Source organism: Bombina bombina, chromosome 5 (assembly GCF_027579735.1).
Source record: "Bombina bombina isolate aBomBom1 chromosome 5, aBomBom1.pri, whole genome shotgun sequence".
NCBI lineage: Eukaryota > Metazoa > Chordata > Amphibia > Anura > Bombinatoridae > Bombina > Bombina bombina.
The window spans coordinates 401,118,059-401,406,416 of record NC_069503.1 but is presented as its reverse complement, the minus strand read 5'-3'; the positions used below and the strand labels follow the sequence as shown (position 1 = coordinate 401,406,416).

The following is a 288,358-nucleotide window of genomic DNA, read 5'->3' as shown; positions in this document are numbered from 1 at the left end:
TTCTTTTAAACCATATATTTTATAGATTATAAAAAAAATTATTTTTATAATGGTTTATACTTTTATAATTGTTTTTATATATTTCTTAGATACGTTTTGTATACATATTTTATGAAATTACTTCTTAAGATTGTTTAACATCCTTATACAAAACCCTATTTACTGTTAAGAATTAAGTTAGAAATAAATATTTATCTATTTATTTATTTATTAATTTATTTAATAAACAAGTCATAAAATAAAAGTGGAGTTGAATTTTGATCAAATAGTATTTGAATATAACTACTGTGTCATGATCTTGTGAAGTTTAAAAAAGTCTGAATACATCAAAGTGTTATTGTATATGATGTTTAACATTTTTTGATCCTAATGAAGGGTTAACAATTGACCCAGAGCTAAAGGGTATAAATTGCCCACAAAAAGAAAATGGAGTCATCTTGATAAAGGCTCCTAACCGAGCCAAAACGTGTAGATCTGACTCCAGCAAACTTGAAAAAAACATTGGATTACAAACACCTTTACTATCTGGTAAAACCTGAAAAGGAACTTACGATGAGTGGTTTTCAGATTTTAGTAACCGGCTTTCAAATTTCAGTGCTCTCAGGAAGCTTGCGATCTGATAGGTTACCTTGGAGACCAAGGGTGAATGTGAAACAACGGAAGGCATGTGAGGTCTGTATACAGCTAACGGACAATATTGTGCAGCTCCCTGAAGGTCGGTAACCCAGCATTCAGAAAGTAAGACTATTGTACTCTTAAGACATTATCATTTTGTGTGCACACTAATCAACAAGAAATCCAACACTGTGTTCAAAATCTTTGGGAACGTTATATTGCAAACACCTATTTTGAACATCAAGAATTTCAGTATGCAAACAAAAGAGGACATTGAATTGATACATTACTCTATAAACAGATACATTATTCTACGTATCCTATTAGACACATTGCTCCTATTTGTTAATATTCACTCATTTGAGTTGTTTTTAAATCAAGAGATATAATTTTAGAAAAATAGATATTTTCTGTGGTTTAGTTTAAAAAAATTGTGATCACAATTAATTTTATTAGTTTTGTTATATTTTATTATATATATTAAATGTATTTGTAAATCAGTTGATAGCGTTTTTTACTGGATATTTCTTTCTTAACCCCTGCTAACACCTATAAGCGCCGCTCTCATCACTTTTAAGGCTACCACCTTTTAGGTAACATTTCCATCAATATGAAAGTAGGTGTCACTGTCTCTAGAGAGCCAGGTTGTATGTTTTTCAAGATAGATAGAGGAAATTCGGCTGATTCAGAGCCAGGAGAGTCAGGGGGATCAGACGTTATGTGGGGGTCAGATGGGGGGGCTAAAGTGATCCATCACAGTCTTTTTAGGCGGGAATTGTGGTTTATTTTTCCTCCTTTGTGACTGTGACATAATTGAGCAGATGCTGTATAATGTAAAACTCAGCTTGAAGTCAGAAAGTATTCAGGCCCCAGAGTTGTACTACTGTGTATGGGCTCTTCTCACAAGAGAAAACTCTCCAATGGATAGGAAGTCTATCTAAGCGGTGATGTACAAAACACTGGTTGTAAGGCGGGCTCTTGCGGCCTTATAGTAAAGTCTTATTTCATGATGGGAGGATTAAAGCCGGTTCCAAAACAAAAAGCCAGGTGCAGACATCAACCAAAGCAAAAGCTCCAACTATGAGAATAGGTTGTACAATTCAAAGGATAAAATTTTCACAGGGCAGTATGTTGATTTTCTTCAATCCTCCCTATTCTCCTTTTTCCTTCTTTCCCTGTTCCACCTATTTTTTTATCTCCTTCTTCAGCTTTGTCCTCTGTCCTGCTGTTTATAACTTTCCTTTCCTTCTCTCCCCTGATTCTTGCTAAGGCTAGGGCAACAAGCACTGGTGTTTAAATTTAGGCCAGCTCAGGTATATTAGAGGCCAAGCCCAAAGGAGTACTCCTACCTAGGCCACTATAATATATCGGTGTTTGAGCCCTGTGATGATTTCAGCTCTAGGGGCTTGGAGTGCAGACAAATAGGCTAATAGAGGTTCTACTTCGAAGTGTATTTTATGAGTAGGGGTATGAGCCCATTAACCCAGGTGATGGAGAGAGGAACAATGTGTGATGCAGCTCCTCTTAGTTATGGTGGAGATCAGGTACTCAATGCATGTAGTGCCCCAGGTATTGCTCAGAGTGTACTAGAGCAGTGGGTATTTGATCTATAGTCAAGCTTACCCTGCGTTCAAGACAAAATGGTCAGTGAGGGTCAGAACTCTGAAGCTGGGCTCCTGCCCCCGCTTTTCCGGTATGCATGATTGTTCAGAGTGCCGTAGGAGGCTGGAAAAAGCGGCTCCCCTCTCTTAGTATTAGGGAGAATGCCTGAGGAAGCTGTACAGGTTTGGGGAATGATGTAGGCAATTTGTTTGAGCTATATCTGGAGCTCCAGTTTAATGCGACCGGTCTCCTCCGTAGTTGGCTCCTACCCCCGTGTTTATGTTTTTTAAGATAATGTTGAAGTCCCTGTTTCCTTTGTCATGCTTGCTTTTTAAAGACTAATGCAAATTGAACAGAATATTGGTTGTCAGCCAGGTCCTTCCTACATTAACAGTAGAATGCACACAAAATAAAAATTTAACAAATCATCATGGGAAATAAATCAAGCTCTCTTAAATGCAAATGTTATGCTTCTGGGCAATGCTGCTATTTAATAAATACCATAATTACTATAAATTAGACATTTGTCTCTGAACTGGGAAACAGCATGCAGATATCTGGAAGTTTAGTAAAGGTTGCTGTGTCTTTTAATTTTTCATAACACAGCAGAGCATAGCACTGGATCAGCTCATTCCAGTAATAAGTGGCAATATACAGAATAATAAAGCCATAGGGGACTTAGCAGCGTTGCTGCCTTTATGACAGATAAGCTGACTGCATACATGCACAGTTAGAGATAGAAATGTGTTTATGGTATCACAGTTTTCTAGTGCCATTTTAGCTTATAAGGCCTGGGGTTACTATTCAAGACTGCAGTTAGCAATTATATTTTCGAGTCAGCTAAAATGTGACATTTAGAAAATTGGAAAAAAAATATAAAAAAAAATAATTCAATGTAAGTCATTTTACCTTTCCTTTATAGAACACATATTAAATGTATCAAGCTTTTAAAAACATGATATATTTTGTGTTTAAATGATATTTGACCTTGAATAGCAGACATATGTTTATATTGCACATTTATCTTGATAGGTACATTAAAAAAATCAAGAAACAATAAATGAGGACTATCAAGACACATTCTGATGAACTGATGTATTGCTCTTGTCAGTAGTAGAGAATGTGTATTGTTACCAAAGCTTTAAAACAGAGATGTAATTTAGATAAATCAATTATTACAATGAAACTTAAGCTATTATTATGTTAAATGACCCATATAAAATTAAGGAAATGACATATGTGGTAAATAAATAAATTAAAGTCAATCACCTAGATTTAGAGTTCTGCGTTAGCCTTAAAAAGCAGCGTTAAGGGGTCATAACGCTGCTTTTTAACGCCCGCTGGTATTTAGAGTTTGGCAGGTACAGGTGTACCGCTCACTTTTTTTCCGCGACTCGAGGCTACCGCATCCTATTTTTTTAATGGGATTTGCCTAATGCCGGTATTACGAGTCTTGGAGAAAGTAAGCGGTACAGCCTCTACCTCCAAGACTCCTACCGCATAAAAAAGTCAGTAGTTAAGAGTTTTATGGGCTAATGCCGGAACATAAATCTCTTAAATACAGTGCTACAAAGTACACTAACACCCATAAACTACCTATGAACCCCTAAACCGAGCCCCCCCCCCACATCGCAAACCCTTTAATAAAATTATTTAACCCCTAATCTGCCGACCGGACACCGCCGCCACCTACATTATAGCTATGAACCCCTAATCTGCTGTCCCTAACATTGCCGACACCTACAGGGAGCGCAGAATTATTAGGCAAGTTGTATTTTTGAGGTTTAATTTTATTATTGAACAACAACCATGTTCTCAATGAACCCAAAAAACTCATTAATATCAAAGCTGAATAGTTTTGGAAGTAGTTTTTAGTTTGTTTTTAGTTATAGCTATTTTAGGGGGATATCTGTGTGTGCAGGTGACTATTACTGTGCATAATTATTAGGCAACTTAACAAAAAACAAATATATACCCATTTCAATTATTTATTTTTACCAGTGAAACCAATATAACATCTCAACATTCACAAATATACATTTCTGACATTCAAAAACAAAACAAAAACAAATCAGTGACCAATATAGTCACCTTTCTTTTCAAGGACACTAAAAAGCCTGCCATCCATGGATTCTGTCAGTGTTTTGATCTGTTCACCATCAACATTGCGTGCAGCAGCAACCACAGCCTCCCAGACACTGTTCAGAGAGGTGTACTGTTTTCCCTCCTTGTAAATCTCACATTTGATGATGGACCACAGGTTCTCAATGGGGTTTAGATCAGGTGAACAAGGAGGCCATGTCATTAGATTTTCTTCTTTTATACCCTTTCTTGCCAGCCACGCTGTGGAGTACTTGGACGCGTGTGATGGAGCATTGTCCTGCATGAAAATCATGTTTTTTTTGAAGGATGCAGACTTCTTCCTGTACCACTGCTTGAAGAAGGTGTCTTCCAGAAACTGGCAGTAGGACTGGGAGTTGAGCTTCACTCCATCCTCAACCCGAAAAGGCCCCACAAGCTCATCTTTGATGATACCAGCCCAAACCAGTACTCCACCTCCACCTTGCTGGCGTCTGAGTCGGACTGGAGCTCTCTGCCCTTTACCAATCCAGCCACGGGCCCATCCATCTGGCCCATCAAGATTCACTCTCATTTCATCAGTCCATAAAACCTTAGAAAAATCAGTCTTGAGATATTTCTTGACCCAGTCTTGACGTTTCAGCTTGTGTGTCTTGTTCAGTGGTGGTCGTCTTTCAGCCTTTCTTACCTTGGCCATGTCTCTGATTATTGCACACCTTGTGCTTTTGGGCACTCCAGTGATGTTGCAGCTCTGAAATATGGCCAAACTGGTGGCAAGTGGCATCTTGGCAGCTGCACGCTTGACTTTTCTCAGTTCAGGGGCAGTTATTTTCCATACGCTTCTTGCGACCCTGTTGACTATTTTGAATGAAACGCTTGATTGTTCGATGATCACGCTTCAGAAGCTTTGCAATTTTAAGAGTGCTGCATCCCTCTGCAAGATATCTCACTATTTTTTACTTTTCTGAGCCTGTCAAGTCCTTCTTTTGACCCATTTTGCCAAAGGAAAGGAAGTTGCCTAATAATTATGCACACCTGATATAGGGTGTTGATGTCATTAGACCACACCCCTTCTCATTACAGAGATGCACATCACCTAATATGCTTAATTGGTAGTAGGCTTTCGAGCCTATACAGCTTGGAGTAAGACAACATGCATAAAGAGGATGATGTGGTCAAAATACTCATTTGCCTAATAATTCTGCACTCCCTGTATATTATATTTATTAACCCCTAATCTGTCCCCCCCAACGTCGCCGCCACCTACCTACACTTATTAACCCCTAATCTGCCGACCGGACATCGCCGCCACTATAATAAATGTTTTAACCCCTAAACTGCTGCACTCCCGCCACGCAAACACTATAATAAATTTTATTAACCCCTAATCTGCCCTCCCTAACATCGCCGCCACCTACCTACAATTATTAACCCCTAATCTGCCGCCCCCAACGTCGCCACTACTATAATAAAGTTATTAATCCCTAAACCTAAGTCTAACCCTAACCCTAACACACCCCTAACTTAAATATAATTTAAATAAAACAAAATAAATTTACTATAATTAAATAAATTAATCCTATTTAAAACAAAATACTTACCTATAAAATAAACCCTAATATAGCTACAATATAACTGATAATTACATTGTAGCTATTTTAGGATTTATATTTATTTTACAGGCAACTTTGTATTTATTTTAACTAGGTACAATAGCTATTAAATAGTTAATAACTATTTAATTGCTACCTAGTTAAAATAATTACAAAATTACCTGTAAAATAAATCCTAACCTAAGTTACAAATACACCTAACACTACACTATCAAAAAAATTAATTAAATAAATTACCTACAATTATCTAAACTAAAATACAATTAAATAAACTAAACTATAGTACAAAAAAACAAACAAACACTGAATTACAAAAAATAAAAAAATATTACAAGAATTTTAATCTAATTACACCTAATCTAAGCCCCCTAATAAAATAAAAAAGCCCCCCAAAATAATAAAACTCCCTACCCTATTCTAAATTACAAAAGTAATCATCTTTTTTACCAGCCCTTAAAAGGGCTTTTTGCGGGGCATTGCCCCAAAGTAATCAGCTCTTTTACCTGTAAAAAAAGACAAGACCCCCCCAACATTACAACCCACCACCCACACACTTCTACTCTAAAACCCACCCGATCCCCCCTTAAAAAATCCTAACACTACCTCATTGAAGGATTCTATCAGCCAATCGGATTGAAGTTCAATCCGAATGGCTGATTGGATCAGCCAATAGAATTGACCTTGCATTCTATTGGCTGATCAATAAGATTGGCTGATAGCATCAACCAATCGGATTTTTCCTACCTTAATTCCGATTGGCTGATAGAATCCTATCAGCCAATCGGAATTCGAGGGATGCCATCTTGGATGACGTCATTTAAAGGAACCTTCATTCAGTCGTCGGCCATGGAAAGAAGAGGATGCTCCGCGTCGGATGTCTTGAAGATGGACCCGCTCCACGCCGGATGGATGAAGATAGAAGATGCCGCTTGGATGAAGCCTTCTCCCGGTCCGGATGTCCTCTTCTGCCCCATAGGATGAAGACTTCTGGACGGATCGGATAACCAGTGGTGCCCGGCTGGGTGAACACGGCTCAAGGTAGGGTGATCTTCAATGGGGTAGTGTTAGGATTTTTTAAAGGGGGATCGGGTGGGTTTTAGAGTAGGGGTGTGTGGGTGGTGGGTTGTAATGTTGGGTGGGGTCTTGTCTTTTTACAGGTAAAAGAGCTGATTACTTTGGGGCAATGCACCGCAAAAAGCCCTTTTAAGGGCTTGTAAAAGAGCTGATTACTTTTGTAATTTAGTATAGGGTAGGGAATTTTATTATTTTGGGGGGCTTTTTTATTTTATTAGGGGGCTTAGATTAGGTGTAATTAGATTAAAATTCTTGTAATATTTTTTTATTTTTTTGTAATTTAGTGTTTGGTTTTTTTTGTACTATAGTTTATTTAATTGTATTTTAGTTTAGATAATTGTAGGTAATTTATTTTATTAATTTATTGATAGTGTACTGTTAGGTGTATTTGTAATTTAGGTTAGGATTTATTTTACAGGTAATTTTATAATTATTTTAACTAGGTAGCTATTAAATAGTTATTAACTATTTAATAGCTATTGTACCTAGTTAAAATAAATACAAAGTTGCCTGTAAAATAAATATAAATCCTAAAATAGCTACAATGTAATTATTAGTTATATTGTAGCTATATTAGGGTTTATTTTACAGGTAAGTATTTATTTTTAAATAGGAATAATTTATTTAACTATAGTAAATTTATTTAGATTTATTTAAACTATATTTAAGTTGGGGGGTGTTAGGGTTAGGTTTAGCGGTTAATACATTTATTATAGTAGCGGCGACATTGGGGGCGGCAGATTAGGGGTTAATAATTCTAGGTAGGTGGCGGCGATGTTAGGGAGGGCAGATTAGGGGTTAATAAAATGTATTATAGTGTTTGCGAGGCGGGAGTGTGGCGGTTTAGGGGTTAATACATTTATTATAGTGGCGGCGATGTCCGGTCGGCAGATTAGGGGTTAATAAGTGTAGGTAGGTGGCGGTGATGTTGGGGGGGACAGATTAGGGGTTAATAAATATAATATAGGTGTCGACGATGTTAGGGACAGCAGATTAGGGGTTCATAGCTATAATGTAGGTGGCGGCGATGTCCGGAGCGGCAGATTAGGGGTTAATAATATAATGTAGGTGTCAGTGATAGCGGGGGCGGCAGATTAGGGGTTAATAAGTGCAAGATTAGGGGTGTTTAGACTCGGGGTTTATGTTAGGGTGTTAGGTGTAGACTTAGAAACTGTTTCCCCATAGGAAACAATGGGGCTGCGTTAGGAGCTGAACGCTGATTTTTTGAAGGTGTTTTTTTTCAGACAGCTCAGCCCCATTGTTTCCTATGGGGAAATCGTGCACAAGCACATTCTTCCAGCTTACTGCTACTGTAAGCAACGCTGGTATTGAGGGTTGAAGTGGAGCTAAATTTAGCTCAACGCTCACTTTTCATTTAGAAAACTCGTAATACCAGCGTTGTCTTAAGGGTGCGCTGGAAAAAAAAGGCTTGTTAGCACCTCAAGTCTTTACCGACAAAACTCCAAATCTAGCCGAATTAATTTTAGCAACAAGAAATGTATGACTGAAACAATTTACATAAAATGAAACGTAAAGGGACATGAAACCCAAATTTTTTCTTTCATGATTCCGATAGAGAATATAATTTTTAACAACTTTCTAATTTACTTCTATTATCTAATTAATTTCATTCTCTTGGTATAATTTGTTGAAGGAGCAGCAATGCACTAATTTTTTCTAACTGAACACATGTGTGAGCCAATCACAATCGGTATATATGCAGCCACCAATCAACAGCTAGAAACTAGGTTCTCTTCTGCTGCTGAGCTTGCCTAGATAAACAGTTCAGCAAAAGGATAACAAGAGAAGGGAGCATATTAAATAATAGAAGTAAATTGGAAAGTTGTTTAAAATTGTATTCTCTATCTAAATCATGAACGACAAATTTTGGGTTTCATGTCCCTTTAAGAATTTTGAATTTATAGTGTGTATTGGGAAATGGCATTTTTAAGTTTTTGCTGGCCTAGTCTCAAAGACAACACATTCAGGTGAAGTTTACAAGTAATAGGTCTTATAGTTTTTCAACTCAAAATAGTAATCTGAGTAGTCAGAGGGATTAAAACATAAGTCCTTTATAAATACAAATATAAAACCATATAGTGAAAAAACTCACAGTTCATGAGGATATCTGACCCTCCATGAGCATGCCATTTAACACATTTCACCAGACTGCTTTCTCAAAGACGGACGTTTACTTTTGTATAGTTATGACTTGGGTACTTATCTAATTATTGCTACATGGAAGAAATCAAAGAGGTAAAAAGTGTATTAACAACATTTTGGGGGGGCGTGGCCAAGAGGCAGCTATGGCGGACAGAAAATACTAAGGCTCCGACAACTGACAACTTATTCTTACAATTCTCTAGGGAGCTATTCATATTCCTCCCGGAACAATCATACACCTGGTTTGCTAAAACTACACACAACCAAAATGTATTCGTTTCTTGCCATACCTGCAACTTGGGTGAATGACTTTAAGCTAATAGCCACTTCATGGAGGCCTCACTCGTGGATCTCAGTACCACCATCACTTCCGCTTGTCAACTAACACTAAATCTAGAGATATACCTACTACACAGCCTATATTCTCACAGGAGAGAACATTAGCTACCGGCACAGTATCTTTTCAATTCAGTCGCAACATAGCTGACTGCTCTCAGGAGAATATGGAGCAAGACCTAACTATGGTAATGGCCCTGCTCGAGGGCCTGAGACACTTGATGGATGTTAGATTCAGCCAGCTATCTGCTGACGTCCGCTCACTGGGCACAAGTGAAAATAGCTCCAAAACTCATACTATACGAGAGGGGACGTTGGTGGAGCAGTGTCGAGAGGTGCTATGTGCTGTTCCTCAAATGCATACCGGAGGTCATACTAACATAATACAGCGCACTTCTTTAAATACCACCAGTTCTCTCATCATCCTACCTTCAAAAGACACAGCCAGCCTGATAGCCAAGAGGGTACGTTTCTCAAACAAGTTGACAAGGAGTGATCTCGATCTACCACCTGCACATTCAACTCCTGGGATAGCTACACAGCCATTGAAACCCAGAGATACCACGGATACTCTTGTTTATCCGAGATCTGGCAGATGGCAATTGGATATCCCTCTGCAAGCTCCAGTGTTAAGCGACATACCCATGACTGCTACAAAAAACGGCATAGGGTGATAACCTTTTTCAAGACAGGAACTTTTTAGACTTTGATCGTGCAGTCTGGACTTAACCTCAGGTCCTGTATGTTGGGGCATCTTAATGAGAGCCGTTTAGCTTGATACTGATGTCTAACCTATTATACCGGTCATTTGTTTAATGTAGATAATGTTAATATGGTATCTAATGTACATCCCTCCAGTAAATTTAACACAATCCCTCATCAATAGACAGTCAATCATATGTGAGTATGTTCGGACTGCGACTGGTTCTTTGCTTAACTTTCATCTTGTATTATTGTATGTTGCTATTTCTTAACCTTGCGATGTGTACTTCTCTCTTAGGTTATAAAATTTCTATTTAATAAGGAAACACCAAGGCAGAAGAAGACCCTCCTTAGCCCCATATAGAGTCTCATTTGTATTAGAAGCACATCCCTAGAGTAAACTATGTTTTTACCTGTAATATGTCTGTAACAAATAGTGCCTCAAGTTTACATTAAGTTAAATATGATTTAGCAGTATTGAGTCACTTCATATTTACAACAGACTGTCTGCGGCCGGGACAGATTAAAGTGATTAGACCGCATGCTGCTGCCAAACTTAAACCTCTGGTCCTTTTTGCCTAATATTATTTAAGACAAAAATCTAGGGCTGATACATTCTATGACTCACTAGCATTTAGTATGAAGGGCTACTAACTCTGGAATTTTTGCAAAGAAGTTAAAGTTGTAACTACACTGTATCATACTGTTGAGATATGACTAATTCAGGCAGGTTACCGAGTGCATATCTATAGCTACAAATTATGCTTAAACCATAATTGTTCTCTTGTGTATTAATGGACATAAGACATTATTTTTATTGGCAGGTTGTGGACTGAGCCCATTCACAAGAATATTTAAAAAAAAAAAGGCTTGTTAGCACCGCAAGTCTTTACCGACAAAACTCCAAATCTAGCCGAATGAATTTTAACAACAAGAAATGTATGACTGAAACAATTTACATAAAATGAAAAGTAAAGGGACATCCTATCTTCAAAAGACACAGCCAGCCTGATAGCCAAGAGGGTAAGTTTTTCAAACAAGCTGACAAGGAGTTATCTCAATCTACCTCCTGCACATTCAACTCCTGGGATAGCTACACAGCCATTAAAACCCAGAGATACCATGGACACTCTTGTTTATCCGAGATCTGCCAGATGGCACTTGGATATCCCTCTGCAAGCTCCAGTGTTAAGTGACATAACCGTGACTGCTACAAAAACCGGCATAGGGTGATAACCTTTTTCAAGACAGGAACTTTTTAGACTTTGATCCTGCAGTCTGGACTTAACCTCAGGTCCTGTCAGGTCATCCCACAGTGTTACACAGCTATCAATATTACAATAATACCTGGATAACTTCCATCTGCCATGTATGCTGTATGTCACTAGGCAACCTTGTTGCTAAGTTGAAAATAGGCGCGGACGAACGAGTCCGATGACTGTGTGCATCAAAGCAAACCTCATGGCTAATTAGCATAATCGACCGCCGGGTTTAATCCTATTGCGTTGTGTTCAAGTGTATTGCGCTGTATACAAGTGGCAATCAGGGTAAAAAAAAAATGCAGAATATGTATTATGGTATAGTTAATTGTACCGGGAACCGATATCAGAAACAGTGTATATTCCATCATAGCCTTAGTACAACAGTCAAATGCTAGAACCCGGGATACCAATGTAGTGGTTTATCTTTCCAGAGGGGTACCATATTAGGGCCTCGGTTTAGGGGTTAATAGGTAGTTTATGGGTGTTAGTGTACTTTTTAACACTTTAGTTATGAGTTTTATGCTACAGCTTTGTGACGTAAAACTCATAACTACTGACTTTAGATTGCATTACGAATCTTGCGGTATAGGCTGTACCGCTCACTTTTTGGCCTCCCAGAAAAAGCTTGTAATATCGGCACTATAGAATGCCCATTGAAAAAAAGTCTTTATGCAAATTGCGTAAGTTACAAGAATCGTAATAGCAGCGGTAGTGAAAAAGCAGCATTATAACCCATAACGCTGCTTTTTCACTCATAACGCAAAACTCGTAATCTAGCCATAAGTTTTTTACCAAGTCTGGAAAGTGGGAGATTTTGTGTATCCCAATCAGCAGGAGATAATTAACTCTTGCATACAATTATGGTTCAAAGAGTTCAGTGAGCCATTGTCTTAAATTATCACGTGTCTGTTAGCTCATAATTAAGAGCACAAAAAATACGATGCACTGGTAGCTGGTAGAATAATCAGGAAGCTTTATTTGAAGAATTCTTTAAAAAGCATTACATTTCTGCAATGACATAGCGTATCCCTTGGACAAGTGAGTGATGTGTATTCCACTCCAAGGACTGCTTGCTGACGCGTTTTGGCTCAAAAGGCCATAATCGTATCTGCAGTCACTTGTTCTAATGATCAATATATATATATCCATTAGAACCAGCTAATAGGCTAAAAACAAATCCACCTCTTATTACTGGGGGCGGAACATGAACACACCCTTAGTAGTCAAAAGATATTCAATGGTGTATGAACTGTCAAAAACTATTTCAGTTCAACCAAATGACTGACTTTTAAACTCACAATAAGAAGTCTAAACATATCACCACAGTTATATAAATTGGGTCTAACTTAAAACATAAACATGTATTTGAGTGGAGGTAAATGTTAAGCACCCCAGATACCTTAGACTTATAAATAGATTAGAGCATTGTGTTACCTATTAATGTGAAAACATATATAAGTGTATCTCATATCTAAATAGTCAAAACAAGAGAAGAAAATGTTTGCAGGCACATAACAGTTTCTAGTACATAGACTTATGAATCTTCATGGATTCATTCAGTGTAATATGTGCCCTTAAAATGCAAAATATGCCTTTAAACTGTACCTCTATTGAGAGGAAATATATTGTCATATGGTTTGTACTACCCCTTTCAATGAATCCATAAAGATGCATAAGTCCATGTACTAGAAACTGTTATGTGCCTGCAATCATTTTCTTCTCTTGTTTTGACTATTTAGAGATGAGCTACACTTATATATGTTTTCACGTTTAAGGGACATTAAACCCACATTTTTTCTTTCATGATTTAGAAAGAGAATACAATTTTAAACATCTTTCTAATTTACTTCTATTATCTAATTTGTTTTATTCTCTTGATATTCTTTGCTGAAAAGCATATCTAGATATGCTCAGTAGCTGTTGATTGGTTGCTGCACATAGAAGTCTCGTGTGATTGGCTCACCCATGTGCATTGCTTTTTCTTCAACTAAGGATATCTAAAAAAATTAAGCAAAATAAATAATAGAAGTAAATTGTAATGTTGTTTAAATTTGTATTCTCTATCTAAATCATGAAAGAAAGATTTTGGGTTTAGTGGCCCTTTAATAGGTAACACAATGCTCTAATCTATTTATAAGTCTAGGGTATCTGTGGTGCTTAACATTTACCTCCACTCAAATACATGTTTATGTTTTAAGTTAGACCCAGTTTATATAACTGTGGTGATATGTTTAGACTTCTTATTGTGAGTTTAAAAGTCAGTCATTTGGTTGAACTGAAATAGTTTTTGACAGTTCATACACCATTGAATATCTTTTTGACTACTAAGGGTGTGTTCATGTTCCGCCCCAAGTAATAAGAGGTGGATTTGTTTTTAGCCTATTAGCTGGTTCTAATGGATATATATTGATCATTAGAACAAGTGACTGCAGCTACGATTATGGCCTTTTGAGCCGAAACGCGTCAGCAAGCAGTCCTTGGAGTGGAACACACATCACTCACTTGTCCAAGGGATACGCTATGTCATTGCAGAAATGTAATGCCTTTTAAAGAATTCTTCAAATAAAGTTTCCTGATTATTCTACCGGCTACCAGTGCATCCTATTTTTTATGCCCTTAATTTCGTTGAAACGGAGGCTTGCATGGGAGTTATCGGCTGGGATTCCTGCATGCATTAGCCCACTCACCTCATACAGCATCAGAAAGACGGGACAACAGGAGGTGCGGTCTGATGACGTCAGACGCCGAGAGAGATTGAGGCTTGGAAGGAGACGGAGAAAGGCAAGTCACTTATGGTCAATTCCTTGGATGGCACCAGTGTATTTGACCCATAGTGTGAAAAAGCTATGTAGCCTCTGGGATGGTTAAACGCTCTTCTCAGGCGCACACAAGCACACAAAGGGTTAATGGCTTAATTTCCCTTTAAAAAGGCACTGGTTACTTGGTGCTGCAGTCTATGAATAAGCGCCACTAGAGGGCGCGAAATGCATCAGGCGTGTTTGTCTTGTCCTGCCTTGTATCTGTGTTCAGCCAAAACTAATGTGTACTGTATTTTATATATATTTTTCAAATTAAAGTTTTTCTATTTTTTACCCTTTTGAGTGGCGCCTTGGTCTATTATCAGCAATGTGAGTTATCGCTGGCTACGGCACTATGTTAGTTTCTTTCATTGGAGGATGTTACACTCTGTTGCCGGTTCCGGTTCCGGACGCCGCTACGCTGCGCTTACCCATTGTGAACGTGGGCAGCACAATGTAGTGGGTAAGAGCGCAATGATGTGTAGTGGGCAGCCCAATGTAGTGGGTAGGAGCACAATGAAGTATAGTGGGCAGCACAATGTAGTGGGTAGGAGCACAATAATGTGTAGTAGGCAGCACAATGTAGTGGGTAGGAGCACAATGATGTGTAGTGGGTAGCACAATGTAGTGGGTAGGAGCCCAATGATGTGTAGTGGGCAGCACAATGTAGTGGGTAGGAGCACAATGATGTGTAGTGGGCAGCACAATGTAGTGGGTAGGAGTACAATGATGTATAGGGGGCAGCACTATGTAGTGGATAGGAGCACAATTAAGTATAGTGGGCAGCACAATGTAGTGGGTAAGAGCACAATGATGTGTAGTGGGCAGCACAATGTAGTGGGTAGGAGCAAAATGATGTGTAGTGGGCAGCACAATGTAGTGGGTAGGAGCACAATGAAATATAGTGGGCCGCACAATGTATTGGATAGGAGCTTAATGATGTGTAGTGGGCAGCACAATGTAGTGGTTAGGAGCACAATGATGTGTAGTAGGTAGCACAATATAGTGAGTAGGAGCCCAATGATGTGTAGTGGGCAGCACAATGTAGTGGGGAGGAGCACAATGAAGTAAAGTGGGCAGCACAATGTAGTGAGGAGGAGCGCAATGAAGTATAGTGGGCAGCATAATGTAGTGGGTAGGAGCACAATGAAGTATAGTGGGCAGCATAATGTAGTGGGTAGGAGCACAATGAAGTATAGTGGGCAGCATAATGTAGTGGGTAGGAGCACAATGAAGTATAGTGGGCAGCACAATGTAGTGGGTAGGAGCACAATGATGTGTAGTGGGTAGCACAATGTAGTGGGGAGGAGCACAATGAAGTATAGTGAGCAGCACAATGTAGTGGGTAGGAGCACAATGAAGTATAGTGGGCAGCATAATGTAGTGGGTAGGAGCACAATGATGTGTAGTGGGTAGCACAATGTAGTGGGTAGGAGCACAATGATGTGTAGTGGGTAGCACAATGTAGTGGGGAGGAGCACAATGAAGTATAGTGAGCAGCACAATGTAGTGGGTTGGAGCACAATGAAGTATAGTGGGCAGCACAATGTAGTGGGAAGGAGCACAATGATGTGTAGTGGGTAGTGATGTCGCGAACCTAAAATTTTGCATTCGCGAATGGTGAAAGCGAACTTCCGCAAAAGTTTGCGAACCGGCGAACCGGGCGAACCGCCATAGACTTCAATAGGCAGGCGAATTTTAAAACCGACAGGGACTCTTTCTGGCCACAAAAGTAATGGAAAAGTTGTTTCAAGGGGACTAACACCTGGACTGTGGCATGTCGGAGGGGGATCCATGGCAAACTCCCATGGAAAATTACATAGTTGATGCAGAGTCTGGTTTTAATCCATAAAGGGCATAAATCACCTAACATTCCTAAATTGTTTGGAATAACGTGCTTTAAAACATCAGGTATGATGTTGTATCTTCAGGTTGTGCAAGTTTTTTTTTTTTTTAAATGTACACTACTGTTTTAGCAGATATGACTTGCACTGGTGTGACACTGTTCCCTGGCAGGACCTGGAACGCACACGTGTGAGGGAAACTGACTGCTATTATTTCACAGTAAAAAAAAGGTTGTTGTTTTTTTAAAATGTATGTACACTACTGTTTTAGTAGATATGACTTGCACTGGTGTGACACTGTGCCCTGGCAGGACCTGGAGCGCACACGTGTGAGGGAAACTGACTGCTATTATTTCACAGTAAAAAAGGTTTTTTTTTTTTTTAAATGTACACTACTGTTTTAGCAGATATGACTTGCACTGGTGTCACACTGTGCCCTGGCAGGGCCTGAAACGCACACGTGTGAAGGAAACTGACTGCTATTATTTCAAATTAAAAAAGGTTGTTTTTTTTTTTAAATGTACACTACTGTTTTAGCAGATATAACTTGCACTGGTGTGACACTGTGCCCTGGCAGGACCTCAAACACACACGTGTGAAGGAAAATGACTGCTATTATTTCAAATTAAAAAAAGTTGTTGTTTTTTTTAAATGTACACTACTGCTACACCAGATATGAGTGGTGGCACTGGGCAAGTGGGCACAGTATACGCTGTGAGTCTGAGCTGGCAGGCAGGCTGCAATTAGATAACACAGGGGGAAAAAAAAAAAGCAGACTGATGTTCTAGCCCTAAAAAGGGCTTTTTGGGGTGCTGTCCTTACAGCAGACATCAGATGAGTCCTTCAGGACTGTAGTGGACACTGAATACACTAGCCTAGCTATCGATTTCCCTATTAAATCAGCAGCAGCTACACTGTCCCTCCTCTCACTAAGAATGCAGGCTCCGAATGAATCTAAAATGGATGCTGTCCAGGAGGTGGGAGGGTCTGGGAGGGAGTGTCTGCTGCTGATTGGCTGGAATGTGTCTTGTGACTGTGAGCTACAGGGTCAAAGTTTACTCAATGATGACGAATAGGGGGCGGATCGAACATCGCATATGTTCGCTGTCCGCTGCGAACGCGAACATCCTATGTTCGCTGCGAACTATTCACGGCAGAACTGTTCGCGACATCACTAGTAGTGGGCAGCACAATGTAGTGGGTAGGAGCACAATGATGTGTAGTGGGCAGCACAATGTAGTGGGTAGGAGCACAATGAAGTATAGTGGGCAGCACAATGTAGTGGGTAGGAGCACAATGATTAGTAATGGGCAGCACAATGTAGTGGGTAGGAGCACAATGAAGTATAGTGGGCAGCACAATGTAGTGGGTACGAGCACAATGATGTGTAGTGGGCAGCACAATGTAGTGGGTAGGAGCACAATGATGTGTAGTGGGCAGCACAATGTAGTGGGTAGGAGCACAATGAAGTAAAGTGGGTAGCACAATGTAGTGGGTAGGAGCACAATGATGTGTAGTGGGCAGCACAATGTAGTGGGTAGGAGCACAATGATGTGTAGTGGGCAGCACAATGTAGTGGGTAGGAGCACAATGATGTGTAGTAGGCAGCACAATGTAGTGGGTAGGAGCACAATGAAGTATAGTGGGTAGCACAATGTAGTGGGTAGGAGCACAATGATGTGTAGTGGGCAGCACAATGTAGTGGGTAGGAGCACAATGATGTGTAGTGGGCAGCACAATGTAGTGGGTAGGAGCACAATGATGTGTAGTAGGCAGCACAATGTAGTGGGTAGGAGCACAATGATGTGTAGTGGGCAGCACAATGTAGTGGGTAGGAGCACAATGAAGTAGAGTGAGTAGCACAATGTAGTGGGTAGGAGCACAATGATGTGTAATGTAGCACAATGTAGTGGGGAGGAGCAAAATGAAGTATAGTGGGCAGCACAATGTAGTGGGTAGGAGCACAATGAAGTATAGTGGGTAGCACAATGTAGTGGGTAGGAGCACAATGATGTGTAGTGGGCAGCACAATGTAGTGGGTAGGAGCACAATGATGTGTAGTGGGCAGCACTCCATAACCCTGTCCACCTGCTCTGATAAGGCAGACAGGAATCGCCACAATTCAACCCGATCGAGTACGATCGGGTTGATTGACACCCCCTTGCTGGCGGCTGCTGGTGCAATGCTGAATACGGAGAACGTATTGCTCTCCACATTCAGCGAGGTCTTGCGGACGTGATCCGCACTGTCGGATCAGGTCCGCAAGACCTTTAATAAATAGGCCTCCTAGGATGTATGCAGCTCTATCCTATTTAAGAATTATTATTATTATCATTTATTTGCATAGCGCCGCAAAATTCTGTAGCGCTATATAATACATTGTTCTTATTGAAATACATTGCTCTTATTGAAATACTTTTGTCTTATTGAAGATATGTATGTCATAGAAGCCAAGAAACATAGCAGTCACAGTGCCAGCAGCATTCATACCTGATGGCAAATGACAAACAGAGATAGAATAATAACATTTTCAAGAGTTTGATGTGATGACAATGTGCTACTTACTATTTGTGTGAAGATTGCTAACAAAGCCAATAAACAATTTACAAACAATAGGAAACAAATGCAAGTGAAAGATTCATACCTGTCAGTCAAGCAGCATAAACATGCAAATAGATATCATTTTCTCTGTGACTAAGCTGGCCTCAGTTGAGGACCATTACAAAACTCAATAAATGTTGTTTTTGGATTATTGGTTGTAAGTAAAGGAAATATCCATAAAACATTGTCATGCTCCATAATGTATTGCAACTACTTAGTAATCACCATTTATCCATTTTTTAGAGATAGGAGCACCATGGTGTGAATCAGTAGTAGCAACAAAAGAAATTATTCACAACTTCCAAGCATAGTGTGGTTTAAATGAGATGATAGTCTTCTCTGCAACATAAATAGAGTTTTAAAGGACCAGTCAACACAGTAGATTTGCATCATCAACACATGCAAGATAACAAGACAATGAAATAGCACTTAGTCTGAACTTCAAATGAGCAGTAGATTTTTTTCCAACAATTTTAAAAGTTGCGTCTATTTCTACTCCCCCTGTACCATGTGACAGCCATCAGCCAATCACAAATGTATACGCGTACCATGTGGCAGCCATCAGCCAATCACAAATGCATACATGCTTGTTCTGTGAATTCTTGCACATGCTCAGTAGGAGCTGATGACTCAGAAAGTTTAAATATAAAAAGACTGTGCACATTTTGTTAATGGAAGTAAATTAGAAAGTTGTTTAAAATTGCATGCTCTATCTGAATCATGAAAGTTTCATTTTGACTTGAGTGTCCCTTTAAGTTCCATCTGCAAGTATGCTCCTCAAGTGATCAGTAGGGCAATAAAGTTTGCATAAGCTCAGAGTGTGATTCATTAGTTGAGGGGCCAATTAGCTCATCAGTCTGCATAACAAAAAGTGCCAGTTCATCAAAAAGGTAGATGCTTTGAAATGTTTCCACTTGTAGTGATGACAATATTTGCAGACAAGGCTCAACATAAAGAATTTATTTATACCTGTGTGAAAAATGCTGAGTTATTAAGTAGATTAACAATATGATCTGTGTGAAGTTAATATTTTGAGGCTATATGCTTATCTATGAAACAGTACTTAGAAAACCACTGTGGGGCTTTTTTCTCATATTTTAGTATATATGTACTCTCTCTGATGCATTTAAATGCAAAAGGTATTATTTATTTGTACCTGGGTTTTGTTTATCATCCTTTAGAGTCATTTAAGTGATTTGCAAATAATCATTTCACTTTAACTATAAACTATGACAGCTATACACTAGTAGAAAAAAATATATGTTTTGCTGCTTTAATGTCTTATAAGGTGTTGATTGGCACAAACCTTTCCTGCTTGATTGCTGATTGCATCAAATCATAGCCCTGATTGTGGAGAACCACAATACATCTAACACATTCTACTTAAGTTTGGTTTTATGAAAGTTGTTTATAAAAGTTTTTTAGTTTGAAAAGTGCATAGAAAATAAATTTGCTGTGTACATCCTGTAGAATTCAAAAAAAGTGTAGGGAACAGCAACCTGTAGGTGTCCAAACTTTGCTCTCCAGAGGTTTTGGAACTACATTTCCCATGATGCTCAGCTAGATAAAATGCTGGCTGAGCATCATCGGAAAAGTAGTTCCAAAACCTCTGGAGAGCAAAGTTTGGACACCTAAGCGTTTAGGCAAGGAGTATAGAGTCAGCTAATCCCTAATAAGTAGACAAATATGAAGAAAGTTACTCCAGCCTAAATCAGGGTAATTAAAAAGGCCTTTATTTTTCCATGGTCCAAAGTACAAAACAATGTTTCAGACCTATATCCAGTCCTTAGTCATGTTTATGTGTGTATACACAATGGCTATCTTTTATACATGAAAAAGGTGTGTAACTACCCCCATTAATTGCACTGCATTGCCTTTTAGTGGTTATTGTAATATTACATACTAGTCCTAAAGCCCGTTCACACGGGCCGTGTTATCTGTGTGTTATATTCTCTCTCTCTCTCTCTCTCTCTCTCTTCTTCTCTCTTCTCTCTTCTCTCTCTTCTCTCTCTTCTCTCTCTCTTCTCTCTCTTCTCTCCTCTCTCTCTTCTCTCTCTCTCCGTGCGATCAACTGCAAGAGTTTGTCTGAACTGCGCATGACGGCTTCAGACAAACTCTTGTCTTTTATAATATAGGATTCTTACTCTCATTATTTCCTCTTTTTTCCCTGAAAGAAACAGTGTCTACAAACAACGCCATCTATTTGACTGCATATAAATCATTCCTAAATAAAATCACATATAGGGGCCAATGTATCATGTGTCGGACAAACATACGCTGTTGGATAAAAAGAAACAATATGGAAATGTATTTTTATGATGTATCTCTATCTTATAATTTATGAACCATTGCACTTATCTATTTCTCATGTAGAAAAAGTACTGCCTGAATAAAGCCCAATCAAAATCTTTGTAGATACCTTTTAGAGTCAGTGTTTGTAATTTGTAAATCCAATACATTTCCATTTCCATCCACTCTTCTAGGAGCATCTATTCTCTCAATGATTTGAAAGCACAGTCGACTAATACAGTGGTTCTTCTAGAAAGTGTGAGGAGACAGGTCCATCTCTATTTTTACATCTTATATTGGATTTATGCTCTGTAATGCGTTCCCTAGCCTCCCTATAGGACTCACCCATATAATTTAAACCACACAGACATTTGATGATATATATTATATAGCTTGATCTGCAAGTTAAATATTGCTTTATCTTGTATTTTGTACCTTTAGTTGGATGGTAAAAAAAATTCTCCCTTGATCATGGAATCACAATTACTGCAGTTTAAACAAGGGAACAGCCAGTTTTTAGAGAACCAATTGTTCTCTGTACACTTACTTTGTTGCTCCCTATATCAGCACATACTATATGATCTTTTACATTCTTATTCCTCCTGTAGGCTGGCATGGGTAGTTTTATAAAAGAATTAACAGATCCATCAGTCTGAAACGTTGTTTCTTTTGTACTTTGGACCATGGAAAAATAAAGGTCTCTGTTAATTACCCTGATCTAGGCTGGAGTATTTTTCTTCATTTTTGTCTACATCCTGTAGAATATCATAGGTATCACATATATAGGGCTAGATTACAAGTTGAGTGCATTCTTGTGCTTCTGCAAACCCGTAATCTGTTTTCTCATTTTCATGCGCGCTATTGAGAGCTAGATTACAGTTGGGAAGAGCAAATATCGCTCCCTCGCGATCACATCCTCAAGCACAAAAGCACACTCGATAACGGTTTAAGTTTTCCCCCATATACTTCAATGGAGTCTCATTTTCATGCCAACAGTCTAACAGTCACAGCTCGTGTATCCCCGATTGCAAATATACATAAATACACATATTAATACATAAATATGTATGTATATTTTCATATACATATATATTTAAAGATATTTCTTTGTTAATAAATGTGTCACATAGGATCCCTATGTAAGAGTACTTTCAGCCCATTTTTTTTCTAACATCTCCTCACTTTGAGCCCTTATAAATTATCTGTGCAATATTTTTATAAAATAATTTTTATCAGACAGAGTTACTGAACATTCTAAGGTATTTTTGAGGTATTTTGTGCAACTTTTTTCACTTAACAAAAGGTCTGAGTTTGTAGTGTTTGCCAATGCACAAAATGCAATTGTGACCTTGTGGCCACATTTACTACCCACTTGTAAACTTGTAATAGGAGTAGTTTTTGTCACACCGCTCCGTCTTGGCAGTGGCTCTGCCTTCCCTACCATGGCCGTTGCCATGGTTGCAGTGGTTGATGTTTCAATGACGTCATCGCCATATGCCGCTTCTGGCCTCTGATGCCGCTCTCCTGTTTGCAGGTTCTTGGCGCGAACCTTCGCCTATGTAAGTACCTCTCACTTTATGCACTTTGCCCAAGTATAGGTGTTACTGTGTGCTTCTGGGTGCTTATATTTTGCTTAACCCCTGAACTACTGTTTGCCTTATCAATACTGAACTTTGCCTGTTTCAAGACTACTCTATTGCTTAACCCCTGAACTGCTAATTGCCTTTTTGTTGCTGACCTCTGCCTGTTCCTGACCATTCTACTGGTTTACCCATGAACTGCTGAACTACTGAATTGCCTTATTGTTGCTGACCTCTGCCTGTTCCTGACTTTTCTACTGGTTTACCCATGAACTGCTGAACTACTGGTTTTACCTTATTGTTGCTGACCTCTGCCTGTTCCTGACCTTTCTGCTGGTTTACCCCTGAACTGCTGTACTGCTGGATTGCCTTTCTGTTGCCGAACTCTGCCTGTCTCTGACAATTCTCTGCCTTACCCTTTTTGCCATGAAGGACTACCCTGTCTACCGTGAGTACTGCTTAGCTCATTTCTTAAACTCACTTTGTTCTGGGATATTTCCTTATCCTTCGACTTGACGACGGGATAAGAAGAATACTGGCCAAGTTTGGTCTTATAGGGAAATATCCCATGAGCATTACAGTTTTCGGGTGCGCACAAAATTACGCATTTTTCCCCAAATGTGAGCGCACAGGAGTGTTGCGCTACAACTGTAATCTAGCTCATAGTTTTCTCAAAGGTTCTTAATAAAACCTGCAACAAATGTTGCACCACAAAAGGAAAGATAGTCTTACTCTGACATTAGGATACAAAAGTATTCACAATATCTATCATTCAAAATCAAATAACTTTATTAAAGAAAATAGGTTAAAGAATCAGTCACAACAGCGTACATTCGCACACACACAAACACAGGATAATGCTATAATTTGTATTATCTATGAAATAATTACCACTGAATAGTTAAATGCCATAGTATCGCCATAGAACAGGCTAACAATAGTATTGAGTCAGTTGTTCGTTTCTGTGAGTGTGCTTCTCTCTGTGTGTAATTGGTGAGGGCTTTGAATTTAATTCTGCTGTGAATGGGGAGCCAGTCAAGGGACTCACAGAGAGGTACAACAGAAACAGAGTGTCAAGAGAGGTGGATTAGCCTTGCAGATGCATTTAGGATAATTGAAGGGGAGAGAGGGAGGCCAGATAGTAAGTTATTACAGTAGTCAAGTCAGGAAATTACCAGGGAGTGAATTGGCTGTTTAGTAGTTTCAGCACTCAGAAACTGACGAATTTTGGAGATATTGCGTAGGTGGTTGCTGCGGGATGAAGAGAGCAATTGTATGTAGGGAATGAAGGACAGATTTGAATCAAGTGTGACTCAGAGGCAGTGAACTTAGGGTGATGGGGAGATAGTGGTGCCACCAACAGTGATAGAAAAATTAGAAACTAGAGTAGAGTTAGAGGGGGGGGGATTAGAAGTAGTTCGGTCTTGGACATGTTTATTTTTAGGTGGTGAGAGGCCATCCAGGAGGAAATGCCAGATAAGCAGTCACTGATGTGAGAATTGACAGAAGGAGAGAGTGCAGGGGTGGAAATGTAGATCTGGGTATTATCAGCATAGAGGTGAAAGTTGAAGCCATAGCTGCAGATGAGTTTACCCAGTGAAGAAGTGCAAATAGACAAGAGTAGTGGACCCAGGACAGAGCCTTGAGGTACTGCAACAGACAGAGGCAATGGATAGCAGGAGTAACCAGCAAAAGAGATGGAGAAGGATCTGTTAGAGAGATAAGAGTGAATCCAGGAGAGGGCAGTGTGACAGAGCCCAAGAGAGTTGAGAGTCCGTAGGAGAAGGGGATGGTTAACAGTGTCAAAGGCAGCAGAGAGGTCAAGTAGTATCCTTTGTTTTTGGCAGAAAGGAGATAGTTAGTAACCATGGTGAGGGCAATCTCAGTTGAGTGTTGGGGAGGGTGGTCAGATTGCAGGGGGTTGAGCAATGAGTTGGAGGACAGGAAGTGGGTAAGGCGATCAAAAGCTAGTTTTTCAAGGATTTTTGAAGCTAGCGGGAGCAATGATATGGGGTGATAGTTTGCAGGAGAGTTAGGGTCAAGGGAGGGTTTTTTGAGGATGGGGTGACCATTGCATATTTGAAGGAGGCTGGGAATGAGTGGGTAGTTAGGGATATGTTGAATATATAAGTAAGAGCCGGAGTGAGGGTGGGAGACAGAAAAGGTATTAGATGTGAAGGAATCGGGTCAAGGGGGGAAGGTAGTGAAGTGTGAGGAAGACAATAGGGAAGCCCCTTCACTCTTAGTGGTTGGGAGGAGGGTGCAGAGAGCGGCAGAGGGGGTGTCTGGGAGTGACGTTGGGAGATTGCAGGCTTGTGTTGGGATGTTTCTTCGAATGGTAAGTGTTTTATTGAAAAAGTAGTCAGCCAGGTCTTGAGCAGTTAATGTAGATGAGGGGGGGGGGGTGCAGGTGGGTAGAGAAGAGATTTGAAAATGTAGAAAAGTCTTTTAGGGTTTGAGGAGTGAGTGGATATAAGAGAAGTAGGTTTGCTTAGCTAGGTAAAGGGCAGAGGTTTAAGAGTGAAGAATGAACTTATAGTGCATGAAATCAGGTTCTGAGCGGGATTTCCACCAGGCACATTCAGCAGTGCAGGAGCATTTTTGCAGGTGGCGTGTTTGCTGGGAATGCCAGGGCTGGAGCTGACGATGTGGGGCTTTGCAAAGTTGGGGTGGAGCGAGAGTGTCAAGTGCAGAGGAGAGGGTATGTTATAGTGGGTTATAGCAAGGTCAGGGCCGGATATCATGGAAGTGTGGGGGAGGCGTATTTGAATAAGGTAGGAGAGTTGGGGAGAGTCTACAGTGTGCAGATTTCTACAGGTGCGGGAGCGAGGGTGGAAGTAGGTTTGCCCTGTATATTAAGATTAAGCAGATGGTGGTCTGAGTTGGGAAATGGGTGACAGGCAACATCAGAGAGAGAGAGCAGAGATAGAAGAATACCAGATCAATAGAGTGTCCATCACGGTGGGTAGGGAATAGGGTGGATTGAAAGAGGCCGAAGGAGTAATTGAGTGAGAGAAGTTTAGAGGAAGCAGGGGCAGATGGGTTGTCAATGGGGATGTTGAAGTCCCCCAGAATTAGAAGTAGGTGTACTTGTAGAGAGAAAGTAAGGAAGCCAGGCAGAAAAGTTGTCAAGGAATTGGGAGGTTGGTCCAGGAGAGCGATAGATAACTGCCACTCTGAGAGAGAGAGAGAGAGAGAGAGAGAGAGAGAGAGGGGAGAACAGGCGAATGCAGTGGACTTCAAAGGAAGAAAAGGAGAGGGATGGAAATGGAGATAGGTACTGATAGGAGGGGGAGAGTAAGATGCCAACACCACCACCATGTCTCTCACCTGGCCTAGGTGTGTGGCTAAAGTGGATACAACTGTGTGTGAGAGCAGCAATGGAAGCAGTGTCAGAGGAAGATAGCCAGGTTTCAGTAATTGCTAAATGGTTGAAAACATTGGAAACAAACAGGTTGTGAACAGTTGTAAGTTTGTTACAGACGGAGCGAGCATTCCAGAGGGCACAAGAAAAGAGAGGAGATAAGTGCTGTGGGTTAATGGAGATAAATACATAATGTATTTACTTTTAAAGATTGCTTTTATGTACAGTCACCAGGCACAGCAATGGGCACATTATGTGCCCCTAAGTATGCCAATTTATTTTTAGGATACTGGAAACATCATAATGTTTTCTCTACAGGCATGGAAAAATATACTGATCTAATACAAATGTGGTTTAGATACATTGATGATGTGTTCTTCCTGTGGAAAGGCACATGCAAATTACTTGATAGGTTTCTCAAAAAACTGAATGAAAAAAAACTTAAATATCAAACTCACTTACCAGGCAAAACTTAATTCCATCAATTTTCTGGACCTAAAAATATCTAAAAACCAAGAAAGTAATATATTTACTTCCATTTTCAGAAAAGAAATGGCAACCAACACCCTGCTACATAAAACTGAGCGCTATAGTACTCTAAAATCCATACCATATGGAGAATTCCTGAGTTTATGAAGGATTTTCCAAGATGAAAGCAACAAACTCACTGAGAGACTATTACAAAGAGGTTATAACAAGAGATGCGATGATTACAACACAGGGTTTCCGGTGAGAAGGCGGAGCTCTGACACAGGTGCTCCAGGTCGGCGTTCTGGCCGATGGTGGCGATCCTAGCCTTCACTCTTTGCCCACTGTTTCCGTGAGGACTCGGGCGTATTGCTTGGCTTGTTACCGCCAGTAGAAGGGAAACCACAGTTGCTGTTTTAGCTGCGGTGCACCGCATCTATGCTATACCCGATGGGAGAAATGACAAGAACCCGCCAGGAGCCCTAAGTAACTGTTACACTGCTATCTGAACAGTCTCACTCTACCCGGCTTGCGGTTGTCCTGTTTTTTTGCTCTGTCGAGTAACAGAGGAGGAGGTGTCGAGGAGGCGGAGTGGGGCGGCTGGAGCGACAAGTGTATTGGCCTGGTGCATCAGCAGCCCCGGTGGGGTCCCCGCGAGAGCCCGTTTTGGTATAAAGGAAGTTGTGCCGGGCTTGTGGTGCGGGCTCGCTGTCGGATGTGGGAGCGCCGCCCGAGGGGCGAATAAAGGTTCCCGAGCGTTTTGCCCCTGCAGGGCAGTGGAGTCGTAGCCACAGTCGCAAGTGGTCCAGCTCCTGCCATCCACTCCGCTGGGTAAAGTTTCAAGGCATCAGGGTTTGGTTATCCAGGCTTCTCTCAACTCTATCTGTACTGCTCCTCCGGTTTGGAGCGCTGCTCAGCTGGGTGCTAGTATTTCCAGGGTCGACTCAGCTCCTGCTTTACTCTGCGGTGACTAAAAGATACAGACTCTCTCCAGGTGTCCTGCTTTTTGTTCCTGGTTATATGGAGCACAGAGGTGACATTTTTTCAAGATTTATAACTGTTAATCTGTTTGCCCCCTCAATCTTTTGTTGATTTGAAGCTTAAAATCATATCTCTGAACTGTATAAGGCAGCTGTGAATTTCAGAGGGCTCACTGAACTCTTAAATGGACATAGCTTGGGGTCTAAGAAGTCCAGGAGTTTTTATCCAGGGGCCTGTTTATTGTTGCTCACTCTCTTTTTTTGCAGGTTTAGCCTTTAGTCTCAGGAATTTTTCACAGGGCCTAGGCCCCTGTCACTGTAAGTTTATTGAATCTATCACCATTGTACCTGATTTAGGTTCAACATTGCAAAGTTCACTAATTATATTTTTTTTGTGTTTTTGATTCACTGTTACACATCAGTTCACTTTCAAGCTTATAGGTGTGTATAAGGGGAAAAAAAAAAAAGGGTAGAAGAGGAGGAGAATATTCACTCACTTTCTGTGATTTCACTGCTTTTGTTTCCCCTTTTATAGGGGAGCTATTTTTTGTTTGTTGCACATACCGCTTGTTTTTTTTCTTTTTTGTTTCACTATTAATGGAAAAATTTGTAACCCACGGTAACCAAATTTCACCTAAAATGCCTGTTAAATCCAAGGATAAAAGAAATACTAAATTGGGTGATACAAGTGCAGATGTATCATCTGAGAGTATATCTACAGCAATAGATACCCAGGCCCTGATTGGGCAACTCACAGCTATTTTTTCTCCCCAGCTGGAGGGTATTAAGAAAGATTTGGGAGTTATCTCTTCAGAGATTGTTACACTTTCGGCAGAAGTCAAAATTTTTTCCCATAGAATTGGGGAGGCGGAAAATAGAATTTCCGCTACTGAAGATAGATTGACAGCGCAAGAGGCCATTATTCAGGCCCAAGAGGTTAAATTGAATAGTGTCCAGTTGCGCCTGGAGGATCTGGAGGATCGCTCTAGGCGCAACAACATTAGGATTATAGGCCTACCTGAATCCCCAGAGTTTGAGGATCTCATTAAATTTACCTTCCTGACTCTCCCTCAGGTCATTGGTATAGCTCCTCATTCTCTCCCTCTAGCAATTGAAAGGGCCCATAGAGTAGGTCCCAGAAGAGAGTCAGCTAGCGGTCTGATTAAACCCAGGATGTGTATTTTCAAGCTTTTAAAGTTCCAGGACAAGCTTGAGGTTCTAAAGTTAGCTAAGAAAGCTGGCACATTAGAATTCGGGAACAGCAAGATTTTGCTGTTCCAGGACTTCTCGGCGGAAACTTCCGCGCGTAGAAGACTTATGGCCCCTTTTTGCTCCCAGTTGATCAACAAAGGTATCAAAGCCAGTTTATTTTATCCTGCTAAAATCATAGTGGAAAATAAGGGAGCCAAATTTATTTTCAACGAAGTCTCAGAGATTAAAGAATTTATGAGAACCCTAGAATCTTAGGTATAGGTCTCCCGGTGAGTTAGTCAAACTGGTAACAAGACAACTAGGACTCTAGGCCAGGGTCATAGAATCTCTTTGGCGAGTTTGATTTTTTCCCAATAAATTTTTTTTTGTTTTATTTGTCTTAATGTAAAGTTATGCCCAGGATTTGTATCTTGTTATTGTATGAGAATCATGCAGTTCTTTGATTTTGTACACCAAGAGGTCGCCAACAGCGAGATTTTTCATAATTATTTTATTTCTGGACTGATGGGGTGTTTTGTTTTTTTGTTTTTTGTTTTTCTCCCTCGCTTCCTCTCGCGCGTGCCCCCTCCCCCTCCCCCCCGGCTGTTACTTCCCGTCATGGGCTCGATCTGGACTATGTGTTTTAGATAGATTAGATAATAGTGGTGGGTTTTAAAATTCTCTCGTGGAATGTGGAAGGGATTTCCTCGCCGGCCAAGCGTAAATTAGTTATTAAAACACTGGCTCTAGAAAGGCCGGAGGTGGTTTTCCTACAGGAGACCCATTTAGACGGAATAGAAGCAGCAAAGCTTAAAATAAAATGGGTTGGCGAGGTTATTTCCTCCTCCTCTTCAGTCAAAAAGCGAGGAGTGGCGGTCTTATTCCATAAAGATCTGGACTATTAAGTTATTAAAGTTGAGGTAGATCCCTCTGCCCGCTATATCATATTACAGGTGATGATAAAATCTGTTAAATATATTTTTTTCAATATTTACGCCCCCAATAAATTTTCATTATCATTTTGGGACCAGATCCAAAACAAAATTTTTCCCTTTCAAAGAGAGAATTTGATTATCTGTGGGGATTTTAATGCAACCATGTGTCCAGAATTAGATCGCTTTTCAAAAAAGAATTATGCTAAATATAAGTACCACGCCAAGTATTTTAAAGGATTTTGTAGCAAATTGACTTTGACTGATATATGGCGTATTCAAAATCCTACAGCTAGAGCTTTCACGTGCGAGTCCAAGGCGCATAGGACTTTTTCGAGGTTGACCTCTTTTTAATTTCTGAATCTTTGTTAATTCATCAGTTTAAAACGGGAATTGGTGAGTTTTTGATATCGGATCACGCCATAATATCTTTATCCCTTCTTAATACTCATGAGCCAAGCCCTTCAGTTCAGGTCTTTGGCTTCCCGCGTTTCTTATATACTAATCCAAGATTTATATCTTGGATCAAGAGTATCTGGAACGAGTATGTATCTTTTAACTCTAACTATAGTCACAAGACGGAAGTCTTTTGGGAGGCTGCCAAAGCCGTGATTCGAGGTGAAATCATAGCCTATATGAGTATTCGCTCCAAAAAAATCAAGGAACAGGGGAGTTCTTTTTTTGTTAAAGCTAGAGCGGCGTATAGGAATACTCTGGTGGATCCTTCTCCAATGAATTGGGCAGCTTATTTTGAGGCCAGAAAGGAAAGGGAGATTTTTTTAAAACAGAGATCTATGGAGGAGGAGGTAAGACTGAATCTTAAATACAAGAGTTTTCACGGGTGTTCGGTGAAATACCTGTCGCGCCTTACCAAGAATAGAAAGAAGAGGAATTATATTGCAGTGATAAAAAAGGGCGAGGACAGGCTTTTTAAGCCAGCGGAGATCTCCCAGGCATTCTTTAATTATTATCAGTGTCTGTATTCGTCGGTTAGTACTGATCAGGATGGTCAAAAGGCTTTCTGGTCCGTTGTTAATATCCCAAAGATCCAAGTAGACGAGCTGGCAATGCTGAATCAGGTGATAACGCAAGAGGAGATTGGTATCGCTATCGATAAACTTAAGCTTAATAAAGCAGCGGGCCCAGATGGGCTTCCCGCTGAATTTTATAAATTATTAAAGGGAGAATTGCTGTCAGCACTAGAGGCCCTTTTTAATAATTATTTTCTCTCTGAAAATGGTATCTCAAAAAGTTTTGCTGCGGCCAATATTTCACTTATAGCTAAAAAAAATAAAAACCCAGAGGATATGGCCTCATATAGGCCAATATCAGTCCTTAATACTGATTATAAGATACTGGTCAGTATTATTGCCGCCAGATTGAATCGTTGTCTACAGAATCTGATTCATCCGGACCAGACCGGTTTTATGACTTCTAGGAACTCGTCGAGAAATATACGCAAGGTTATCACATTCTTGGACTATATGTGGAATTTGGAACCAGAGTCTGGCTTGGCCGTAATCTCTGATTCAGCTGTGTTAACCTTGGATGCAGTTAAGGCCTTTGATTCCATTGTTTGGGAACATTTATTTTGCTCGCTGCAAAATTTTGGCTTGTCTGGTAATTTCATTCGTTTTATTCATAAGATTTATTCCAATCCTATTTCTTTTCTTCTGGTCAATGGAATCTGTTCCCAGGAAATAGTCCTGCATCGTGGCACCAGGCAGGGGTGCCCTTTATCCCCTCTCTTGTTTAATGTGGCAGTAGAACCTTTAGCGGTTAGACTTCGCGATGTTCTGACAGGAATCTCCCTGGGGTCCTACCGTTTAAAAACTCTTCTTTATGCAGATGATATTTTGATATTTGTAGATAAGCCATCTCAATCTATTCCAGTAATTCTTCAACTTCTCGCCCAGTTTAGTTCCTTCTCCAGTTATGTGGTGAATCTGGAAAAGAGTGAACTTATGTATATGGGTAATTGTTCATCTCGTGCTGGTAAGACTCCATTCAAAGTTGTTAATTCAATTAAATACTTGGGGCTAGAATTACACAGAAATCCTAAGTTATGGTATGCCGCGAACTATGCCCCATTGTTTAAAAAAATTAAAACTGATCTTCAGCTTTGGGTATCTTACCCATTGTCAATCACCGCGAAGGTGAACTTAATAAAAACGATTGTTTTCCCTCGTCTCTTGTATGTGCTACAGAATCTTCCCATCTTTATATCGAGTACAGATATAAAAAATTTACATGGTTATTTTTCTAAATTTATCTGGAAAGATAAAAAACCCAGGATTGCATTAGTTAAGCTTATGCAGAGATCAAACCGTGCTGGTTTAGCACTGCCTAATGTCAAGTTATACAATATTGCGGCCTTGGTGAAATTTGCCATGGATTGGGTGGCGGAAACCAACTGGTTGGTGGCTAGTCAGGAAGAAGCTTTTTATACACGTCCATTTTCGCTCAGAGCTCTCTTACATTGTAATTCCAGATAGCTTCCATCCAATATCTGTAGAATGTTATCATTCAAAAATGTTGTCATTGCCTGGCAGAGGTTTTGTATCTGTCTAGGATTAGATCCTTCTGTTTCAGAATTTCTCCCTATCCAGGGAAATCCGAATTTTATCCCCGGCATACATCATAAGGTATTTAAACTATGGGGACATAAGGGGTTGACTCTAGTTAAGCAATTGTTGGGGGCAGACAATCAGATCCATACAGCAGAATTTTTGTTTCAATCGTATGATCTTCCAAGGTCTGATCTGTTTGCTTACTTCCAGATTCGCCACTTTGTGGGCGAGCAGAATTGGGAAAGTAGTATCTCGGTAGAGTGGTCTGATATTAGAACTTTAATCAAAAAATTTAGTATTGGAATCTCTTCTATTTCTTTAATGTACAACATCATGCTCTCTAAACAAAGTGATAAGTTCTTGCAGAATATTAGTAACTGGTTGTTTCCAGTTATTCCTGATATTACTGATGAGAGGATAATCCAGAGCTTCAACATGATGTATAAGTGTAGGGTTTCGATGACCTGGAAGGAATCGCACGTGAAACTCTTGAATAACTTTTATATGTATCTGCTTAAATTACAAAAATTCTCGGTTCATGGTTTGGATAATTGTCCCAGATGTTCTAATCCAAGGGCTGACTTATTTCATATGTTTTGGTTCTGTCCTAAAATCAATCAGTTGTGGCATAAAATTTGTTTTTGGTTTAATACTTTATATGATGTTAATTTGGTGTTAACATTACAGGACGTAATTTTATTATTTTCAGTAGTGGATAGTAACTTTTCTTCGGTGGTTCGTACTTTGAATACGATTATATTGGCAGTGCGTCACCTTGTTCTCTTAAACTGGAAAGCGAAGGTAGTGCCAAGCCTTGCGAGGACTTTTAAAGAAATCCAAGGTCAAATTATATTTGAGTCATATCATCTTCCAGATGCCTCTGAGAAGAGAATCGTTGAGTTTTTTCAGGGATGGTTACCAATTATTTTGTCATATCCCTCTCTGCTCCGAAGGCAGATTCTTGCCCCTGTACGATCCACCGTCAGCTTTTCTGAACTAGTCCTGCTAGGGAAATTTCCGGCGTCCTGGATAAATTCGGGTCCGTGATTGGGTGGGTGTCTAGACCAGAGCCCCGGGCGGGGAGTCGGTCGTCGGACGGGGCATGGGTGGCGGGTTGCGCGAGGAGTGGTTTTAGCGTGGGTTTTTTTTTTTCTTCTTTGTTTTTTCCCCCATCATTAAGTTTTATGTTAGTTTCGGTAATTAAAATGGGACATAATGTGGATTTATTATATAAACGTTGGTTTTCTGGCTTGTTTCTGCAGACTGATTATGTATCTGCTTTATCTTTTTGTTTTTGTATTCCAGAAAGTTTGTAATGTCCTATTTTGATTAATAAAGAAAAAGAATTAAAAAAAAAAAAAAACAAGAGATGCATTAAACATGCTAAATCCAAAGCACCCAATATGCCAAGAGCTAAACTCCATCAACCAAAAGTTGGTTGATGGAGTTTAGACATCAGACTCCAAGGGTGTACAAAGACTTATCACACAATATAATCCGCAGGTCCATCAAGTAGTAAATATACTCAATGACAACGGGCACATTTTAAAAAATGACCTAGTGTTGGAAAAAGTAATTGGTGATAAAGTAACTGTAGGGTATAAAAGACCATGTAATAAAGACTAAATGGTATCTAGTCACAATATAAATACTCCCAAAAAAACGGACACTGATCCAGGCATGTATCTGTGTGGAATGTGCTCAATCTGCCCACAAGCACAGAAAACAAAATAAATTTTGGATAAAAATGGCAAGAAACACACGCTGAAGAACCATTTCACGTGCAGAACCACAGGAGCATTGTCCGTGTAACAAATTTTACGTAGGGATGACTACCCATGAAGTACAAATTAGAATCCTGGAACATATGGGCAACATCAAAAATGCAGACAAGGATAAGAAAAAAGACAGAAAATTAACCAGTGTGGAAAGACATTTCCTGCTACACCACTAGTGTCAATCTAAACATTTAAAATGTATGATGGTACAAAAAATCTCTTTAGGAATACGAGGAGGATAGGTAGAAAAATCTTTACTTAAAGGTACATTCAAGTCAAAATTAAACTTTCATTATTCAGAAAGAGCATGTAATTTTAAACAGCTTTCCAATTTACTTCCATTAAAAAAAGTGCAGTCTTTTTATATTTAAACATTTTGAGTCACCAGCTCCTACTGAGCATGTGCAAGAATTCACAGAATAAGTGTATATGCATTTGTGATTGGCTGATGGCTGTCACATGGTACGTGTATGCATTTGTGATTGGCTGATGGCTGTCACATGGTACAGGGGAAGTAGAAATAGACATAACTTAAAATTGTCAGAAAAAAATACTATTTATTTGAAGTTCAGACTACGTGCTATTGCATTGTCTTGTTATCTTGTATTTGTTGATTATGCAAATCTACTGTGTTGAGTGGTCCTTTAAAGCAGAGTGCAGATGGATCTATCTACTTGATAGCCTATAACCCAAAGGTTTAAATGAATATAATAATTATTACACATACCTATAAAATATATATCAATACAGTATTAAGTATCCCAACTTTTGGAAAAACATGTATCATCATTTTTATGACAGCTTCAATAAAGTGGACTTTTAGCACTGTAACTTTGTATTTAAATTTTAAAGATATGTTTACATCTAAACGAAACAGAGGCAATATATAAGTCCTATATATTATTTGGCTCTATTCATGACTTAATATAAATGAGCACATTATAAACCTTTTTTTCTATAGTATTTATTATCAAGGGTATAATATATATTAGTGCACTCCTTTTAATTTATATATTTTATTTTTTTTTTATTTCTTTGTTAACACCTTTTTGATAATATTCAATCACTCTTTTGTCACTTTTATTCATTTGATAATACATTTTGAGTTAACAGTTTTACTAGGCTGATAACCTTCCTTCACATCCTCTTTTTCACATAATACTATATCAGTCGATAAATGAAAACAAGCAATAATTTCTAGACGGATATGAAAATACTATCTTGAGTTTCAATAAACTCGTTATAGGTAAAAGTCCTATATCAACCATATGCATTATAACACCTTTCATGCTCTTAGTAGCGATTATACAGATGATCTTATATTGCAAGCTAACATCTGAACCATTTGCCTTTTAACTTGATAATGACATAATTAATACTGACACTATAAGTGCCTTATTGGTAATAAAGTTTGGACTTTGTCATCGCAGTATTTCCTTATGGTTAGAGTGATCAAATAAAGTTCCCTTTATTCCATTTTATGAATGATTATCCATTTTGGCAGGATAAGTGTTAAACTCTATACACGATTATGAGTTGTACTGTCTCTGCAGTTGATCCAGCTGCCTCTCAACTCAATAATGACCTAACTAATACTGACACTGATAGTGTTTGGAAATTTGCGCCTAGATTTAGAGTTCTGCATTAGATTGGATCAGCCAATCGGATTGAACTTGAATCTGATTGGCTGATTGAATCAGATTGATTAGGGGTTAATAACTATAATGTAGGGGTCGGCGATGTTAGAGACAGCAGATTAGGGGTTAATAGCTATAATGTAGGTGGCGGCGGTGTCCGGTCGGCAGATTAGGGGTTAATACTTGTAGTTAGATTGCGGCGACGTTGGGGGGGGCAGATTAGGGGTTAATAACTATAATGTAGGGGTCGGCGATGTTAGGGACAGCAGATTAGGTGTTAATAGCTATAATGTAGGTGGCGGCGATGTCCGGTCGGCAGATTAGGGGTTAATACTTGTAGTTAGGATTGCGGCGACGTTAGGGGGCAGATTAGAGGTTAATAACTATAATGTAGGGGTCAGCGATGTTAGGGACAGCAGATTAGGGGTTAATAGCTATAATGTAGGTGGCGGCGGTGTCCGGTCGGCAGATTAGGGTTTAATACTTGTAGTTAGATTGCGGCGACGTTGGGGGGGGCAGATTAGGGGTTAATGAAATTTATTATAGTGTTTGCGAGGTGGGAGTGTGGCGGTTTAGGGGTTAATACATTTATTATAGTGGCGGCGATATCCGGTCGGCAGATTAGGGGTTAATAAGATAATGCAGGTGTCAGCGATAGCGGGGGCGGCAGATTAGGGGTTAATAAGTGTTAGATTAGGGGTGTTTAGAGACTCGGGGTACATGTTAGGGTGTTAGGTGCAGACTTAGTGTTTCCCCATAGGAAACAATGGGGCTGTGGTGTTAGGTTTTGTTTTCAGCCGAAACTCCCCATTGTTTCCTATGGGGAAATGCCGAATTTTACCGAGCTAATTCGGATTTATTCGGAGATACGGCAGCTATTTCGGATTCATTCGGTAGATTCAGAAGTATTTTTATTCGGAAATTCAAATCGATCCGAATCTCCGAATTTACAGAATTTTCCGAATAAATCCGAAACGAACCGCACATATCTACCAGCTACCCAGACGTGGATGTCACTCATCACCCATACTGTTAGGAACCCTGGCACCTACTCAAGCCACTCTCAGTAGCGGCCCAATGAACTATACACATATGAAAGAAGACACTGCAACAGTGCTTGGAATAGTCTCCAATCTTAGCCACTCATCTATTACAGTATGAGAGTGGGGAAATTTCAGCCCTGGTTTTACTATAGCCTGCAGCGATGACTGGCTGCAGCGGCTAGGTGACCCTGATATTTTTGCTGATCTTACCTTAATGTGTCCACTCCAGCCCTTAACTTTTCTGGATTGGAATATGAGCACTTTCCCCTACAAACCTATAGACAATGGTCAGGCATGGGATCCAGGAGGAGATACCATTCTAAATTGCATTGCCTAAATTATATCTTGCCTAGAGACTTGGTATTCAACAATATGCACTAGATAATGTTCTGATATGCTTTAAAATACATTATCACTCATTTCTACAGTCATACATGTTTGTTGTTAACAGTTTTAAATTGTCTACGTTCTTGCAACCCCCAATAAAAACGCCCAGGCGTTGGATAAATTCAAGGAGCAATTACATACCAAACCAACTATCCTAGCTGTGATCTTTATTCCATAGTAACTCTGACTAAAGTTTGTTATAACACTAGCATTAGTTTTATAACTTATACTGCAGATACAGGACTCTATGATGGCGACTGATGTGAAAACCCTGTCTGTAAGTGTATAGGTTTGCTTCATGATATATACAGCATTGTACTCTATTACGTTATAAGGAGGTGCAAACAAGTTCTTACATTGTTTTATATTTATCTCCTACCTCTTATACAGATACTTTAAATGTGGTACACCAGGGTTGCTAACTTATAGATACATAAGTGTGAGTACACATATGTATATTCCCATGTTGAAAATATTATATACAGCACTGCTTCTCATTAAGGTTTAATGTGGAGACACCATTTCCTAATATTGTATTATAACCAACTCACAACTTTTCAACAGACACTTTAGAAGAGGTGCACTGCAAATGTTTAAATTTGTGACATAACATACGATCCTCCGGTTTCAATCCAACGCAGATTGATGCTTACGTCATTACAGATGTTACGAATACACATTCGGCTCTATCTGACACTTTTTCAAAGTTATCAAATTTCTAACAGGTACACTCGTGGCTATTCCGGCCCAGCGTACCCGGTTTTCAATCCGCCACCCTGGAGGTAATTTTAATTTAAAGTTAGCGGGTTGTTAGGTTTAGGGGTTAATAGCTTAATTTAGTTTATGGCGATGTGCGGGGCTGGCGGTTTAGGGGTTAATAGGTTTAGTTAGTGGTAGTGATGTGGGAGGCCAGAGGTTTTGGGGTTAATATGTTTATTTGGTGGCGGCGGGGTTGGGGAGCGGCGGGATAGGGGTTAATACTTTTATTTAGATTGCGGCGGGGTCGAGGAGCGGTGGAATAGGGGTTAATAACTATATTTATGTTGGGCAGGTTCTGGGAGTGGCAGGATAGGGGTTAAACATTTTAGTATAGTGGCGGTGTTTAGTGACAGGGTATAAATAAAGTTGGTAAAAAGCCTAATAGGCGCGAGATTGATGACTGCTAGTTAACAGTCCGATGCTCATCGCCCCATACTTGGTGCGCATCTTTTTGCTGGCTTTTTTTATAAGTATGGAGAGCATATTGAGATACGCAATGTTAGGCGATATTAGGTGAGCCGCGAGCGTATTGGTGCTGGCAAATGCAACAAAGAAGCGACTCTGGCAGTTAGTTGGTATAATATCCAGAGCTGACATGAGTCTGCAAGGTATTCATATTGCAAACCGATAGCATATATGTCCTTAGTACAATACTTCCTAGTTTCTACTATATATGGTTTTGTTAGCTCCAATACTACGTATCTGCCAACCATAACCCCCTCCCCCCTATTGCTTACTGGATAAGCATAGGAAAATGAATCCTACGAAAATTCCATTTTATTTTTTATTTTTTCCCTATCGCCCTTAAACCCCTTCCTTGGCAAAGTTAATATTTTAAGGGTAGATAGGAGACCCTAGCTTACTACCAGAGGGGAAAGTTTTATGAGCGGTTTCATCACAGTTGAAGGGGATGTATGACCATATTTGAAAAACACAAAATGAGATGCCATGATGCTCCCTTATCCTTTTACATGGACTTGTATATTGTGAGACATTCCCACCCTTTCACATATTGCGCTATTTTATGACAACTCTGATAAGGTGTCCTATTTTGCAAATTTTGTGTTGTTTCAAGACATCTATACTATTGGCTGTATGATAAGCTTGTGAAATATCTTGTATTACGTGTCTGTTTATATCATCTCAATGCTAATTTCTTAGACCTTGAAGATTGCCTCTAATCGGAATGCATTTTTACCACTAGAGGGCATTAGCTCATGTGTTTTATATAGATAAAATTGAGCTCATGCACGTGAAGTTACCCTGGAGTGAGCACTGATTGGCTAAAATGCAAGTCTGTCAAAACAACTGAAACAAGGGGGCAGTTTGCAGAGGCTTAGATACAAGGTAATCACAGAGGTAAAATGTGTATTTCTATAGCAGTGTTGGTTATGCAAAACTGGGGAATGGGTAATAAAGGGATTATCTTTCTTTTTAAACAACAAAAATTCTGGTGTTGACTGTCCCTTTAATATATTCTATAAAGCACTAAAAATATACTGTGTATATCAATATAAATGCATTCTGACCAATGAATTATTAAAGCTATCCATAATATTATATGGAACATAATATTTATTTTGCATAGTATATTTATAAAAGCAGAGATGAAGCAAAAATAATATTATTATTAGAATTTATTTGTATAGTGCCATAAAATTCCATAGTGCTAGGTACAAAAGTCTTCTTCGATATCATTCAGTATACAGAAACAACAATAAAACTGTATATTTTATCATTAGAACTAAGAGCTAATCCTCCATCCAACCTATACACCGTATTAAACTTGGCATCATTCTTTTACAAAAGCAAAAGAATGGGGTATTTTGCAATCCTTGAGAAAAGCTTATGACATGATTATTGTAGCGGTACTCCACTAGGGTCTGCCTTCCTCTGTCCAAACCCAGGGATGGTAACCAGATAGTGGGACCAGAGATATAGTTGGTGAGACTGGGGTCAAGCAAGGGGCTGTATCTCCCCCAGCTGGGCTGGTCTCAGTGGGCTCTGTGGTATGCGACTAGGGAACCGTCACAATTATCTATGAAAAAAAATCACATAAACTTTTGTAAGTTTTGTAGCAAAAATGTTATATAACTTTTTAGATTAGAATACACCACATTGTAACAAAGATACTCCAGAGATTTGTTAAAGGGACAGTCTAGTCAAAATTGAACTTTCATTGTTCAGATAGGGCAAGCCATTTTAAACAACTTTCAAATTCAGTTTTATCATCAAATTTGCTTTGTTCTCTTGGTATTCTTTGTTGAAATCTAAACTTAGGTAGGCTCATATGCTAATTTATAAGCCCTTGAAGGCCGCCACTTATCACAATGACAGTTTTTAACAGATAGAGGGTGTTAGTTCATGTGTGCCATATAGATAACATTGTGCTCACGTCTGTGGAGTTACTTATGAAAGGGCACTGATTGGCTAAAATGCAAGTCTGTCAAAGTACTGAAATAAGGGGGCAGTCTGCAGAGGCTTAGATACAAGGTAATCACAGAGGTAAAAAGTATATTAATATAACTGTGTTGGTTATGCAGAATTGGGGAATGGGCAATAAAGGGATTATCTATATTTTGAAACAATAACAATTCTGGAGTATACTGTCCCTTTAAGCACATTTTTAAGTTTTAGATGAAAAGTACAGCAGGATATTGATGCTATGCAGGGAAGACATACAAAAACTTAAAGCTGGAAAACTAATTGGATTTAAATGATACACACAGTACTTGTATCTGTTAAATAATAATAGTCAAAGTATTTTTTTTGGCTCCACCATCGTATAGTTTATATATTATTACTACTACTTATTCTTATTATTAGTATTATTATTACTATTATATTAAAAAGGGCAGGGGCGGACTGAGCAGCGGGGCAAATAGGACCTGGACTGAGGGCCCAGCATGTAGGGGGGCCCACAAATGGCATCTCTATGGCTCCTGGTGTGCTGCTAACGCTGGGACTGACAGCTGCCCTATCAATAATTAAGCAGTTAAGTGTAGGTTTAGTGGGGGCCCTGGTCCCAGAGTGCGGGCCTTTTGTCTAGATGTGGGTTTTGTTGCTTGGAGGGTCCTATAATAGTGGGGCCCTGTCGGGAGTCTGTTGCTGTGAGGGCCTAGGAGGAGTGGGGGAAGGACATGGAGGCTACTATATTCATTTGCATAAATTGGAATACATTTTGGTCATTGTGAGACATTGGGGGCCCTAATTTTTGCCCAGGGCCCTGATCGGTCTTAATCCACCACTGGAAAAGGGGTCTATTTCATTCCTTTAGAAGAACATTGAGAAGTGCCCCCTGTCTTTTTATAGGCTTTTTTAATTTTTTGGTTGTATAAAATGTTTTCAACTGGAAATTCTGATGGATTGTTATAGGGTTCATAATATGATACAAGTTCTCTTACCCACACATGCCAGGTGGCAGATTAATTAACCCAAATGAACTTCAGAAAGTTAAATGTTGTTTTATTGTGCACCTTAATTTTTACATTAATCCAATATCATTATCTGTATGGCAAACTGCCAAGGCAAAGCACAAGAGTGATTAAGGTAGGAATGCACTTATAACAGTATCTTAGCTGTACTGTAAGATATTTCTGAAATCAGTTAGCTTCAGATTTCCCTGTAATCAAACACAAGCACTCTGTGTTTTGTTACAGACTGTTTGGCAGACAACTAAGGACCTTGTAATTGGCCTTTAAGAACGACAGAATTATAGCAATGTTTTTCATAAGTATAGGAAAGGTAATTGTTTGTTAGAGCCATGTGTTAAAAGCACTAAATCAACACAGGTAATGAGAAATACTCATGGTAGAAGATGTGTTAGAAGTAAAAAAAAGACAAAAAAGGTATCTGAGTCACTATTGCACAAAAGGTGACAGTAACAATGTTCTCTGTTGTCCCCACATAGTACAAATGAATACAAGAATATACTTAAAATCTTTAGCATGTTTAATTGGCATTTATATTGTCTACTTTTTTTATTAAATATACTTAAAATTCTCATGCAAAATTGGTATACTCTTATGCTTCAGAACGTGTAGGAACGTGTAACTAAACATGGGTCAATTCCATTCTTTCTGGTCATGTTTATTGGTACTTTTTGGCACCAAATACGCCCTTTTCGGCACCAGAGTAATTACAATGCAAATAATAATATTGTTTGAAAATATGAAAAAGACCGAACAGGATTTGACCAGATAGCGGGAAAATCACTGATACAATACATCATAAATAGGTATAGGTATATAAAATTATATATATATATAACAGTTTGTTCCTTACTTCAGAGATTGATTGATTTTATATTTTTAGACTAGTGATTTTATAATTTTAGCGTGGATCCATGCAGATGTATATGTATATGTGAGCAAATTATATGTAATAAATCCTCATTTTTAACCTTAGCCTCTGTATTGTTGGCGCCTGAGTACACTCTAAATACTTAGACATGTACAGCTTATGTATGTATGTATCTTTATGTTAGCCTGCCTTTTTTCTAACACCTGAGACCTCATATCTTTGAGCCCTTACAACTTTTAGTGCAATATTTTATTTTAGTAAATTTTATCAGATAGTGTTATTAGTAGTGTAACTGTACTTTTAAATGTATTTTTGATGTGTTTTGTGAGGTCGCAGTAATCATTCTAGCATAAATCACATTTGGCCTCACGCGTTCGCATTTACTTTCAACTACGAGCTCTCCTTGTGAAGCTGATATCGCTGGTGCGAAACTGTTAGGGTGCCATTTGTAATCAGGCCCATTGTGTATTGACATTACCTGTATCCTTCCAATGTATCAGATTAATGACAACTTCATGAGTCACAGTGCCTAAAAGCTATATTTATGCAACAAATGTGAAAGGGGTAGTAATCATTTGCATAATTTTATGATATATTTCACATGTGCATATGAAAGCAACTTTCAAATACTAATTGTTCTTTCATAGGGAACACAAAAAAAGCATAAATAATCACAACATAAAATTCTACATTTGCTATAAATATTTATTTTATAGCAACATATGTTAAATGACCATTATATATTAGGATTAATATAGCTATGTGCATAACACGTTGGCTGGAGATAACAAATATATGGCTAATATCTGACATTACATGCTTAACAAAGGGCAGCATGCAAAAATATCTATATAATGGTCATTTCAGAATCAGGAAAACATATTTTTCTTCTCCTAAATTACAGTACCCTACTATTTTATGTTACCACAACTGGGTAAGATAGGAAACACATTTAATTACACACACACACACATATACAGGGAGTGCAGAATTATTAGGCAAGTTGTATTTTTGAGGATTAATTTTATTATTGAACAACAACCATGTTCTCAATGAACCCAAAAAACTCATTAATATCAAAGCTGAATAGTTTTGGAAGTAATTTTTAGTTTGTTTTTAGTTATAGCTATTTTAGGGGGATATCTGTGTGTGCAGGTGACTATTACTGTGCATAATTATTAGGCAACTTAACAAAAAACAAGTATATACCCATTTCAATTATTTATTTTTACCAGTGAAACCAATATAACATCTCAACATTCACAAATATACATTTCTGACATTCAAAAACAAAACAAAAACAAATCAGTGACCAATATAGCCACCTTTCTTTGCAAGGACACTCAAAAGCCTGCCATCCATGGATTCTGTCAGTGTTTTGATCTGTTCACCATCAACATTGCGTGCAGCAGCAACCACAGCCTCCCAGACACTGTTCAGAGAGGTGTACTGTTTTCCCTCCTTGTAAATCTCACATTTGATGATGGACCACAGGTTCTCAATGGGGTTCAGATCAGGTGAACAAGGAGGCCATGTCATTAGATTTTCTTCTTTTATACCCTTTCTTGCCAGCCACGCTGTGGAGTACTTGGACGCGTGTGATGGAGCATTGTCCTGCATGAAAATCATGTTTTTCTTGAAGGATGCAGACTTCTTCCTGTACCACTGCTTGAAGAAGGTGTCTTCCAGAAACTGGCAGTAGGACTGGGAATTGAGCTTCACTCCACCCTCAACCCGAAAAGGCCCCACAAGCTCATCTTTGATGATACCAGCCCAAACCAGTACTCCACCTCCACCTTGCTGACGTCTGAGTCGGACTGGAGCTCTCTGCCCTTTACCAATCCAGCTACGGGCCCATCCATCTGGCCCATCAAGACTCTCTCTCATTTCATCAGTCCATAAAACCTTAGAAAAATCAGTCTTGAGATATTTCTTGGCCCAGTCTTGACGTTTCAGCTTGTGTGTCTTGTTCAGTGGTGGTCGTCTTTCAGCCTTTCTTACCTTGGCCATGTCTCTGAGTATTGCACACCTTGTGCTTTTGGGCACTCCAGTGATGTTGCAGCTCTGAAATATGGCCAAACTGGTGGCAAGTGGCATCTTGGCAGCTGCACGCTTGACTTTTCTCAGTTCATGGGCAGTTATTTTGCGCCTTGGTTTTTCCACACGCTTCTTGCGACCCTGTTGACTATTTTGAATGAAACGCTTGATTGTTCGATGATCACGCTTCAGAAGCTTTGCAATTTTAAGAGTGCTGCATCCCTCTGCAAGATATCTCACTATTTTTGACTTTTCTGAGCCTGTCAAGTCCTTCTTTTGACCCATTTTGCCAAAGGAAAGGAAGTTGCCTAATAATTATGCACACCTGATATAGGGTGTTGATGTCATTAGACCACACCCCTTCTCATTACAGAGATGCACATCACCTAATATGCTTAATTGGTAGTAGGCTTTCAAGCCTATACAGCTTGGAGTAAGACAACATGCATAAAGAGGATGATGTGGTCAAAATACTCATTTGCCTAATAATTCTGCACTCCCTGTATATATATATATATTGCAACGTAAATTACACCTTAAATTAAACCAAAAGGTGCTCATGCTTATGTGTAAATTTTCTTACCCGCATTAAAGTGGCCAAGTTCTGGGAATTTTGCCGGGAAACTGTGGTTGTCTTGTCAAATAAATTGATTTCAACAAATGTAACAAAAGCCACTGATAGTGTATTTGATTTTTTTTCTGTTGCTACAGTATGCTCTATTGTTCAATTTAGATCTGTTTTTGGAATAGTTTTACAAGCTTAATAGTGAGCAACTTCATTCCTCCAAATGTTCTAATATCCAACTGCATTTGCTCTACATTCATAGGTAAAGCAGTAACCATGTTAAACACTGACAGGATTGATACCATGAGTAGTATTAGCAGGGTGACTAAACATCACATATTGATTGGTCTGTACACAGGTGTGCTGATTTAAGCTATTACATATATTCGGGTTAGAGTGGGCTGGGGAACGGAAGCAAGGGAGTAGATGGCATGTAATAAGGTATCATACATGTTTCCCAAAAATGTTAGTGTCATCCACACATACAATATCTTTTTAAGAACATGTGAATCTGATACAAAGACGTAATGGCATTGAACAGCACTGTGTTTAAATACTGTGTATTTTGTTTCAAGGTGTACACGTCTCTGTCTTTCTGCAGGTTTGTCTTTATAGTTGTTTTTTTCAATTTAACAATTATTGTGAATTGGTGATATTCATGAGGTCAAAGACCTTTGCCCAGATGCGACCTGTCCCTCTCTGATGTTCTGTTATATGTATGAGAACAAAAAACCATACGTATGTTGGCATGGAAACATCTTTTTATTGTTGTGAGAAATGTTTATTCAAAGACACATAATACTGCAATTGTTTTTGACTGGCACACGCTGCAACTTATAAATGAAGGCCTCGGTTACACGTGCAGTGTAAACATTGTAGCGCTATGGTGCATTTACATCCCTATAGCGCCGTCAATAGTTCTTCCATTTTTACTGATATTACAAGTTGAGCATAAATTATTGGCGCTCTAGAGTTTACTTTTATTACTAATTTTTGTTTTTAATAAAATGTGTAAATGTTCATTTAAAGGAATATGGTGTATTACAAGGCGTTTGATTGTATTTTTTGTCTAAAATGTTATATTATGTGTTTATAAATGTTCTAGTTTTTTTTTTTCACTCACTAGGGGCTGATGCTCAAAGGAGTGTCAGATCAACTGGAAGTGCTCATTTTAGTATCACCAGACCTGAAATCTGTAAGCCTGGCAAAATGTTATAAATAAAAGTGTGCTCACTGTGCAGACGCCAATTTGCCTTCTATAGGAAACAATAAGGATCACTGCCTGTTCAACAATACAGCCACATTGCTAGTAAATGCAGATCTTGGCAGTGTGGAAGGCACATGTTTTCAAAGCATTGTTAAACAACATAGAATGTGTGTTCACTAAACATAACAATGGTTTCCGTGTTGTAAAAGTTCACATGATAGATAAGTAAACTAAGTTTCACTGTACATGCAATAGATTTCTTACAGTTGCTAAAAAAGGGTGTAGGGACCGGTATGTGTGAAAATATTCACCTATGCTAGTGAATATTGTTTACAACATTAGGAACTTCCCATTATAATACCACCAGCGCCAGGATGAACATGGACGACTGCGACAGGGATATACATGGACCACCTGGTTTATATGTTAGTAGGTTACTTTTCAGTGGGGAGTGTGGCGTTTTAGGGGTTAATAGTGTAGAAGGATAGTTTGTAATGTGGGTGTGTGGCAGTTTAGGGGTTAATAGTGTAATAGGGTAGCTTGCAATGTGGGGGTGTGGCAGTTTAGGGGTTAATATTGTAAAAAGGTTGTTTGCAGTGTGGGGTGTGGCAGTTTAGGAGTTATTAGTGTAGTTTAGTGCAACTGTTTCCTCCGGACAAACTCTTTACGCGAACTTGAAGGTTGCGTAAAAAGTTTCAGCCGTAAATGCCACTGTATTTGAGTGATCGCATTTACTTTTAACTTGTAATACAAGCACACGTTACCGCTCAATGCTGCCCATAGAAAATATGGGGAACATTAATTACCGCGATTTCATGCAAACTAAGTTGTGGAAATTTTAATAGCGTGTACGCTCCTCGCAATAACGATAAAAATCCAGCCTTATATATTATAAAAGACAAAAAATGGATTATAATGCCCCTTTACTTCATTGCAGCAATTGTTTAAGTTTTGTAGAACAGTAAAAGAATGGCAAGTTTATAAATGTTTAAACAAAGCCTGTGTGGAATATTTATATTGTTCAGCAAATCAACTATTATTGATGTGATCGATTGCTAGCATATAGTCTACTCGCACATTAATTTTGCATCAATATTAGATTTCTTTTATGACTGTAAAACCTTAATCAGAAAAACTGAACTTTATTACAATATTTTCATAGCATTATATGAGTTTACTGCATCTTTATAATATAAGCATTATCTACAATGTGATTAATATAAAAATAAATTATAAGAAGCCTATTAGGAAATTCTAGGAATAGTAACTAAAGTACAAGACAGTATTAACATGACTTAACAAAAGGCTTTGAGGCCTAGTTATCAAGCCGTCAACCTCAAATACACTGGAATTCCGCAGCGTATTTGTGGCGAGGCTGATTCGCCTTAGTTATCAAAGGCTAGAGACCGGCAAAAGTAGAATTTTGTGACGTAAGCTTCGATCCGCAGGACTCAGTCCGACACAGATCGATTCTTACGTCACTACAGATGTTCCACACACAAGTGCGGCACTATCTGACTACTTTTGCTAGTTATCAAAAAACTAGCAGGTACGCTCAGCACTTTTCTGGCCCAGCGTACCTGGTTTTAAATCCGCCGCCCTGGAGGCGGCGGATCCCATAGGAATCAATGGGAGTCTGACCATAGCGAAAGTTCGCTGCTGCCAGATTTCTATGGGAGCTGTCTACACCTAACACCCTAACATGTACCCGAGTCTAAACACCCCTAAGCTGTCCCCCCTACACCGCCGCAACTAAATAAAGTTATTACCCCCTAAACCGCAGCTCCCGGAGCCCACCGCAAGCTACTCTACACATATTAACCCCTAAACCGCCGCTCCCTGACCCCGCCGCAACTATAATAAATGTATTAACCCCTAAACCGCCACTCCCGGACACCACCGCAACCTACATTATACCTAGTAACCCCTATCCTGCCCCCCCTATACCGCCGCCCTCTATAATAAAGTTATTAACCCCTATCCTGCCGATCCCGGACCTCGCCGCAACAAAATAAATAGTTTAACCCCTAAACCGCCGCTCCCGGACCCCGCCGCAACCTATATTAAACTTATTAACCCCTAATCTGCCCCCCTACACCTATAATACATTTATTAACCCCTATCCTGCCCCCCTACACCACCGCCACTGTAATAAAATTATTAACCCCTAAACCTAAGTCTAACCCTAACCCTAACACCCCCCTAACTTAAATATTAATTAAATAAATCTAAATAATATTTCTATTATTAACTAAATTAATCCTATTTAAAACTAAATACTTACCTTTAAAATAAACCCTAAGATAGCTACAATATAAATAATAATTATATTGTAGCTATCTTAGGATTTATTTTTATTTTACAGGCAAATTTCAATTTATTTTAACTAGGTACAATAACTATTAAATAGTTATTATCTATTTAATAGCTACCTAGCTAAAATAAAGAGAAATGTACCTGTAAAATAAATCCTAACCTAAGTTACAATTACACCTAACACTACACTATACTTTAATAAATTATTTCTATTTAAAACTAAATACTTACCTGTAAAATAAACCCTAAGATAGCTACAATGTAATTAATAATTACATTGTAGCTATTTTAGGATTTATATTTATTTTACAGGTAAATTTGTATTTATTTTAGCTAGTTAGAATAGTTATTAAATAGTTATTAACTATTTAATAACTACCTAGCTAAAAGAAATACAAAATTACCTGTAAAATAAATCCTAACCTAAGTTACAATTAAACCTAACACTACACTATCATTACATTAATTAAATAAATTAACTACAAATAACTACAATTAAATACAATTACATAAACTAACTAAAAAAAAATAAGTTACAAACATTTAAAAAAAAAAAAAAAATATTACAACAATTTTAAGCTAATTACACCTAATCTAAGCTCCCTAATAAAATAACAAAGCCCCCAAAATAAAAAAATTCCCTACCCTATTCTACATTAAAAAAGTTCAAAGCTCTTTTACCTTACCAGCCCTTAAAAGGGCCTCTTGTGGGGCATGCCCCAAAGAAAACTGCTCTTTTGCCTGTAAAAAAAAACACAATACCCCCCCCACATTACAACCCACCACCCACATACCCCTAATCTAACCCAAACCCCCCTTAAAAAAAACTAACACTACCTCCCTGAAGATCATCCTACATTGAGTCGTCTTCACTCAGCCGAGCCACCGATGGAACCGAAGAGGAAATCCTGAGCGGCAGAAGTGATCCTCCAAGGGGCGCTGAAGAAGTCTTCCATCCGATAGATCCTCCAGGCGGCGCTGAAGAAGTCTTCCATCCGGGCGATGTCATCTTCCAAGCGGCGCTGAAGAAGTCTTCCATCCGGGCGATGTCATCTTCCAAGCGGGGTCTTCAATCTTCTTTCTTCAGGATCCATCTTCATCCCGCCGACGCGGAACATCCTACCGACGAATGAAGGCTCCTTTAAGGGACGTCATCCAAGATGGCGTCCCTTCAATTCCGATTGGCTGATAGGATTCTATCAGCCAATCGGAATTAAGGTAGGAAAAATCTGATTGGCTGATTGAATCAGCCAATCAGATTGAAGTTCAATCCGATTGGCTGATCCAATCAGCCAATCAGATTGAGCTCGCATTCTATTGGCTGTTCCGATCAGGTTAGGATTTATTTTACAGGTAATTTTGTATTTCTTTTAGCTAGGTAGTTATTAAATAGTTAATAACTATTTAATAACTATTCTAACTAGCTAAAATAAATACAAAGTTACCTGTAAAATAAATATAAATCCTAAAATAGCTACAATGTAATTATTAATTACATTGTAGCTATCTTAGGGTTTATTTTACAGGTAAGTATTTAGTTTTATATAGGAATAATTTATTAAAGTATAGTGTAGTGTTAGGTGTAATTGTAACTTAGGTTAATTTTTATTTTACAGGTATATTTCTCTTTATTTTAGCTAGGTAGCTATTGTACCTAGTTAAAATAAATTGAAAGTTACCTGTAAAATAAAAATAAATCCTAAAATAGGTACAATATCATTATTATTTATATTGTAGCTATATTAGGGTTTATTTTAAAGGTAAGTATTTAGTTTTAAATAGGAATAATTTATTAAAGTATAGTGTAGTGTTAGGTGTAATTGTAACTTAGGTTAATTTTTATTTTACAGGTATATTTCTCTTTATTTTAGCTAGGTAGCTGTTGAACCTAGTTAAAATAAATTGAAAGTTACCTGTAAAATAAAAATAAATCCTAAGATAGGTACAATATCATTATTATTTATATTGTAGCTATATTAGGGTTTATTTTAAAGGTAAGTATTTAGTTTTAAATAGGATTAATTTAGTTAATAATAGAAATATTATTTAGATTTATTTAATTAATATTTAAGTTAGGGGGGGTGTTAGGGTTAGTGTTAGACTTAGGTTTAGGGGTTAATACATTTATTATAGGTGGCGGGGGTGTAGGGGGGGCAGGATAGGGGTTAATAAATGTATTATAGGTGGCGACGGTGTAGGGGGGGCAGATTAGGGGTTAATAAGTTTAATATAGGTTGCGGCAGGGTCCGGGAGCGGCGGTTTAGGGGTTAAACTATTTATTTAGTTGCGGCGAGGTGCGGGATCAGCAGGATAGAGGTTAATAACTTTATTATAGAGGGCGGCGGTATAGGGGGGGCAGGATAGGGGTTACTAGGTGTAATGTAGGTTGCGGCGGTGTCCGGGAGCGGCGGTTTAGGGGTTAATACATTTATAAGAGTTGCGGTGGGGTCTAGGAGCAGCGGTTTAGGGGTTACTAACTTTATTGAGTTGCGGGAGGCTCCGGGGGCGCCGGTATAGGGGGTAGAACAGTGTAGTTAGTGTGGGTGCTTAGTGACAGGCTAGCAATAAAGCTGTAAAAAAGCCGAAGAGCAGCGAGATCGGATGAGTGATAACTCTCACAGTCCGCTGCTCATCGCCCCGTACTTGGTGCGCGGCTTTTTGACAGGTTTATTGATAACTTAGGCAAATTTTTTCAGGTCCGCGGCAGTGATGGTAGGCGAGCTTAGGCGGGCGTATTGAAGCGGCGAAGGCAGGAAAGTTGACACGTTGATAACTAGGCCTCTTTGTCAATGGTTTTTCTTAGCTATAGAAGGGATGAAAAAAAATATTAGTGGCCTTCTTCCTGACAGAAATATAACTATATATAGATTGCTGAATCTAAAAAAAACTGCACATTTCTGGAATAAAAGAAAAGATAAGAAAAAATCCATATAGATTTGATCTAGCTTTATTATCAGTTGACGCAGAAAAAGCTTTTGATCTGATAAACTGGGATCACTTATTTACAGCACTTAGCCAATTTGAGTTTAGTGGGAACTTTGTAAACTTAATAAAAAATGTTATACAACAATCTAATTTCTAATCGTCTAGTCAATTATGAACATACAAAAGATATTACACTTGAGAAAGGTACTAGGCAGGGATGTCCATTATTGCCCTTCCTCTTCAATCTTTCCCTAGAACCATTTGCAATTATGTTGCGGCAAGAGCTAGCAGGGATTCGGATTGGGCAAGCTAAATCTGTTCTCACTCTCTTTGCAGAGGACCTACTATTATTCCTAAGCAATACGGAAAATTCTATAGGTCAGTTTCTCACTCTTGCGGAACAATTTGGTTCCTTCTCAGGGTATAAAATTAACCCTGGTAAATCAGAGATCTTGTGGATTATAAAACAAGACAATTCAGGGCTTACCTGTCCATTTAAAACAGTCTAGACAATTAACTATTTGGGTATAAAGATTAATAGAGATCCGACTAGATGGTACCATTTACATTTTACGCCCTTTCTTGATAAATATGAAAAAGACTTGGACAATTGGATGACAATACCTATCTCATTATCAGCTAGAATAGCTATGATTAAAACAATATTTTTCCCACAACTATTCTATATTCTCCAAAATCTGTTTTTATCAAAACAAGAAACATTAACTATTTTAATAAGATTTCTGCAAAATGTATATAAAGACCAACGAACATTCGTATTTCCTCTCACAAATTAAGTCTGCACTATGAAGCAGGTGGAGTAGCCTTTTCCAATTTAAGATTACATAATTTGTCTTTACTAGTGAAACTTAGTTTAGATTGGATAGCAGAAAAAGAATATGTAACCAATTTTCACTTGGAAAATGAGATAATAACACCTTTTTCTTTTAAGGCACTTATACATCTCCCAAAAAATAACATTCCTAAATGCAAACATGACGGTATTTTTATATCCCATACTAGCTTGGCAGAAATATTGTAAAGAATTACAAGTAAACTACAACTTATCTAAAGTTTTGCCAATTACAGGGAACCCAAAATTTCCAGCTCGGATTACCTCCACAATTTTTAGGGACTGGCAGAGTAAGGGTCTAAAAATGTCTGGCAAATTAAGGATGAATCCTCAGACACAGTCCTCGGACACAGTTAAATCCTTTAAAATCCTTTGTACATAATTTTATTTACATAAGCATAATTTCTATGCCTACTTACAATTAAGATATTATTTTGAAACCCTCAGGAAGAACAACAACTCCGACTGGAGCTTGGGTGATATTAATTCCACCATTATTATTTATAACCAAGGCAAATACTCTATCTCCTTTTTATACAATCTTTTATTAAATTCTGCAGATCAATTGCACTTAGATGGATTATTGTTAAGATGGAAGAAAGACTTTCCATCTATTACAATTGAACAGATCAGGGAGAGTGTCAGACTAGTAAAAAGGACATCTTTTATAGTTTTTTGGAGAGAGTCACATTGTAAATCATTGAATAGGGTATACATAACACCTCTTCAACTAAATAAATGGTTCGTTCTAAGAGAATAAATATAATTTTAGAAGGTGTAATATTTCAGCAGCGGATATATTGCATTGTTTCTGGTGGTGCCCAAAGATTAGGCAATTTTGGAATAAGGTTAACTACTGGTTAGTTAAAAGTCTGGAAGAAGACGTTAATATTAATATTCAAGATGTCTTCTTTTTGTGTACCCCAGAAACAAATAAACAATACTATTGAATTAATGCAATTATACTGACTGGACGGAATCTTATTCTTAGAAACTGGAAAGCTAAATCTGCTCCAACAGTTCCAATGTTTAAAACACCAATTGCTAATCTAATAATTTTAGAGCAATATAACATTGATAATAATTCAGAGAAAAAAATGGAAAAATATGTTGATAAATGGCTTAGCCTAATCAAAACCTTTCCCCTAGCATTAATAAATTCAATGTATCTTTGTTTTGTGACCTTCATAACTCCATGTCTTTCTCTCAGGTAAGTAGCGCAGACATTAAACATAATTTGTATAGTGTTAAGTTGCGATACCGTAGCAACGAACATGTTATGGCATGATTTTTTATATCTGACATCGGATGGAAGCGCTAACGGGTTAACTTACACATACATGAAAAGACTGCCTACACGCACTGTGCAAAATCTTTAAATGGAAACCTGATACTAAAATTAAGCCAAGTAATATATGAAGCAATGATGTACTGGAGTCCGCACAACAAGTAACTAAGAGCAGTGGTTAGGTAGTAGATACCAGAGGAGCTATTATGAGGGCTTGTTTATACTTGCAACTTCAAGATCCTGAAGCCTAGATTACACTGGCGAGAGATCCTACTACACAGTATCAGGGATTACTCAGGAATTTTATGGATGATGGTTTGGAGATGGGCATTATTGACAGGAAGACTTTTGATTGTCTTCTTGTGGATAATCCAATAATGCCCATCTTCCACCATCTCCCAAAGGTCCATAAAAATCACTCAGATGTTAGAGGTAGACCCATAGTGGCAGGAATAGACTCGTTGTTAGAGCCCCTATCCAAATGGGTGGACCAATTTTTACAGCCACTGGTGCATAAATTGCCCAGTTACTTGAGAGATACTACACACACTCTATTGAAGTTGGAAAAAATAGTGTGGAAACAGGAATATAGCTGGATAACCATCGATGTGGTCTCCCTATATTCCTCAGTACCCCACGAGTTTGGTATCGAGGCCATCAAATTTTTTCTAGATAGATGTACTAGGTATTCAGATGAGCACAAGGATTATGTCCTTCGAGTAATAGATTTTTTGCTCAAACACAATTTTTTCAAATTTTCTGATGTGTGCTATCTTCAGAGGCGTGGAACCACGATGGGGGATAAGTTTGCCCCCTCCTACGCCAACCTCTTGGGAGCAGTTCCACGTCTATAGAGATAGCAACATCTTTTCATCCAAACTGGTCAGATATATGAGATTCATCGATGACCTGCTGATAGTTTGGTCATCAGGGTTGTCAGGATTTTGTTAACTACCTGAATGGCAATCAGGTGGGTTTACAATTTACTTTTGAATGGCATAAGACCACCATTCATTACCTTGATGTCACCCTTACCTCAGATCCCTTGGAGGGTAAGATTAATTCATCTTTGTATAGAAAACCTATTTCCGGCAATTCTCTACTACATGCCCAGAGTAATCACCCTGGGCATGTGTTTAAGGGAATTGTCAAGGGACAGTTTTTATGAGTGAGACGTAACTGTACTCTTGATGAGGATTTCCAAAGAGAGAGCAAGCTACTAGCTGATCGCCTATTGGCCAGAAACTACCCCAGGAAAGTGATTAATAGAGCTAAGAAAGAAGTACAGCCAATAGAGAGAGACCAATTGTTGGTTCCCAAGAGAGAAAAAACAATAAATGTGTCAGAAAAAGAAAGAAAGAACAAACAGAAGCCTTTATTTATTACATCATATTCCAACCAGTACTATAAGGTTTGTGACATAATAAGGAGGAATATTCCTATTCTTAGAGGTGACTCCAAATTACGTAGTTCCATTATGGATGGATGTCAATTTATCTACAAACGCAACCTGACATTGGGAAATATTCTATCTCTCAGTTTGTTAAAAACCAACCAGCCACAAAGCTCTTGGTTGCACTTCAAAAAGGCAGTTCCACAGCACCTTAAATAAAATGTCCTTTATTAAACTTTCATGGACAGCATAACATGCGACGTTTCGGGAACGTTATCCCTTAATCATGCATACTTCACAATACACCTGAGCCTTAATTTAAAGGCATATCCAACCAATCACTGGTTACCTGTTCATTCTTGTCAATATGTATACTTAACAATGCCCTCTAGTGGACAATGAAAATATGTATTCAATCCTTTGTATATTTGGATAATAGGAGTACTTGAATTTTTTGTGTCTATGTAAACTCAATGTTGATATTACATAATACCTCAAATATTAAAATACAATATATATATACACATAAAAAATATAAAAATTAATACAAAGATAATACAAAAATAAATTAATAAATATACATTTTTGTATTTTTGTATATAGAAACCGTGTCGCTGCTTTCCTTATTTAGTATATACATGGAAAAAGAACAATGTTAAGGTATAAATTTCAAAATGTTTCAACTTCTTACTTGTACTAAATCTGTATACTGGGATGGAATACAAAAAAACCTAATATAACTACAGGAAGACTGATAGGTCCAATTCTCTATTTAAACCATTTGGATACATGGATTCAAACTTATGGATCCAATATGCTTCCTTTTGCTTAAGGATACGCTCCCTATCACCTCCACCTCTAGGTATATCTACATGGTCTATTATCTGCGATCTTATTTGACTAATTTGATGTCCATTTTCTAGAAAATGGCATGCTACCGGGGCTTGAAGATCACCTGTTCTAATATTGGACTTGTGTTGATTTAGTCTCTCTCTCATCCTACGTGTAGTTTCCCCTATATAAATTTTAGAGCATGGACACTTTATCATGTATATTACAAAAGTAGAATTACATGTATAATGAGATTTTAACTTAAATTTATGTCCACTCCGCGGATGTACAAATTCTTTGCCCTTTATTATTGAATGGCAACTGGCACAATTCAGGCATGGGAAACACCCTGTGTTCTTTTCAGTGATGTATCTGGTTTTACTACCACATTTAGTACCCATGTCTGAATGTACCAAAATGTCACTCAAATTCTTGACCCTTCGATGTGCCATGATAGGATATTCCTTGAATATATCTATGTGTTTATTGCAAGTCTGGATTATATGCCAATGTTTTCTTATAATATTAGAGATCTTAGTAATTTGGTCATTGTATTGAGAAACAAACACCATTCTTTTTGTATCTTTTTTATCACTTTTATTTTCCTTTCTCCTTGGTTCTTGTTTAATTTTTAAGGTTTCCTTTACCACTAACTTCTCAGGGTACCCTCTTTCTAGGAATTTTTCGCCCATTTCTTCTAATCTTTTATCTCTAAGGTGACCATCACTGACAATATTATTAACTCTCATTAATTGGCTTCTAGGTAACGAATCTTTTAATTTTTGATTATGGAAACTGTCATACCTAAGCAACGTATTGCGATCTGTCTTCTTTGGATGAAGATCTATTTTAAGTTCTAAACCGTCCTTATATATGACAGTGTCCAAAAAGGTCATTTGCTCCTCACTAGTTTCAAGCGTAAATTCAAGGCCATTAACTTCCAAGTTAAGCTCTTTAACGAACTATCTTAAAGAGTCTTCGCTGCCCCACCATATGCCAAACATGTCGTCAATGAAGCGCCACCAAGTGGCACCATACTGTAAAACAGTTTATTGCTATATACATATTTCTCTTCAAAATAACTCATGTATAGGTTGGCATATGATGGGGCAACGTTCGACCCCATGGCAGTTCCCTTTTTCTGAATATACCACGTATCTCTGAATAAAAAATAGTTGTAAAATAGCACAATTCTCAGTAATTCTTCTAAAAAAATCTATTTGAATTTCATTATAATCATTACCATTAGACAAAACTTGATGAATAACCCCTATTCCCCTCTCATGCTTTATGGAGGTATATAGACTTTTCACATCAAGACTATATAATATATACTTAGTATTCTCCAATTGTAATGATGACAATTTATTTATAAAATCCCCAGTATCCTTAATGTAAGATGTCATTTTCTCTACATATGGTTGTAGTATCCTATCTAGGAATTTTGCTATGTTTGTGAATACAGATTCCACATTAGATACAATGAGACGCCCTGGTGGTTCCTTTAAATTTTTATGTACTTTGGGTACAGTATAGAACACCGGTGTCTTAGGATGTTTATTGTATAGGAAATCACTCAATTTTTTATCAATTATACCCCTATTCTTGATGTGAAAAGTCTATATACCTCCATAAAGCATGAGAGTGGAATAGGGGTTATTCATCAAGTTTTGTCTAATGGTAATGATTATAATGAAATTCAAATAGATTTTTTAGAAGAATTACTGAGAATTGTGCTATTTTACAACTATTTTTTATTCAGAGATACGTGGTATATTCAGAAAAAGGGAACTGCCATGGGGTCGAACGTTGCCCCATCATATGCCAACCTATACATGAGTTATTTTGAAGAGAAATATGTATATAGCAATAAACTGTTTTTACAGTATGGTGCCACTTGGTGGCGCTTCATTGACGACGTGTTTGGCATATGGTGGGGCAGCGAAGACTCTTTAAGACAGTTCGCTAAAGAGCTTAACTTGGAAGTTAATGGCCTTGAATTTACGCTTGAAATTAGTGAGGAGCAAATGACCTTTCAGCGAAGACTCTTTAAGACAGGAGCAAATGACCTTTTTGGACACTGTCATATATAAGGATGGTTTAGAACTTAAAATAGATCTTCATCAGAAGAAGACTGATCGCAATACGTTGCTTAGGTATGACAGTTTCCATAATCAAAAATTAAAAGATTCGTTACCTAGAAGCCAATTAATGAGAGTTAATAATATTGTCAGTGATGGTCACCTTAGAGATAAAAGATTAGAAGAAATGGGCGAAAAATTCCTAGAAAGAGGGTACCCTGAGAAGTTAGTGGTAAAGGAAACCTTAAAAATTAAACAAGAACCAAGGAGAAAGGAAAATAAAAGTGATAAAAAAGATACAAAAAGAATGGTGTTTGTTTCTCAATACAATGACCAAAGTACTAAGATCTCTAATATTATAAGAAAACATTGGCATATAATCCAGACTTGCAATAAACACATAGATATATTCAAGGAATATCCTATCATGGCACATCGAAGGGTCAAGAATTTGAGTGACATTTTGGTACATTCGGACATGGGTACTAAATGTGGTAGTAAAACCAGATACATCACTGAAAAGAACACAGGGTGTTTCCCATGCCTGAATTGTGCCAGTTGCCATTCAATAATAAAGGGCAAAGAATTTGTACATCCGCGGAGTGGACATAAATTTAAGTTAAAATCTCATTATACATGTAATTCTACTTTTGTAATATACATGATAAAGTGTCCATGCTCTAAAATTTATATAGGGGAAACTACACGTAGGATGAGAGAGAGACTAAATCAACACAAGTCCAATATTAGAGCAGGTGATCTTCAAGCCCCGGTAACATGCCATTTTCTAGAAAATGGACATCAAATTAGTCAAATAAGATGGCAGATAATAGACCATGTAGATATACCTAGAGGTGGAGGTGATAGGGAGCGTATACTTAAGCAAAAGGAAGCATATTGGATCCATAAGTTGGAATCCATGTATCCAAATGGTTTAAATAGAGAATTGGACCTATAAGTCTTCCTGTAGTTATATTAGGTGTTTTTGTATTCCATCCCAGTATACAGATTTAGTACAAGTAAGAAGTTGAAACATTTTGAAATTTATACCTTAACATTGTTCTTTTTCCATGTATATACTAAATAAGGGAAGCAGCGACACGGTTTCTATATACAAAAATGTATATTTATTCATTTATTTTTGTATTATCTTTGTATTAATTTTTATATTTTTTATGTGTATATATATATTGTATTTTAATATTTGAGGTATTATGTAATATCAACATTGAGTTTACATAGACACAAACATTTCAAGTACTCCTATTATCCAAATATACAAAGGATTGAATACATATTTTCATTGTCCACTAGAGGGCATTGTTAAGTATACATATTGACAAGAATGAACAGGTAACCAGTGATTGGTTGGATATGCCTTTAAATTAAGGCTCAGGTGTATTGTGAAGTATGCATGATTAAGGGATAACGTTCCCAAAATGTTGCATGTTATGCTGTCCATGAAAGTTTAATAAAGGACATTTTATTTAAGGTGCTGTGGAACTGCCTTTTTGTATATATGTAGAGCTAATGGTCGCTAGCTCATCTAACGTGCACCTGGCCAACTGGCCGTATCCTAGTTTGCTGGGCCCACCGACAATTGTTTGTGGTTGCACTTCAAAGGTACCTTTAGGTGCGGCAAAAAAGTCTGTAAATCATGCGACCATGTTCACATATCCACCACCTTTGTTTCTGCTACCTCGGCTGAGGTGTTTGAGACTAGGGGGTGTGTGAAGTGCTCAAGTAAATTTTTTGTTTACTTAGTAGAGTGCACACTGTGTTGCCGGCAGTATGTTGGTAGAACAACAAGGGAGGTGTGTACCCGGATCAAGGAACACCTTGCACATATTAACCATGAGAGAGCAGTATCAGCACTCTCCAGACACTTCCTAGAAGTACATGGGGGCAACGTTGAATCCCTCAGGTGGCAGGCTAACAAACAAGTTATGAGACCCCCTCGTGGTGGTGATAAATTCCAGATATTATCGAGACAAGAGATATACTGGATTCATAAACTTGGTAGCCTGCTACCTGTGGGATTCAATTCTGAGTTTGACATCATTAATTATTGGTACCGCTGAACTAGCCTCTGATCATCTTAGTATGTTAGGTTTTTAATATCCATTACATCATACACATGACTCCAATACCCAATATAACGTGGACTTATATAGTACAATTTAGATCTTCTAAAATAATTTATTGTCATTGGGGTTACTGAGGTCATACTGAGTAGGCGATGTTCTTGGAGTGCTAAAGTTAGACCTACTTTTGCCATACATTAGCATAGAAAGCTATATTAGCATAGAAAGCTACAATCAAATTGATTAAATTGGTCAATGTTACATCATGTTGAATAATGTATTTAACCTTTCAGGGGGGGGCTCTTTCATTTACATTGTCTGAATATGCAACCTCAGATAATTTCATATGTGGGATTATGCTACCTTGTAATTATTATGTTATTCTGTTAAGACATGATGTTTCCATGTTATGCATATCAACCAACCTCTATGCATGATATTTTGAGCAGTGTTGGTTGTTAATTGTAAGTCTGTACCCAGCAAAAAATATTTTTGGTATTTTAGTTTGTTCTGCTTTGTAATATCTGATAAAATTTTGCAATAATTTATGACATTTTGGTATTTCGGTATGTTTCCATCTTTTTGTTGTGCACAGTGCACTATTCCTTTGCAATTGTTATTGTTTGAATTGTAAGCCGTTTTCAAGTATATTCAGCCAAATTTATTCCCCAAAACAGGCATACATGTACTTTATATTTACTGCATATGCCGTATGCATATATGAGTATCCCGCTAATGTTGGTGTATTTGGTGACTATTTGTTGTTTTTAAGCATCTAAATAATGATAATTTTTGTGCTTTATATGAAACACATTGGTCTAGCTATGAGTATAGTATACAAGAGATTAATTTCATATAGGATACAAGCATAGTTTTTATCTACTATTCTGGGTGAAGTCTTACTGGATGGTTTTACTCACACCAGCCTATTTATAGCATCAATAATTATGATGAGAAGATACTAGTATGCTTGTATTTATATTTACCTCCATATTTACATTCACATTTCAGCCATTCAACTAAAGGGTTAACTTAGGGTGTGTTCAGCTTATCCAATGAGAGCAGCTTATTTGTTTTAAATAGCATGCACATGTAGCATGATTTTAGGTTTATGACTACGGTCTGAGGACCGAAACCGGTCAAACATTGTTTTTCACCCTGTTTTAATCCTGGTGTCCAGTTGTATGTCTATGGATTACCGCAATAAAGTTTAAGTCTTTTATACAACCTGATGCCTAGATTTAGAGTTTTGCGGCCAAAGGGGTGCGTTAGCTACGCGTGTGTTTTTTCTAGCGCTGCTTGTAAACAACGCTGGTATTTAGAGTTCTCTGAAGGACTGCGTTAGGCTCCAAAAAGGGAGCGTACAGGCATATTTACCACCACTTCAACTCTCAATACCAGCGTTGCTTATGGTAGCGGCTATCTGGAAAAATGTGCTCATGCACGATATCCCCATAAGAAACAATGGGGCAGTTTGGGCTGAAAAAAAACCTAACACCTGCAAAAAAGCAGCGTTAAGCTCCTAACGCAGCCCCATTGTTTCCTATGGGGAAACACTTTCTAAGTCTGCACCAAACACCCTAACATGTACCCCAAGTCTAAACACCCCTAACCTTACACTTCTTAACCCCTAATCTGCCGCCCCCCACTATCGCTGACCCCTGCATTATATTATTAACCCCTAATCTGCCGCTCCGTACACCTAACCACCTACATTATACCTATGTACCAAAACGTGGTTTAGAAAGGAGCGCCAAATCTTGGCGAGGTCTGGTGCGGTATAGGTGTGAAAATATGGTATTCTGTCTGAGAAATTGTATAGCGCTATAGCTCAGCTACAATTATGGTAGTTGTGCTGTATAGATGTGTAGGTTTTGATATCTAGATATAAGATCTAAGAGTGGCACAGTTGATACATAAAAGCATTTAATACATATTAAACATATAAAACAAGGGTGTCGTTTAAAATATATTTTAACAGAACGGCAAGAAATAATGTGTAAAAACACATAAACACATAAATATCTATAAAAACACGCGTGTTTTGCTTTTTAGCTGTATGTATAATGTCTCATAAAATTCGTCTCATATATAGTTGTGTTGGCATAAATCTGAAAATAATAAACAATAAAAAATAATAAAAAACAATGAAAAGTAAATAATGTCCAATAATCCCTTCTCAAAGTTAAGAGATATATAAAAAAAGGTTAAGTAGTGTCCAAAAATCCCTTCTCAAAGTTAAGAGATATAAATAGATTTTCACATGTGTATCCAAAAAATAAACTGTCCAAATTTAAGTGTTGTCCAAAAACGTGGTATAAATGAATAGTGCAAATCCAGCAGATTCAAAAGTTCTATTAAAAAAGCTTTGCAAAAAACATTTCAAAGAGACATTTAAAAAACATCAAAATGAAGGTAGAAAAAAAGGTCTATCAAAATATGGTGACAAAGAATAATCCGTGAAGTCAATCCAAAATAGTGATAAAAATAAGTCCAAAAAAGATGTAAAATATCCAAAAGATAAAAAACAAAAAATAAATGATTAGTATGTGCACAAACTAGTGAGAGTGATCCCAAAAAGGGGGCTTATGTGGAGGGGTTATGTTTCCATGTAGAAAAATTATTTGCTGTATAAAAATAAAAAATAAAAAATAAAATTAAGCAAAAATACAAAAATATAAATAAAAATAATCCTAGGGAATCTTCAAACCCTGAAAATAAAAGATAATAACAATAGTGTAATACTGTATTATAATTCAACAATCAAGGAATAAATAGCTCACCATAGCTCTGTCAACGCGTTTCGGCCCTCAAGAGAGGCCTTTATCAAGACTATGTATAAAAATAAAAAATAAAAAATAAAATTAAGCAAAAATACAAAAATATAAATAAAAATAATCCTAGGGAATCTTCAAACCCTGAAAATAAAAGATAATAACAATAGTGTAATACTGTATTATAATTCAACAATCAAGGAATAAATAGCTCACCATAGCTCTGTCAACGCGTTTCGGCCCTCAAGAGAGGCCTTTATCAAGACTATGTCTTGATAAAGGCCTCTCTTGAGGGCCGAAACGCGTTGACAGAGCTATGGTGAGCTATTTATTCCTTGATTGTTGAATTATAATACAGTATTACACTATTGTTATTATCTTTTATTTTCAGGGTTTGAAGATTCCCTAGGATTATTTTTATTTATATTTTTGTATTTTTGCTTAATTTTATTTTTTATTTTTTATTTTTATACAGCAAATAATTTTTCTACATGGAAACATAACCCCTCCACATATGCCCCCTTTTTGGGATCACTCTCACTAGTTTGTGCACATACTAATCATTTATTTTTTGTTTTTTATCTTTTGGATATTTTACATCTTTTTTGGACTTATTTTTATCACTATTTTGGATTGACTTCACGGATTATTCTTTGTCACCATATTTTGATAGACCTTTTTTTCTACCTTCATTTTGATGTTTTTTAAATGTCTCTTTGAAATGTTTTTTGCAAAGCTTTTTTAATAGAACTTTTGAATCTGCTGGATTTGCACTATTCATTTATACCACGTTTTTGGACAACACTTAAATTTGGACAGTTTATTTTTTGGATACACATGTGAAAATCTATTTATATCTCTTAACTTTGAGAAGGGATTTTTGGACACTACTTAACCTTTTTTTATATATCTCTTAACTTTGAGAAGGGATTATTGGACATTATTTACTTTTCATTGTTTTTTATTATTTTTTATTGTTTATTATTTTCAGATTTATGCCAACACAACTATATATGAGACGAATTTTATGAGACATTATACATACAGCTAAAAAGCAAAACACGCGTGTTTTTATAGATATTTATGTGTTTATGTGTTTTTACACATTATTTCTTGCCGTTCTGTTAAAATATATTTTAAACGACACCCTTGTTTTATATGTTTAATATGTATTAAATGCTTTTATGTATCAACTGTGCCACTCTTAGATCTTATATCTAGATATCAAAACCTACACATCTATACAGCACAACTACCATAATTGTAGCTGAGCTATAGCGCTATACAATTTCTCAGACAGAATACCATATTTTCACACCTATACCGCACCAGACCTCGCCAAGATTTGGCGCTCCTTTCTAAACCACGTTTTGACACATATTTTCTAAAAGTGGGCACCTGGGGACCCACTATAGACAGGAGCTATAGGTCCACACTTTCAGCGATGTAAGAAAACATTGAATCTATTATACCTATGTACCCCTAATCTGCTGTCCCTAACATCGCCGACCCCTATATTATATTTATTAACCCCTAATCTGCCGCCCCCAACATCGCCGCTACCTACCTACACTTATTAACCCCTAATCTGCCGACCGGACCTCGCCGCCACTATAATAAATGTATTAACCCCTAAACCACAGCACTCCCACCTCACAAACCCTATAATAAATAGTATTAACCCCTAATCTGCCCTCCCTAACATCGCCGACACCTAACTTCAAGTATTAACCCCTAATCTGCCGACCAGACCTCGCCGCTACTCTAATAAATGTATTAACCCCTAAAGCTAAGTCTAACCCTAACCCTAACACCCCCTAAGTTAAATATAATTTGAATCTAACAAAATAAATTAAATATTATTAACTAAAGTCTTCCTATTTAAAACTAAATACTTACCTGTAAAATAAACCCTAACATAGCTACAATAGGATTTATATTTATTTTACAGGCAACTTTGTATTTATTTTAACTAGGTACAATAGCTATTAAATAGTTATTTACTATTTAATAGCTACCTAGTTAAATAATTACAAAATTACCTGTAAAATAAATCCTAAACTAAGTTACAATTAAACCTAACACTACACTATCAATAAATAAATTAAATCAATTAACTACAAGTACCTACAATTAAATAAACTAAACTAAATTACTAAAAATAAAAAAAGATTACTAGAATGTTAAGCTAATTACACCTACTCTAAGCCCCCTAATAAAATAACAAAGCCCCCCAAAATTAAAAAAATTCCCTACCCTAATCTAAATTAAAATAGTTAACAGCTCTATTACCTTACCAGCCCTTAAAAGAGCTTTTTGCGGGGCATGCCCCAAAGAAATCAGCTCTTTTGCCTGTAAAAAAACACAATACCACCCCCCAACATTACAACCCACCACCCACATACCCCTACTCTAACCCAAACCCCCCTTAAAAAAAACTAACACTAACCCCTTTAAGAACTCCCTACCTTGAGTCGTCTTCACCCAACCGGGCACCGATGGACCAAAAGAAGACATCCGGAGCGGCAGAAGTCTTCATCCAATCCGGGCAGAAGAGGACATCCGGACCGGCAGACATCTTCATCCAAGCGGCATCTTCTATCTTCATCCATCCAACGAGGAGCGGCTCCATCTTCAAGACCTCCGGCACAGAACATCCTTCTTCAACGACGACTACCCGACGAATGAAGGTTCCTTTAAGTGACGTCATCCAAGATGGCATCCCTCGAATTCCGATTGGCTGATAGGATTCTATCAGCCAATCGGAATTAAGGTAGGAAAAATCTGATTGGCGGGTTGAATCAGCCAATCAGATTCAAGTTCAAAACGCAGAACTCTAAATCTAGGCGTGAGTGTCAGCAGCACGGATTTATTTGCCATTGGGTTTTGGAACAAATCTTTTTTTCTAAAATTAAGCCGTAAACTACTTTTAGCTGTTACTAACTTTGGTAGCTTAGGGCTCCATTTATAATAACTCAATGGAAACAAGCATTAATTTGGTTTCTCAATGGAAAATGGAACATCATAAATGTGAAGAATTGACTGTGCACATATCTTGATGGTAAAATTAGCTAAAAGCTGAAGATATTAGTTAAATAAACTAATTAATTTATATTTTATGACCAACCCCATTTGTTTGTGTTTTTATGTATTTATTGTTTTTTTCATAATGCCGCTCAAAACACTGAATTCTTTATAGGGATAGGCATAGTTACAAAACAAATTTTATTTTACTTTTTTAGTACAAATAATTTTAAATTTCCAAAAAATAAGTTTGCTTGGGTATTGAGATTGCTAGTGTTTTAAATATTATTATTATTTCAAAAGTGCAAAATGTTATGTAGCACATTTAATATTCCAGTGTTTCAGGATGATAAGTTTCTGAATTATATATATATATATATATATATATATATATATATATATTGTTTTGCACATGATCATTTAATGACCAGCCATCTGTCCGATTAAGGAATCATTTTTTTTTTATTGTATCACAATCCCCTGTGTCTTTTATTGCAGAAGTTTAGTAGATGTGTTGGGGATAATAATAGCAGTTCCTTCCAACTGAATCTGAAGAAAAGAAGAGGGAATTGCTGTTATTAGTAATAATTTCAGGTGGCTGTATTACTATGACAACATCTACTCAGTAAATTGTGCTGAATCCCAATATTTGAAAAATATTATAAACATATATCAATAAATAAAAATCTTTAATTTAACTATCCTAAATTTATAGGTATCCTGTGTATAATGATCAATATCATCCTAAAAATGAATTTTAATTAAAGGGACACTGAACCCAAGTTTTTTCTTTTGTGATTCAGATAGAGCATGCAATTTTAAGCAACTTTCTAATTTACTCCTATTATCATTATTTCTTTGTTCTCTTGCTATCTTTATTTGAAAAAGAATGCATATAAGCTTTTTTTTTTTTGTTCAGGACTCTGGACAGCACTTTTTATTGGTGGATGAATTTATCCACCAATTAGCCAGGTTTTTCACCAAGCCAGCATCTAAACTTACATTCTTGCATTTCAAATAAAGATACCAAGAGAATGAAGAACATTTTATAATAGGAGCAAATTAGAAAGTTGCTTAAAATCACATGCTCTATCTGAATCACGAAAGAAAAATTTGGGTTCAGTGTCCCTTTAATAAAAACAAAATAATGTTAAATTGTTTTATTTATTTTTTTCTAACATTTATAGCCTTTAAGGGACAGTAAAGGCAAAACTAAAGTTTTCTGATTCAGATAGAGCATGGGATTTTAAACAACTTTCAATTTACTTCTATTATCAATTTTGCTTAGTTCCCTTGCTATCCTTTATTAAAGAGTAATCCTAGGTGAGCTCAGGAGTGTGCACATGTCTTTAGCAGATTATATAAACATTGCTATAAACAATGTTGCAAACACTGTTGTAAGATGGCTAGACACCTGCACACTCGAGAGCTCACCTAGAATTACTCTTTAGTAAAGGATACCAAGAAAACTAAGCAAAATTCATAAAAAAGTGAAATGGAAAGTAATTTAAAATGTTATACTCGAGTCTAGCCTATTTAAGGTTAATACTGACTCTACTGTACATTTAAATATATGGTACATAAAACTATTTTTTTTCTGCTCTCCTACTTATGTTTTCAAACTTTTCAGCAGGAAGTAAAACCTGTTTAAAGGAGAGATGAGAAGAGGCAAGTGGACTGTGCAAATAATAATAAACGGATGCTGTTATAATATGCCTTGTGAAATCCCTGTGGGAAATGCACATTGTTATTCACCACTGTTGCTACTGGTATTGTAATTGTTAGTGACAGGCTAGCCAGTATTTACTAATGCTGTACCTAATAAGTGTGCTAGGATTCATATCTTGCCCTAACTCTGTTAAAGTGTCATTAAATACAAATCAGAAGTTGCATGAAACCATAGTTTTATATCAGAGAAGCGCTCTCTCTCTATCTCTCTCTCTCTCCCAGTGGGCTGCTGGCCAGCAGAGGCTACTCAGACAGCTGCAGTGGAGGAGAGAGAGTGCAGCAAGCAACTTGAATTGTGTGAGGGAGCGGAGCGCAGTGGCAGTCGGAGACTGACAGCCTCAGCTGCCACAGTCACTGTCAGTAATCACAGTGCTCAGCTCACACAGCATAGATAGGCCCGCTCCAGTCCAGCCCCATCTCTTATCCCGGGCTGGACTGGAGTGTGTGTGGGAGGGGGGAAGAGGCCGGTCGAGGCAAAGAGGAGATTCGCACGCTCAGTCAGACTAAAACAGCAAAGAGAGTGCTGCCTAGGCCGTGGGATCCACACCGATGAGTGCTCCTCAAAGGTAAAATTATTTACCAGAATCACACTGTGCTTAATAACAAGGGCCTACGCTAGTACTGTAGTGTTACTTTACTGTCTACTTTGAACCAAAAAAAAATGTGTTGTTGTAGCTCACTATATATGGCTGGGCTGGAGGGGGCATGGTTAGGCTGGAGGGGGCAGGGCTGGGCCGGTCTATACAAATTTCCAGGGCCGGTCTGATTTCCAAGTCCGGCCCTAATTTAATATTATCACAAACCTCAGTTGTGATTCCTGCATTGAGAAAATGACATCATAAGCCCCGCCCTCAAGCTTTGTGTAACAACACGGGGATGTATTAATGTGTATCATAAATGTATCAAAACTATTTGACATAACAGTATCCAAATCAGTGTATGAATGTGTATAAATACTTTGATCAGTTTGTCTACATGTAGGTAATTCTGAGGATACATTTTGGAGCAATATCTTAGACAATAGCTGGTATATAGACTTGTTATCTCTATTACTAGGTCCAATATAGGACTATGGTTACGCCTACAGGAGTTGAAAGTGATCACACTAGGCATTTGTATCTTTATACACATTCATACACTGATTTGGTTACCGTTATGTCAAATAGTTTTTGATACATTTATGATACACATTGATACATGACATTTTCTTAGTGCAGGAATAGCAACTGAGGTTTGTGATAATATTAAATAGTGTGTTTTTATCACTAGCAAGGATCGATATACTAAGTGATGTTCTGTAAATGGTCCCACTATGATTACACTATGGGGTATATTTATTAATGTGCGAGTGGACATGATACGATGTAGCATATCATGTCCGCCACACATTGATAAATGCCGACATTGTTCTTGTGAACTGCTGGGGCAATGCCGCCCCCTGCAGATTCGTGGCCAATTGGCCACTAGCAGGGGGTGTCAATAAACCCGATCGTATCTGATCGGGTTGATTTCTGTCCCCGGCATCAGAGCAGGCGGATAAGTTATGGAGCAGCGGTCTTAAGACCGCTGCTTCATAACTACTGTGGGCTCACCGGAAACTAGGGGCATCAAGCTCCATACGAAGCTTGATAAATTGGCCCCTATATGTTTATTATTGCACTGTATAATATTAACACAGGATTAGTAACTATGAGCATTCACAATGTATGTGTTTTTTCTATGTTTGCTATGGCAACAGTTTGGTGGTTTTTGGCACAGTGGGTGGGGTTTCAATGGGTAAAAAATGCTTGATTCACTCTGTACAATTGATGGTCTGATGAAGGGGTGAACACCCGAAACGTCACTTGTTTAAATGGAATAAAACACTTTTTATTTCACCTGTATCAAGTCCAGTGAGTGCTTGTGTTATAACTTGGATATTTGAACTTTCTATAGCACCCTGGCAGAATTTAAATGTACTGTTCGTGGGAGTGCACTTATTTCATTGGATTATATATATACGTATATATATATATATATATACATCTATATCTAAAATATAGATCTTTACCTAGATATCTATATGAATTTCAAAGGCTTAGAAATTAGCATATGAGCCTATCTAGGTTTAACTTTCAACAAAGAATACCAAGAGAAAAAAGCAAATTTGATAATAAAAGTAAATTGAAAAGTTGTTTAAATTTGCATGCCCTATCTGAATAATGAAAGTTTAATTTTGACTAGACTGTCCCTTTAACTCAAAACTCAATAAAATAAAAAAAAGCGCACTCTGTGCTGTCCATTTAAAGTACAAAGTGCTCTAAAACTGTTGGCCACTTTAAGATTCTCTGGTAAAACTTTTTTACCATTCACTTGTAATACCAGATTGTGTCCTATTCTTAGGGCATGGTGCCTTATCCTTATAGATTGTGCTCCACTTGTAATCTAGCCCGCAATATGTACTATGGAGGATGTGTACAATGGAGGATAGATACAAGTACTTAAAGGGACATGAAGCCCAAAATTTTACTTTCATGATTCAGATATAGGAGCAGATTTATCATGTTTCTGGCTGACATGATCCGCTGTAGCGATCATGTCCGCCAGACATCTAAAAACGCTGACAGCATATGCTGTCGGCATTTATCATTGCACAAGCAGTTCTGGTGAATTGGCCGCTAGCAGGAGGTGTCAATCAACCCGATCGTATACAATCAGGCGGATTGCTGTCTGCTGCCTCAGAGCAGACAGACCTGTTAAGGAGCAGCGGTCTTAAGAAAGCTGCTTCTTAACTCCTGTTTGTGGCAAGCCTGAAGGCTTGCACGGAAACAGGGGTATACAGCCCCATTCGGCCCGCGATAAATCGGCCCCATAGCATACACTGTTAAACAGCTTTCCAATTTACTTCTTTTATCTAATTTTTGTAATTATTTTGATATCCTTTGTTGAAGGAACAGCTAGTTAACAGCTAGTTAACACATTGGATGAGTCAATAACATGAGGTATAAATGTGTAGCCACCAATCATCAGTTCCTGACCCTACCTAGGTATGATTTTAAACAAAGGATACCAAGAGAACAAAACAAATAAGATAATAGAAGTAAATTGGCAAGTTGTTTAAAAGTGCATTTTCTATCAAAATTATTAGAGAAAAATGGGTTCTATGTCCCTTTTATCTAAGAGATATAGACAACAAGCTACAGAATGCTTAAACGTTATGAAAAAGACGTTTTGGTTAGGAGATTTATTATTTTGCAAAACCACGTAGAGAAATTGATTCCCCTTTTTTCTGTTAAATACAAAATCGTTTCCTTCGTCAGAATAACCTGACCTAAAATAGCAATCTACAGAGTATAATTCAGGAACATTTCCTACAGAAAACAGCACTCCCTCCCTTGGGGAAATTAAACACAACAGTTCATGATGCTGTTATCTGCTGTATATACTTTCCTGTGTCCTTGTCTGAGAAGATGTCTGTCGAGTATGTATTGTATAGTGTTATTTGTCTTTTTCATCTAGGACAATGTACATATACTCCTATGCAATCATTGGTTTGTATACTCACTCTGATAGCAGAGAATGTTACATTTTTATAAATGGATGCACTCTATGAAGGTCATGGCAACTGAAAAACCTCAAATAGAGATGCTGGCTTGAAATACAGTCATATTTTCTTCCAGACTAGTACTATATTTTATCTTTGGGACATAAAAATGGTTTTAAAATATTTATTTCTAGTATACTAAAGAAAGTTGGTGGATTCATTATGGCTGTACTTTAACTTATTTTGCAATGTCCTTGAACCCAGCTAGTTAATTTGCATAAGTCTAGCCAAATTAAAACTGATATCTTATGTTAATTTTATTTTCACATGGCTGAAATCCCCATGGATAAAAACGTAAACACTCATTTTATCTAAATGTTTTAAATAGCGTGTTTAAATGGGGTAATACGCTACATTCAATTAAACTGCATATGTGGAACATGGAAATAGTGCTGTATTTACCTCCATGGGGTGTATGTTCATCAAGAGGATATCAATGAGATTTAAAAATTGTAAATGTAAAAGTTTTCTATTTTTTGTTTGTTTTTAAGCAGTTAAAAGTTAACTTTATAACAAATTACTTTGACTACATTTAATAAATATGTTTGAAATTAAACTGAAGTGCTATTATCAATTATTTACTTTTAAGCATTTGAGATTGGCATCTTTAGTTTCATAGAGATAACATTTGGAGCATAATGTAACTAAATATTGTCCTGATTATCAGAAGAGCATTATACTGGATGCAATTAAACCCTCATTATTGTCCACAGTTCAAGCATCAAAACAGAATTTTATTCATAAAGAAAGTAATAGTTGACACTAAAATGATGGCAATAAAATTATAACAATGATATTATCCATACATTCTTGTAGTCAGGAATATAAAAAGTCAGTCGAACAGCAAGGTACAAAACTCAAAACACTAAAAAATGTAGGAGGAGACCACCATCCAGCAGTAATAAAACCATTGCCACATGGACACCACTTTACTATTATATTTTACAGTTATCATATAGAACTATCACATTCTTTCTTACAAACTCTACGCTTCACCAGTATTTTGCACACGCCATGCAATTATTTCTAAGATGAGTATGAAGAGTTGACTTCTTGTAGCTACACATTGCTATGTTATTGCCTCTAAGTATTTTTGTCTGTCCCAGTTTAAAGAGACTTTTGTTACTTGTTGATAAGATTTATTCAATCAGACTTCCACGCTGCTACTGATATAGGGGCCTATCTATCAAGCTCCGCATGGAGTTTGAAGCCCTGTGTTTCTGGTGAGTCTTCAGGCTTGGCAGAAACACCAGTTATGAAGCAGCGGTCTAAAGACCGCTGCTCCATAACCTGTCCGCCTGCTTTGAGGAGGCGGACAGACATCGCCACAATTCAACCCGATCGAATACGATTGGGTTGATTGACACCCCCCTGCAAGCGGCCAATTGGCCGCGAATCTGCAGGGGGTGGTGTTGCACCAGCAGTTCACAAGAACTGCTGGTGCAATGCTGAATGCGGAGAGTGTATTGCTTTCCGCATTCAGCGAGGTCTGTCGGATATGATCTGCAATTTCCTTTCATAAATATGCCCCATATACTTCATTACATAAAAATTGCTGTTTAGACATAGGGGCCAATTTAACAAAGGTCTGTCCGACATGGTCCGCTCAGTGGGTCATGTCCGACAGACATCGCTGAATGCCGACAGCATACGCTGCCGGCATTTATCATTGCCCAAGCAGTTCTGGTGAACTGCTTGTGCAATGCCGCCCCCTGCAGATTCGTGGACAATCAGTCGCTAGCAGGGGGTGTCAATCAACCCAATCGTATCTGATCGGGTTGATTGCTGTCCGCGGCTCATAGCAGGCAGATGAGTTAAGGGGCAGCGGTCTTAAGACTGCTGCTTCTTAAATCCCGTTTCTGGTGAGCCTGCAGGCTTACGTGAAAACAGATGCATTGGGGCCAGTTGACGGTTTGTTAAATCGGCCCCTTGGAGTTTACTTGTTGCTGCAAATTGATATTTCCCTTGACATAGACTGGATTGTTCTACTTCTCCAGAAGTCACAGATTACAACCAGTGATCATTATTGTTTCCTTTTTATCTCTCCCTGGTCATATAGAACTCTGCTGCAATCAACATTCCATGCCAGGATGTCTTCCATCTATAATTTAAGATGCAAATAGTCTTAAATGGACACCCTAATGGAAAAAATTATGTGCTCCAACTTGTTAGTTTGTTTCTTTGTTAGTGGCCCTTGTTAATTATGTGTTTAACTCCAGAGCAGGGCACAGACAGTCAGCCAATCAGGAATGGCAGTTCTATGATTGGTCAATCACCTACTGCGTCCTGCTTGGAAGATGCAGTTTTTGTAGCTTCTGGGCAGCAGTTTACCCATGTGTTTTATGCCTATCAGGGGTGAAATACATAATTATCTATGGTCAGTAATACATAAATTACATGCTATAATGAATTACCATATAAACTACAAGATTACATCTAATCAAATATGATTTCCCATACAATATTTCACATATTAAAATGCTAGTATCAAAATAATTCATTTCAAGACTTACTTTCACATTCCTGTCCATTTAAAAGCCTTTGTGATGCTCTGTAATGAGATCTGTACTTCCTCTACTGTAAAAGGGATATTACATAATTTAGCATTCCTTTAATACATGAAGGTATGTCCTTGGAATTATTAATATATTTTAACAATGTATTTGTGGAGACCCATTTGGCTTCATATTAGGGCCCATGTGTGATTTGTGCCATTTGCTCCAGGGTTTAAAGGACAGCTATTGAGATCCCTCGTCAACATGCAATCCTGATCTGATGTTGTCTATGCTGCTAAATCACTTATGCTAAATATTTTTAATAAAACACAGATTGCACTGCATTTACATCCATAAGGCTTCTTTCATATTACTCATAATATTCATCCTTGCACAACCACTCCTTAACTAGGTCTGGAGAATACAGAAGAATGCTTGCACTGCATATTTAAACTATGCTATATTATTATTATATTTGCTATGCTGTACTTTATTGAGACACTTTGTACATTGTTGCATATCAGATCCAGAGAGGAATATCACTAAAGGTGCTCTCATTGTATGTAGAATGGGTGTGTTTTGTAATGGATCTTGCTAAATTGGGGTTTCTAATAGCTCCATAGGGACAATCCCATGCATTGTGTGGAATCATAATATTTCATGGATTGTTCTTACAAGGGGAAATGTTGATTGTGCACTTTACAAATAATTAATTTTATTTTCTAGAGAACTTAGTGATAATGTTTATACAAAGTTCCAAGTCAATCTGCCTAGTTGAGTCATATACGGTTGCTAAAAGTAATCAATTTCACCTTATGAAGAGATTTAGCAATTTTTTTTATTTTTTTCTTGCAAAAAGATAAAGTATTTATTTATTTATTTTTTTTAAATAAATTTTTTTATTGAGGTATTTGCATAAAATATATATAAAACACAATACACCTTTTTGTCAACAGAACAGGATACAAACATAAGTAGCCAAAACATTTCGACATCTGTATAAAACGTTGACTAAAGGCTAATGAGACCTCTTTTTTTCAATAATATATCATGTATAACTGACCAGTTAGAAACATAGTTTTAATCCCCATGGATCAAGAGTATAGAAAATAAAAGATATCTGATGGTCATGAGTCTAGCTCCTTAGAAACTTCAAAAGGAGCGTGAAAACGTATGTAGACAAAGGGGAAGGGGATATTCAGCGGGTAAGCACCGCTATCTTATAGTAGGGAAAGGGTGGAGGGCGGAGCCATATGTATATAACAATATTTTAGGGATCTTGGAGGGGGCTTTTAGTCCTGTCAATGAAGGAGATTGAATGAACCATGGAGCTGGATTAATTATCTACACTTTGTTAGCTATGCACATACATAGTGGGGGTATATATGAAGGCTAAATGACGTATCGGTAAACAGATAATGTATGTTACACAAATTTCTTAACTTAAATGAGATAGAAGGCTCTGGTAGTATGAATGATTTATAGTTATAGGAGGATGAAGTGGGGAGTAGGCCAAGGGGTTATGATAGCATATGTTAGGATTAAGTACTAAAAGTATGTCAAAAACTGAAATCATATCTAAACTAGTAAGGGAAGGGGAGTCACTTATAATGTAGGGCAAGACTATCTATTTAGGTAGATTCTCACGCAGAAGATTTAAAAAAAAGAAATAATTTGGGAACACATATATTATATCAGAACATGAAATATTGACTAAACTGAATCATTATTTATAGTGGGCAAATAAATCACATTAGAACAATAGAGGCTAACACCAAGGCCAGCACATGTAACCTAGAGAGCTTTTGAACCCGACAGAGATAGGTTAATGCCATATTTTCTAAGTTCTAAAATATATAATGGAGACATTTACACTAGGAAAGCTCAGACATTAACAAATAGTGAGCTAGTACATAAAACACAATAGGATGGGAGATTCCCTGACCTTATTTTACTAGGTTAGGCTAACAATCTAGCTTAACACTTCTAGAAAGAAGTACTTCACTATAACATTGGAATATCTGAGCCTGTCGTATAGAGAGATTTTCTACAGTTATTTAGCTAGCTACTTGACATTAGAAGAAAATAATTACTGCTTGATAGCTGCTCAATAACAGGGTAGAAACTCCACTGGTACTAAGGGGCATAGTGGGTAGTAGTTTATGACTAAACATGTATGCTATAAGGAACGGTTGTTGCTTAATTGAAAAATTGAATCCCATGCTAGATGAAGTGGCTTTATAGTGGGCTGTTCTAAAATCCCTAATGTGTATCCTGAATGACAGGGGGAGAAATTGCAACAGTCAGCATTTAACTCATACGATGTGAAAGTAACATGGAGGATACCTGTGCAAAACTGTCATAATTAGTAAACAGATAGGCACGTACATATATACAGGACATTACTTCCACTAGTACAACTATCCATGTATAGTAAGCATGTGGCTTGTAAAATGCATAGCAACTGTTCCAGTCACATTATACCAACTCTATGTATAGGTTCTAGCTGATGTCAGTTAGAGAACGCTTATGTTAATGTTAGTACAATGTAAAAGAAAACATACTCAGCTTATTTAAGGATATTTAAATATAGACACTTAAACCACATTGCCTTGTCAATAAAAGCAGCACAATCAGACATGGTGTGTGCCAATCTAGGCCATGAGGGGCATATCAATTTAGCTAGCAGACACTCCTAATAAATGTAACTGTTGTAATGCAATAGGTATAAACCTGATCTATCCATGTTGATTCTAAACTTCATGCAGGTGAAATAATAATGCAATTATTAGTAGTGAGCAGATGAGAATAGTTATAGGCATGATATGTCAGTGTTGAGTCTAAACTGCCAACATATGTGCTAAAAATGCAAACATTAACAGTGAACAGACAGGCACTTAATACTTGAGAACAGGTCACATAATCAGAAGTTACTATGAGGACTTTTAAGGAGCCTAGGTAGATTAATCTTCTGTTAATCAGCATAATAGCCAGAGCAAATAAAAATGTAAACATGTTATATAGCCTACATCTCAAGTGTCTAACTTATGCGTCATATCATAACCTTAACAAGGTCTGGGAAGGCAGCTTTTCTAAAATATATAAGGTAATATAGGCTAGCATATCATTACACAGGCCTGACACTTTGTACATGTGAGAAGGAATTGTCAAGAGAGAGACTATAACTAACATAGATAACCTTCATACTATTAAGTCCATGCAAATTTTGATTATGAATATAAATGTGAGGAATGTCATGGTACTATTCTCACTGTAGATGAGTGCACAGCTATATACATAGACAAACTGCAAACAACATATAGACATTTCAAGCATGGTGGATCTATGCTAGGAGTTCAGACATGAAAAAATAGCCAATTTTAAAGTTAAAGTATACACCTTTCTACAAACAATGTCAAACCCAGTTCATAGTAATGGAAGCGTCCGGGTAACAGCAACAATAGGCAATTCACGTTACAGTGAATAAATCCTTTATTATACATGCTCAAAAGGGCCTCACCCTATACCTGATCAAATGCACAGTATTGGAGTTGTTGTGTCAGTAGGAGCTATACCAAGTTCAAAATGAATGCGTTGGTGATAACGAGGAAGCCATAAGTCTCAGCTGCTGCTGGACTAATAACATAGTACACATTTAAAACAGATCGTTATTAATGCCCGCTTAAATCTAACATGAGGGAGAAAAAAATGTATGAAAAACAATGCATCTGTAGGAAGCACTGGCCTAAATAACTCAAAAAACAGTATGTAAACGATTAATTAGGAAACTCACATATTCATTATAGGACTCTTATAAACATATAGGAGCAGGTGACTTATAAGTACCAACAGGGCAGCAATATTTCAATCGATGAGGGCAAAAATATTGCCAACTTTGAGCCAAAAGTGTCTAACTAGATCCATGGATGAGAGACAATCCCAGTAAAAAGAGATAGTCACTGCTCTCTCCGTATTCACCCCAACACCGCTCCTGTGAAACGAGTCTATACCCGTTGTATCGTCTGAACAGGCAAGGGCAGAAATCAGCGCAAAGTGTAATCCCCACTGAGGCATAAATGAAGCATGTATCCGACACCATGACTATGGATAGGGGTGTTTGTGAGTTTTGAATATAAGGTCTCACCATCCACTGGAGCACGGTTAAAATCTTGCATCTTGTCTGTGTCGAAAGGCCCCAACAAGGAGGAAGCATCAGGTTCCCGGACGCAAACTTGTGTCAGCAGAATAGTAGGCAAAAGATCTCCATCGCGGTAGCTAGGTACCTCCTTGTTAACAACAGCCGACAGGTCTAATGGCTGCCCCAGCCCCTCCTTCTGAAATATCCATTCTGGTACTTCTGTGGCCCCATACAGAATCGGCCCCGTGAAGGGCAAGCTAGAGCCTCAGCGCCGTTGTATTGCAGTGGTAATTGGCGTCGTGCTGTCAAAGGGACCGCCAAGGGGGGCTCATAAAGCGTGTCTCCGGGCAGGCTTCTGGGTATTCCCCTCATTGCTGTGCTCAGCGTATCTGCGAGATCAGTGTAGCAGCTTGTTATCTGCTGGTCCAGACCTTGTAATAAGGTGCAGAGTAGCTCCAGGGTCTCTTCCATGTTGAAAGCAGTTTCAGGCTCAGACCTAATGACCGATAACAGCAGTGGTAGGCCCAAGTATCCAGCCTCACGCGGTATAGCAGCTCTCTATAGTGAGGGAGCTAAACACGGGGTTAGCATCCCAGATTTAGTCAGGTAGAGTGTCTTTCCTTTATAGATCGTCTGATAGATAATTTTATATGAATTTAGCTCATTTTATTTCTATATTTAGTTTCTTTAGTTAGGTATGGCCTAAGAGCTCAGAAGACATATCTAGCTATTTTATTTTAATACAAATTAATATCTCCTACTTTAAAATTAGAGATGTAGAAATTTACAATGATCAGCAATTAATAAAACATTTGAAGGTCATTATTTCTATAGACGTAATAATAAATGTGCTGGCAGGATTATATATATTAAATGACATAATTCTATTTAAGTTAAAAATGATACAGGAAATGGTAAGCTCTTTTATTTGAATTCTTAAAGTCCTTGGTTTGTATCCTTCTAAGGATCTGTATTTTCTTTTTAATAATCTGCTAATTAGTGATGGGGAAATGCTCTAAGCATAGGGCATAGAGGTAATTTGTCCAGTGGGCTGGGGCCAGCTGCTGGCCAGGGCTGGTTGCCTTAATCGTACTGTTCAAGAAAGGTAAAGCACAATTATAAATCATGGTGGTGCAAACAAATCTGTTGAGGGCTCCACACAAGTCCCTCCAGAACAATATACAGTCCAAAAAAACAGCAGCACTCACCAATACATCAATGAAGAAAGACAACGTTTCGGACCTCTAGTCCTTAGTCAGGCTGGTTGCCTTAAAGGGACACTGAATCCAATTTTTTTCTTTCGTGATTCAGATAGAGCATGCAATTGTAAGCAACTTTCTAATTTACTCCTATTATCAAATTTTATTCATTCTCTTGGTATATTTATTTGAAAAGCAAAAATGTAAGTTTATATGCCTGCCCATTTTTGGTAAACAACCTGGGTTGTTCTTGCTGATTGGTGGATAAATCCCCCCACCAATAAACAAGTGGTATCCAGGGTCTGAACCAAAAATTGCCTGGCTCCTTAGTTTAGATGCCTTCTTTTTGAAATAAAGATAGCAAGAGAATGAAGAAAAATTGATAATAGGAGTAAATTAGAAAGTTGCATAAAATGCATGCTCTGATTGGAATAGCCAATAGAATGTGAGCTTATTCCTATTGGCTGATTGGATCAGCCAATAGGATGAAGCTCAATCCTATTGGCTGATTGCAACAGCCAATAGGATTTTTTTAAACTTAATTCCTATTGGCTGATCAGCCAATCGGAATGTATGGAACGCCATCTTGGATGACGTCATTTAAAGGGAAACTTCATTGTTCCAGAAGACGTCGGAAGAAGAGGATGCTCCGCGCCGGATATCTTGAAGATGGAGCAGCTCCGCAATGGATGGATGAAGATAGAAGATGCCGTCTGGATGAAGACTTCTGCCTGGTTGGATGAAGACTTCGGCCCGCTTGGATGAAGACTTCTGCCTGCTTCGCTGAGGACTTCTGCAGCTTTGCTGATGATGGATGTCGGGTCTTCAAAAACTGTAAGTGGATCTTCGAGGGTTAGTGTTAGGTTTTTTTAAGGGTTTATTGTGTGGGTTTTAATTTTAGGTTATGGATTTTGGGTGGAAAAAGATCTAAATGCCCTTTTAAGGGCAATGCCCATACAGGGAGTGCAGAATTATTAGGCAAATGAGTATTTTGACCACATCATCCTCTTTATGCATGTTGTCTTACTCCAAGCTGTATAGGCTCAAAAGCCTACTACCAATTAAGCATATTAGGTGATGTGCATCTCTGTAATGAGAAGGGGTGTGGTCTAATGACATCAACACCCTATATCAGGTGTGCATAATTATTAGGCAACTTCCTTTCCTTTGGCAAAATAGGTCAAAAGAAGGACTTGACAGGCTCAGAAAAGTCAACAATAGTGAGATATCTTGCAGAGGGATGCAGCACTCTTAAAATTGCAAAGCTTCTGAAGCGTGATCATCGAACAATCAAGCGTTTCATTCAAAATAGTCAACAGGGTCGCAAGAAGCGTGTGGAAAAACCAAGGCGCAAAATAACTGCCCATGAACTGAGAAAAGTCAAGCGTGCAGCTGCCAAGATGCCACTTGCCACCAGTTTGGCCATATTTCAGAGCTGCAACATCACTGGAGTGCCCAAAAGCACAAGGTGTGCAATACTCAGAGACATGGCCAAGGTAAGAAAGGCTGAAAGACGACCACCACTGAACAAGACACACAAGCTGAAACGTCAAGACTGGGCCAAGAAATATCTCAAGACTGATTTTTCTAAGGTTTTATGGACTGATGAAATGAGAGTGAGTCTTGATGGGCCACATGGATGGGCCCGTGGCTGGATTGGTAAAGGGCAGAGAGCTCCAGTCCGACTCAGACGCCAGCAAGGTGGAGGTGGAGTAATGGTTTGGGCTGGTATCATCAAAGATGAGCTTGTGGCGCCTTTTCGGGTTGAGGATGGAGTCAAGCTCAACTCCAAGTCCTACTGCCAGTTTCTGGAAGACACCTTCTTCAAGCAGTGGTACAGGAAGAAGTCTGCTTCCTTCAAGAAAAACATGATTTTCATGCAGGACAATGCTCCATCACACGCGTCCAAGTACTCCACAGCGTGGCTGGCAAGAAAGGGTATAAAAGAAGAAAATCTAATGACATGGCCTCCTTGTTCACCTGATCTGAACCCCATTGAGAACCTGTGGTCCATCATCAAATGTGAGATTTACAAGGAGGGAAAACAGTACACCTCTCTGAACAGTGTCTGGGAGGCTGTGGTTGCTGCTGCACGCAATGTTGATGGTGAACAGATCAAAACACTGACAGAATCCATGGATGGCAGGCTTTTGAGTGTCCTTGCAAAGAAAGGTGGCTATATTGGTCACTGATTTGCTTTTGTTTTGTTTTTGAATGTCAGAAATGTATATTTGTGAATGTTGAGATGTTATATTGGTTTCACTGGTAAAAAATAAATAATTGAAATGGGTATATATTTGTTTTTTGTTAAGTTGCCTAATAATTATGCACAGTAATAGTCACCTGCACACACAGATATCCCCCTAAAATAGCTATAACTAAAAACAAACTAAAAACTACTTCCAAAACTATTCAGCTTTGATATTAATGAGTTTTTTGGGTTCATTGAGAACATGGTTGTTGTTCAATAATAAAATTAATCCTCAAAAATACAACTTGCCTAATAATTCTGCACTCCCTGTACAAATTCCCTTTTCAGGGCAATGGGGAGCTTAGGTTATTTAGTTAGAATTTTATTTGGGGGGGCTGGTTGTGTGGGTGGTGGGTTTTACTGTTGGGGGGTATTTGTATTTTTATTTACAGGTAAAAGAGCTGATTTCTTTGGGACAAGGCTCTGCAAAAGGCCCTTTTAAGGGCCATTGGTAGTTTATTGTAGGCTATGTTTTTTTTTATTTTGGGAGGGCTTTTTTATTTTCATAGGGCTCTTAGATTAGGTTTAATTAGTTTAAATATTTGATCATTTATTTTTTATTTTGTGTAATTTAGTGTTTGTTTGTTTTTGTAACTTAGTGTTTTTTATTTTGTGTAACTTTGTGTTTGTTATTTTTTGTAACTTATTTGTTAGTTTTTTGTAACTAAGTACTTTTTAATAGTAGATTTTAAAAAATTGAGTAGGGTTAGGTTTTTAAATATATAATATAGTTAATTTAATTAGTAGTTTAATATAATTTTAGTATAATAGTAAGTGTAGGTTAATTAATAGTTTAATATAGTTTATTGTAATTTTAGTATAATAGGGTAGATTAATGAATAGTTTAATATAGTTTAATGTAATTTTAGTATAATAGTTAGGGTAGGTAATTAGTAGTTTAATATAGTTTAATTTAATTCTAAAGGTAAGTTTACATTTATTATAAGATAGGGATGATGTCATTTTAATGTACAGTTAGCGGCTTGTTAGGTTGAGGGGTTAATAGGTTAATTTAGTTTATGGCGATATGGGGGGCTTGCGGCTTAGGGGTTAATAGGTTTAGTAAGTGGTAGTGATGTGGGAGGCCAGGGGTTTAGGGGTTAATACATTTATTTAGTTGCGGTGGGCTCAGAGAGCGGTGGGATAGGGGTTAATAACTTTATTTAGTTACGGTGGGCTCCGGGAGCAGATGGATAGGGGTTAATAACTTTATTAGAGTTGCGGTGGGCTCCGGGAGTGGAGGGATAGGGGTTAATAACTTTATTAGAGTTGCGGTGGGCTCCGGGAGTAGAGGGATAGGGGTTAATAACTTTTTTAGAGTTGCAGTGGGCTCCGGGAGCGGAGGAATAGGGGTTAAACATTTTAGTATAGTGGCGGTGTTTAGTGACAGGGTATAAATAAAGTTGGGAAAAAGCCGAATAGCAGCAAGATCGATGACTGTTAGTTAACAACAGTCCGCTGCTCATCGCCCCGTACTTGGTGCGCAGCTTTTTGACAGCTTTTTTGATAAATAAGGAGAGCGTATTCAGGTCCACGGCCGCGATGTTAGGTGAAGTCAAGCGACCGTAATGGTGCCGGCGAATGCAGCACAGTTGACGGCTTGATAAGTAGGCCTCTTATTCTTGAGTTGCGAGGGATTGAATGAGATTTTTTAAGTGACCGGGCCCTGATTTTCAACCCCAGAATTACAAAGTGCACCTACCACTTATTAAATGTCTACCTTTTCTAGTGACTATGGCAGTTATTTTTTCCAGAAAATATGGAAGCTTGTTCATTGTCCTCATATGCGACTGGAGCCTGTGGCCTCCCGCTCTCTTATGCTGTGCAGACTTGACTGGAATGTAAGCTAATGGCTCAGCTATAGATTTATAGACCTGAAGGGTTCACTAAGGCCTTTTCATCTATCCCTTCAGTTGTGGCCCTTATTTTATACACGTAGGAGAAAGACTCAGGGGGACCAGTCATAAATGATACGTCTCACAAACGGGAGTAGTAGATGGGGACTGCACATGTCGGCATGTCCCTTGCTAGCTTAAGAGATTGGCAGTGCCTCTCCCTCTGTATTGCAGCAAACAGCAGGGGTGTGGTTAGAGAAACATGGAGAGCAGAAGCAGCAAGGTTTGGCTATTCCTGCAGCCTGATAGGGCTTTGTTTCCTTTGCGTGTGATCATTTTTAAAGTGTCACTTAAGATAATTGAGAACCCAGGCATTATGTGTCTACCTATATATAGACAATGTGAAAGGAACACATTGGCTTATACTCCTTTAAGCTCACTGATCTCTTAGCCAAGTGTGCTGCACTCTTCATACTGAAAGAAAACAGGAGTGGGATAAGTTAATTTGGTAGTGTCAATACCTAATGCTCAACGCTTTACTTTTAGGCAGCCGAACTGTTATTATTCTTGCTTTATTGGGCAACCTGTCAGGTGGGACTGTAGTATGTTACATGTTCATTTTGAAATTTATATGGTTGAATGTTTAGAGCTAGATTACAAGAGGAGTGCAAATTTATCACACGCTGTCAAAAATTGTAGCATTTTTTAATAAAATAACTGCACCAGGCAGTTTTTGGGGGCTAAAGTTGGCAGGTGTGGGGTGTACATTGCATTCTATGGGTACTGTGTGTTCCCTGTAAATATATATGTATATGCTTTTATACATATATATATATATATGTATGTGTTAATATGTGTATATACACATATTAACACATAAATATATATGTTTATAATCATATGCATATATATTTACAATTCACTGCCATCACTGCGTGACTTACCCCCTTTGCTGCGCTAGTTCTCATGGCATGTCTCACGGCATGAGAACGAGGCTCCCATTGGAGCCTATGGAAGCACGCCCTCGTGAGCGCGATACTTCCCAGCAATGCGAACACGAGCTTGCATCCGCATGGCTGTTAACTTCTAATACCAGTGCACATTCACGTATTAGCACTTCACTTTTAATCTGGCCTTAATCATCTGCTAAGTAATCAGAGTATATAAGGCTGTTTGATCTACTAAGCTTCCTAATTGATTTCTGAGTTTACAGTTCTCCAAATGTGATAGATGAATTCATCTTGATTACGTTATAATCACGACTACATGATACAGAATTGTATTGCTAATCAGTTAAATTCAGTTTGCTGAGTGAATTATTCTGTTAGTTGAAGATAGGTGTAATGGGCAGGAACAGTATCGCTCTAATAGGGTAACATGTGTCTTGGTTCCTGTCTGCCTTATGGGCTGCTTTAACTTTGTACAATTAAAAAAATACATTGGGGTTATATACACAAAAGTAAAATAGCCGCTGGAAACATATTTAACAGCTTTTCTTCTTTTTTTACCCTGTCTTTGATAAGAATTTAACTTTCAAGGCACCCTTATTATAGTATTATAGGTTGATCTCAGAAATATATTTAACTAATGAGTATTAATAGAACTTCTATAGCGTTGTATGGGCTGTGTAGATTTGTAAGTGTTAACAGTCCTTATTTTATCTAACTTCTAAGCTGCAAGATGGTTATTCTTTATTCAGTTTCTCTTGTGTCCCACTTTGATGCAATCTTCTTAATCAAAATTTCTCACCATTGAAAATGGTGCTCACTTAAATATAATTAATTAATATGTATGGCCACATCTGCCATCTAGAGATATTTCAAGGTTTCTTAATGTGTAGACTGATGGCCAAGCTACGTTAAATAAGAGATCATCCCATTTTGCCATTTGTGATTAGAATTACAACAACAAACATTATAATGGGACTTAATTTAAGCCATCTGAAACAATAGTGTATTCTTTAAAGGATAATAATTCTTTACATCTTGATAGTATATGTATTTGTAAAAAGAATATAGATGCTAATTTCGCAAGGGTTAGATGGTATTTATTTGTACCTGCTTTTGTTGGTCTGTTTGTTTTGTTGCTTACAAAGAAACGAGGAGCACAGGTTACCCCTTCTACTGAACATTTTACCTCTACCTATGATAATTGAGGTTGTATAAGCTCTATCATCTTTAAAGAAGGTACTTTACGAAGATTAGATTGTGACTAAGAAAAACTGGTCTCTTCTGTATGCTATGGTTATATCTAAATCTTGACTACTGGTATCTGTGTTTTTTGTTTGTTTTTTAATGTTGGAATCATTTTGTACATGCTTGCTTAAGATCGTATGTTATGTACCTCTGTTTCTCAATAAAAATAATAATGAAAAAAAAATCATAATAGAAGTAGAGAGAAAAAGCACTTTCATGTTGCATATAAATGAATAATGCTTTTACAGCTATAATAAGAAAATTATCTTATGTATTTGAAAATTTTGTAATTGCACTATTGTACTACTGTCTGTAGATATGTGTTTAATATCAGCAAACCTGGTAAACACATAGTTAAAGGGACAATAAGCACTTTTAAGGGACATTAAACACTTTAATATAAAGTGTTTAATTGTATATAGTAAAACAACTTTGCAATATACTTATTTATTTTGTCTCATTTTCCTGTCATTTAATTCTGTATATAGGGGGTTCCCAAATTCATGTTAAAAATGGAAGTGCCGACACAGCAAATAAACATTTCTGACATTTCCCCCAAAAAATTAGTGACCAGTATAGCCACCCTTCTTTTCAATAACAGTCATAAGCCTTCCATCCATGGAGTCTGTCAGTTTCTTGAACTGCTGATGATCAACTTTTTGTGCAGCAGCAACCACAGACTCCCAGGCACTGTTCAGAGAAGTGTACTGTTTTCCTTCACCGTAAATCTCCCGCTTACTAAGGGCCCACAAGTTCTCAATAGGATTTAGGTCAGGTGAGGAAGGGGGCCAAGTTATTACTCTTTCATCTTTAAGGCCTTTACTGGATAGCAATGCAGTGGAGTATTTTGATGCATGTGATAGAGCATTGTCCTGCATAAATATCATGGTCTTCTTGAAAGATGCAGACTTTTTTCCTGTACCACTGCTTGAAGAAAGTGTCTTCTAAAAACTGGCAGTAGGCTTAGTAGTTGACTTCAACCTGAAAAGGTAAAACTAGCTCATTTTTAATAATACCAGCCCATACCAGTACCCCACCTCCACCTTGCTGCCGTCCGAGTCGAAGTGGAGCTCTGTGTCCGTTACTGATCAAGCCACGGGCCCATCCATCTGGTCCGTCAAGAGTCACTCGCATCTCATCAGTCCATAAAATCTTTGAAAAATCTGTCTTCAGATAATTCTTGGCCCAGTCTTGATGTTTCAACTTATGTGTCTTCTTCAGAGGTAGTCGGGTTTCAGCCTTCTTTACCTTGGCCTTGTCTCTGAGCACTAAACACCTTGTACTTCTGGGCACTCAGATAGGTTGCAGTTCTGGAACAAGACAGCACTGGAGGATAATGGGTTCCTGGTAGATTCACATTTGATTCTTCTCAAATCTTTGGCAGTTAATTTGCGTCTTTTTTTCTCAACACATTTCTTGTGACCCTGTTGACTATTTGCAACAAAACGTTTGATGGTTCTGTGAACACGCCCCAATATCTTAACAATTTCAAGAGTGCTGCATCGTTCTGAAAGACTTTTTACAATCAGTCAGTTAAATCTCTTTTTTTGGCCTATTTTGCCTGAGGAAAAGAAGCTGCCTAATAATTATGCACACCTTGATATAGGGTGCTGATATCCTAAGGCCACACCCTCTCTCATTTAACATATACACATCACCTGATATACTTAAATCCAATAAGCATTCAAGTTTATACAGCTTGGAGTTGGACAATATGCATAAAAATTATGAGTTGGTCAAAATACTCACTTGCCTAATAATTGTGCACACTGTGTGTGTGTATATATATATATATATATATATATATATATATATATATATATATATCAAAAAAGATAAAGTTATTCATAAAAAAATAACTTTACAATACACTGTAAACATTATTTATTTTGCTCCTTATTAATGTAATTTAGTTCTGAAAATTTTAGCTTTTAACCCCTTAATGACAACTGACGTACCAGGTACGTCATGCATTAACAAGTAGTTAATGACAATGGACGTACCTGGTACGTCAGTTGTCTAGGAGAGTGCTGGAAGTGATCGCAATCGCTTCCAGCAGCTCTCAGGGTATTGCAGTGATGCCTCCATATGGAGGCATCCTGCAATACCTTTTTAGAAGACTCCGATGCAGAGAGGGCCACTCTGTAATTTGGAAGTGACTTGACAATTACAGTTAAAAATACTCTGAAAACTGAATGTTTATCAGATTATTACAGCAAACCAAATATAACTCTTGATTTCCTTTCAAATCTGCTAAATAAGCGCTCAAAATATTTTAACTCTTTAGAAACTATAAATCATATGAATTTTAGAGGGTGTATTAAACAATTTTAATAGTATTAATTAGTTATAAAATAACTAATGGTTAAACACTTTTAATCCCTTAAAGACTGGTCTTTCTATGGGGCTTGCATTTTTAATAGCGTAGTCTCACTGCCAGCTCCTAGAGCGCGCTATTTCCACTGTCCAGTGACGGGATCTGCACTATTATATCCAAATAAAATTCTTAACAACCAGTGACATACAGGGTACATTGTGGTTGTTAAGGGGTTAAAAGTAGTTAATAGTTTAAAAATAGATGCATTTGTGGGGTTAAAAAAGTTACCTTGTTAGATAATTACTTCCACACAGCACTGTTTGCGGCATCTTTTGTTGCCTTTTTTATCTGTCCCTAATTGTCCTCAACAGAAGAGATAGGTAAGAGGAAAACTTAAAGGGACAGTCTACTCAAAATTAAACTTTTTTTGATTCCAACAGGGCAAGCAATTTTAAACAAACAGTTTACTTTTATCATAAAATTTGCTTTGCTCTCTTGGTATTCTTGGTATTCTTTGTGGAAAGCTAAACTTAGGTAGGCTCATATGTTAATTTCTAAGAACAGCCTCTTATATTGGTACATTTTTACCGTTTTTGACAGTTAGACACTGCTACTTCATGGGTGTCATATAGATAACATTGTGCTCACTCCAGTGGAGTTATTTAAGAGTCAGCACTGATTGGCTAAAATGCATGTCTTTCAAAAGGTACTGAGATAAGGGGGCAGTCTGAAGATGCTTAGAAACAAGGTAATCACCAAGGTAAAAAGTGAAAATGCAAAACTGGGGAATTGGTCATAAACGGATTATCTATCTTTTTAAACAATAGCAATTCTGGAGTAGACTGTCTCTTTAAGTTTAAGCATGACTGCCCATATTGCTTTTATAGAAACTCAGTAGAATATAGAAAACCAACACTTTTCAGAGTTCAAATAACAGGAAACATGAAAATCCCAAAGTTGCTCTATTGGATTGAGATCTGGTGACGGTGGAGCCCATTGGAGTACAGTGAACTGTCATGTTCAAGAAACCAGTTTGAGATGATTTGAGATTTGTGACATGGTGCATTATCCTACTGGAAGTACCCATCAGAAAATGGGTACACTGTAGTCATAAATATTTGGATATGGTCAGAAACAATACTCAGGTAGGCCATGGCATTTAAACAATGCTCAATTGGTACTAAGGGGCCCAAAGTGTGCCAAGAAATTATCCCCCACACTATCACACCACCACCACCAGCCTGAACTGTTGATAGAAGGCAAGATGGATCCATGCTTTCATGTTGTTCAAACCAAATTCTGTCCCTACCATCTGAATGTTGCAGCTAAAGTCGAGACTCATCAGACCAGGCAATGCTTTTCTAATCTTCTATTGTCCACTTTTGTTGAGCCTGTGTGAATTGTAGCCTCATTTTCTTGTTCTTAGCTGACAGGAGTGGCACCTGGTGTGGTCTTCTGCTGCTGTAGACTATCTACTTCAAGGTTTGATGTGTTGTGAGTTCAGAGATGGTATTCTACATACCTTGGTTGTAACAAGTTGTTATTTGAGTTACTGTTGCCTTTCTATAATCTCAAACCAGTCTGCCCATTTTCCTCTGACTTCTGACATCAACAAAGCATTGTCGTCCACACAACGGCTGCTCACTGGATATTTTCTCTTTTCTTCTCTGTACTGTATAAGTAATTTTATCTAGTGAACAAAAATGAATTTTAAATGCGCCTAAGTATTTCTGGAAAGAAAATAGCTTTGTCTGAAATTGCATGAACCAAAATGTCTTTGATATTATTTGTTTTTAATCAACTATCATAAAAAATCTCTTAAATGATTATGTGGTTGATTTTATAGTTTATTTTTTATTTTATGTTTTAGTTTAAAATTCTCTTCAAATACTTAATTTATTTTATTCCTTTCATCTATTTTTGTTGAAAATATTTCAATGTGATAAATGGATACTAAATTGATATTGATTTAATTTAGGGATTAATACATATAAAAAGAGAAACACTAAAAATTTTCAAAACAAAAGATTTTTTACTGGTTTGTCATAATACAAAAAACATATATACACAGACTAATACAATTTGAATATATGTTAAAAAGAAAAAGAAAATATTTGTTTGTTATTAAAACCTGAGCAAGATTAAACGGATCGTTTATTGAATGACTATTAAAACTATACAGCTGCTAAAACGATACATAAAATTGATATCTACCAACTTTTATCAGTCAGAAATGAGTAGTTCAATTATTGGTATAGTTGTTACACAGTTGTAATTTATATAGTGTCTGTATGACACGGCTTAAAAAATGATACCAAATGCTACAATAGTAATGAATAAACTTATGTGTTAGAGTCCATGTTATATGTGCATGGAAATCCCAGTAGATCAGCAGTTTTTTAAATACTCAGACCAGCCCATCTGGAACCAACAACCATGCCACATTCAAAGTCACTTAAATCCCCTTTCTTCCCCATTCTGATGCTCAGTTTGAACTTCAGCAAGTCGTCTTCACCACGTCTAGATGCCTAAATGCATTGAGTTACTGCCATGTGATTGTCTGTTTAACAATTTGTGTTACCAAGCAATTGAACAGGTGTACCTAATAAAGTTGCCAGTGAGTGTATATTTATGTGTTAATATGTGTATATACACATATTAGCACATAAACATATATGTATTTAAGCAAATATATATATTTACATTTGCTGCCCATTTCTGGGCGACTTACCACCTTCACTGTGCTCGTTCTCATGCTGGGTCTCATGCCATGAGAACGAGGATGCCATTGGAGCCTATGGAAGCGTGCTGACCTGTAATACCAGTGCACATTTGCATGCACTGGTATTCCAAAGTGGAACACAAATATCGCGTTAGCGAAAGTGATGTTTTGCACTCCACTTATAATCTGGCCCCATATATGTCTGCTCGGAATGGAAGGCATTTTTTATTACATCTAAAGGGGGCATTCAAAAATGTTTATTCTTACCATGGAATAGATTAAAGTGAAGCCAAAACAATATTAGTGCTATTTACATTAACATTGCTCAAGTGCAATCAGTAACACTTCTATTTCTGTACTCATATTAGAAGTCCAAAGTTATATTTAATCACTTGAGTGAAAGTCTAGGGCACGCTAACATCTGCAAGATGGATAGCACAGGTGCACTAAATCCCTTAAAACCTTATTCTTATAAAGAACGTATATATAAGATTTAAGGTTTTTTTGTTTCTTTATTTTATTGAGAATACAACATAAGTGCCTACAGACAGACAAAAAAAAGATCATAAAGACATTGCCCAAGTAACAAAATTTTCACATGATAACAATAGGAATGTTGTAAACAAATAGTATATGTAATATGCATTTCGGATTCTCAAATTTTATAATATTAACTCAAACAATAATATATGTGTCCTGGTGTCATCTCCAATATGAGTAGGTTACAGTAAGCAAAAAGTGGTTATTTGTTGTACCTAAGTGAACAAAGATCAAATATTTGAAACTATAAAGTGTGTAGATGGTTCATTAGTCAAGGGGGGGGGGGGTAGTGCTTGCAAAGGTCTTCAAATAACATTCCCAGGTGCATTGTAGTTCTATAAATTGGTCCCTATTTGCAGATTTAAAGGAGCTATATTCTTCTAATTCAATCAAATTTGATACCGTACATCGTCATAGTGCCAGAGTGGGGTCTTCAATGGATTTCCAGTTTTGTGAGATGAGAACTTTCAAACTATTTATCATGATTCTCAGTAGATGACGGAAATGCCTAAGATTTAATTTTTATATATTTTAATACTCAATGTTCCAGGCCCCATTCTCTGCTAGGACTAATAACTTAATTTTAAAGGGACAGTCTACACCAGAATTTGTATTGTTTTAAAAGATAGATAATCCCTTTATTACCCATTTCCCAGTTTTGCATAACTAACACAGTTATAACAATATACTTTTAACCTCTGTGATTATCTTGTATCTAAGCCTCTGCAAACTGCCCCTTTTTTCAGTTCCTTTGACAGACTTGCAGTCTAGCCAATCAGTGCCTGCTCCCAGATTATTTCACATGCACGAGCACAGTGTTATCTATATGAAATATGTGAACTAACACCCTCTAGTGGTGAAAAACTGTTAAAATGCAATCTGAAAGAGGTGGGCTTCAAGAAATTAGCATATGAACCTCCTAGGTTAAGCTTTCAACTAAGAATACCAAGAGAACAAAGCAAAATTGCTGATAAAAGTAAATTGGAAAATTGTTTAAAATTACATGCTCTATCTGAATCATGAAAGTTTATTTTGGCCTAGCCTGTCCCTTTAATATCAGCCCCTCATTCAACTCAACTAACACTTAAAGGAACTGTTATCATGATGTATTCTATGCACAAGGATGAATTGTGTCATTATAATTTATATGGCAATATGTACATATAAATAATTAACAAACTGGCAAAACTGTAATAGAAAAATCACATCAATTCCCTTATGACAGGTTGCACTTGATATATATAATATATGTGCCAATAATATCTGGCATCCCTTGTTATTTGAGGAATAGCTTTCTTTAATCTTAATTACATGTTACACAGTATTAAATAGGTTCCTCACTTCCTATTTATTTTAGTATTCTTTACTAACAAAGATGTTTCAAAATATGCTGCAATCTCTGTTATTAACCTTCCATTGTGATGCAGCACTACTGTATCTATTTCAAATGGCTGATAGTGAATATCAAAGACAGGATGTATATTGTTAAATGGGACTAGAAAATCCAATCCCACTACAGTGTATTGCACTAATAACTTTATACAATAGAAATCTAAGGCTGCTTATATTCCTTAAAACAAATAACATTCCTATTTAATCACAAGAACTTTATTGTCCCAATATTAAAAAAATACTGTTACAACAAAATAGTGCTGGCAATAATATTCTAAGCTTTTACTTCTTCAAAAGAACAATATGTACCTGTTTTACCTCCACAATATATATATATATATAGAGAGAGAGAGAGAGAGAGAGAGAGAGAGAGAGAGAGAGAGAGAGAGAGAGAGAGAGAGGGAGAGAGAGAGAGAGAGAGAGAGAGAGAGCAATGCATGAGAAAAGTTTGTTTTGTTATGTTTAACATTTTGTGTATTCTAACATCAATCAAAGGTAATTACAGACTGCTGTTGTAGCTGAATTTTTACACAAAATTTTAGTTAACTGTCCTTTTAATTGTAGATAAACCACTTTGGATACAGCACACACCACAATTTAATAAGTTCATTAATTTTGTGCAGGGAAGGATAAGGGTCCCTGCATAATCCCCAAATCATGCAAATAATCAAATCCAAACAGCACAAATTCACTTTCTCCTTTATTGGAACATAAGGATCATAAGTAGAACATGCAACGTTTTGAGCATTTAGCCATTAGTCAACCCATAGACATTCTACACAATATACACATTTTCATACCCTACATGCATTTTCCAATATCATAGAAATTAACAAACAATATACATCCTTATAAAATTCAAAATGTATTGTTGAGCGCCACCTTGTGGTCACCTCCGGTCATTAATTCAATACAAATAATGTGTAAACAACAATGTATTATACAGACAATATATGGTGACAATTCATAAAAATACTTGTCTTTTTTTCAAATCCTTCAGAAGCATAGAATCCAATTTAACAATCCAAAAAGTTTCTCTTTGTCTCAAAATCAATTCTCTGTTACCTCCTCTTCTGGGTACTTTGCACTACTGGCTGCCAGTGAAGCTGACTAACTGTATCTCCGGCTTCCACAAAATGAGAAGAAACAAGAGCCTCTTATTCCTCAATTCTCTGTTACCTCCTCTTCTTGGTACTTTGCACTACTGGCTGCCAGTAAAGCTGACTAACTGTATCTCCAGCTTCCACAAAATGAGAAGAAACAGGAGCCTCTTATTCCCACATTTAATGTTATATTTATTGTATGTTCATTAATCCTGTCTCTGCTTTTTCTTGTCATTTCCCCTATGTAAATCTTTGAACATGGACATCTTATCATGTATATAAGAAAGGAAGAATAAAATGAATAATACTTCATAATATGATATTTCTTACCACTCCAGGGATGTGTAAACATAGAACTCTTAAAAGGACAGTCTACACCAACATTTTTCTTATTTAAAAAGATAGATAATCTCTTTATTACCCATTCCCCGTTTTTGCATAACCAACACAGTTATATTAATATACTTTTTACCTCTGTGATTACCTTGTATCTAAGCTTCTACTAAGCTTCTGCAGACAGCCTACTTATCTAAGTGCTTTTGACAGACATGCAGTGTAGTCAATCAGTGAAGACTCCTAAATAACTTCACGGGAGTGAGCACAATGTTATCTATATGACACACATGAACTAACATTGTCTAACTGTGAAAAACTGTCAAAATGCTCTGAGCTAAGAGGCGGTTTTCAACGGTTCAGAAATCAGTTTTAGCCTAGCTAGGTTTAGCTTTTCAAAAATACCACCAAGGGAACAAAGCAAATTTGATGATAAAAGTAAATTGGAAAGTTGTTTAAAATTGCGTGCCCTATCTGACTCATGAAAGTTTAATTTTGACTTTACTGTCCCTTTAATGATCAAATGACAAATTGAACACTTTATGAAATGTGTCATCTCATTGTTTACAATGTCTTGTTGGATTACAATTTCTTCCTGATAAAGCCACAAATCTGAAAACAACATGTTACTGTTACTGTTCCAGCCCAACGAATACATGCGTATCATTAAGATACAAAGAGGGGATAAATAATGTGTCATCTCAAAATTTACAATTTCTTGTTGGATTCTGCCTGAATCTCTAAACCAGTTTCATCTAACCCAAGTTATCAGAATTAGTGAGATTGGATAGTATCTCCCCAGAAGTTTAGAAACACCAACAATAGACTGGAGTACAACCGATGATATTTCCTTGGAAGTTTGCACTAACAATACAAAAATGAGCAATGGTTCATGTTTGAAAAATCCACATTAGCTTCTTTTTGGAGCGCTAATATTCTTGTGAAAGTGCAGCACACTGAGATCTGGATTTGCACAGATCTAAGTGTATTGCATTTTCACAAGAATATTTGCAGCCAACTACTTCCGCATTTGTTACAAAATGAAAATAAATCCACATACCTAGTGCTTACCCAGGAAGGAATATGTGTAGCTGCAAGTGAGTTAATCTGGTGAAAGCAACATAGATATGTTTAGGTAAAAAAACACATACTCATCTAGAGCAGTACGGTGTTTGTGTGGGTGGGGGGGGGGCGTTTCATAAGTTTTAAATTGATTGCAAGTTCTATTTATTTATTTTTTGTGAAGTTTAACATAGAAGAATGGAATTTGCTTAAAAATAAAGAACTAGACTACAAGTGGAGCACATCAGAAAGTGCAGGGTGTGTAACATTAGTCAAAGCATAACACACAATCTGGTATTACATGTAGATGGTTAAATATTGTCATGAAACCATAGTGCATTGAACACCATTAGTGCGCTCATTGTGCTCGTAGTGGTGAGTTACGTTTTGTGTTCGAACACAATTTATGTAAACTTTAGACCTGAAGTAAACCATAATTATTAATATAGACCACTACCTGCACAATTGAATTCTACTACGCACCCCCATAGAATTCTACTATGTGATGGATTTAGCACACCTGCGCTATTCGACATACAGATGTTAGTGCACCTTAGACTATCACTCAAACAATAACAAATTATTTTGGACTTGTAATATAAGTGCAAACATAGAAGCTGCTTGTTTATCATTTACTCGTTTGATAATAGCAGTCATGGTACCTGAACTCACAAACATATATGTCAAGTAAGTGTCAAAAGTTCTCCCTCTAATCTATGTTGGTACCTCAGATGAGATACGTATGCCAGCCAATCTAAAAAAATGAGATTATGGAGACATTAAGGGGCCAATTCTCTAAACCTCTCCAGATCAGACATGGTTTTTCATGCTGACCCTTGCAGTGGTTGCCATAGTGCAATTATTGTTAAAAAAAAGGGGCAGTCCCTGTGAGTGGTGAGATGTCTCCTATTGAAGGTAATGAAATCCTGCAGCCAATATAAATAAAATCATGCTGCTTTCTGCTAACAGCATCTTACAATCACCTCTATTTTCATATGCATGTGTTTTCCTAGGGTTATCAGTATTATGAGTGTTTTGAGAAAAGCTTGCCACCTTCTAGCTGTCGAGAATAAACTGTGCGATCTGCAGAGCGAAAATCTTTATAGAATAACACTGGGATTATAGAAACTATTTGATATGCGCCCCAGGAACCCCCATGTTCAGCTCATTTTCTAGAAAAAGCAACAATTTGTTTTTCATACTTATAAGTACAAATTTCTGTGTGTTTTTTTTGTATATCCAGTGTACTTGAATTAAGATTTACGCTGTGCAAATTTAATAAGATTTATCCATGTGTAATTTACATACAAATTTTACATTTTGATAAAATATGATTTTTGGTAAACAATTTTGTTACAATTTTTGATGCACCTTAACAATGCACATTTTCCAGTGTATTTTTATGTGAATGGTTCAGTTATTTGTTCTCTATGATTTTTAAATGATGAATTTAGTAATGTATGTATCTCCTTCCTATACAAAAATTCAGTATATGCCCCTTAGCGATACACCCTGTTTTCAGGGTAAAAAGTGGCTTTATAGAATTCCACCAAGGAAATAAAAGCACTGGCGAGAATTCTTACAGAATCTCACAAGCCCAGAGAACTATAGAGAATCTGCCCCTAAATTATAAAGTTCTGTACAGCCAGGTATTTAACTGTGAGTACTGAAGAACACTTTTGTATTTTTTATCATTATTAGATTTTATCTCTTTATAAGTTAATTAAACCCATCACATTGGCTACAGACATAGAGCATACTGTGAGGTAGATTCAAATCCAGGACATTACAATTCTTCATTATATTATTTGGTAGGGGTTGGGCAAATAATAGCCCATGGGAGCTTCTAATGTAGTCTCATCTTGTCCTCTAGAACTAGCCAAGATATCCCATTTAATCTATTTGACTATTTTACTAAAATATGTCCTAAACTTTATATAAATCTTCTGTCTTCTGTCTTTTAATTACCTTTGATGTTTCTCACGATATGCTACTATGTTGAGAATTCAGGGACAATAAGTGCATATTATGGGGAGAATATACCGCTGTATATCATTAATGTATTGGGATTTTGTAGATAAATGTTGATTTTTAACTCATACAAGATGGAAAAATCACCAGTCTCAATATTTACTTATAGGCACAGTCAAGGATCACCCAATCCTCATATTCATATACAGACAGGTCATTTCAGCAACAAAATCATATAAAAAGAACCTTTATTTGTCCAACAGGGTCCAAACTAGGGTGAATTCATCCTTACTTTGATCCTGATGGGATATTAAGGTTCCTTTTGATATAAATTGTGTGGCTGACTGACTTGCTGGCTAAAGATTTTAACTGGAATATAAATTACCCTATTGATAGATATCTGAGGCAACATAGATAAGTCTTATAGTATCAAGATAGCTATACGTAAGATCTTATGGGGTAGATTTATGAAGCAACGAATGCTGCTTTCTACCCACAATGTTTCCGGCTCACCAGAAACACAAGTTAAGAAGCAGTCATCATAAGACAGCTGCTCCTTATCTCGTCCGCCTCCTTTTAGGTAGCGGACTGCAATCATCCTGATCCTATACGATCGGGATAATTGATACCTCCTGCTAGCAGCCGCTATTACCGCGAATGTGCAGGTGCGGCATTGCACAAGCATTTCACCAAAAAATAGTTGTGCAATGTTAATGTCGGGAAGTGAATTATGTTAGCCTGCCATTTCATAAATCGGCCCCTATATATTTATTCAAATTTTGGTGGGGCATTTGACCCATATATAACCCCATTATTAATTTCTAATGTTATCTCCTTTTTATGGCAGTTGATAGGTTGCTTTAGGTGACCTATATATATATATATATATATATATATATATATATATATATATACCGTATATATATATATATATATATATATATATATGTATATATACCGTGTATATATATATATATATATATGTATATATACTGTATATATATATATATATATATAGTACTTATATAACAACAAGATATAATAGTAAGTACCAGTTTTAAGATGAAGACCATTATGGATTCATCCATTTTAGTGCCATTGTTGAGTTTTTTGACCATATTCATCACAAACTACGCAAGATTAAGGTTTTCTTTTGCCTAACGTTTAATGAAGGCCTATGGCTTCCCTGACGACATTCAAAAGGAAACAGGGGAAAAAAAAATAATTTAAAAAAAATGGTCAGCTGTAAAATGCATGTCAAATGATAACAAAAAATAAAGCATATAAAAGAGATGAAACTTTTGAAAATAGCATAAACGGGAATAATAACACACTGTAACACATCATCTGAAGACATAAAAAAGAAAAGCTAAAACCAAAATCCATACAAGGTTATTTTCAGACATTTGTTATATCTGTTTTCAATTTTACGCTTAAACTAGGCAGCATCTCTTCATATCTATTTTTAGATGAAATATACATGGGTACTTAATACCACAGCCTCTTCAATAATCAGAACTATTTCAGTTCAGCTGTGACCTTGTGTACGTTGTGCTTTCAGGCTTTCTCACAAGCAGAAATGTAAGGTACTGTATGTATAATCAATTCAGCTTTAGTACATTCGATTTGTTTTAAAGGTAACATAGAGTTTACTTTCCACTAATGCACTTTAAAACATGATGATTTGTTTTGAAAACTCCACTAAATTTAATTTATGAATTGTGGATTTTACCTACAGAAAAAATTTGATTTTTTTATGTGGTTGCATCCTAATTATTGTCTGGAGGGAAACTGCAACATTTATTTTTTAAAGGGACATGTAACCCAATTTGTTTTTCTTTCATGATTCAGATAGAGCATGGTATTTTAAACTTTTTAAATTCTTTCACTTATCTAATTTGCATTGTTTTGTGGTATTATTTGTTGAAATTAATACCTAGGGAAGCTAAGGAGCACCAATGCATTACTAGGAGCTAGCTTCTGATTGGTAGCTAAGCATATATGTATGTTGTTATTGTTCAGCTAGCTCCCAGTAGTGCATTGATGCTCCTTCAACAAAGGATATTAAGAGAATTAAGCAAATTTAATAATAGAAGTAATTTAGAAAATTGTATAAAATTATATGCTCTATCTAAATCATTAAATAATTTTAGGGGCTTATTGTCCCTTTAACAGAGTATTATAGTACATTTCTTGAAATAGAACAACAAGAAAACACAATTAAAAATGTGAAACTATATAACTGTTAAATGCATTTAAATTAGTGCACATATCAAATTCATTTTTGCACATCTCACCCTAGAACATTATGGGCCAGATTACGAGTGGCGCATAACAGTTACGCGTGAGCGATAAGGGGCTTATCGCGGCTGTTTGTGCATGTAGAGTTTAGAAGTTGAAAGTAATTGTAATTTACGCTAGAATGATTATCCTCAGAGCTCTGGTTAACTGTTTTGCAAAACAAAAAAGTGTCACAAAACACATACAAAATACATTACAGTAGAATAACCAATGATTCATATTTTTGCGTTTCATGCATTTGGTCGATTAATTACTTGTTATAGGGGCTGTTCATTTTGTGGGGTTTTTTTGCAAAAACTACAGCAAAAGTAGCGGGTTTTTCACACTTTCCAATCCGTATTTTTCTCAGGGACACAAAACAATGTGCCAAAGTACAGAGCTGCTGGGGAATAAGCACTAGAATACAGTGAATCTATAAGGTAGGTGGAATCATTAATTCATTGTGTGCTTGGCCATAATGTATGTAAGTATTTAAGAATATATTAGCGTAGCGCTATACTCCTTACTCTCTGCCTCTCCCAAACAAACCTCTTCCTAAGGATATGTGAATATGATAAATAGTAAATGAAAAATAGGAAGGGCGCTAAAAAGCATAGTAGATCTCACAATAAATATATGTGATTAATGACTGCATAAGAGATACTTTGTATCAGGGCAAATTTGCAATTCATATATGATTACTTAATATTTGTGGAAATTCAATCATACAGAATTAATAGACAGATATGTATCTCTAAAAAAAACACAGAATTTAATTCAAATGTTAAAAATCTGTCTACAATGAACTTAAAACATATAAAATGACAATACATTTATCACATTTCTCGTTATACCAGGTATCTGAAAATGTCCACAGACCAATGGTCTAAAAGTTATTTAGTTTAGAAGGTATTTAAGGGGAGCAGCCACAACTCAAACTCATCTTGAAAAAGTCCCTAAGCGGGAGAAACGTGTTGATACGATTGAGGATTGAGTGGCAGTACGTTTACAGCCGTTTTGCTTAGCTTGGCCAATCTACAAAGATAAAGAAGCATTCTCACAAAGGATACGCTCTCACCATACTATTGAAAGTGTTGGCACTGGTACCTGTGTACGCTGCACTTAAGAGCAGGATCACCTGGTATAAAACAGTCAAAGACTGCAGACCTGTCCTGCAGCCGTTGGCGTATGACGTCATAAGACATGGCCGCCGCGAAGGAGAAGCACATACCGAAGCTGACACGCTAACCCAGAAGATTCCTCTAAAACAGCAAGGCACACCGCTCACTTACCCACTGGCTATAGCTTGGAATAGGGGTGAGTACCTGACTATCACAGAGTTACCTGTTTTTTTGGCCCATTGACTTTCAACATAATAACACGTAGCCCAGGAGACATAGAGACAATATCACATACTTATCCGGATTTAACAGTGGATTGTATGGTGGATATTTGAAGTGTTTTTTGGGAGACGTCCCAGGACTGAATCACTTTTAGACCATTGGTCTGTGGACATTTTCCGATACCTGGCATAACGAGAAATGTAATTAATTGATGTCATTTTATATGTTTTAAGTTCATTGTAAACAGATTTTTAACATTTCATTTCAGTTCTGTGTTTTTTAGAGATACATATGTGTCTTTTAAGCGTTTATATTCTTCAGAAAAGTGTTTAAAAAGAAACGGCTTGATAACCTTTAATTGGTGCAGACCCATAAACAGAGTATTATGCTTAAACTATCAGAAAAAGCAAAAACAAGTATAGAGAATCGTCAAAAGACAGGGAATACAGCACTCTTTTTATATGTCAAAAAAACACTTATTTTATTGATACAGTTCCAAAGTCCTGAACTGAAAATCAAAAAGCGTAAACAGGTGTAGTAAAGAGACATTTCACATACATACATATGCCATTCAGAAAACACCAAATGCAGTCATGCCCTATGTATAGGCTATACATGCACATATATCCTATAATGATTTAAAGTTGATCCACTCATCTAAGTCAAAAAGACCTTGTGTGCACACAAAAAAGTTTAGGCAGTTTGTATTAGAGACTTATAGTGGCCAGCGCTGGTACACTAAAACAAAACAAAAAAAGCATGCAGTTTTAGAAAGAGTCCAGTTACATTCATAGGGAACAGATTCTGTTAATCTGTGCAGCAAAGTGTCAAGTTATCTTCAAAGTTAGTCACAGGTGTAGTTTCCTTTTAACACGCATATCATGTAAATAGAAGCAGGTAAGTATACTTCATGCAATAGTCAGTCAATCGCCAGTCAAAGATTTTGAGTGTTAAACTTCTATTGGGTGCTTAAGATACTTGCCATAAGTTAGTTTGTGGCAGGGAATGTTACCTTCCGCAACTCGGCTTCTTCGGTCCCACCACTTCAGTGGCGACAGGATACATACATCCTACCTGATAGCCTTTATTTCCTCCACTGCTTCCAATTGCTTGGTTATCCACACCTTCCTTAGACCAGACTGCAGGACACCCTCTGCATCTGTCCTGAGATTACTCACAATGATTCTTCAATGCTGTATACTGCTGCTTGTTCTCTTTAGTTGTGACTATAAACTGTTTCATTCCAGTCCAGGACTTCTTTAGCTTGACTCCTTCAGACACCGCATTCGGTTAAGTTACATACAAACAAACCAGCCAACGTGCATTTCACCCATAATCCTTTGCGACAAGGTCTTCATCAGGGCTGTCAATCATCATGTGAGTCATTCTTTTAACAAGTAGACTCCTTCTCTTTTCACTTTGTTGTTATTGTTTAAGGTGGATTGCTACTGTCTCTAGTATTATGCTCACTAATTGCTATTATTAATTACCAATAGTAACTTTTTAACCATTTTTTCTTTTTTTCAATCTACAGCAAGCATTTCACACCTAGAGGTCAATTTATTAAAGATCTTGAGGACTTGATCCGACAGTGCGGATCAGGTCCGCAAGACCTCGCTGAATGCGGAGAGCAATACGCTCTCCGTATTCAGCATTGCACCAGCAGCTCTTGTGAGCTGCTGGTGCAACGCTGCCCCCTGCAGACTCGCAGCCAATCAGCCGCCAGCAGGGTGTGTCAATCAACCCGATCATATTTGATCGGGTTGAATTCTGGTGATTCCTGTCAGCCTCATCAGAGCAGGCCAACAGGGTTATGGAGCAGCCAGAAACATGGCCTTTCAAGCTCCATTCGGAGCATGATAGATAGGCCTCTTTATATGCATTATCCTAAACCAATTGTGGAAATATACATATGTATACCAAAATTAAAATACATTAAGTGTATTACTACAAATTGTGCTTACACGTTTTTTCTTTTTTTCTCTCTCTATTCTTATTTTTAGATTCCTATATAGCTTGACATTTTTCCTGCCATCCACTATATTTAAATATCATTACAGTATCATGACATTTTATTTATACATGGTCTTATACAACGTTCTTTTTAACTTACATTTACACATTTCTCAATGTAGTGATTCCTTTAAGTTTCAGAAACTCTTAATATGTTGATGCACAATCAATGTGTCAACTCTAGGGGGCGCAATAAGATAGCATACAAAAATGAATAAAATACATACAAAACAACTATTAGTATATGTGACAATATGGTCAGCTTAAATTGTATAATAACACATAATAGATCAGTGGACAATAGTCCTAATGGATCTTAACTGTTCAGGATACCAGTCCTTAGGTGAATCCAAAGGTTACTCAGACCTTAATGGTGTTGATCCTGGTTCCAAAACCGAACTGATGGAATATCAGAATTATTGTTCACAATCACACCCAATAGAAGTCGGCTCCTTGTCAGAAAATTCGATCTGGATACAAATTCCTTCTGTGAAAAGCAAGACAGGGGTGCCTACTAGTGTGATATAGTAGAGACCAGAATGGTGTAAATAGAAACAACTAATGAATACTCACAAATGGAGCAGCACCCAATTATGCTAAATGAAGCAGACTGGAAACTTGCAGTGTCCCAGCTCACTGGCCCAACGTGAGTACCGGTATCCCAGGTGTCCTCGATGGGTGAAAAAAGCTCAGACTCTCAAAAAAAATATGACTCTGATATTTAAAAACACACAGCTAGATTTTTGCGTTATGGCTGGCTCGCTAATAACTTGCAAGTTATTGTTACCGCTCACCTTTCATAGCGCTGCTATTACAGGTTTGCAAAAAAAACGGCTTGTGTGGGCGATATGGTTGCGTTGAGCTCCATACCGCACCCAAAGCGGTGTTTTGACGTGCTCGTGCACGATTTCCCCATAGACATCAATGGGGAGAACCGGCTAAAAAAAAGCCTAACAACTGCAATTGCGGAGCGTAAAGCTCCGTAACGCAGCCCCATTGGTGTCTATGGGGAAAAAAATGTATGTTTAAACCTAACACCCTAACATAAATCCTGAGTCTAAACACCCCTAATCTGCCTCCCCCGACATCACCGACACCTACATTAAACTTATTAACCCCTAATCTGCCACCCCCGATGTTGCCGCCACCTAAATACACTTATTAACCACTAATATGCCGCACCCAACGTCGCAGCCACCTACATAAATGTATTAACCCCTAATCTGCCGTCCCCAATGTCGCCGCCACCACTATACTAAAGTTATTACTGCCTAAACCTCTGACCTCCCACATCACTAACACTAAATAAATATATTAACCCCTAACATAACCCTGTCTAACCCTAACGTAACCCTAACACCTCCTAACTTTAATGTAATTAAAATAATTCTAAATAAAACTTATTAATAACTAAATAATTCCTATTTAAAACTAAATACTTACTTACCTGTAAAATAAACCCTAAGCTAGCTGCAATATAACTAATAGTTTATTTATATTTCACAGCTAAGTTTGTATTTATTTTAACTAGGTAGACTAGTTAGTAAATAGTTATTAACTATTTACTAGCTACCTAGTTAAAATAAATATATATTTACCTGTAAAATAAAACATAACCTGAGTTACACTAACACCTAACATTACAATAAAATTAAAAAAATTAAATTAACAAAATACAATTATCTAAATTACTAAAAACAAAACAAAAAAAACACTAAATTATACAAAATAAAAAAAGAAATGATCAAAAATAAAAACGAATTACTCCAAATCTAATAGCCCTATCAAAATAAAAAAGCCTCCCAAAATAAAAAAAAACCTAGCCTACACTAAACTGCCAATGGCCCTTAAAAAGGGCCTTTTGTGGGCCGTTGCCCCAAAGAAATCAGCTCTTTTACAATGTAAAAACAAATACAAACAACCCCCCAACAGTAGAACCCACCACCCACACAATCAAACCCCCCAAATAAAATCCTATCTAAATAAATCTAATCTCCCCATTGCCTGAAAAGGGCATTTGGATGGGCATTGCCCTTAAAATGGCATTTAGCTCTTTTACATTGCCCAAAACCCTAAACTAAAAATAAAACCCACCCAATAAACACTTAAAAAAAAATAACACTAACCCGCGACGATCCACTTAAAGTTTTTGAAGACCGGACATCCATCTTCATTCAGGCGGCAGAAGTCTTCATCCAAGCAGGCAGAAGTCCTCATCGAAGCCAGCAGAAGTCTTCATCCAAGCGGGCAGAAGTCTTCATCCAGACGGCATCTTCTATCTTCATCTATACGTCGCGGAGCGAGTTCATCTTCAAGACATCTGGTGTGGAGCATCCTCTTCTTACGATGGCTGTTGAAGAATTAAGTTTCCCTTTAAATGACATCATCCAAGATGACGTCCCTTACATTCCGATTGGCTGATAGAATTCTATCAGCCAATAGGAATAAGGGGGAAAAAATCCTATTGGCTGTTGCAATCAGCCAATAGGATTGAGCTCACATTCTATTGGCTGATTGGACTAGCCAATAGAATGCAAGCTCAATCCTATAGGCTGATTGGATCAGCCAATAGGATTAAAGCTCATTCCTACTGGCTGATTGCAATAGCCAATAGGATTTTTCCCTCTTAATTCTTATAGGCTGATAGAATTCTATCAGCCAATTGTAATGTAAGGGACGCCATCTTGAATGACGTCATTTAAAGGGAAACTTCATTCTTCAACAGCCATCCTAAGACGAGGATGCTCCGTGCCGGATGTCTTGAAGATGGACCCGCTTGAAGATGGATGGATGAAGACTTCTGCCCGCTTGGATGAAGACTTCTGCCGGCTTCGATTAGGACTTCTGCCCACTTGGATGAAGATTTCTGCTGCCTGGATGAGGATGGATGTCCGGTCTTCAAAATGTGGATCATTGGGGGTTAGTGTTAAGTTTTTTAAGGGTTTATTGTGTGAGTTTTATTTTTAGCTTAGGGTTTTGGGCAATGTAAAAGAGATAAATGCCATTTTCAGGGCAATGCCCATCCAAATGCCCTTTTCAGGGCAATGGGGAGCTTAGGTTTATTTAGATAGGATTTTATTTGGGGGTTTGGTTGTGTGAGTGGGGGGTTTTACTGTTGGGGGGTGCTTGTATTTTTTTTACAGGTAAAAGAGCTGATTTCTTTGGGGTAATGCCCCGCAAAAGGCCCTTTTAAGGGCCATTGGCAGTTTAGTGTAGGGTAGGGTTTTTTTTATTTTGAGGGGGGGCTTTTTTATTTTGATAGGGCTATTAGATTAGGAGTAATTCGTTTTTATTTTTTATAATTTCTTTTTTATTTTGTATAATTTAGTGTTTATTTTTTTTATGTAATTTAGATAAATGTATTTTGTTAATTTAATTTATTTAATTTTATTGTAATGTTAGGTGTTAGTGTAAGGCAGGTTAGGTTTTATTTTACAGGTAACTTTGTATTTATTTTACCTAGGTAGTTATTAAATAGTTAATAACTATTTACTAACTAGTCTACCTAGTTAAAATAAATACAAACTTAGCTGTGAAATAAAAATAAAACCTAAGCTTGCTACAATATAACTATTAGTTATATTGTAGCTAGCAAAGGGTTTATTTTACAGGTAAGTAAGTTTAGTTTTAAATAGGAATTAGTTATTAATAGTAGGTTATATTTAGATTTAATTTAATTATATTTGAGTTAGGGGGTGTTAGGGTTAGGGTTACATTAGGCTTAGGTTTAGGGGTTAATAGGTTTATTATAGCGGTGGAGTGGGAGGACGGCAGATTAGTGGTTAATAATATTTAAATAGTGTTTTTGCGATGCGGGAGGGCGGCGGTTTAGGGGTTAATAATTTTATTATAGTAGTGACGATGTTGGGGAGCGGCGGAATAGGGGTTAATACATTGTTTAAGTGGCAATGATGTCCGAAGCGGCAGATTAGGGGTTATTATTTTTATTATAGTGTTTGCGATGTGGGAGGGCCTCGGTTTAGGGGTTAATAGCTAGTTTATGGGTGTTAGTGTACTTTTTAACACTTTAGTTATCAGTTTTATGGTACAGCTTTGTAGCGTAAAATGCATAACTTTAAACACACCATCCGCCGCTGCAGATCCAAAATGAGGCTGTATGACGATAAAGCGCAGTAACAGGACTATTCCATCCGAACTTAGCTACAGGGGTGCAGGCTGTAAAAACAGCCAGGAGGACCAAAAATAAATCAGCAAAAACAGAGTAACAGCCGCACTGAAAAGGCTTTAAAGACTTCAGAGAGAGTGACTGGTGCAATAAAAAAGGACTTTTAGTGAAACAGTTTAAAAATCAGATACGTGGCAGGCAAACATCCTGACTAGTTTCAAAAGCACTTAATCATAGGAACTAAACCTATGATTAAGTGCTTTTGAGAGCACAAAACTAGTCAGGATGTTTGCCTGCCATGTACCTGATTTTTAAAAGTCCTTTTTTATTGCACCAGCCACTCTCTCTGAAGTCTTTGAAGCCTTTTCAGTGTGGCAGTTACTCTGTTTTTGCTGTAAAACTCATAACTACTGACTTTAGATAGCGGAACGAATCTTGATGGTATAGGGTGTACCACTCACTTTTTGGCCTCCCAGGCAAAACTCGTAATACCGGCGCGATGAAAGTCCCATTGAAAAAGGACTTTTTAAAAAATGCGGTACTGACTTTGCGTGACGGCCAAAAAGGTGTGCGGTACACCTATACCTGCAAGACTTGTAATAGCAGCGGTAGGGAAAAAGCAGAGTTATTAAGCATAACGCTGCTTTTTCACTCATAACGCTAAACTCGTAATCTAGCTGACAGTAAGCAACGCGTTTCTCATATCTCTGTTTCATCAGGCTTCTGTTAACTAAATGAGACTTTTGGCTTATATACAACAAATGACCAATCCCTAATCTTCAGAAAGACACACACACACACTCAGGTGTGTGTGAACATATTGATCCAATTAGAAATTAACTCATTGTAAACAGCAGGCATACATATGTCAAAAAAGTATTTCATACACAAAATCCTTATTAAAACATAGAATAATAATAAAAATAATAATAAAAGAATTGACATTATTTACTCCAAGATGAAGGAGTGAAAGAAGTAGTGGGCCCAACTCCTCTTATGACAGCAAGGAGAACACAAAATTTGAAGGATGCAATTATGAAATGTAATTATGTGAGATCCCCCCACATGGGTAACTGGTTGAGTTCTCATAAAGTAAAAGGCAATTTTCCATGCAGCAAATGTGTATATTACCCATTCATGGTAAGGACTAAAACCTTTAGTACAGGGGAGGAACTATATCAGATTAAACACTTCACTAACTGTGAATCTTTTGGAATGGTTTATCTTCTCTATTGTTCCTGTCCAAGGTATTACATTGGAAAAACGAAAAGGCTGATAAAAGATTGCATAAGAGAACATAGGGATAACATTACTTCTCTAAAGGATACAAGTGTGGTAAGACATTTTTTGGAATGTCATGAATCGAATCCGGTTACATTGAAATTCATTGGTATCGATAGGGGAATTGTATCAGGAAGAGGGGGGGACAATGACAAGTGTCTATTACAAAAAGAAACAAAATGGATGTATGTTCCAAAAACACTGTCCCTTAGTGGTTTGAACGAAAAATTAGAATTTGCAAGCTTTCTGTAAATAAGAAATACATTTTGAATATATAGCTCATTTGAGGCTCTTCTAATAAGGTCGATAGACTTACAAAAAACTGGTAAACTTAAAAGAAACACTACATTGAGAAATGTGTAAATGTAAGTTAAAAAGAATGTTGTATAAGACCATGTACAAATAAAATGTTGTGATACTGTAATGATATTTAAATATAGTGGATGGCATGAAAAATGTCACGCTATATAGGAATCTAAAAGTCCCTTTCAAAAATAAAAATATAGAAAAAATATATAAAAAAACTTTTGATATAAATATGTATATTTACACAATTTGTTTAGGATAATGTATATTAGGTATGAAATGCTTGCTGTAGATTGAATGAAAGAAAAAATTGTTAAAGTTACTATTGCTAATTAATAATAGCAATTGGTGAGCATAATACTAGAGACAGTAGCAATCCACCTTCAAAAATAACAACAAAGTGAAAAGAGGAGGAGTCTACTTGTTAAAAGAATGACTCACATGATGATTGACAGCCCTGATGAAGTCCTTGTTGCAAAGGATTATGGGTGAAACACGCGTTGGCTGGTTTGTTTGTATGTAACTTAACCGAATGCGGTGTCTGAAGGAGTCAAGCTAAAGTAGTCCTGGACTGGAATGAAACAGTTTATAGTCAAAACTAAAGCGAACAAGCAGCAGTATACAGCATCGAAGAATCATTGTGAGTAATCTCAGGACAGGTGCAGAGGGTGTCCTGCAGTCTGGTCTAAGGAAGGTGTGGATAACCAAGCAATTGGAAGCAGTGGAGGAAATAAAGGCTATCAGGTAGGATGTATGTATCCTGTCGCCACTGAAGTGGTGGGACCGAAGAAGCCGAGTTGCGGAAGGTAACATTCCCTGCCACAAACTAACTTATGGCAAGTATCTTAAGCACCCAATAGAAGTTTAACACTCAGAATCTTTGACTGGCGATTGACTGACTATTGCATGAAGTATACTTACCTGCTTCTATTTACATGATATGCGTGTTAAAAGGAAACTACACCTGTGACTAACTTTGAAGATAACTTGACACTTTGCTGCACAGATTAACAGAATCTGTTCCCTATGAATGTAACTGGACTCTTTCTAAAACTGCATGCTTTTTTTATTTTGTTTTAGTGTACCAGCGCTGGCCACTATAAGTCTCTAATACAAACTGCCTAAACTTTTTTGTGTGCACACAAGGTCTTTTTGACTTAGATGAGTGGATCAACTTTAAATCATTATAGGATACTAGTCCTAAAGCCCGTGTACATGGGCCATTTTATGCAGTACAGCGGTCCCACCCCTTGCTCTCTCTCTCTACCCCCCTCTCTTTGGCTCTCTCTTTCTCCCCGCTCTTTTGCTCTCCCCCCTCTCTTTTATTCTCTCTCTCTCCCCCCTCTCTTTTTCTCTCTCTCTCCTCTCTTTTGCTCTCTCTTTCTCCCCGCTCTTTTGCTCTCTCTCTCCCCCCTTTCTTTTATTCTCTCTCTCTCCCCCCTCTCTTTTGATCTCTCTCTCTCTCTCTCCTCTCTTTTGATCTCTCTCTCTCCCCTCTCTTTTGCTCTCTCTCTCCCCCCTCTCTTTTGCTCTCTCTCTCCCCCTCTCTTTTGCTCTCTCTCTCCCCCCTCTCTTTTGCTCTCTCTTCCCCCTCTCTTTTGCTCTCTCTCCCCCTCTCTTTTGCTCTCTCTCTCTCCCCCTCTCTTTTGCTCCTTCTCTCCCTCTTTTGCTGTCTCTCTCTCTCTCTCCCCCTCTTTTGCTGTCTCTCTCCCTCTCTTTTGCTCCCTATGTTCCCTATGAATGTAACTGGACTCTTTCTAAAACTGCATGCTTTTTTTATTTTGTTTTAGTGTACCAGCGCTGGCCACTATAAGTCTCTAATACAAACTGCCTACACTTTTTTGTGTGCACACAAGGTCTTGTTGACTTAGATGAGTGGATCAACTTTAAGGGCTCCATGTACTAAGCAGTCAGCGAGCTACCCGCAACAAATCTCGCGTCAAAATTCGCAAACTGATATGTACAAAGCCGTCAATTATGTTAAAACTCGCATCTTTAAAATTGCGAGCGTACTTATCCGCCAAACCTCGCTACCGCTCCATTTTTCACTGTAATTAGACACATTTGACCACCAACTCGCCAAAAACGAATGTACTAAAAAATCTATTTGTCCGCTCGCTACAATTTCCGCTCCCACCTCGTTATTTTTGCCTCGCCACCTTTTAGGTGGCGGGCAAGGTACAAAACAATAGGAAAGTCAATCTAGACGCCAGTCTAGACATATATAAAAGGCAGTAATATCAGCATTGTACAGCATAACTGGCGTCTAATTTGTCTCTCATTTCCATGAACATAAATTGCGCCAAATTTGTCGACTGTAATTAAAGAGTAATCTATATTTTAAATTTGTATTGTATAGTTGTCAATCTTTATAATTATTTTTATATTAATATTTATATATTATCAGATCCAGATGAAGCCATATCCAAATTGTAAATAAATATTACAAAAATATTTGTTATCACTCTGTTATCTGTTATCGCTCTGTTAACACTCTTCAAAAAATTTTGAACAATAATAAAGTTGTTTAGATAAGTTGAACTTTTATAGGAGCAAAATTCTATTCCCGCGACTACTATGATGTTCGTGACACCTTGCATGTCACGTGTTAATAATTGGCCAGACAATTCAACTGAAAGTTAAGTACATCAGCTTAGTCACGGCGAGCGAGGCATCAAATTTATCAATAATCCGCCACTGCTCGCGGCGGGCTAGACTTGTCTATTTATTGGGGGATTATTAGTACATAGTGACAGCGGACACCATTTCGCCCGCGGCGAGTAACGGCGAGTTTATCCGCGTCTAAAATGACGGATGAATTGACGGCTTAGTACATGGAGCCCTTAATCATTATAGGATACTAGTCCTAAAGCCTGTGTACATGGGCCATTTTATGCAGTACAGCGGTCCCACCCCTTGCTCTCTCTCTCTACCCCCCTCTCTTTTGCTCTCTCTTTCTCCCCGCTCTTTAGCTCTCCCCCCTCTCTTTTATTCTCTCTCTCTCCCCCCTCTCTTTTTCTCTCTCTCTCTCCTCTCTTTTGCTCTCTCTCTCTCCCCTCTCTTTTGATCTCTCTCTCCCCCCTCTCTTTTGCTCTCTCTCTCCCCCCTCTCTTTTGCTCTCTCTCCCCCTCTTTTGCTGTCTCTCTCCCTCTCTTTTGCTCTTTCTTCCCCCCTCTCGTTTGCGCTTTCTCCTCTTGTTTGCTCTCTCTCCCCCTCTTTTGCTTTCTCTCTCTCTCCACCTCTTTTGCTGTCTCTCTCCCTCTCTTTTGCTCTCTCTACCCCCCTCTCGTTTGCTCTCTCTCCTCTTGTTTGCTCTCTCTCTCTCCTCTCGTTTGCTCTCTCTCCTCACTTTTCCGTTCTCTCCCCCTCTCTTTTGTGCTCTCCCCCCTCTCTTTTGTGCTCTCTCCCCCCTCTCTTTTGCGCTCTCTCCCCTCTCTTTTGCTCTCTCTCTCTCCCCTCTCTTTTGCTCTCTCTCTCTCCCCCCTCTCTTTTGCTCTCTCTTCCCCCTCTCTTTTGCTCTCTCTTCCCCCTCTCTTTTGCTCTCTCTCTCCCCCCTCTCTTTTGCTCTCTCTCTCCCCCCTCTCTTTTGCTCTCTCTCCCCCTCTTTTGCTGTCTCTCTCCCTCTCTTTTGCTCTTTCTTCCCCCCTCTCGTTTGCGCTCTCTCCTCCTGTTTGCTCTCTCTCTCTCCTCTCGTTTGCTCTCTCTCCTCACTTTTGCGCTCTCTCCCCCTCTCTTTTGTGCTCTCCCCCCTCTCTTTTGTGCTCTCTCCCCCCTCTCTTTTGCGCTCTCTCACCCTCTCTTTTGCGCTCTCTCACTTTCTCTTTTGTGCTCTCTCCCCCCTCTCTTTTGCGCTCTCTCCCCCCTCTCTTTTGCGCTCTCTCCCCCCTCTCTTTTGCGCTCTCTCACTCTCTCTTTTGTGCTCTCTCCCCCCTCTCTTTTATGCTCTCTCCCCCCTCTCTTTCGTGCTCTCTCCCCCTCTCTTTTGCGCTCTCTCCCCCTCTCTTTTGCACTCTCTCCCCCTCTCTTTTGCGCTCTCTCCCCCCACTTTTGTGCTCTCTCCCCCTCTCTTTTGCGCTCTCTCCCCCTTTCTTTTGCGCACTCTCCCCCTTTCTTTTGCGCACTCTCCCCCCTCTCTTTTGCACACTCTCCCCCCTTTTGCTGTCTCTCTCCCTCCTCTCTTTTGTTGTCTCTCTCCCCCCTCTCTTTTGCTGTCTCTCCCCCCTCTCTTTTGCCGTCTCTCTCCCCCTCTCTTTTGCTGTCTCTCTCCCCCTCTCTTTTGCTGTCTCTCTCCCCCTCTCTTTTGCTGTCTCTCTCCCCCCTCTCTTTTGCTGTCTCTCTCCCTCCTCTCTTTTGCTGTCTCTCTCCCTCCTCTCTCTATCCCCCCTCTTCTGCTCTCTCTATCCACCCTCTTCTGCTCTCTATCCCCCCTCTTTAGAGCTCTCTGTCTCTCTGCAGCCGCCCCGCCCACGTCACGCCCGGTCATGCCCACATCGCACCCATCCGGCCCCGCCCACGTCACACCCGTCTTGACACCCCCACTCCGCAACCACCCCAGCCACGCCCACTCCACCACACAACGCCAGGTCAGTTGGAAGACCAGGTGTGTTTGTCCTTGTGCGCAGTCTCTACTGCACATGACAGCTTCGGACAAACACACTTGGCCTTTTATTATATAGGAAATGTGCATTTATCGGGCATGACTGCATTTGGTGTTTTCTGAATGGCATATGTATGTGAAATGTCTCTTTACTACACCTATTTACGCTTTTTGATTTTCAATTCAGGACTTTGGAACTGTATCAATAAAATAAGCGTTTTTGTGACATATAAAAAGAGTGCTGTATTCCCTGTCTTTTGAGGATTCTCTATAATTTGAGGTCCGATTTTTCCTTTTTCTGATAGTTTAAGCTTAATACTAATGTGTCTTGATTAATTCTGTATGAATGAATTTCCACATATAATAAGTAACCATATAAGAATTGCAAATTTGCCCTGATACAAAGTATCTCTTATTCAGTCATTCTTTGCTTATATTTCCTGTGAGATCTACTCCATAATGTGTGCAACCCTGTAGCTCAGTATTTTAGTCAATGGGTATTAATAGGGAACCTCAGTAACTGGTAACAATATTCTGTTTAACACCATTTTGCTCATACTCACACTGCACTATATAGATACACCTTAATAAAGATGTAACTTATGATCCCTTTTTTTATTCTGACCTGAAACAAATGCTAGTAATGCTCATTAACATTCACCTTCAGAGTCAGGAAGCATGTTCAGAGAACAGTACCCTGTACAAGAGGTTATTTTCAGCTTAGTCATGCTGTTTGAAATCTTGCTACAGTAGCATGTGAAAAGTTTAGAGTTTATGGAAAATTGATCATCTTACTGAGAAAATTGCTGCATCCTCTGATGAAAATAATTCTTTCAAGATGTAGATAATTGATCTTGCAGTGTTAAATTGGCACTCTAAAGATGACCTTAGCTTAGGTGAATATGCTGGAAAACTTTCAAAGTGTCTGTAAACATAGGTACTCTAAAAAAGTTAAATCCTTGCAAAGCTTGGTTATGTAATATTCACTGGAAGTTGGGTAAAAAAATCAATACACAGTCTTAAATAGTTTAAACTAAAATCTGCTCAATAAATAACAGAAACGTTATGTATATGCTACACTCAATATAGAGCAACTGAAATTAAGCTAATCTTCAGTCATAAAATTTAAAGGACTCTAAAGTTAAAATTAAATTTTAGCGATTCACATACAGCGTGCAATTTTGTACAGAAAAAAAAAATCAAATTGTGCAGTTTCTTATATGCTCACTTTCTGAGGCACCAATTCATATTGAGCATGTGGAAGAGATAAAAGTGTATACTTACAGTATATGAGTCTGCGATTCACTGATGGCTGTCACATGACACAGAGAGCAGGGAAATAAAAGGAAATTTCAAATTTAGCAGATTTGCAAGTCAGAGTAAGAGGTATTTGTATTATGCCTTTTTGGATTTTGCAATTCTACTACATTTAATAGTCCTTTAAAGGGACACTGAACCCAATTTTTTTTCTTTCATGATGCAGATAGAGCATGCAATTTTAAGTAACTTTCTAATTTACTCCAATTATTAGTTCAAATGAATGTATATCTATCAGCGCCACAATAATACCATACAAGCTATATCTGATATAGGCGGAGTCTCCCAACCAGACTCCAAAAGTTAAGAGTAAAAAGAAATGCCAAGATACAGCGCTACACTACCCTCAGATGAGGGTTGGGTTGCTAAAGATGGTGTCCACGACTAGGAATGTGTATACATAAAGGTTAATATATAATATTGTGTTACACAAAGAATATATATAAAACCATGTGAAAAAGTACTTAAAAGGTAAAAGATTAAAAACAAAATATATATATATATATAGGATGTGATATTAAAATGTATTAAACAAACATTTTATTAACATAAACTGACAGTTAAAAATACAGTTAAAAATAGATTCAACAATCTAATGGATTGCCCCATACAATGTCCAAGAAGTTATGTCCTATGTAACATACAAGTGGTTAAGTCCCATACCAAAATGTCCAAAGCAAATGTTCAAGGTTAATATCCAAAAAAAAAATAAATTATAATATGTCCAAAGTTGGTGTAAAAATCAAAAAGGTGAAAAAATGTAAAAAATATAAAAAATATATTAAAAAATATTTTTTGAAAAGATGAAAAAATGAATAAAAATATATAAAAAATGTATGAGTTGTGATCAGCAACCCATATGGAAGGAATATAATATATGTGATAGTGAATAATTCTCGTGAGGTGTACACCTAAAAAGTGTGTATAAAAATGTGTGTATATAAAAGGGTGTGGTAAAAAATGTGTCATAAAAAATGTGTCATAAAAAAAGGATTCAATATCCTGGTGAAATAAATAAAGTCCAAATTGCTCCAAAAAATGTGTATATAATTCCAAGTATTCCAAATGTGAGTGTAGAAAGTGCTGGGTTGATGTTCCTCTTCTTAAAAGGTTATCAAATGTAATGGGATATCCTCCTGTACCTAAAAAAGTGTACAGAAAATAGACATAGTGCAATAAAATCACTTTAGAATGACAACAACAGTATTCTACTCACCAGATATATTCTGAGCTGCAATACCAGTGTATAGCCAACGCGTTTCGGTCCTCAGGGACCTTTCTCAAGACTGGTCAGGAGGAGGATATCCCATTACATTTGATAACCTTTTAAGAAGAGGAACATCAACCCAGCACTTTCTACACTCACATTTGGAATACTTGGAATTATATACACATTTTTGGAGCAATTTGGACTTTATTTATTTCACCAGGATTTTGAATCCTTTTTTATGACACATTTTTTATGACACATTTTTTACCACACCCTTTTATATACACACATTTTTATACACACTTTTTAGGTGTACACCTCACGAGAATTATTCACTATCACATATATTATATTCCTTCCATATGGGTTGCTGATCACAACTCATATATTTTTTATATATTTTTATTCATTTTTTCATCTTTTCAAAAAATATTTTTTAATATATTTTTTATATTTTTTACATTTTTTCACCTTTTTTATTTTTACACCAACTTTGGACATATTATCATTTTTATTTTTTTTTGGGATATTAACCTTGAACATTTGCTTTGGACATTTTGGTATGGGACTTAACCACTTGTATGTTACATAGGACATAACTTCTTGGACATTGTATGGGGCAATCCATTAGATTGTTGAATCTATTTTTAACTGTATTTTTAACTGTCAGTTTATGTTAATAAAATGTTTGTTTAATACATTTTAATATCACATCCTATATATATATATATTTTGTTTTTAATCTTTTACCTTTTAAGTACTTTTTCACATGGTTTTATATATATTCTTAGTGTAACACAATATTATATATTAACCTTTATGTATACACATTCCTAGTCGTGGACACCATCTTTAGCAACCCAACCCTCATCTGAGGGTAGTGTAGCGCTGTATCTTGGCATTTCTTTTTACTCCAATTATTAATTTTCTTCATTCTCTTGCAGGAACGTAAGCTTACGAGCCGGCCTACCTTTGGTTCAGCACCTGGGTTGTGCTTGCTGATTGGTGGATAAATGCAGCCATCAATAAGCAAGCGCAATCCAGGGTGCTGAACCAAAAATGAAGAAAAAATGATAATAGGAGTAAATTAGAAAGTTGCTTAAAATTGCATGCTCTTTCTGAGTCAAGAAAGAAAAAAAATGTGTTCAGTATCCCTTTAAGCATAAATAGCTCTTAAAAAGACACCAAAAGGACAGTAAACACCATGTAATTAGAAGATTTATTTTTTTAAATACCGTACTGAATATGAAAATATGTGGAATGCATTACTACCTTGTTTGCTGCAATTGTTTTTTAACAACCAAACTCCACCCACCATTTGTCTTATTTGGAGGTGCCAATCTGGACTTGTTACTTGCCCCAGTCATGTTAGCAACTATTCACTGTTTTTCAGTTCTTATATTGTTATCTTTTCTGAGATACACAGCAGAGTTAGACTGTCATGTGCTCTGTGAGATCTCAGAGTTTAAAAAAAAAAAATCTTAACCTACAGGAAAAGTAGCCAAAAAAATAATACTGCAAGTATTTGTTTTAATACATATAATTAAACATGTTATACTACAATCTCAAGTGCTTACAGTCCCTTTAAATGGAAATTTTACATTCTTCTATTTTTATATTTTTATTTTTAACCTCTTAAGGACATATGACTGAATTTTTCCGTCATAAAACAATTGAGCAAACTGAAAGCTGTGTCCTTAAAGGGTTAATCCTGGATGGATGGATTTTTGGCCAAATCTGTTTTGGTCAGATGCAAAAATAAACAATGAGGGGTATAGTCTAATCCTAATAAAAGATTATCAACTGGTTTCATCTACAACATTCATAGATTTTTAATAGTGAATTTTATAGAAACATCTTGATAAGCTTTTCCAAAAGATTGCTATATATCCTGTAGTTTGGAAGTATTTATAATGACTACAGCATGCTAGAGGGTAGAGAGATGTTTTCACCAAGCTTTAAAAAAGAAAATGTTTATATTTTTGTAAAGGTTTTTAGCTTCAAAGTGATTTTCACTTTCAGTTTTAATGATAAACTGCTAATAAGCAAAAACTAGAGTAGAATATTTTACCAACATTGCAATAACTTTATTATTTTCTACTTTATTTCACCAGCTTATATCTTTTACTTCTGGCTAAAGAAAATCTTTTTAAATGATGTAATCACAACTACTTTGTTTAATTGTACCTATTCAGCAACAAAATAATTCCACATAAATCTTGATATTAAATAGGTAGTATAAAGCTTTAGGGTTAGATTACAAGTGGAGCGGTAATTACCGTTCATGCTCGAGAGCTAACATCGCTAGGGTAGCGCTGGTGTTACAAATTGAAAGTACATTTTTTGCTCTTGCACAAAACCCAAGGCACACAAAAAGTCAACCAGTGGATATCACGGTCGCTATATCACAGTAACCCCATTGAATTCCATGGAGCAGCGAAGTCAAAAAACTTAAAGGGACATGAAACCCAAGATTTTTGTTTCATGATTCAGATAGAACATACAATTCTAAACACAGTTCCATTTCTATTATCAAATTTGCTTTGTTTTCTTGGTATTGTATGCTGAAGTATCAGTAAAGTACTACTGGGAGTTAGGTGAATACATCAGGTAAGTTAATGACAAGAGGCATATATGTGAATCCACCAATCAGCAGCTATTTACTAGCAGGGCATTTCTGCTCCTGAGCCTACCCAGGTATTCTTTTTAAAAATGGATACTAAGAGAAAAAAGCAAAATAAACAAAAAAGTTAAGTTGGAAAGTTGTTTCAAATTGCATGTTTTACCTGAATCATGAAAGAAAACAATTGGGTTTTATGTACATTTAAGACCTACACTCACGCTTTATTCCCATCACAATAATCCCCCTCCTCTAATAACCCCTAAACCACCACTCCCCTATCAAAATCTACCCTGCTACACTATTAACCCCCTAAACTGCCACCTCCCCACTGCTATAAACTCCCTATACTATCAACCCCTAAACTGCCACACACTCCACCTCTTTAAATGCCCCAAACTATCAACCACTAAATCGACACACACCCCACCACTATAAACTCCCAACACTATTAACCATTAAACCACCATTACTCCCATTGCAAACTCCCCTAACCTATTAACATCCTAAAAGCTAACCCCAAAGACCCCAGTCTAAGACCTAAGTTGCAAAAAATAAAAAACACTAGCACTGCCAAAAAAAAACAACCAGTACAAGCCCTATCGTAAAACAAAATCCTCATTAAAAAGCCCTCCCACTTAAAAAAAACTATACTAAAACTAAAACCTACTGTAAAAATTAAGGGCATTGGTCAGACAGTAACCTAGTTGAAGGGATCAGCTATTTTGCATAAAAACCCTATACAAAAACCAAAGTAACCCCCTCCCCCAAATAAAAAACTATCTATATAAAAAGCTACTCTAAAATTGCACTGAAAAGGGCATTTGCCCTGATGTATTAACAGCACTTTTGCATTTAAATAAATAAAATAAAAAACTAATCTAAAAACCCTAAACTAAAAAGAAAATGCCCTCAAAAGGGCATCAAATGATATAGTTCTTTTGCAAGTGAAAAAACCCTGTACTTAAAAAAACACCTATAAAATATATCAGCAACATATCTGTGTAAATTGCACTGCCCATTCCAAAAACAGAGATAGCCCTTTTCATAAAAAAAATAACAAAAAACTCCCTATGGAAATTAAAGAGCCATAAAAGTCAGAAAATTATATGCTCTATTTTTTTCAGTATGTCATTTTAAATGTAGCAACATTTCACTATTTGTGTGTTTAGACCCAGTATTGCTGGTCCCAAGCAGAAACCGACACTTATCCAATCAGCAGTGCTAGTCGCACGATTCAGTCATATAACTAGCGCTGCCAATTGAATCAGTGCAGTTTCCACTTGGGACCCGATTTGTGAGGGCGTTAAACACAAAGTAGTGCAGGGTCGCTAGTCTTAAAATGACATTCTCTAATTAATTTTCAACTAATATGGCAATAAATCATTGTTTCCTACATCAATCAAATACCAAATGCCTAAAAATAGATTGTTATGGTCTTATTAAAATTAACAAAAGCATAAATGTTATAGCTTAAACCACAGAGAAATTAAACTAAGTGCCCTTCATAGGCATTCTATATGACATTATATATGACTAAATCAATTGCATTTTTTATACATTTTTTTGTGATCATATAGTATATATAAGTGAGCTACAAATAACGACATCACTGATCACATGACCTATGGTATATAAAATACAGATAGTCTCTTTAACATGGGGTAGACATAGTAGTCATTTGGTACATATTTGTTAAGCATACAAAGAGTATTATTAGAGCAGTGTTTTCACCCAATTGTCTAGACTCACAAAGCTAGCAAAATGTAATGATACTGATACTCAGCAGGAATGAATCTAGTAGCTGGTACAAGAAAAGTAGAAAAACAAGGGTCTAGTTTGAAAACATTAAGAAAGTTGCGTAGTCCAAAAACAAGCCGTAGTCAGGGCTGAAAGATGTCAAACAAGCTGAAGTAGATACACAGGAAAGCAATCCACAAATAGTAGCTAGATTAAGGGTGAGCAAACAACCACAATAATGAGGCAAGGCAAGATGACAGGAAGTAACCTCTTATAGGCCCAGGACCAGTCACATGATTAGGGACTTTCATTATCAGTGTTTGAAGTGTTTTCATATTTGACATTTCCTTTACATGCACAGCGTTTCCTGGATGTTGTCACTTACAAGGATAATTAGCAGGGGTTGCACTTTAGCCAAAGGTAATACCCCTGCAAGCGCATGTCTGCCAAGTTTTTCATGCATTACAGGCAACCTTCTCTGACCACCAGCTTGTTCCGGACCACTGAGCAAGAGCTGCCTTTACTGATTTTCCTGTAATAATTACACGTTTCTGCCTATAGCAAACTGAAGGAAATACCTACCACTCTCATATGGGCAACCCCAACAAAAGTCATCTGTCACATCCCAAAAAAGTAATATTTCCCTGCAAATAGAAAGATGCAGTACCTGCCCCCAGATCCAAAAACCACAGAGGGTATTTCCCTACCCAACAGAAAACAATAGTAAAACAAATCCAGGACTCTTTTAACTGCTTCTCCTTATATGTTGTGTACCTTATAAAATGTAACACATGCAAAATATTAGGGGAAACATGACAACAGTTAAGAATGAGAATCAATTAACTAATTAATTTGGTTTGGAATATCCAAGAACAAAACATCTAGGTACAAAGGGAAAGAAGGAAAATCAAATTTCATTACCTCCTTCAACTCTGAACCTGAACTCATATATATATTGAAAGGATATGGAATAAACATTCCAATTATTATTTTTTTAGTTATATCATGTGCTTGTATAATGCCCCCCTACCCAGCTGAGATAGACAGCATTGTAAAACACTAAGTCAACATGTGTACTGCATATAAATATAATAAAGCTTGCAATTGTTTTACATATTAGTTTACCATTAAAGCTATCTCCTGTACATCACTTTTGTTATTTTTTTTGGACACACAATAGCTTAACTGTACATTCTCCCACAGAAAACTGAACTACCAAAGTTTCCTACAAAAGCAGGGGATTCTGGGTATTAATTGTCACTATATTCACAGCTGTAAAAGACCAAAACAGTTGTCCACAATGGATTTCTCTTGCTGTACCCTTCTATCATTTTTGCACTGGTGCCATGGTTGCACATTTACTTTGTTTTTAGCTATCTTTTTTACTTGTTTTTTTTCCTGGTGTCTATATAGGCCTAGTTGTTGTGCATTGCACAGCCACGTGACAAATATAAATTCATACCTCTGGTGATTGGCGGGCTTTTGTGAGATGGAATGAGTAGAAAGGCAGAGCACTGTGCTATTAGGTACGCCAAGGCGCACAAACAAACTAGTACTTCTGGTGGGATTTTATGGTGTAGAGGGAAAAAGTAGGTGGGTGGAGCATGTGCAGGGTAGCGTTACTGGTTGTAGAGGAGCAGGAGCTGACAGAGAAGCAGCAAGCTGTCACCTTTGCGGGGAGAATCTGGATAGAGAGAGAGAGCATCAATCAATCACAATTCCGATCATTGGATAGAGAGCATCAGATCACTGCTGTGTTGAACATGGAAAGTAGATTTATTTTTTTTAGCTAAATGTCAACAAACAAAATAACATTGGGAGCTGGAATATGGTGCTTCATAAAACAATTTGAATTGATTATGGATTGGATACTATGGGTGGATATATATTGGGTGCACTGTAGTACAGTGAGTGCAGTGCCAGACAGTGTCTGTGTTAAGTCTCAAAATTATAGTCTGCAATTTAATCTAGGGTTAGATACTAGTATAGATGATCAAATGCAGATGAACCTTCAAAGGACTTAATTTTAATTATGGTTTTAATTCTGGACTTGGGGTTTAATCTGCATTTGCTTGATCGTCATCCATATGCAAATTAATCATCTGTGGCACCTGAGATGGGATAAAATTGGCTAACAGTGTTCACTGCACAAGAAGAGATTTTGCTATTGCATCATGCATGTATTTGTTTGTTCCCCATATCCATATGATTTATCACACTTTCAAGATAGCTACTGACCGAGGAGCTAACATGCAAGGCTTATTTTACTTTGCAACTGGGTCACCATTGCTATTTTGTATACTTCACTCTGTGATGTTCAAACTGTTGTATAGTCCGGCTCAAGGGTAATTAAGAAATAATGTTGTCATTAAGCATTCTTGATCAAACCTCAGCCACTATCGCCACAGTTTCCTTTTCCAAGGACTGTAATAGTAATTTATTAATCAAAGAGATGGAGTGAACATCATTGTTAAACAAGGAAACCCAAGTACCAATTCTATTTTGGCTATCTGGTATCCCCTGCGACTGGAAAAGCCTATCTATATAATGCTTAAAGGGACACTGTACCCAAAAATTTTCTATTGTGATTCAGATTGAGCATGAAATTTTAAGCAACTTTCTAATTTACTCCTATTATCAAATTTTCTTAATTCTCTTGGTATCTTTATTTGAAATGCAAGAATGTAAGTTTAGATGCCGGCCCATTTTTGGTGAACAACCTGGGTTGTCCTTGCTGATTGGTGGATAATAAAAATGTGCTGTCCAGAGTACTGAACCCAAAAGAAGCTTAGATGCCTTCTTTTTCAAATAATGATAGCAAGAGAACAAAGACAAATTGATAATAGGAGTAAATTAGAAAGTTGCTTAAAATTGCATGCTCTTTCTGAATTACAAAAGAAAAAAAATTGGGTACAGTGTCCCTTTAACCTGTAGATACGCAAAGTGATGTGTGGAAGGTAAGATAAACAACTCTCTAAGTTCCTGAAATGATGTGATCCTCCTTTGGTTATCATTTAATAACTGTTGTAGTAATTAAGTACTTTCTCCCTCCGGATCATTAACCCCTTAATGACCACAGCACTTTTCCATTTTCTGTCCGTTTGGGACCAGGGCTATTTTTACATTTCTGCGGTGTTTGTATTTAGCTGTAATTTTCCTCTTACTCATTTACTGTACCCACACATATTATATACCGTTTTTCTCGCCATTAAATGGACTTTCTAAAGATACCATTATTTTCATCATATCTTATAATTTACTATAAAAAAATTATAAAATATGAGGAAAAATTGAAAAAAAATACACTTTTTCTAACTTTGACCCCCCAAATCTGTTACATATCTACAACCACCAAAAAACACCTATGCTAAATAGTTTCTAAATTTTGTCCTGAGTTTAGAAATACCAAATGTTTACATGTTCTTTGCTTTTTTTGCAAGTTATAGGGCCATAAATACAAGTAGCACTTTGCTATTTCCAAACCTTTTTTTTTTCAAAATTAGCGCTAGTTACATTAGAACACTGATATCTTTCAGGAATCTCTGAATATCCATAGACATGTATATATTTTTTTTTAGTAGACATCCCAAAGTATTATTCTAGGCCCATTTTGGTATATTTCATGCCACCATTTCACCGCCAAATGCGATCAAATAAAAAAAATTGTTCACTTTTTCACAATTTTTTAGTTAGGTTTTAGGTTTCTCACTGAAATTATTTAAAAACAGCTTGTGCAATTATGGCACAAATGGTTGTAAATTCTTCTCTGGGATCCCCTTTGTTCAGAAATAGCAGACTTATATGGCTTTGGTGTTGCCTTTTGGTAATTAGAATGCCACTAAATGCCACTGCGCACCACACGTGTATTATGCCCAGCAGTGAAGGGGTTAATTAGGGAGCATGTAGGGAGCTTTTTGGGGTAATTTTAGCTTTAGTGTAGTGTAGTAGACAACCCCAAGTATTGATCTAGGCCCATTTTGGTATATTTTATGCCACCATTTCACCGCCAACTGCGATCAAATTAAAAAAAACGTAACATTTTTCACAATTTTAGGTTTCTCACTGAAATCATTTACAAACAGCTTGTGCAATTATGGCACAAATGGTTGTAAATGCTTCTCTGGGATCCCCTTTGTTCAGAAATAGCAGACATATATGGCTTTGGCGTTGCTTTTTGGTATTTAGAAGGCCGCTAAATGCCGCTGCGCATCACACGTGTATTATGGCTAGCAGTGAAGGGGTTAATTAGGTAGCTTGTAGGGAGCTTGCAGGGTTAATATCACATTTAGTGTAGAGCTCAGCCTCCCACCTGAAACATCAGACCCCCTGATCCCTCCCAAACAGCTCTCTTCCTTCCCCCACCCCACAATTGTCCCCGCCATCTTAAGTACTGGCAGAAAGTCTGCCAGTACTAAAATAAAAGCTATATTTGTGTGTTTTTTAAGAAAGCATATTTACATATGCTATTATGCTGCTGTGTACTATCCCCCTTAGCCCCCAACCTCACTGATCCCCCCCCAAACAGCTCTATAACCCTCCCACTCTAACTTAATCTGCGCCATCTTGGGTACTGGCAGCTGTCTGCCAGTACCCAGTTTAGAAGAAAACATGTGTTTTTTTAATTTTTATTAAGATTTTCTGTAGTGTAGCTTCCCCCCAAACAAAACCAACCCCCCACCCCTCCACGATCTCTTTTTGTGATATTAATTTTATTTAGATTTTGCAAGATTTGGGCAATTTTTTAATAAAAATATTTTCCGTAGTGTAGCGGTTCCCACCCACTCCCGCCCCGTGCACGTGCCCGCCCGCCACCCTCCGTGCACGTGCGCGCTCCCGTGCGCGCCCCCTAACAGTCCGCCCCCGATCCCGCCCCCCTTGACGTCAGAGGGCACACCGATGGCCGCCCACCCGCCTCCCAAGTCGGCTCCCACCCACCAACGATACCGGCCATCGATGTCCGGTGCAGAGAGGGCCACAGAGTGGCTCTCTCTGCATCGGATGGCCATGTAAGGTTATTGCAGGATGCCTCCATATCGAGGCATCACTGCAATAACCGGAAAGCAGCTGGAAGCGAGCAGGATCGCTTCCAGCTGCTTTCCACACCGAGGACGTGCAGGGTACGTCCTCAGGCGTTAACTGCCTTTTTTTTGAGGACGTACCCTGCACGTCCTCGGTCATTAAGGGGTTAAGGGACAAGTTGTAAATCCTGCAGGAAAGTCAGGATTTCCCTGGAGGGGTATACCTTTTTGGATTTGTAATAAAAGTCCATGAATATTCAAATGAAGGAAAAAAACAGCATATAGGATACCTAGAAACTGCACTTACAAAAAAAATACGTCTGGTTATGCCTCAGTTGAGACCTCAAATTTCTCAGGTATAGATCGTCATATGCTTGTTGAAGAGATAGAGGCTATGAAGCTGATAATTTTATCCTGTTTAATGGGTAAGCCTTTTAAAAAATGTAATTTTATTTCAACTGTTGACATAGGCCTTTAGTTATCAACGCGTCTACTTTACCTGCCTTCGCCGGCCCAATACGCCCGCCTAAGCTCGCCTACCATCGCCGCCGCGGACCTGAAAAATTTCGCCAAAGCTATCAAGAAATCTGTCAAAAAGCCGCGCACCAAGTACGGGGCGATGAGCAGCGGACTGTGATAGCTATCACTCATCCGATCTCGCTGCTCTTCGGCTTTTTGACAGCTTTATTGCTAGCCTGTCACTAAGCACCCACACTAAACTACACTGTTCTACCCCCTATACCAGCGCCCCCGCAGCCCCCCGCAACTAAATAAAGTTATTAACCCCTAAACCGCCGCTCCTAGACCCCTCCGCAACTCTTATAAATGTATTAACCCCTAAACCGCAGCTCCCAGACACCGCCGCCACTTGCATTATACCTAGTAACCCCTATCCTGCCCCCCCTATACCGCCGCCACCTATAATAAATTTATTAACCCCTATCCTGCCAATCCCGGACCTCGCCACAACTAAATAAATAGTTTAACCCCTAAACCGCCGCTCCCGGACCCCGCCGCAACCTATATTAAACTTATTAACCCCTAATCTGCCCCCTCTACACCGTCGCCACCTGTAATAAATTTATTATCCCCTATCCTGCCCCCCCTACACCGCCGCCACTGTAATAAAATTATTAACCCCTAAACCTAAGTCTAACACTAACCCTAACACCCCCCTAACTTAAATATTAATTAAATAAATCTAAATCATATTTCTCTTATTAACTAAATTAATCCTATTTAAAACTAAATACTTACCTGTAAAATAAACCCTAATATAGCTAAAATATAAATAATAATTATATTGTAGCTATCTTAGGATTTATTTTTATTTTACAGGCAACTTTCAATTTATTTTAACTATGTACAATAGCTATTAAATAGTTATTAACAATTTAATAGCTACCTAGTTAAAATAAAGAGAACTTTACCTGTAAAATAAAAACTAACCTAAGTTACAATTACACCTAACACTACACTATACTTTAATAAATTATTCCTATTTAAAACTAAATACTTACCTGTAAAATAAACCCTAAGATAGCTACAATGTAATTAATAATTACATTGTAGCTATTTTAGGATTTATATTTATTTTACAGGTAACTTTGTATTTATTTCAGCTAGTTAGAATAGTTATTAAATAGTTATTAACTATTTAATAACTACCTAGCTAAAAGAAATACAAAATTACCTGTAAAATAAATCCTAACCTAAGTTACAATTAAACCTAACACTACACTATCATTAAATTAATTAAATAAATTACCTACAAATAACTACAATTAAATTCAATTAAATAAACTAACTAAAGTACAAAAAATAAAAAAGCTAAGTTACAAAAAATACAAAAAATAAGTTACAAACATTTCAAAAATATTACAACAATTTTTTTTATTTTTTTTATTTTTTTTTATTGAGGTTATTAGAAACGATAACAATAAAAACTTAACAGACATCGATGTACAGATACGATATTACATTACCATTCAAAACAATGTAAATAGACCTGCCACACATATAAGCATTGCATGCCCGTTACAAATAAGTAGCCATTGAGCAAGAGAGTAATAGTCCAAACAATAACAAGGAATAGAGGTTTGAAGCTAAAATAACATATATGATCATGTTTGAACTTCGAAGACAAGTATTCCATATCGCAAGTCAATGTTACAATATTCATTCATATAATAAGTGGTGGTATACAATGATGATTGAGAAGTACAAATGTCTAAGAATGAAACCTCATTTTTATATATTAGTTAGGGTTCCCTGCTTTACTTGGAGGAGGGGTCACTTTTGGACCTGAGAATTCCAATGAAAAATGAGGAGGGAAATTGGCATTTGTGAGGCCGCTTTTGGACCTTAGTAGTGGTTATGGGGGGGTAAGCAGCGGGCAAAAGCTGCTTGAAATAAGAATGGGGGGAGGGGGGCGTGGTAAGTTAGCAATAAATAACCATTTAAGCATAAGTGTAGAGCTAATGAGTAACAGCCAGATGGCTCCTTGCACCTCTATTTTCAAATATTATCTGTAATTAAGTCCTCCTAAAACAATTGCAGTTCCCTTGGGCCTTACTAAGCTTATAATTTGAGGGGGATTAGCATTTGGAGTGGTCGCTTTTTGACCAAGGAAAGATTGGTGAGGGATTTGTTACTTAAAGGGACATAATACTCATATGCTAAATAACTTGAAACTGATGCAGTATAACTGTAAAAAGCTGACAGGAAAATATCACCTGAGCATCTCTATGTAAAAAAGGAAGATATTTTACCTCACAATCTCCTCAGCTCAGCAGAGTAAGTTCTGTGTAAAAAGTTATACTCAACTGCTCCCAGCTGCAGGTAAAAAAAATTAAAAAAATGAAGAAATGAACAGCAGCTAATCAGCATCAGCAGTGCTGAGGTCATGAACTTTTACTGTGATCTCATGAGATTTGACTTGACTCTCATGAGATTTCATTGTAAACTTCCTTTACCTGATTGGTGAAATAAGATGAGAGTGCACGATGCTCATCCCTTCAGATGTCCCAGGACAGACACACTAAAATGCTGCTTAGAAATCCTTTACAATGGGAGGTGGCTACTGAGGAACTTTTGAGGTAAAATATCTTTCTTTTTTACATAGAGATGTTCAGGTGATATTTTCTAGTCAGCTTTTTACAGCTATGCTGCATCACTTTCAAGTGTTTAAACATTTGGGTATTATGGCCCTTTAAGCCATAAAATAAACAGATAGAGCTAAACAGTCATATGTAATACAACACATAGAAAAATATCAAGTTTGTCTCTTGTAGAATATGTGAATATACATTAACTTTTCAGATAAGGATATCTTAGAAGCTGCAAAAGCCTCCATTACAATTAATTAGTGACAAGGTAAGACTGTCCGCCTGGTTAAGAAAGGCATACGGTTAAACCTTCTTATTATTAACAGGTGTCTAAATCATAAATGAAGAACAACAAAAGTTAAGATAAACTAGACAAACTTAAATGAGACCTCATTTTCTTTTAGAACAAAGATGTGAAGTAGCTACTGTCCTGTTCACTCTTGGACCAGTTTTATTAATAATGTTGTGTCAGATGGTAGCTACTTAAGACTAATTTATAAGTGTATAGTTATATAGTAAGTAAAGTGATTATGTAAGATATTAGGAACAAGGGTACAACGGGCGAGAGCCGTTCGTATAGTAAAGATGTGGGAATGGGAAGGAGGGCGTGTCCTTCTAGTTGCAGTGTGTGTGACTTACAGGGAATATGATAATCAATGCTGAGTCCAGGTGTAGAAATATCTTGGGCCTTATTATAGTTTTAGAGGAAAAGTGGAGATTATGGTTCAGAAGGTTACTCTGATGTACTCATGTACTCTTTTGTTATGGCATATGCAAGGCTGGTAACTAATTTTATGTGGTAGCATGGAAACTATAACATGGGAATTGGGAGAGCGCAAAAATATATGATATAAAGCGAATTGTAATGTAAATACATAGGTTTGTCGGAGAGTTTAGAAGGTATCTGGGAGCTCTAACAAGAATCAGATATACAAATATGTGTTCTGCATGTGGAACCTTGTATTAGTGTGTGGCAAGCAAGCCACTGCTATAATGAAAGGAGGTGATGTTGCAAGCTTACTATGTGCCTCGCAGTGAATAAATTATATATATACACACCTACATCTCTCAGGAAGATAGTTTTCTATGCGTATTGTGAGTACATGAGCGCAAAAGATAGGACTGTTATGGTGTGGGGAGGGCTAGTAGGCTTTTGGACCTGAATGAGTGTAAATATAAATATAATTATGCAGGGTGTGGTGCGTGGCTAAAATAGACCATTATTAAATGGATGCTCAAATATCTGTGTAAATAGTGTGTTATAGTAACTGATGTGGTATAAAGGTTTTTAAAAAGAGAAAAATTTGTAACAGAAAGCAAAACTAGTATATACACAAATAGCAATATTTTCTAATGAAGTAACAGCTCAAGTAAAAAAAAAAAAAAGGGGTACATATAAATTCTTAAATGTGAACCTAGGGAATATGAAGATATATATTAGCATAGGCAAAAGAGAAGGGCTTCTCCACACTTGGAAGTAAATGTTAGGGGTTGAAATACTGATACCCGGTGAAACCGATAGGTAAAAACATTAATGCAAAAAGTTAAGAACACATGGTTATTGGAGTTTTCCTGCTATCTTGTATAATACATTCCTAGCTATGTCCCTATAGATGGGTAGTAACTTAGGTGTATGCCAGCTGAGTTAGCTATTATAGGAGAAAAACAGGCCATCAGTCATGAATTGCCTAGAAATTTCAAAATTAACTATATGAAACACGAAGGCAAAAATACATATTATAGATATCCTACTAGGGTAGAATAATTATATCCATGCACCTGGGAGTGTAAATAGCTGACAATTATTATCTTCCCCTTTGTACATTTTTGAAAAAGCAGTAAGCTGAAGTAACTTAATATTCTGAGGTCTCTAGTACACATTACAAAATTATATATAGCAGGGGAAGGGTACTTATTGTTGTCTGCCCTTTTAAGTGATACAAACAAGTTATAACATAAAGGGATAATCTAAAAAAAAAACTCCATGCTAGGGTTTAACAAATCAAAGTTAGTGTTAGTAAACGGCCACAATGACCCCATCAACAAGGCTGGTTATAAGATTGGGGCATCAGACCTGTAGGGCAAATATATTTAGCCAATCCCATGTCTGATAACATGCTGTCCTCCGTAGCCTGCAGTCCATAGATTATAGTAGAAAGGACTCGTGTTTCGATCCGGTACGATAGGTATGCTCCCCACTAGTGATACAAAAAAAAAACAGTAGGCTTTCACCTCTTAGCCACAGCATCGCTGGAACCGCAAACAAAGGGAGAAGGGGAACTTCTGGCATTCGGACTTGTAAGTCGGTCGTATCCTCCTTATGAGAGACCAGGGGCAAACTTGTAATTGTAGAGTCTCCTAGGAATGCAGTAGTTGGTCATTGTGGGAACAGGGTCTGCACGGCAAGGCACGACTTCAGACAGTGCTCTAGTACATGCTTCGTACTTTCATCTTCAGTAGTAAGGCTGTCAGGCGAGGGTGAGCTGACTAGGAGAGGCGTCATATCAGAGACCGGGTTGCTTGCAGAAGAGTGCGTAGGTGTCCCTGGCTTCACAGAATTAGGCGTCAAGGATGGTGCCATGTCGGTCTGCAGACACAAGGCGAGCTACAGGCTTAGAGGTAATGAGTTGTTCAGCTGTGCGTGGAGTAGGGCCGCTCCTTATTATTTCAGCAAGGGCTTTAAACTGGTTATCCATCTTGTGTCCCAGATTGGCGAGTAGATCGCATACAGTCTGGTGATGTAGCTCCATCATATATCGTCAGTTGGGTGGGCTCGCTTACCACAGAAGGCTAGGAAGAGTTAGGATTATTATAGGAAAGCCTCAACTTTGGCACGCCAGCAATCTGATCTAGGGCTCCGGATAGTGTAAACCCTATAAAAGCATCATCTATAGATGTAAGAGCAGTTCCCAAAGTGTAGTCCACATGTTATGTTCCTGTATCCCCAGTAGTTTCATAGATATTCGACAGATTATCTCCTCGATTTTAGGAGCCTCCAAATCTGCAGTCTAACATGGTTGCCGTCAGGACACGCCCCCATATTACAACAATTTTAAGCTACTTACACCTAATCTAAGCCCCCTAATAAAATAACAAAGCCCCCCAAAATAAAAAAATTCCCTACACTATTCTACATTAAAAAGTTACCAGCCAATAGAATGCAGATTGAGCTTACATTCTATTGGCTTAAATTGTTGTAATATTTTTTAAATGTTTGTAACTTATTTTTTTTATTTTTTGTAACTTAGCTTTTTTTATTTTTTGTACTTTAGTTAGTTTATTTAATTGAATTTAATTGTAGTTATTTGTAGGTAATTAATTTAATTAATTTAATGATAGTGTAGTGTTAGGTTTAATTGTAACTTAGGTTAGGATTTATTTTACAGGTAATTTTGTATTTCTTTTAGCTAGGTAGTTATTAAATAGTTAATAACTATTTAATAACTATTCTAACTAGCTAAAATAAATACAAAGTTACCTGTAAAATAAATATAAATCCTAAAATAGCTACAAAGTAATTATTAATTATATTGTAGCTATCTTAGGGTTTATTTTACAGGTAAGTATTTAGTTTTAAATAGGAATAATGTATTTAATGATAGTGTAGTGTTAGGTGTAATTGTAACTTAGGTTAGTTTTTATTTTACAGGTAAATTTCTCTTTATTTTAACTAGGTAGCTATTAAATATTTATTAACTATTTAATAGCTATTGTACCTAGTTAAAATAAATTGAAAGTTGCCTGTAAAATAAAAATAAATCCTAAGATAGCTGCAATATAATTATTATTTATATTGTAGCTATATTAGGGTTTATTTTAAAGGTAAGTATTTAGTTTTAAATAGGATTAATTTAGTTAATAAGAGAAATATTATTTAGATTTATTTAATTAATATTTAAGTTAGGGGGGTGTTAGGGTTAGGGTTAGACTTAGAAGTTAATAATTTTATTACAGTGGCGGTGGTGTAGGGGGGGCAGGATAGGGGTTAATAAATGTATTATAGGTGGCGACGGTGTAGGGGGGGCAGATTAGGGGTTAATAAGTTTAATATAGGTTGCGGCGGTTTAGGGGTTAAACTATTTATTTAGTTGCGGCGAGGTCCCGGATCCGCAGGATAGAAGTTAATAACTTTATTATAGGTGGCGACGGTGTAGGGGGGGCAGGATAGGGGTTAATAGGTATTATGTAGGTGGCGGCGGGGTCCGGGAGCGGCGGTTTAGGGGTTAATACATATATTATAGTTGCGGGGGGCTCCAGGAGTGGCAGTTTAGGGGTTAATACATATATTATATTGGCGGTGGGCTCCGGGAGCGGCGGTTTAGGGGGTAATACATTTATTTAGTTGCGGCGGTGTAGGGGAGGCAGATTAGGGATGTTTAGACTCGGGGTACATGTTAGGGTGTTAGGTGCAGACGTTTCCCATAGGAATCAATGGGATGTCGGGCAGCAGCGAACATGAGCTTTCGCTATGGTCCGACTCTTATTGATTGCTATGGGATCCGCCGCCTCCAGGGAGACGGTTTGAAAACCAGGTACGCTGGGCCGGAAAAGTGCCGAACGTACCTGCTAGTTTTTTGATAACTAGCAAAAGTAGTCAGATTGTGCTGAACTTGTGTGCGGAACATCTGTAGTGACGTAAGAATCGATCTGTGTCGGACTGAGTCCGGCGGATCGAAGCTTACGTCACTATATTCTACTTTTGCTGGTGTCTAGGGCTTGATAACTAAGGCGAATCAGCCTCACCACAAATACGCTGCGGAATTCCATTGTATTTGAGGTTGACGCCTTGATAACTAGGGGCCATAGCCTCCTGTTTCCCAAATGTATTGGTTGCTATAAGAATATATTTAACAATTCTAGTGACAGTCACATCAGGAGATAGAAGTGAAGTTAAAGGATATGAAACACAAATGATTTCTTTCATGATTCAGATAGAGCATGCAATTGTAAGCAACTTTATAATTTACTCCTATTATCAATGTAGCCACAAATCAGCAAGCGCTACCCAGGGTGCTTAACCAAAAATGGGCCGACTCCTAAGCTTACATTCCTGCTTTTCAACTAAAGATACCAAAAGAACAAAGAAAAGAATAGGAGTAAATTAGAAATTTGCTCTGCCTGAATCGTGAAAGAAAGAAAAAAATTGGTTTAATATCCCTTCAATTAAAAATTGTTTGTGGTCTAACATGGACGAAGATAGGCTAAATAATCTAGCAGTATTATTGACTGAATGTGAAGAAGGAAGAAGCGTACATTTTGAAGCCCATTTATGGGAATTTTCAGAAAAAAAGGTCATAAAAGTTGGTCTTTAAACAATTATATATTTGTAAAGTATTTGCTTGGCTGTGTTATTCTTAATATGATTTGGTTTATGTTTACAATGTGTTTGTTTTATGTTTATATTCAAACAAAAGACCCAGACCGACTCAACCCATGAAAATATAAAATATAAGTTGTAATGCTCCATATCATTGGCTACATTACAAGTGGCACGCTAACTGCTGCACGAGAGCGATATCGGCTTTTTGAAAGTAAACGCGATCATAAGAGCTCACCTTCGTCAGATTAGCACAATTGAAACCTTGTAGAAAGGGAAGAGAGTTAAAAAAGTTGCACTAAACACAACATAAATACAATGAAAAAATAGTTACACTCATAGAAACAATATCTGCTAAAAAATATTCATATAAATATTAAAAAAAGTTATAAATGCTCAAATGTATATCGTATGTGACAAGGTGTTTGACTGCAAAAGGCTATATTGTATATATATATATATATATATATATATATATATATATATATATACTGTATATATATATATATATATATATATATATATATACATACATACGTATACATGTCTAAAAATGAATGTGCATATATATATATATTTATGTGTTTTACTCTATGGTTACTTTAAATATTTAACATTCCAATATTTTTCACATACAGGAATATTATATTTATTGTAAATACAGATTTGTATCTATATACTGTATCTGCATATACCTATACCTGTATATATATTCCTATAAATATATAGGTATAGGTATAGCTGTAAAAAGCTGACTAGAAAAGCTGAGAGCAGGCGGACAGGTTATGGAGCAGCGGTCTTTGTGACCGCTGCTTCATAACTGATTTTTCTGGCGAGCCTGCAGGCTCAACAGAAACACGGGGCATCAAGCTCCATTCGGAGCTTGATAGATATGCCCCAATGAATCCACAACAATCGTTTATTTATTAATTTCCTAAAAGGTAAACAGATATTTTCAAACGATTGATTGAAGTCAGGGTTCCTTGAAAAGTTAATGCTATAACACACTTTAATCCATTGATTAATAATCCTTGTACCTCTCAGCCTCAGACAAAGGGCGTCAGTGGTATAAGAATGGGTGAAACTGACCACACTTATTATTCAAGTCAATTATAAAAACATCTACAAAGTATTCAGAATAGTTTTTGGCATAAAAATACATGATGATGGCACAATAAGATGCGCTCAATTTATTACCTAGCTAGAGAACCATGGGAATGCAATTGAATTTATACAAAAGATTGTGCCAGGAGTTACTGAGAAAGAAAAGCAATCTTTTGCAAATGGTAACAAAGGATACAGCAAGTAAATGGTTTGTTCAGAATTCATGTGGACAAAGGGAGAGAGATTGATTCCTTAGACAAAACGGAGTGTATAAATTTACTTAATAAAATGCTTGGAGCTACAGGATTTGATATGCATGTTTATTTCTGACACATTATACAATGCACTGAATTCTTTTGTCCAGTGGGCTTCAGGCCTTGCTCCATCACTGATGTTTTCATGTTTCAAGTCCATATTGTAGGGGTTCCCTGGCTACTTGTGTGATGCTAATCTACTGTTACATAAACTGCGGATTCATGATTTTGGTTAAAGGGCCATAATAGGCAAAAAATGACATGCTCTAATTCATTAGACCATGTAATTTTATGACCGTTGACCCTATGCTACTGTGTGTTTAGCCCCTGCAAAGGTGTTAAACACACAGTAAAAGTGCCACTTGGGACCCACAGAGCAGTGTTGGTCCCAAGCAGAACCCACCTCTGATCCAATCAGCAGCTCTAGTCACATGATTTTGATGTGCAGCTAGCGCTGCTGATTGGGTCAGTGGTGGCTTCCACTCGGGACCAGCAGTGCTCCACAGGTCCAAATTGGAGCAAGTAATTTTTTTCTTTTAAGGCCCTTTAACTATCTTTTAATTATATAACTAATTGCCTAATTATTGTTTAGAGTACTTGTATAACTCTTAATAAAATTGCTGTTATAAAAATGACAGTGTGTGATTGTTGACATTTATCCTGAACCTCTTGCATGTTATTGGTTCTGATCTATTTTTGGGGGGATCTCACATCTGTGTAATTCAGTATTTATAAACTCTTTTCCCTCAGGACCCACAGTAAATAATATTATGAGCACCTTTGACAAGAACAAATTAGATAACCACAATTACTGAATGGCTGATTTTATTCCCTCTTCTTTGCTTTAGACACGATGAACCTCTGGGCTGTTATAGGATCCTGAGGGCTGAAATTAAAAAAAAAAAAAGTAAGTTGATTATATGGCAAAAAAAGGGGCATCTGATATAGCCCCCCTCACACTATAGAACACATCCATATTGTCTAGTGGTGCAGACGATACAAAATACCTAATGTCCACAGCACCTGATTATAGTAAACTTTCCTTTATTCAGACATATTAAAACAGCAAAGTTTCGTGACCATATGTCACTTAATCATGCTATGATAGCATGATTAAGGGACATATGGTCACGAAACGTTGCTATAATCAGGTGCTGTGGACATTACGTATTTTGGATATTTGGAGGGGTTGGGCAGTTTTACCCCAGTCTTCACGAGCACCATTGCAGGAGTGCTGGCCCAAGTTTCTAATATTTGGTGCAGACGAATGATACATCAGCTACATGATACTGGGGCATGTGACCCCTGTAAGTCATGTTGGGACAAGTGTTTGGTAACTCAAAAACATTCCTTGTGCCTGCAGGGACAGGTGATTAGTACAAATTGTAAACTACATGATTAGAAACCTTCATATAAAAGAATAATTTTGCAATGAAAACTGCATATTTATTTTGTCAAATGAGTATATTGTTTTATGTTTATTCTTTGCAATGATTTCCCTGTCCCCCAGAGCTAAAGAGTGCCTGCTAACTAATCCCAAACTAATATTCAGATACAGCACATACTCTGTTTGCACATGTGCATACTGGGGTAGCCTGAACTCTTGTATTCCCTGAAGGAGGCTTAGCACTGATTAAACTTGGATACTATGCAAAAGAATGGTTTGCCTATCATGACTGTTGATGCAAAACTAATAATCCACCTTTTAAAACCATGTGACACCATAGAAGCTAAGAAAGGGAGGGCAACTAAACTAAAGCTCCCTAAAATTGCGTAAAAGTATTAACCCAAGCCTCCATGGGAGAAAGTGAAACAAACCTGTTTTTTATATGTATTTTGCAACAAAAGGCTGCAAAAAATATAATGAATGTATATTGCAATAATGTTTCACTTGCAATAATGAAATATTTTATGCGTTGTTGAAATATCAAGTTTAATCGTCCTTTAATGGAAGTGCCTGTAGTTCGCAAGGGTATCATTAAATAAGAAGGTATTTTCCCTCTTCTAAAGGAGAGATTGCATGTCCCTTTAAATAAAGTGTTGCTTATGAAATGATTGCATTTGTATGATGATGTAACTTAAGGATAAATTAAGCAATATACTCTTCATAAAGTAAGAACAGTATGTCTATGCAAGTTATTACAGAGAAAAATCTTTTCATTTAAATATTTCAATTCTGAATAGATTCAATGTTGAATGACTGTCACAGATGCTGGGATTTAGGTTGTATGACTTTGTTGTCTTGCATAATCCTTGAAATTATATTTTACCTTTTCAGCATTGAAACTACATTTTAAGTTATTTAGCCTTCACCTAATCAGAAACTCTGAATCTTCTCAATACCATTTTGTTTTGCAGACAATATACAAAAGACAAAACTGCAAACAAAGCAAAATATAAATAAAAATAGTGCTCAGGTACATAATGTGAGACTGCTTAGTCAGAGAATTGCTTAATAATAAAAGAAGTACCACTCACAGTTTAATGAAGTTTTATGTATATGTTCTATATTTATCACAGCTACAAAGTTTAAAGATACTTCACTGCAACCTTCTTCATTGAATCAAACCTCTTTTTATGATAAACAAAAGCCAGCGTTTTAGAGCAAATTTGTGTAAAAAAAATATCCGGTGTCAAATTAGACTAATGTGACTAAAAGTGAATACTTATGTAATCTAGAAACAGAAATAGGAAAGGAAAATGACCATTTTACTTTTAGTAAAAGAGAAGCAATGCGATCATTTTTTAACTATTTAGGAAGAAACACTAATATTATATAGTTCTTATGAGTGTTTTATGAACTTTGAGTAAAGGTAAAATTTAAAAGTGTTCATAAACCTTTTAATTTATGCGAAATTTGAAATTAAAGGGACACTGAACCCAAATTTTTTCTTTCATGATTCAGATAGAGCATGCAATTTTAAGCAACTTTCTAATTTACTTCTATTATCAATTTTTCTTCGTTCTCTTGCTATCTTTATTTGAAAAAGAAGGCATCTAAGGTAAGGAGCCAGCAAATGTTTGGTTCAGCACTTGTTTATTGATGCTGTCCAATCAGAAAGGACAACCCAGGTTGTTCACCAAAAATGGTCCGGCATCTAAACTTACATTCTTGCTTTTCAAATAAGCATACCAAGAGAATAAAGAAAATTTGATAATAGGAGTAAATGAGAAAGTTGCTTAAAATTGCATGCTCTATCTGAATCATTAACGAATACATTTGGGTTCAGTGACCCTTTAATGCTGCAGCTTCCCCAAAAATCTAAGGAGTATGGACATTTTCTGAACAGTCAAGAAAATCAATTAACATTGAGCATTAAATCTTAATTCCTATGTTATCCTATTACTTTTCCTAAATATTGTACTATTAGAATATTTAAAGAACCATTAAATACAGCACAATTGCATAATCAACATGTGCATAATAAAAAGGCTTACTCTGAATTTAAAATAAACAGTAGATTTTTTTCTGACAAATGTATTCCCCCCCCCCCATTTTCTAGCCTCTGTATCATGTGACAACCATCAACCAATCACAGACTAGTCTAAATATACACTGTGCACTTGTGCACATGCTCAGTAGGAGCTTGTGCCTCAGAAAGTGTGTGTATAATCAAAGTTTGATAATGGAAGTAAATTAAATTAGAAAGCCTCCTAAAACTGCATGCTCTTAATCATGAGAGTTTATTATTGACTTTAGTGTCCCTTCAACTTGGATGCAAAATGAAAAATCCTTAACTTTCTGAATGATAACTACTATAACGCTAGTAAATGTTTCCCAGTGTTCCATTCCTCAACTTCTATATTAGTACAACTGGCTATTTGTCTACGTTAATTTATTTTCTGGTGGTATCAAATAATTGAAATGCAACTACAACAGAAAGTGCCTTGCTCAATTATAGAAATGTGTAGATTTTATGAATGTGTAGATTTTTAATTCAATAACTTGGGTTTTGATGATGATATTTTGTATCAAATCATCAATGCATTGACAGGTGATATAAAATAATTTACAATCTTCTATTGATTCATCATTTCAGTTTGGAATGGATTAAAGGGACAGAACAATAAAAAGAATAGACTATTGTTTAAAAAGATAGATAATCCCTTTATTATCCATTCCCTAGTTTTGCATAGCCAACACTGTTATATTAATATACCTTTTACCTCTGTAATTACTTACGGCTAGATTTAGAGTTTTGTCGGTAACGACCCGAAAATCTAACGCCGGCTTTTTTCTGGCCGCACCATAAAAATAACTCTGGTATTGAGAGTCCACATAAAGGCTGCGTTAGGCTCCAAAAAAGGAGCGTAGAGCATATTTAACGCAGCTTCAACTCTCGATACCAGAGTTGCTTACGGACGCGGCCAGCCTCAAAAACGTGCTCGTGCACGATTCCCCCATAGGAAACAATGGGGCTGTTTGAGCTGAAAAAAAACCTAACACCTGCAAAAAAGCCGCGTTCAGCTCCTAACGCAGCCCCATTGTTTGCTATGGGGAAACACTTCCTACGTCTGCACCTAACACCCTAACATGTACCCCGAGTCTAAACACCCCTAACCTTACACTTATTAACCCCTAATCTGCCGCCCCGCTATCGCTGACCCCTGCATATTATTTTTAACCCCTAATCTGCCGCTCCGTAAACCGCCGCTACTTACATTATCCTTATGTACCCCTAATCTGCTGCCCCTAACACCGCCGACCCCTATATTATATTTATTAACCCCTAATCTGCCCCCCACAACGTCGCCTCCACCTGCCTACACTTATTAACCCCTAATATGCCGACCGGACCGCACCGCTATCATAATAAAGTTATTAACCCCTAATCCGCCTCACTAACCCTATAATAAATAGTATTAACCCCTAATCTGCCCTCCCTAACATCGCCGACACCTAACTTCAATTATTAACCCCTAATCTGCCGACTGGAGCTCACCGCTATTCTAATAAATGTATTAACCCCTAAAGCTAAGTCTAACCCTAACACTAACAACCCCCTAAATTAAATATAATTTTAATCTAACGAAATTAATTAACTCTTATTAAATAAATTATTCCTATTTAAAGATAAATACTTACCTGTAAAATAAATCCTAATATAGCTACAATATAAATTATAATTATATTATAGCTATTTTAGGATTAATATTTATTTTACAGGTAACTTTGTATTTATTTTAACCAGGTACAATAGCTATTAAATAGTTAAGAACTATTTAATAGATAAAATAGTTAAAATAATTACAAAATTACCTGTAAAATAAATCCTAACCTAAGTTACAATTAAACCTAACACTACACTATCAATAAATTAATTAAATAAAATACCTATAATTATCTACAATTAAACCTAACACACTATCAATAAATAAATTAAATACAATACTTACAAATAACTACAATGAAATAAACTATCTAAAGTACAAAAAATAAAAAAGAACTAAGTTACAAAAAATTAAAAAATATTTACAAACATAAGAAAAATATTACAACAATTTTAAACTAATTACACCTACTCTAAGCCCCCTAATAAAATAACAAAGCCCCCCAAAATAAAAAAATGCCCTACCCTATTCTAAATTACTAAAGTTCAAAGCTCTTTTACCTTACCAGCCCTGAACAGGGCCCTTTGCGGGGCATGCCCCAAGAAGTTCAGCTCTTTTGCCTGTAAAAAAAAACATACAATACCCCCCCCAACATTACAACCCACCACCCACATACCCCTAATCTAACCCAAACCCCCCTTAAATAAACCTAACACTAAGCCCCTGAAGATCTTCCTACCTTATCTTCACCATACCAGGTTCACCGATCGATCCAGAAGAGCTCCTCCGATGTCCTGATCCAAGCCCAAGCGGGGGGCTGAAGAGGTCCATGATCCGGCTGAAGTCATCATCCAAGCGGGAGCTGAAGAGGTCCATGATCCGGCTGAAGTCTTCATCCAAGCGGGAGCTGAAGAGGTCCATGATCCGGATGAAGTCTTCTATCAACGGCATCTTCAATCTTCTTTCTTCGGGAGCCATCATCTTCCATCCGACACGGAACATCCTCTTCTCCCGACGCCTACTAGCCGAATGACGGTTCCTTTAAATGACGTCATCCAATCAGCCAATCGGATTGAACTTGATTCTGATTGGCTGATTCCATCAGCCAATCAGAATATTCCTACCTTATATCCGATTGGCTGATAGAATCCTATCAGCCAATCGGAATTCGAGGGACGCCATCTTGGCTGACGTCAGTTAAAGGAACCGTCATTCGTCGTTCAGTCGTCGGCCAGGATGGATGTTCCGCGTCGGAGGTCTTCAGGATCCTGCCGCTCCGCTCCGGATGGATGACGATAGAAGATCCCGCTTGGATGAAGACTTCAATCGGATGGAAGACCTCTTCTGCCCCGCTTGGATGAAGACTTCTACCGGATGGAGGACCTCTTCTTGCTCCGCTTGGATGAAGAATTTGGCTCGGCTGGGTGAAGACGACTCAAGGTAGGGAGATCTTCAGGGGCTTAGTGTTAGGTTTATTTAAGGGGGGTTTGGGTTAGATTAGGGGTATGTGGGTGGTGGGTTGTAATGTTGGGGGGGGGTATTGTATGTTTTTTTTTACAGGCAAAAGAGCTGAACTTCTTGGGGCATGCCCGCAAAGGGCCCTGTTCAGGGCTGGTAAGGTAAAAGAGCTTTGAACTTTAGTAATCTAGAATAGGGTAGGGCATTTTTTTATTTTGGGGGGCTTTGTTATTTTATTAGGGGGCTTAGAGTAGGTGTAATTAGTTTAAAATTGTTGTAATATTTTTCTTATGTTTGTAAATATTTTTTTATTTTTTGTAACTTAGTTCTTTTTTATTTTTTGTACTTTAGTTAGTTTATTTCATTGTAGTTATTTGTAGGTATTGTATTTAATTAATTTATTGATAGTGTAGTGTTAGGTTTAATTGTAGGTAATTGTAGGTATTTTATTTAATTAATTTATTGATAGTGTAGAGTTAGGTTTAATTGTAACTTAGGTTAGGATTTATTTTACAGGTAAATTTGTAATTATTTTAACTATTTTAGCTATTAAATAGATCTTAACTATTTAATAGCTATTGTACCTGGTTAAAATAAATACAAAGTTACCTGTAAAATAAATATTAATCCTAAAATAGCTATAATATAATTATAATTTATATTGTAGCTATATTAGGATTTATTTTACAGGTATTTATCTTTAGTTTTAGGGTTAGACTTAGCTTTAGGGGTTAATACATTTATTAGAATAGCGGTGAGCTCCAGTCGGCAGATTAGGGGTTAATGTTTGAAGTTAGGTGTCGGCGATGTTAGGGAGGGCAGATTAGGGGTTAATACTATTTATTATAGGGTTAGTGAGGCGGATTAGGGGTTAATAACTTTATAATAATAGTGGTGCGGTCCGCTCGGCAGATTAGGGGTTAATAAGTGTAGGTAGGTGGAGGCAACGTTGAGGGGGGCAGATTAGGGGTTAATAAATATAATATAGGGGTCGGCGGTGTAAGGGGCAGCAGATTAGGGGTACATAAGTATAACGTAGGTGGCGGCGCTTTGTGGTCGGCAGATTAGGGGTTAATTATTGTAGGTAGCTGGCTGCGACGTTGTGGGGGGCAGGTTAGGGGTTAATAAATATAATATAGGGGTCGGCGGTGTTAGGGGCAGCAGATTAGGGGTACATAAGTATAACGTAGGTGGCGGTCGGCAGATTAGGGGTTAAAAAAATTAAATCGAGTGGCGGCGATGTGGGGGGACCTCGGTTTAGGGGTACATAGGTAGTTTATGGGTGTTAGTGTACTTTAGAGCACAGTAGTTAAGAGCTTTATGAACCGGCGTTAGCCCATAAAGCTCTTAACTACTGACTTTTTTCTGCGGCTGGAGTTTTGTCGTTAGAATTCTAATGCTCACTTCAGACACGACTCTAAATACCGGAGTTAGAAAAATCCCATTGAAAAGATAGGATACGCAATTTACGTAAGGGGATCTGCGGTATGGAAAAGTCGTGGCTGAAAAGTGAGCGTTAGACCCTTTTTTGAGTGACTCCAAATACCGGAGGTAGCCTAAAACCAGCGTTAGGAGCCTCTAACGCTGGTTTTCACGGCTAACGCCAAACTCTAAATCTAGGCCTTAGTATCTAGGCCTCTGCAGACTGCCCCCTTATTTCAGTTCATTTGACAGACATACATGTATTAGCGCCCTCTATCTGTGAAGATACTCCTCCCTTCTCCACTCCCCTGCATTGGAAAAGACCCATTACAAGTTTGAAAAGCAGCACAATGTTATCAAAAAATATGCAAAACTATACATTGTTACAAAAACACTCCCAGATGGGCTATATAAATGTATAATCTACAAAACATTTATGCAAAAGAAAATCTAGTAAATACTTTCAGTAGTTTTTGAGATTTAAATAAAGTAAATACATTCAGTAGTTTATGAGATGTAAAAATTAGAAAACATTTTTTCCTTGTTTGCTTTTGAATAATTTGTTAGAAAGAACAGCATAAACATCTACTGCATCATGTCTAATCCAATGTATCTTTGAGATAGATAGTAGTGTAGATGTAGCCTCTATTAAAGGGGTAGAAGAATTCCTATCTCAGCACATCTGTAGTAAAAAAAAAGAAATTATTAGAAAACATGTAACTAAATCTTCTTAACTTCTTAAAAAGTACTTGTTTTTATTTCAAAATGCAAAACTCACTTCTTCCTCTGGCATTTTCCACTGTCCATTATGTGCTTTTGTAAATTATGTATTTATCAGCTCAAGATTGGCTGCATGCACACTGGTATCCAATCCAGTTTATATGGGAGTAATTAATGTAAGGAACACTCAGCTAGATTACGAGTTTTGAGCGCTATAGAGAAATTAACGAATGCCACAAAAGTTACGTTATTTCATTTCCTATAGCGCTGCTGTTACAAGTTCTCAAACATACGCCTTTGGCGTGCGATATGGTTGCATTAATCTCCATACCGCACACAATCATAGCTCTGCTGAGACGTGCTCGTGCACGATTTCCCCATAGGCATCAATGGGGAGAGCCGGCAAAAAAAAAAAAACTAACACCTGCGGAAACAAAAGTTTTGTAACGCAGCCCCATTGATATCTATGGGGGAATTAAAATACCGTTTAAACTTAACACCCTAACATAAACCCTATGTCTAAACACCCCTAATCTGCTGCCCCTGACATCACTGACCCCTATCTACAGTTATTAACCCCTAATCTGCCGCTCCCGATATCGCCACCACATAAATAAAATTATTAACCCCTAATCTGCCGCTCCAAAAATCGCCGCCACTATACTACATTTATTAACCCCTAAACCGCCAGCCCCCCACATCGCAACAAGCGAAATTAAAATATATTAGCCCCTAAACCTAACCCTAACGTAACCCTAACCCTAACATAACCCTAACCCTAACACCCCCTAACTTTAACATAATACAAATATAGCTAAATTAAATTTACAATTATTAACTAAATAAACCTATTAAGCCTTAAAACCGCCGAATGCCTATTTAAAACTAAATACATACTTACCTGTGAAATAAAACCTAAGCTAGCTACAATATAACTAATATTTACATTGTAGCTAGCTTAGGTTTTATTTTTATTTCACAGGTAAGTTTGTATTTATTTTAACTAGGTAGACTAGTTAGTAAATAGTTATTAACTATTTACTAACTACCTAGTTAAAATAAATACAAACTTACATGTGAAATAAAACCTAACCTGCCTTACACTAAAACCTAACATTACTAAAAATAAAAAAAACTACCATTACAAAAAAAACACCCCATAATAAAAACCCCTACTCTAGAATAAACTACCAAGGGCCCTTTTGGGGGGCCCTTTAAAGGGCCTTTTGTAGGGCATTGCCCTGAGATAACCAGCTCTTTTACTTTAAAAAGAATACAAACACCCCCTAACACTATACAAACCCCCACCCCCCAAACTACCAAGGGATCCGATTAGCCAATATTATTGAGCTCGCATTCTATTGGCTGATTGGAACAGCCAATATAATGTGAGCTCAATCCTAATGGCTGATTGCATCAGCCAATAGGAATTTTTCACCTTTAATTCCGATTGGCTGATAGAATTCTATCAGCCAATCAGAATTCAAGGGACGCTATCTTGGATGACGTCATTTAAAGGAACCCTCATTCTTCTTTAGTCGTCAGAAGAAGAGGATGCTCTGCGCCGGATGTCTTGAAGATGGACCTGCTCCGCGCCAGATGGATGAAGATAGAAGATGCCGTCTGGATGAAGTCTTCTCCCGGCTTCATTGAGGATGGATGTTCAGTCTTAAAAACTGTAAGTGGATCTTCGGGGGTTAGTGTTAGGTTTTTTTTAAGGGTTTATTGGGTGGGTTTTATTTTTAGGTTAGGGTTTGGGCAGCAATAGAGCTAAAGGCCCTTTTAAGAGCAATGCCCATCCAAATGCCTTTTTCAGGGCAATGGGTAGCTTAGGTTTTTTTTAGTTAGGATTTTATTTGGGGGGTTTGGTTGTGTGGGTGGTGGGTTTTACTGTTGGGGGGTTGTTTGTATTTTTTTTTACAGGTAAAAGAGCTGATTTCTTTGGGGCAATGCCCCTTTTACGGGCTATTGGTAGTTTATTTTAGGCTAGGGTTTTTTTTTATTTGGGGGGGCTTTTTTTATTTTGATAGGGCTATTAGATTAGGTGTAATTAGTTTAAATATCTGATCATTATTTTTTTTGGTGTAATTTAGTGTTTGTTTTTTGTAATTTAGGTAATTGTATTTAATTTATGTAATTTATTTAATTGTTGTGTATAATTAATTGTGTACAATTTACTAACTATTCTACCTAGTTAAAATAAATACAAACTTGCCTGTGAAATAAAAATAAAACCTAAGCTAGCTACAATGTAACTATTAGTTATATTGAAACAAAAAAATATGAGCAGCGAACTTTGCTCACAAACACAAAGTCCAGGTTTGTATAGTGTGCTAAGGGAGGCTGTCACCTTCGCGACATGCAGTGTTAACAGGTCCAAAATGTATATGTAGATCTTATTACCATCCCCTAATAAAACAAGGCAACGTATATCTTCTGTTATGTAGCGCTGACCATAAGCTTTATAAGCAGAGAAACGTTTTCACATAACTGTTTTAAAGCAGTGATTGTTGTGTAAGTCCAGTTGTTTACTTCCAGCCACAAAATAAGGATCACCGTTACTGTTATTTCCACACACACTGCCTGCTTCTGCAGTTGACAACAGGGAGGCAAATAAGGAACACAATTGCAGATTTTTTCCCAGATTATCCGCTTCTGCAGTTAACAACAGGGAGATTAGTATATCATACCCTCCTGTCAGCTACTGTGTAAGCTGCTAAGCAGATAGCGGTAGACATACTAGGAAGCTGCAAAGTCCTGAACTCCAATAAGCCGGATCAGTCAAGTAGTCATATAAAAAAATAACAGAATAACAGTGCCAATAGTGCAAATTCGTACTCACAGTACCGGGGATCTGTTGTTTGGTGATTCCGAGTAGTAATCCTCAATGCCGGGTGCATGACATGCAGCTTGATACCGGGAAAACACTGCTCAGCCTCTCACAATAGCACACTCCTCCTCCTCCAATCAATCAAAGTCAGCAGGGTCAGCTGGAACCCGAATCGGCCCGGAGAAGCCAGCGGAAGTGGAGTCCCAGTACTCCACAATGTAATATAATTACATATTTATCCCTTTCCTTGGATTAGCACTGGATACTCTTTTTTCTTATATTAGTTATATTGTAGCTAGCTTAGGGTTTATTTTATAGGTAAGTATTTAGTTTTAAATAGGATTTATTTAGGTAATGAAAGTAGGTTTTATTTAGATTTATTTTAATTATATTTAAGTTAGGGGGTGTTAGGGTTAGGGTTAGACTTAGGTTTAGGGGTTAATTTATTTAGTATAGTGGCAGCGACGTTGGGGGCAGCAGATTAGGGGTTAATAAATGTAGGTAGGTGGCGGCGATGTTAGGGACAGCAGATTAGGGGTTAATAATATTTAACTAGTATTTACAATGCAGGAGTGCGGCGGTTTAGGGGTTAATATGTTTATTATAGTTGCAGCGATGTCGGGAGCGGCAGATTAGGGGTTAATAATTTTATTTCAGTGTTTGCGATGCGAGAGGGCATCAGTTTAGGGGTTAATAGGTAGTTTATGGGTGTTAGTGTACCTTTTAACACTTTAGTTATGAGTTTTATGCTACAGCTTTGTAGAGTAAAACTCATAACTACTGACTTTAGAATGCGTTACGAATCTTGCGGGATAGGCTGTTCCGCTCACTTTTTGGCCTCCAAAAAAAAGCTTGTAAAACCGGCGCTATGGAAGTCCCATTGAAAAAAGACTTTACGAAAATTGCGTAAGTTAATTTGCGGTACGGCCAAAAAAGTGTGCGAGACAGCTGTACCTACAAGACTCGTAATAGCAGCGGTAGTGAAAAAGCAGCGTTATGAGCCTTAACGCTGCTTTTTTACTTATAACGCAAAACTCGTAATCTAGCCGATAGTTAATAAACAAAACATTTAAATGTATGTGCAATTCTCATAGTAACTGGTAAAAATGCGAAGTACTGAATAATAAAAAATGAATCGTTAAAAATGAATCACTAGTCAATCTAACCCTGTATCTTCACCCTAGTATTGAAAAGTGCTTGATACTAAGATGATATTGACATTGTAATCACAAAATCACCATATATCAGTATTGCTAGAGGACGACTATGTCTAGATTACTTAATTATTGTTAAAAGAGTGGATCACTAAAATGCAACGGCTAAAACAGGATAACTTGAAACCAAGAGAAATTGTAATTATACATTGAATGCGTGTGTGCATAGAAATGTTCCTAATGATTACACTTTAATTAATTATAAAAATCTGAAATACTAAGCACATTCATTATTGAAAACATAAAGGGGATATGATGAATGCTATAGGTATGCACCTAATAATTATAATTCCAGTGACGTAAAGAGGGCAAGTCTATCTGTTATTCAGTGGTGCACATAATAAATTAAATGACTAGATAAAGACAATGGGACTCTTCCTAATTCATTTATACAGATTCTAAAATCTGTATGTGAAGATTACATGTGTGTGGAAGAACTGGAAAGGTAAAGAGATGTTACATGAATGCTTGAAGATCCAGCTCAATATTGAGTCCGTTGGGGTGCATGGAATCCAGTTGGTATATCCAGAATGTCTCTTTGCGGTGTAAGGCCAGGAGTCTGTTAGTAAATGTATTTGGTGGTAACCAATCTATGACCTTAACTCTCAAACTCTCCGAGTTAGAGTTGTGGTGGACTCGAAAGTGTTACAATAGGCTGTGTGTTATCACCAGATATTCATGGTAGTTACTTCTTATGATCTGTTTCTAAGCTATTTGTGCAGATGTTTACCATTCAGAGCACCATAGCATTATAAAATAGTTTTTTTACACTAAAAGACTTTGATGCACTTTTTATTAGTTTTTAGACAAAGTAACACTATTACTAAGTGTCCTTGGTTAGTAGATCACTGACCACAGGTTTTGCTTGGTGGAGTATTCATTTAGTTTTCATATTAGACTCAATATTGTTTCTCCTTTCTGAACTAACCATTCTCTGGATAAGTTCTCACACTCTTTTGTTAGACCAATAGCCCTTCATTAATATACTTGAATATAATCTCACCAGACCTACAATATGAGCAATCTTAGTTTTGAAGATTGTCAGAATAGACACACTAGACAGCGGGCACATGATCTCCTAGTACATACTGAGGGAGATACCACAAGTGATCCTAACGATATTGATATCAATCCTATTGACCTGTTTAGAGAACTTGAAAAACTTAAATAATGATACCAAGGACTGGCAAGATTTAGTACTGTTAGATAATTATGTAGTACACAACATAATTCCAAGGGGCCTTTGACTTTATAAACGACCAGTGTTTGAGTTAGAGGAGGTAGAATTTACTACTGAATGGGATAAAGCCTTCCATGATTGCTCTATGACACTAATAAAAATATTGATTAGGTATAGAGAACACTGGAAAGAATCAAAAACTCACTAGACTGTCTATTACCCAAGATTCAGACTTTTGAATCCAATGAAGGATTTAAGAAATTGAACAAGAACATCCAAGAAAGAAACACTAAGTATGGGGCAGAGTTAAAGCGGGCTAAACAAAAGAAATTACGTAGAGATAACAAAGATTACAAGAATGATATACATGTATAATAAAAAAGAAAAGATTAATGAAATTACTAATGAAGTGGAAGAAACAAACCCCAAAATAAACACAGAAGAATCAGTAAGACACTCTCACACTGATAGTTATAGACCACAACAGCCTGTTCAAAAATGGTTCAATAAGAACAAAAAAAGGCAACTCAAGGGGGTCCACACAATACACAAGGCAGTTCACATTATGATCGTAATAATTACCAGCAGCATGTCAATCATCAGCAACATAATAGTAATTATTCATATCGTGATAATTATCGTCATCACGATTCCAACAAATCATGGATACCAAAGGAACATATGAATCAGTAGCACACAAACCCAAATACTCCAAATATGAGGTTATAAAGGGGAACCAAACCCCACGATACAAATCATAATTTGATACTAATTAAAATTCCAGTGATGTACAGAGAGCAAGTCTATCTAACTATTACTGAGTGGTACACATAATAAATTAAGTGACTAGATAACGACAACAGGACTCTTCCTAATTCATTTATACAGATTCTAAAATCTGTACGTGAAGATTACATGTGTGTGGAAATTGTGAGCCCCTTTGTTATGTTATTCACATGTTCATTAAACCTAGTTTGTATCTGTCTTTAAATCCTGCCTATGTAGATAAGGTGGCAGCTGCATGTTAATAGATATACCACATAAGTGGTGCTACATAGGCATTTAAATTTTATCTTAAATTCTTTAGATCCATCAGAGGTGTGAAAATGATCTCCTTTGGCTATGTAACTACACATGCCACATCTCGCTACCCCACACCTATAAGTTTCAGGTTTTTGTTGTAACCAACTCTTAGTTTTTGCATGATTGTGTTTGTTTGTATTACGTAATTTAGTGGGGGCAAGAATATTCTTTAAATCCCTGTTCTTCCTAAAAGTGACTAGGGGTTTATTATCCAATGAGTCTCCTAAAATTGGGTCTGCTTTGAGTATTCCCCAATGTCCCTTTAAAATATTTTGAATGTCTCTACTTCCCTGGTTGTATGTTGTAATAAATCTTACATTGTTATTACCATGTGTTCTAAGAATGTTTTCTTTGGTTTCAATAGTGTCTCCCTATTCATATCATGTACTCTCTTCTTAGCTCCTGCTATAGTGTCAAGATCATATCCCTTTTCTAAGAATCTTTGATCTAACAAAAGAGCCTCCGATTGATAATGTGTCTCAATAGTGCAGTTTCTCTTAATCCTCTAATATTGGCTAAGAGGGATGTTGGTTTTCCATCTGGGGAGATGGCCACTCTTGGCATTAAGGAACCCATTTTTATCTGTTGTTTTACGGTAATTTCTACCTGCTACTTTGTTAGGTTCATCTATGAATAATATGAGATTGAGAAATTCCATTTGTCTATTATCTATTTTTGAGACAAAATTGAGATTGTGATCATTATTATTCATACGTTGTATAAAGCCCTCACCCTCTAGTTTAGATCCATTCCACATTATTGCAATATTGTCTATGTATCTGTAATATTTGATTAGCTTACAAGAAAAAGGGTTAATGTTACAAATGTATTGTTCTTCAAAATTGTGCATCTATATGTTTGCATAGGATGGGGCAAAAGTTGTCCCTATCGCTGTGCCTTTTACCTGTTTGAAAAATTCTCATTCAAAAGTAAAATACTTATGATGTAAAATGAATTCTATACCTGTGAGGATGAAATCAAGTTGAATCTGGGACATGTCCCCCTTATCCAATGTTTTCCGGATGGCCTCTATTCCCAACCTGTGTGGAATGCATGTGTATAATGAATATACGTCACATGTTATCCATTTGTAATTCTCCTGCCATTCAAGACCCTCAAACATGTATATAGTGTGCATTGTATCTTGGAGATAGGCCTTAATGGTTTTCATATACTGTATATAGAAAGGTTATTAGTGAGGGAACCTATGCCCGAAATGATGGGCCTCCTGGGAAGTTTAGTTAGGGACTTGTGCAGTTTTGGTAAATGATAATAAGTTGGAATAGTGGGGTGATTTTCCATTAAAAAATTGAATTAATCTGAATTCAGGATAATATAGTTTTTAGCATCTTTCAATATGGAATTCAATTTTTTTTTATATTTTGTAGTGGGGTCAAAGTGAAGTCTTTTGTATGTATTGGCATCATTAAGGATATTATTTGCTTCTTCTAGATAATCTAGACAATGTTGAATAACACCCGTTCCCCCCAACCCCTTCCCCCTTATCCGCTGCTCTAATGACAATATTCCTATTATCTTGTACTCTCTTTAAGGTTCGTCTCTTGTCTAAGGATAAATTATCATTATATTTAGTGATCCACTGTTTATCTTTTTTCTCCCAAAGATTAGTGAGGTATTTACACACTAGTTTATTAAACGTGGTGATGAATTCACCTTGTGCCGAATAGGGTTAAAAGGAGGATTTCTTTTAAAGTGACTTTGTTCTATGTTAGAAGAAGGGTCATGTAAGGAAAGATCTACTAAATCCCCCAATGAATCCTCCTCAATATTGTGGGGATCTTGATCCCTGGGATTTGTACCCGTATCTAGACTATTCAGTACTCTGATTACTTGGTAGTCTACACTGTTTAGAAGTGGTTGTGTGGACCAATGGTTTGAGGAGAGCTTTTAATAAAGTATCTCTTTAGAGTTAAATTCCTTATATATTTCTGAATGTTGATATAGGTTTGAAATTTATCTGGGGCAGACCTAGGTGCAAAATTTAGGCCCTTGGCAAGTAATTTTATCTCACTGTCCCCTAAACTGACACTGGAAAGGTTAAAAATATTCCCTTTAACTCTTTCTATCTCATCCTTTTTGTGTCTAAATTGTTGGACCTTTCGCCCCCCCTTTTCATCCCCGCTTCACCTTCTTTTTCCTGGTGTTATTCGTAGATTCCTATTTGTGGAATCTTCTACTTTTTTTAGATTCCGATGTCTCCCCAAGAATGGGACTGCAAGGTCTAAAAAATGAAGTTGATGATTGCCGCCACTAGGTTTCTCCCTATTCATATTATTTTTTGTATTGTGAGTATACTGATTCCTCTTAGGTTTAGCTCCTTGTGTATTCTAATTGTTACTATTATGCCTCAAATCTATTATGAGTTCTTATGTTTGGTGCTTGTGTTTGGTACGTATCCCTAGGTCTGTTGTGGCAAACAAATGGTGGAGTGAAAAAATTAGGTTTGTCTCACCAAGATTTGTATTGTGGGGTTTGGTTCCCCTTTATAACCCTCATATTTGGAGTATGTGGGTTTGTGTGGTACTGATTCATATGTTCCTTTGGTATCCATGATTTGTTGGAATCATGATGACGATAATTATCATGATATGAACAATTATGTTTATGTTGCCGATGATTGACATGCTGCTGGTAATTATTATGATCATAATGTGAACTGCCTTGTGAATTGTGAGGACCCCACTTGAGTTGCCTTTTTTTTGTTTTTATTGAACCATTTTTAAGCAGGCTGTTGTGGTCTATAACTATCAGTGTGAGAGTGTATTACTGTTTCTTCTGTGTTTAGTTTGGGTTATGTTTCCTCCACTTCATTAGTAATTTCATTAATCTTTTCTTTTTTATTATACGTGTATATTCTATCATTCTTGTAATCTTCTTTACCTCTACGTAATTACTTCTGTTTAGCCCGCTTTAACTCTGCCCCATACTTAGTGTTCCTTTCTTGGATGTTCTCGTTCAATTTCTTAAATCCTTCATTAGATTCAAAAGTCTGAATTGTGGGTAATAGACAGTCTAGTAAGTTTTTTTATTTTTTTCCAGTTTGTGTTCTCTATACCTAATCAATATCTTTATTAGTGTCATAGAGCAATCATGGAAGGCTTTATCCCATTCAATAGTAAATTCTACCTCCTCTAACTCTGGTCATTTATACAGTCTAAGGCCCCTGGGAGTTATGTTGTGTACTACATAATTATTTAACAGTACTAAATCTTGCCATTCCTTGGTATCATTATTTAAAAGTTTTTCAAGTTCTCTAAACAGGTCAATAGGATTGATATCAATATGGTTAGGATCGCTTGTGGTATCTCCCTCAGTATGTACTAGGAGATCATGTGCTCGCTGTCTATTGTGTCTTTTCTCACAATCCCCAAAACTAAGATTACTCATATTGTAGGTCTGGTGAAATTATATTCAAGTATATTAAAGTATATTAATGAAGGGCTATTGGTGTAACAAAAGAGTGTGAGAGCTTATCCAGAGAATGGTTAGTTCAGAAAGGAGAAACAATATTGAGTCTAATATGAAAACTAACCGCTAGATTTAGAGTTCTGCGGCCAAAGGGGTGCATTAGCTACGCATGTTTTTTTCCCCCCGTTCAGCTCCTAACTCAGCCCCATTGTTTCCTATGGGGAAACACTTCCTATGTCTGCACCTAACACCCTAACATGTACCCCGAGTCTAAACACCCCTAATCTTACACTTATTAACCCCTAATCTGCCACCCCCGTTATCGCTGACCCCTGCATATTATTATTAACCCCTAATCTATCGCTCCGTACACCGCCGCAACCTACATTATCCCTATGTACCCCTAATCTGCCCCCCCCCCCAACGTCGCCGCTACCTACCTACACTTATTAACCCCTAATCTGCCGACCGGACCTCGCCGCTACTATAATAAATTTATTAACCCCTAATCCGCCTCACTAACCCTATAATAAATAGTATTAACCCCTAATCTGCCCTCCCTAACATCACCGACACCTAACTTCAAGTATTAACCCCTTATCTGCCGACCGGACCTCACCGCTACTCTAATAAATTTATTAACCCCTAAAGCTAAGTCTAACCCTAACACTAACACCCCCCTAAGTTAAATATAATTATTATCTAACAAAATAAATTAACTCTTATTAAATAAATTATTCCTATTTAAAGCTAAATACTTACCTGTAAAATGAACCCTAATATAGCTACAATATAAATAATAATTATATTGTAGCTATTTTTGGATTAATATTTATTTTACAGGCAACTTTGTATTTATTTTAACCAGGTACAATAGCTATTAAATAGTTAATAACTAATTAATAGTTACCTAGTTAAAATAATTACAAAATTACCTGTAAAATAAATCCTAACCTAAATTACAATTAAACCTAACACTACACTATCAATAAATTAATTAAATAAACTACCTACAATTATCTACAATTAAACCTAACACTACACTATCAATAAATAAATTAAATACAAATAAATACACTAACTAAAGTACAAAAAATAAAAAAAGAACTAAGTTACAAAAAATAAAAAAAGATCTAAGTTACAAAAAATAAAAAAATATTTACAAACATTATAAGAATATTACAACAATTTTAAGCTAATTACATCTACTCTAAGCCCCCTAATAAAATAACAAAGCCCCCCAAAATAAAAAAATGCCCTACCCTATTCTAAAATAAAAATAGAAAAGCTCTTTTATCTTACCAGCCCTTAAAAGGGCCTTTTGCGGGGGACGGCCCCAAAAAATTCAGCTCTTTTGCCTGGAAAAAAAAAAACATACAATACCCCCCCAACATTACAACCCACCACCCACATACCCCTTTCTAACCCAAACCCCCCTTAAATAAACCTAACACTAAGCCCCTGAAGATCTTCCTACCTTGTCTTCACCACGCCAGGTATCACCGATCGGTCCAGAGGAGGCTCCGAAGTCTTCATCTAAGCCCAAGCGGGGGATGAAGAGGTCCATCATCGGGCTGAAGTCTTGATCCAAGCGGCGGCTGAAGAGGTCCATCATCGGGCTGAAGTCTTGATCCAAGCAGCAGCTGAAGAGATCCATCATCGGGCTGAAGTCTTCTATCAAGCGGCATCTTCAATCTTCTTTCTTCCGGATCCATCTTCATCCCGCCGACGCGGAACATCCATCCTGCCCGACGACTTCCCAACGAATGACGGTTCCTTTAAATGACGTCATCCAAGATGGCGTCCCTCGAATTCCGATTGGATTATAGGATTCTATCAGCCAATTGGAATTAAGGTAGGAAAATTCTGATTGGCTGATGGAATCAGCCAATCAGATTGAGCTCGCATTCTATTGGCTGTTCCGATCAGCCAATAGAATGTGAGCTCAATCTGATTGGCTGATTGGATCAGCCAATCGGATTGAACTTGAATCTGAATGGCTGATTCCATCAGCCAATCAGAATCTTCCTACCTTAATTCCGATTGGCTGATCGGAATTCGAGGGACGCCATCTTGGATGACGTCATTTAAAGGAACCGTCATTCGTCGGGAAGTCGTCGGGCAAGATGGATGTTCCGCGTCAGCGGGATGAAGATGCATCCGGAAGAAAGAAGATTGAAGATGCCGCTTGATAGAAGACTTCAGCCCAATGATGGATCTCTTCAGCCGCCGCTTGGATCAAGACTTCAGCCCGATGATGGACCTCTTCAGCCGCCACTTGGATCAAGACTTCAGCCCGATGATGGACCTCTTCAGCCCGATGATGGACTTCTTCAGCCCCCGCTTGGGCTTGGATGAAGATTTCGGACCCTCTTCTGGACGGATCGGTGATACCCGGCGTGGTGAAGATAAGGTAGGGAGATCTTCAGGGGCTTAGTGTTAGGTTTATTTAAGGGGGGTTTGGGTTAGATTAGGGGTATGTAAGTGGTGGGTTGTAATGTTGGGGGGGGTATTGTATGTTTTTTTTCCAGGCAAAAGAGCTGAATTCTTTGGGGCATGCCCCGCAAAAGGCCCTTTTAAGGGCTGGTAAGGTAAAAGAGCTTTTCTATTTTTATTTTAGAATAGGGTAGGGCATTTTTTTATTTTGGGGGGCTTTGTTATTTTATTAGGGGGATTAGAGTAGGTGTAATTAGCTTAAAATTGTTGTAATATTTTTTAAATGTTTGTAAATATTTTTTTATTTTTTGTAACTTAGTTCTTTTTTTATTTTTTGTAACTTAGTTCTTTTTTTATTTTTTGTACTTTAGTTAGTGTATTTATTTGTATTTAATTTATTTATTGATAGTGTAGTGTTAGGTTTAATTGTAGATAATTGTAGGTAGTTTATTTAAATAATTTATTGATAGTGTAGTGTTAGGTTTAATTGTAACTTAGGTTAGGATTTATTTTACAGGTAATTTTGAAATTATTTTAACTAGGTAGCTATTAAATAGTTAATAACTATTTAATAGCTATTGTACCTGGTTAAAATAAATACAAAGTTGCCTGTAAAATAAATATTTTCCTAAAATAGCTACAATATAACTATTATTTATATTGTAGCTATATTAGGGTTTATTTTACAGGTAAGTATTTAGCTTTAAATAGGATTAATTTATTTAATAAGAGTTAATTTATTTCATTAGATAAAAATTATATTTAACTTAGGGGGGTGTTAGTGTTAGGGTTAGACTTAGCTTTAGGGGTTAATAAATTTATTATAGTAGCGGCGAGGTCCGGTCGGCAGATTAGGGGTTAATACTTGAAGTTAGGTGTCGGTGATGTTAGGGAGGGCAGATTAGGGGTTAATACTATTTATTATAGGGTTATTGAGGCGGGAGTGAGGCGGATTAGGGGTTAATAACTTTATTATAGTAGCGGTGAGGTCCGGTCGGCAGATTAGGGGTTAATAATTGTAGGTAGGTGGCGGTGACGTTGGGGGCGGCAGATTAGGGGTTAATAAATATTATGTATGTGTCGGCGGAGTTAGGGGCAGCAGATTAGGGGTACATAGGGATAACGTAGGTTGCGGCGGTGTGCGGTCGGCAGATTAGGGGTTAAAAAATTTTATTAGAGTGGCGGTGATGTGGGGGGGCCTCGGTTTAGGGGTACATAGGTAGTTTATGGGTGTTAGTGTACTTTAGAGCACAGTAATTAAGAGCTTTAGGAACCGGCGTTAGCCCAGAAAGCTCTTAACTCCTGGCTTTTTGCTGCGGCTGGAGTCTTGTCATTAGATTTCTAACACTCACTTCAGCCAAGACTCTAAATACCGGCGTTAGAAAGATCCCATTGAAAAGATAGGATACGCAATTGACGTAAGGGGATCTGCGGTATGGAAAAGTCGGGGCTGAAAAGTGAGCGTTAGACCCTTTCCTGACTGACTCTAAATACCAGCGGTAGCCCAAAACCAGAGTTAGGAGCCCCTAATGCTGGTTTTGACGGCTAACGCCAAACTCTAAATCTAGGCGTATATGAATACTCCACCAAGCAGATCCTGTTGTCAGTGATCTACTAACCAAGGACACTTAGTAATAGTGTTACTTTGTCTAAAAACTTATAAAAAATGCATCAAAGTCTTTTAGTGTAAAAAGCTATTCTATAATGCTATGGTGCTCTGAATGGCAAACATCTGCACAAATATCTGCACAAATAGCTTAGAAACAGATCATAAAACGTAACTATCATGAATATCTGGTGATAACACACAGCCTATCGGAACTCTAACCCGGAGAGTTTGAGAATTAAGGTCATAGATTAGTTACCACCAAATAAATTTACTAACAGGCTCCTGGCCTTACACTGCAAAGAGACATTATGGATATACCTGAATGTATAAACTGTATTCCATGCACCCCAAGGGACTCAATATTGAGCTGGATCTTGAAGCATTCATGTAACATCTCTTTACCTTTCCAGTTCTTCCACATAAATGTAATCTTCACGTACAGATTTTAAAATCTGTATAAATTAATTAGGAAGAGTCCCATTGTCTTTATCTAGTCATTTAATTTATTATGTGCATCACTCAGTAACAGATAGATAGACTTGCTCTCTGTGCGTTACTGGAATTATAATTAGCAGGTGCATACCTATAGCATTTACCATATCCTCTTTACGTTTTCAATAATGAATGTGCTTAGTATTTCGGATTTTTATAATTAATTTTTATAATTAATTTTAATTGTACACTATTAAAATCATTAGGATCATATCTATGCACACACGCATTCAATGTATACCTACAATTTCTCTTGGTTTCAAGTTATCCTGTTTTAGCCATTGCATTTTAGTGATCCACTCTTTAAACAATAATTAAGTAATCTAGACATAGTCGTCCTCTAGCAATACTGATATATGTTGATTTTGTGATTACAATGTTGATATCATTTTAGTATCAAGCACTTTTCAATACTAGGGTGAAGATACAGGGTTAGATTGACTAATGATTAATTTTTAATGATTCATTTTTTATTATTCAATATTACGCATTTTTACCAGTTACTATGAGAATTGCACATACATTTAAATGTTTTGTTTATTAACATTGCATACATAATTCTTTTGTATTTTTGTATGTATTTTTTGCATATATTGATTCCTGTTCTTACTTGTATGTGTATGTTTGTTTCTTTGTAACAATGGCTCTCTTTCCGATTGAAACTATCACTTACCAATCAGTGCTAAAGGAGGAGTGGTCTGCATTTAGATTGGTGACTACTTTACACCATAGAGACAGTGGTCCTTTTAAATAGCCAGTAGGGCAAATCATTATCACACTTCTCTTGACAAAGTCCGATTGGATACGGACAAAACGCGCGTTGAGAATATTTACCTTATTATCGGTCCAGCTGATCAGGCTCTGCATAGCACACTCTTCCAGGCTCGGTTACTTACGCTGTGGTGGGAGAAAAACTACGAAGAACCTACAAAATCCAGCACGGACCTAAGTGATTTTATCCATACCATGATGAAATGGTTTTAATGCTATTACTGTTTTTATTTTTTGTAAGTTGCCATTTGGAGTGTGCTTACTTTATGTATAATAAATAACCTGCACCTGAATCAGGTTGCGCTTATTTCCTTTTTTCTATATCCATAAAAATCTAAAAGATACAAAAAAATACCAAAAATACCTTAATTAAAAATGCCCCTATACAAAAGCCCACCCCCGCACACTGTGCACTGTAGGAAACTTGTACAATAATATTACCAAGAATAGTACCACCACAACCCCTCCTGCGATTAAACTCTTCCTCCGTTATTAAGCCATAAAAAGCCAAAACCATCCATAAGAAAGAAAATTCCATGTGCTACCCTGCCAATACACATTGCTGGAAAACAAAAACAAATTACTTTAAAAATAATACCTAACAAATTTCTCTAAACAAAAAAATCCCCTATAAAAAAGCACCTCAAAAAAACTATGCGTAAAAAGTCCCATAACACAAAATCATCCATAAAAATAAAAAAATACCAAAAACCCCCACAAAAAACCTTAATTAAAAATGCCCCTATACAAAAGCCCCCCTCGCACAAAAAAAAAAGGAAAACTACACCTAAAAAGTCCCCCTAGATATTTTGGAGCCTGTTTATGGTTTTTCAGTGCATTGTTGTAGTTTTTAGGGGGCTTTCTTTCGGCTAGATTACGAGTTGTGCGTTAAGGTTAAAAAGCAGCGTTAACAGGTCATAACACTGCTTTTTTACGCCCGCTGCTATTACGAGTCTTGCAGGTATAGGTGTACCGCACACTTTGTTGGCCTTACCGCAAAACTACTTACGTAAAGTTCGTAAAGCCTTTTTTCTATGGGTCTTCCATAGTGCTGGTATTATGAGTTTGTCCTGGGAGGCCAAAAAGTGAGCGGTACAGCCTCTACCAACAAGATTCGTAACGTATTTTAAAGTCAGTTGTTATGAGTTTTACACTACAACGCCGTAGCATAAAACTCATAACTAAAGTGCTAAAAAGTACACTAACACCAATAAACTACCTATTAACCCCTAAACTGAGGCCCTCCTGCATCGCAAACACTAAAATAAAATTATTAACCCCCTAATCTGCCGCTCCGGACATCGCCACCACTATAATAAACATATTACCTCCTAAACCGCCACACTCCCACCTCGCAAACACTAGTTAAATATTATTATTAACCCCTAATCTGCTGTCCCTAACATTGCCGCCACCTTCATTATACTTATTAACCCCTAATCCTCGGCTCTGGACATCGCCGCCACCTACATTATATTTATTAACCCCTAATCTGCTGCCCCAACATCGCCGCCACCTACCTACATTTATTAACCCCTAATCTGCCGTCCCCAACGTCGCCGCCACTATTCTAAATTTATTAACCCTTTAAACCTAAGTCTAACCCTAACACCCCCTAACTTAAATATAATTTAAATAAATCTAAATACAAATTCCTATCATTAACTAAATTATTCCTATTTAAAACTAAATACTTACCTATACAATAAACCCTAAGCTAGCTACAATATAACTAATAGTTACATTGTAGCTAGCTTAGGGTTTATTTTTATTTTACAGGCAAGTTTGTATTTATTTTAACTAGGTAGAAGAGTTATTAAATAGTTATTAACTATTTAATAACTACCTAGCTAAATTAAATACAAATGTACCTGTAAAATAAAACCTAACCTAAGTTACATTAACACCTAACACTACAATTAAATAAATTCCCTACATTAAATACAATTAAATAAATTAAATAAAATTAAATAAATTACAAAAAACAAACAAACACTAAATTACAGAAGATAAAAAAACAAATTACAGATCTTTAAACTAATTACACCTAATCTAATAGTCCTAACAAAATAAAAAAGCCCCCCAAAATTAAAAAAAAAACCCTAGCCTAAACTAAACTACCAATAACCCTTAAAAGGGCCTTTTGCGGGGCTTTGCCCCAAAGAAATCATCTCTTTTACCTGTAAAAAAATATATAAACACCCCCACCAACAGTAAAAGCCACCACCCACACAACCAACCCCCCAAATAAAAGCCTAACTAAAAAAACCTAAGCTCCCCATTGCCCTGAAAAGGGCATTTGGAGGGGCATTGCCCTTAAAAGGGCATTTAGCTCTATTGCTGCCCAAAGCCCTAACCTAAAAAATAAACCCACCCAATACACCCTTAAAAAATCCTAACACTAACCCCCGAAGATTCACTTACCTCTTCATCCAAGAGGCAAGATGTCCTCAACGAAGCCGGCAGAAGTGGTCTTTCAGACGGCATCTTCTATCTTCATCCTTCCGACGCGGAGCAGCTCCATCTTCAAGACATCCGGCGCGGAGCATCCTCTTCAAACAACGTCTTCTTTGGAATGAATATCTCTTTAAGTGACGTCATCCAAGATGGCGTCCCTTAGATTCCGTTTGGGTGATAGAATTCTATCAGCCAATCAGAATTAAGGTAGAAAAAATCCTATTGGCTGATGCAATCAACCAATAGGATTGAACTTCAATCCTATTGGCTGATCCAATCAGCCAATAGGATTGAGCTCACATTCTATTGGCTGATTGGAACAGCCAATAGAATGCCAGCTCAATCCTATTGGCTGATTGCATCAGCCAATAGGATTTTTACAACCTTAATTCCGATTGGCTGATAGAATTCTATCAGCCAATCGGAATCTAAGGGACACCATCTCGGTTACAACATGGCTGCAGCTACTGTCTTTTAAACACTATGGGCAAAATTACAAGTCGCGCTGCAAGTCAGTTGCAAAAACACAATAGATATATCTATTTATAGCAGATATGTATATGAATGAATATATATATATATATATATATATAAATATGTAGAATTTAATTGTAGGGACAGGGAGAGGGTGTAGTCCAGTGTTATAATCTATACACAAATGGTTAAAATTATTTACCTTATTCAAAGGATTATTGATGCAGACCCTCAAAATTACTTTTAACCTTTAAAAAAGAGAGATAAATGAAAGAGGTATGATTAAACCTCTTTCCTTAAGTAAGGGAAATCAGCACTCAATGGGCGTCTTGTTCTTAACCTATAAATCCACATTGCCTCTTTTTGTAGCAGAATTTGATCAATATTACTAAAATTCTTCTACAAAAAAGGCACGGTGGATTTGTAGGTTAAGAACAAGACGCCCATTGGGCCTCAATGATAAAAAGGACTTTGCCAGTTTTTTATAATGATTCAGAAAAAATGTCTATGTTGAAAATGTATGTAATAAGGTTGAATTACTATTAATGTATCGATTTATATTGATATGATGAAAAGTGGGGTATGTACATATGCCTTTCAGAACCAAATAGGATTAGGCTAGTAATTGATACTTAATGTTTAAATGTGTAAATATATTGTTAGTAAATGTCCCTTTAAGTGATGCCTGAGAGTTGGGTTTAAGGTGTATAAATAAAGACACATAGGTGTCTAGTAATACAGCCCTGATGAGGCCCCAGCTCAATGATTTCAAAGGGGTGAAACATACATGGTGTTGGCTTGCTAAGATCCTCATCCTAATTAGGAGCTGAGGAAGGCAGCCCCCACATGCTAAAATAGCCTTTAAAGCAAACAAAGAAAAATTGGACTTTGAAATACTATTGAAACTCCCCCCAGATTTAGGGTGACCATATTGCTGCTTTAAAAGGAGGTGGGTGGGCGGCCATCAATGTCGGGTTGCGCATCAGTGGTGGGGCAGGACCACATATGTGGCCCCGGCAGGCACGCACAGAGGCGGGCGTGTGCACGGGGGCGTGATCGGGTGGGAACCGCTACACTATGAAACATTTTTTTACACAAAGTGGGAGAGAGGAGGGAGGGAATTTTGATCTAAGAGATCTGCGAGGGGTGGGGGTTGTTTATTAAGGGGAGGAAGATACATTACAGAAAAATATAGAAAAAAACAAAAAAATAACAATTTTATGGAAAACTGGATACTAGCAGACAGCTGCCAGTACCCAAGATGGTGCACAGTAAGGTAGAGGGGGAGAGTTAGAGAGCTGTTTGGGGGGGATCAGGGAGGTTGGGGGCTAAGGGGGATCCTACAGCAGAATATGTAAATGTGGAAAAAAAATTAAAAGATACCTTTTATTTTAGTACTGCAGACTTTCTGCCAGTACTTAAGATGGCAGGAACAATTGTGGGGTAGGGGAGGAAATAGAGCTGTTTGGGAAGGATTGGGGGTGGGATGTTTTAGGTGGGAGGCTGATCTCTACACTAAAGCTAAAATTAACCCTGCAAGCTCCCTACAAGCTACCTAATTAACCCCTTCACTGCTGGGCATAATACAAGTTTGGTGTACAGCGGCATTTAGCAGCCTTCTAATTGCCAGAAAGCAACGCCAAAGCCATATATGTCTGCTATTTCTGAACAAAGGGGATGCCAGAGAAGCATTTACAACCATTTGTGCCATAATTGCACAAGCTGTTTGTAAATAATTTCAGTGAGAAACCTAAAGTTTGTGAAAAAGTAAACGATTTTTTTTATTTGATCGCATTTGGCGGTGAAATGGTGGCATGAAATATACCAAAATGGGCCTAGATCAATACTTTGGGTTGTCTACTACACTACACTAAAGCTAAAATTAACCCTACAAGCTCCCTAATTAACCCCTTCACTGCTGGGCATAATACACATCTGGTGCGCAGCTGCATTTAGCGGCCTTCTAATTACCAAAAAGCAACACCAAAGCCATATAAGTCTGCTATTTCTGAACAAAGGGGATCCCAGAGAAGCATTTACAACCATTTGTGCCATAATTGCACAAGCTGTTTGTAAATAATTTCAGTGAGAAACCTAAAGTTTGTGAAAAAATTTGTGAAAAAGAGAACGATTTTTTTATTTGATCGCATTTGGCAGTGAAATGGTAGCATGAAATATACTAAAATGGGCCCCTTAACTACTGGGCATTATACACGTGCGGTGCGCAGCAGCATTTAGGGGCCTTCTAATTACCAAAAATCAACGTCAAAGCCATACGAGTCTGCTATTTCTGAACAAAGGGGATCCCAGAGAAGCATTTACAAACATTTGTGCCATAATTTCACAAGCTGTTTGTAAATAATGTCAGTGAGAACTCTAAAGTTTGTGAAAAAATTTGTGAAAAAGAGAACGATTTTTTTATTTGATCGCATTTGGCGGTGAAATGGTGGCATGAAATATACCAAAATGGGCCTAGAGCAATACTTTGTGTTGTCTTCTAAAAAAAATACATACATGTCAAGATATATTCAGGGATTCCAGACAGATATCAGTATTCCAATGTAACTATCGCTAATTTTGAAAAAAAGTGGGTTGGAAATAGCAAAGTGCTACTTGTATTTATTGCCCTATAACTTGCAAAAAAAGCAAAGAACATGCAAACATTGGGTAATTCTGAACTCAAGGCAAAATTTAGAAACTATTTAGCATGGGTGTTTTTGGTGGTGTTAGATGTGTAACAGATTTTTGGGGTCAAAGTTAGAAAAAGTGTGTGTTTTTTCATTTTTTTCATCATATTTTATAATTTTGTTATAGTAAATTATAAGATATGATCTAAATAATGGTATCTTTAGAAAGTCCATTTAATGGCGAGAAAAACGGTATATAATATGTGTGGGTACAGTAAATGATTAAGAGGAAAATTACAGCTAAACACAAACACAGCAGAAATGTAAAAATAGCCTTGGTCCCCAACGGTCAGAAAATGGAAAAGTGCTGTGGTTCAACAGCCCTGAAAACAGCCCTGACATATGTATTTTTCATATGTGTCCCTTTTTAAAGCGGCAATATGGTCACCCTACCCGGATTGCATCGCATGTCTGCTTGGAAACACTACACCTGGTTGCAGTGAGCAGAAGGCGGAGACATCAGACCTGGAAAGACCTGCATGTGTGAGAAGCAGGGAGACTGTTTATCATGAGAGCAGAGATTTTTAGAGATTTAAGCTTCTGATGATCTGAGTAACCGCTAACGAATTCTACCGATCTGGTAAGAGGAGGTTAGCAGATGCAGCTTGACCTTAAGAGCAGTTGTGTACTGCGGTCACTGGTTGCACTTTGTAAGCCTGCAAGCAAAGTTTGTAACAGCCCATAGGAAACAACATGTCAGAGTGTGTTAAACAGCTCTGATTAATGATAAAGCATTTAAGGGAGCTGTGGAATTGGCTCGATACAGTTTGATTATAACTGCTATGTTTTGTTAAAACACACAATATGGACAATCCCAATATACTTTATATACTGTATGTTATCTTTTTGGATGATGAACTAACCTTCCTCCATAACTGAGGTTAACAATCCGGTATGAGCAATGGACGATATGTGCGAATATCGCTTTGAAAATCCCTCTGAGATATCGTTAAATGTGTATCTGATTGTAAATGTGATATTTATAGTTAAACATATCTCTATACACATAAATGCATGTTTCTCTATGTATTTGTATGTATGTCAATGTAAAATCCCTGCGTCTGCTTTTTTTTTCTAACACCCAAGATCTCGTCTCTTTGAGACCTTATAACTTTTGTGTGCAATATTTTATTTAAATATTTTTTCTTAGACAGTGTTACTATGAGTGTAACTTTACTTTATAATGTATTTTTGAAGTGTTTCATGATATTTTTATGTTGCGCAAAACTGTTAACTACAGCTCTTGGCGTGGAAGGGTTTGTTGCATAATAGGGTCGCAATTTTTCAAAACTTGTAATAACCGAACAATAGAAATTAATTGTGAAAACACCACATTGCACGCGGAAAACTCATAACGCGTGACTTGTAATCTTGCCCTGACACTTTATACTTATTTTATATCTGAGTGCAATGCTAGTGCAGAGCTTGAGCTGAAATTTATGCATATCACATTCCTGGTACTTAAAGGGACAGTAAAATCAAAATGATGCTTTTATGATTTAAATCAGTGATGTGCCTTAATAGGAGGTGTGTGTAATTACACTTTATTTAAAAAAAACAAAAAACATTTTTTAAAGTTTTTATATATTATTTTTTTTGTATCCCAATGTACCCCCCCCAGCCCCCCGCTGCAGCTGACACCATGCAGAAGAAAAAAACTTAACATAGTCATCCATCAAGATTCCATATTGTGCAAAAAAGGAGAGTCTGTGAGCCGTTCAGCTCCCCCTCCTTTGCACAATATGGAAGTGTTACAGCTTTGAAGAGCAGGCCCACTAGAGACTGCCACCCAGTGGCGCTTTACGCGTGGCCCATACAGCTCAATAGAGGCTATGTCTATTGGTAGCAGTGCTGACCTATGAGCTGTAAAATATTTTATAAAAGATTACTGACTTCAAATGAAGAATGCAGCATGGGGAGAGCAGCAGACAAGGAAAGAGTTTAGTCAGGGTTGGATGGATTACCCTACCAGTAAGTGTGACACTGACCAGTTACTCTCTGCTGCTAGCAGCACATTAAATAAGAAAGAGAAATAGAGAGAGTAAGAGTGAGATAAAGAGAGAGAGAAAGAGAGAGAGAAAAAGAGAGAGAGTGAGAGTGAGTGAGTGAGTGAGAGAGAGAGAGAGAGAGAGAGAAAGAAAGAAAGAGAGAGAAAGAGAGTGAGAGAAAGAGAGAGTGAGAGAAAGAGATAGTGAGAGAAATAGAGTGAGAGATAGAGAGAGTGAGAGAAAGAAAGACTGAGAGTGTGAGAGAGTGAGAGAAAGAGGAGAGAGAGAGAGAGAGAAGAGAGAGAGCGCGAGTGAGATAGAGAAAGAGAGAGAGAGAGAGAGAGAGAGAGAGAGAGGGGAAGAAAGAGAGAGGGAGAGAGAGAAAGAGAGAGAGAGAGAGAGAGAAAGAGAAAGAGAGAGGGAGAGGGAGAGAGAAAGAGAGAGAGAGGGAGAGAAAGAGGAGAGAGAGAAAGAGGAGTGAGAGAGGAGGGAGAGAGTGAGAGAGAAAGAGGAGAAAGAGAGAAAGAGTAAGAGAAAGATAGAGAGTAAGAGAAAGAAAGAGAGTGGGAGAAAGAAAGAGAGTGGGAGAGAGAAAGAGAGAGAAAAAGAGGAGAGAGAGCAAGAGAGAGAGAGAGAGAGAGAGAAAGAGAAAGAAAAAGAAGAGAGAGAGAAAGAAAGAGAGATAGATAAAGAGAGAGATAGAAAGAGAGTGAGAGAGATAAAGAGAGAGAGAGAAAGAGAGAAAGATATATAGAGAGAGGAAGAGAGAGAGAAAGAGAGAGAATTAATGAATAAATATATGTGTATATATATATATATATATATACATACACACACACACACACACACACACGATTTGTGTGTTTCTCTGGAGTATCATAGCCAATGCCTCGCTAGTCTTTGACCTCACCGCACGTCACTGATTTAAATAGATGGAACATTCCAATTTACTTCCTTCCTTTCAAATTGTGCACAGTCCTTTAATGTGCACATTTTGATGGGCAACAAATTCTAGGACTCAAATGACTCACATGATACAGGGAACAGGGAAAGGAAACTTTAAAATGTGTCAGAAAAATATCTACAGCTCATTTAATTCAGAGTAAGTATTATTGCATTATCTATCTATTTATCTATACAGTATCACACAAAAGTGAGTACACCCCTCACATTTTTGTAAATATTTTATTATATCTTTTCATGTGACAACACTGAAGAAATGACACTTTGCTACAATGTAAAGTAGTGATTGTACAGCCTGTATATCAATGTAAATGTGCTGTCCCCTCAGAATAACTCAACACACAGCCATTAATGTCTAAACCGTTGGCAACAAAAGTGAGTACACCCCTGGGGCCCGATCCGATATGCAGCGTCGCCTGCAAAAGCCGGCGACGCCGAAATTTGCGCTGGTATATTTCTGCCTTCGCCCGTAGTTTTTTGGGCCATAGAAAGGTATACCAAACCAGCGCAGTTTGGTATCCAATATACAGCGTAAGGACTTACGTGGCGAAAATGGAGAAATCTTACTCCATTTTCACCTCGCCACAAAATGCAGCCGTAGTAAGCCTTACGCTGTCTATTGTAGCCCGTAACTCCCTAAACTACCTGCAAAATAAATCTAACATCTTACGCATGCGCAATGTCTATCTACCTGTCAACTGCGATCCCCCGCCGCAATCCCTAATAAAGTATTTAACCCCTAAACCGCCGCACACGGACCCCGCCGCCACCTACATTAAAAGTATAACCCCCTAATGTGATCCCCCTACACCGTCGCCAGCTACATTACATACCCCCTAATGTGAGCCCTCTACACCGCCGCCATCTACCTTACCTACCCCCTAATGTGAGCCCCTTACACCGCCGCCATCTACCTTACCTACCCCCTAATGTGAGCCCCTTACACTGCCGCCATCTACCTTACCTACCCCCTAATGTGAGCCCCTTACACCGCCGCCATCTACCTTACCTACCCCCTAATGTGAGTCCCTTACACTGCCGCCATCTACCTTACCTACCCCCTAATGTGAGTCCCTTACACCGCCGCCATCTACCTTACCTACCCCCTAAAGTGAGCCCCTACCCCGCCGCCATCTACCTTACCTACCCCTTAAAGTGAGCCCCTTACACCGCCGCCATCTATTTTAAAAATATTAACCCCTAATTTAATCCCCCTACACCGCCGCCAATCGGATTGAGCTTGAATCTGATTGGCTGATTCAATCAGCCAATCAGATTTTTCTACCTTAATTCCGTTTGGCTGATAGAATCCTATCAGCCAATCGGAATTCGACGAACGCCATCTTGGATGACGTCATTTAAAGGTACCTCATTCCTCATTTAGTCTTCGTGCCGGATGGATGCTCCGCGGCGGAGGAGCGAAGAAAGAAGATTGAAGATGACGCTTTGCTTGAAGATATCGCCGGATGGAAGAAGACTTCACTGCCGCTTGATTGAAGACATCGCCCGGATGGAAGAAGACTTCTCTGCCGCTTGATTGGACATCGCCCGGATCGGATGAAGAGTTCTGCCCGGCTGGGTGAAGACAAGGTAGGGAGATCTTCAGGGGGGTAGTGTTAGGTTTTTTTAAGGGGGGTTTGGGTGGGGTTAGAATAGGGGTATGTGGGGGGTGGTATTGTGGGTTTTTTACAGGCAAAAGAGCTGTTTTCTTTGGGGCATGCCCCGCAAAAGGCCCTTTTAAGGGCTGGTAAGGTAAAAGAGCTGTAAACTTTTTTAATTTAGAATAGGGTAGGGAAATTTTTTTATTTTGGGGGGCTTTATTATTTTATTAGGGGGCTTAGAATAGGTGTAATTAGCTTAAAAATCTTGTAATATTTTTTTTATTTTTTGCAATTTAGTGTTTGTTTTTGTAATTTAGTTTAGTTTATTTTATTGTATTTTAGTTTAGATATTTGTAGTTTATTTAATTTATTGATAGTGTAGGTGTATTTGTAACTTGGGTTAGGATTTATTTTACAGGTAAATTGGTAATTATTTTAACTAGGTAGCTATTAAATAGTTATTAACTATTTAATAGCTATTGTACCTAGTTAAAATAAATACCAAGTTACCTGTAAAATAAATATAAACCCTAAAATAGCTACAATGTAATTATTAATTACATTGTAGCTATCTTAGGGTTTATTTTATAGGTAAGTATTTAGATTTAAATAGGAATATTTTAATTAATAATATTAATTAGATTTATTTTAATAAGAATTTAGTTAGGGATGTTAGAGTTAGATAGGGTTATTATACTTAATATATATATAATATATAATAACGATATTAACTATATTAACCCTAATATAATTAGGGTTAATATAGTTAATATATATAATATAATAACTATATTAACTATATTAACCCTAATATAATTGGGTTAATATAGTTAATATAGCTGGCGGCGGTGTAGGGGGATTAAATTAGGGGTTAATATTTTTAAAATAAATGGCGGCGGTGTAAGGGGCTCACTTTAGGGCGTAGGTAAGGTAGATGGCGGCGGTGTAAGGGGCTCACATTAGGGGGTAGGTAAGGTAGATGGCGGCGGTGTAAGGAGCTCACATTAGGGGGTAGGTAAGGTAGATGGCGGCGGTGTAAGGGGCTCACATTAGGGGGTAGTTAAGGTAGATGGCCGCGGTGTAAGGGGCTCACATTAGGGGGTAGGTAAGGTAGATGGCGGCGGTGTAAGGGGCTCACATTAGGGGGTAGGTAAGGTAGATGGCGGCGGTGTAAGGGGCTCACATTAGGGGGTAGTTAAGGTAGATGGCCGCGGTGTAAGGGGCTCACATTAGGGGGTAGGTAAGGTAGATGGCGGCGGTGTAAGGGGCTCACATTAGGGGGTAGGTAAGGTAGATGGCGGCGGTGTAAGGGGCTCACATTAGGGGGTATGTAAGGTAGATTGCGGCGGGGTAGGGACTCACATTATGGGGTTATAGATTTAATATAGCTGGCGGCGGGGTCCGGGAGCGGTGGTTTAGGGGTTAATACATTTTTTATTGTTAGGATAGTGAGGGGGGATAGCGGATAGAGGGTTAGACGTGTCGGGCTATGTTTGGGAGGCGTGTTAGACAGTACCAGTGATTTAATAACTTTAGTCAGGTTTTGTAGGCGCCGGCAGTTTCTAAAGTGCAGTAAGTCACTGGTGACTCCAGAAATTTGTGCTTACGCAGATTTCTGGACATCGCTGGTTTGTCAGACTTACGGCACTTTAGCCTCTGACGGCGCCGTATATGGGATAGCTCGAGTTGCGAGCTGAAACTATGGGCGGCAGGGGTTCCCTCGCTTGCGCCACAAACTACGATCTTTATCAGATCGTGCCCCTGTTATACAGGCTTTACACTCACTACTTTATATTGTAGCAAAGTGTCATTTCTTCAGTGTTGTCACATGAAAAGATATTATAAAATATTTACAAAAATGTGAGGGGTGTACTCACTTTTGTGGGACACTGTGTATGTGTGTGTATGTATATATATATATATATATATATACTGTGTGTGTGCGTTCCATAATTACGGCAAAAAAAACCCAAAGAATATTCTGAATGGACCGTAGACTCTGCATCTCCTCGTATGCCGGTCAAAGTGATGTCTGTGTGATACTACACATATTTTGCCATCATACATGTCCTGTTACTGTGGGACTTCCCAACCATAGTGCCTGGTTTATTTAGTTCCTAATGGACAGGAGTCAACATTATGTAGAATATAGAATGCAATTATATACCTCCCAGATTCCAATATGTATGGCTCCATCTGAAATAAAGGTGACTTCCATTATAGTAGGAAATAGTGGGCATTTTAGGAACCCTGCTAGCAGATCAATTCCGCAGGACCAGAGTCCCCACCTGCTATATCGAGTAGATTGACGACCTCCAAGGATGTTGCTGATACACTCATACCAATTTGCTCCACACTAATTAATTTGCACCCCTGGTATGTAACAGATTATGTCAGCCATTTGAAATCCGGTACAGAGTTTAGACCTCCCGGGGATATGGTTCCCAAATGATAGATCCATTGGGCCTCTCTAATAAGTAGGAGTTTATCCCTGTCAATTTCAGTATATGATCAATTAGTGTATATCTGATTGAAGACACAGTGTGCTTATTCTCAGCACAGTGCCTTGCTACTGGCTGATTAGATTGCCTTTTTTTCCAGTGCCTGTCGTATTGCTAGCCTGTAGTCTTTCCCATGTAGAATTTTGAACACGGAAAAAAAACAGCAAATAGACCACATGTGTGGTGGTACATGTAATTGAATGGTATATACTGTGTTAGTGTGAGGGTGGTGGAACCTTTTCGTAGCAACCAGACCATTGCAGGTCATGCATCCTGTAAACCTGTAGCTTCCCTTTATGTTGATCTTTTCTCTTCTTGTTAACACTGTTTGGGGTCTGTTTTCACTAACAGGTCACAGAGATTTGTGCCCCTCTTGAATCCCACCATCGGTGTCAGTTCCTTGGAAAACCGAAGTTTAGGATCTGATGACAAAAATGGGCCAATGTCTCCTAAGGATTCAACCAGTGTTAACTGTGCCTGGAGTGACTGTAGTGACCATGATCATTTTTTTGTTGTTCTTATCTTCTTTATAACTCCACTGGAGAAACTTATCTTTCATTTCTCTTAACTGGGAAACCCCTAAAGCCAGAGACGGACTGAGACCAACCAGGGCCCCCGGGCGAAAATGTGGCAGGGCCCCCCACCTCCCCTTTGCTCCACCTACCTCCTCATCTCCTCCTCCTACCCTATTGCCCCTCCCATTTCCTGTGACCCTCCCACCTGCCTTGCCCCTCCCCCACCATGTTTTTACTTGCCATATAAAGAGACAATTTTTTGCTTAAAGTCATTACACACACACCTGACTCACACAAGCATGGCACACACACACCTGACTCACACAAACACTGCACACACATATCTGACTCACACAAACACTGCGCACACACATCTGACTCACACAATCACTGCGCACACATCTGACTCACACAAACACTGCACACACACATCTGACTCACACAAACACTGCGCACACACATCTGACTCACAAAAACACTGCGCACACACATCTGACTCACAAAAACACTGCGCACACACATCTGACTCACACAAACACTGCACCCATACACACATATCTGACTCACACAAGCACTGCACCCACACACACATATCTGTGTCACACAAGCACTGCACCCACACACACATCTGACTCACAGAAACACTGCACACACACACACATATCTGACTCACAAACACTGCACACACACACATATCTGACTCACACAAGCACTGCACCCACACACACATCTGACTCACACAAACACTATACACACACATCTGACTCACACAAACACTGCACACACACATACATCTGACTCACACAAACACTGCACACACACGCACACACACCTGACTCACACAAACACTGCACGCACACACACCTGACTCACACAAACACTGCACACACACACACCTGACTCACACAAACACTGCACACACACACACCTGACTCACACAAACACTGCACACACACACATCTGACTCACACAAACACTGCACACACACACATCTGACTCACACAAACACTGCACACACACATCTGACTCACAAAAACACTGCACACACACACACCTGACTCACACAAACACTGCACACACACATCTGACTCACACAAACACTGCACACACACACACATCTGACTCACACAAACACTGCACACACACACAAACACATATCTGACTCACACAAGCACTGCACCCACACACACATCTGACTCACACAAACACTATACACACACATCTGACTCACACAAACACTGCACACACACATACATCTGACTCACAAAAACACTGCACACACACACACACATCTGACTCACACAAACACTGCACACACACACATCTGACTCACACAAACACTGCACACACACACATCTGACTCACAAAAACACTGCGCACACACACATCTGACTCACACAAACACTGCACACACACACATCTGACTCACACAAACACTGCACACACACACATCTGACTCACACAAACACTGCAAGCACACACACATCTGACTCACACAAACACTGCACATACACATCTGACTCACACAAACACTGCACACACATACCTGACTCACACAAACACTGCACACACACACACATCTGTCTCACACACCACAAACTCTGTAACACCCACATACACAAACACTACACACACTTGAATTACACACCAAACACTGCAACACACACACACCACACAAACACTAACCTACATGTACTGAAACAGATATTTGACTACAGAACAAGATCCATACTCTGCATCATCCTAAATTACTTATTTATTTAATTTGTTTGTCCTATTTTATAGGTACTTTTCTTAGAGTAGACAGAGGCAAGCTGAATCAAGTGTGTGATAAACGTTATAACAACCATGCTAAAAGAGATGAAAGATTAAAAGGACTTTTGTGTCTTACTACTACTAGCCAGCTTTAGTCAGCCCTCTATACTCTCTCTGCTCAGTGAATTTAACCCTAAAAGCTCTGCATGTTGTTTTATGTGTGCAGAACTTGTAGGATTAAGTTCACGTATCAGGGAGAATGTAAATTGAAGCTGCCAGTGTCTCTGCTGCACCCAGTGATTTATTAGTTAGATAGTGGTGTCCGGGGTTGCCCCTGCCATAAAAAGTTTAAATAACACAGAAGAACAAGTTGAGGGAATTTAAAAAAAAACAACGGCACAGCAGTAAAATGTCCGTGGTTTTTTCACTGACACTGAGTGATTACTTACTGTGTACTGTCTGCAGAGGCGCTAAACAACCCCAGGCTGGATTTCTAAAGTGCAGGAGCACGTTATAAGTTATCTACTTCAATTGGCTTCGTTTTTCCTTCCACTTCATGGGTGACACACTCTCACTCACTCTCTCTGTATGTGCAGATAGAGCGCTCATGCCCCCAGCCAAGCCAGCCCTCCAGTCCTCCACTGTACATTTGAGCACGCCGCACAACTGCCTCGCCCCCCAGAAAAGTTCCCGGCCAATTTTTTACTTTTTTTAAAATGTAAAATAATAAAAAAATAAAAAATAATAAAAAAAATCTTTATTGCTGCCTGCAGTGGTGGCGAGCAGGAAGGGCCCTCTAAGATGTGGGGCCCTCGGGCATGGGCCGAATTGCCCGACTTGTCAGTCCGCCCCTGCCTAAAGCATGTTGTGTGTTAATATGTATGGTCCTGACCATTTGTGATTTTACAATCCCCCTCAATAGTGTGGGTGGATGGCAACTATCTGCTCTTAAGATCGAATTGCAGTCTGTGGGTTTCTTAAATAATGTTGTACCAATTTTCTCACTATCCTTGAATATATTTAAGTCTAGGAAATTGATGCTCTCATCAATACATGTAATTTTGAAATGTACAGTTGTGTCTGTGTGGTTTAGATCATCAAACCATTGATGCAAACTATCAGAGCCACCTCGCAAGATGAGGAAGATGTCGTCTATGTATCTTTTGTAGAAGACTATAGACAACATCTCCCCGACCCATACAAATTTATTTTCGAAGTCAGACATAAAGATATTGGCATACAATGGGGCCATGTTTGACCCCATCGCCATGCCAGCCGTCTGCAGATAGAAAATATCTTCAAATCGAAAATAGTTTTGGTTGAGACAAAAGTTAATAAGTGATAGCAAAAATTCAACAGGAGGGCCTCCATTATAGGCATCCTGAAGCAGGTGCTTCTTGACTGCCAACAGTCCCACAACATTCGGAATGATGGTGTAAAGACTGTTGACGTCCAAAGTGACCAGTAGGTCACATTCCTCAATAATTACATCTTTAAAAAGTCTTATCAGTTGGTTAGTGTCCAGTAGAAAGGAACAAATCTGTTTGACCATAGGTTGGAGTAGGAAGCCAATGTATCGTGCCACAGGTTGTGATAAAGACTCCACAGCAGAGACAATTTGATGCCTCAGAGGTTTGCCCATTTACCAGCCTCTGAGTTGGGGGTCTGTGTCTCACCAGTTTTGTGTTCAAAAGGGGCAAAGAGAATATGTGCCGCATCTTCAAGGGTATACAATGCTGTGCCCATCTGTGCTTGGACACTAAAAACCTCAAGACTTGTTCCCTCCATGATAGTAGCCTGTATTGGTGCTGCAAGTGGATCCATGCTTTTCAACTGTAATGTAAAGAAAGACAAACAGTTCCTTTGTAAATCACCAGTATTGAAACAACCTTAATAGAAAGTTGTGATTAAAGCTGTGCTGGGAATAAGCCAAACAGTGTTACCAGTCTATATCAGAATATGAGAGGAAGAAGTAAATGGTTACAGCAGTGGGGGTCCTTCATTTGAAAATTACAATAAGTACAGAAAAACGAATCCTCCCTCCTGTATCAACCACCTGGGTGCAAAAAAGCTAAGGATAATCAAGGAAAAAAAGATGCACTCTCAGGATTTTCACTCAAAAAGTGTCAGCTTTATTGGATGACGTTTCAGAGACTGATTGTCTCTTTCATCAGATCAAAGTGAATACAATACAAGAAAATATCACAATATATAGTGTGCAAAACAGTGCTCAGTCAAACACATACCCTCCTCTCAGAATTCACGCCATAGAATGCTATGGAACACATCTATGCGTTCCATAATTACGGCAAAGATATAACACAGAGATGATATAAAATACAAATTAATATACAAATTAATATATATCATCATAATCTGATAGTCAATCAATTAGTGAACAAAATGTAAAGCTGCAAAATTGTGCAAAAATAAAATATAGAGACTCCTTACGTTCTATATCAAATTGGTTGTCATGACAAACAAACATTGCACACAATGTTTATGGTTCGGATCATCTACTGATTCTAGTGTAACCACAATGTGTTATTAAATAGAAAATGTGTTTAATAATACAAAATAACCATGTAGGTAAGTTAACCAAGTGTAAATATATATATATATATATATATATATATATATATATATGCATTGGAGCTCTTTGCAATCAAGTTGCTGAAAAAATTAATAAGCATATTTATGCAATATTCATATTTAATAAAGTGTTAAACTGTGTATTAACTGTAACTTTCCAATGTACTGCACATAGCAGAATATGTTCTATGTATTTCTAAATAGATATTCATATACATATATATACACTGCTCAAAAAAATAAAGGGAACACTAAAATAACACATCCTAGATCTGAATGAATTAAATATTCTAATTAAATACTTTGTTCTTTACATAGTTGAATGTGCTGACAACAAAATCACACAAAAATTAAAAAATGGAAATCAAATTTTTTAACCCATGGAGGTCTGGATTTGGAGTCACACTCAAAATTAAAGTGGAAAAACACACTACAGGCGGATCCAACTTTGATGTAATGTCCTTAAAACAAGTCAAAATGAGGCTCAGTAGTGTGTGTGGCCTCCACGTGCCTGTATGACCTCCCTACAACGCCTGTGCATGCTCCTGATGAGGTGGCGGATGGTCTCCTGAGGGATCTCCTCCCAGACCTGGACTAAAGCATCCACCAACTCCTGGACAGTCTGTGGTGCAACGTGAAGTTGGTGGATGGAGCGAGACATGATGTCCCAGATGTGCTCAGTTGGATTCAGGTCTGGGGAACGGGTGGGCCAGTCCATAGCATCAATGCCTTTGTCTTGCAGGAACTGCTGACACACTCCAGCCACATGAGGTCTAGCATTGTCTTGCATTAGGAGGAACCCAGGGCCAACTGCACCAGCATATGGTCTCACAAGGAGTCTGAGGATCTCATCTCGATACCTAATGGCAGTCAGGCTACCTCTGGAGAGCACATGGAGGGCTGTTCGGCCCCTCAAAGAAATGCCACCCCACACCATTACTGACCTACTGCCAAACCGGCCATGCTGGAGGATGTTGCAGGCAGCAGAACGTTTTCCACGGCATCTCCAGACTGTCACGTCTGTCAAATGTGCTCAGTGTGCACCTGCTTTCATCTGTGAAGAGCACAGGGCGCCAGTGGCGAATTTGCCAATCTTGGTATTCTCTGGCAAATGCCAAACGTCTTGCACGGTGTTGGGCTGTAAGCACAACCCCCACCTGTGGACGTCGGGCCATCATACCCCCCTCATGGAGTCTGTTTCTGACTGTTTGAGCAGACACATGCACATTTGTGGCCTGCTTGAGGTCATTTTGCAGGCCTCTGGCAGTTCTCCTTCTGTTCCTCCTTGCACAAAGGTGGAGGTAGCGGTCCTGCTGCTGGGTTGTTGCCCTCCTATGGCCTCCTCCACGTCTCCTGATGTACTGGCCTGTCTCCTGGTAGCGCCTCCATGCTCTGGACACTACGCTGACAGACACAGCAATCCTTCTTGCCACAGCTCGCATTGATGTGCCATCCTGGATGAGCTGCACTACCTGAGCCACTTGTGTGGGTTGTAGACTCCGTCTCATGCTACCACTAGAGTGAAAGCACAGCCAGCATTCATAAGTGACCAAAACATCAGCCAGAAAGCATAGGAACTGAGAAGTGGTCTGTGGTCACCACCTGCAGAACTACTCCTTTATTGGGGGTGTCTTGCTAATTGCCTATAATTTCCACCTGTTGTCCCATTTGCACAACAGCATGTGACATTGATTGTCACTCAGTGTTGCTTCCTAAGTGGACAGTTTGATTTCACAGAAGTGTGATTGACTTGGAGTTACATTGTGTTGTTTAAGTGTTCCCTTTATTTTTTTGAGCAGTGTATATATATATTTGTATATATCTATACTTCTATATAATTATATATACTGTGTGTGTGTATACAGTATATATATATATATATATATATATATATATATTTACATATATTGTACCAACATACCATCAGATATTTGTAGAAATATGTATTTAAGCATAAATAGAAGATATTCTACTATCCTATGTGAAGAACATTGGAATTCGGGTTAGAGTACTTGAGAATATGCGATTGGGTTTGCGCATGGGTAGGGTGGCCCTTTATGGGCGGTCGTTACTGCTTGTTGTATGTGAATTTTAAAGTTAAATTAAAGATATTTAAAAGCTTAATTTCAGGAAATAAGTAAGTTGATTTTATTGCATATGTATCTATAATTATAATGTACTTTATTTTTGTAATATTTGGCAAAGATTTCTAACCCTTTAATGCTGACTGATATTATACATTTCCAGTAGGATGCCGCACTTTGTCAAGTACTGTAGCTTGATGGGATATGTAAGTTCATAATTTTCTGAGCCATTAAAAATTATTAGAAAAGCTTAAATTTTGGGTCATCAAAATCACTATGTATATAATATGTAAATGACCTAGGTCACCAGAGGGCGCTCAATATACACAACAAATAGAATAGAGTGAAATATTAGCAACATAAACTCGTAACAATAGTGTCTGTTTAAACGCTACTAAAAGACCAAACAATTGTACAATAACAGTTATTGATAATGAAAAGGGGAACCTCATTAAATGGCGTTAGATTCAATGTCCATATGTGGTTGGCATGATTTTGAATGTAGATTCCTTGAAGTCCTGAAGATCCAAATCGGTCCAAAGGCTAGGAACACTTTCCCACGGCTGCACTCTCCACAACGATCCCAGGATGGAAAACGTGTTTGCTGAAAAGATGATGATAAAAGAAGAGAGGCGCACAAATGTGTGTATCAATCGGTATAAACTCGGCATACACTCCAAATATTGTGTACACAGGGTACTCACACTTTAGCACAGCACACCAGTGTGCTTGTGGAAGCGGGCTGGCACTCAGAGCTGACCAGCTGGCTCTCTCTGGCTCTTTCCTGGAAATGACGGCTTTCCGGTATGATAGACTGTCTGGTAGTGGTATGCTTGTATTCAAACTCCAGGCTCAAGTTATATTAAAACAAATTTAAAACTTTTATTGCACAGGGTTGACAAGCACATAATAAAATTGGTACATATAAAATGTTGCTACGCATTTCTCGGCCCTCCTGGCCGTTTCATCAGGCATATAAAATGAATAAAAAAAAAGGCTTTTTATTACCGCCACTACCAAACAGTTTTGAACAAACCCTCCCCTTTCTTACTGGGTGTAGCGATCTTTGCCACAATTTGTAAGTAAGGATCAACATGTTTGCTAGAAAGAGATATGGATCATAACAATTTGAAACACTTGTTTGTTAGTACTTGCTGTTAAAAATGTACTAATTGTGATAGGCTTACCTGTACACACCCAGTAAGAAAGGGGAGGGTTTGTTCAAAACTGTTTGGTAGTGGCGGTAATAAAAAGCCGTTTTTTTTTAATTCATTTTATATGCCTGATGAAACGGCCAGGAGGGCCGAGAAACACGTAGCAACATTTTATATGTACCAATTTTATTATGTGCTTGTCAACCCTGTGCAATAAAAATTTTAAATTTGTTTTAATATAACTTGAGCCTGGAGTTTGAATACAAGCATACCACTACCAGACAGTCTATCATACCGGAAAGCCGTCATTTCCAGGAAAGAGCCAGAGAGAGCCAGCTGGTCAGCTCTGAGTGCCAGCCCGCTTCCACAAGCACACTGATGTGCTGTGCTAAAGTGTGAGTACCCCTGGGGCGGAGCTAACCGCCATGCAGAGCAGAAGCACAATAACAGAGCTCCAGACTTTAACCTTATAAAAAGGAGTAATAAATGGGCAAATTAAGCAACTAATTGTGGTACATAGCTCAACTAATTTTCCCACACCCTCGAATTGTCACTGAACGGAGGTTTAAGAGACATTAACAGGATATTTGCTGCCTGACAGTATCTGACCGCTTCGCGGCATCGCACTGCCCTACCATCTGCGCTGCTCAGAGCCCTACAGCCTTTAGGATGGCGGATTTATACAGAGCAGTACAAGCTATGCTTGCGGAGCGTGAGTCTGTGATGCTGGCCAGATTTGATCACCTTATATTAAAACTGCAGGCTGTCAGTGTCCGGGATCATCCTGCTGGGGATACAACAGTAAGGGAGATGGGCTCTGCTGAAACACGAGAGAGTACGCCGCGCTTTGCTGGCCAGAAGTCGACGCCCGGTGAGATCAGATATACTCACCCCATGCAAACCGGTAATGAGGAACCATACCCCTTGGCCCTGGCTGCTGCGGGGGGGGATACGGCCGCCCCTCCGGTGTGGAGAGCAGAAGCTGAGACTGGCTCTCTTAGCGAGAAGAGACGGCTGAGCAAGCCCGCGACAGAGTCCCTCAGGAGTGCACTACCTAGTAAGGTCAGAATTGCCTGCCCGGTGTCTGATGGGCCCCCTGGTTTTGTAGCTTACACTGTGGAGTCTGTGAGGCCCCATCACAGGATGGGATACAGCGCAGGTCGGCCATTTTGGATCTCGCATAGGCCCCTCCACAGGAGACTAACAGTGCTTGCAGACGCTTGTGTGGGATGTGTAAGGAAAGGAGAGGGTTGAAGATTGCCACTGGATATGGATCTAAGTCTACTGGACATTGAGACTCTGTTACTGGTGATGTTTGGTGACTTTAATCCCACAACTTACTAGAGAAGGGACATTGAATACTATCTAGTGTTTATTATGAAGCCCCTGGGCTGATTTAGTATTGCAACCCCTGCTCTAGATAATAGGATAAGGCAACACTTTTTAGTAAATATGTTGGTGTCTAAAGCTTTTCCATAACAATATAAACTTGTCAGTTATTTATTCTATATTAAGATGTTGAAAATGACCCATTATATGCAACAAGATTTTTCCAGCACCTCTATAGAATGAGCATTGCTTAGCAGGGCCTCTCATATGAATAGATTTGTGAGTCGTTGTACTATATACTATAATACTAGATACAACACGTGGGGTAATCCTGCTCTCATGAGAACATATGTTCTGAAACTACCCAGACCCCATACTTGTAGAGTTCTTACTTAAGTTCCTGCTTACTGCACCTATTCTTTTTCATACTTAACTTGCATGTCTCTGAGAACCAGACTACATAAGTATACATGTCGAAGAGTGGACATGTACATATAGCTCCCTTTATAAAATGTGAATGAATATCTAAGGTTTCCATAATGTGCAGGATAATATCTGTATGCTATTTGTTAAATGTGTGCCTATTTCCCCCTTATATAAACCCCAGCATAGCATATAATGGGTATCTTTATAGCAGATATGTGCTACTGCAAATAGGCTATATATGCCTTTTGACTTAGTGGGAACGATAAGCGTAGGTATATAGTAGCCACTCAGCTATCCATGCCTGCGAATATTCCTGAGCACCACATTATATCTCTGGTTTTAAGAGCGTGCTCCCCTCTCTTATAATGCTGCAGAGCACTAATGGTCTTGCTGTTCAAGCTTAATCTTTGTTATCTGTATTTATTAGTTTTCCCATTATTGATAGAGGTACCTTAAATCCTGGCTCGTGGGCCAATAAATGGAGGAGTATGCTACTATTATATTAATTCCCTCCCCCCCCATCACTTGTAACAAGTCTTTCCTACATACTCTAGATTGGTTCTTTAGACCTCAATACAGGCAATTTACTGTATCTACTATTTTCTAGGTATTCAAAAATTGCCTAGGTTAAAAGTTTCATTATTAAGTAGGTTATTGCTAATGTTTAGTGTTTGTGTTCAACTATGTTTGCAGAGGTAATGGAGACCTGCTTCAGTATAACACTTCGACCAGTTTACCGTGTCTAAAACTAAACTACATTAACTAAGAGTAATCTAAGTACATTGCTGTATTTCTATATTGTGATATTGTTGGCAGATTCCCAATCTTGCCGCTAATTTATACACATGGACACTGGTCTCTATGAAATTAGCTTGTTTATTAACAATCTTAAACAAATTGTACTTGTAGAATGTTTTTTCATGATAGCATTGTGATAATCTCTTGACGCTTATATAAATGCTTTGTGTATTCTATGCGACAGTCATCTGCAGGCCCAAAAGTGGTCTGTAGCGCACTAATCCCCTCAGCTAGTGTATAGTAAAATTTAGGGTCCAAAAGTGGCCCGAGCATTTATGGAGGGGCAAAAATAGAGGGTGGTAGTGAGGTTGCTCCCCAGTCTACCTATTATACTGTGAGATTCTCATGTTAAATGTTTTAAATGCATATGTTTCATTGAGTAACCTGTATGCTGTATACTTTATTACCCTCAATAAAAATATTTAAATATAAAGTGTGAGTACCCTGTGTACACAATATTTGGAGTGTATGCCGAGTTTATACCGATTAATACACACATTTGTGCGCCTCTCTTCTTTTATCATCATATGTATATAATATTCCTGGTTCATCAATTTTATGGTTAAATGGACAAATACTTTTGTGCTATAAAATGATTTTGCAAGCTTTTTGAACACAAAGGTCAGTTTTAATCTGATGACTGCAACATCAAAAAATGTATTTATTTTATGATCTATATAAGCACGTTAATCAGGCTAAAGTGATATTAAACACTAAGGGCTAGACTACAAGCGGAGCGAAGCTTATCCTTATTGTGACCCTGTGCTAATGATAGCGCATAACCTGGTATTACAAGCAAATGGTAAAAAATGGTTCTAATGTGTCAAAATTGTTTTCGTGCACCTTATACTTTGAAGGGATAGCACTGGGTGTGTTGCTATCACTCATATTACAAGTGATGAGTTAAGTGTTGCTCGAGTGCATTAAAAAGTAGCGCTTGAAAGTTAGCTCTTTTGGAGACCTAAAGTAAAGTGTTAACGCTTGAATATATGCATAACAAAACATGTATAATAAATAAAAATAAAGATTTACTTAATGTTATGCATATTCAATACAAAATAAAGGTTTATTATTGGGAAAAAAACAGTCGGCTAGATTATGAGTTTTGCGTTATGAGTGAAAAAGCTTCATAACACTGCTTTTTCACTACCGCTGCTATTATATCTTGTAGGTATAGCTGTACAGCACACTTTGTTGGCCGTCACACAACGTAACTACCGCACCTTTCAAAAAGTCCTTTTTCAATGGGACTTCCATAGTGCCGGTATTACGAGTTTGCCTGTCCGGTCAAAAAGTGAGCAGTACAGCCCATAACTACAAGATCTGTACCGCCACCTGAAAGTCAGTAGTTATGGGTTTTACGTTACAGAGCTGTACCATAAAACTCATAACTAAACTGTTACAAAGTACACTAACACCCATAAACTACCTATTAACCCCTAAACCGAGGCTCTGCCTCATCACATACACTAAAATAAAATTATTAACCCCTAATCTGCCGCTCCGGACATTGCCACAACTATAATAAACATATTAACCCCTAAAACGCCGCACTCCCACATCGCAAACACTAGTTAAATATTATTAACCCCTAATCTGCTATCCCCAATGTCGTCGCCACTTGCATAATCTTATTAACCCCTAATCTGCTGTCCCTAACATCGCTGCAACCTACATTACTGTTATTAACCCCTAATCTGCTGCCCCCAAAATCGCTTCCAGCTAACTACACTTATTAACCCCTAATCTGCTGCCCCCAATGTCACTGCCACTATACTAAAGTTAATAACCCCTAAACCTAACCCTAAGTCTATCCCTAACCCTAACGTAACACTAACCCTAACACCCACTAATTTTAACCTAATTAAAATAATTCCAAATAAAAATTACAATTAATACCTAAATTATTCCTATTTAAAAATAAATAAATACTTACCTGTAAAATAAAACCTAAGCTAGCTACAATATAACTAATAGTTACATTATAGCTATCTTAGGTTTTATTTTTATTTCATAGGTAAGTTTGTATTTATTTTAACTAGGTAGACTAGTTAGTAAATAGGTATTAACTATTTACTAGCTACCTAGAAAAATAAATACAAATTTACCTGTAAAATAAAACCTAAACTATCTTACAGTAAAACCTAACATTACACTAAAATAAATTCAAAAAATACATTTATCTAAATTACAAAAAATAATAAACACTAAATTACACAAAATAAAAAAAGAAATTGTCAAATATTTAAACTAATTATACCTAATCTAATAGCCCTATCGAAATAAAAAAGCCCCCCAAAATAAAAAACCCTAGCCTACACTAAACTGCCAATGGCCCTGTCAGGGTTTTTTCCCTGTTTTGTTTGCCATGTGCTGCTGGCAGCCATTTTACTCACCTCTCTTCCTGACTATGGTGCATTGTGGGGGATGCTGCTCATTTCCTGCACTTCCTTTTATGGCCAGACTGGTGTGCATCATCCGTCTGAGACAGGATGCAGTCTCAGAATTGTGATGTCATCACTTATTATTTAAAGGGCCTCTGTTCAGTATGTTTTGCCTTTGCGTTGTCTCAGACCTGTTTGTGAGAGTTCCTGTGTATTACCTGGCTGCCTGACGTCCTTCCTGGTTCCTGATCCCTGGCTTGTTCCTGACTCTGCTGTTTTCCTTGTTGCTGGTTCCGGCTCGTCTGACTATTCGCTTCGGCTCGTCTGACTACCAGCTCTGGTTTTGATTCCTGGCTTGTTATTTGACTTGTGGACTTTTTATTATTTTTTGCTATTAATAAAGGTGTGATTATTTTTTGCACTTCTCGTCTCAGCCTGATTCCTGGCACCCTGACATTACGCAAAGGCCATGAATCCTGATGGTGCTAATAATCCACCTTTACCTGCCATCATTTCCAGGATGGATGTACAGGATCACCGCTTGGATCAATTTGCACTAGCCCTGCAAACCCTGCTGACTCGCACTGAACATTTAGACCAAAGTGTCCCGCAAGTTATGGGTGCTCCTGTTTCCGCTGCTGCACCTATGCCTACCAGGAGCATGTCCGGTTCTGCACCTCTACCTCAGCGATATGGAGGTGATCCTATTCAGTGCAGAGGGTTTTTTAACTAGGTGGGCATTTAGTTTGAGATGTTACCTCTGGCGTTTCTCTCTGACAGAGCTAAGGTGGGATTTCTCATCTCGTTACTCTCTGACACAGATCTTGCCTGGGCTAATCCCTTGTGGGAGACAAATAAACCTGTGATTTCAAATTACCCTGAATTTGTGACCTCCTTTCGAAGGGTATTTGATGTTCCAGCTCGCTCCTCCTCTGCTGCTAAACGACTCATGTCCATTCAGCAAGGTACAAGATCTGTTGCTCAGTATGCTATTGAGTTCCGTACGCTTGCCGCAGAGGTAGGTTGGAACAATGAAGCCCTTGTTGCTGCCTTCTTTCATGGGCTCTCTGATGCAATTTAAGATTAAGTTGCTGCCAGAGATTTACCAGAGGATCTTGAGGCATTCAGAGAGAGGCCCTCTTTCTTGCGGAAGCCTCCTGTTTCGTTGCTCCTACGTGTTCATTCCCACCCATGCCTCCCTTTCCTCCCATGCCTCCTGGTCCCGAGTCACCAGGTACTGCTGAGCTGATGCAGTTGGGATTCACGCGTCTCTCCATGGCGGAGAGGGCCTTTTAGGAGGAGGGGAGGGACTCTGCCTCTATTGTGGGTTACAGGGCCACCTTTTGAAGTCTTGTCCTACACGGCCGGGAAATGCTCACACCTAAGGTCCTGTCGGGGGCAGACCTTGGGTGGTTTATCCTTGTCCCCGGAACCGCTTAAGGAGAAACCTTTGGTCACGGTTGTCCTTTCCTGGGTGGACTACTCCATAGTCACTCAGGCTCTTGTTGACTTCGGTGCTGCGGGCTATTTCATTGAGAGTGCTTTTGTATCAAAGCACTTCATTCCTGTTTTGCCTCGGTCCGTTCCGCTTGCTATTGAGGCCATTGATGGCAGGCCCCTTCAGCCCGCACTTGTTATTAACAAAACTGCTCTGTTGTCCATGGCTGTTGGGGCTCTCCATTTTGAAACCCTCCAGTTCCAGGTGATAAACTCTCCACATTTTCCGGTTGTTCTGGGTTATCCCTGGCTCCAAAAGTACAATCCCAGTCTTGACTGGCGCAGGTCCGAAATATTATCGTGGTCACCGCAATGTATTTCCACTTGTCTTCGGAAACCAGTTAAAGTCTTGTGCACTTCTTCGGTATCTCAATTGCCAGAGGAGTACCGAGAGTTCCTAGACGTTTTTGACAAGGTGCGTGCCGGTACATTGCCTCCTCACCGGTCTTACGATTGTGCCATAGACCTGCAACCCGGAGCCATTCCTCCTCAGGGCCAGGTGTACCCTCTGTCTGTTGCAGAGAATTGTGCTATGGAGGAGTATGTTGCCGATGCTCTGTCATGGGGGATCATCTGCAAATCCTGCTCTCCTGCAGGGGCTGGCTTCTTCTTTGTGAAGAAAAAGTGTGGCGAGTTAAGACCATGCATCGATTATAGGGGTCTTAATCGTCTTACCATTAAGAATGCTTACCCTATTCCGCTCATTATGGAACTCTTTGACCGCCTCAAGGGAGCTACGGTCTTTACTAAATTTGATTTGAGAGGAGCGTACAATCTTGTTAGGATTAAGGAGGGCCACGAATGGAAAACAGCATTTAACACCAGGAGCGGGCATTATGAGTATCTTGTAATGCCCTTTGGCCTATGTAATGCTCCTGCTGTTTTTCAGGAATTTATTAATGATGTCCTATGAGATATGTTGCAACAGTGTGTTGTGGTGTACTTAGATAACATCCTCATACACTCACCCACACTTGAGGCTCATCGTTCTGATGTTACACGAGTTCTTCAGAGACCACGTGAGAACGGCCTGTTTTGTAAACTCGAGAAATGTGAGTTCCATCAGACTCAAGTAACCTTCCTAGGTTATGTTATCTCCGTTGCAGGGTTCTCCATGGATCCTGACAAGTTATCTGCAGTTCTGCAGTGGCCTCGCCCAGTTGGTCGATTCAATGATTTTGGGGTTCGCCAATTACTATAGAAAGTTTATTAAAAACTTTTCTTCCTTTGTCAAACCTATCACAGACATGACCCATAAAGAGAATGATCCACTCCATTGGTCACCTACTGCCATTAAGGCCTTTGATAGTCTTAAGACTGCCTTTGCTGCTGCTTCAGTTCTGGCTCATCCTAACTCTGTCCTGCCTTTTGTTCTTGAGGTTGATGCGTCTGAGACTGGAGTAGGTGCCTTCTTGTCTCAACGTCCTATGCCTGACGGTTCCTTGCATCCGTGTGGTTTCTTCTCTAAGAAATTGTCTCCAGCGGAGTGCAATTATGAAATTAGCGACAGGGAATTACTGGCCATAATTTTGGCACTCAAGGAATTGAGGCATCTTCTCGAGGGTTCTAGCGTGCCAGTGCTCATTCTTACTGACCACAAGAATTTAACTTATCTATCTGAAGCAAAACGTTTGTCGCCCCGACAGGCCAGATGGGCACTATGTTTGTCTCGGTTTAATTATGTGGTCTCCTACCTGCCTGGTAGTAAGAATGTTAGGGCTGATGCCCTCTCTCGACAATTTTCACCTCTGTCCAAGGTGGAGTCTGTACCTACTCCTGTTATACCTCCTGACCATATTTTGGCTACCATACGTACTAATTTGACTTCTCCCTTGGGGTAGGGGATCCTGGCTGCACAAACCAATGCACCTTCTGAGAAACCTAGTGGTAAGTGTTTTGTTCCTCAGAATCTTCGAACTAAACTTTTGCACACTTACCACTATCCTAAAGCCGCAGGTAACCCAGGCAAGAACCAAATTATTTGGTCTGTCACTCGACAATTCTGGTGGCCAGGTCTTCATTCTGATGTTGCTGCGTATGTTGCCTCCTGCTCAGTTTGTGCACAGAATAAGACTCCTCGACGTCTTCCTGTGGGTCTTCTTCAACCTATTGCTAATGGTGAACGTCCTTGGACACATCTTTCCATGGACTTCATTGTCGAGCTCCCTTTTTCCAATGGCAATACTGTTATTCTTATGGTGGTTGACCGTTTTTCTAAAATGTCACATTGCATTCCCTTGATGAAGCTGCCTACCGCTCAGGAGCTTGCTTCAATTTTTGCCCGGGAGGTCTTCTGTTTACCCATGGAGATAGTGTCAGACCGGGGTAGCCAGTTTGTCTCCAGATTTTGGCGTTCCTTTTGTGCTAAAATGGGGATCCAGCTTTTCTTCTCCTCGGCATACCACCCTCAATCCAATGGGGCTGCGGAACGGTCTAATCAAGCTCTGGAACAGTTCCTCAGTTGCTATGTCTCAGATCACCACAATAATTGGTCTGAACTGTTACCTTGGACAGAGTTTGCTCGTAATAGTGCTATTAATGCTTCCTCCAAGTTATCCCCGTTCATGGCGAATTATGGGTTTCAACCATCCTTGTTGCCCGATTCATTCATGTCTCAGGGTATTCCGGCTTTGGAGGAGCATCTCTGGCACGTGGGTGCAGATTCAAGATTGCCTTCATCGTTCTATGCAGCACCAAAAGTTCCAGGCTGATCATAGGCGTATGCCTGCGCCTTCCTACCAGGTTGGTGAGAGAGTTTGGCTGTCCTCCTGCAACTTGAACCTTCGTGTGCCTTCCAATAATTTGGCTCCCCGTTATGTTGGTACGGACGGGTTAATCCTGTGGCCTACACTCTTGACCTTCCTCCTGCTACACTGTGTTGCCTCGTCCCCATCCTATCTTTGTTGACAACCATGAGGAGTATGAGGTCAGCAGCATTATTGACTCTCGTATGTCCAGGGGCCGTGTACAGTATTTGGTTATAAATGAGGTTTAAACACAGTACAACCGCTGTGCCAACCTACAAAACAAAAGAGGTGCGCCAAACCAAATAAATCTAAATATATACCGGTGATAAACCTTATTAAATGTTCCAAAAAAATAAATGAAATATAATAATTAAATAAAAATTAAGTAAACAAGTGTTAACCAATATTGTGAGAAAAAAAGTCCTTTCAGATGGGTTTTAACCCAAGATGGATAGAGTTCATCAATCCAGTGGTGAGCTGCTCTCTCCAAGTTGTAGGCAGAAAGTAAAAGTGTCCTGAAAAACAGAAAAAGAAGAGGCGCTCTTTGTGCAGCAAGTTCCAAATAACTGGTAATCTACCAATAGTGCTCAAGGTAATATACTCACAAACATAAATGCACATACAGTGCAATAGTAGACAGGCCGAAACTTCAGTCAGCCGAACGGCTCTGAAGTTTCGGCCTGTCTACTATTGCACTGTATGTGCATTTATGTTTGTGAGTATATTACCTTGAGCACTATCGGTAGATTACCAGTTATTTCGAACTTGCTGCACAAAGAGTGCCTCTTCTTTTTCTGTTTTTCAGGACACTTTTACAGTATTTGGTTCACTGGAGGGGCTATGGTCCGGAGGAGTGTTCTTGGGTTCCCTCCTCTGATGTTCATGCTCCTGCCCTCCTCCGTGCCTTCCATGCCCGTTTCCCCAATAAGCCTTTTGTCCTCCCGTGGGGGAGGGGTCGTTGAGGGGAGGGTACTGTCAGGGTTTTTTCCCTATTTTGTTTGCCATGTGCTGCTGGCAGCCATTTTACTCACCTCTCTTCCTGACTATGGTGCATTGTGGGGGATGCTGCTCATTTCCTGCACTTCCTTTTATGGCCAGGCTGGTGTGCATCATCCGTGTGAGACAGGATGCAGTCTCAGAATTGTGATGTCATCACTTATTATTTAAAGGGCCTCTGTTCAGTATGCTTTGCCTTTGCATTGTCTCAGACCTTTTTGTGAGAGTTCCAGTGTATTACCTGGCTGCCTGACGTTCTTCCTGGTTCCTGATCCCTGGCTTGTTCCTGACTCTGCTGTTTTCCTTACTGCTGATTCCAGCTTGTTTGACTATTCGCTTTGGCTCCTGACTCGGCTCGTCTGACTACCAGCTCTGGTTTTGACTCCTGGCTTGTTATTTGACTTGTAGACTTTTTATTATTTTTTGCTATTAATAAAGGTGTGATTATTTTTTGCACTTCTCGTCTCAGTCTGATTCCTGGCACCCTGACAGGCCCTTTAAAAGGGCATTTTGCGGGGCATTGCCCCAAAGAAATCAGCTCTTTTACCTGTAAAAAAAAAATACAAACAACCCCCCAACAGTAAGACCCACCACCCACACAACCAACCCCCCCCCAAATAAAAACCTACCTAAAAACCTAAGCTCCCCATTGCCCTGAAAAGGGCATTTCAATGTGCATTGCCCTTAAAAGGGCATTTAGCTCTTTTATGATGCCCAAAGTCCCTAATCTAAAAATAAAACTCACCCAATAAACCCTTAAGAAAACCTAACACTAACCCCTGAAGATCCACTTACAGTTTTTGAAGACCTGACATCCATCCTCATCCAGCCGGGAGAAGTCTTCATCCAAGCGGCAAGAAGTCCTCAACAAAGCCAGGAGTAGTCTTCATCCAAGCGGCAAGAAGTCATCCTCCAGGCGGGCAGAAGTCTTCATCCAGACGGCATCTTCTATCTTTGTCCCTTCCGACGCGGAGCGGCTCCATCTTCAAGACATCAGGCGCGGAGCATCCTCTTCATATAGTCCCAGTCATACACTGAAGGTTCCCTTTAAGGGATGTCATCTAAGAATGGCATCCCTTGAATTCCGATTGGTTGATAGAATTCTATCAGCCAATCAGAAATAAAGGGTAAAATATCCTATTAGCTGATGCAATCAGCCAATAGGATTGAGCTTCAATCCTATTGACTGACCCAATCAGGAACCTTCAATGTACGGCTGGGACCGTATGAAGAGGATGCTCCGTGCCGGATGTCTTGAAGATGGAGCCGCTCCGCGTTGGAAGGATGAAGATAGAAGATGCCGTCTGGATGAAGACTTCTGCCCACCTGGAGGACAACTTCTTGCCGCTTGGATGAAGACTTCTCCCGGCTTCGTTGAGGGCTTCTTGCCGCTTGGATGAAGACTTCTCCTGGCTGGATGAGGATGGATGTCCGGTCTTCAAAAACTGTAAGTGGATCTTCGGGGGTTAGTGTTTTTTTAAGGGTTTATTGGGTGGGTTTTATTTTTAAATTAGGGACTTTGGGCAATGTAAAAGAGCTACATGCCCTTTTTTAGGGCAATGCCCATCCAAATGCCCTTTTCAGGGCAATGGGGAGCTTAGGTTTTTTTAGGTAGGTTTTTATTTGGGGGGGTTGGTTGTGTGGGTGGTGGGTTTAACTGTTGGGGGTTGTTTGTGTTTTTTTAACAGGTAAAAGAGCGGATTTCTTTGGGGCAATGCCCGCAAAAGGCCCTTTTAAGGGCTATTGGCAGTTTAGTTTAGGCTAGGGGTTTTATTATTGGGGGGGGGGCTTTTTATTTTGATAGGGCTATTAGATTAGGAGTAATTCTTTTTTAATTTTGATCATTTCTTTTTTTATTTTGTGTAATTTAGTGTTTATTTTTTTCTTATTTAGATAAATGTATTTTTTTTAATTTAATTTATTTAATTTTAGTGTAATGTTAGGTGTTAGTGTAACTCAGGTTAGGTTTTATTTTACAGGTAAATTTGAATTTATTTTAACTAGGTAGTTAGTAAATAGTTAATAACTATTTACTAACTAGTTTACCTAGTTAAAATAAATACAAACTTACCTATGAAATAAAAATAAAACCTGACGGCCAAATTATGAGTTTTGCGTTATGAGCGGCTCTGTAATAATTTGCAAGTTATTGTCACCGCTCACCTCCCTATAGCACTGCTATTACAGGTTTGAAAAAACCCGGTGTTAGCGGGCAATATGGCAGCTCCATACCGCACACAAATACCAGCACTGCTTTGAGCTGTTTTTACGTGCTTGTGCACAATTTCCCCATAGACATGAATGGGGAGAGCAGGCTAAAAAAAGCCTAACACCTGCAATAAAGCAGCCCCATTGATTCCTATGGGGAAAGAAAATTTATGTTTACACCTAACACCCTAACATAAACCCAGAGTCTAAACACCCCTAATCTGCTGCCCCCGACAATGTCCACACCTACATCACACTTATTAACCCCTAATCTGCCGTCCCCAACATCACCGACACCTACATTACACTTATTAACCCCTAATCTCCACCCCGAATGTCTCAGACACCTACCTACACTTATTAACCCCTAATCTTCAGCCCCCAACATCGCCGCTACCTACACTTATTAACCCCTAATCTGCTGCCACCAACATCGCCGCCACTATTCTAAAGTGATTAACCCCTAAACCTAACCCTAAGTCTAACCCTAACCCTAACACCCACTAACTTTAACTTAATTAAAATAAATCTATATAACAATTACAATTAATACCTAAATAATTCCTATTTAAAACTAAATACTTACCTATAAAATAAAACCTAAGCTAGCTACTATCTTAGATTTTATTTTTATTTTACATGTAAGTTTGTATTTATTTTAACTAGGTAGACTAGTTAGTAAATAGTTATTAACTATTTACTAGCTACCTATTCAAAATAAATACAAATTTACCTGTAATATAAAACCTAACCTGTCTTACACTAACACCTAACATTAAACTACAATTAAATAAATTACATTAATTAAATACAATTAACTAAATTACAAAAAAAAAATAAACACTAAATTACACAAAATAAAAAAGAAATGATCAAATATTTAAACTAATTACACCTAATCTAATAGCCCTATCAAAATAAAAAAGCCCCCCCAAAATAAAATAAGTAGCCTAAACTTAACTGCCTTTCGCTGAGCATTGCCCCAAAGAAATCAGCTCTTTTACTTGTAAAAAAAAATACAAACAACCCCTCAACAGTAAAACCCACCACCCACACAACCAACACCTCCAAATAAAATCCTATCTAAAAAAAACTAAGATCCCCATTGCCCTGAAAAGGGCATTGGATGGGTATTGCCCTTAAAAGGGCATTTAGCTATTTTCCATTGCCCAAACTCTAAGCTAAAAATAAAACCCACCCAATAAACCCTTAAAAAAATCTAACACTAACCCCAGAAGATCCACTTACAGTTTTTGAAGACCGGACATCCATCCTCATCAAGCCGGGAGGTCTTCATCCAAGCGGGCTGAAGCTGGGAGTAGTTTTCATCCAAGCTCAAGAAGTGGTCCTCCAGGCGGGCAGAAGTCTTCATCCAGACGGCATCTTCTATCTTCATCCTTCCGATGCGGAGCGGCTCCATCTAAAAGACATCCGGCGCGGAGCATCCTCTTCTGTCGACGGCTACTGAAGAATAAAGGTACCTTTTAGGGACATCATCCAAGATGGCGTCCCTTGAATTCCGATTGGCTGATAGAATTCTATCAGCCAATAAGAATTAAAGTTGAAAAACTCCTATTGACTGATGCAATCAGCCAATAAGATTGAGCTCGCATTCTATTGGCTGAATAGAACAGCCAATAGAATGCGAGCTCAATCCTATTGCTGATTGGATCAGCCAATAGGATTGAAGCTCAATCCTATTGGCTGATTGCATCAGCCAATAGGATTTTTTACCCTTTACTTCTGATTGGCTGATAGAATTCTATCAGCCAATAAGAATTCAAGTGAAGGCATCTTGGATGACGTCCCTTAAAGGAACCTTCATTCTTCAGTAGCCGTCGACAGAAGAAGATGCTCCATGCCGGATGTCTTGAAAATGGAGCCGCTCCCCGTCGGAAGGATGAAGATAGAAGATGCCGTCTGAATGAAGCCTTCTGCCCGTCTGGAGGACCACTTCTTGCTGCTTGGATGAAGACTTCTCCTAGCTTCGTTGAGGACTTCTGTCGCTTGGATGAAGACTTCTCCCAACTTGATGAGGACGGATGTCCTGTCTTCAAAATCTGTAAGTGGATCTTCGGGGGTTAGTGTTAGGTTTTTTAAGGGTTTATTGGGTGGGTTTTATTTTTAGCTTAGGGTTTGGGCAGAAAAAGAGCTAAATGCCCTTTTAAGGGCAATGCCCATGCAAATTCCCTTTTCAGGGCAGTTGGGAGCTTAGGTTTTTTAGATAGGATTTTATTTGGGGGGGGGGGTTGGTTGTGTGGGTGGTGGGTTTTACTGTTGGGGTGGTTGTTTGTATTTTTTTTTTTACAGGTAAAAGAGCTGATTTATTTGGGGCAATGCCCCGCAAAAGGCCCTTTTTTTATTTTGTGTAATGTAGTGTTTATTTTTTTTGTAATTTAGTTAATTGTATTTAATTAATGTAATTTATTTAATTGTAGTGTAATGTTAGGTGTTGGTGTAAGACAGGTTAGGTTTTATTTTACAGGTAAATTTGTATTTATTTTGACTAGGTAGCTAGTAAATAGTTAATAACTATTTACTAACTAGTCTACCTAGTTAAAATAAATACAAACTTACCTGTAAAATAAAAATAAAACCTAAGATAGCTACAATGTAACTATTAGTTATATTGTAGCCAGCTTAAGTTTTATTTTATAGGTAAGTATTTAGTTTTAAATAGGAATTATTTAGCTATTAATTGTAATTTTTATTTAGATTTATTTTAATTATGTTCAAGTTAGTTGGTTTTAGGGTTAGGGTTAGACTTAGGGTTAGGTTTAAGGGTTAATAACTTTAGTATAGTGGCGGCGATGTTGGGTGCGGCAGATTAGGGGTTAATAAGTGTAGGTAGGTAGCGGTGATGTTGGGGGCAGAAGATTAGGGGTTAATAAGTGTAGGTAGGGGGTGGCGACATTGGGGGCGGCAGATTAGGAGTTAATAAGTGTAATGTAGGTGTTGGCGATGTCGGGGGTGACAGATTAGGGGTTAATAAGTGTAATGTAGGTGTCAGCGATGTTAGGGGCAGCAGATTAGGGGTGTTTAGACTCGGGTTTATGTTAGGGTGTTAGGTGTAAGCATAAATTTTCTTTCACCATAGGAATCAATGGGGCTGCGTTACGGAGCTTTACGCTCATTTATTGCAGGTGTTAGACTTTTTTTTAGCTGGCTTTCCACATTGATGTCTATGGAGAAATCGTGCACGAGCATGTAAAACCAGCTCAAAGCAGCGCTGGTATTTGTGTGCGGTATGAAGCTTAACGATGCCATATTTCCCGCTGACGCTGGGTTTTTTCAAACCTGTAATAGCAGCGCTATAGGGAGGTGAGCGGTGACAATAACTTGCAAATTATTACTGAGCCACTCACAACGCAAAACTCATAATCTGGCCGTTAGGGTTTATTTTACAGGTAAGTAAGTATTTATTTTTAAATAGAAATTCTTTAGTTATTAATAGTAAGTTTTATTTAGAATTATTTTAATTATATTAAAGTTAAGGGTGTTAGGATTAGGGTTACGTTAGGGTTAGATTTAGGGTTAGGTTTAGGGGTTAATATATTTATTTAGTGTTAGTGATGTGAGAGGCCAGAGTTTTAGGGGTTAATAACTTTAGTATAGTGACGGCGGCGACGTTGGGGCGCAGTTTAGAGGTTAATAAGTGTAGGTAGGTGGCGGCGGCGACATTTGGGGCGGCAGATAAGGGGTCAATAAATTTATGTAGGCGGCGATGTTGGGGGCGGCAGATTAGGGGTTAATACATTTATGTAGGTGTCGGCAATGTTGGGGGCAGCAGATTAGGGGTGTTTAGACTGGGGGTTTATGTTAGGGTGTTAGGTGTAAACGTACATTTTTTTTTTCCCCATAGACTTTAATGGGGCTGCGTTACGGAGCTTTACGCTGCTTTATTGCATGTGTTAGGCTTTTTTTAGCCGGCTCTCCCCATTAATGTCTATGGGGAAATCGTGCACGAGCACATAAAACCAGCTCAAAGCAGCGCTGGTATTTGTGTGCGGTATGGAGCTAACGCCGGGTTTTTGCAAACCTGTAATAGCAGCGCTATAGGGAGGTGAGCGGTGGAAATAACTTGAAAGTTAGCACCGAGCCGCTCATAACACAAAACTCGTAATCTGGCCGAGTGATTATAAAGAGATATTGGTATATGACAAGGTATTAAACTGGAAATGACTCAGAAGTGTGTGTATATACCTGTAAATGTATGTATGTGTGTGTATGTATATATTTATATGTATTTGTATTTATGAAAGTGTGCAGAGTTTTAAATATAATTTCAAAAGAAAATTGAAGAACTCCACTATTTGACCTTTTAGTGTCCATAAAGCAATGGGTCCCACCATGTTCTAGCCAAGTTTTCCTTCTCTGCTGAGGCCAATCAGAGACAGTTAGAAATAGCTCACTGACTTTGTGGGAAATATAAGTGTTAAAGGGCTGTAATATTTGAAACATGATATGCTCTAATTTGTTAGAGCATGTAATTGTAAGATGATCGACCTTACAGCATTGTGTGTTTGTGTGTTTAACACCCTAAAGTGGTAAAACTCACAGTAGAATTGCTGCTTGGGACCCGCAGAGTACTGTGTGACCCAAGTGGAAAATGCTGCTGATCCAATCAGCAACTAGTGCTGCTAGAGTTGATCAACTAGAGCTGCTGATTGGATCAGTGTTGGGTTCCTCTCAGGGTGCTGTAGGCCCAGAGAATCACTTATATTGTGTATAATAATAGAATAAAGTCAATAGTCTTACAATTACATGGCCTTTTACATGTCAGGACTGCATACCTCATAACATTTACCAAATGCTTTCTCTGATGCAAGAAGTTGAAAGAGTCATTTTATGGGACACACATAGGAGAGGCAATGTTGCAGGCAGGTTGTGAGAGTTTCTGGGTGGACCATAGTTATACCTGGGTGGACTGTGAGTCTGGTTCAGGCAGTTCTGTATATCTGTGAGACTGAGAGGCTGTAGGCAGGAAGCAAGACAGTCCTCACAACCTGTGACAATCCTGCAGGATGTTTGGGAGGTATGGTATGGGTGTTGAAAAATACTAACGTTTGCCACTGTGAAAGCCCATTGTTGTAAAAAGTGTTACAGAGACAAATGCCACAATGAAAATGTGCCATGGTGAAATATGCCAGGTAAAATGTACTATACATGTGTGCCACAGTGAAACAAGCCATATAGAATCAATTACAAAGAGCTTACACACAGCATTACTTTAAATGTAATAAGTACTTTTTCAAATATTAGTTAAAGACAAACAGACAAATCTTGTATAGGGTAAACATATGATATGACCAGGGACAGTACTCATAACAAAAAGATTTAACAAGCCACATAAACTGTATGCAAATTAAGTTAGACACAGGAAGTTGGTACAATGAATATTGCATCCCTCACCGTGCACTTAAATGTAAGATTTCTTTAGAGGAACAATATTAAAAATAACTATTTGTGTGTTTTCACTAGAAGTTGTGTTCATTCTTTTTTTTTATTGTCCTAATAGTTCCAAGTTTTTTTCTGTATCTATATTCATTAAAACTTTATTTTAAAATAAACACACAAAAATATCTCATTCCTGTATATTTACTAAAGTTCATAGGTTCTAAACACATTTGTTAAATTCTGTGATATGTTGACTTTTATTTTGCTCATATAAGAGTTGTATATCAATAATATGTACACTTGGGGTACTTAAAAATATATAGTATGCCTGAAGGGTATGTACTTAAAACAAAATTGAGTCTATAGTACATATTATATGGATATTGTGATTAAATTGGAAGATTAGAAAATTATTCACTTGGGTATCAACAAGCAATTTGTTTTAATTTATGTTTTAAAACCTATCTCTGAAGAACAAATACATAATACTGAATTCATTAAAGGGCATGAAGCCAAAGGGCCCTATCTATCAAACGCCGTGCGGACAAGTTTCTCAACTGGAGAACCGGTCAGCAAGGCTTTGTGGCGTACGGCAGTGGGCCCTATTCATCTGCCGTATGTCCAATTACACACTCAAGCAAATGTGTAATGCCACCCCTTCCCTTGCACGAGAGAAGGGCCTGTCAATCACCCAGAGTGAGCGTGATCGGGGTGATTTCTCTCTGCCAACTCAGAGGTGGCGGAGATTGTAAGAAGCAGCGATCTAATGGGTGTTGCTTCAATCTCTTAGAATGCTTTGTTGAAGGAGAAGCAATGCACTACTGGGAGCCTACTGAATGCATTGGTTGTTGCTTCAATCTCTTAGAATTCTTTGTTGAAGGAGAAGCAATGCACTACTGGGAGCGTACTGAACACATTGGGTGTTGCTTCAATCTCTTATAATTATTTGCTGAAGGAGACGCAATACACTACTGGGAGCTTACTGAACACATTGGTTATTGCTTCAATCTCTTAGTATTCTTTGTTGATAGAGCAGCAAAGCAATACTTGGAACTTACTGAACACATCAGAGAAGCCAATAACAAGAGGCATAGATGTGCAGCCACCAATCGACAGCTAACTCTGTAGTGTATTCCTGCTACTAAGCCTGCCTAGGTCTGCTTTTCAACAAAGGATACCACGGGAACAAAGCAAATGAGATATTAGAAGTAAGTTGGAAACTTGTTTAAAATGGCATGCTCTTTCACAATCATGAGAGTTTACTTTTGACTTTACTGCCCCTTTATTACATGTTACAGTTTGAAAATGAATGAATTTAGAGATTCTAGCAATGTCTAAAACAATGCTGATTAAGTTGGAAAGAAGACAAGATGTGTAGTAAATGTGCATTTCTTTTCAGTTACACTATAAAGCCTTTTTAAGAACAATTTTATAGATTTCCTTTTAAAAAAATTGTAAAATAAACAACCGTTCAAGAGCCTTTAACAAATTGATTTAATTGTAATTAAATAATATAATTTGCGGTGGGCGGAGCTAGCCAGCAACTGAAGCAGAAGCAATTTTGCAAAGCTCTGTGCAAAACTTGCCATTTAACAGTCATTTAGGGCACTAATCAGGGGTAATTGTTTAGAAAAAACCCTGATACAGAAGCCACACAGTCCCAGTGAGTCCATAACTGATTTTGGGCAGCTTTGAGTTATTTTGCGGCCCACCCGGAAAACAGAACCAGAGAATTCCTAGGAAAGTCCGAGGCTGCGGCCTACTCCGGGTGCTCTGGCTGCAATAAAGACATCAAAGGCATCAGAAACCTCACCAAAAGCGGACTATGGCCTCTAGTTATGAAGCTCTGTATTTACCTGCATTAGCCGGCCCAATACGCTCGCCTAACATCGCCACCGCTGACCTGAATACGTTCGCCAAAGTTATCAAGAAAGCTGTCAAGAAGCCGCGCACCAAGTACGAAGCGATGAGCAGCGGACTGTTGTTAACTGACTGTCATCGATCTCGCTGCTCATCAGCTTCTTCGCAGCTTTCTTGCTAGCCTGTCACTAAGCACCCACACTAAACTATACTGTTATACCCCCTAAATCGCGGCTCCTGGAGCCCCCGGCACCTAAATAAAGTTATTACCCCCTAAACCGCCACTCCTGGACCCCTTCGCAACTATAATAAATATATTAACCCCTAAACCGCCGCTCCCGGACCCCGCCGCCACTATAATAAATATATGAACCCCTAAACCGCCGTTCCCGGACCCCGCCGCCACCTACATTATACCTATTAACCCCTAATCTGCCACCCCCTATACCGCCGCCACCTACATAAAGTTATTAACCCCTATCCTGCAAATAAATTAATTGTTTAACCCCTAAACCGCCACACCAGGAGCCCTCCGCCACCTACATTACATTTATTAACCCCTATCCTGCCCCCCCTACACCGCCGCCACCTACATTACATTGATTAACCCCTAATCTACCACCCCTACACTGCCGCAACTATATTAAATGAATTAACCCCTAAACCTAAGTCTAACCCTAACACCCCCCTAACTTAAATATTATTTAAATTAATCTAAATAAATATTCCTATAATTAAATTAATTAATCCTATTTAAAACTAAATACTTACCTAAAAAATAAACCCTAAGATAGCTACAATATAATTAATATTTACATTATAGCTATTTTAGGGTTTATTTTTATTTTACAGGCAACTTTGTATTTATTTTAACTAGGTACAATAGTTATTAAATAGTAATTAACTATTTAACCCTTTAAGGACACAGCTTTCAGTTTGCTCAATTGTTTTATGACGGAAAAATTCCGTCATATGTCCTTAAGAGGTTAATAGCTACCTAGTTAAAATAATTACAAATTTACCTGTAAAATAAATTACAAATAAACCTAAGTTACAAATACACCTAACACTACACTATCAATAAATTAATTAAATAAATTAACTACAATTATCTAAAATAAAATACAGTTAAATAAACTAAACTATATTACAAAAAAAACAAACACTAAATTACAAAAAATAAAAAGAAATTTAATCTAATTACACCTAATCTAAGCCCCCTAATAAAATAAAAAAGCCCCCCAAAAAATAAAATTCCCTATCCTAAACTAAATTACAAATAGCCCTTAAAAGGGCCTTTTGCGGGGCATTGCCCCAAAGTAACCAGCTCTTTTACCAGCCCTTAAAAGGCGGTTTAGGGGTTAATAAGTATAAAGTATGTGGCGGCGGTGTAGGGGGGCAGATTAGGGGTGTTTAAACTCGGGGTACATGTTAGGGTGTTAGGTGTAGACACTTCCCATAGAAATCAATGGGATATCGGGCAGCAGCGAACATGAGCTCTCTCTGCTGTCAGACTCCCATTGATTCCTATGGGATCCGCCGCCTCCAGGGCAGCAGATTGAAAACCAGGTAAGCTGGCCCGGAATAGTGGTGAGCGTACCTGCTAGTTCTTTGATAACTAGCAAAAGTAGTCAGATTGTGCCGAGCTTGCGTTCGGGAACATCTGTAGTGACATAACCATCGATCTGTGTTGGACTGAGTCCGGCGGATCGTATGTTACATCACTAGATTCTACTTTTGCCGGGCTGTAGGGCTTGATAACTACAGCGAATCAGCCTCACCACAAATACGCTGTGGAATTCCAGCGTATTTGCGGTTGACGGCTTGATAACTAGAAGCCTATAAGTGGAGTATCACGTTGGAAGACCAATAGGGGTGAGAATATAATTAAAAAAAAATCCTAATAAGAGCGATAAATGCCCCAGAGACTATACTTCAAAGTGGAGGGACTTGTATTTAATTCCACACACTGGATCAATGAACCTTAACATTAAGGGTAATCTGTGTTACTCTCAGCTCCTGTTGCATGGCAGTTCTTTTATTATACTAGTTCTAGTTATCCCTTGCACAACAGACCACAGATCCAGTATAGCCCTGTAGGAAGACACGATTGGCACTTTTTCCTTTTGTGTCACTATATGACCTAACGTTTCTCCACAACCAAGCTATTAACACATATCACTGTATGGTATCATAGCTGGCATCCTGCAGGACCTTATCAATTGAATCTGGTGTAACACAACTAAAAGTTTGGAAGTACTGGTCAAGCAGTAATAATCTCATAGTACGGCACTGCTCTCTCCCCTCCCTCTTTCCGCCATCCTGTGTTTTTGGTGGGTCGTATCCCGAGTTCCCTTCTCCGTTATTGTCCTGTGGGAGTAGAGCCATGCTTGTGAATTTGTACACTTAAATTACATTATCTGAATTGGTGTGTTCCACAGCTAAGAGACCTTAGACCAGCATTTTGCAACCTTCCCTGGATCTGGGCTTTTTCTCCTGGAGGTCTGGGATACTGCGGGAGGCACAACACATAGGCCTCAGTGCTGACACCCTATTGGTTTCAGATATCTCTCCTATCAATAACAAGCCAAGCTTAAAGAGATGAAACAACATTGATAAAGAGATGATACAACATTAGAATTCAACCCTGAAGTGGTTTTACCTTGTTATGTATCTACCATAAAATATTCCAAACTACCTTAGCACCTAAGCCCTGTGTGCTATATACTGCTTTACTATACTTCAAAAGCTATCAGCCAGTTACAATGAAAGGCCGGAACCAATCCGTCAAATACTGCCTATCAAGGTCTCAACTTAAAAAGAAACAGATTGCTTCAGATCTTGCTCCAGACACAAACTCACAACCTTCCTCCCCTAAAAGTCCTCCACCAACATCCGCTGTGGACTCATCAAATGGAGAGCTCCTGCAACAGATTAAACAACTATTCAAAGAAGAAATGAGAGCAGCCCTTTCTGAATTAAAGCAGGACCTTACAGATATTGGAGACCGCACCGCCTGCCTGGAGGATAAAGTTGATGATATCTCTGATGAAATACCCAACCTTCAGTCAACAATACAGGTATAATACAGGTATAACAGGAACAGATTCAGAAGCTGGAGGATTCCTTGGAGGACCTTGAGAACAGGTCCAGGAGATCAAATATCAGAATTCGCAATCTCCCTGAATCATACAGCAACCTGTCAGAAACCATCACACATCTCTTTCAACAGATTCTCCCAGAGATAGATTCTTCTTTGCTACTCATGGACAGAGTACACAGGGCACTGGCTAAACCACCAACCCCCTCAGCAGCAAGGGACGTGATCGCCAAACTTCATTATTTTCATGCTAAAGACCAGATCATGCAAGCAGTGCGAAAACTACCTAAAATTACCTTTTGAGGGCCACACGCTACAATTATACACAGATCTCTCACCGACAACCCTAGGGAGAAGAAGGGAACTCAAACCAATCATATCAGTCCTCATTAAGGCGCAAATAAAATATCGATGGGGATTTCCATTTAAACTCATCTTCATGTATGAAAGAACTTCCTACTATTGCTCTTCTCCTGGAAGGACAAGCAATCCTGGAAAAGCTGAACCTGGAAAAGACTTCCTCAGAGGTTTCTTCCTCTCCCAAACTGCAGAGTAAGGCAATAGGAAGGGAGTGGACGCCAGTTAATAAAAATGGAAAGAACTCTAGACTTCGACAAGAGCCGGAAAGTCCTACTTATGCAAGTGATATGGGTCCTTTTTTAATATGACTTAAGTTTACAGCCCTACTGTTCTGGGTCTAAAATGTGTAGGGTTACTCTCAAACACCTACACCCCATTGGGGGTTTACTACGTTTGGAATATCCTGGCACATTCAGCCTTTCCCCCCTCCTCTCCCCCCTTCCCTTCCTTCCTCTCCCCCCCTTCCCCCCCTCCCCGTCCCTCCCCACTCCACTGAGTCCACTACTTTATTATTTAAGAATGGATGACATTCGGTCCCCCTATGTTTTCAGGTTTTTTATCCTGATTTTCAGGTTATGTTTGTTGTTGAAGTTTAATATTTTACTGCAGTTGCAGTTGTTTGCAAATAATACTAACTTCACTCAGCAGGTTTTGTCTAAAGGTCCATTCAGGTATGGAGTACCACAAATGTCTAAAATGGTCATCAAGGTCCAATTTGTGTAATGTGTTTCAATGCTTTAGGTTCAGTTGTAATGCAATCAGATATGTATCTTGGATTTTTGTAAAACTTATTTGTCAATTTATGAGATCTACTGCAATCCCTTACCAATTCACAACATGACACTTAATATACTTACACATAATGTGAGAGGGTTACATTCTAACATGAAACGTTGCAAGGCCATTACCACCTATAAGTCACTGAATGCACACATTGTATTCATGCAGGAAACTCATTTTACTAAATCCCTAACCCCTAAGTACTGGGACAAAGCTTATTCTCAACAATTCCATGCTACATGCCATAAAAAGAAGAGTGGAGTCTCCTTCCTTCTCCATGATAGCCTTAACTTTCAAGAAGATGAATCCTATGTAGATAAGCAAGGTTGTAATATAATCCTAAGAGGTAGAATTCATGACACCCCAGTAGTCATAGGCAATGTATATGCTCCAAATGAGTCCCAAGCATCGTTCTTGTCCAAGATCAGTAAACTACTAACACACTGGAAACAATATAGATTAATTATTGGGGGCAATTTTAACCTAGCAGTAGACCCTAAACTAGATAGATCAAATAGTAATACCCCTTCTCAGGCCCGTATCAATAGGAAAATCCTATATGATTTTTTGCTTGACCATAATTTGCTTGACAGTTGGAGGGCATATAATGGCAACTGTAAAGACTTCACTTTTTATTCACCAGCTCACAAGGTATATTCACGAATTGACCACATTCTAGTCAGCCAAATTTTAGCATCACTGATTGTTGACTCTGATATTGTCACCAATGTCTGGTCTGACCACAACCTAGTTATAACTAGGCTCACGGGAATAATAGATCCTCTGAGAAATAAAAGCTGGACCTTAAACCCCTCCCTACTTAAAGATAAGATATTTCTTCAGACTCTGAAAAGAGAAATGGGGGACTTTCTGGAAGCTAACACTCATTCAGTAAAGAATCCTACTTTCGTTTGGGGAGCACTTAAGGCCTACATCCGTGGACTCTTGCTCAGAGAATCCACAATAAATCCAAACAGTCTCATTTACTTATAAATAGTGACTTCCAAAATTACTATATTTGTTTAGATCCCTCCCGGTCTCGGTCCCTGCCCAAGTCCTTAATAAACTCCAAAAAGCTGTTATATCATTTATTTGTCAGGGAAGGCAATCCAGAACCAATAGACACACTTTGTGTAGGGGTAGAGAGGGAGGAGGCATGGGATTACCAGATCTTCTAACTTACTATTATGCTGCACGGTTAGCCCAAACATCTCTATGGCATAACAAAACAGATAGCATTCAATGGGTCCAGCTAGAATCTGATATGGTTATGATTGACCCAATTTATAAATTACTTTGGTCTAGCAGGCCTTCCAGGCCTTCAAACTGGAAGACTTTCCTATCTATCTCACACACTGTCTCGCTATGGGATTCCCTGACCATGAAGTTCAAATTACTTTCAGAGAAATCCAGAGCAACCCCACTAGTGACTTTCTCCTCGACCCCAGATTCGGGGCTCCAGACTAAATGGGCAAATAAGGGATTATATAGAATTGCAGATACATTGCGTAACCAATCCTTCATGGATTTTAAAACATATGTTGACCATGGCGGCCAAGACGGACCTAGTTGGTTCCATTATTTGCAGCTTAGGGCAAGAGTGGCTGACGTTATAGGTAATTCCAGCAGGATAGGCTCTACATATCTAGAACATCTTTGTTTAGCTACTCACAGATCAAAAGGAACTATTTCTAGATTATATTCCATATTTAATAACTGATTAGCATCACCTAAACTTCCCTCTATGCTTAAATGGGAAGAAGACTTTAATTTTTCTTGGTCACTCGAGAAATGGAACAACACCCTTCATAGGGGGTTGCATTTAGGGGGTACTTCCACCCTTCCAGATTACATAGCACAGACCCAGGGGGGGGAATTGTTTAAGAGGCTGTGATGAGAAAGGGGCTTACCCTCATATGTGGTGCCATTGTCTGCATGTTTCCAACATTTGGTCACAAACCTCAGAATTACTGAGTTCCATTTTTGATACTTCTATAAAATTAATACCCACACAGGCCCTTCTTCATGAACCACTGCCTGGGCTGGGCAAATCAAGAAATAAACTCTTGTTCTTTATCTGTACAATAGTCAGATTAACTATAGCTCGATACTGGAAGTCAGTGGTTCCAACCTTTCAGATTTTTTTTAACAAAATAGCCTACTACTACCAAATGAGCAGTAATGCTGCCGACCTTTTAGACACTAAAGATCAGTTCATCTCCATATGGGAACCATGGATTATGTACTCAGAGTCTAGCACTAGAAGGCAATAAAGCACAAATACACTTTACCACATTGGTTCGCCTGTGCTACGTATTAGTTACTGTGGGTTAGATAAGATTGTCACTACTATACTGGAAGCATTGCTCAAGAACAGATGCTAAAGCTGTATGCACAAGGTTTTGGTAACATGGTTGTTCATCATAGTTGTAGAAGTGAAGGTTTGATTAGTGGAAACCCCCTTTGGGTCGGGACAACAATGATGTGAAGGAGGCACTTTACTTTCTGACCTGGAGTGCATATTGTAATGACCAACTATTTTTCCTTCCATACGCCCTTGGCTGTGACTTGTTATCTATGACTGTGACCTTTACCTGTAAGATTCATTACTGTTATATTACTGTTGTGATGTATAATTGAGGAACAAAATAATAAAAATCTTTTTTCAATTAAATAATATAATTTGCAAAACAGTTAATAAAACAGGAAGGAAAAGAACCAATAATAGTTTCACAGCAACATTCAGGATCAAAGGCTGGACATGAAAACCAGAAGGTGCATAAAAACAAATTTACACTTGAAAAGACTGAGGAAAGCAATGGAAAATTATCAGGTGTATTATTTTAGGTATGAAAATTATGATTTTTTTTTACAACTATGTGCTGAGTTTACAGTGGACAACGTTAAAAACATTTATCTTTTTGTGTTTCATATTTCTAAAGCTGTAAAATATAATGATCATCATGTACAAGAGTTAATTCCATAGCTGTAATCTACTCATTTGCAAATTATTCTACTGATGTATTCTATACAACTGAAAGATCTAAAGAAGTGATTAATATGGCAAAGGGTTTTGCAAAACTTTTTGCTTTGATATCAACTCTAATTTTATGTGATGCCTTTGATAAATAGTCTCAATGCTAATGCAAAAACATAATAATAATACTTTAGTTAAGTTCAAAATGTAGCATTGAACACAATGACGTATTGTAGAACAAACATATTCAACAAACCATTGAGGGCATTGATGTTTTTCTTATAAAATATATACTGTATGTTGCCAAACTCTATTTTTTTCAGTGATAGAGTAAGATGTTTCTCTCAGTCATAACATTTACTTATATATAATTATATATTAAATACCACCCTAAACCTGCATTAGAAGCTATTTCATTAAAGGGATATGAAACCCAAATTTTTCTTTCATGATTCAGACAGAGCATGTGATTTTAAAAACAAATCTAATTCAATTCTATTATCAAATTTTCTTCATTGTCTTGGAATCTTTTGTTGAAAAGCAGGGACGTATAATTAGGATCCAAGCCAATTCTGGAGCATTATATGGCTTTAGTTTTGCTTGAATGTTATCTATTTGCAAGCGCACTAGTTACTGCCATTTACTGCTCAAATTGCCTACTAAGGTATCTCTTAAACACAGAATATGATGGGAAGGAAGCAAATTTGATAATAAAGTAAATTGGAAGTTTTTTTAAATGGTGTGCTCTGTATGAATTACAAAAGAACATTGTTGGGTTTCATCTCCCTTTAAAAGGAGCAGGCAACATTGAAACATGAAGGAGATTCTGTATTAGCTCCCAAGGGTCCCCAGAATGCTCTTATGTATTTGTTGGTCTTAGGAGTGTGATACTTCATTAGAATCTCCACCTTCTTTACTTATGGTTTTATTTGACCGCCGTCCAACACAAAGCCCAAATACTATGTTGTGGTTCTTTCAATAGAGCATGTTGCAGGATTTGCAATGAGACCAATTTGCCTTAATCCCAGCAACACCTTTAATTTTTATACAGTTTTACTGTTAATCACAACATCGTCCAAATAAGCAGCTGCATATGTTATATGAGGCTAAAACACATTATCCATTAACCACTGAAAAGTTGCTGGACCTCCATGTAACCCACAAGAAGCACCAAATGAAAAAGCCCATATTAAAGGGACAGTCTACTTGAAAATGTTTAAAAAGATAGCCCAATGCCCAGTTTTGCATAACCAACACTGTTATATTAATACACTTTTTACCTCTGTGATTATTTTGTATCTAATCCCATGCAGACTGCCCCTTATCTCAGTACTTTTGACAGACATGCATTTAAGCCAGTCAGTGCTGACTCATAAATAACTCCATAGGAGTGAGCACAATGTTATTTATATGGCACACGTGAACTAGCACTGTCTAACTGTGAAAAACTGAGATAAGAGGCGGTTTTCACCTGTTTAGAAATCAGTTTGAGCCTACTTAGGTTTAACTTTCAACAAAGAATGCCAAGACAATCAAGCAAATTTGATGATAAAAGTAAATTACAAAGTTGTTTAAAACTCCATGATCTATCTGAATCATGAGACTTTCATTTTGACTTGATCGTTCCTTTAAGTACACAAAACAGTTTTTTCTTTCAGGCATCAATGGAACTGTTCATCAAAACAAATGTTAATAAAATAACTAACCTTCATCAAATGTACTAATGCATCATCTATTTGGGGTATAGGATATGCATCAAATCTAGAAATGGCATTGACCTTTCTGAATTCATCACAAAACAGAACCTTCTAGCTTTAGGATATGAGTTTGATAAAAGGCAGCTTTTTTAAACATGTTGAAACATGTTGCTCATAAAAACACTGCCTACTGTGCACTCATTTATCAACTGATAACCAATTTTGATTTTGGTTCAGTTACATGTTTGGAACTCTTGTATGTATTGTGCCTAGACTACAAAACAGCCGATATTTAGTGGCGCACCATTGTCTCTGTAAATCTGAAGCTTTCCCTGTTATATTTCACCATATTGGTCATTCTTTTTAATTCATTGTTGTCAACTATATGACCCTTTATGATTTGATCGCCTGCTTGGATATACATCTCATTGTGTAATTTAATAATAGTTTCTCTCCTGATAGAACTTTACTACAATACAGGTCCTTTATAAAGACCTAAACATTCACTTGTGATTGACATTCTAGATAACATCTACTGCAAAACGCGTTGATGCACTGTTAGACGGTTGTGCTAATTTGTTGCAGGTGTTGGCTCTTGCTGATCTTGGGTCTAGTTAGTTACTTTAGCAATTGTTTCCTTCACACTTTCTAAGACTAGAATCATTTGTCTGCTGCCATAAAATATAGTAATATGCTACTTCAAGGCTTACTTCAAGGCTATTTAATTACAGCAAGGAAACTTGAACTTTTTTCAAAGACATGCTTCATATTTTCAAGCTTGTATTAAAAAAAATGCAGGGAAAATAGCCTGCTTGATTTTTGCATGAACGAGTTATCAAGCAGCTCTTGAAAAAACAAGCAGTATTTTTTAAGTAGCACTTGTATAAAAAAGAAGTTCCCAGTCTGCCCATCATGCCAACATACAATTGGCATTCAGACAGTTTAGCAGTGGTGCAGATGGAAATGGATTGCAATTGGTTCCTATGAATGTTCCAAATGTGCAATCCCATTTTAAATCTTGGTTATAAAGATGCCTGGACTGTTAGTGACAAAAACAAAAGTGCAAGTGTGACTTTATTAAAAAATGAAAACATGCCATCTGTAGATGTTGGTGTACTGATGTGAGTGTTCCTTCCGATCACCTTAGCTGTACAGCTATACATATGCAAATGTGTGCTCTGGCCACTGTATACAGTCTATGTCATAGTGATGAATAAAGCTTTAACCATGTATGTTAATACACTTCTACAATGTATTCTGTGGCAATTTGAGAGTGTTGGGCACATGTGCAAGCTAATAGACTGTTTGCAAATACTGTAGCCTTAAAATAGATGCAAATATGTCCAAAATGTCGTTTTGATGAGGTGCCAATTTTAAAAGTCAGAGGCCTAGAATTTTTTTTGAAAAGTCACTCAAAAATGTATTGTGATCACTGAGATCTTTTTAGTCCTTTTAGTGAGGATCCAAAAAGATATGTGTGGATGTGGGAAAGACCCGAAAATGGGCCATTGTGATTGCATCAAATAAAAAAATGGCCTTTTTGACCAGAAAAAGAGATGAAAAGGCATCAGCCAATAGACTGTGATCAAGGCCTAAATTTTCTATGGTGTTTAATTAGGAAACAATTCTCCTATTTCCTGTAGTACTTTTTTATTTTGACCCAAGTGTCCCAAAAATGCTTATTTAGATATCATAAAGTGGAAACAGACAAATAATATAGGCTTCAACTGCATTTTAACGTATTCTTTATAATGTAAGTCATGCACTTTATATTGGGACTATACGGGACTTTATTTATGTCTTTAGGATTTTACATTCTTTATTTATTACCCAAAATTGATTTGCAACCCGGAAAAAGTTGGTACAGTATGGAAAATTAAAAAAATAAACAAAAAGAGTTATTTGAAAATTCAATTCACCCTATACTATATTGAAAACACATTATTAACACATTATTTGATGTTTTACTTTGTGAATGTAATGTAATTTTGAAAATATTCACTCATTTCAAATCTGATGACTGCAACACACGCCAAAAAAGATGACACTCGACTGTTTACCACTGTGTAGCATCTCCTTTTCTTTTAATAACACTTACTAAGCAATTGGGCACTGAAAAAAACAAGTTGGTTCAGTTTAGCTAGCTAGCTGAATTTCCCCATTCATCCATTCTGCATGTCTTCAGCTGCGCAAATCTACGGGGCCTTTGATGCCTTATTTTGCGCTTCATAATGCGCCACACATTCTCACGTCAGGATTGCAGGCAGGTCATGCTAGCACCCACATTCTCTGCTTACGCAACCATGGGCTTGTAATTTGGGCAGAATGTGGTTTAGTGTTGTTCTGACGAAAAATGCAGAGACTTCCTTAGAAAAGACGACGTCTGGATGGCAGCATATGTTGCAGCAAAATATTTACATATCTTTCTGCATTAATGGTGCCCTCAAAGATGTGCAAATTTCCCATGCCATGGGCACTGACACACACACCCATACCATGACAGATGCTGACCTCTGCACCTGACACTGTTAACAGCTTGGGAGGTCCTTTTACTCTTTGGCCCGGAGAACACGACGGCTGTTTTTTCCAAAAACTATTTGAAATGTTGACTCGTCAGACCACAAAACATGATTTCATTGTGCTACTGTCCATCTCAGATGAGATCAAACCCAGAGAAGTGGGCGGCGCTTCTGGACAGCGTTGATGTATGGCTTCTGATTTGCATAGTAAAGCCTTAACTTGCATCTGCGGATGAAGCGACAAATGGTGTTGACTGAGAAAGGTTTACCAAAGTATTCCCTAGCCCATGTCAGGATATCCATTACAGACTTATGTAAGAAATCAAGAGCATTCCGAGGTGGATTTCGGCCTTGCACTTTACGCACCAAGATTTGACCTGATTCCTTGAATCTTTTAGTTATATTGTGCACTTTAGAAGGTGAAATGCCCAAAATCCTACTGATTTGTCTTTGTGAAATGTTGTTCTCAAAGTATTGGATTATTTGCTGATGCATCTGTTGGCAGATTGGCGAGCCCCGACCCATCCTTGCTCTTGAAGGACTAGGCCTATTTTGGAGGCTCCTTATATACTATGATTACACGATTGCATCACAATTACACCTGTTTACTATGATTACACGATTACACCTGTTTCACATCATCTTCTTATTTCAACTTGTCACATCGCTATTAGTCCTAAATTGCTCCTGTCCCAACGTTTTTGGAAGGTTTTACAGTTAGCAGATTTGAAATGAGTGTATATTTTAAAAAATACATTAAATTCTCCCAAAGTAAAACATCAAATAATGTGTTAATAATCTGTTTTAAATATATTGTAATGGGTGAAATGAATTTTCAAATTATTCTTTTTGTTTGATTTTTTGCATTTTCCATACTGTTAATTTTCCATACTTTTTCGGAATTTGGGTTGTAATAGCTCCATTTGCATTTATGTGCAAAAAATGCTAAATCATGAAATTAAAGGCTGTCCAAATGTAACATAGTAACATAGTAGATGTAGTTACAAAAAGCTCAAGTTGAGCCTAAATTAATTCCATTAAAAGGTGACCCATTTAACACAAGCAATCTTATCCATGAATTCTGTTTCCAAACCATTTTTAAATGTACCAAAGGTATTGGCATTCACTACCTCCTTTGGTAATGAGTTCCACAATTTTATTGCTCTTACAGTGAAAAAACATTTCTGTTTCAGGAGATTAAATCTCCTTTCCTCCAGCCTTAAATTGTGACCTCTTGTCACAAATAATTTTCTTGGAATAAAAAGAGCTTCTGGCATCTCTGTATATGGGTCTTGAATATATTTATATAAAGTTATCATGTCACCTCTGAAGCACCTTTTTTCTAGAGAAAACAGACCCAGTTTGGCTAACCTCCCCTCATAGCTTAAATTCTTATTAGCCCTTCTCTGAACTTTTTCAAGGTCTGCAATGTCTTTTTTTGAGATTGGTCCCCAGAACTGCACTCCATACTCAAGGTGAGTTCTTACCAGGGATTTATAAAGTGAGTACACTTGAACTCAAAATATTGTACACAGGTTGAGTACCTTATGTCTAATACTACATAAGCTTTCTAGTTTTAGGACAGGTCAGTAAGACATCAGGTTGGTATAATGAGCTAGTTATACAGCAACAGATATAGAGGCCTATTTATCAAAGGTCTTGTGGACCTGATCCGACAGTGCGGATCAGGTCCGCAAGACCTCGCTGAATGCGGAGAGCAATATGCTCTCCATATTCAGCATTGCACCAGCAGCTCACAAGAGCTGCTGGTGCAATGCCGCCCCCCTGCAGACTCGCGGCCGCCAGCAGGGGGGTGTCAATCAACCCGATCGTGCTCGATCGGGTTGAATTCCGGTAATGTCTGTCCGCCTGCTCAGAGCAGGGTTATGGAGCAGAGACACGGGCCCTCAAGCTCTATTCGGAGCTTGATAGATAGGCCCCATAGTCTGCATTTAAAAAATAGAGACTTGGTAATGGTATTTATTAGTCTATAAAATTTTAATATGTATATCTAAATTATAGATAAAAGTTCAAGAAATATACATCTTTCTCCAACAGCAGCATTTTTAAACCGTATTGCAACTTACATTTCCAACATTTAAGTTACATAAAGATTTTAATATTTTGTTTTACATTGTACATGGTACATAATAGTATTTCCTTAGGGAGATTTCCAAATAACAGGTTATAGCAGCAAATACCAAATAAAGCCTTCATTATTTTACAAGTTAAAAGGAGGTATTCTGGTTTATTAATCACTACAGAATTAAAATAATTTAGAAGATATCAAAAATATTTACTGTACAAGTATGCTAAATACAACATTGTAATTTAAAATATTTGTGTTGATCTATTTCAATATTGTTATGTCATCTATAGCTACAAACAAGAAGAGGAGTAACAACGGCTACAAACAAGAAGAGGTGTAAAAGCAGCTACAAACAAAAAGAGGAATAACAGCGCTACAAACATGAAGCGGAGTAACAGCGGCTACAAACAAGTGGAGGCTTAACAGTGACTATAAATAAGAAGAGGAGTAACAGTGACTAAAAACAAAAGAGGAGTAACAGCAGCTACAAACAAGAAGAGGAGTAACAGCTCTACAATCAAGAAGCGGTGTGACAGTGGCTACAAACAAGAAGAGGAGAAACATTGCTACAAACAAGAAGAGAAGTAATCCATGAAAAATTGTCTCCCTTTATATTTTAGATTCTTGTTCCCCAATTAAGGGCTAGATTATGAGTGAAGCATTATTTTGCCCTCCCATTCAGGTATAAATTTTGCTAGATGTAGGCTTTTTGCACACGTCGGGTAGAGAACGTATTACAAGTTGAAAGTAAAAAGTTTGTGCCCGAGCATAACCCGATGAGTCCATGGAGAATGCAGAAGAAACAACCTAACAGCTATCACGCATGTGCTAACCGAACAGGAGTTATGAATATTAACTGGATTAAATGACAGCACCACTAAACTAGTAAGACAATTTACAACCAATAATGTGCCCGTGCCCGGGATAGGATGTAGTCTAACCACCCTACTAATATATAAAACAAAAAGATCCCAGAACTGGATTCTATAACAATTTATTCAAAAACAACTTAGATTATAACAGCAATGTCATCATATGAAGGGCTCAACGCATTCACACACTCCTTCTCACTCAAACCCATATCCACCAAAAACAGGAAAAAACAGACAAGTTGCCAATCTATTGACAAAAAATGTTGCCAATTGTTAAAGAAAAAAGAAAAAATCAGAAATGATGTAACCCCCAAGGCATCCCAAGGGGGAAATTACCAGCATCACCTGCGAACAGTTACTATGATTAGTATCATCCAGTATATTACTATCACTCTCAAGATATAAAGTCCCAATGTATTTAAATTTACACAAGGTTAAACTTGAGATACAGTCTCGCCCAATAAGGTTAAACAAAGGCTTGTGATCTGTAATGTCTATGTCTGAAGTTAGTTAACACTCGTTTGATAAGTAGTCCGTATGTTCATATGACAGTGATACAGACAATCGCAATACCATAATAATTTATGATTCAATCTTCACTCACTCCAACCACCAATGTCCCCACTTGGTACCCTCATATACTTGCTGCAACACTTGCATTTTCATATAGGTAAGTCTGTGTCACAAATGAGTGGTCCGTGGTGTCCAAGAGTCTTTATCACAATATGCGAATGATTCCGTCTGTAGCCGGTTTCCCGGTCTCCTACCTCACTGTCACCATGATCCAGGTGTCTGTCCATCTGTTGTAAGTAATCAGCATTATGCAGTAACAATATGCAGCGTTCAGATACACAGACCCAAGCAGGTGATGGTGTCACAAGATCTCCGACGCGTGTTTCAGGACTCCGCCCTTTGTCAAGGGGAATGGGGTGTGTACCAGCAGTATGCTTTTTATAAGTCAAAGCTAAATCCTTATTGATTAATACCATTCAACCCCCATACCTACGTCTACAGATGGAGGAAGACAGAACAAACATTTTACACTCATATAGATTCACTATCTACCATCTTCAATTAAACATGGCAACACAAAAATCTTTCTATATTTGTATTTTTACACAGAATTGTTATCTGTACACTACTAGAATAGAGATTGTGAAAAAAGAAACCAACCCTCCTCACCCTACAATCTCATTTGCAATTTCTGCCCAAAACAGTATTTCACACAGTTACCCCAGGAGATATCTCTATTTAGACCCCTCAGTGTAAGGGTATCTAGTCTACTAATCCACTGTGCTTCTTTTTTGAAAAGTAACTTCTGTCTGTCTCCCCCACGTTGAAGTGGGGGTACTCCAGCCACTATCTGAAATGTAAGTTGGCTTTTGTTATGGGAAGCTAGGATAAAATGGTGCTCCGCCAGGGCATCCTCATCATACTTCCCAATTGCTGCTTTATGTTGGCGTATTCTATCTTTGGCAAACTGAATGGTTTCCCCTATGTATGCCAGCCCACAGGGACATTTAACCACATAAATGACAAATTTAAAATTACAAGAAAACCGTCCCTTGATTGGGATCCTTTTACCTGAATGTGGATGAGTGATTGAGTCCCCCTGTTGCATAGAATGACATTGCGCGCAATTCATACATGCAAAACAGCCTTTTTTTCACCACCTCCAGGGGTTTCCTCATTGAGCCCAAATCAGCCCGAATGAGGCCATCCCTTAGATTCTTATTACGTTTATATGAAAAGAGCGGAGTGTCATCAAAACATTTTCCAACCTGATTATCTTCCCGTAACAAATGCCAATGTTTCAAAATGATATTCTGAAGTTTCTTACTGTGGAGACCATATTGGCAGACAAATGGAACTGAAAATTTCATAGGGTTAAGGGTTTTTTTTTTTAACAAACTACTCCTTTCAATTGTTGCTACTTTGGCCATATTTAAATCCAACACATCCCTGGGGTATCCTCTTCTGGCAAATTTTTGGGCCATCTCATCCAATCTCTTGACAAACCAATGGATCGTCAACTATCCTTTTAGTTCTCAGTAGTTGACTAAGGGGTAAGTTGTTGTTTTTTTTATCAGTGTGGGTGGGTGGAAGCTCTCGTAATGTATTGTTCCTATCTGTTTCTTTTGTGAAGAGGACACACCTCAGGCTATCCCCCTTACAGCAACCCTGGTATCTAGGAAGCTCACACTCTCCTGACTATGTTCAACAGTGAATTTCAAATGGTCGTTGGACAGATTCAACCGGGAAAAAGGATTATTGTGTTGCCATGTTTCATTGAAGATGGGAGTTTTGCATACAGTGAATCTATATGAGTGTAAAATGTTTGTTGTGTCTTCCTCCATCTGAAGATGTATATATGGGGGTTGAATGGTATTAACCAATAAGGATTTAGCTTTGACCTATAAAAAGCATCCTGCTGGTACACACCCCATTATCCTTGACAAAGGGCAGAGTCCTGAAACACGCGTTGGAGATCTTGTAACACCATCACCTATCTGAAAACGCAAGTGTTGCGGCAAATACATGAGGGTACTAAGTGGGGACATTGGTGGTTGGAGTGAGTGAATATTGAATCATAAATTATTATGGTATTGCGATTGTCTGTATCACTGTCATACGAACATACAGACTACTTATCAAACGAGTGTTAAATTATTTCAGACACAGACGTTACAGATCACAGAAAGCCTGTAAACAAGAAAAAAAGACTAGAGCGCACTCTCTAAAGTAAAAGTAAAGTAAAAGTATTTACTTAGAAACTTAAAAGCGCAAACAAAGTAGACGTACAAGCTAAAAAGCAGTTAGTGAGTAATATCACCATATGAATGCTCCTCCCCGGCTTAGATGAACAGAATGCTTTCTGGAAACACTGGGATCTTTAGTAGCAGTATATCGGATAGTAAATCAGCCTGTCAGTTGTCACAGAGGTCTTTACAGCTTACGATCCGTGTACACTACCTCTTGAAAAAGTCTGGTGGAGACCAGAGGAAACGCGTTGAGGCTCTACTGCTCTCTCCCTGCAAAAGTTTATGGAACAGCGGACCGGCTGCAACATTTACGGATTGTAAGCTGTAAAGACCTCTGTGACAGCTGACAGGCTGATTTACTATCCAATATACTGCTACTAAAGATCTCAGTGTTTCCGGAAAGCATTCTGTTCATCTAAGCCGGGGAGGAGCATTCATATGGTGATATTACTCACTAACTGCATTCATTGCTTTTTATCTTGTACGTCTACTTTGTTTGCGCTTTTAAGTTTCTAAGTAAATACTTTTACTCTTAGAGAGTGCGCTCTTGTCTTTTTTCTTGTTTACAGGCTTTCTATCAAAGGAATCACCAGAGACCCTTTGGACATTTGGAGCTGCACTTGGATCTATACACTTACGGATACCATCTATGGAGCACACGATTCTTCATTGATAGGGATTTGTGTATGGATCTAATATCATCCTACTAACTGTAATCGCACTGACTGAGCCCACTGCTTAGGTCCGGATCATCTATAACTTAAGGTCAGATGGTTCCTTTTTCCCATATGAGCGGTGATTATGTTTTTGGTTAACAGAGACCTCTAACCGCAGCATATATATTTGCATACTAACACTGTGGCATTGGCTACTTCACTACAGCTCGCTCTACTAATTGACATTTATTAACTGCAGACTTTTTTGGCTACTACGCTACTCACTGCTTCAGCATTTTACTTTTACTGACATTTTATGTATAATTGACTTATTTAGGCTATTTCACTCATTGTTTTACTTACAGTTTCACAACGGCACTTATCCTTCTATAACATTTGACCAATATTTATTTTGAATTGTTACGTATATCTATTATCAACTGGTCATATATGGTTGGATAATAGGTTTACTTTCATGAGATCTTCGGTATCCATTGCACATTAAGTTTATTTATTATCTATTCATTGTACATTCATTTTAAGGGTTTTTAATCCTGTTGGACCTTATTATTATTATTAATTATTTTCATACATACGGGAAGCGCTTGTGTTAGTGTAGTATTTTGTTACAGGTCACAGGCCTATGTTTAACCTTATTGGGCGAGACTGTATCTCAAGTTTAACCTGGTGAAAATTTAAATACATTGGGACTGTATATCTTGAGAGTGCTAATAATATACTGGATTATATCATTGGTGAATATTGAAAGTGATACTTTGTTTCAAGTTTGACTTGATTAAACAACTACAATACACTGGGACTGTATAACTTGATAGATTTGACAACAGGTGCAAAATCACCTCCATTCAGGATCGTCTGTATTAAAAAAGCTGGGGTTTACTCTAATCATAGTAACTTTGTTCACAGGTGATGCTGGTCATTTCCCCCTTGGGACGCCTTGGGGGTTGCATCATTTCTGATTTTTTCTTTTTTCTTTAACAATTGGCAAAAAAAATTGTCAATAGATTGGCAACTTCTCTGTTTTTTCCTGTTTTTGGTGGATGTGGGTTTGAGTGAGGAGGAGTGTGTGAATGGGTTGAGCCCCTCATAAGATGAGATGTAGTGGTATATCCCAGCGCCAACTGAAACCTTTTGAGCCTGAGGCGGTGGTACCTAGCTCCCACCTATAAAAATAGAACTACGAGAAATATGCCCAGGCGCCAACAGTGAGGAGGCTAAGGTTATGTATATGAATAAACTCTGTCGTGTGCTACAAATATGTAGTATAAGTGTTAAAACAATTTATTGTACAGAATTGGAGATAAAACATATATGAGAACGATAAAATGCAATGTTTCATAAAAACACAATATTACATGTGCATGGATCCATGCTAATAAAATATATATGAATAAAATCTTGAGAGCATAAACACATAGGAGAAGTAATCTCGTTAGAGATAATTTAACATGTAAATGTGGGTGATACAAATACAATTCAATGACAATAAAAATAATTCAATGACAATAAAAATAATTCAATTGACAATGTTGAATCAAAGTGTAAAAATATAAAAATATAAAAATATAAAAATGTGACGGTGATCCAATGTCCAAAAAAAAGCAATGTGACAGTGTTCCAGTGTGAAATGTTCCAAAAATGAAAAAAATCAATGTAAATCCTGTGTTGGAAATGCAAAGGAAGAAAAAATATGTGGAAAATATGTCAATCCTTAGTTCATTGAGGAACTGGAATAAAAAATAAGTGAAAAAAAGTCAGAAATGGATGTAAAGTGGAATCCCTGTGTACAGTGTTGTTGTCCTTGTCTCTTAGTGTGTGATGTCCTTATGGAGCCAGGGGGTCCCTGCCCCAGTGAATAATATAAAAAAAGATGCTGAGTGCGAAGGTTTCAGCAGATTTATCAAAATAAAAATAAAAATAAGATGGTGAAGAAAAAGTGTTGAAAAAAATGTGTTTTAAAATTCAAAAATAGAAACCTGTGGAATAGAAATAATACACAATGTGTAAAACAATTTCAAATGTGTGCTCCTATTGAAAAGATGCTTACCAGGTCTACGCGTTTCGGCCTTTTCCTAGGCCTTTATCAAGACTAATGGTAAGCTTTAATTAGAGGTCTTTTATAGGGGAAGTGTACCTGTGACCGGAAATAGTAATATTTTCTGACTTCCGGTTTTTTCGTAACTTGTAAAGTTGTTTCTTGTGAGTTGTAGGTATTGGATTCCTTTTATTTATTGCGATTTTTATAGGGAGTTTGTATGACAGATGTGGAGGGCTTAAATCGTGTCCACTTTATACTTAATAGTCCCTAACCTCCGTGATTGTGACGTCACTTCCGATTAGATCGATACCGAATTTGTTATGATTTGCCCTTCTTGTTTGGCGATCAAATCACTAGTATAGATGGTCAGATGGGGGATTTAATAACTTGTGTATTTTAACTCATATATTTATCTTGAATTTGGGGGTTTCTTTCGATGTTAATTTAGTTCCGTTTTTCGGAAATTTCTATTGGTCGTGACGTCACGACCTGTTGGCGCTGTTCATAGGTTCAAATTGTTGCTAGGTTTTAGTAGTGAAGAGCCATTGTTTATTAGTAACGGGGGTGTGTTTTCTTGTAGTGATTTTGATAGGTTATACTTTCAAAAAGGTCATCTGTTCATTAATAACAGGGTATAAAAAGTAATCTGTTTGTTCTTAGCATACAGCTATAGATATAATCTATTATACTGCGATAGCCATATACACTTATGCTAAGAACAAACAGATTACTTTTTATACCCTGTTATTAATGAACAGATGACCTTTTTGAAAGTATAACCTATCAAAATCACTACAAGAAAACACACCCCCGTTACTAATAAACAATGGCTCTTCACTACTAAAACCTAGCAACAATTTGAACCTATGAACAGCGCCAACAGGTCGTGACGTCACGACCAATAGAAATTTCCGAAAAACGGAACTAAATTAACATCGAAAGAAACCCCCAAATTCAAGATAAATATATGAGTTAAAATACACAAGTTATTAAATCCCCCATCTGACCATCTATACTAGTGATTTGATCGCCAAACAAGAAGGGCAAATCATAACAAATTCGGTATCGATCTAATCGGAAGTGACGTCACAATCACGGAGGTTAGGGACTATTAAGTATAAAGTGGACACGATTTAAGCCCTCCACATCTGTCATACAAACTCCCTATAAAAATCGCAATAAATAAAAGGAATCCAATACCTACAACTCACAAGAAACAACTTTACAAGTTACGAAAAAACCGGAAGTCAGAAAATATTACTATTTCCGGTCACAGGTACACTTCCCCTATAAAAGACCTCTAATTAAAGCTTACCATTAGTCTTGATAAAGGCCTAGGAAAAGGCCGAAACGCGTAGACCTGGTAAGCATCTTTTCAATAGGAGCACACATTTGAAATTGTTTTACACATTGTGTATTATTTCTATTCCACAGGTTTCTATTTTTGAATTTTAAAACACATTTTTTTCAACACTTTTTCTTCACCATCTTATTTTTATTTTTATTTTGATAAATCTGCTGAAACCTTCGCACTCAGCATCTTTTTTTATATTATTCACTGGGGCAGGGACCCCCTGGCTCCATAAGGACATCACACACTAAGAGACAAGGACAACAACACTGTACACAGGGATTCCACTTTACATCCATTTCTGACTTTTTTTCACTTATTTTTTATTCCAGTTCCTCAATGAACTAAGGATTGACATATTTTCCACATATTTTTTCTTCCTTTGCATTTCCAACACAGGATTTACATTGATTTTTTTCATTTTTGGAACATTTCACACTGGAACACTGTCACATTGCTTTTTTTTGGACATTGGATCACCGTCACATTTTTATATTTTTATATTTTTATATTTTTACACTTTGATTCAACATTGTCAATTGAATTATTTTTATTGTCATTGAATTATTTTTATTGTCATTGAATTGTATTTGTATCACCCACATTTACATGTTAAATTATCTCTAACGAGATTACTTCTCCTATGTGTTTATGCTCTCAAGATTTTATTCATATATATTTTATTAGCATGGATCCATGCACATGTAATATTGTGTTTTTATGAAACATTGCATTTTATCGTTCTCATATATGTTTTATCTCCAATTCTGTACAATAAATTGTTTTAACACTTATACTACATATTTGTAGCACACGACAGAGTTTATTCATATACATAACCTTAGCCTCCTCACTGTTGGCGCCTGGGCATATTTCTCGCACCCCTCATAAGATGACATTGCTGTTATAATTTAAGGATTTATGAATAGTTCTAATTCCAATGTTCTTAATTTATAGAACAATGTTCTTTTTATCGTAATATATATATATATATATATATATATATATATATATATTACATTAACAGTATCAGATGTATATAGAAATATATATTTAATAATAAAAAGTACAATATTTTCTATGTGAAGAACATAGGAACTATGCGTAACACAAATTTAGGTCTAATATGGTTTTGGGTTAGTGCACATGAAGAATTACTAACTTCATTGAGCGTTATTGAAATATCAAATATTTTAAAAATGTACTATACATCCTGTAAAGAAAATAATCTAACTTGCGAACCCTGATGCAGTTACGAATAATTTACATTGCTACGTTCTTCACATAGAAAATAATGTTGATGTAAAATAGATATCTATACCAACAGGTAGCACACCATTCATAATCAAGCCCTAATTATTTAGTTATATATTATCTGAAGGATTATTATTTTCAAAATTCATACGGCTAGATCACGAGTTTGGCGTTAGCCTTAAAAAGCAGTGTTGAGAGGTCCCAACACTGCTTTTTAAAGCCCGCTGGTATTACGAGTCAGGCAGGTACAGGTGTACCGCTCACTTTTCTTCTGCGACTCGAGGCTACCGCAATTCCCCTTACGTCAATTGCGTATCCTATCTTTTTAATGGGACTTGCCTAACGCTGGTATTACGAGTCTTGGAAGAAGTGAGCGGTAGACCCTCTCCTGTCAAGACTTCTACCGCATATAAAAGTCAGTTGTTAAGAGTTTTATGGGCTAACGCCAGAACATAAAACTCTTAACTAAACTGCTATAACGTACACTAACACCCATAAACTACCTATGAACCCCTAAACCGAGCCCCCCCCCCCCCACATCGCAAACACTATAATAAAAAAATGTAACCCCTAATCCGCCGACCGGATATCGCCGCCACCTACATTATACCAATGAACCCCTAATCTGTTGCCCCTAACATCGCCGACACCTACATTATATTTATTAACCCCTATCTGCCGCCCCCAACGTCGCCGCCACCTGCCTACAATTATTAACCCCTAATCTGCTGCACTCCCGCCTCGCAAACACTAGTTAAATTTGATTAACCCCTAATCTGCCTGCACTGACATCGCAGACACCGATTTACATTTATTAACCCCTAATCTGCCAGCCCCAACGTCGCCGCTACTATATTAAAGGTATTAACCCCTAAACCTAAGTATAAACCTAACCCCCCCCCCAACTTAAATATAATTTAAATTAAAGGAAATTAATCTTACAAAATTAAATAAATTATTCCTATTTAAAACTACTTACCTGTAAAATAAACCCTAAGATAGCTACAATATAATTAATAATTACATTGTAGCTATTTTAGGATTTATATTTATTTTACAGGCAACTTTGTATTTATTTTAACTAGGTACAATAGTTATTAAATAGTTATTAACTATTTAATAACTACCTAGCTAAAATAAGTACAAAATTACCTGTAAAATAAATCCTAACCTAAGTTACAATTACATCTAACACTACACTATCATTAAATAAATTACCTAAACTACCTACAATTAATTACAATTAAATTCAATAAACTAAATTATGAAAAAAAAACACTAAATTACAGAAAATAAAAAAGAATTACAAGAAGTTTAAACTAATTACACCTAATGTAAGCCCCCTAATAAAATAAAAAAGCCCCCCCAAAATAATAAAATGCCCTACCCTATACTAAATTACAAATAGCCCTTAAAAGGGCCTTTTTCGGGGCATTGCCCCAAAGTAATTAGCTCTTTTACCTGTAAAAAAAGAATACAATACCCCCCCAACATTACAATCCACCACCCACACACCCCTACTCTAAAACCCACCCAATACCCCCTTAAAAAAACTAACACTACCCCATTGAAGATCACCCTACCTTGAGCAGTCTTCACCCAGCCGGGCACAAGTGGTCATCCAATCCGTCCAGAAGTGTTCATCCGATGGGTCAGAAGAGGACATCCAGACCGGCAGAAGTCTTCATCCTATCCGGGCAGAAGAGGACATCTGGACCGGGAGAAGGCTTCATCCAGGCGGCATCTTCTATCTTCATCCATCCGACGAGGAGCGACTCCATCTTGAAGACATCCGACGCGGAGCATTCTTCCAGCACAACGACTAATGACGAATGACGGTTCCTTTAAAGGACGTCATCCAAGATGGCATCCTTCAAATTCTGATTGGCTGAAAGGATTCTATCAGCCAATCGGAATTAAGGTAGGAAAAATCCAATTGGTTGATTTAATCAGTCAATCAGATTGAAGTTCAATCTGATTGGCTGATTGGATCAGCCAATAGAATTGACCTCGCATTCTATTGGCTGATCCAATCAGCCAATCGGATTGAACTTCAATCCGATTGGCTGATTAAATCAACCAATCGGATTTTTCCTACCTTATTTCCGATTGGCTGATAGAATCCTATCAGCCAATCGGAATTCGAGGGACGCCATCTTGGATGACGTCATTTAAAGGAACCGTCATTCGTTATTAGTCGTCATGCTGGAAGGATGCTCCGCGCCGGATGTCTTCAAGATGGAGTCGCTCCTCGTCGGATGGATGAAGATAGAATATGCCGCTTGGATGAAGCCTTCTCGCGGTCCGGATGTCCTCTTCTGCCCGGATAGGATGAAGACTTCTGCTGGTCTGGATGTCCTCTTCTGCCCCATTGGATGAACACTTCTGGACGGATCGGATGACCACTTGTGCCCGGCTGGGTGAAGACGGCTTAAAGTAGGGTGATCTTCAATGGGGTAGTGTTAGGTTTTAAGGGGGTATTGGGTGGGTTTTAGAGTAGGGGTGTGTGGGTGGTGGGTTGTAATGTTGGGGGGGTATTGTATTCTTTTTTTTACAGGTAAAAGAGCAGATTACTTTGGGGCAATGCCCCGCAAAAGGCCCTTTTAAGGGCTATTTGTAATTTAGTATAAGGTAGAGCATTTTATTATTTTGTGGGGCTTTTTTATTTTTTAGGGGGCTTAGATTAGGTGTAATTAGTTTAAACTTCTTGTATTTTTTTATTTTCTGTAATTTAGTGTTTGGTTTTTTTTCGAACTATAGTTTAGTTTATTTAATTGTATTAGGTAGTTTAGGTAATTAGTTTAATTATAGTGTAGTGTTAGGTGTAATTGTAACTTAGGTTAGGATTTATTTTACAGGTAATGTTGTACTTATTTTAGCTAGGTAGCTATTAAATAGTTAATAACTATTTAATAACTGTTGTACCTAGTTAAAATAAATACAAAGTTGCCTGTAAAATAAATATAAATTATAAGCTAGCTACAATGTAACTATTAGTTATATTGTAGCTATCTTATGGTTTATTTTACAGGTAAGTATTTAGTTTTAAATAGGAATAATTTATTTAATTGTAGTTATTTTATTTAGATGTATTTAAATTATATTTAAATTAGGGGGGTGTTAGGGTTAGGGTTAGACTTAGGTTAGGGGTTAATAACTTAATTATAGTGGCGGCGACGTTGGTGGTGGCAGATTAGGGGTAAATTAATTTAATATAGTTGCAGCAAAATTGGGGGGCATATTAGAGGTTAATAACTATAATGTAGGTGGCGGCGATGTTGGGGGCAGCAGATTAGTTGCTTATAAGTATAATGTAGGTGGCGGCTGTGTCCGGAGCGGCAGATTAGGGGTTAATAGTATAATGCAGGTGGCGACGATGTTGGGGGAGGCAGATTAGGGGTTAATAAGTGTAAGATTAGGGGTGTTTAGACTCGGGGTTCATGTTAGGGTGTTAGGTGCAGACATATTTTTCTTTCCCCATAGGAAACAATGGGGCTGCGTAAGAAGCTGGACGCTGCTTTTTTGCATGTGTTAGGTTTTTTCAGCCAGCTCAGCCCCATTGTTTCCTATGGGGAAATCGTGCATGAGCACGTTTAGCCAGCTTACCGCTACCGTAAGCAACGCTGGTATCGAGGTGAGATGTGGAGCTAAATTCTGCTCTATGCTCACCTTTTTGCGTTAACGCCAGGTTTAAAAAAACCTGTAATACCAGCGTTGGCTTAAGGTAGCGTTAGAAAAAAAAGGAGCGTTAGCACCGCACAGCCTTACCGACAAAACTCGTGATCTAGCCGATAGTAACTAATCTATAAATATATGATTAAAAAAATCTTACTTTACAAGCCTAACACGATATACAGATGTTGATTGTGTCCATTTCTTTGTCTTATATTCATTTAGCACTAAAGGTAATACAAAAAATCTGATCAGATTGTTAAAATATTTGACTGATGTCTTGTCATGCAGTTGTACTTTTAATATCCATTTTGGTTCTATTTCACTTAGCAGCATTCATATAAAGAGATATTTTTGAACACTTATGGGCTAGATTACAAGTGGAGCACTAAATATCGCTTGCACACAAGCAATATTAGCATTCCACTGAGTAATACCACATACTAATATGCGCTGGTATTACAAGTTAAGTGAAATGCGAGCTCGAAATTGCATTGCTAGGAAACATTGCACTCACGAGAGTGCGATTCCATAGGATCCAATAGTAGCCTCGTTCTGATGCCGTCAGAGACAGCATCAAAACCTAAGCACAGTGAAGGGGATAAGTAGCGCAGCGATGGCAGCAAATATAAATATATATGTATATGATTATATACATATATATTTATGTGTATATACACATATTAACACATAAATATATATGTATATAATCATATACATATATTTTATTGGGAACATACAGTTGCCATAGACCACAATGTAAAGGCATTCAGTGTCGAAGAGACGCCTTTCTTGGGAACGGCTCTTAAGGTTCAGGAGGCCTTTTTAGAATTTCTCTAGTGCCACTCGATTTGTGAGTACGATGACATCATCATTTATTATTTCACCTGATTGACAGTGATACCGCACTATTGCGGCGCCTTCTTTTCATTTTGTTGTTATAGATCCATATTGTCCACCTGATCATTTTAAAGAAGTCAACAGCCGCCCTGAGATCATAGACCACAGGAATTCAACACTCTGACTCATTGTTTTGTGAGACTGATTAATTTATTTACCGTAAAATCATTTGTCTAACACACAATGGTTTGTATAGGCATTAAGCTTGTGTACTTTTTTTAGCACATATATACACTCAGATATATCTTTTTCCACCTCATTGTAAATTGCTCTGCATAGTTTGCTTTCACCATTGTTAATTATATCACTCTTTCTACGATACACTTTTATTGATTAGGGCTGCCATCATCTTTTGTTTTTAAAGGGTTCCATTGGAGGATATGGAAGTACACCCTCATGAGCGCAAGGCTTCCAGGCAATGCAAACGCAAGGTCGCATTCACATTGCACCTAACTTGTAATACCAGCGCACATTTACGTGTGCTGTTATTACTGAGTGGAGTACAAATATCATGCTTGCGAAAGCAAAATATTGCGTTCCACTAGTAATCTAGGCCTTATTGTTTGCGCATTAACTTGACTCGCATTAGAGTCACTGCACTAAAAACTAAAGTAGTTATGCAAACGAACAAAGACGAGGACATCTGAGCATGTGCGAAACGCATCAGTTCGTCCGAACCTGCCCTGTCCACGTGTATGTGCTTCACATGCAAGCTTGAATAAACCACTAATGGTAATCAATTCTTGGAGTCCTTGTCTTTGTTTGTTTGCATGCTTTTTGCTGAGCCAGCCCTGAGGACTGGAATCCTACTTTGAGCACTCAGCTCCAGTTCCCGACAGAGGCGTCATTGCTTGTTTTTTCCTGGCAACGTGTGTACCTACTGCACCTCTCTGACGTTATCCAGGAGGAGGAGCCCATACACGGAGCAGTTTTGGAAGTTTCTACACACCAAGCTGACTTTGGCGCATACGGCGGATTTTCAAGCAATTACTGGGAGCCCCTGGCAAGGCCGTGTATGATACAGCTTCCCTGGGGTTGATACGAAGGACACGCTGAACACTACACAGTACAGCTGAGCCGCTCCTCTCCTCACCGACATTTCCTGGCAGGTAATACAGCACACCAGCGTCTGGCTTAACACGACTGAAGTCCGGACTTAGAGGCATACAAGTGACCGGCGGTTACACATTGTGTTTGTTACTTAATAACACACAGTTTGCTGAGAACACTGACTTTCAGTTAATTTTGCACCACGCTTTGTGCAGCGCTTCTAGCTATTACAGTACTGTCGAGACAAACCTTCCATTAGACTCAGTTCTCATTTGTTTTTTGTACACTAAAGTAGTTATGCATATTTTACAAAGTTCTTCACATAGAAGAAAATTTTATTTTTAAAATATATTTTTATATTCATCTGATGATTTTTTTAAATATGTATCTATACCTATATGAATATATACAGGTATAGCTATATACAGATATATATAAATATCTTTTTAAAAATAAAAAGAACATTTTCTTCTAAGTGAAGAACATTGGAATGTAAAATATTTGTGTGCCACTTGTAACCTAGCCCCATTTTGGACAATATTTTGAAGCAACATAATTAAATGGATACAAAGAATACCTGCAAAAATTACCCAGATCAATAACCTAACAAATACACATTCCCAGTATATCCATAATGCCCCTATTCAAATCTCTTAAAAAGATACTCATATATCTATGTTTTTTCAGCACAAAAAGTTATTTGTCACCTATTAGCAACTTTAAAGGGACATTCCGGTCAAAATTTAAATGCATATAGATGAATTACAACTTTGGATAAAAACATATTTGCAATTTACATGTACATATTGGTAAAAATGTTTCTAGTAAAAGCTATCACTGTTTTATATAACATTTTTCTCTGCATATGTATGTGAAGCATAGCTTGATATTCTCAGTGCACCAGCATTTAAACACTGCAGCTGCTCAGAGTGCAAGTGGGGCTTGTATCGTGTCATCAATTAACAAATTGGGTCATTAAGAGATGATACAAGCACCTTAGGCTCCCTGAGCAAGTTCTGTTTTTAAAATGCTGGTGCACAATGCATACTTAAATACACTTTTGAAACAGCTATAGCTTTTATTAGAAGCATTTTATTACAAAAACTGAAATGCATCCATGTGGATTTCAATTTTGGCTGTAATGTCCCTTTAAACACTTTTAAAAGGGATCAATCAACATACCGGTCCTTCAACCTATGATGTAATCGTTAAACCATGAAATCACAAATTTGTTTGTCATTAATTTCTGACCATTACGTTTTTGGAATTCAAATTTGTTAAATTAACTAAGCAAATATTGGGGGGGGGGGTCAGGAATAAACAATTTCATGTTTGAGAGGTATTAACAGTGCAGCCATTTTGCAATCACTGGGAAAACACACTAACAATACCAAAAAACGTTCAGAAACCATTATCTCCCAAAAAAACAAGCACGTGATTATATTCAACCCTAATGATCAACACATAGTGGTTAATTTATTAAAGGGACAGTCAAGTCCAACATTTTTTTTTTTCATGATTTAAATAGGGCATGCAATTTTAAACAACTTCCCAATTTACTTTTATCACCAATTTTGCTTTGTTCTCTTGGTATTCTTAGTTGAAAGCTAAACCTATGAGGTTCATATGCTAATTTCTTAGACCTTGAAGACTCTAATCTGAATACATTTTGACCACTAGAGGGCATTAGTTCACATGTTTCATATAGATAACATTGAGCTCATGCATGTAAAGTGACCTAGGAGTGAGCACTGATTGGCTAAACTGCATGTCTGTCAAAAGAACTGAAATAAGGGGGCAGTCAGCAGAAGCTTAGATACAAGATAATTACAGAGGTAAAATGTGTATTATTATAACTGTGTTGTTAATGCAAAACAATGTATCGTATCATGTCAGCCGCACATCAATAAATGCCGACAGCATACACTGTTGGCATTTAACATTACACAAGCAGTTCTGGTGCAATGCCGCCCCCTGCAGATTCGCGGCCAATCGGCCTCTAGCAGGGGGTGTCAATCAACCTGATCGTATCTGATCGGGCTGATTGCTGTCCGCCACCGCAGAGGTGGCGGACGAGTTAAGGAGCAGCGGTCTTAGGACCGCTGCTTCTTAACTTCCGCTTCCGGCAGACCTGAAGCGGAGTTGGTCGGAAGCAGCATCCGCTGCTTCATAAATCGACCCCATATTATCAAGTCATAATTACTTATCATTTAAAGAAAACATATAACACAGTTTGGACATGAAATAGACATTTCTTAGATGAGACTTAGGGGCATATCTTCTATCTTCATCCATCCGGCGCGGAGCGGCTCCATCTTCAAGACATCCGACGCGGAGCAGCCTCTTCAAACGACATCCAACTGAAGAATGAAGGTTCCTTTAAATGACGTCATCCAAGATGATGTCCCTTCAATTCCGATTGGCTGATAGAATTCTATCAGCCAATAGGATTGAAGTTAAATCCTATTGGCTGATCTAATCAGTCAATATGATTTGATCTGGCGTTCTACTGGCTGATTGGATCAGCCAATAGAATGCAAGCTCAATCCTATTGGCTGATTGCATCAGCCAATAGGATTTTTTCCACCTTAATTCCGATTGGCTGATAGAATTCTATCAGCCAATTGGAATTGAAGGGATGCCATCTTGGATGACGTCATTTAAAGGAACCTTCATTCTTCAGTTGGACGTCGTTTGAAGAGGATGCTTCGCGTCGGATGTCTTGAAGATAAAGCAGCTCCGCGCCGGATGGATGAAGATAGAAGATGCCGCCTGGATGAAGACTTCTGCCCGTCTGGAGGACCTCTTCTTCCCGGCTTGGATGAAGACTTCTGCCAGTCTGGAGGACCACTTCGCCCCGGGTTCGTTGAGGACTTCGGCCCGGTTGGGTGAAAACTTCTTAAGGTAGGGTGATCTTCAAGGGGTTAGTGTTAGGTTTTATTAAGGGGGTATTGGGTGGGTTTTAGAGTAGGGTTGGATGTGTGGGTGGTGGGTTTTAATGTTGGGGAGGTATTGTACTTTTTTTTACAAGTAAAAGAGCTGATTACTTTGGGGCAATGCCCCGCAAAAGGCACTTTTAAGGGCTATTTGTAATTTAGTGTAGGGTAGGGCTTTTTATTATTTTGGGGGGCTTTTTATTTTATTAAGGGGATTAGATTAGGTGTAATTAGTTTAAAAAACTAATATTTAGTTTAGGGAATTAATTTAGTTATAGTGTAGTGTTAGGTGTAATTGTAACTTAGGTTAGGTTTTATTTTACAGGTAAATTTGTCTTTATTTTAACTAGGTAGCTATTAAATCGTTAAGAACTATTCAATAACTATTCTACCTAGTTAAAATAAATACAAAGTTGCCTGTAAAATAAAAATAAATCCTAACATAGCTACAATGTAACTATTAGTTATATTGTAGCTATCTTAGGGTTTATTTTATAGGTAAGTATTTAGTTTTAAATAGGAATAATTTAGTTAATTGTAGTTATTTTATTTAGATTTATTTAAATTATATTTAAGTTAGGGGGGGTTAGGTTTAGACTTAGGTTTAGGGGTTAAGAACTTTAATATAGTGGCGGCGACGTTGGGGGCGGCAGATTAGGGGTTAATAAGTGTAGGTAGGTGGTGGCGACATTGGGGGCGGCAGATTAGGGCTTAATAAATATAATGTAGGTGTCGGCGATGTTGTGGGCAGCAGATTAGGGGTTAATAATATAATGTAGGTGTCTGCGATGTTGGGGGCGGCGGATTAGGGGTTAATAAGTGTAAGATTAGGGGTGTTTAGACTCGGGGTTCAAGTTAGGGTGTTAGGTGTAGACATAAAATGTAATTCCCCATAGGAATCAATGGGGCTGCATTAATAGCTGAACACTGCTTTTTTGCAGGTGTTAGGGTTTTTTTTCAGCCGGCTTTTCCACGTTGATTCCTATGGGGAAATCGTGCACGAGCACGTTTTGCCAGCTCACCGCTACCGTAAGCAGCGCTGGTAATGAGGTGAGATGTGGAGCAAAATTTTGCTCTCCGCTCACTTTTCTGCGGCTAACAACGTGTTTCTAAGAACTCGTAATACCAGCGGTGTCTGCAAGTGAGCGGTGAGAGAAAACTGCTCGTTCGCACCGCACCCCTGTTACCGCAAAACTCGTAATCTAGGTGTTTGTTTGTAGAAATATTCTCTTTATTTCAAAGTAACAATGTACAACTGCAATTATTTAGTAGCTAGCAGATCAGAATTAATGTTTGCTGTAATTTTTCACATTTGGATATTGAGTTTTCATGTCAAGTATTACCAGTGCTGAAATCTTCCTAATTACTTTGTCAATTTATTTTATTTATAAATTACAGATATTATCCTTTCGTATTCATCACAATACTTATATAGATAATGTGAGCATGAAGGCTAATTTCCCCCACTTGATATATAGCAACAATAAACAGCTGAATTATTTATATGAAAGTGACCAAATCATCAGTCCTGGCCTTGTAGAAATGGGCCATTGTAGTCGGCAAATGACATGCTCTTTTAAACACATAGTAGAAGTACTGGAATCAATCAGCAGTACTAGTTACACAGCTTTGTAATGTGACTAGCACTGCTGATTGGGTCAGTGGCAGTTTGTGCACGGGACCAGCAGTGCTCTGCGGGTCCTGAGCAGTACTTCTCCTATGAGTTTAATCCCTTTTAAGGGTGCAGGATCGCTGGTTTTAAAATGACATGCTCTAACAAATTAGAGAATGTAATGTTTCGACTATAATGGCCCTTTAACTCTGTAAGCCTGTATTTTACACACACTTTTTAAGCTGGGGCACATACTATATACTATAACACTTTATAAAATATATAGGTTATTTCCCTTATTCTAACTTAAGCCCACTAATTTATAGCATAAATCTATATATCAGATACAAAATAACATAGGATTCTAGAAAATGTCATTTTTTCCTATCACAGAGAATACAACAGTAGTATCTTCTGTACTGGATTACATTCCAATTTGAATGTCATTATCAACACAAACCATTGCAAATGAATGCATGGAGTGCATTGGGCTGGTGTATTCCCAAAATAATTTCATTGGGCTTGATTTAATAAAACTTGTACATGAAACTAATATATAGAGAACAAAACTCAACGCAGTATTGCAACTGAGAAACTGTGGAATTCATAGAGGTTTGTCCCCATAATTTGCAAGTTCAGCTCCATAAAAATCACTTTTTTAACCCTCCATTGTGAAGGATTCAGGCATCAGAGAAATGCCTTCAAAGACTTATATCCAAAGACAGAACTTTATTTCACTTTCTGTTATGAGATTTTTTTTAGTGACATTTTTCTAGCAGGTCATTTTGAAATAAAATGAAATTTTAAATTAGGCAGTTACATTAAAGTAACAGCTAAATTTCAATGTATTGTTTTAAAGGAAAATAAAGCAATTTTTAATGTTTTATAATACTGTATATTGAAAAATTATATGGAAAAAATGCATTGCAAATTAGCTGCAGAGAAAAATAAAAGTATACGTTTTAAAATGTCTCTTAAATAAATGTGTTTCCTTTGCTCTTGGTCTAAAAACACATATATAAGCATCTTACATTCAGGAGTTACAGCTTTGCAGATTGGGAAAGGCTAGGGGGAAAATGTTGAAACACTTGAAAGTGATGCAGCATAGTTGTAAAAAGCTGACTATAAAATATCACCTAAACATCTTTTTGTAAAAAAGAAAGCTATTTTACCTCAAAATGTCCTAAGTATTCACACCCCATTGTAAGCAGCAAATCAGTATCCCGGGACCTGCAAGAGAGCGTGCCTCATGCACACTCATGTTATTTCCCTATTCAGTTTAAGGAAGTTTACTATGAAATCTCATGAGAGTTAAGGGAAATCTCATGAGATCACAGTAAAATAGTTCATGACCTCAGCACTGATGATTGTCTGCTGTTCATTTCTTCCTTTTTTTCTAAACCGCCGTCCCCCCACATTACCAACACTAACTAAACCGCCATCCCCCCACATCCCCAACACTAAATAAACTTATTACCCCTAAACTGCTGTTCCCCCCACATAGCCAACACTAAATAAACCTATTAACCCCTAAACCACTGTGTTGGGTAGCACTCGTATTACAATTTGTAAGTAAAAAGTTTTCGCTTGCGCGTTAATATGACACACACAAAAAGTCGAACTTCAAATATTGCAACCGTGTTAATGTATTCCCCTATAGAATTCAATAAAGCGTGAAAAGTAGGAAAAAAACACCCAACAATCGCACACAACTGTTCGCTTTTTCATAAGTGCGCTTACCCGATATGAAAAATTTATATTTTACATTCCAATGTTCTTCCCATAACAGAATATATTCCATTTATTCTTAAATATTATATATATATATATATATATATATATATATATATATATATATATATATATAAAGAAAAGTAGAATATATCACCACTAGGTGGAGGTATAAGCTCTGGACCTAATGAAGCGCACAGCTCTATAGGCTGCTGAGAATATTATTTGGAGACCGGCACACCGCAGACCACCGTAAAGATTACTTTTTCACTTGTGTATTGTTTCATCTTCATCTGCTTCAAGTTACCTCATACCATTGAGGTTTTTAAATGTGAGATATGTTTTATATTACAATAAACTGGTGTTAAACAATATTGCACTAGTTGTCGCATTACTTCTGTTTTCCACATATCACCGGCCCTGCATGAGCCTTTCTGAACATCGATGTGAGACAAGCAACTCTGACCGGACACAGACTGAGGGCTATATCGTGGTTAAACACCTGAACCTTACCTCATAACAATTGAGGGTTTGTCCTGTGAGTATACACCCTAAGGGGGCCATTTGAAGTCACTTTTACCGGTTGAGGGGCACTGAAAAGGATAACATTTCATCACAACTTTCTGACACGCATTGGGATATTCTTATATGTGGAGACTTGTCTCTTACAAAAGACTGCTTTTCTGTTCTCTTTATCGAATTTGAACCAGTGTTTTTATTCAATTAGTATTTTTATTTTTAAGAGTGTTTTTAAGTTTATATATTTTTTTCTGTCGTTTGATTAATACTTGATACAAGTCAACTCATATATATATATTTTTATGCCAACTCTTCATTAGTAGTTTTCTGAAGAGCTTTTCTTTCCTACAGTGAGTTTCGTTTATATTTTATGAATTTTATGTGTGCATTTTTATTCATGTAGCAACATTGTAATGAATATTATAGAACCTTTTATATATATTTATTAATTTTATATGAAATCATATGTTTATATAATTGTTTGTTTATAATTGGCCCTCTGTGTACTAGCGCTTTAAATACTTCTCCCATTTTCTTCCTTTATATATATTTTTTTATATATATATATATATATATTTATAAATGTTTTGTGGTAATATATATATATATATATATAAATACCTATATTTGTATAGCTGATTATATGTAGGTATAGATATATACAGATTTATCTATTTAAAAAATACTTATAATAACATATTCCCCTATGTGAAGAACATTGGCATGTGAAATATTTACAGTACATACATAGTTAAACACTTTATTAAACATGAACATTGCATAAACATGCACTTCTCTAAATGTCTATATATGTACACATTTTTATATGTTTATATGTGCATATACAGTGGGGCAAAAATGTATTTAGTCAGCCACCAATTGTGCAAGTTCTCCCACTTAAGAAGATGAGAGAGGCCTGTAATTTTCATCATAGGTATACCTCAACTATGAGAGACAAAATGTGGAAACAAATCCAGACAATCACATTATCTGATTTGGAAAGAATTGATTTGCATATTATGGTGGAAAATAGGTATTTGATCACCTACAAACAAGCAAGATTTTTTGGCTCTTACAGACCTGTATCTTCTTCTTTAAGAGGCTCCTCTGTCCTCCACACATTACCTGTATTATTGGCACCTGTTTGAACTTATCAGTATAAAAGACACCTGTCTACAACCTCAAACAGTCACACTCCAAACTCTACTATGGTGAAGACCAAAGAGCTTTCGAAGGACACCAGAAACAAAATTGTAGACCTGCACCAGGCTGGGAAGACTGAATCTGCAATAGGCAAGCAGCTTGGTGTGAAGAAATCAACTGTGGGAGCAATAATTAGAAAATGGAAGACATACAAGACCACTGATAATTTCCCTCAATCTGGGGCTCCACGCAAGATCTTACCCCGTGGGGTCAAAATTATCACAAGAACGGTGAACAAACATCCCAGAACCACACGGGGGGACCTAGTGAATGACCTGCAGAGAGGTGGGACCAATGCAACAAAGGCTACCATCAGTAACACACTATGCCGCCAGGGACTCAGATCCTGCAGTGCCAGACATGTCCCCCTGCTTAAGCCAGTACATGTCCGGGCCCATCTGAAGTATGCTAGAGAGAATTTGGATGATCCAGAAGCGGATTGGGAGAATGTCATATGGTCAGATGAAATCAAAGTAGAACTGTTTGGTAGAAACACAACTCGTCGTGTTTGGAGGAGAGAGAATGCTGAGTTGAAACCAAAGAACACAATACCTACTGTGAAGCATGGGGTGGCAACATCATGCTTTGGGGCTGTTTCTCTGCAAAGGGAACAGGACGACTGATCCGTGTACATGAAAGAATGAATGGGGCCATGTATCATGAGATTTTGAGTGCAAACCTCCTTCCATCAGCAAGGGCATTGAAAATGAAACGTGGCTGGGTCTTTCAGCATGACAATGATCCCAAACACACCGCCCGGGCAGCGAAGGAGTGGCTTCGTAAGAAGCATTTTAAGGTCCTGGAGTGGCCTAGCCAGTCTCCAGATCTCAACCCCATAGAAAACCTTTGAAGGGAGTTGAAAGTCCGTGTTGCCCATCGACAGCCCCAAAACATCACTGCTCTAGAGGAGATCTGCATGCAGGAATGGGCCAACATACCAGCAACAGTGTGTAACAACCTTGTGAAGACTTACAGAAAACGTTTGACCTCTGTCATTGCCAACAAAGGATATATAACAAAGTATTGAGATGAACTTTTATTGACCAAATACTTATTTTCCACCATAATTTGCAAATAAATTCTTTCCAAATCAGATAATGTGATTGTCTGGATTTGTTTCCACATTTTGTCTCTTATATTTGAGGTATACCTATGATGAAAATTACAGGTCTCTCTCATCTTCTTAAGTGGGAGAACTTGCACAATTGGTGGCTGACTAAATACTTTTTTGCCCCACTGTATGTCTTTTAATACAAATATACACATATAAATACATATGTACACACACATATATATATATATATATATATATATATATATATATATATATATATATATATATATATATATATATATAAATCAATGTAAATATTTGCATAGGAAATTGTCACATCTAGGCAAGATTCCCCACTTGCTTTTTCCCAGAAATACTTAATATACAATGTTACCAATGCACAAGAGAATTCTGGGTAAGATATGCAAATTAGATTTGCAAATTCTCCTTTTTTTGCTTCAAAATACTGTTTTAACACAGCGATCCTTTTAACAGGATTATTGCAGCAAACCAGAAATCAAAGAAGTTAGTGAGTGATTTCTGGTTTGCTGCAATAATCCTGTTAGAAGGATCGCTGTGTTAAAACAGTATTTTGAAGCAAAAAAAATGAGAATTTGCATATCTAATTTGCATATGTTACCCAGAATTCTCTTGTGCATTGGTAACATTGTATATTAAGTATTTCTGGGAAAAAGCAAGCAGGGAATCTTGCCTAGATGTGCTAATTTCCTATGCAAATATTTACATTGATATTTACATATATAACCCCAATTCTGAAAAAAGTTGGGACACTATGGAAAATGCAAAAAAAACTAACAAAAAGGGTCATTTGAAAATTCAATAGATTATGTAGAAGACTATCGGCTAGATTTAGAGTTTTGTCGGTAACGACCCGCGTAGCTAACGCTGGCTTTTTTTTCCCCGCACCTTTTAAATACCGCTGGTATTTAGAGTTCACAGAAGGGCTGCGTTAGGCTCCAAAAAAGGAGCGGAGAGCATAAATTACCGCCACTGCAACTCTAAATACCAGCGGTGCTTACGGACGCGGCCAGCTTCAAAAACGTGCTCGTGCACGATTCCCCCATAGGAAACAATGGAGCAGTTTGAGCTGAAAAAAACCTAACACCTGCAAAAAAGCAGCGTTAAGCTCCTAACGCAGCCCCATTGTTTCCTATGGGGAAATACTTCCTAAGTCTGCACCTAACACCCTAACATGTACCACGAGTCTAAACACCCCTAACCTTACACTTATTAACCCCTAATCTGCCGACCCCGCTATCGCTGACACCTGCATTATACAATTAACCCCTAATCTGCCGCTCCCTACACCGCCGCAACCTACGTTATCCCTATGAACCCCTAATCTGCTGCCCCTAACACCGCTGACCCCTATATTATATTTATTAACCCCTAATCTGCCGCCCCCAACGTCGCCTCCACCTACCTACAATTATTAACCCCTAATCTGCCGACCGGACCTCGCCACTACTCTAATAAATGTATTAACCCCTAAAGCTAAGTCTAACCCTAACCCTAACACCCCCCTAAGTTAAATATAATTTAAATCTAACAAAATAAATTAACTCTTATTAAATAAATTATTCCTATTTAAAGCTAAATACTTACCTGTAAAATAAATCCTAATATAGCTACAATATAAATTATATTTATATTGTAGCTATTTTAGGATTAATATTTATTTTACAGGCAACTTTGTATTTATTTTAACCAGGTACAATAGCTATTAAATAGTTAATAACTATTTAATAGTTACCTAGTTAAAATAATTACAAAATTACCTGTAAAATAAATCCTAACCTAAGTTACAATTAAACCTAACACTACACTATCAATAAATTAATTAAATAAAATACCTAAAATTATCTACAATTAAACCTAACACTACACTATCAATAAATTAATTACATACAAATACCTACAAATAAATACAATTAAATAAACTAACTAAAGTACAAAAAATAAAAAAATATTTACAAACATTAGAAAAATATTACAACAATTTTAAGCTAATTACACCTACTCTAAGCCCCCTAATAAAATAACAAAGCCCCCCAAAATAAAAAAAATGCCCTACCCTATTCTAAAATAAAATTAGAAAAGGGTCTTTTGCGGGGCATGCCCCAAAAAATCGGAATTAAGGTAGAAAAAATCTGATTGACTGATTGAATCAGCCAATCAGATTCAAGTTCAATCCTATTGGCTGATTGGATCAGCCAATCGGATTGAACTTTAATTTGATTGGCTGATTCCATCAGCCAATCAGAATTTTCCTACCTTAATTCCGATTGGCTGATAGAATCCTATCAGCCAATCGGAATTCGAGGGACGCCATCTTGGATGACGTCCCTTAAAGGAACCTTCATTCGTCGTCTAGTCGTCGGAAGAAGAGGATGGATCCGCGCCGGAGGTCTTGAAGATTGGGCCGCTCGTCGTCGGATGGAAGAACATAGAAGATGCCGCTTGGATGAAGATGTCTATCGGTCTGGATCTCCTCTTCTGCCCGGATAGGATGAAGACTTCTGCTCGATGATGGACTTCTTCAGCCGCCGCTTGGATCAAGACTTCAGCCGGAGGATGGACATCTTCAGCCCCCGCTTGGGCTTGGATCAAGACTTCGGAGCCTGGACCGATCGGTGATACCCGGCGTGGTGAAGATAAGGTAGGAAGATCTTCAGGGGCTTAGTGTTAGGTTTATTTAAGGGGGGTTTGGGTTAGATTAGGGGTATGTGGGTGGTGGGTTGTAATGTTGGGGGGAGTATTGTATGTTTTTTTTTCAAGGCAAAAGAGCTGTTTTCTTTGGGGCATGCCCCGCAAAAGGCCCTTTTAAGGGCTGATAAGGTAAAAGAGCATTTCTATTTTTATTTTAGAATAGGGTAGGGCATTTTTTTTATTTTGGAGGGTCTTTGTTATTTTATTAGGGGGCTTAGAGTAGGTGTAATTAGCTTAAAATTGTTGTAATATTTTTCTAATGTTTGTAAATATTTTTTTATTTTTTGTAACTTAGTTCTTTTTTTATTTTTTGTACTTTAGTTAGTTTATTTAATTGTATTTATTTGTAGGCATTGTATTTAATTAATTTATTGATAGTGTAGTGTTAGGTTTAATTGTAGATAATTGTAGGTATTTTATTTAATTAATTTATTGATAGTGTAGTGTTAGGTTTAATTGTAACTTAGGTTAGGATTTAGTTTACAGGTAATTTTTTAATTATTTTAACTAGGTAACTATTAAATAGTTATTAACTATTTAATAGCTATTGTACCTGGTTAAAATAAATACAAAGTTGCCTGTAAAATAAATATTAATCCTAAAATAGCTACAATATAATTATAATTTATATTGTAGCTATATTAGGATTTATTTTACAGGTAAGTTTTTAGCTTTAAATAGGATTAATTTATTTAATAAGAGTTAATTTATTTTGTTAGATAAAAAATATATTTAACTTAGGGGGGTGTTAGTGTTAGGGTTAGACTTAGCTTTAGGGGTTAATACATTTAATAGAGTAGCGGCGAGGTCCGGTCGGCAGATTAGGGGTTAATAATTGTAGGTAGGTGGAGGCGACGTTGGGGGCGGCAGATTAGGGGTTAATAAATATAATATAGGGGTCAGCGGTGTTAGGGGCAGCAGATTAGGGGTTCATAGGGATAACGTAGGTGTATTAGAGTGGCGGCGATGTGGGGGGCATCGGTTTAGGGGTACATAGGTAGTTTATAGGTGTTAGTGTACTTTAGAGCACAGTAGTTAAGAGCTTTATGAACCGGCGTTAGCCCAGAAAGCTCTTAACTCCTGGCTTTTTTCTGCGGCTGGAGTTTTTTCGTTAGATTTCTAACGCTCACTTCAGCCAAGACTCTAAATACCGGCGTTAGAAAGATCCCATTGAAAAGATAGGATACGCAAATGGCATAGGGGGATCTGCGGTATGTAAAAGTCGCGGCTGCAAAGTGAGCGTTAGACCTTTACCTACACCACTCTAAATACCAGCGGTAGCCCAAAACCAGCGTTAGGAGCCTCTAAATTTTTGTAGATTGTTGTCAATGTATTCGGATAGGTTACTAGACAATGAGTTGATACCAGGTTGATTATCAGTCTGCCAGGTGGGTTTACTAGTGTCTTGTGAATCTTTGGCAAATAGTAGAAGACTGGTATCTTAGGATGTTTAATCAATAAATAACATGACTCCTTACTATTTAAAATGCCGATATTATTAGCTTCTGTAAGCATGACTTCAAAAATTATTTTGTAAGTTGCTGTTGGATTGGAACTTAAAATCTCATAGGTCTCAGTGTCACCTAAGATTCTATTGGATTCTCTTGAGTAGTCTGCCTTATTCAGGACTACTATTCCACCACATTTGTCGGCTGGTTTGATTAAGATATCCCTATTGTTGTCCAACTTCCTTATGGTATCAAGCTGTATCTTTGTGAGGTTCTTTCTGTAGTAGTTCTGTGTTTCCAACTTTTTGATATCATTGCATACCATGGTTTCAAAAGATTTAATGGCAGGGCTCTTATGGCTTGTAGGGAAAAAATGGGATTTAGATCTTAAATCAGAATGTATGTATTTATCATTATTTAAAATTGAGTCGGCATTGGCACCAATCTTTTCCAATGGCAACTTCATGAAAACCCTTTGTAAAGTGAGTTTCCTCACAAATTCTTTGGTGTTAAGATAAGTTTGAAATTTATCAAGCCCTCATGAGGGTGCATATGTAAGACCCAATCCTAATATCCTATTCTTTTCTGATGATAGTCGTATTACTTAAATTGCAAAATACCTTTAGGATCACTAAGTGGTTGTTCATTTAGATCTCAAACTGGAGAGATATCTTTATCTGTATCTGTCATAGTTTCACAGCCTAATTCTAATCTATTCTTAGATCATATTCCTGCTCTTTTTACTGTTGTGTCTACATTTTCTAATGTTATTCGTTTCCTTTTCCCAACATTTTGGTCTCTGTGTGAGATGTTGTTTTGACCCACCTCTAAAAATGAGGAAAAAGAGGGGCTGTGTTGTCACAGTCTCTGGGCAGGGTTGTTGGTGATCTCCCCATGTCTCTGGGTGGGAGGGATGTATCACTAAATCTACCAAGTGTTGAAAATCTATTTTGAACCTTTTTATAACCATCCCTCCAATTGTTGGTCTAACTGCTATAACCCCCTTGTGGGTTGTTATTGTTAGTATGATAATTATATTTATATTGTCTGTTGTGATATCTCTGTTAGTTAGTAGCTGATCTGGACTCATAATTGTCATTACCATAATTGTTATATCTGTGTTTATTGTAAAAGCTAGGACCTCTACCATAGATGTCGTATCTATGTATCTATGTTGATTGTTGGAATTAGGTCCTCTAACCTGATTGGGTTGGTGAAACCTGTATTCATGCCCATTTATAGTGTGTTGTTGGTGCTTTCCATCTCTATGGTTCTTTTGAAATCTATTATTGTTTCCAAAATTGTCCCCATTGGCAAACCTACGATTGTAGTGTGATGGAGTAAAATCTCTTCTATCTCTTATGTCTGAATAGTATTTCCCATCTAGGTGTTTTTCATATCGTTCATTAGTGTGGCAACTACTGTGTTTAGGTGTGTGTGGTTTGCAAATTGAGTGTGGGTTGTAAATTGAGTTGGTGGTCTATTTCCAAACTTCCTCCCCATTGATCTGTTATTGTGATATAGGGGTTTTGATGATCCATTTATCTCTACTAGAAATATTATTACCCATAGAGCCTGTGGTATTTGGTGTATCTATATTATGTTCAAAAGTGTTATTGTCTGTATTATCTTGAACAACATTAAGATCTCTGTTAATCTTTTTCGTTTTTTTGGCAATGGTGTCATCTTTCAATTTATTAATCTTAATGTATAAATTGTCTTGCTTTTCTTTGAAGGTTTGTGAACCTTTAAATAACTCCATGTTTTTTTCTTCAGTTTTAATCTCAGAGTCAATGTGTGTCAACAAGAGTTCTCTGTATTTCATAATTAACCTCATCAATTCCTGTGAGACTTCATTTATAATTGTGTTCCAATTTTCAGAGAATTCTTGGGAATTTAGAGTAAAAGCACATTCTTTGACAATGTTCAAACCATTTGGAATAATATTGAGTTCTAGAAATTTTTTGAGTTTTAGAGGTAAGCAAATTGTCTAGATTTTTAAATATAGTGTTAATGTATGTGACTGTGTTGGTCCCAATATTATTATCCCTATTTAGGGCAGTATTTATGTCTGAACTTACATTGGCTCTGAGATTGCTAATGGAGAGGGATGAATTAATGGTGCAGAAAGAGATTCTGAGTTAAATAAAAAATAATTAGAAAATAGATTTGTTATGTGAAATGGATAAATTAATAATCTATATTTTCTCAGAGAAAATGTTTGTTTTACCTGCAGTAAAAACGTATCTGAGAAAACAGTTAATCGGAAAGACACGAGCGGAGGAGGAGTCTACCATTCCCCAAAATAATCGAAGCAAGTAAAGAGCAGAAGATTCCATCATCCTCTGAATAAATAAAGTGGAGCTGATCCAACACCCCAGCATATGGTTCCTCCTTATGGTGCGGCATTTACCTCATTAGATTGAGGTCAAAGGATTATCTGGAGAACCGAGGACCAGTTTGGATTACCATACTCTGGTGAGACACCAAGGCAGCAACACCAAGGGCTTGGAAGTTTCAAAGCTGAACAGTACCATACACAAGTTTGCACGATACAACAGAAATCTTCAATATCAAGCATCCAATTCTGAGAGGCACATACCATTGACCAGAAAAGAGTGAGCAGACATCTGGTAGACGTTCATACATTACCTCATATGATTGAGGTAATCTCCGGTAAGCGGACATCCACTCTCTGTTTTGCAAATTAATGTTATCATATGTGACTACTATACAGACTTGGCATTTGAACTTTTAAACAAAGCTTAAATATTTTTATATGTTTGTCTTTTTGCACAAATGGGGATTTGATATATCCAACATTATTTGTATTGATAGCGCTGAATCACATTTGATCAAGACTCTCTTGTATGTATATTACTCTCTTGTATGTATACCCTTAAAAAATGTAATAGAGCACCTAGTTGATTTGTAACGTGTACACATGAATAAACGAAAATAAAAATAAAAATGTAAATAGTCAATAAATAGTTATCCTGATGGTATAATCCTAGTGTCCAAAGGTTGGTGGGCAGAAAATGAGAAAGTTCCCTTTAAACCTTAATCCTGGCAATACCAAAACAGTCCTGAATAAGTGTATTTTTATTTTCGTTTATTCACGTGTACATGTTACAAATCACCTAGGTGCCCTATTATATTTTTTAAGGGTGTGTGTATATATATATTCATTCTTAGAAAGAGAGAAAAGAAAAGAGGATACACTTACGTAGCCTCTTAGAAAGCCAGGGATTTCAGCACTCGAAATTTATATATTTTGTGATCTCTGGCATAGATCCAAAAAGTGTTCTTGAGGTAAGAAGCAACAAAGTTATTCCGTTAATACGTTACTATGAGCTTCGATCATCAAAGGAATCCTCCACATTGGGAACCAACAGCAAAAGGTTATAGGCAAAGCATTTTCCACTCATTTAACTGCACAAGAAAACATCCATGTAAACTGGAAAACCGGTCCACCGCTTGGGATACTGACGTCACACGCCAACGGCCGTTTCACCCCCCACGTGACCTCAGGCTTCTTACCACAAGAACACTTTTTGGAAACAAGTGCTTTAAATTAATAAGCGCCACACCTAAAAAATAAGTGCTGTATCTCATTTGAACTGATACATTTATCAGCACTATGTGGAGCTAGTGGAAACTTTGCAAATGATACAATGTTTGGCTTAGCATTTATACTGCACATTTTTGTTACTGCAAAGGTTTTGTTGTAATTACGCATCTACTAGATTAGGAACATAGATCCCTTACGAGTACCATGATAGCAATAACCTTTTAATTTTATTGGTGCTATCCTCTGGTCTGGGTGTTGTTCATCTAGTAGTGTGTGTAAATTGTATTGACTAGCTATCGTACACGGTAAAATACCATACTAAACTGCATACGTGTGTGTATAAATAGATTTGTGATCTCTGGCATAGATCCTCAGGCCTTTAACCTCATGATAACAGATTTCCAATTTTCTTTATTGGGTTATCCTCTGAGAGAGGTGTTGCCATTGATTAGTTGTTATAACGCATTTGCATGGATCCCCATGATTTAAAACCATGGTAGCAAATTCTTGTGGGAGTACAGGGCTACCCTCTGGTAGGGGTGTTGCAAGTTTGCATTTATCTACATCTTTCCTGTAAACTGGTTAAAAGCTGGCCATGCTTTTTTATGAATTGTAAAGTGTATATACCATATAATATAAGTTATGTATATATTATCAACATATTAATGTGATTATTATGGATGTGGCTCTTTTTTTGGAGACCCATTTGTTGAGTCTATGCACCTGAGTGGAGACAACCCAAATAAATGATTAAATTGTTTCAAACAATATTGTGTAATAAAAAATATTTATAAAAAATATAAATTTCAAGTGCTGAAATCCCTGGCTTTCTAAGAGGCTACGTAAGTGTATCCTCTTTTCTCTCTTTCTAAGAATGAATAAATGTGTTTTTCAGGGTCTGCACCATACTATAACTAATTGAATTAATTTTTTGTTTCTCTCCCCATGCCACACTATGTGAATCTGCCCTCCATGAGACAACCACCTGAAGGTTCTGTGAAATAAACAATCTTCAGCAAAAACAGGAACCAGACAGGATTTCTTCAAAAACAGGGGTCACATTTATTGACGTTTCGGGGAGTAAACCTCCCCTTCCTCAGAACATGTTCTGAGGAGGGGGAGGTTTACTCCCCGAAACGTCAATAAATTTGACCCCTGTTTTTGAAGAAATCCTGTCTGGTTCCTGTTTTTGTTGCAGATTTTATATATATAGTACACAGTACTTATATTAGTAACACCTCCAGCTGAGTCTGGTCTTGGCTTTTAACACTCTTCTGATGATTTGGTTCTAATAAATATGTTTTATATGCTTTAATAGGCTGTTATATTTTATCCACATGTTAAGTTTATTAGATCATTAGTATCTTAGCCTCCGTGATTATTGTTTATTTCCTGTTTGCAAATATTAGTCTGTTTGACGCTCCTATTACTTTAGTTTCATTTGAAAATTTAATTCACTCTGTACTATATTGAAAACACATTATTAACACATTTTTTTATGTTTTATTTTGTGAATTTTTTATGTATTTTTTGCAACTTTTTAGTCGAGCGTAACAGTTAACCAGTGCCCTAAAGTCACTCTATCCCGACGCGCGTTAAATTCAATTGCGCTTGAGCGAATGCATTTACTTTCAAATTGTAATATGTTAGCTACTTCTGACGTGACCAAAGAGCCGCATTAAACCCCTTATCGCCCATGCACAACAGTTGAATCGCCAGTCGTAATCTGGTTCCTATACAATTAGTATTGAGCCTTTTCTAAATCCACTTTCTTATTGTGCCTTGTAGCCTGTTCTTATAAAGCTTAATAAAAACTATTAAACAAAAAAAAAAGCTGAAAGGGAATATGTTGTCTTTTTCAGGCTCCAGAAAAAAAAATACATTTTTGGACTTCCAGGTAGAAGTCTAGCAGTGTTTAGAAAATAAAAAGTACCTGAAAAAAGAAATGTGTAGTTGAGTTGCTTCTGGGTAGTGATGTCGGGAACCTAAAATTTTCGGTTCGTGAACCGCGGACTCGAACTTCTGGTATTGTTCGCGAACGCGCGAACCGCGCGAACCGCCATTGAATTCAATAGGCAGGTGAACTTTAAAACCTACAAGGACTCTTTCTGACCACAATAGTGATGGAAAAGTTGTTTCAAGGGTACTAACACCTGGACTGTTGCATGCTGGAGGGGGATCCCTGGCAAAACTCCCATGGAAAATTACATAGTTGATGCAGAGTCTGCTTTTAAGCCATAATGGGTCTAAATCAACTAACATTCCCAAAGTGGCTGTCTCAAAACATCCTGGACAGAAGATAGATTGATAGTGATAGATAGGATAGATAGATATACATAGATTGATAGTTAGATAGAATCGATAGAAGAGAAATAGATAGATTTGTTAGATATATAATTACCCTAATAAATTCTAATAATCAAACATGCGTTCTTGGACCCAACTAGCTTGTGTCAATTAGTACTTTTCTTAGCACTTTAATCCCTGTCCCCCCCCCCCTATCGGGGGAGTTCTATATGGCCTGCCAGATTACCCTGAAAAATTATAATAATAAGACATGTGGTCTGCTACCTATTTTAACGACTTTGTGTTTTAAGTACTACCATTCTTAGCACTTTAATCTCTGTAACTCCCCCTATTTGGTGAGGTCTATATGGCCTGGATGATTACCCATACAAAATATAATAATAAGACATCTGCTCTTGGTCTGCGACCCATGGTAAATATGTTGTGTTAATTAGTAATGTCCTTCGCATTTTAATAGCTGTTACTCATACTCACCCTATCGGTGGAGGTCTATATGGCCTGCATGATTACCCTTACAAAATATAACAACCAAACATATGCTCTGGGACCCATGGTATGTAGGTTGTGTTAAGTAGTACTGTTCTTTGCATTTTCATACCTGTTACAACACCAAATGGTGGCAGGTCTATCTGGCCTTCATGATTAGCTGCACCCAAACCCAAAAAAAAGCCGAGTGGTCTTAGACTAACACCCATGGCTAACTCTGTTGTTTCAATTAGTACTATTCTTAGCACTTTCATCCCTGTTACGGGCGGTCTACATGGCCATCATGATTAGCCGAACAAAATACTACAATCCAACCTTTGCTCAGTCTTCATAGGCCCTTCACTGTCTGTATTTTGATAGTACAGTTCTTATTATTTTTATAGCTGATACAACACCGAATGTTGTCAGCTCTATATGGCCTGCATGATTAGCTGCACCCAATACAAAAATAAATCCAAGCGGTCTTGGATTAACACCCATGGCTAACTCTGTTGTTTCAAGTAGTACTATTCTTAGCACTTTCATCTCATCATCCCTGTTACTTCCAGGACTCTCGGTGGTGGTGGTCTACATGGCCATCATGATTAGCCTAACCAAATACTACAATCCAACCTTGGCTCAGTCTTCCTAAGGCCCTTCATTGGCTGTATTTTGGTAGTACTGTTCTTATTACTACATGGTGGTCTACATGGCCATCATGATTAGCCTAACCAAATACTACAATCCAACCTTGGCTCAGTCTTCATAAGGCCCTTCATTGGCTGTATTTTGGTAGTACTGTTCTTATTAGTTTAATAGCTGATACGACACTGTATGTTGTCAGCTCTATATGGCCTGAATGAATAGCCGCACCCTAAGCCAAAAAAAAGCCAAGCGGTTTTGCACTAACACCCATGGCTAACTCTGTTGTTTCAAGTTCTAATATTCTTAGCTCTTTCATCTCATCATCCCTGTTACTTCCAGGACTCTCGGTGGTGGTGGTCTACATGGCCATCATGATTAGCCTAACCAAATACTACAATCCAACCTTGGCCCAGTCTTCCTAAGGCCCTTCATTGGCTGTATTTTGGTAGTACTGTTCTTATTAGTTTAATAGCTGATACGACACCGAATGTTGTCAGCTCTATATGGCCTGCATGAATAGCCGCACCCAAAGCCAAAAAAAACCCAAGCGGTTTTGCACTAACACCCATGGCTAACTCTGTTGTTTCAAGTTCTACTATTCTTAGCTCTTTCATCTCATCATCCCTGTTACTTCCAGGACTCTCGGTGGTGGTGGTCTACATGGCCATCATGATTAGCCTAACCAAATACTACAATCCAACCTTGGCCCAGTCTTCCTAAGGCCCTTCATTGGCTGTATTTTGGTAGTACTGTTCTTATTAGTTTAATAGCTGATACGACACCGAATGTTGTCAGCTCTATATGGCCTGCATGAATAGCCGCACCCAAAGCCAAAAAAAACCCAAGCGGTTTTGCACTAACACCCATGGCTAACTCTGTTGTTTCAAGTTCTACTATTCTTAGCTCTTTCATCTCATCATCCCTGTTACTTCCATGACTCTCGGTGGTGGTGGTCTACATGGCCATCATGATTAGCCTAACCAAATACTACAATCCAACCTTGGCCCAGTCTTCCTAAGGCCCTTCATTGGCTGTATTTTGGTAGTACTGTTCTTATTAGTTTAATAGCTGATACGACACCGAATGTTTTCAGCTCTATATGGCCTGCATGAATAGCCGCACCCAAAGCCAAAAAAAAGCCAAGCGGTTTTGCACTAACACCCATGGCTAACTCTGTTGTTTCAAGTTCTACTATTCTTAGCTCTTTCATCTCATCATCCCTGTTACTTCCAGGACTCTCGGTGGTGGTGGTCTACATGGCCATCAGGATTAGCCTAACCAAATACTACAATCCAACCTTGGTCCAGTCTTCCTAAGGCCCTTCATTGGCTGTATTTTGGTAGTACTGTTCTTATTAGTTTAATAGCTGATACGACACCGAATGTTTTCAGCTCTATATGGCCTGCATGAATAGCCGCACCCAAAGCCAAAAAAAAGCCAAGCGGTTTTGCACTAACACCCATGGCTAACTCTGTTGTTTCAAGTTCTACTATTCTTAGCTCTTTCATCTAATCATCCCTGTTACTTCCAGGACTCTCGGTGGTGGTGGTCTACATGGCCATCAGGATTAGCCTAACTAAATACTGCAATCCAACCTTGGCCCAGTCTTCCTAAGGCCCTTCATTGGCTGTATTTTGGTAGTACTGTTCTTATTAGTTTAATAGCTGATACGACACCGAATGTTTTCAGCTCTATATGGCCTGCATGAATAGCCGCACCCAAAGGCAAAAAAAAGCCCAGCGGTTTTGCACTAAAACCCATGGCTAACTCTGTTGTTTCAAGTTCTACTATTCTTAGCTCTTTCATCTCATCATCCCTGTTACTTCCAGGACTCTCAGTGGTGGTGGTCTACATGGCCATCATGATTAGCCTAACCAAATACTACAATCCAACCTTGGCTCAGTCTTCCTAAGGCCCTTCATTGGCTGTATTTTGGTAGTACTGTCATCCTTTTGAATAAAAGATTACAGTAAAGGCATTGATTTTAGAAACCCACAGATCATTATTTGCAACCGTGAATTTAGAAAAAAAATTGATTACACACCCGTCACACTTATTTATGCTCAGGCCTTTTTAATACGAGGGTCCCGGAGCCTCAACCGAAACAACAGCATGAAAGAGGAGATATGTCATCCTTTTGAATAAAAGATTACAGTAAAGGCATTGATTTTAGAAACCCACAGATCATTATTTGCAACCGTGAAATTAGAAAAAAACATTGATTACACAGCCGTAACACTTATTTATGCTCAGGCCTTTTTAATACGAGGGTCCCGGAGCCTCAACCGAAACAACAGCATGAAAGAGGAGATATGTCATCCTTTTGAATAAAAAATTACAGTAAAGGCATTGATTTTAGAAACCCACAGATCATTATTTGCAACCGTGAATTTAGAAAAAAAAATTGATTACACACCCGTGACACTTATTTATGCTCAGGCCTTTTTAATACGGGGGTCCCGGAGCCTCAACCGAAACAACAGCATGAAAGAGGAGATATGTCATCCTTTTGAATAAAAGATTACAGGAAAGGCATTGATTTTAGAAACCCACAGATCATTATTTGCAACCGTGAAATTAGAAAAAAACATTCATTAGACAGCCGTGACACTTATTTATGCTCATGCCTTTTTAATACGAGGGTCCCGGAGCCTCAACCGAAACAACAGCATGAAAGAGGAGATATGTCATCCTTTTGAATAAAAGATTACAGGAAAGGCATTGATTTTAGAAACCCACAGATCATTATTTGCAACCGTGAAATTAGAAAAAAACATTGATTAGACAGCCGTGACACTTATTTATGCTCAGGCCTTTTTAATACGAGGGTCCCGGAGCCTCAACCGAAACAACAGCATGAAAGTGGAGATATGTCATCCTTTTGAATAAAATATTACAGGAAAGGCATTGATTTTAGAAACCCACAGATCATTATTTGCAACCGTGAAATTAGAAAAAAACATTCATTAGACAGCCGTGACACTTATTTATGCTCATGCCTTTTTAATACGAGGGTCCCGGAGCCTCAACCAAAACAACAGCATGAAAGAGGAGATAAGTCATCCTTTTGAATAAAAGATTACAGGAAAGGCATTGATTTTAGAAACCCACAGATCATTATTTGCAACCGTGAAATTAGAAAAAAAAATTGATTACTCACCCGTGACACTTATTTATGCTCAGGCCTTTTTAATACGATGGTCCCGGAGCCCCAACCGAAACAACAGCATGAAAGAGGAGATATGTCATCCTTTTGAATAAAAGATTACAGTAAAGGCATTGATTTTAGAAACCCACAGATCATTATTTGCAACCGTGAAATTAGAAAAAAACATTGATTACACAGCCGTGACACTTATTTATGCTCAGGCCTTTTTAATATGAGGGTCCCGGAGCCTCAACCGAAACAACAGCATGAAAGAGGAGATATGTCATCCTTTTGAATAAAAGATTACAGGAAAGGCATTGATTTTAGAAACCCACAGATCATTATTTGCAACCGTGAAATTAGAAAAAAACATTGATTACACAGCCGTGACACTTATTTATGCTCAGGCCTTTTTAATACGAGGGTCCCGGAGCCTCAACCGAAACAACAGCATGAAAGAGGAGATATGTCATCCTTTTGAATAAAAGATTACAGGAAAGGCATTGATTTTAGAAACCCACAGATCATTATTTGCAACCGTGAAATTAGAAAAAAACATTGATTACACAGCCGTGACACTTATTTATGCTCAGGCCTTTTTAATACGAGGGTCCCGGAGCCGCAACTGAAACAACAGCATGAAAGAGGACATATGTCAATCTTTTTGAATTATAGATTACAGGAAAGGCATTGATTTTAGAAACACTGAGATAATTACTTGCAACCGGGAAATAAAAAAAAACATTGAACAGACACCCAGTACACTTTATTATCCATAGGCCTTTTCAGCAGAGGCTCCAGGACCCTCAACAAAAACAAGAGCAGGGAGCTGGGCATAGGAGTACAATGGAGTGTGACAATAATAATCTGAAGGTGAAGATTGCATAGTTGTTGCATTTTAATTTTGTTATCGTGGGAACTTAGTACTTGCAATGACCTTGCTCTGGTGAATCCATATCGCAAATGTGTTATTTAAGGCACTGTTTGTCTATTTTTTTTGAATATCAGCATTTGGTAAATGAAGCTCAACTTAAGGCTGGTGAGAAACGACCTTTCTTCTGGCTGTTTGCAAATGTTGTGGCTCTGGACAAACATGTGAATAAGGGGCCATCAGCCATATTCTGCACGCAACCCCTTTGATGATTGATGATAAACATGTGTCACCTGCAAGCAGAGCTTGTTACTTCTGTCTAAATCATCTTCCTGGTATGGACAGGCCACTGTTTCCCACAGCAAGTACGAATTTTGAAATACAAGATTGTCTTGAGTATGGTAGGAAACCAAAGTTTATTTAATTCTGTACTATCTATCACCACAAAAAATGAACTTCTTGAAGCAACAAAAATGCCAGCAATTTCATGTGCTTATGGATGACAAGGACGTCATGTCCTTTGGTGCACAGAGATGGAGATGATTTTTGCCCTCCCTGTACACTACCCAGATGTCTCAAACATCACCAGAAACACAATACAGCCACTCTTGTGAAGTTCCTGGAGTGTTCCGGTAGCCATCTCTTTGCGCTCCTAAAGGAATACTTTATCAGTGTTTTTGTATACATCCGACAACAGCTTCGGAGACTGTGGTGACACACATGTTATTTACTGTTGTTCCAGCTGTGGCAATATCAATTGGCATGAAAAAGTTAAGATTTGTGGGTTGGGAAGCCTATAGCTGTTAAGGTAGGACGTGTGTTTGAGGAGCTCCAGGTCTTACAAGTTACTTTGGAGTTAGTTTTCAACCTTAATTTAATTTTCTTTTTGGGATTCATAGTCACACTTTCTGGGGCTATCCAAGAGGAGCCTGGTAAAAGCAGTAGTAGTCACCCCTTATATCAACGGGTACCGAGACCTGTTTTTTGCCTTTCCAATATTGTGCCGTACCCCAAACTAATCCTGAATGAAAAAAAAAAATTAAATTTGAACTAGTGACGCACATTTTATGCACGCTGTGGCAATTGCAATTTGCAATAAAAATAATCTGCTAACAACAACCACTACCTACGACCACACCTGACTCCTGAAGTCATGCTTCAGTTATTAAGTCAAGTTAAATAGATTTTTTTTTTTTTTATGCTCAGCAGAGGCTCCAGGACCCTCGACAAAACCAGCAGCAGGAAAGAGGACATATGGCATCCTTTTGAAAAAATGATTATAGGAAAGGCATTGATTTCAGAAACACAGAGATCATTAGTTGCAAACGGTAAATAGAAAAAAAAATTGATTAGACACCCAGTACACTTATTTTTCATTAGGCCTTTTTAATAAGATTAAGAGGCTCCCGGAGCCTCAACAGAAACAACAGCATTAAAAAGTACATATGGCATCCTTGTGAATAATAGATTACAGGAAAGGCATTGATTTTAGAAACCCGTGGATAATTTTTTGCAACCATGAAATCTAAAAAAACATAGATTAGGCACCCAGTACACTTCTTTATCCTTAGGCCTTTTAAGCATAGGCTCCAGGACCCTCAACAAAACTAGCAGCAGGAAAGAGGACATATGGCATACTTTTGTAAATTAGATTACAGGAAAGGCATTGATTTTAGAAACACAGAGATCATTTATATGACCCGTGAAATAGAAAAAAAAATGATTGGACACCCAGTACACTTCTTTATCCTTAGTCCTTTTTAATACGAGGGTCCCGGAGCCTCAACAGAAACAACAGCATGAAAGAGGACATATGTCATCCTTTTGAATAATAGATTACAGGAAAGCCATTGATTTTAGAATCCCACAGATCATTTATATGACCCGTGAAATATAAAAAAACATTGATTAGACACCCAGTACACTTATTTATCCATAGGCCTTTTTAGCAGAGGCTCCAGGACCCTCAACAAAAACAAGAGCAGGGAGGTGGGCATAGGAGTACAATGGAGTGTGACAATAATAATGTGAAGGGGAAGATTGCGGAGTTGTGTCATTTTAATTTTGTTATTGTGGGAAATACTAGCAATGACCTTGCTCTGGTGAATCCATATTGCAAATGTGTTTTTTAAGGCACTGTTTGTCTATTTATTGAATATCAGCATTTGGTAATTAAAGCTCAACTTAAGGCTGGTGAGAACCGACCTCTCTTCTGGCTGTTTGCAAATGTTGTTGCTCTGGACAAACATGTGAATAAGGGGCCATCAGCCATATTCTGCATGCAACCCCTTTGATGATTGACGATAAACATGTGTCACCTGCAAGCAGAGCCCGTTACTTCTGTCTAAATCATCTTCCTGCTATGGACAGCCCACTGTTTCCCACAGCAAGTCCGAAGCTTGAACTACAAGATTGTCTTGAGTATGGTAGGAAACCAAAGTTTATTTAATTCTGTACTATCTATCACCACAAAAAATGAACTTCTTGAAGCAACGAAAATGCCAGCAATTTCATGTGCTTATGGATGACAAGGACGTCCTGTCCTGTGGTGCACAGAGATGGAGAGGATTTTTGCCCTCCCTGTACACTACCCAGATGTCTACAACATCACCAGAAACACAAGACAGCCACTTTTGTGAAGTTCCTGGAGTGTTCCGGTAGCCATCTCTTTGCGCCCCAAAAGGAAATTCTTTATTGTTGTTTTTGTATACATCCGACAATAGATTCGGAGACTGTGGGGATGCACATGTTAGTTACTGTTATTCCAGCTGTGGCAATATCAATTGGCATTAAAAAGGTAAGATTTGGGTGGGCGGAGCCTATACCTGTTGCGGTAGGACATGTGTTTGAGGAGCTCCAGGTCTTACAATTTACTTAGGAGTAATTTTTCAACCTTAATTTAATTTTCTTTTTGGGATTCATACTCACACTTTCTGGGGCTATCCAAGAGGAGCCTGGTAAAAGCACTAGTAGTCACCCCTTATATCAACGGGTACCGAGACCTGTTTTTTGCCTTTCCAATATTGTGCCGTACCCCAAACTAATCCAGAATGAAAAAAAAAAAATTAAATTTGGACTAGTGACGCACATTTTATGCACGCTGTGGCAATTGCAATTTGCAATAAAAATAATCTGCTAACAACAACCACTACCTACGACCACACCTGACTCCTGAAGTCATGCTTCAGTTATTAAGTCAAGTTAAATTAATTTTTTTTTTCTTTATTATGCGCAGCAGAGGCTCCAGGATCCTCGACAAAACCCGCAGCAGGAAAGAGGACATATGGCATCCTTTTGAAAAAAATGATTATAGGAAAGGCATTGATTTCAGAAACACAGAGATCATTAGTTGCAAACAGTAAATCGAAAAAAACATTGATTAGACACCCAGTACACTTCTTTATCCTTAGGCCTTTTTAGCAGAGGCTCCAGGGCCCTCCACAAAACCAGCAGCTTGAAAGAGGACATATGGCATCCTTTAGAAAATTAGATTACAGGAAAGGCATTGATTTTAGAAACACATAGATCATTAGTTGCAACCGTGAAATCACAAAAAACTTTGATTATACACCAAGTACACTTATTTATCCTTAGGCCTTTTTAGCAGAGGCTCCAGGACCCTCCACAAAACCAGCAGCATGAAAGAGGACATATGGCATCCTTTAGAAAATTAGATTACAGGAAAGGCATTGATTTTAGAAACACAGAGATCATTCGTTGCAACCGTGAAATCTAAAAAAAAATAGATTATACACCCAGTACACTTATTTATCCTTAGGCCTTTTTAGAAGAGTGTCCCGAAGCCTCAACAGAAAGAACAGCATGAAAGAGGACATATGGCATCCTTTTGAAAAATAGATTACAGGAAAGGCATTGATTTTAGAAAGACAGAACAAATTTGTTACAAACGGGAAATCTAAAAAAACATTGAATAGACACCCAGTACACTTCTTTATCCTTCTGCCTTTTTAGCAGAGGCTCCAGGACACTCAACAAAACCAGCAGTAGGAAAGAGGACATATGGCATCCTTTGTGAAAAAAAGATTATAGGAAAGGCATTGATTTTAGAAACCCGGGGATAATTTGTTGCAACCGTGAAGTTTAATAAAAAAAAAAATGATTGGATGGACACCCAGTACAATTCTTTATCCATAAGGCCTTTTAATAAGAGGGTCCAGGACCCTCAAACAAAACACCAGCAGGAAAGGGGACATATGGCATACTTTTTAACAATAGAGTAAGAGTACAGGAAAGGCATTGATTTTAGAAAACCATAGATAATTTTTTGCAAATGTAAATTTGAATCAAAAAAATGATTCGATGGACACCCAGTACACCACTTTCTCCTTAGGCCTTTTTATAAGAGGGTCCTAGACCCTCAAAAAAAACACCAACAGGAAAGAGGACATATGGCATACTTTTGAAAATAAGATTACAGGAAAGGCATTGATTTTAGAAACACAGAGATCAGTTATATGACCCGGGAAATAGAAAAAAAAACATTGATTGGACACCCAGTACACTTCTTTATCCTTAGTCCTTTTTATAAGAGTGTCCCGGAGCCTCAACAGAAAGAACAGCATGAAATAGGACATATGGCATCCTTTTGAAAAATAGATTACAGGAAATGCATTGATTTTTGAAAGACAGAAAAAATTTGTTACAACCGTGAAATCTAAAAAAACATTGAATAGACACCCAGTACACTTATTTATCCTTAGGCCTTTTTAGCAGAGGCTCCAGGACACTCAACAAAACCAGCAGTAGGAAAGAGGACATATGGCATCCTTTGTGAAAAAAAGATTATAGGAAAGGCATTGATTTTAGAAACCCGGGGATAATTTGTTGCAACCGTGAATTTTAATTAAAAAAAAATGATTGGATGGACACCCAGTACAATTCTTTATCCATAAGGCCTTTTTAATACGAGGGTCCCGGAGCCTCAACAGAAACAACAGCATGAAAGAGGACATATGTCATCCTTTTGAATAATAGATCACAGGAAAGCCATTGATTTTAGAATCCCACAGATCATTTATATGACCCGTGAAATATAAAAAAACATTGATTAGACACCCAGTACACTTATTTATCCATAGGCCTTTTTAGCAGAGGCTCCAGGACCCTCAACAAAAACAAGAGCAGGGAGGTGGGCATAGGAGTACAATGGAGTGTGACAATAATAATGTGAAGGGGAAGATTGCGGAGTTGTGTCATTTTAATTTTGTTATTGTGGGAAATACTAGCAATGACCTTGCTCTGGTGAATCCATATTGCAAATGTGTTTTTTAAGGCACTGTTTGTCTATTTATTGAATATCAGCATTTGGTAATTAAAGCTCAACTTAAGGCTGGTGAGAACCGACCTCTCTTCTGGCTGTTTGCAAATGTTGTTGCTCTGGACAAACATGTGAATAAGGGGCCATCAGCCATATTCTGCACGCAACCCCTTTGATGATTGACGATAAACATGTGTCACCTGCAAGCAGAGCCCGTTACTTCTGTCTAAATCATCTTCCTGCTATGGACAGCCCACTGTTTCCCACAGCAAGTCCGAAGCTTGAACTACGAGATTGTCTTGAGTATGGTAGGAAACCAAAGTTTATTTAATTCTGTACTATCTATCACCACAAAAAATGAACTTCTTGAAGCAACGAAAATGCCAGCAATTTCATGTGCTTATGGATGACAAGGACGTCCTGTCCTGTGGTGCACAGAGATGGAGAGGATTTTTGCCCTCCCTGTACACTACCCAGATGTCTACAACATCACCAGAAACACAAGACAGCCACTTTTGTGAAGTTCCTGGAGTGTTCCGGTAGCCATCTCTTTGCGCCCCAAAAGGAAATTCTTTATTGTTGTTTTTGTATACATCCGACAATAGATTCGGAGACTGTGGGGACGCACATGTTAGTTACTGTTATTCCAGCTGTGGCAATATCAATTGGCATTAAAAAGGTAAGATTTGGGTGGGCGGAGCCTATACCTGTTGCGGTAGGACGTGTGTTTGAGGAGCTCCAGGTCTTACAATTTACTTAGGAGTAATTTTTCAACCTTAATTTAATTTTCTTTTTGGGATTCATACTCACACTTTCTGGGGCTATCCAAGAGGAGCCTGGTAAAAGCACTAGTAGTCACCCCTTATATCAACGGGTACCGAGACCTGTTTTTTGCCTTTCCAATATTGCGCCGTACCCCAAACTAATCCAGAATGAAAAAAAAAATTTAAATTTTCCTTTTGAAAAATAGATTACAGGAAAGGCATTGATTTTTGAAAGACAGAAAAAATTTGTTACAACCGTGAAATCTAAAAAAACATTGAATAGACACCCAGTACACTTCTTTATCCTTAGGCCTTTTTAGCAGAGGCTCCAGGACACTCAACAAAACCAGCAGTAGGAAAGAGGACATATGGCATCCTTTGTGAAAAAAAGATTATAGGAAAGGCATTGATTTTAGAAACCCGGGGATAATTTGTTGCAACCGTGAATTTTAATTAAAAAAAAATGATTGGATGGACACCCAGTACAATTCTTTATCCATAAGGCCTTTTTATAAGAGGGTCCAGGACCCTCAAACAAAAAACCAGCAGGAAAGAGGACATATGGCATACTTTTGAACAATAGAGTACAGGAAAGGCATAGATTTTAGAAACCCATAGAAATTTTTTTTTAAATGTAAATTTGAATAAAAAAATGATTCGTTGGACAGCCAGTACACCTCTTTCTACTTAGGCCTTTTTATAAGAGGGTCCTGGACCCTCTAAAAAAACACCAGCAGGAAAGAGGACGTATGGCATCCTTTTGAACAATAGAGTACAGGTACAGCATTGATTTTACAAACCCAGAGATCATTTTGTTCAATTGTTAAATAGAAAAATAAAAATGAGTGGCCAACCAGTACACCTCTTTCTCCTTAGGCCTTTTTATAAGAGGGTCCTGGACACTCAAAAAAAACACCATCAGGAAAGAGGACGTATGGCATCCTTTTGAACAATAGAGTACAGGTACGGCATTGATTTTACAAAACCAGAGATAATTTTGGTCAAATGAGAAATAGAAAATAAAAATGAGTGGACACCCAGTACACCTCTTTCACCTTAGGCCTTTTTATAAGAGTGTCCAGGACCCTCAAACAAAATACCAGCAGGAAAGAGAACATATGGCATACTTTGGAACAATAGAGTACTGGTACGGCATTGATTTGTGAAACCCACATATAATTGTTTGTAAAAGTGAAATAGCACCAAAAACCATGCTTGGACTCCCACTCCAGATCATTCTCCTTCAGCTTTTTTATAAGAGGGTCCAGCACCCTCAACAGAAACAACTGCAGGAAACACCACCACATATGCCATCCTTTTGCACAAGCGAGTACAGGTATGGCATCCATTTTAGAAACCCAAAGATAATTGAGAGGAACCAGGAACATTTTTCTAAAAACTGGATGGGGCACCCATTACTACAGGTCGTTCTCCTTCAGCCTTTTTATATCATAAGCCACGACCCGCAACAGGCACAACAGCATGAAACACAACATATGCCACCTTTTTGCACAATAGAGTACAGGTATGTCATAGATGGAACACAGAGATAATTTAGAGCAACCAAGAGACGGATAAAGATGCTTGGTCGGTCCTACTCTTTCAAATTTGTTGCATTTTGCGTTCAATTGAATGGTACACCGGATATGAGTGGTGTGTAAAGTTGTACAATTCATAACAGTTTAATCACTAGTGTTATGTGCATTATTTTTTTTATTTGAGTTTTGTACCCACAGAGATGCAGCAGAGGCCAGAAAAATTAGGAATGTACAAATGACTGAAAAATTGGGGTATTGTTGGAGCAACTGCTGTAGCAGCGGCCAGAAAAATCGATGTTTGTAAAACATTTATAAAGTGCCCTAAAAGCTTGTGGCTTGAACACTAGTTGTTGGCGGATAAGTCAAGCAAGTCCTCCGTCTTTATAACCAAAAAAAAAGGCCAGCCTGTGTACCAGTTGTAGCCCAAGGCAGCTCATATCATCATCAGTAGTTTTTTATTCAAATGTATCGCCCAATGTCAGTCCCTTTGGAATCCAGCCCTCATTCATTTTTATAAAAGTGAGATAGTCAAGGCTTTTTTGACCTAGGCGACTTCTCTTCTCAGTGACAAAACCTCCTGCTGCACTAAAAGTCCTTTCGGACAGGACACTTGAAGCGGGGCAGGCCAGAAGTTCCATTGAAAATTGGGATAGCTCAGGCCACAAGTCCAGCCTGCACACCCAGTAGTCAAGGGGTCCATCGCTCCTGAGAGTGTCGAGATCCGCAGTTAAAGCTAGGTAGTCTGCTACCTGTCGGTTGAGTCTTTCTCTAAGGCTGGATCCCGAAAGGCTCTGATGGTGAATGGGAGTTAAAAAGGTACGCATGTCCTCCATCAACAAGACGTCAGGAAAGCGCCCGGTCCTTGCCGCCGTGGTCGTGGGAGGAGGAGGATTAATTTCATCTCTTCCCCTGTTACATTCCCGTGGTGCTGTGACATCACCCTTATACGCTGTGTAAAGCATAGTTTTTAATTTATTATGAAAATGCTCCATCCTTTCCGACTTGCGGGAATTTGGTAACATTTCAGGCACTTTATGCTTATACCGGGGGTCGAGGAGCGTGGACACCCAGTACAGGTCGTTCTCCTTCAGCTTTTTTATACGAGGGTCCCTCAACAGGCACGACAGCATGAAAGAACCCATTTGAACAAGATTGGATGCTGAGCTAATCATGTCGCGTTCCTCCTCCTCACTGATCTCACTGATGGTATCTTCTTCCCCCCAGCCAAGTACAACACCACGGGTACCAGAGAGGTGACAACAATGAGCACCCTGGGATGACTGTTGTGCTCGGTCTTCCTCCTCCTCATCCTCCCCAAAGCCACATTCCTCCTCTGACTCCTCTTCCTCACAATCCTCTTCCTGTGTTGCTGCAGGTCCAGCAAGCAATGCTGATCCGGCTGTTTGCGGGGGTGATGGACACCACAACTCTCCCGCTTCCTCTTCACGCTCATCTACTGCCTGATCCAGCACTCTTCGCAGGGCACGCTCCAGGAAGAAAACAAATGGTATGATGTCGCTGATGGTGCCTTCGGTGCGACTGAAAAGGTTTGTAACCTCCTCAAAAGGACGCATGAGCCTACAGGCATTGCGCATAAGCGTCCAGTAATTTGGCAAAAATATCCCCAGCTCCCCAGAGGCTGGCCTAGCACCCCGGTCATACAAATACTCATTAACAGCTTTTTCTTGTTGGAGCAGGCGGTCAAACATTAGGAGTGTTGAATTCCACCATGTCGGGCTGTCGCAAATCAAGCGCCTCACTGGCAGGTTGTTTCGACGCTGGATATCAGACAAGTGCGCCATGGCCGTGTAGGAACGCCTGAAATGGCCTCACACCTTCCTGGCCTGCTTCAGGACGTCCTGTAAGCCTGGGTACTTATGGACAAATCGTTGTACAATCAGATTACACACATGTGCCATGCACGGCACATGTGTCAACTTGCCCAATTTCAATGCCGCCACCAAATTACTTCCATTGTCAGAAACAACCTTGCCAATCTCCAGTTGGTGCGGAGTCAGCCACTGATCCACCTGTGCGTTCAGGGCGGTCAGGAGTGCTGGTGCGGTGTGACTCTCCGCTTTCAGGCAAGTCAACCCCAAGACGGCGTGACACTGCCGTACCCGGGATCTAACATAGTACCTGGGGAGCTGGGGGGGTGCCATAGATGTGGAGCAAGACGCAGAAGTTGAAGAGGACTCAGCCGAGGAAGAGGTTATGGAAGAGGATGGAGTAGGAGGAGTAGAGGAGGTAGCAGCAGGCCTGCCTGCAAGTCGTGGCGGTGTCACCAACTCTTCTGCAGAGCCACGCATTCCATGCTTGTCAGAAGTCAGCAGGTTTACCCAATGCGCAGTGTAGGTGATATACCTGCCCTGACCATGCTTTGCAGACCAGCTATCCGTGGTCATATGGACCCTTGCCCCAACGCTGTGTGCCAGACATGCCATAACTTCCTTTCTCACAACAGAGTACAGGTTTGGGATTGCCTTTTGTGAAAAGAAATTTCTGCCAGGTACCTTCCACTGCGGTGTCCCAATAGATACAAATTTTTTGAAAGCATCAGACTCCACCAGCTTGTATGGTAAAAGCTGGCGGGCTAAGAGTTCAGACAAGCCAGCTGTCAGACGCCGGGCAAGGGGGTGACTTTGAGAAATTGGCTTCTTATGCTCAAACATGTCCTTGACAGACACCTGACTGTGGGCAGATGACCAGGAACTGCTACGTAAGAGAGACTGAGTGGAGGATGGTTGAGAGGGGGCAAGGAGGACAGCACTGGTTGACGTGGCTGAAGATGCTGGAGCAGGAGGAGGAGGGCGGCTTTCACTTTGTGTGCTGCTTCTACTCATGTGTTCTTCCCATCGGCCTTTGTGATGGGAGACCATGTGCATTCGCAAAGCAGTTGTACCTAGGTGGCTGTTGGACTTCCCACGACTCAGTTTCTTTGGGCACAGGTTGCAAATGGCATCGCTGTTGTCAGAGGCAGACACACAAAAAAAATGCCACACTGCTGAGCTCTGCGATGATGGCATTCTGGTGGTGGCAACAGCATGCGTTGATGGGCGTCGGCGGGCTGTCTGGCTGACCCCTGGTGACGATGCATGCTGTCTGACTGTGCCACTAGCTCCTTGAGACGACCTCCCCGTGCTTCCAAATCGTCTCCTCCTCCTCCTCCTCTCTGTCTCCCCATCTGAACTTTCCCCCTCTTCTTCTTCTCTTCTAGCAGGCACCCACGTGACATCCACCGACACATCATCATCAACCGCTTCACTTGTATCTGAAACATCAAGAAAGGAAGCAGCAGCGGGTACAACATCATCATCATCATCACACCGTACCTCCATGTCGGTAATGCTGCCTGACTGAGACTGATCACTATTATCTACATCCTCTGTCAATGATGGTTGTGCATCACTCATTTCTTCAAAATGATGTGTCAATAACTCCTGTGACAGATCAAGTGAAGCGGCTGTGGTGCTAGTGTTGGTGGTGGCGACAGGCGGCTGAGTGGCACTGGTCACTTGAGACCTGCCCAAAGCACAGCTGGACTTAGATGGTGCGTCAAGGTTAGGAGGACTAGCAGCGGAAGCTGAAGAAGATTGGGTTTCCTGTGTTAGCCATTCAACTAGGTCCTCCTCAGAAGTTTTTGCATCCCCCCTGGCACCCGGCGTCTGAACAATGTGCATATTTGTAGGGTCTAAAGGAATCACAGCACCACGACCACGGAACCTGCGGGGTGGCCTGCCTCTGCCTGTCATTTTTTTTTAAATGGACACTAACAATACTATTACACCAATTGAGTGGTGGCACTGTGAAAGTGGGCACAGTATACGCTGTGAGACTGACAACAACAAAAAAGACAGATGTTTTAAAAATCACAAATTGTTAATTTTTTGAAATATTACTAGTACTGTGGCAACAAATATGATTGTTTGGCACTATTTGGCAAATGAGCCTGTCTGGCACACACGCTGGGAGAAAGGAAACTGAAATTCAATGGGAGACTGAAGAATCACAGTCAAAACAGTTATGATTAACAAAAATTCCAATCCTGTTACAATAAATATGAGTGGTGGCACTAATTGGCTAGTTGGGACTGGCACACAGGCAGGCAGGCAGGAGGAAAATGCAATTCAAGGGCACTAGTAGACTGCAGATTGACAGTCAAAACAGTGTTGATTGACAAATTTTGCAATACTGTTAAAAGAAATATGATTGCTAGCACTAATTGGATAGTTGGGCCTGGCACACAGGCTGGCAGGCAGTAGAAAAGTGCAATTCAATGGCACAAGCAAAATGAGGATTAAGATCAACAATCATGATTTTTTTTATTTTAATTAGTAACTATACTGTGACAACAATTAGGATTGGTGTAAATAGTTGGCAAGACGGCCTGGCACAAAAGGATGGCAGGCAGGAGGGAGATGCAATTCAAGGACACTAGGAGACTGATTAATGACAGTCTAAACAGTGATGATTGACAATTTTTGCAATACTGTTAACAGAAATATGATTGCTGACAACAATTGGCTAGGTGGGCCTGGCTCACAGCAGGCTGCAAGGCAGGAGGAAAGTGCTATTCAATTGCACCAGCAAACTGACGATTCAAATCACAGCAACTATTACCAAAAATTTTAATTTTTAATTATTAGAATACTGTCACAACAAATATGATTGGTGTAAATATTTTTTAAGTAGGCCTGGCACACAGGCTTGGAAGGCTGTAGAAAAGTGCAATTCAAAGGCACAAGCAAACTGAGGGTTAAGATCATCAACAATAAAGATTTTTTTAATTGTAATTAGTAACTATACTGTGACAAAATATTTGGATTGGTGTAAATAGTTGGCAAGACGGCCTGGCACAAAAGGATGGCAGGCAGGAGGGAGATGCAATTCAAGGACACTAGGAGACTGATTACTGACAGTCTAAACAGTGATGATTGACAATTTTTGCAATACTGTTAACAGAAATATGATTGCTGACAACAATTGGCTAGGTGGGCCTGGCTCACAGCAGGCTGCAAGGCAGGAGGAAAGTGCTATTCAATGGCACCAGCAAACTGACGATTCAAATCACAGCAACTATTACCAAAAATTTTAATTTTTAATTATTAGAATACTGTCACAACAAATATGATTGGTGTAAATATTTTTTAAGTAGGCCTGGCACACAGGCTTGGAAGGCTGTAGAAAAGTGCAATTCAAAGGCACGAGCAAACTGAGGGTTAAGATCATCAACAATAAAGATTTTTTTAATTGTAATTAGTAACTATACTGTGACAAAAAATTTGGATTGGTGTAAATAGTTGGCAAGACGGCCTGGCACAAAAGGATGGCAGGCAGGAGGGAGATGCAATTCAAGGACACTAGGAGACTGATTACTGACAGTCTAAACAGTGATGATTGACAATTTTTGCAATACTGTTAACAGAAATATGATTGCTGACATCAATTGGCTAGGTGGGCCTGGCTCACAGCAGGCTGCAAGGCAGGAGGAAAGTGCTATTCAATGGCACCAGCAAACTGAGGATTCAAATCACAGCAACTATTACCAAAAATTTTAATTTTTAATTATTAGAATACTGTCACAACAAATATGATTGGTGTAAATATTTTTTAAGTAGGCCTGGCACACAGGCTTGGAAGGCTGTAGAAAAGTGCAATTCAAAGGCACAAGCAAACTGAGGGTTAAGATCATCAACAATAAAGATTTTTTTAATTTTAATTAGTAACTATACTGTGACAAAAAATTAGGATTGGTGTAAATAGTTGGCAAGACGGCCTGGCACAAAAGGATGTCAGGCAGGAGGGAGATGCAATTCAAGGACACTAGGAGACTGATTACTGACAGTCTAAACAGTGATGATTGACAATTTTTGCAATACTGTTAACAGAAATATGATTGCTGACAACAATTGGCTAGGTGGGCCTGGCTCACAGCAGGCTGCAAGGCAGGAGGAAAGTGCTATTCAATGGCACCAGCAAACTGAGGATTCAAATCACAGCAACTATTACCAAAAATTTTAATTTTTAATTATTGGAATACTGTCACAACAAATATGATTGGTGTAAATATTTTTTAAGTAGGCCTGGCACACAGGCTTGGAAGGCTGTAGAAAAGTGCAATTCAAAGGCACAAGCAAACTGGGGGTTAAGATCAACACTAAAAAAATTTTTTATTTAAATTAATAACTATACTGTCTGACTGTGACAACAATTATGATTGGTGTAAATAGTTGGCTAGACGGCCTGGCACAAAAGGCTGGCAGTGGCAGGCAGGAGGTAAATGAAATTCAATGGCCCTAGGAGACTGAATATTTGCAGTCCAAAAAATTATGGGTTTTTTTTTATTATTACTGTTACAAGAATTGTGATTGGTGCCACTTATTGGCTACTTGGGCCTGGCAGACAGGCTGGCAGATATGAGTCGTGGATGGTAGGTAGGGCAGCAATTTAACACAGTATGCTGTGTAAGTGACAAAAACACAGGACGGATAGAAAATTAAGTTATATTACACTAGCAAAATATTTTAAAATTTTAGATTTTAATATTAAAATTATGTTAAGAAGTGCAATGCACATATGACTCTATGAGTGGTCGCACTGGCTGGCTGCTACGTAGGGCAGCAATTATAACAACAGTATACTGTGTAAGTCAGATAGACAGTTAGACACAGGCCTGATAGAAAATACAATTAGATTACACTAGCATAATGATTTAAAGACTTTTTTTTGGAAATTTTAAGAAAAAGTTTAAGCACATACATGAGTCGTGGCTGATAGCCTTGGAAGGGCAGCTATTAAAAACAGTAGGCTCTGTATGTCGGATACACACACGCCTGATAGAAAATACTATTAGATTACACTAGAAAAATGATTGAAATTATTTTTTGGAGGGGGGAATTAAAAAAAGGTTAAACACATATGAGTCGTGGCTCATAGACTAGGGAGGGCAGCAAGTAAACACAGTAGTCTCGCTATGTCAGCAAAACACACAGGCCGGATAGAAAATTATATTAGATTACACTAGCAATAAATTTAAACTTTTTTTTTTTTTTATATTAAAATTAAGGTGAAAGAAAATAGATATGAGTGCTGGGTGGCTGCCTGGCACAGACCAATTAACCAAAAGACTGAAAAAAAGAGGTATATTAATGCTGAGTGAGCCTGACAGACACAGGCATGATAGTAAATGTAATTAGATTACACTAGAAAAATATTTTTTTGTGTTTTTTTTTTTTAATTAAAAATAATGTTATAAACGGATATTAACACTGCTGGCTGCTGGCACAGAGCAATGAACCAGAGTATATGCTGTGTGACACTGGCCTGATAGAAAATGAAAAAAAATTACACTAGAAAAATAATTATATTTTTGGGTTAGTTAAATTTAAACTAATGTTGTTAGGGAGATATCAGTGGTGGCAGTAGTCTCAGCATATGCTGTGAGCCTTAAACAGACAGCTGAAAGCCAGGCAAATGCTAATAAAAAAAAAAAGAAAAAAAAAAAAACGGCACGAAATATAGCCCTAAAAAGGGCTTTTTGGGGTGCTGTGCTTGCAGCAGAGATGAGTGGAGTCCTTCTGGACTGTAAATACACTAGCCTAGCTATGTTTTTCCTATTAATGTCAGGAGCAAAAACACAACACGTCCTCTCATTAAAAAAGCAAGGTCGTTATGAGTCTAAAATGGCGGATTCCGAGTAGCTGGGAGTGTCTGTGAGGGAGTGTCTGATGTTGATTAGCTCTAATGTGTCAGGCGGCTGTGACATAAAGGGTCAAAGTTTCCACAATGATGACACATAGGGGCGGATCGAACATCGCCATGTGTTCGCCCGCGAACGCGAACAACCTATGTTCGCTGTGAACCGTTCGCGGGCGAACAGTTCGGGACATCTCTACTTCTGGGTCAGTTCAGAAAAAAATGGGAAAAGCTCATTTAAAAAATAAAATAAACAAACACTGGAATTAGCAATGTGCTTTTGATATATATATTTGTTTAACCCCTTAATGACAACTGACGTACCAGGTACGTCATGCATTAACAACCAGTTAATGACAATAGACGTACCTGGTACGTCAGTTGTCTAAGAGAGTGCTGGAAGCGATCGCAATCGCTTCCAGCAGCTCTCAGGGTATTGCAGTGATGCCTCCATATGGAGGCATCCTGCAATACCTTTTTAGAAGATTCCGATGCAGAGAGAGCCACTCTGTGGCCCTCTCTGCACCGGTAGCGATGGTGCCGGTTCGTTGGTGGGTGGGAGCATAATAGGGAGGTGGGTGGGCGGCCCATCGCTACCCGGCATCCGGTTCCTGTAAGTGCAATGTGCACGCCGGGTGCCGGGAGCGTGCGGGGGCGCGCGTGCGCGTGCGATTAGCTGGCCACTGACACCAATGAGGAGGGAAGAGGGGGGAAAAAAGATGTTAAAAATATAAATATATAAGGATCTGGGAGGGGGAGGGGGTTGGGGTATTGTGGGGGGCTGCTACACTACAGAAAATATTAATAATTGCAAAAAGAGAAAAAGATACTTTTGTTTTTGGGGGCAAATTGGGTACTGGCAGACAGCTGCCAGTACCCAAGATGGCGGCAAATAGGTAGGGGAGAGTGTTAGAGAGCTGGGGGGGATCATGGAGGTTGGGGCTAAGGCAGGGGTCCATCACAGCTAAAACATTTTATTTTTTTTTATTAAAAAAAAAGAAAAACTCCTTTTATTTAGTACTGGCAGACTTTCTGCCAGTACTTAAGATGGCGGGACAATTGTGGGGTGGGGGAGGGAAGAGAGCTGTTTGGGAGGGATCAGGGGGTGGGATGTGTCAGGTGGGAGGCTGATCTCTACCCTAAAGCTAAAATTAACCCTGCAAGCTCCCTACAACCTACCTAATTAACCCCTTCACTGCTGGGAATAATTTACGTGTGGTGCGCAGCAGCATTTAGCGGCCTTCTAATTACCAAAAAGCAATGCCAAAGCCATATATGTCTGCTATTTCTGAACAAAGGGGATCCCAAAGAAGCTTTTACAACAATTTGTGCCATAATAGCACAAGCTGTTTGTAAATACTTTCAGTGAGAAACCTAAAATTGTGAAAAATGAAATTTTTTTTAATTGTTTGCTCGCATTTGGCGGTGAAATAGTGGCATAAAATATATCAAAATGGGCCTAGATCAATACTTGGGGTTGTCTACTACACTACCCTAAAGCTAAAATTAACCATGCAAGCTCCCTACAACCTACCTAATTAACCCCTTCACTGCTGGGCATAATTTACGTGTGGTGCGCAGCAGCATTTAGCGGCCTTCTAATTACCAAAAAGCAACCCCAAAGCCATATAAGTCTGCTATTTCTGAACAAAGGGGATCCCAAAGAAGCATTTACAACCATTTGTGCCTTAATTGCAGAAGCTGTTTGTAAATAATTTCAGTGGGAAACCTAAAGTTTGTGACAAAATTTGTGAAAAAGTGAACTTTTTTTTTTTATTTGATGACATTTGGCGGTGAAATGGTGGCATGAAATATACCAAAATGGGCCTAGATCAATACTTTGGGTTGTCTTCTAAAAAAAAATATATACATGTCAAGGGATATTCAGGTTTTCCTGACAGATATCAGGGTTCCAATGTAACTAGCGCTAATTTTGAAAAAAAGGGGTTTGGAAATAGCAAAGTGCTACTTGTATTTATGGCCCTATAAATTGCAAAAAAAAGCAAAGAACATGTAAACATTGGGTATTTCTAAACTCAGGACAAAATTTAGAAACTATTTAGCATAGGTGTTTTTTGGTGATTGTAGATGTGTAACAGATTTTGGGGGTCAAAGTTAGAAAAAGTGTGTTTTTTTCAATTTTTTCCTCATATTTTATATTTTTTTTATAGGAAATTATAAGATATGATGAAAATAATGGTATCTTTAGAAAGTCCATTTAATGGCAAGAAAAACGGCATATAATATGTGTGGGTACAGTAAATGTGTAAGAGGAAAATTACAGCTAAACACAAACACAGCAGAAATGTAAAAATAGCCTTTGTCATTAAGGGTAAGAAAATTGAAAAATGGTCTGGTCATTAAGGGGTTAAAGTTCTCTATTATGATAACTGGTAATTCAATGCAACTTTGGTGCATTGTGTTTTGTGTTTTCCTGTCAATGGATGTATTTGTTTACATCCTCTGGATATTTTTTTAACCCTTTACTGACCAGATCACTTTTCCATTTTTTGACCGTTTGGGACCAAGGCTATTTTTACATTTCTGCTGTGTTTGTGTATAGCTGTAATTTTCCTCTTACTAATTTACTGTACCCACAAATATTATATACCGTTTCTCTCCATTAAATAGACTTTCTAAATATACCATTATTTTCATCATATCTTATAATTTACTATAAAAAAATTATAAAATATGATGAAAAAAATTGAAAAAAACGCACTTTTTCTAACTTTGACCCCCAAAATCTGTTACACATCTACAACTACCATAAAACACCCATGCTAAATAGTTCCTAAATTTTATCCAGAGTTTAGAAATACCCAATGTTTACATGTTTTTTAAGTACAAGTAGCACTTCGCTATTTCCAAATAACCCTTCACATGTATATATTTTTTAAAAGAAGACAACCTAAGGTATTAAACTTGGGGTATTTTGACTCTTTTCATGCAACCATTTTACCACTAATCTATGCCAAAGTTTAAAAAAAACTAAATTGGTGATTGTTTAACAAAATAGCGAATTTAAGAATACATTTACTGAGAACATTAAGGGTTACTGTCAAATTACACCCCAATATGTGTTCAGCAACATCTCCTGAGTACAGTGATACCACCCATGTATAGGTTTGTCGGGTTCTCAAGGGCTAAAAGGCCTTATTTTTATGGGGCGCATTCTAGTTTTCCAACTTGGAATTTTCACATCTGTCATCATTCACCCATGTCCTATTTGGGACATTTCTGAAGCTGGCCAATGTAATTTACCCCCATTAAACCATATATTTTTAAAAAGTAGACACCCTAGGGTATTTGAAATTCTGGTATTTTAACACTTTCAATGCACTAATTTAACCACCAATCTTTGTCAAACTTTTGAGTAGTCATTTTTTATGTTATTTTTCACACACATTATATTTTAGGCATGGATTCTCAGCTCCTGTTATGTTTTACTGACAAAAAACACCTCAATATGTATTCAACGACATCTCCTGAGTAGAGTGATACCACCCATGAATAGGTTTGTAAGGTTCTCAGGGGGCTAAAAAAACCTTATTTTTAGGGGGCGCATTCCAGTTTTCCAACTTGGAATTTTCACATCTGACATCATGCACTCATGTCCTATTTGGGACATTTCTGAAGCTGGTCAATGTAATTTAAACCCATCAAACCATATATTTTTGAAAAGTAGACACCCTAGGGTATTTGAAATGCTTGTATTTTAACACTTTCAGTGCACTCATTTAAGCACCAGTCTTTGTCAAACTTTTGGGTAGTCATTTTTTGTGTTATTTTTCACACACATTGTACTTTAGGCATTGATTCTCAGCTCCTGTTAAGTGTTACTGACACAAAACACCTCAATATGTGTTCAACAACATCTCCTGAGTATAGTGATACCACCTATGCAACTCCAGGTTGTTTTCTGCAAGACCCCCTGATTATACCCATGCCCCCCATGCATAGGTTTTCCAGGATTTTGGGAAGGTTCAGCTACAATTGTATGACTTGTAAATTGAGTTGAAAGTGAGAGTATTTCTTCTGATAGGCCTATCTTTAGTTTGGAGCCTATTGCATACCCCAGTTTTATTTATTGCCATGAAAGTGTATATATTTGAAACGCTGACACCCCAAGGTCTTGTATATGGAGTGCTTTGATGCCTTTGATGCAACTGTTTTAGCCAAAAAAAATTGGAGAAAATGTATTGTGGTAATTTTTCAATTTTCATTTTCACACACACATTGCTTTTTGACTATGATTTAGGAGAGCCTGTTGTAAGTTACTGCAAGAAAACACTCCAGGTTGTTTTCTGCAAGACCCTCTGATTACACCCATAACCCAATGAATAGGTTTGACAAGGGTTTTGGTAAAATACAGCACCGATTTTAGAACTTATAAAAAATAGAACAGTGAAATAAAAAAATCTGGCACAGTAATAAAACTCAGTAACAGTAAATGTAACCAACCCCCCCCCCCCCAAAAAAAAAAACACAATGGCAAATGTAAAAAAAAAAATTGCCAGTGTGTGATACCGCTTGAAGCAGTCCCCAATGCAGAGTCCAGGCTCTCCAGGGCAATCAGGACAATAAAAGGTGGTGTCCTTTCTCTGCCCCCTCTTGGTACAGACTCTGCATTTTTTCTGAGGATTCTGCTTCGCCGCAGTAGTGGGGATTTTGAAAATAAAATGGGTAGCCCCAACTCTGCTCTCTCCCATCACCGCCTGGGGAGCAGGTGGATCTTGGTACAAAATTTCCGAAATGATCTAGAGCTGAAACTGTAAAAAAGTTAGTTTCATTCTGGGGTTTGCTTTTTTGAACAACAAAAAAGAGTTGTGGGTTGCAATCTGCATTAAGTAAATTGCAACCTTTTTGTACCAAGCCTTTGTCTACCGCATAATTAGGTAGGGCTGCAGCAGCTGATCTGCTAGATCAACCCCACCCATATCCGGTTATAAGCCTTGATGCACACTGGCTTCATTGTGCTCTCAGCTCTGCCACGTACAGAGACCTCCACAGTCCTCTCATTGTGGATGGTGGTAAGAAGGTATACATCATTCTAGTCTCTGTACTTAACTGCCAGCAGCTCCTCTTGGCATAGAGCTGAGGTCCCCCCGTTTCGTAGCCGGGTGCATGCAAGTTGTCCTGGGAAACCTGCACGGTTCTTTCGAATTGTACCGCAAGCTACTGTATCAAAACAATACAGTAGCTTGAACAAAAGGACACTTGTATAAAAATTGTCTACATACAAGTGGTACCCTTTGTTCATTAGGGGTAAAATCAGGTCCCAGACAATCTTGCCAGTGGTTCCCATATGTTCTGGGCAGACTGGAAGGTCAATGTGGATATCCTTTACCTCGTACACCTTGAAGGCCTGATTATACCCAGTCTCGCTCTCACAGAGCTTATACATATTTACTCCATACCTAGAGCGCTTGGAAGGAATATACTGCTTGAATCCCAGCCTTCCCTTATATTTCATCAGAGATTCATCCATGCATATATTTTTTCCAGGTGTATAAGCCTATGCAAACCTGGCAGTAAAGTGGGTAATCAGGGGGCAGATTTTATACAGCCTGTCAAACTGGGGATGCTCCCTAGGGGGGCACAGGCTGTTGTCGCTGAAGTGCATGAAATGTAGAATCATTCCATACCTCTTCCTCTACATACTCTGGGAGAAAATGGGGGTAGAGCAAATGGGGCTACTGCTCCAGTAGGAGCGGATGGAGGGTTTCTTTATGTTGCCCATCAGCATAGTCAATGCCCAGAATTATTTAAATTCTGGCACATCGATGAGGACCCATTGCTGCTTTGCCAAAAAAGTGTCAGGTTTTGCAGCACAGAACTGATAGGCATAAAAATTAGTTTGGGCTACAATGTTCCCCAATATATCATCACCCAGAAACACCTCCATAAACTGTTGGGGGTTTAATCCTGCCACATCCACATTGATGCCAGGATTTGCAGTGAAGGGTGGAATATCTGGCCTCTGGTGATGAGGCGTTACCCACTCTTAAAACATGTGTAGTATCTTTAATGTGACTATGTAAAGAAAAAAAATGGGCTGCAAGATAGCGTCCAACCACTCAGATAGTGGCTCCAACAAGGAGCCAATGCCCGAGACAATAGGACGTCCCTTCACATCATCCAAACTTTTATGCACCTTGGGTAAATGGTGAAACACTGGCGTAATTGGATAGGTTACATTTAAATATTTAATGGTCTCATTATCCAGAATACCCAAGTGCACACCATCATCCAATATGTCATAAAGTTCTTTTTGGAATCTTTTTACAGGGTTGCAAGACAGGATGGCATATGTATTCGGATCCTCTAATTGTCATTTTGCTTCTGTAATGTATGCCGTCCAAGAGGACCACACTGCCTCCCTTGTCAGAATTTTTTATCACAATGCTCTTTTTAGGGTGCTTATGGCTGCCTTCTCATTTACTGACAAGTTATGCTTTGTGGTTCTCTTGGAATGGTGCAATGAAGTTAAATCGTCTACCACCCGTCTGTGAAATAATTCCATGGTCTTACCTCGACTATGTATTGGATAAAATTGAGACGTCATTTTAAATCTTGAAAATTTAAAACTGTTGTTGGTACAAAAGCCTAAGCCATAGTTTAGAACTTTAATCTCTGTCTGAGTGAGCTTGTGCAAAGATAAATTTCTCATACTACCTAGAGATAGCGATTCCCATTTTTGTTCTCCCTGAGAGAGTATCTGTGCTGTTTGTTTACAGATTCCATCCCTCCCCCCTTGGGTTGCTTCAAAACCAGTTGAAAAACCTGGGTGTTGTCAGCATTTGTATTAGTCTGAACAGTGCTTACCACTATTTTGTCTGTGTTAGGTTTAAAATTGGTGGTAGTGCCCTGCATTAAAGAGTTAGATATCTTTGGTCTCGCTTCCTGGCTGACTGTATTTTGTGAATAAACAGCACAGATACTCTTTCGGGCAATTTGATAAATTTATCTTTGCACAAGCTCACTCAGACAGAGATTAAAGTTCTAAACTAAAGTTCTAAACTATGGCTTAGTGCTAGAAATATTAAGCAATCTGGATATGTTCCTGAATGCCTGAAATATATAATAGGATTGTTGCTCTTATATAGATAAACCCAGAGTCCACTTTCAGAGTAACTGGGTAAAATAGAGGGAGCAGTTTTTAACAGAGCATAATAAACTGTTGTTAGATATGATTTATGAGTAAGTAAACCCTTAAATATCAAATTGATAAGCGGACAGATCATCAGAGTCTAACTTAGCATGTGATAGGATATGATCAGTTCCTTAATAATACGATTAGGTAAAGTGTGCTTCTGAGGCTCTTCAGATTAATACAATGCATCATACTTCAGACTTATTAGCAATGAATAAAGCACAGTTTAAAGAAAAACCCTGAAACAGCTTTGTAAAAAGTGAACCAATCCAGGGAGAGAATGAAAGCTCAAAGATCTGCTGAAACCGATCAAGCAGAAGTTAGTACAAATGACAGCATAAATATTATCAAATGGTTTGAAGTATTTCAGAGTACCTTATCCAGAAAATGTATAGGAAATGCAGGTTACCTTCCGTTCATACTGTAGAAACAATCTGACTAAGTTCCGTACAGAGCAAGGAGGAGGTAGGAGGAGTCTGTTTCTGGTCTGTGTGAAGGTTCTCCGATGAGGGTTGTAGTTATCCGGTAAAGAGACTGGGGAAAACCAGCAAATATCTACAACGGAATATAGAAAAAGTAAAGCTTTGGACCTTAAAGCAGAATTGGCTACTGCTATTAGATTAGGACAGCTATTCCACAAACTGCTGCAGATTATCGCTGTTAAACCTGAAGGGAGAAAAAACGAGAGAGCTACAGCACAGATCAGCTGTGTTTAGTACTTCAATTATCAGGCAACAGTCCCAGTAGGAAGTGAGCTTAAATAGGCATAGGAAGTAGATAGGAGGGGATATGCCTTAAAGGTATATCACACATAGGCTTTTGTCCCAACAACAGTTTCAACTTGTTCCACACTATAATTGATGTAAATAGGTTTATATGGAACCTGCATAAACATTTTTCGACAGACACTATATCATTGCAGGCTACAGATAACACACACTCTCCTTCTGGCCCCTCCAATACGAATTAACAAAATTTTCAAGATACTTGTAATCTTACTACCTTGGAAAGCCTTCAGTTAGAATCTAATACATCAAGTGAACCCGTATGTGATATATTTCCAAGATTTAATTTGGCGTCTCAATTTTATCCAATACATCGTCGAGGTAAGACCTTGGAATTATTTTACAAATGAGTGGTAGACGATTTAACTTCACATATGGGATATACAATCCTACCAGGAGGGGCAAAGTTTCCCAAACCTCAAAATGCCTATAAATACACCCCTCACCACACCCACAATTCAGTTTTACAAACTTTTCCTCCTATGGAGGTGGTGAAGTAAGTTTGTGCTAAGATTTCTACGTTGATATGCACTTCTCAGCATTGTTGAAGCCCGATTCCTCTCAGAGTACAGCGAATGTCAGAGGGACGTGAAGGGAATATCACTTATTTGAAAATGATGATTTCCCTAACGGGGTCTATTTCATAGGTTCTCTGTTATCGGTCGTAGAGATTCATCTCCTACCTCCCTTTTCAGATCAACGATATGCTCTCAATTTACCATTACCTCTACTAATAACTGTTTTAGTACTGGTTTGGCTATCTGCTATATGTGGATGGGTGTCTTTTGGTAAGTATGTTTTCATTACTTAAAACACTCTCAGCTATGGTTTGGCACTTTATGCATTTATATAAAGTTCTAAATATATGTATTGTACTTATATTTGCCATGAGTCAGGTTCATGTATTTCCTTCTGCAGACTGTCAGTTTCATATTTGGGGAATGTAAACATTTTAAGAAATTTATTTCTTACCTGGGGTTTAGTCTTTTTTCAATTGACTACTTCTTGCAATTGCGGGTATTAGGCCCGCGGGTGCGTCAAATGCGAAACTTTATTGCGTCATTCTTGGCGCAAAATTTTTTTGGCGCGAAAGAATACGTTTATGACGCAGTTTCGTCATTTCACACGGCGGCGTCATTAGTGATGCAAGTGTGTCATTTCCGGTTATTTTTGGCACCAAAAAAGAGTTTACGTTACGTTGTGCATCATACTTGGCGCCAAACTTTTTCATTATTTCTATACCCCTTGTATGTTTGCCTCTTGCTTTTTGCTATCAGAGGCCTATGCTATTGCATTTTTTCCCATTCCTGAAACTGTCATATAAGGAAATAGATAATTTTGCTTTATATGTTGTTTTTTTCTCTTACATTGTGCAAGATGTCCCAATCTGATCCTGTCTCAGAAGTTTCTGCTGGAACATTGCTGCCTGACATCGGTTCTACCAAAGCTAAGTGCATTTGTTGTAAAATTGTAGAAATTATTCCACCGAATGTCATTTGTAATAGTTGTCATGATAAACTTTTAAATGCAGATAGTGTTTCCATCAGTAATAGTACATTGCCAATTGCAGTTCCTTCAACTTCTAATGTGCATGATATACCTGTAAATTTTAAAGAATTTGTTTCTGATTCTATTATGAAGGCTTTGTCTGCATTTCCACCTTCTACTAAACGTAAAAGGTCTTTTAAAACTTCTCTTTTAGCTGATGAAATTTCAAATGACCAACAACATAATAATTTATCCTCTTCTGATGAGGATCTATCTGTGACAGAAGATCCTTCTTCAGACATTGACACTGACAAATCTACTTATTTATTTAAAATAGAGTATATGCGTTCTTTATTAAAAGAAGTGTTAATTACTTTGGATATTGAGGTAACCAGTCCTATTGACGTTCAGTCTAATAAACGTTTAAATGCTGTTTTTAAACCTCCTGTGGTTTCTCCAGGGGTTTTTCCGATTCCTGAGACTATTTTTTATATGATTTCTAGGGAATAGAATAAGCCAGGTACTTCTTTTATTCCTTCTTCAAGGTTTAAAAAATTGTATCCTTTACCAGCAAAATCTATAGCGTTTTGGGAAAAAATCCCCAAAGTTGATGGGGCTATTTCTACTCTTGCTAAACGTACCACTATTCCTATGGAAGATAGCACTTGCTTTAAGGATCCTTTAGATAGGAAGCTTGAATCTTATCTAAGGAAGGCCTATTTATATTCAGGTCATCTTCTCAGACCTGCTATTTCTTTGGCTGATGTTGCGGCTGCATCAACTTTCTGATTGGAAAGTTTAGCGCAACATGAATTGAATTCTGACATATCTAGCATTATTCGCTTACTGCAACATGCTAATTATTTTATTTGTGATGCCATTTTTGATATTATCAAAATTAATGTTAGATCCATGTCTTTAGCTATATTAGCTAGAAGAGCTTTGTGGCTTAAGTCTTGGAATGCTGATATGACATCTAAATCTAGATTACTATCTCTTTCTTTCCAAGGTAATAATTTATTTGGTTCTCAGTTGGATTCTATTATTTCAACTATCACTGGGGGAAAAGGAGTTTTTTTTGCCTCAGGATAAAAAACCTAAGGGTAAATCTAAGGCTTCTAACCGTTTTCGTTCCTTTCGTCAGAATAAGGAGCAAAAACTCAATCCTCCCCCCAAGGAATCTGCTTCCAATTGGAAGCCTTCCTCAAATTGGAATAAATCCAAGCCATTTAGGAAACCAAAGTCAGCCCCTAAGTCCGCATGAAGGTGTGGCCCTCATTCCATCTCAGCTGGTAGGGGGCAGATTAAGGTATTTCAAGGATTTTTGGATAAAATTTGTCCAAAATCATTGGATACAGAGCATTGTCTCTCAAGGGTATCGAATAGGATTCAGAGTAAGACCTCCTGTGAGAATATTTTTTCTCTCACGCATCCCTGTAAATCCAGTAAAAGCTCAGGCTTTTCTGAAGTGTGTTTCAGACCTGGAGTCTTCAGGGGTACTCATGCCAGTTCCTCCTCAAGAACAAGGTTTGGGGTTTTATTCAAACCTATTCATTGTACCAAAGAAAGAAAATTTATTCAGACCAGTTCTGGATCTAAAAATTTTGAATCGTTATGTAAGAGTACCAACTTTCAAGATGGTGACTATAAGGACTATTCTGCCTTTTGTTCAGCGAGGACATTATATGTCCACAATAGACTTGAAGGATACATACCTTCATATTCTGATTCATCCAGAACACTATCAGTTTCTGAGATTCTCTTTTCTAGACAAGCATTACCAATTTGTTGCTCTTCCATTTGGCCTAGCAACAGCTCCAAGAATTTTTTCAAAGGTTCTGGGTGCCCTACTATCTGTAATCAGAGAACAGGGTATTGTGGTGTTTCCTTATTTGGACAATATCTTGGTACTAGCTCAGTCTTTACGTACTGCAGAATCTCACATGAATCAACTAGTGTTGTTTCTTCGGAAACATGGTTGGAGGATCAATTTACCAAAAAGTTTCTTGATTCCTCAGACAAGGGTCACCTTTTTAGGCTTCCAGATAGATTCAGTGTCCATGACATAACAGACAAGAGACGTTTAAAATTGGTTACAGCATGCCGGCACCTTCAGTCTCAGTGATTCCCTTCAGTGGCTATGTGCATGGAAGTTTTAGGTCTCATGACTGCAGCATTGGACGCGATCCCCTTTGCTCATTTTCACATGAGACCTCTACAGCTTTGTATGCTGAATCAATGGTGCAGGGATTATACAAAGATATCACAGTTAATATCCTTGAATCCCAATGTACGACACTCTCTGACATGGTGGATAGATCACCATCGTTTGGTTCAAGGGGCTTCTTTTGTTCGGCCAACCTGGACTGTGATCTCAAGAGATGCGAGTCTTTCAGGTTGGGGAGCTGTTTGGGGATCTCTGACAGCACAAGGGGTTTGGAAATCTCAAGAGGCGAGATTACCAATAAATATTTTAGAACTCCGTGCAATTCTCAGGGCTCTTCAGTTCTGGCCTCTGCTAAAGAGAGAACCGTTCATTTGTTTTCAGACAGACAATATCACAACTGTGGCTTATGTCAATCATCAGGGTGGGACTCACAGTCCCCAAGCTATGAAAGAAGTATCTTGAATACTTGCTTGAGCAGAATCCAGCTCCTGCCTAATCTCTGCAGTGCATATCCCAGGTGTAGACAATTGGGTGGCGGATTATCTCAGCCGCCAGACTTTACATTCAGGGGAGTAGTCTCTCCATCCAGATGTGTTTTCTCAGATTGTTCAGATGTGGGGTCTTCCAGAGATAGATCTCATGGCCTCTCATCTAAACAAGAAACTTCCCAGATATCTATCCAGGTCCAGGGATGTTCAGGCGGAAGCAGTGGATACGTTGACACTTCCTTGGTGTTATCATCCTGCTTACATCTTCCCGTCTCTAGTTCTCCTTCCAAGAGTGATCTCCAAAATCATCATGGAACAGTCTTTTGTGTTGCTGATGGCTCCAGCATGGCCACACAGGTTTTGGTATGTGGATCTGGTTCGGATGTCCAGTTGCCCGCTTTGGCCACTTCCGTTACAGCCGGACCTACTATCTCAAGGTCCGTTTTTCCATCAGGATCTCAAATCATTAAATTTGAAGGTATGGAAATTGAACGCTTAGTTCTAAGTCATAGAGGTTTTTCTGACTCAGTGATTAATACTATGTTACAAGCTCGTAAATCTGTTTCTAGAGAGATTTATTATAGAGTTTGGAAGATTTACATTTCATGGTGTTTTTCTCATAAATTCTCCTGGCATTCTTTTAGAATTCCTAGAATTTTACAGTTTCTTCAGGATGGTTTGGATAAGGGTTTGTCTGCAAGTTCCTTGAAAGGACAAATCTCTGCTCTTTCTGTTTTATTTCACAGAAAGATTGCTATACTTCCTGATATACACTGTTTTGTACAGGCTTTAATTCATATTAAGCCTGTCATTAAGTCAATTTCTCCTCCTTGGAGTCTTAATTTGGTTCTGAAGGCTTTACAGGCTCCTGCATTTGAACCTATGCATTCTTTGGACATTAAACTACTTTCTTGGAAAGTGTTGTTTCTTTTGGCCATCTCTTCTGCTAGAAGAGTTTCTGAGATATCTGCTCTTTCTTGTGAGTCTCCTTTTCTGATTTTTCATCAGGATAGACTTCTTTTCAATTTTTACCTAAAGTTGTGAATTCTAACAACATTAGTAGAGAAATTGTTGTCCCTTCCTTATGTCCTAATCCTAAGAATTCTGTGGAGAAATCTTTACATTCTTTGGATGTGGTAAGAGCTTTGAAATATTATGTGGAAGCTACTAAAAAATTCAGGAAGACTTACAGTCTATTTGTTTTATTTTCTGGTCCTAGGAAAGGTCAGAAGGCTTCTGCTATTTCCTTGGCTTCTTGGTTGAAACTTTTGATTCATCAAGCTTATTTGGAGTTGGGACAGGCCCCGCCTCAGAGAATTACAGCTCATTCTACTAGATCAGTCTCCACTTCGTGGGCTTTTAAGAATGAAGCTTCAGTTTATCAGATTTGCAAAGTGGCAACTTGGTCCTCTTTGCATACATTTATTAAATTCTACCGTTTTGATGTATTTGCTTCTTCGGAAGCAGTTTTTGGTAGAAAAGTTCTTCAGGCAGCTGTTTCAGTTTGATTCTTCTGCTTTTGATTTAAGTTTGTTTCTTTCAAAATGAAAATAAACTTATTTATTTGGGTTGTGGATTAATTTTTTCAGCGGAATATGGCTGTTTTTATTTTTATTCCCTCTCTCTCTAGTGACTCTTGAGTGGAAGATCCACATCTTGGGTATTGATATCCCATATGTCACTAGCTCATGGACTCTTGCACAATTACATGGTATACTTTGTTTAAAAGCATAACTCAGTAGCTAGCTGATAGGTGGCTGCACATATATGCCTCTTGTCATTGGCTTACCGATGTGTTCAGCAAGACCCTAGTAGTGCATTGCTGCTTCTTCAACAAAGATACTAAGAGAAAAAGGCAAAATTGATAATAGAAGTACATTGGAAAGTTGTTTAACAATGTATGCTCTGTCTGAATCGTGAAAGAAAATCTTTTAATGGCCTTTCAATTAAATCCATCTTCCAAAACCTGATTTTTTTGTTTATTTTTAATATTTTATTTTTCTCAAGTTCAAGTCCATTACTACCCCTGTTTGCAGCAAGATGTGAACACAGATGATTTTCCAAGCATAAAAAACATAATTTATGTAAGAACTTACCTGATAAATTCATTTCTTTCATATTGGCAAGAGTCCATGAGGCCCACCTTTTTTATGGTGGTTATGATTTTTTGTATAAAGCACAATTATTTCCAAATTTCCTTTGTTGATGCTTTTTACTCCTTTCTTTATCCCCCCACTGCTTGGCTATTCGTTAAACTGAATTGTGGGTGTGGTGAGGGGTGTATTTATAGGCATTTTGAAGTTTGGGAAACTTTGCCCCTCCTGGTAGGTTTGTATATCCCATATGTCACTAGCTCATGGACTCTTGCCAATATGAAAGAAATGAATTTATCAGGTAAGTTCTTACATAAATTATGTTTTTTATGCTTGGAAAATCATCTGTGTTCACATCTTGCTGCAAACAGGGGTAGTAATGGACTTGAACTTGAGAAAAATAAAATATTAAAAATAAACAAAAAAATCAGGTTTTGGAAGATGGATTTAATTGAAAGGCCATTAAAAGATTTTCTTTCACGATTCAGACAGAGCATACATTGTTAAACAACTTTCCAATGTACTTCTATTATCAATTTTGCCTTTTTCTCTTAGTATCTTTGTTGAAGAAGCAGCAATGCACTACTAGGGTCTTGCTGAACACATCGGTAAGCCAATGACAAGAGGCATATATGTGCAGCCACCTATCAGCTAGCTACTGAGTTATGCTTTTAAACAAAGTATACCAAGATAACTAAACATATTAGATAATATAAGTAAATCAGTAAGCTGTTACATTTGGTATGTTATATCTGAATCATGAAAGAAAAAAATCTATGTTTCATATACCTTTTAATAAAAGGTTTGGGTGTAAAGACGAATTAGATCATGTTTAATATTTCAGGAAAGGCAGGTAAGATATTATGTAAGATTATAGAGCAGTATGTATTTGTGAGGCTCATTAGGAAAATATTATCATATGTTACATGTCAATAAATTGTTCCACTTAACTATATATATATGTGTTGGAACATTTCTCATTCATTTTTTATTCACTATACTTTACAATGGGACTGGCCTTAGTACCCTTACCAGTTTCCAAATGCCAAAACCACAAAACAACCTCTTATTGTTTAAGGATGACATACAGTATCTCTTTGTTAGTTCTACAGCACTGCACTATTGACCAATGTTGCATTTCAAAGATTTAATCAATAGCAGAATTACATAAAAAGGTGATCACAGTATTAAATGCATTCAAGTATATAAGCTAAATCATTGAGAACTTAATTTGCATCTCCCTAACCAGACTCTCTAGTGGCCCTGAAAAACTTTATGCAGAGGAAATATGTGGATCATCAGAACTCCTGACTCTACTGGGACATGTAAATGAGCTTGGTAGAGCTTTAAGAATTCTATAAATGAAGCATTTAATTTCTATTAGAAATAAAATTCTATTAAAATGTGCTGCATGCAAAAACGTAATCAATTCAGAAGGAAATTTCATATAACATTAATTAAATTATTAATCATAATCACATCTGTCACAGATAATTAAAAAGAATGTTGTCATTTATGCTTTGGCTAAAAAAAGCTCACAGCTTTATTTCTGTCTTATAGGAACAGAGCATTTTTCCTCACCACTTAGATCATAAAATGTATCAATATTTAAACAATTCTGTGAATTTAATTCCTACGTTTATTGTGTTTATTATCTAATTCTAAAAATATGTTCAACACATGAGCACAAGATAAACAAAGAAGGAAACATACATCCCATTCTGAATAGTAGGAAATAATTTAACAACTGGAGAACAACAAATCTTTAATGCTAAGTAGCTGGTTTATTAGAACCAAAAGTAAAGTAACGATACAGGCAGTCTGTAATGGCAGCACGGCAAAATTTGACGCATTTTGCGCATGCACACATGCGCTTCCTCATCAGATCTTGATGAATTATTTCCTACTATCTATTTGGCTAAAGGGAGCCGAATCTGAACAAAGGGACCCATCTTTCCTACTCCTGTTCTGTGAATTATACTACAGAGGTGACATACTCTACCAGATGCGGTGGAATAAGGCACCTACCAACTTCAGTATCATCCAAGGGATGCAGAGGAGCACCTGAACTATTCCTGGATCCACTGGGTCATCACAGACTTCAGACAGCAACACTGGAAGCTGCAGGACAATTTCATCTACGAAGTGGTAGGCGCCTTACATCTTGGGACTTTTGTACCCTGGGACTGTGCCTTTCCTACGGAATACTGTAACAAATGGAGTTCCTTGCCATTCTTTGTCACCTTGACCCACTATATGTATACATAATCAAGGAACTTTATACAAAGAACTCTTACTTATCATATTCCTCTTTTTCTGGGACTTATTTTAAAGAGAGACTTAAGACATGTACTAACTAATTATCTCTCCTCACAGAACAGTCTAATATACCTATACTATGTCAAGAATATATGTTCTTTCTTACTCAGTATTCCCAGTCTGAATATACTTTCCATGCATTCAAAGTGTACCATTCTATCCTATATGTTAGAGCATGTAGTTTTCTATTGGTTTTTAATAGTCTTATTATGGTCCTTAAAAGAGTTGGTGTAAAGAAAGAGACTGATAGTGACAAGTAAGACTATGAGGCCCACACCACCATCCAGCTGGTTGATCCTCAACTCCAGAACATGACCATATGGTGCCTAGTGTATCTTCTCCAAATGTAGTAAAATGGAGAATAAAAAAGGCCCATTGTGTAAAAGCTTATATTGCATTACAAGTCAAAATCCAACAGAATTATCCCAACAAATAAATAAAACTTGTAACAACACTGATACCAAGAGTAAACCAAAGTGGTTGATGGACTAAAATTACTTAATCAATTTATAACCTCAGCGTATAACATGTGCCTGATATGTGTTTATTCTGACTACTCAGCCTTGATTTATCAAAACTTCAACTAGCATTCCACCTCTGTCCTGCTGCCGGATATATATTTGCGACTGATCAATCAAAATCTTCCACCCTTAATTTAAATCCGATTAAGTTATCATACTGTTTTTTCTATCACATCCGAATATAAAATATTTATTCGGCACCTTTCTTGTCGCGAACACTATAGAAACAATCTGCATGTCTTTATGAAAGAAGTCGCCCTAGATCAAAAAGTTACATAACTAGTGTATACCAAAATATATATTCAGCACCAGTCTTCTCTCAAATACCGTAGAAAGCAATAGACAGTCTGGAAGTCTGTATGAATATGTTGGATATAAACAAATAGGTTAGAGCGCCTATTCCAAAAGCATAAAAAATAATATAAAAATATATACAGTATAAAATATCCTTTCAAGGCTGCTATCTATAATAAAGATGATCTTTTAGGACTATCTAAATATTGACAAAGTCAAAGACAAGGAATAAATACATAAAAATATTTATTAAAATAATGAAAACGTCCCCTAAAATGTGTACATTAATTTGCTAACAAAGTAGATAAGAACAGTAAGTCAAAACACAACAAATTTATATTTGGACCAGAAAAATAAATCAAATCACATAACTTTCAGTGCTTGGAGAATGGATATATTAGTATTTACAGTGGCAGCAACCCTTCTGCTAATGTATGTATGTATGTATTGGGTACTTGTAAAGCGTGGATAATCACCCGTAAGTGTCTCAAGGCACTGCTCATTTTATTGACCTCGGAAGGATGAAAGGCTAAGTGGACCTCGCTGGGGATCGAACCTGCAACCCTTGGGTTGCTACAGAGCTCAGCCACAGCTAAGAAGAGCAGAGGCAAGAAGTTATCCATAAAACACAGCAGACAAGATTGTTTTTCTTCCATTGTGGTCTATAAGCTCTTACAGACCATGAAACATTGAAGCATTTCAGAGTGTGAAGGCAATTTATTAAGATGATGCTTCTCCGATACAGGACAATTTGGAGCTGGTCACCTACAGAGCAAGGGCAATTCTTGGTATGCTCAAATTGCTTGTCTTTTCAATCTGTGTCCAGTGTTGTGGTAGGTATGAGTCAACAAACATTCTCCAGGCACCTAAAAACGTTTTTAGACGCCATGTACACTGTTTGCAAGCTTCACATTTGTCTACCAGAAACACCAGAGAAATGACAATCAGTAAAATTACAAAATGTTCATATTGCTGTAATCTTTAAAAGTTAATGGGCGGAGGGCGGAGTCAACCACCGAGCTGAGCAGACGCAGACACCAAGAGCTCCTGCTCTAATAACTTTTTAAAAGCCACTAAATAGCCCCAAAAATACTATCCTACATGGCAAAGAGAATGCAAGGCTCATTACTACACTCCGTAGTGTACATTTGGGAGTAACTAACAGGAAAATAAAAAGATAATTGCAGAGACAACGACGGCAAGCGCATAGCAACTTCCACGATAGAGACGAGCAGACCATTTATACATAGGAACCCTTCAGCCTTGAACCTGACGACATCCAGCTCCTGGACCCTTCCCTGCAGCTCACATAGCGAGGGTAGAGCAGATCACACATTGAACTAAGAAGATGGACTCTGTACTTATAGATGCTTTAACTGCGTTGGGGCGCCGCATGGACGCCCAGTTTCACATCCTATCCCAAAGCCTATCACTCAGACAGGAGAAATCTATTAGCTTCTCAGAGAGGGATCTCAATACCTCATCTCCTTGGGTTTGTTGCCCATGCCGACAGGACAGGATGGTCGATGGGATCAGACAAGGCCCTTCCACATTGCCCTAACGGTCTGACGTCACTCTTGATTTCACCACCACTCACCCGGCTCCTGTCCCAGAGCGGCCGACTGGGGTGGGGGTTGGAGTAGTTGCAACTGCGCTTCACACCTCAACAGTCGGTCTTCCTGATCCCGGATGCTTCCGAGCAGTCAAAGTTCCTAACATTACCAAGGCTATGAAAGATACAGGCGACCCCTGCAGGCAATCCGTTAAGAACTTAAACGCTCCGCTTCTGATGCTTGCCACATGGGAGAGTGAGGATCGAGCTGCAGACTTGTCTTTCACCCACGAGCGAAGTACTCTGCATAGCTCCCCTCTGCAGATGTACCGCTCTGTCAACGAGGTTCCGCTAGAGGTCCACTGTAGCCCCCACAATGGCCTTAGAATGGGAGTGGGTTAGAAAGGACCCTAGCACATACTCAAAGACCTTCTCCTTTAGATCCTAGTGACTTAAGTTTAGACATATGGATGAGACTGTCCTAAAAATCTGTGATGCTTAGATATTATTATTAGCTTTCATGCTATGTCCAAATCATATAACTGAGAAACTAGTACTCGTTCACTCATATATCTTGTTGTGCATAACGCAGCGAATAGAGTACAAATAACTTTTGTTTATGAGGCTATATGTTGTAGATACATTACTTAGTGTCCTTCATAATACTATTTTATGCCTATTTTATTAAGGTACTTATGGCCACTTCAAATTATGTTTAAGCTTCCTTATTTAGCGCCAAAAGTCTAACAATGATACTCTGTCTACACTTTATATATGTTCTTACAGGCATCTACTAACGCCTCTGTGGGAAGGTATATAAGGATAACACTGTTGTTCCTTAGTTTATAACTGCCTAATTCATTTGTTCTTTGTTAATTGCGTTATATATCCTCTAAATCCCTATGCATATTTCACCCAGTTTCACACAGTGCTTATAATCTGGCATACTGAGACAATTACTGTACACCCATATCACAATAATGTCCCAAATATTAGAATCTATGATAGTCGCACGCTTGATTTTTAACTCTATGCATGGGGCATTTGCACATATGGAGGCTCTCTCTACCTTAGTTTTTCCCCAATGCAACAGAACAACCCCCCAACTAATGTTTTTAAGTATATTCTCTCAATATAATTAAGTTCAATGTATGTTTAATAACTGTTATTATTAACTCGAGTTTATCTTCTCCTCTTGTATATACCCTAAAACATTGAGCCTCTTTTCTCCCCAGCCAGCAGGGGAGGGAGGGGTGTTGCTGTAGATAGAGGTAATGGATGCTGGTTTTGACTGTTTGCCAGTATGATGCTATCTATATAATTCTTATTGTGCTTTGGTTACATCTGCAGAGAGTATCTGGATAATTGTACAGTACATACATCTTCATGCTGTTGTGGTCCTGCGGGGTAAAGTTTATACTATTGATGTTATTACTTAGTAGTCTTTATAATTATTTTCTATTTAATTATATTATAACCTCCCCCCCCCCCCCCATATACTCACATGGGCCCCTTAGTGGGCTACATCCAATATATAGTTTGACTATTTTCTATTTATGTAATGTTCACTTTTTGGCATATTGCCTTAAGCGGTGCTTACCCGCTGTTGGATTTACAGCGTGTGTATAGTAACAAATCGAATACAGTGCCATCTAGTATATAGATACAGCTTGTGTATAGTTACAAGTATAATACAGTGCCTTTAGTATGTAGGGACAGCTTGTGTATAGTAACAAATCTAGTACGGTGCCCTCTAGTATATAAGTACAGCTTGCATATAGTAACAAGTCTAATATAGGGCCTCTAGTATATAGGTACAGCTTATGTATAGTAACAAGTCTAATACAGTGCCTCTCGTATATAGGTATAGCTTGTGTATAGTAACAAGTATAATACTATGCCCTCCAGTATATGGGTACAGCTTGATTATAGTAACTAGTCTAATACAGTGCCTCTAGTATATAGGTACAGCTTAGGTTTAATAACAAGGCTAGTACAGTGCCCCCTAGTATATAGGTACAACTTGTGTATAGTTACAAGTCTGATAAAGTGTCTCTAGTTAATAAGTACAGTTTGTGTATATAGTAGTAGCTTGTATAATACAGGGCCGCTAGTATATCGGTACAGCTTGTGTATAGCAACAAGTATAATACAGAGCCTCTAGTATATAGACACAGCTTGTGTATAGTAACGAGTCCAATACAGCGCCTCTAGTATGAAGATACAGCTTATGTATAGTAACACATCTAATACAGTGCCCTCTAGTGTATAGGTATAGCTTGTATATAGTACCAGGTCTAGTGCAGTGCCTCTAGTATATAGGTACAGATTGGATATAGCAATAAGTATAATGCAGTGCCTCTAGTAAATGGGTACAGCGTGTGTATAGTAACAAGTTTAATAAAGAGCCTTTAGTATATAGGTACAGCTTGTGTATAGTAATAAGTCTAATATAGTACCCTCTAGTATAAAAGTATAGCTTGAGTATAGTAACAAGTCTAACATAATGCCTCTAGTATATAGGTACAGCTTGTGTATAGTAACAAGTCTCATACGATACTTCTAGTATATAGGTACAGCTTGTGTATGCCTAATTCAAACCATTATCATTAGCCAAATTTATTTTATATATACTACAGGTACCAGATTTGACCATGCATTGGTCCATACCCGAGACTTTTTTTGATAGATATAGGGGTTCATATTTATGTCTCTTCAACGTGATCCTTGTCCCCGCTGGGTTAGTTTAACGTTATTAAAATGGTATTTCTTCTTGGTAGCTAGCCTAGTGTTTCATTTCCCAGTTTTCGCATAGTTACTAACCACAGCACTGTTGATATTCAATCTCCATATTAGAGCTCTTTACACTATTAAGTTTAATGGCCCTGCAGTTTTTACCTTTCCAGCATTCTAACTGGCTCCGCCCTCCCTTTCCCCCCCATTTCAAGCGGCTCTTGCCCGCTGAATCCCCCCCCCCCATACACTCAGGCCCACGTGAGGCCAGACAAAAGCCAACTCCCTACCTCTCACCATTTTTAGTTTATAGAGTACCTCTTATCTCGGGGTAGGGATCATTAGTTATATGATATAAAAATCGAGGTTTCATTGTTATATGTTCCAGTCACCCGTGTTTTCTATATATTGTTTTACATTTTATGTTCATGGTTTCAGAGGTGGTGTTATAACTCATGTCAGCTGTTATTCTTCTACTATTGAATTTGCTATAATCCATGACACTGGCTCTTATTTATATATACACATAGAACTACTACTAATTGAATTTTGCGATAACAACTGGTACACCAATGTTTCAGCCCACGTTTATTTCCTATATGAGAAATGTATAAGTGTCTTTATTACTTCTGATCCGTGCCTAGACATATTTTCTGTTTTATTGTTATTACTCACTACCTCAATAAAAAATTATTTAAAAAAAAAAAAGTTAATGGGCAAAAAATATGTACGTACGAAAAATCAGACATCAGCCATTTTCAGAAATACAAATTGAATAATCTAAACAAATTTGGAAGACACAGCTTCCTATATTTATACAATCTAACAGTCTACAGCAACAGTTCCTGATCAAACTGGATCCTTTATAGCTGTCGACTTAGCTTATGATGGGGGGGGGGGAGAAAGAGAGAGAAAAAAAGGAAAATTACCTTCTTCCACTTATCAAAGAAGAGTCTAGTAACTTTTTCAGATCCCCCGACTAAGTATTGTCTTTCAATAGTCATTTGTAGCTTGATAGTATTAACAAATTCACCTACCGTCGGGGCCTCAGAAGCTCCCCATTTCAAGAATATCATATGGCGGGCTGCCAAGATAACCATGTTAATTAGCTGTCCCTCACCTTTATGTCGCCCATATTCTTTTAATAAAAAAATATGTTTTAATTGGAGGGCACACTCCTCTTGTATAAATCTATT

At 38.1% G+C, this 288,358-nt stretch overlaps 1 long non-coding RNA gene across 1 annotated transcript; it reads left to right on the top strand.

The window, feature by feature from the left end:
• The first annotated feature begins 97,737 nt into the window (after positions 1-97,737).
• On the top strand, positions 97,738-212,339 carry LOC128659354 (uncharacterized). The gene is made up of 4 exons (XR_008402343.1): positions 97,738-97,797; positions 98,862-98,931; positions 134,693-134,751; positions 211,766-212,339. It is a non-coding gene; the product is annotated as an uncharacterized LOC128659354 (long non-coding RNA).
• The last annotated feature ends 76,019 nt before the right edge of the window (positions 212,340-288,358 follow it).